Below are 288,358 nucleotides of genomic sequence, written 5' to 3' on the forward strand. Positions count from 1 at the left end.
TGCCATCACTACCAGAGTGGATTGGCCAGTTTATTCATAGGATAAAGCATAATTTCTTTTCTGAGAATCCGAATGTTTTCAGAATAGAGTAGTTAATTAGACACATTTGCACACATTTCAATAAATCCTAATTACACAGTGTGGCACTGCATATACAAACATACATTTAAAAATAACATTACACAGCAACTGGCGTACCCCCAGACTTGCTTTAAAGATTGAGAGGTTATATGGATCAATAATATAAACATACATTACTACTTAATATACTGGTCGGCTTGCATTGTATACTTCTTTTGATCTCACTAATTCCATTGAATAAATACAAACATAAGTATAAGGGAGCAGTTTCATGTCCACGTCAATGTGCATGTGAGCTATGGGAGCGCAAAATATGTGAAGTTTTTTTTAGTGATTTGAACATTATCATTTTACTCTCCTATCGAACATTATTGTTGGGCAAGAAATTTAAATGCTAATTTAGATATCCTGAAACTTTTTGTTCACTGACTCAAACCATCTCAAGGGATAAACATACTTACCATTGGGCCACCATATTGGATTTTCAGTGATTTCATAACAGGTTTTGATTTAGATAGCATGACAATGACAGACCATCAAGAACATAGGTGTATGAGGTTTAACTTTACCGTATTGAACAATGGTATCACTTAGAAATCAATATTGTTATTCTGCATGAAGTAAAATTCTGTTTTGTTCACCATGAAATGCGTTCCACATGAATATTAGAGAAAACATATGACAATAGTTATCTTGAAGATCGCGCTAATATTGAATATTGTTTAATCCCCATACTATTACTCAGTCCACCTCCACCCAAATGAAGTGCTCTCATACGTGCTAGCCTGTCCTTTCATAACAGGCTCAATTCGAGATCCAACCCTATAGGGGCCATATCACCTAGCAATAAAACTGCCTCAAGAAAATCAACTTGAATGAGTATTTAAAAAGAACCAACTGTACAAGTCTGACGTGATACACAGATAAAATTAACAGATTTCCCATTTCACTAAATGTTTATTAAAATAATAGAAATTTATGGTTAAAAAATCAATTTCATTACAAGATAAAATAAAAATATGAATATAGATTCAACTACATGATAAAAGACACATCATTGACATAACACCTTCTGGGAACCCTTAGAGGTACTGCCAGTCATGGCGGACAAACCTCATCAGGTACCGGTAAATATTGATATTAGAGTAGCATTTACATTTATGGTTGTATCAACTACATACATTACTAATATACATCTCCCTGCCACTTGGTACATTTTCCATCAATCTGTCTAATACCTTACATTTAGTACTACTTCTATCAGCATGTGTAGCATTAGTAGAAGATACATTCAAAGATGCTTAGATCAAAATGACTTCAATGGTAATGATCATTGTACTTCATCGCCTGGTGGTCACTGCAAACATCTTCATAGACTGGATAGAAAGACATGCAATTGAAGAAAAACTTCAAAGTCTGGCTGCAAAAACTGTAAATTTATAATTAGATTACAAAATTATTTTTGTTCCAGCTACTGCATCATACAGTACTCAATGGAAACCATTTGTGACCATACAGAGTAGTCGTTTCGCTCAGCTCAATAAGCTGCATTCAGACACATTAGCATAATTAACACTGGTCTATGGTTCAATACAACATCATCTTTCAACAGCGAATCACATCTTGGTGCTGTTACAAATACCAATAAATAAAATGAACAAACAGCGGAATCACTGCTTTCATTAACTCATCATAAATACACTCATGGGTTAGCAGCTCACATCTGCTTAGGTAGTGACAATCCTTCTTGCATAACATCTGTACAGGTACAGTGTGGCTGATATTATTACATGCACATGGTATTTTAAGAAATTATATGCACATAAAACATGATTACAGAATTACATTTCTATGTAACTGTTGAGGTGATACAACTAAAATTTCAGTACATGTATTACTGCAATAAGTAGAGAGAGAATTGTCCCATATCACACAGGTAGTGATGAGATCTTCTTGACATTCACAAAGAATGGGGCTGACAGGCTTCCAGGCTACACATACATACTGTATCTCACTGAAACACCACTTTACTTAGTAGGTTATTCTATGGAGAGAAAATATAGACATGTGATTCAATGCAATGTGATGATTGTTGAAAGGAAAAAACAACATAGTCACTCCACTCCCCAAGGCAATTGTATATGCCTCTCCAGATAACTATACGTGTCCTAAAGAGGAAGTCATGCTGATTTCCTGAAATTCAGCTGGCGTAGGTCCTATGTGACGTTTTTTCAATGAAATACACTTATTTCATGAGACAGGAAGGGGCATATAGTCTGGTACTTTCTGTGGCTAAATATGCATAATTAATATTCCCCCAAATTTATCGCAGTCATATTTACCAAGTTTTCATTTTCATTCATAAAGAGTTAACCTTCTCATCACCAGTTTTATCTCTTTTCATCACAAATTCACAAAATAGTTCTGTTTACCGATATACTTTGCACTTTCTTTCAGAAGAGTGGTACAAATATAGCCAAATTGTTCGAGTAAAAACTGAAAATTGGCTCAAATTTTATCCGTTGGCTTCAAAATTAGGGTTCATTTCCAGAAATATTTAAAAATATAAGAACAAAATTTGGATGAGAAACTCTGTCTGGCAAAAGGGTTAACATGGCAACAATTGAGGAGTAAATCAGAAATTATTACATTTATAGGTCGACAATACCTCTAATCAGCTACAAAGAATAATGGTAGCCACTTTTAAACAGTATGACAACTAACCTTAACGATGGATTCAACCGTCTTCCTAGTCAGTCCATTTACACGTTGGAGCTCTTCAATCTGTAGTAAGTAAATAGGCACAAGATACAAGTAAACACAATATGTTCTCTCTAGAAAAATGGAAGTATTGTTTTCCTATGTGTTTTTTGTAATACATCGTACCAATGTGATCCATAATAGGCAAGTGGTTAGGGTTTCATTTCTGAATTTTTTGAATGGTTTTATTTAGACTAATATCTAAATTTTCATTGTGGTTTCAGACCATTTAACCAAAGACTATAGTTCTCTATAGTCTTTGATTTAACTGAATCTTGTCTTGCAGCATGTCAGTGACGCAAACACTATCATATACGAGAAATGATAAAAAACAAGTCATTGAAAATGACACAGTCCCCATTAAATTTTTGAAAGTTCTCTTTGTGCTCGTCTTATTAAAGCGGAGGGGTTGTCGCGAGCGTGTCCTTGAAACTTGAGTTCCAAGTGGCGTATACAACAGATTGTTTATTTACATCAAAACCGTGTTCCGTGTAGTAGTAATATGGCCAAAAATAAAAACAGCCGTTATTTGGCCATCTTTGATCTGATTATGAAACACACTGATATGTATCATGTACGTGCCAAATAAAAATAAAAATGGTACATAAATTGTGGAAATATAGTAGTAAGGCCAAAAAGTCAGATGGCTGTCAATTGGCCATCTTTGACCAGATTTTGAAACAAATTGTCATGGACATGCATCCTAACATGTTTACAGTACATGTATGTGCCAAATTTGAATGAAAACTGACAGAGCACGTCCAAGATACCGTATAAAAAAAAAACAAGATGCCTGCCAGTCGACCATCTTTGATCCAATTGCAAAATAAACCGTCATGGACATGTATAATCTATGTACCCAGTTTGAATGACAACTGACAAAGCATGTCCAAAATACAACATTTTCAAAAAACAAGATGGCTGCCAGCCGGCCATTTTGAATCGAATCGCTAAACCACTGCATGTGCATATGTCCCAAATAAGGTACTAGGCACATGCAAAGAATGAACGGAATCGGTCCACAGGATTCTGAAATATGACTCTGGACAGAATGACGCACGGACGGACACACGGACGGACCGACGGACAGACTCAGGAACTCACAGACGATCAGGGACATGTATCCTAACATGTAAGATCTATGTACTAAATTTTAATAAAAACTGACAAAGCATGTCCAAAAAACGACATTTTCAAAAAACAAGATGGCTGCCAGTCGGCCATCTTTGATTCAATTGTGAAATAAATCGTCATGGACATGTATCCTAACATGTATAATCTATGTACCAAGTTTGAATGAAAACTGACAAAGCATGTCCAAAATACAACATTTTCAAAAAACAAGATGGCTGCCAGTCGGCCATCTTTGATTCAATTGTGAAATAAATCGTCATGGACATGTATCCTAACATGTATAATCTATGTATCAAGTTTGAATACAAACTGACAAAGCATGTCCAAAATACAACATTTTTAAAAAACAAGATGGCTGCCAGTCGGCCATTTTGAATCGAATCGCTAAACAACTGCATGTGCATATGTCCCACATAAAGTACTAGGCACATGCAAAAAATGAACGGTATCGGTCCAAGGGATTCTGAGATATGACTCCGGACGGACGGACGCACGGACGGAGACCAAATTATAAGTCCTCGTTTTCGGACTTCGTCCGAACGGGGACTAAAAACGATTTACTGTAGTATATAAACTTACAGATCTAAACTGTCCATTAAGTTGCCTCCAGTCATATATAAGTTTAGCTCTCTTTTCACCAATACTCTGTAACGACTTCAACTGTTTTACTGTACCACTGTTAATTACATTTAATATTTCAGCATCTGTAATGAAACAATTAATTAAGGTAGCGAGAAGAGTATTGTGACGTTTTTAAATAAAACATTCCCTGTCTGTTGTCTCGTTCAGAACAGTAATTTAGGTTATATATATCAAAAGACTAAGTATAGAGATACAAGTTTGCACAAACTGGACAGTCATTGAATACATAATTATCACGTGACATCAAAAATGGCGAACCTTGTAAAAATGACTAAGTCCGCGATTGCGAGAGCACACTGCGGAATTTCCTGGTGAAATTTACATCATGCATTGTCCGTAATCAAGTCCATTGAAATGCGTCTCCGATAATCAAAAGAGCTATTATTCCGATTTCTATGCAGGTTTGTTTTATTGTCCTTAAATTATTTCATACTTGGCATCTTTAACAGACTATTATTCTGTGACAAAGCATTTTCTATAAAAACCCAGACATATTTCGCACCATCATTATCTTTTGAACGATAACTGCGAGTTTGAATGTCCTAGTCCAAACGCACTTGATTTGGCGGCGGTCCCAATGAGTCGTACTCGATCAAAACTTCAACTCGAGAAAAACGCGAAACACAGTTTTGGTTAATAAAACACTGTAGATTTGCTGCATTATTATAAATATACACTAAAAATGGCCAAACATATTAACCACTGATATCATAGAACTCATAAAGAGTGTCAGATAATGAATAATTTCAAGCTCGAGCGTGAAAAATGAAGAAAACTGCTGGCATTTGAGTCCGTACTCAGGAACGTTTGGGTTTTCCATTGTTATGCAAACGAACAACGAGGGATAATCCTCTGACAAACATTACTGTCCCACTGTACACGCTGACAGTTTACAAACAAGCTAATCCTTCAAGTGTCTCTGATAAGACATCTAATAAAACGGTTTTCACGGTGAAACAAAATGGCCGATGTTTGAAAAAAATTGTAACAAAGCATATTTGACGCTAATTGAAGGGTCGTCGTACAATCCAATCTCCGGCGTCGATTCACATAGTTTTTTTTTGCTGTGACAGGCTTCAAAATTATTCGCTGAAAAACATATATTTTGACAAACTGATGGAATTTGACCTTAGTTCAAAAAGAAAATACTAGGCTAAGATACATTAGAGTTCACGCGAATCAGTTTTCTCTGCAAGTTGTGAAATAAAGTAAACCAGAGTAGGGTCGATGATTTTCAGCCCTGAAGGACTTCCGTGTGAATCCTGAGTTTCGAATTGTTCATCGACTGGCCACCAAATTGTTATGGCTATAACTAAATTTGACACGTTTTTCTTTTAAGCCCAATAAATTATTCATACATGTCAAGCTCTGTTCGATTTTTTCAGTGCATATGGCCGTTTTTAGTTGTAAATATTTGTTGTGGGAACACTTTTACGGTATAGACCGAACTCGTTCAATGATCGTGACTTAATTTTAAAAATTGAATGTCAAATTTTACCAGACGTGGACCGATGTGGATTCGGTATCGTTATTTTTGGAATTAATCACTAACATTTCCTTGTTTCTCTGCTCTCTCAAAAGGAGTTACCTAGGCTTTTTTCACGTAACTGTCTCATTAAAAAAAAAAATATTACATCTAGAACAAGCACCCAAAACACGTAACAAGTCCCAGTTCAGTTGCTTTCACGATACAAGTGTAATACAACTATTAGATTTGAAGTGTCGTTCAGAATGTAATAATAAAGAATAATACTAGTTGTATGTTTACACTTTACTATCAAAACCACCATTTCGACCACCCATGTGCCAGGGATCAGTGTGTGGGCGAGCGATCAATTTTTTCAATGAGCGAGCGAAAATGAAAAGGTGATTAAAATGCGATCGGTTTCTGGTCGTACAAGACCGCGTGGTCGGAAATTAAGCCATAAGCGGTCGATGTAAAAGCGGAAGGTTGGGCGAAATGAGTACTGTATGACCATGTTTCTCGGACGAAGTCTCGACTGACAATAATACTGACAATGGATGTTAGATAAACACGCATTGTTTGCAACTGGAAGCTTATCACCGGTTATATCAGAATCGTCAACAACAGAGTATACAGCTAAGATGTTATCATTTAAACCCTTTCAAAGATAAACACTATGCAAATATCCACGAAACGGCAGTTGTAGTCTTTTCTGCTAGTGTTTTAAAACACTAATTTGAGCAACGTTATTTCGCAATTTCGATCTTTTGTAAACCTTGGGTGATGTATCAAGGTCTAAAGTAACCGTTTATAAATTTTTGAAAAATCAAGAAAAAAGTGAAAATTTCCTATCTCACTACCTTAAGATAAGCTTAATTAAAATAACAAAAATGCGTTTGCCACATCACCAGAATTAGCACAATCATAATTTAATACCTAGAATTAACTTTTAAAATGGACACACTAACATTCTTAGGTTATTTACAGTGTCAAAAACTGAGTGAAACATTTTTGTGCCAGGCTATAACTACAAACATTAACCTGTTGAGAGCCATAGCTTTTTCCTACCAAACAGTTGTTGCTTTTCCAAATTTTATGTATTTTTTTGTAATTTTTTTGCATGAATACATGTTTTGATTAAAATTTTAGAAAAAATGATTGAGTTTTATTTTGTGAAACTTGACAAAGGTTGACTTTGGTGCTTGAGTTGTTAACTGAATGTCAATGAAATCTGAATCCTGGGATAAACATTTATACAAACTTAGCATACTGTGTTTTTCTTGTAATTCTGGATTTAGTTTGACGGTCCAATTTGTTCCACTTACATCCAGAGCATCGTTACTTTCCTACAAAAAAAGAAAAAGGCACTGTCCTTTATTAATAGCCAAAAATGAATGTTTACACATGTGCATGAACAAATTAATAAAACACTCATCCCACAGAGAACAAGTCATTGAAAATGACACAGTCCTGTTAAATTTTTGAAAGTTCTCTTTGTGCTCGTCATATTAAAATGGAGGGGTTGTCGCGAGCATGTCCTTAAAACTTGAGTCCAAAGTGGCGTATGCAACAGATTGTTTATATACATCAAATTCGAACATGTGTTGTGTGATGACCCCTCCAGTTTAAGACATAGCAAAGAAAAACAGATCACAAGTGAAAGCATGTCCAAGTAATCACATTTTAAACAAAAAAGACGGCCACCAGTCGGCCATATTTGATCAAATTGCAAATTGAATTGACATGTACATGTATCCATTTATAACATGCTAAATATCAATGAAAATGATAAATAGGTGACAGAGATATAGTAATATGGTCAAAAATAAAAACAGCCGTTATTCGGCCATCTTTGATATGATAATGACACAAAGTGACATGTATGATGTATGTGCCAAATACAAATTAAAATGGTACATAAATCTTGGAAATATAGCAGTAAGGCCAAAAAGTGAGATGGCTGTCAATCGGCAATCCTTGATCCGATTTTGAAACAAATTGTCCTGACATGTATCCTAACATGTATAAGATATGTGCAAAATTTGAATGAAAACTGACAAAGCACGTCTAAGATACCACATTTAAAAAAAACAAGATGGCTGCCAGTCGGCCATTTTCAATTGAATCGCTAAACCACTGCATGTGCATATGTCCCACATACAGTACTACGTAAGCAGGTGGAAACCCTCTTGTATTACACCATACGTGGGACCAATATCAAACATGATGGGGCACAGTGACAGTGTCACTTTAAAGTCATTTGCATATTGAAAGTACAGACAAAAAATGATGCCAGTGTAAACCGCAATAATTATACTGACTAGTATATTTTTTTACCTTACTTACTGAGTTGCATTCTGGGATAATTTTTACAAATTGCACATCTGTGGAAACTCCATTCACGGCACTGAGTGGTTTTCTGTCCTTCTGAGAACAACCTGTAAATTGAAGTTCTGGAGTGTTGGAAATTGAGAAAGGAAACAAAATAGAGAAAGTACTTCAAGCCAGCTAGAAATGTATACAATTAGAAGGCACTTGGTTGGGACCAACTTTCTCACAAGTTACAATGTTCCACACAAATCAATGTAAAGACAATAAATGTGCAACTCAAACGCAATAACCTGGTTAGGGTTGGTGATAAAAGCACAACCATGATACGGTATATGCATGATATGATGCGAATATAATAATTGGTTGTGCAAAAGTCATACTGTACCTGAGTACGATGGTTCATCACATCTCGTACCCAATTTACTTCTACTCTTCTTTTTTATAAGTGGAACTCTTTGAAACAGACAATCACTTGTCAACACTTCCTCTTCAGTCTTCTCTTTAGTAAGTCTCTGGTTCTGCTGTTGTACTTCTTTCAACTGTTCACGAAATTTCTTCAGCTGTTTGAGTATGTCTTGTTGATTTTCCTGTGGTGGTGGTGGTGGCACAACTGGTTGCACTGGTTGTTTCATGTGATTTAGAATGTTACGTTCTAAGTTTTCTAATCTGCTGACCACACTCTCAGCAAAGTGATCATGTTTCCTCAGAATAGGACTGAAATATCAAGAAAATTGAAACAGCAATTATACAATGTTGGTAGCCACCATGGACACATAATAATTATCTTATTTATTTAAAATCTTTTTGTTATTGCAATTCTGTATACTGGTAAAGTGCATGACAAATGGTAAAATAGTTTCTGTTTCAGATATTTCGTTGATCTATAGTCGCCACAAGAACCACAATACCCAAATATATGCCTGGCAAAAACATATATTGTGATGAAAATATCCAACTATTTTGAAGCACACCAAATCATTCATTCTGATGGGGCATATGAACTAAGGAATTTAGAACCCTATCTCACCTCAAGAATGGCTGCAATACCTGTTGTTTCAACACATTCACTCTAGCATTAACTATTGGAGTGCTCTCCTGTGAAGCCATCTTCTTAGCAGGTGCTGAGGGTCTGTGTTCATCTGAGGCTTTCCTCTTCAATGTTACTCTGCTGGGTTTTTCTGTACTTTCTCTAGTGAATGGTTTATTAACAATCTGTCTGGACTTAGCAGCAAAGTTTAATGTTGTATACGTATCCATGTAGTTTCTCTCTTCCGGTGCGATGTTTGTCACCATACAGGCATGGGCAGTGCCACCAAGGGAATCCTAACATCAACAGCAAAGTTTCATATCTTAATACACTATATTTAAAACTCCAAGCCTGCTCAGGAAGCTGCAGGGTTGCGTGGAGATATATACACATACATGTACACTGTGATCCATAATCATTGTAATATGTGGGGGACTAATTTAATGTACAATTATCTTTTACCTAGGCTTTCAAGGGGTATATCAGAGCTTATCACATGACCATGGTGTATATCATTCACAGTAGTGATGTTAATTGAAATCATGTTACACTAAATGTGACAATTTAGAACTTAAACAGTATGGAGAGAAAACCATGCAATTATGCAACAGTACCATTTTTTTATCGCTGCTATATGAGAGGTTCAGACAAAATAACAGCAATTACTGGCACGCAGCAGTGACATAACTAATATTATATTATACCAGTATATTGATGGTGTTAATCCATTGATTTGATTGGTTCAAACACAAAATTTGCATATGCAATCCATGGTATATTGGCTGATAATGCACGGCTAAACCAAGTGGCCCTGGAACATGAATTGACTACAGGTTTAATACGGAAATACATAAAACCGGTATTATTTGATTTTTAGGGAAATATAGTGGTTGAATTTTGGAAGAATATTGAAAAAAATACTGAATTAAAAACATCTGAAAAGTTATATAACTATAATATTGCTTTTTGTTAATGGTGGGATCCAAGTTGTGAGCGTCGGTCGTTGGGTGATTGTCGTTCGCCACACAAACCTAAACCACCATCCCTCAACACCGTGAGGTGCCTACACGAACGCTAGAACGCTATGTTCTCAGTGTTGTTACTTTGAGATGGATTGCGAACTTCCAACAAAGAAAACATGATCTTTAAGTACAAGATATAATTGAGGGATTTAATGACATAAAAATGCAAAAAACTATGAGTCACAGGCAAAAATGTATGCCACCAATAACATCCGGTGTCCGGTTGCGGCAGCTGACAAAATTGCAGTGCACCCGGGTAATTGTCATCTGTTTCAAAAAACACGGGACAACGCAGGATTCGACGACGATATATGGTATTGTAATTCTCCACTATGGGTAAATAAATTACAGGAGATGATGAAGGTAATTTTGAAAGCTATAGATTTGTGCCGAGTGTACATCAACCACTGTATTAGAGCGACGGCATGCAAAGTCTTTCGGCCGGAGTTGAGACAAGGCGTATCATGTACGTGTCACAAAAACGATGCGAAAATCCGATCTTACACCATCAAACTTACCCCAGAACAACGACAAAACTTGTCAGTCATACTGTCACAAAACTTTGGTTATACCAAAGGTATCCAGGTCAGATGTTGGAACTGAGGTCGCTGTGCCGGTCGCCGTACATGATACACCGCATCCCGCCACGTCTCAAATTTCGGTCAAACCAAGTACCACTGAACGTCAAATATCCACAGTTACAAGTAGTATGATGAGTCACAAAATCGGTTTATTTCCCAACTGTACTTTCAATGGGCAAATTACAGTCCAAATTGTACAAAAACCGGAATGAAAACATGGAAAATCCATTGTTTAAATGATCCAAACTGTACACGACCCTGTATTTCAATCGGTCAGAAAGGTCATCCTTTGTTATGCTAATTTGTGTGTTTACGCTGCTCTATTCAACGTGGATATGTTTCTTTTTCATGTGGAATAAAAATTAGTTTGTATTCAATTTGAACTGTGTTGCGCATGTAATTTTTGTATGCATTCAGCGTACAACTACATACTATTCTTATAAATATTCATGTTCAAGGGCCATAATCATGATCTTTTAGTAGATGAAAGTAAACTCTTTTTTTACTAGTTTTATCGAATTGTCAATATACTGGTATAATATAATAGCAATAACCCCCGCCGAAGTTGGGTATACCACTTGATATTGCACAATTCACTCCATATATGCACTCGTCTGCGGCTCGTGCATATATGTCGTGCATTGTGCAATATCTTGTGGTATACCCGCCTTCGGCGAGGGTTATTGCTTAAATAATGACTGAGTCTATTTCAAAAGACATTTCCAGTGATCTTGGCTGTAACTGTAAAATGTCATGCATTATAAACATAAGTTTTCTTATGCTTCATAATAATAGTTCCTTAATATCATGATTTCTCTGTCATAGATGTGGTTGATACCTGTGACGTCATGAGTTAGAATATGCACACACATTTAGTTCATGACTAATACTAGCCAATGATGTCACTCGTATCAACCATCCGTACATGTATGATAACAAGTGTTAACCTGATAATACACTCAAGGTTAATATTACACACAGACATGTTAGTATACTTCCCTGGATGACAACCAAAAAAAAGACACTTTTTAAACTGACGAGATAATTCCATTCAGTCAGACATGAGATTTTTTTTAAATGATCTAAATGTTTGTTGCAGGTATTTTACAACATGATATACATACTTGGAGTAATCTGGTCAACTTGCTATCTCTGTATGGAATTCTTGGCTGAAAATATTAAAAGTTATCATTAAAGATGGATCACAAGGCACCTTGTCCTATATGTACATATACAATGTAGTAACTTAAATTGTAGATAAAGTAAGCATAGATCGTGAAATACATACATGATAAAAAAGTGGAAATTTGTGTAATAAATATATCTTACTGAGCTACATGGTAAAGTATTTGAAATCCTATAGAGAAATTATGGGGTTAATGTCAATGTTTCTATGGCACTTGACAGTAAGCAAGTTCATATATACAGGGTAAATGTGAAAACAATTTTTCTTTGAATCTTCCAAGTCTCCCAAGTGCCTTCTATAATAGTTTTATTTACTCTAACATTCAAGGCATTTTTATAGACATGAAAATGATTTCTTACCAGTCCTTGATTCAGTGCATCAACAACTTGCCCAAGTACAAATAAAGACACGTTTATAGCACCACTCTCCTTTAATCTTTAAAAAAAAATAAGAAATTCTGATGGTAATGTATTTTGTTTAGCAATCTCTCGTTAATTTCATAGTCATCATACTGTATACTGTATGCGATACTATTTACCCAAATTGCCCAACATTAAATGAACTACTAGAATTCATTGTGATTATGTCATAGTAACAGGTTCTACTCCTTGCTGGCATACCAATATTTGTGACTAAACCCAAGCATTATTTCTTTCCTTGTTACATATCACACCTTTGCACCACACACTGCCATCAAATCCTATAACACTGGAAGTAAATATCATACTAGTATTCCAAAAACCTCACAATCATTCTGTCAAACACAGCGCGCAGCTAACATGGCAAATAGTTCTACATAAAATAGTTTTACTTATTTTTCAATGCATGAACATTTATTTTTAGGTAAATATATTACATTAATGTACATACATAGATGCATGAATACCCTATGAGTCTACTATAAAAATAAAAACTTTCTATCTGCTCTAGTTACATTTTATCAAATAGAAAGTTTATTTTTTCAGTAACATGGTAAGGGCAACACATTCGTTTCCCCTGAGGATGCTAGTGGGTGACTAACAGACTTGAAGAAAGACAGACATAAAATGTTGCCTAATATAATTGTTATCACCCTTGATCATGTTAATGATGGAAACAAAATTGACAATTCCACTCTAGGTCTTCGGGGAGGGGAATAACTTGTGGTTTCACTATACTGTGACATCTTGTTTGAAAGATCTTCAATTGTTTTGATGTACAATTGTATCTACTGTAGAATACTTTATTTTAGCTGGAATTAATTTTCACTGAAAAGATTTTTTGGGTGTTTTGTATGGAATTTATTTTCACTGATTTTCGACAAGTTGAATGTAAAATATAAGAAAAATAGTATATTTGCTGGATTTTATTTTCACTGAATCATTCCTTCAGCGAAAATAACTAAATTAATTCCAAGCGAGAATAAAGTATTTTACAGTAACCCCACATAATCACAGAGACGAATAATTACACCCAAGAACCTGGATTTTGCGAGTTATAATTTACCTTATTCCCTGGTTACCAGTTCTTTTATTATCCTCGCTACCAGCCAAGTCTATCAATAGTAGCTTACCAGTTAATTTTCTAAACGGTTCAGCCTGTTGAACCTTAGTCACCTAAAATAAATAGTCAGTTATGAAATAAATTAAGGCAATTAAATAAATTAGGACATGAATTACAACCAGTATACATGTACATGGCTCCTGCTGTTTTACTTTCCAGTAAACTTTTTAAAATATGTTCCATATCAACATGCACATTACCAATGTTCCACATAAAGTATATCAACGTTCACATAATGTACATCACCAATATTTCACATTCCTGATATTACCTGTGCAGGAATACTTCATTGAAACTGAGACAAACAATTTACCGGTAAAAACAATATACACTACATGTAAATGAAGTGCTAACCTTGATTATTAGTATTGAATGACTTCTACTTGACCGACTGTTTAATTTTGTAGATGCTGTTGTTCTGTAACAAAAGAATTCATGGTATATACTGTAAAATACTTTATTTTAGCTGGAAATAATTTTCACATTTTTGGCATTTTGTATACAATTTATATTTACTGATTAAAATATAGGAAACAAGTATATTCGCAGGATTTTATTTTTACTGAATCACCCCTTCAAAGAAAATAAATTCCAAGCAAAAATATGGTATTTTGCAGTACATGAGCATAGCTTGTACGGCATATCTGCAGTTACTCAGAGATTTGGATTCAGAGTGATGTGATAGAATATGGGGAATTATTGAATATTTTCAATAGTATCTTCCATTTTATATTTTGCAGTAGCTAAACTAAAATAAAAATGCGACTGTGTTTGATTTCCCATAGAAACGTGTCACAACACATGACTTCATGTTCTATTCACCGATACCATAGAAATGCTCCTGAGCATACCCCGTTGTGATTGATTTCGTCAAGAGTAAATACAGGTTTATAGTAGAAGTTCTGCTAAGGTATAATGGTAAGGTGACGGCTGAATAAATGAACCTTGGCTGATAAAGATGCACCACTGGTAAAATTTCTATGATATTACATTGCTGCGAGGGAGATTTATTGAGTTTTTTTTTTTTGACATTCTCATGTGCTATTTGTCATTGACAATGGTGTGTCTATACACGTACATGTAGCCGCTATTTTTGATTATGTGTAATACTAATAAAGTAAACATTTTAGTGTAATGAGATATACACAATTGGTACCTGTTATGACTGGCTGGAATAAAGTATTTCTGAAATTGTTCATACGATGTGATTTCTTTCACAGCTAGTGATGGTATGATTATATTTCTATCTCTGTCTTCTCTTATTTGTAAATCATGGTTTTTAGGCACCAATAAGTCATATACCTGAAACGAATATCAATTATGTTTATTTAGGTATGGTAGGTTTAAAGCGAGGGAGTCGTCACCTGCGCATGCCTCAGATGGTCATAGGTCATTGTTTACAAACAAGCTTCTACCCATGAGCCTTTGCATTTTTAGCGTGTGTTGTTATGGTTATGTTATAGTTATGACTCCAGGCTATGTACAATCATTGTGCCTTCTAAAATGACTGATTTTGTGGGAACCCTGAGTCAAAGTGGAATCCCCAAATTCAAGTTGAGTCAGCTCATTGCCTGAAGGAAAGGTTGGTCTTTAAAAAAAAATAAAATTGTATATGACTGTGTACAAATGTAGGTGAATAGAGACAGAAACAAAAATGTTGTACCCCCTGATTTCCTTTGCATTTACATTCATTTTGTTTATAAAAATCATAATGTGAATTTTCTCCTACAAAATGAGAAATTACAAATTTAAATTATAGATAAATGTTTTTCAAGATCACTATACATGTATGTATGTATGATTTTCTGTTGCGTCGATGACATGCCAGTGAATTAGCACAATTAGTTGTGTCATAACAAATCTTTGTGGTGTTCTTCTGAGATAAATGCAATCAAAATTACAGAAATCGCAATTTGCTTCGTTTTCATCATTCCCAGGATATTGGGCATATTTACACAAAATGCAATCTGTGACTTTGTTGGGAGAATTGTGCGCAATCACTGACTCATACATTTATGTCTTTTTAGTGACATAGCTTCACTCAAGGTCACAGCAAGAATTGACACAGACACTCAACACATCCATATGATCCATTTCTCAATGGAACTATTACCACACATAAAGCTTTCATGGTACAATTTACCACTGTCAATTTCAAGACGACAAAAAAATAAAACAATGCTTAACACTGATGAACACGAACACATTAACATGTATATACTATACTATACAACAGAAAATTAAAAAAAATATAAAGATTTATAAAATATTTACCCTCTCTTGGTATATTTCCAGATATGAAAACTGGATACTGTATTTCCAAGTAGCACTTTCACTTTTAGCAACAGATAATATTTTCTGTACACTTCTTGGTATTACACCAATGTCTCCTGGTCTACCCAGCATGGTGTGGGTTTTACCTGTCAACAAGAACATTCAATATACTGTATTCTTAACTGGATAATTGCAATGTTGCAAACAAGGTCATACTATTGTGTTTGGAATTCAAAACTCTATGACGCAACTTACGTAAATAAACGTACCTGTACCAGTGGCACCATATGCAAACACACTTGCATTTTGCCCATTTAGTGTGTGTACAAGTAGTGAAGCTATCGAGGATTCAAAAACTTCCTCTTGTGATGAACTTTTACCATAGAAAGCATCAAAACTAATAAAAAAAAAATACATGGTGGTTATTTGAAAGCACATATAATATAATGCTAATTTCACCTTATTTTCCTATCTTTACATGCATGTACATGCCCTTGTTATAACCCCTCAGACCACGCATTGTCCTTCAAGCTTACCGATATTTAAGTGTTTCTTTATTGTTCCTCCAATTGAAAATCTCAAGTGAGTTGCCATCTAGTTCTCGTACACATGGCTCAACATCAATCTCCGCTTCATCAAGTACAGGACGTAAACGAACAACAACTTGAACTCTGCTGTGATTAACTGCCTTTTTCATCATTAAAATATATACACTGAAATAATAATAATAATAATAAAAAACTTTGATTGCATTTTGAAAATAATTTTTATTAACAATCATACTGTGTTTGTTTAAATTATGACATGAGCTTTAATTCATGTTTAAGATTATCCATCAATAATATTGTTGCAGTTTATTGATCCAGTGTGGTAGACATCTTGTTTACTATAAATCGCTTCACTATATTCATCCGCCAATTGAAACTGAAAGGAATTGCTAACTTTACTATGTAAAGTTTCTATCATAAATTAAAGCGTGGTGGTCAGTGTGCTGCGCATGTGCAACATTTGTGTTGATAAACATTGGTTTTCCCACAATCCAATGCGCTCTTCAAATGGAAATCACAAGTATGAGGCTTGACCTGGGCGCGACTTGCACTGAATACCGCCAGGGACTCCTATCATACCTTCCAATCACCTAAAAATTATCTAATTAAAGCATGGAAATGTCTCAAGTTTGTACTCGTTAATCTGCGCAGCAGTCAAAGTCACCATCTTTGTTATAAGAGACCCATATATCTCGCGCATGTGTGGCGTGACGACTACAGCCCTTTAATGACAATGGAGATATTGAACTACTGGTTATTTCAATAATACGTACTTATCGATCTGTTGACTGTAGAAGTCAAAATTTAGACTAACGTACACAGGTAGTCGACCATACACACAATGACACATGTAACGTTGCATTTCCAAACCTCGATCAGCCTTACGTGAAAATCTAAGCCGATGAACAATGCTTTCTGATTGAGGTAAAGCGTTTAGTTTTCAATGAACGAATTATGGTGGATGATATCGTGATTACGGTTTGTATATAAAAAAAATACAATTTTACATTCACTTCACTGACATTCGCCCAGTTATAACTTACCCTTCAGTGTATATAGAACCTTATCCACATGATATTATCACAGAAACGAAGAGGAATCGAGGCTTTAATCTGCATATGTACAAGTATATACGAATGTGTTTATGTGTGAGTATCTCACACAAATGTTGAATTTAGTACGCTCTCTGTGTTGACCAATCAGATGAACGAGTTTGAATTCACGCGAGAGGTCCGTCGGCGAACGAGACTTTTTGCACGTTCATGTGTTTACGGTTTCTCTACTATATATGGACGTTAAAACTGACGTTTTGATTTGTATTGAGTGTTTTTCTGTAAATTTGGCGTGCTATCAAAACAGAAATCAAGGAAAATATCCAGACTGCGTCTAACTTGTGAAAGGTATCAAACGCTGTCAATTGTTTTCACTTGCCATGCGATCACACAGTTATATTTGTACTCGGACTGCAATATCATGTTCGTAAACACGACGTCTTCACTTCAGTATTTTACTTTCTTGAACGTACTCCATGGCGAGCGAACTTGAATATTAATTGAATCACTGTTGTGATATCACGTTTGAGAGATACAGTTATCATATCATGCACGGTTAGTAACCGTGTATAATGCTTGCAAAGATAACATACTGATGCATGCCATCATACTCGATCCAGGGGCATATTTTACTAACGAACATGAAATCTGAAGCTACAGGCTGCATGATTTATGTAAACTGTGATATTTTTTATTTTAATTGAGATAATTCACGCGCGGACTTTTGTTGATATTCATAGACAACCTAAATATGTAATCAGACACGTAGAGGTTGAAGGTCAAATAAAAACAATTTAGTTACCCTGTAAGTCGCGCCCTCTATCGATGAAGCTTTTAGCGACGTCAGACTGAATGAAAACAATATTGTTCAAAGTGCCAACTGGTTTGGTTGTATTGTTGTTCATTATTTAAAATACACCAAAGTCTCCAGAGCCATGTATGTTGACTTATGAACCTAAATATCTTAAAATTAAATGAGAGTTACGCATTGTACCAGTTTGTATTGTGACATCACTGATTCAGCGTGGATTAAAGGTGCTCGATCATCATCTTGCTTTGCCTTTGTGTTGATAAACACATTGATTCTCCCATAATCTATCGTGCTCCACTAACAATTCAATATGACGACAAATACACATGTGAGTTTTAGTCTGGTAAATGGTTGCAGTGCTCATAGGTAATTTATCTACCCCCGGTATATAAATTTTGTTATTGTCATTTTCCTATACACATTTATCTGCGCAACACTCAAAGTGTACATGGCATTGTTATAAACAATCTTGTTCTTATTTGAATTTGAATTTCCAGTCTGCCTCTGCCTGCACGGACTCATACTAGTATATAGTTACCATTACTGCTCTCACTGGTCCTTATTATTATATACAGGGACACATGTAAAATGTTCTAAAGTCATCAAATTATTTTGTAAATCAGAGTCTTCACAATGTCTGAGAAGAAAACAGTCCACTTTCCAGAGATGGATGAGAAGGGAGAAGAAGAACAAACTAGTACCCGTTTCAAATCCAAACACTCCCTGGATAGCGACGAAGAGGATGATGGGAAGGATGCTTCTACTTACGAATTAACAGAAGACGACATAGAAGGTACGTCTGGAGTTAGCATTAGAGCACCACAGTTGTCGCATTGCATCCAATATGGGTCCCATGAGATAGACGTAAACATGGCGTGTAAAAACAATGTTTGTTGTTGAACATGTGGATGAATGCGACAACCTTGGTGCTCTGAATAATAATTCAGCCTCAGTTTAGAGTCCACAGACATACATGGGTATATGGTCTTATTTCGTTTCCCCTTGTTCAGTGAACCAAACTTACTTTACTGATAGTAAACATACCAGTAATCATAACCAAGAATTTAAGTAAAGAGCAGGATTTTACATATGTATGGTGATATGAGATCGAGATCTAATTCTGTGTTCCAAGTCTGCATCATTCAAACTTGTACCAACCAATAGCATAACAGATGGCCATGGGCATTTGTTAGTTACTATAATTGGGAAAACAGAAATGAATGTGTCTATGACCTTATTGAAAAAGTCAAACACACTAAATACACGCTGCAAGTGTGCAAGGACACTCGAAAAATTAACCTGAGATGGACACAGACTTGCTTGCTCTCACAGAAATGTATTTTTGTGATCATATTGTGTGTTTTTTTCTATGAGGTCTATTTCTATCACAGAGCAATTTGTTAAAAATTCAGTGTTAGGTATTTTGTATTTTGTAATGTGATTGTAATTTGTTTCATAATTCAGGTCAAGAAGCTGCCACTGTTGATTATGAAGGTGGTGTTAGAATCACACCATTTAACTTAAAAGAAGAAATGGAGGAGGGACACTTCGATAATGAAGGAAACTACTTTGAATCAAAAGAGGATCTCATTCGCGATAACTGGATGGACAACATTGATTGGGTTAAAATTAAAGAAAAGGCGAAACAAAATGATAACGAAGATGATGATAGTGATGATGATAGTGACCCTTTAGATGAAATCAAAGTATACACAGAGATACTGACATTCATGAAACCCGGTGAAACGATTGCAAAAGCAGTCAAGAGACTTGGAGGTGGAGGGAGTGTTACGGACAGTAGGAGAAAATGGCAGGCTAAAAAACAGAAAACTGAGAAAACTGAAAAAGACATTAACAAGGAAGACATGTTAAAGTTAACAGAGTTAGTCAATGAGATTGTTCAGCGTGGGGTGTATGATGTATATCAGTATACATACGAGAAAATACAGCATGCGTTGAAACAAAAAGAACAGTCAAAATTCAATATTTCCGCTCCCAGTAAGAATGAAGATGCATTTGATATGTTTGCGGATGACGTTGATAAAGATAAGCTTAGCAAAGCTACTACTTCAAAAGGTGAGGGATATGGCAATGTCATACTGGTGAAGTGCATGTATTTACTATGCGACTGTATTTGAAATAGTGTTTAGTATATTAATTCAATTCCGTTCCTCTCATTCGGGTTTTCACCACTGCCACACCGTAATTTGCATATGTGCATATATTATGAGGAACGGAAGTGAGGGCGCCACCAGTGTTTGGAGTGTGCCATCAAATATCATGTAAATACACAATGAAAACGTGTGTTGTCTATGTTGCATGGAACCGTATCAATCATTATGCACAATGTCACTTTAAATTTTAACTGCTAGAAATTTGTCATGATACGATAACAGCAAGGACGTAAAACAATATTATTTTTCTTAGCATAATTTATTTAGAAGTAGCTCCAGGTGAAAAAAAAAATAATAATTGATCTGTGATTCGGAAATTCTCTAAAAGTTATTAAGTATGCTACTATAGCAACCAGTACATCTGAAAGTTTAGATACATGTGAATACCATTAGACACATGTCATACCAATGTTTGTCCAAGGGATCAGCTGAAGAATGTACATTATAAAATATTTATAAAATAAAATATTTAATGAGTGCATACCATGATGTACATGGTTATAACTCATTCTAATTTATGCACAAACACTTCATTGAACGTTGGAGGTGCCTGCCTAACCAATCCAAGGATAACGGTTCATTTGGATTTGAAAACAGTTGAATTTATATTGTTATAAGTATATTAAATCATGTCTTTGCGGACTTCAGTATACACATTATCTCTACTGCATCAGGGTATGTTTGTTGGTGTTAAAATCATCATGACAGACTGACTGTAACGGCTTGTATGTATACAAATGACTGTTTTGAGCACGTCTGATATATGATATGATATGATATAATATGATGTATGATATGATATTGATGTTAAAATAACTTTGTTATATCAAATAGCTAATGGTGAAGACTCAAAAGGAACCAGTGCTGGATTCAAAGATGATGAAGTATTTTGGGAATATAAATGGGAAAATAAAGATGACAGTGAGGTGTTTGGACCATTCAGTAGCCACCAAATGCAGAGCTGGTGTGAGGACGGCTATTTTGAATCTGAAGTTTGGGTTCGAAAGATAGGATCGCAACAGTTCTATAATTCTAAAAGAGTGGACTTTGATTTATATACGTAGAAACTAAAATGGTAGATATTCAATATACATGTTTGCTTATAATAATATTGTAAATTTCTTCATTGCATACTTCAATGTGAACCAAGTTGAACAAATGCATAACATGTATTCATATGGTACAGATGTAAAACCTAAATGATTGACTCGCATTTTATCCTATTACTGAATGTATCATGATAATGCAAAATTTCACATGAACGTGAGTGACTGATACAGTACAAAGACTTGTTTGCAACTCTTCATTTTTTACTAACACTGTGATATAGCTGTGATCATACAGTGAAACTGCCATTGGTTTGCATAATAAGATCAACTTGTAGAAAGTATGTGGAGCTTAAATTTGATAATTATAAGATTTGTACCATTTTAGGTACCTGCTCTGGTTTTTGTCAGACTTTGAATAGCTTTTATCTTCTTTGTGAAAAAAGTTGAAGGTCAAGAGGGATTTGAGAATTTGGATTATGTATTCATGTATGCTCAAAACAACTGTCCTTTTCCGTTCAACATCGACTATGATGGTTGTACAGTATCCAGTCACTGCAAGATCTTGTGTTATGCGTGAAGTCAAGTGTAAAAACAAAGACCATAGTGACATCATTGGGTATTTCCATATCTAATAATGTTCTATACACATTTGATGTTTGTCTATAAATGCAATATTCCCCACTTCAAAGATTGGCATTTCAACATGAATCTGCACCTTTCATGTAATGCACAAGATCTTACAGTGAACTGAAATCACCTATTATCAAGACATTGATGGATCTTCTACAAGTGAAATATTTTAAGCCATTGTTACAGAAAGATAACCATTCCTGCAAATAATTTGCCACCACCATTATAACTGGAAAAGTGTTATGTGAACTCATTATTTTTTCCTGTACATTGGTGATCAATGTTACCAATTCATCATGGATCATTATTATATTCTTTTCTGTGGGCACTGTCTTTCTTCAATATTGTAATCTTGGCCAAGAATATGAAACTGAATAAAAAGTGATCTGTGAATTAGGTTGTTTTGGAGTTGTTCAATTAGAACACAAACTTACCACACTAGGCTTTCGGTATTGAATTAGTTATTTTGACAAACATTGGTACAGCATATGCATAGTATTTGCATATATCTAAGTTTCCAGGTCATTTTAGGATTCTCAGTACCTTGAATACAGAGCCTGATTGGTTTGGCAGTGATGAGACTTTTGAACTTTCAAGGTCAACATATATTGCACAAAAGGTAAGTCTGCCATTCTGTGGGTAATATTTTCACCAAAGATAATCAATACAAATGCTTTTTTTTGCGCCGTTAAACAGCGAGTGTAAGCTTAACATTTGCACTTTAATAACTATTTCAAACATTTTGGACAAGTTGTACCTTATAAAGCACTCAGTATATCAGTTTGTTTGGGTGATATATCCATGTTAACATTTTACCCCTGCGAGTCAAAGTGCAAAATAAAGTAGAAATGTTCCAAAGACACACAAGATTTTTTCCAATTACTGAGAATTAGCAACAAGAAAAAAAGCTTCAAATCTACCGATAGATTTTGATTGGGAAAATGTTGTTCATGCCTAAGAAAGTAATATAGCTAAAAAGCAAGGTGCCTGCCAGTCTCATCTGATTTCAAATTAAAATTATGAACATGTATTGCTTAATGTATGCAAATCACTGATCCAGAAACTAAATTATTTCTGAGTAAATTTATCGATAATGTATATTCAGTATTTGAGTGAATGATACTGATCTAGTATCAACAAAAATCAGTTTTAATAAAGGACTTTTAAATTTGCATTCTGATATATACACACTTTTATATTTTTTTTTCTTATTTATGCAGTTTTGGAACCCAAACTCAAAAGTGCACGTCTCCAGTATTGTAAGCATGTACCAGCTTACCTAACTATCTTTACAATTTAATGAGAATGAATCGCAAGTCAAACATGAACATGTACCAAGTGACTATATAGAACGCATGTTTGAGAATATATGTAATCTGTTGTAGAAGCTGATATGCATCTCAGGAGTGAATCTTACCATTCATGAATCCAATTGCAACCAGACTCTTTTTATTCTAAATGATCTACACGTATATTCATTTTTTTACATTTATTAATTTTTTTGACTGAACATTTAATACAATGTTTGGCATGTATGATAAATACAGAAATAATACATTTTCAAAAAAACAAGATGGCTGCCTGTCATCCATCTCTGATCTGATTATGAAACTAACATGATGAATGTACCAAATTTGAAAACAAACTGTGTTGCTTAAATGCATTTTGTATAACTTCCTGATAAATTCGACAAATTTGCTAAAAAAGAAGATACACATCTTTTATAGAATTTACTGCATAATTTGATAGATTTTAGTTAAATACATGTAGCATATAAAACAAGGGAAACAATGGGTTTAAAAAATAAATAAGACTGAAAATTATTTGTTATGATTATTCAGTTTCAGGTTTCTTCTTACTCTTCTTGCTTTGTCTCTTCTTTTCTCTCTGAACTTCATTTTTAGAATTCTGTTCAGCATTCAAATCGTTTAAGTGACCATACTGAAAATACAACAACCATTTAAAATGTTAGTATTAAACACAAACTTGCTTCCTGGATAGGTGAGTTGTGGGTAATTTAACAGAAATGTTCTTCTGATTTCCGCCATGCTAAATTTGATACCTCTGTTCCACAGTCAGCTGGTGTACAATTGATAGTAAAATAAATGTGATTAATTTATCGATATTTAATACATGTATATTGATTTTTAAGAATCTAAAAAACCTGTTTCTCAACTTGTCTTTCTTATACATTGTATATGTAATTCTAAATAATTTTTTACTGTAATACTCATTTATGTATACATACTCAAAATTGTAAATATGAGTGACACACTATGTATTATACTGTATAATTTTAAATCGTAACTTTTATAGCAATTAAGACATAACTTTTTAGAGCAAACCAGATTATAGTGTATTTAATTGTCTCAACTTGTAAAGTTGTTAATAAATGAGCATTCTAAAATCAGGTATATTCACACAATATTTAAAAAGGCAGCTTGATACAGTAAATACTGGTAAATCAATTTAATATTTTTTTTTTCACGTTTAAATAAGATTTGACATTGAATTATTCAGCGTGGTGATAATATGTGGAGAGTAAATAATCAGCAAGGTTTAGCCCCTCCAAAAAATCTGCCACATTTGGCAATTTTTTGCAAATTTCTAGCCAAACACACAAATTCATTTAATTCACGAAAATTTTCTGCTTGGGCAGTGGTTCAACATTAGTCAACTTTAATAGGAAGCAGGATGAACTTGAGACCCAGATATATTTTTTAAACGTTTTTTTATTCAAATTAACTTTATTTTTTATTCAAACTGATTTAAAAAAAAATTTCACATACATGTACATGCTGTCTCCTGATATTTCTATTTATTGTGGGCCTTATATTTGCTTACAAATGATTTCTACTTTCAATTCTGCTTACACAAGATGATATTTACAGACAGAAATACACATTTATATTATTATACAAACCAATGCACTGCTTTTCCTCACTGCTAACTTAACATCATCTGCATTGATGGTTGTTCTTTTGGCATGTCTGAAATACAAGCAACATCGAAAGTTTGAAAGTGTAAGTTGACCAAGAAGAAAATGCAATTCTGATATGATATTAGGCAAATTTTTCATGCAGATGACGTAATCAAACCATAATTATGTTCTAACCAATAAGTTTTAAAGGTACAGGAAATATTCTGCAGAAATATCAGATGTTTTGCCTTATGATTCTGATCAAGCAACATTACATATAATTGTACATGCACACTTGAAACACTACAGGTACAAACATCCGCTGAAGAATATACTCATACGCATATTTTTTACCAATCAAACCACAACTGTCAAGTCAAATGCATTTATTATTATATACTGTGTACTGCCTATTATTGAAATGCTGCATTTTTTATTGGCCGATCAGTATCATACACAGTTTTTGTATTACAGGTATACGTATAACAGGACAGTGATGGAGGTCAATGCAAGAGCATATAAACAAGGATGTGTGTATGTGTGTGTGTGTGTGTGTGTTTGTGGTGTCAACGTTGTGACAACTTTTACGTAACTTTACGACGACAGACCCACCATGTGACAACTCTCACTATTTTCATAAATAATATAATTGTACCATACCTTCCCCCTTTACTACATCTAAGCTTGGCAAACATTTCTATGTTAAGTCACACTATATTCAACTATAATATTTAATTATGTGTGGATGTGTGTGTGTGTGTGTGTGTGTGTGTGTGTGTATGTGTGTTTGTGGTGTCAACGTTGTGACAACTTTTACGTAACTTTACGACGACAGACCCACCATGTGACAACTCTCACTATTTTCATAAATAATATAATTGTACCATACCTACCCCCTTTACTACATCTAAGCTTGGCAAACATTTCTATGTTAAGTCACACTATATTCAACTATAATATTTAATTATGTGTGGATGTGTGTGTGTGTGTGTGTGTGTGTGTGTGTGTGTATGTGTGTTTGTGGTGTCAACGTTGTGACAACTTTTACGTAACTTTACGACGACAGACCCACCATGTGACAACTCTCACTATTTTCATAAATAATATAATTGTACCATACCTACCCCCTTTACTACATCTAAGCTTGGCAAACATTTCTATGTTAAGTCACACTATATTCAACTATAATATTTAATTATGTGTGGATGTGTGTGTGTGTGTGTGTGTGTGTGTGTGTGTGTATGTGTGTTTGTGGTGTCAACGTTGTGACAACTTTTACGTAACTTTACGACGACAGACCCACCATGTGACAACTCTCACTATTTTCATAAATAATATAATTGTACCTTACCTACCCCCTTTACTACATCTAAGCTTGGCAAACATTTCTATGTTAAGTCACACTATATTCAACTATAATATTTAATTAAAATGCAATTCTTTGTTGAATTGCATTGTAGTTGAGTTTAAGGGACGACGTCAAAAGATTGATGTCAGATAAAAAACTTAATTCCTTTAGTTTTTTTCCAAACCCCCCTACCCCCCACTGAAACTTAATTGATAAATATTGGTCATGGCGTCAGACTACATTCACCATTAAATACAAATTTATAATCGACAGTAGTGTTGCATAGCAGTTGGTTGTTCCCCACCCCCAAACTAAAGGAAATAAGTTTTTTATCCGACATCGATCTGTTGACGTCGTCCCTAATTAAACTCCATATATAGAGTTGTGTTTTAATCCAAACTTAATGCAACTATATTAAAAGTTAATCCAATGTGTGTCGTGCGTGTGCGTGTGTGTGTGTGTGTGTATGTACACGATTCATCAACATTTAATGTTTCTCCACATTTGTATGAATAGTTTGAACAACATCATTAGAAATCCTGGTCATTTACCTATGTGTGTATGTTCACATTTGTCATGAACGTCTACACTAAACTGAATACAAGCATCCACAATGTGCTAACCACATTGCTGTGGAGCATACATGTTGTACTACAAACATAATATTTTACAGTGAAAGAAACAGGTTTCACATGAGTGCATAATTTAAAACATCATTCTTGATTTCTTATATGAACAAAATAAAGCAAAAAAGAAACTAGTTTTACGGTAATTCATTAAATACCAGATTCTAATATTGAAACACATTGTTATTGGCAATGGACCATTTCATTTGATGCCACCTTTATACTTGTTATCTAATAGTTTTATTTCTTTTTAAATACCTTCTCATTTATTCCTGTCTGAATGTTCAATAATTGTATACATTACCCCAGTATTGCAAATAATCTGAAGCAATGACATCATAAAATTCACTGGTGTTGATAATATAATAATAATTAATGTATATTAATATTCATATATTAACTTACTTTGCAAAAAGTTCCAAGTCTGTCGCTAATACACCTGGAAAAAAAAATGATATTGTGATTATGAGAATCATTCAATATGCTGTATTGCTTTTCTAAAGTATATACAAGCTGTTAGGCTCAGAACAAAAATATTCTTGTTTCTGCACTTCCTAGGCATCTGTTGAAAATATGTACACATCGTTTTGCAAAACAAATTATATTTGCAGTATAAACCCTGTGTATAGTCTTTGTTAATGGCAAAAAAACACAAGGTAGTTTATAAACACTGCATAGAAATGAATGTAATCATATCGATACTGGGAATACCTTTTGTTCACAGGAATGCATAAACTACCCAAATGGGAAAGCGAGAACAGAATCATAGCATGGCAAAAGAACTAATACAGGGTTGAGCTTGCACAAAGAAAATGTATCCAAATTTCAAGGTTTGCTTCCAACCATCTGGTTCATTGTGCCTCTCTCTGACTAACATGTGCAAAACTGGGTTAAAAATAGCTGTTCATATAAACCATTGAAATCAATGCAATGGCGGTAGAAATATACAACTTTAATCACATAAATCGAACAGATATCAATACTATTGTGATGATACCTGGTCTCTTAAAGGACAATAGTTGAAGCTGAAGTCATTAGAATTGCTGTTTTGTGATATCAGATGGCTGAAAGGGCAAACCGGAAATTAGGTACAGAAATGGCAGGATTACCGAGCAGGCTTTTTTTAAACTTTGATGAATTTTGACTTTTTTTTTAAATGAATAATCACGAATCAATCAATCAAATCAACCACATTTTAAGAATGTAAATGCAGGATGTGGATGATTATTTCACAAGGTGAGTTCTGAAATCAGTGAGGATATAAATCATTGAGTTTTTAAAGCATTATTTTTCTGATATGATTTACATTATTTACATAAACAATGGACTATTTTATTGTCTGTGTTTACACCAACCTTGCAATATTGGCAGAAAAATATGCAAATTAGGTAATTAATATGCATGAGGATTTTAACCAGAAACTGTCCCAGAGCATTGATGTACTAAGTTTCATTGAAAACAAGTGCTAGTTGAACTTCCAGCGTAGCAGACATACATGTACATACACACAGGAATTAATATAATGAATATGTCAATATCTTACCTGACTGTCTATATGTGGTTTCAGATATTGTTGCTATTAGTTGCCGAGAGAATGTTACATCATTTTTTTCTCCAAACTGCTCACAGATCTGACCCACTGTGTAATGTACAGCAGCTTTCAGCCTCTATAATAATAACCAACTATGTTATATGGTAGACTAACCAGCCACTTTCAAAACATTAGTAAATGTTGAAAACAATAATTTATTTAAAAAAACTTTTAAATAAACATTTCCTAACACTCAAAAATGCCTAGAAAGCACCCGACTCGAGGGTGATTTAAGATTTCTAAAATTCATCTAAACAATTTACAGTTAATGATGACCATTTGAAAATGAGTTCAAGATTTTTTTCACTAATTATTCTATGCACGCCAATTGTGATTTTTTTTTAACTACACCCACACCCCCTTTTCCGGATGACCCATTGTACAGGATCCCCGGGGATAGGATCTGAAATTGGTCACCGACTGGCAAGCCCTTTTCGATAAACCCCCTTTAACAATCGTTTATTATTAGTATTACATCGGCGGTTATTGAATTACTTGAATTGTTATAAACCTTCGTACTTGAGTTATCAAATTTCAAACGAGTAAACACACCTGATTGTAAGCAAGTTGTTCGTACTCATCATCATCATCTGACGCCATTTTGATTTTCCCGCTTAAATACCCAAAATGCATCTCGGTGCATTGAAAGTGTCGGGTCAAAAATCGACACAGTCTTGTCAAACCGTCCCAAAAAATGGGGGTTTTGACTTATAGCACGTCAAATAATTGTATAACAAACAGTCATATCATTTGAAATTGATTTTATCTGATTCTACAGACTTTCTCTATAGTAAAGAATTAACGAACACACCTCCATGACCCAGTGACCTTAAAGGGGTCATTCCCAACGAGACGAATTAAATGGTCGATGGTTTTTACCCACGTGGGCAATGAACTTGATTTAAGGTGATTTGCGTCTTATTTAGGATTATACGTTAACGCTGTCTGACATCTGGTACGCACAGTTTTTTGTTTTAATACAAATTATTAGTGATGCTATAATGTATGCGAAGAACAGCACTTGGTCAAAGTACGTCACAGTGTGCACGTAGTGATGATCAGTGTTATCATATTATTCATGTCACGGCGACGTTACAAGTACTCTGTATAAGAAGACATAAGATAACTATAATCGCTCATTAACCTCTTCAAATATGACTTTCCGTTTTTGGTATAAAATGCATGTAAATATTCTTTGCAAACTGAATATCCCCAGGTGTTTTTCTGTTAAAGTTATATGTTCCAGATGACTATACAGGTCTTGAAGATAGGGCATATATAATTAAAATGGGGGAGGGACACTGGAGGGATGGGGATCCTAAGAAACTTTTACTATATTTTCAGAAGAAATGTCTACATGTTCCCCATCATAATATTTGGAGCAACTTTTTTTGTAATTGAAACATATTTGGGATGAACATACAGTATAACATATAATAAAAATACTATTGTGAACTCTGTAAAACTTTACACTTGCTAGTAATGCATGCTTATATGCACACTCTTTAGAAGTCAGATGGTTGTTCTGAGCTTCCCATTGTACAACATAACCTATTAGCACATCTAAAAAAGTCAACTGATAGCTTACATGTCTATGTATAGTAATGTATTTTATGGGAAGAGTGGGGAGGATGGCCCATAAATATCTAGTCCAAATGTAACATTTCAAAAAGTAAATGTCAAATGTAATCCACTGCAATTGATCAAATGAAATTTTTTGCATTGGGGGTAATGTTATTTGCCAATTGTTCTTCATGAGTCTTTTTCTCTTCCTAAAACAGGTACTTTCCACATAATTTGAGGAATAATTAACATGTCTACAAAAAGTTTACAACGAAGTAATACGATACACCATCCTCATCAAAGTATGCCGTACCAACCTGTGGAAGACGTGCATTCACCATTGAAGCGGTTTGTAGAAGCCAAAAAACAGATCAACGATGTATTTCGACAGATTGTTTCCCATTTGGAGGAAAGCGTTAAATTTTTAGAGGGTAAGTATCGATTGTGCTTTCACGTTAAAAGTTTGTAATCAGTGTGCAGCAGAAAAACGTATTTTACAAGGTACAATCAGCTCTGTTTCTGATTGTCGCACACTAGTCCTGTTACTGGAAAACCTCTTATGTAACATTGTTGCATAGAACTGGAATGACTCTGGAACAATTGAAGGATTTGAGTACTAACACATATTCCAAAGTTGCGAAATTTGCCTCCAGCGTATTTAATTATTCTAAAGTCAAATTTTGTCAAATTTCACCAATTTTGTTTATATATTTTTTTTCATCAAAAATTGTATCCATTGAATAAAAAATTAACAGAAATTGTATAAATATTCATGAAATTGGAAACAATTATGGTGCTCATAGTGTTAAAAGCATTTTTAAGTTAGAGAACAAAATGTGCTTCCAACATATTTGAAATTTGAAAAAATCCTCACAGAATAAGACTTCTTGCTCTCTCAACAGAAATTTCCGAGTCTGTGGAAGTATCAGGTGACCATGCCACTGAAGTTCAAGCTCACAAAGTCAAAGTTGAGGGAATTGGGGAGGTGTTGGCCAGAGACCACATGAAAGTAGCCTTCTTTGGCAGGTATATAATTTTGTCATTTTGCGGTTATTTTCATGATACTTGTCAGTATTTTTCTTTTTTAGAAAAACTTGTTTATTTTAGCAAAGTTTATAAAATTTAGAATCATGTTATAGAAGATTAGATTACAAATTATCTAAAATATTCTTAATTTTTGATTACTGAACTGTTTTTATAATGTTAAATTCAATAAAATTTGATTAAGTCCTGTAGCCAATAGGAAATTATAAATATTGTTTAAAATTAAATTTAATTAAAATTCAAATACGGCAACTGGACAACACAATTTTGAAAGGATTAGTGATGGCATTAGTTTTAAGTCCAAACAAAAAATTGTGTGAGGATTCAACAGTGTAATGATGCAATGCTGTTGTTTGATTGCAGGACTAGTAGTGGTAAAAGTACAGTGATTAATGCCATGCTGAAAGATAAAGTATTACCTACTGGTATTGGTCACACTACAGATTGTTTTCTGAGCATTGAAGGCAGTGATACGTCTGAAGCTTATCTCATCATACCACAATCTAACGAACGAAGAAATGTCCGAGTAAGTAAATAAGTTGAACTCCGCTATGTTTATTCAAAAATTATATGTGTCTGTTTGAGTACATGTACCTTTGTTTGATTGTTTTACATTTTCAGGTTATCACCTGGTGTTTCTTCTTAACATGACAGCATTTAAACTCCCATCATTTTTACCAGAAATGTTGAATTTTAGGTCAAAAACAAATATATTTTGTGAATGAACAAAATTAACAACAGTGATAATCATAAGCTTTATGGACATGATGTTTTAAATACCATCTTTATCATCATCATTGAAAATATATGGTTACATAGGTACATCTCTGTTTTAAAACTGTATTTTCTTTATCTTACCAGAGTGTCTCCCAGTTAGCACATGCACTGAGTAATGAGAAATTAGCAGACCAGAGTAGTCTTATTCATGTCTTCTGGCCCAGTAGTAGGTGTGCACTGTTGAAAGACGACCTGGTATTGGTGGATAGGTAAGTCACATGATCTATTTATACTTGGCAGTGTGCCAACAACCATTGCCTTTTCACCACCATTGTTAGTATATGTTCAGGCACACATTTTCAAATTCCAAGCATACATCATACATTTTAGGATACATGTGTTATGATACATTTGTTTTATGATCCAAATCAAGATGGTAGAATGACAGCCATCTTTGTGCTCAGAATTCTTCAAAACCATTGATGGATTGATTTCGTTCAAACTTGAAATATTGAACCTTGATGCACATCATTTTGTTTTTCATATCTGATTCACAATGGCCGACTGGAGGTTGCATGTTTTAGTGAAAGCAGTTCCACAGTCAATTATCTGACATGCCTAGACTAATAATTTTCAAACTTTAAATATACATCATGTCACAGATGTGCACATTTATTTTTGTGATGATCAGATTCTGAAAGGCCAAATGTTTGTGTTTTTAGTTTTAATTTTTTTGTTGAAATTAAGCATTTTTCATTCGAACTTAGTAAATGTATTAGGCATTAGGGGACATTCATGTACATAATTCCATTATAGGAAAACATCTGGCTATAAAAAGATTAAATCCTACCACTTTATTAAAAAATAATATTCTGGTGAAATGGACTTCTGTAAGAATTCAATTAAAATGTCTGTGTATTTGTGTGCAGTCCTGGTGTTGATGTAACTGCTGACTTAGATAGTTGGATTGATGACCATTGTCTGGATGCTGATGTCTTTGTATTAGTTGCTAATGCTGAGTCCACTCTAATGAGAACTGTAAGTATAACACTGTAATTAATATCTACTGGAAGGACAAATTTTTTCAGCCTTGTAATGCTATGGGAAGTGCGCCCTCACATTGAGGCAATAATTTCCCGAATTACGTCTGGCCCTGCTTTCATCAATCAAAACAAAGCGCGTCATTCTAAATTACTTCATGTGTTTGAGGTCACGGCATGGTCACCTTGGTTGTACGGTTTACTCGCCCTCCCTTGCAAGTTTGGCCGCTTCTACCGTGGGCCGCAAAAGCCGTTCAGAAAGATTATTGAGACTCTCATTCTCAATGAGATGTTGGCCATTTACATCTAAAGTCTATCCTGCAATTTTTATAACCAGTTTTTATGATAGATTTACAGTGTAACTGCCATTCTTCGCAAGACTAATAGATCCACCCCACACACATTGATGTCTTGTAATCTACATTTTTTGTCACAGGTGTCACAAATTATACATGTATTACTGTTTAATTGATGTGTAGGGATAAATATGTATATTTTACGAACATTTTGTGAATTTCAAATAATCCCAATCATAACAAATGAACATGTTCAGTACAAAACTAAAGCTACAATAGTAAATCGAGAAAGTCATGGTGATTGCTTTTGTACTTGAAATCATGATTTACGCAATAGTGCACAGGTACAGTTACCAAGCAACAAGAGATCACAAAGTGCGTAGACAGAAATCTTATACAAACAAATACAAGTCTGTACTTCATTATTGATATCCAGTTTACATTCTGATAGAAAACATGCTCAACTTTTATTTAATAATTGCAATAATTGAACACTTGTGAATGATTTATTTCCAGGAAAAAAGTTTTTTCCACAAGGTAGCTGAGAAACTGTCTAAACCTAACATCTTTATTTTGAATAATCGCTGGGACGCTTCAGCTTCGGAACCAGACTCCATGGAAGATGTAAGTCTGATTTGTAATACAGTCTTATTTTTTCTGTCATACCATATAACCAGTATGGAAAAACATCTTGAAAGTGCTGGTCTTAAAAAAAAAATAGATATGACACTGGGTCATCTTGAAATACCTATAAACCGGTAATCATTTATATTATCGTATTTGTTCCGTCATAAGCACTTACACATCTGCCCTATCAGAAAATGTTAGCATTACTGTTTCTGGTCAGCATGTACACCACCAAATAATGTGTGGGCTGATTTATTTCCCCACTTATTTCACCACTGCCCAGCACCCTTTGTTGATTTAAACATGCAAAATTTGTGAGCCTTCAAATATTTTAGCAAAAAAATTAATAAATATTCGTCTCAGTACCCAGACTGTTTGACCAAAAATCTGGAAACTTTTTTAACAGCTATTTACATTATATTTTATGTCTATATGATGGTGAGAGGGGTATAAAACAAGATAATCAATAATTTAAGAACATCCATTTTCCAAGTTTCCAAGCAGAGCTTTTTCATATATGAGTGATTGTCCGCCGTCGTCCACATCTAATTTTTACTTTTTCGACTTCTTGTTGAAAATCGCAAGTCCGATTGCTTTGATATTTTACATATAGGTACTAAAGGAAGACCTCTCTTAGATTTGTTCATTTCATGATGATATTTTTAATTCTCTAATTTTGGAAATTTTGTAATTGATAATTTCAACTTATTTTTAAAAAACACAAGTCTGATTACTTTGATATTATACATACCGATAGGTACCTCAGGTGGACCTCTCTCAGATTTATTAATTTTGTGATGGTATCTTCAGTTCTCTAATTTTGATGAATACATGTATGTTTGTTATTTTTGGTAAAAAGTGATATTTTTGACTTCCTGATATTTTTGACTTCATTTTGTGATTTTTTCAATTATAAATTTACATATATCCAGTCAAGCTTGAACAAAACAGACAATGATTTTCTTTAAAGTTTTCCTCAGTTGTATTTCTTTCTTCTATACTGTCTATTGCTCAGCTTACCTTGGTGAGGTGAGTTAGATATTTTTGGAAGATTGGTGTCCAATTCAATGATGATGGGAAAAACCAAATGAAGATTGGATTTTTGATTAATGACTGACTTGTAAGAACAAATTGATGGGGCTTACATATCCATAAATGGGTGCCTTTAAATTAATTAATAGTCGTTAACAAATTTTGTTTAATAACTAAAACACTGTAGGTGAAGAAACAGCATCTAGAAAGAAGCATTGGTTTTCTGGTAGAAGAACTGAAAGTGATTACAAAGCAGCAAGCTGAGGACAGAGTATTCTTTGTATCAGCTAAGGAAGCACTGTGTTGTAGAATACAAAAAGTACAAGGAATGCCTGAAGCGGGTGAGTGGTAAACCTTGTCGTGTCGTCACAGTAAGCACTGTCCAAGCACAGACTTGTGTCATATGGCGCCTTACTAGCCGAGTTTGGCTAAAATAGCGCTCTGTCGCCTTTTTACACAGTACTTGATAACTTTTTTTCCTATTTAAGTTGCTTTTTAATCACGTACATGTATTTTAGTGGAATACTGTTTAGTAAGTGAAATATCAATGTCACAAATAATTAAATTTTTGAAATAACAGAAACTAACACATAATAACGATTCTCAAATTTGTGTTTGAAGTTAGAAAGTACCTGCGTAACTTCCAGTTTCAACTAGTCCCAAAATAGAACGCCCTTGAACACGATAAAATTGCGCGTAGAACGCCTTCCAAACCAGACACTAACAGCGTAAACTTATTGTAAATTCGTGCAATTTTGGGGCCAGTTTGCTCTTACAATAATTCTAAGTTTCATTTATCATTATTTAGTGAATAGGCCCCTGAAACGATTTGATATATCCGTAAAATACGTGCACCGACGATTGACTTACAAACATTCAAAATTTTGAACAAACTCCCGGCACTCCTTGCACAGTGTAGAAGACGCCGACCTGCAGCATCAATAGTGTAAACCTGTCAATAGGAATTTATAATACACCTATATATACTTAGCATTTATGATAATTGAATGGCTTAGACATTTGCTCAAATTGTTACAAAACATAATTTTTTTAATTGAGTCATAGGAAATCGCTGCTGAATTCTCAGTATCTGGTGTACAGTGTCGGTTTGATTTGACGATGATCACATGACATATATTGCCATGGTTGACACTTCATCTGCTGAAATGAAATTCTTCTTGTTTTGACCATAATAATTGCCTTTTTGTATATTGAAAATAGAAATGAGGCGCCAATATACTAGTATATGATTTTATGATTTCAAATTTATTCATCATCATCATCTCTGCCTTTCACGCCACTGCTGGCCGGCGGCCTCCACAACAGCTTCATTATGTTGTGGGGTTGAACTGTAATTCACCACGCTGGTTCAATGTGGGTTGGTGAGTTGCCTATTGCTCAATCACTTGGACAACAGGGCTATGAGGCAGGTAGTATGAGGTTACATTTTAAGTCAGTTCGACCTAACCTGACATCAAATTTATTAGAATTGTTAAATTACCTGTAAACATCTTTTAGTTACACCAGTCTGGTAAATAGAGAAATGTCTTTTTTGTTGGAGGTGGAGCATTGGCAGATGGATACCAGGCAAGATTATTTGATTTTGAGAATTTTGAAAGAAAATTTGAAGTAAGTTAGAAGTTTAATAACTATAAATAACGAATTATTGAGAGAAACAAATTTAACATTGTTGAAAATATTGCAATAAACATGGTCACAAACATTTCCCTTGTGAAAAAAAAAAAAAATCAGTTCAGAACCTACTTCTATCATGTGAATTTAATAACTGACTGTTTTTATTTGTTGAATCTTTATTTTATTGTTTTGGTATTTGGTATGATCAGGAAACTATTTCTGAAACTGCAGTGAAAACCAAATTTGAACAGCACAGCAAAGAAGGGATGCAGATAGTTGAACACCTCAGAAGTGTTATGGATGAAATACACCAAGCTGCCACAAAGAAAAGGTAAGTCATCTGAATATCTGAAAAAATTTAAGATTTTCACAAGTTTTGTTAGTCAAAGTTTAAAAAATCTCTAAAATTGTGTAGCACAGAATATTTACCAGGGGTTGTTTGTTTGTTGTTTGTTGTGAAACTGAAAGTGATCATATGATTAATCCAAATTTAAATAGCATTTACCACTCTCTTACAGTAGTTAAACACTTTCAATTTAAAAGTGGCTGGGACGAACTTGTCAAACGTGATAAATGTGAATAACATGATAAACATTTGTATACATGCATGTATAATTTACTGGGACAAAAAATAACACTGAACGAAAAAAATAAAAAGAAAAGATTTTCAAGATGGCAGATTATCGGTATGCATTTATTGGGCCTGTGGACACTGCACCTTATCACTCATATTCAAATATATAATTGTGTTGTTATTCTCAGATTGGATTGTATTGAACAACGTAAAGAGAAAAGTGATCAGTTGAATAACATGATGCATCAGCTGAAGATATTAACGGAGGAAAGCAAGGATAAAATCAAAGATTTGGCTGAGGATGTGGAGAGAAAGGTAAGATATAACCCTGAGTTATCTTGACATACCCATACAAAGACATGAAGAAGGTTGTGGAGAGAAAAGTGAGATATGACCATGAGTCATCTTGAAACACTGAAGGCCTATAAATTCTTTTACATTATCATATTTGCTCAGAAGCACTTTTTCACAAATGCTCAAATTTTTGTTGTACCTAAATTCACCCCAAACAACCATGATTGTCTTACATCATTGTAGATGAAGTTCAAACACTACAAAATGAGGAGATGTATACATGGTCAACATTTGCACACTTAAGCACATGTACCTGTGGATTCTAACTAGGGATACGTTCACCAGTACAACTCCTGAATAAACCTGCTTGGGGAGATGCCTTAGAGCCATACTGTATTTCTGTATTTTGCAGGTCTCCAGTGCATTAATTGATGAAATTCGTAGATTGTCGATACTTGTTGATGAATTTGATAAACCTTTCCATCCTGATGCATTGGTAGTCAAACATTACAAAGACGTAAGTAATAAAGCTTATATTTATTCTACTCTTAAATTGTTAATTTCTGCAGAGTATTTGAGAGCTTTTCCAAAAAAAGCCGATTCAAAGTGATAACATGTTAGATGTTGACTGATACTGAAATCATTATTGAATTATAGACTTCTTTTGTTTTTGGGTCATTGAAAAATAAAATAATTTTAACACAAATTAGAAACCTACAATAACATATTTTTAATGGTTTGCTGAAAGGTTCTGATCTCATGATCATAATCCGAATAATTAAAAAAAGGCGTGTTTTAATACACCCCAGAATGTTGAATTATGTACATGTGGAATTTTCATTGTATGCCAGATCCCTTTCACAGCTCAGCTCACACATCCTCAGCCAAATTCTCATCATACACTGTCCAGAAATATGAATATTTCACAGTGGTTATTTTTAGACAGAGTTACAATAACTTTCATAAAATTTAGTACCTCTGAAAGCCATCAAATTAGAAATTTAAATTTATAGTTATCGTCGTGAGTTTTGTGTGAACAAACATTGTATTTTATACTTGTTGTACAGTCTGGAATTTTACACAGTATTTCTAAAAAAAATAGAGGAAATTAACTGATTTGATGATTTGTAAAATTATAACAGGAATTACAGAACCATATTGAGGAAGGTATTGGACGTAATATCTCTGCAAGGTGCTCTAATGATTTAACATTGTCAGTATCAGTGGCAGGCAAAGAAATGAAAGGTAAAGATGTCAAAATTAATACTGTAGTTCACTTTTTGGGGTTGGAAACTGATGATAATTGGCTGATGATGATTTTGACATAAAAATGTAAAACCATGGAATTTTTTTCATTTACATATTAGCACAAATAACAAAAAAACAATTTTGAAAAGTGAAGGTAAAATATTCAACATAATTGTATATTTGGCAGAAAAAATATGATTCATCCATGAGTAAAACATGTTCCTTATTTTAAAAAAAATGTACATCATATTTGCATCAAATTCGAAGAGTTATCCTTGTTTACATTATATGCATGTACAATTTTGCATGTAGCTGAAATAAAATATTCTGGACGAACACTGAACGCTCTGATGTCATGTAGTCATTAATACTTGTTCTCTGTTCCGGCCATTATATCTCACTACATTATGACTACGATCAAGTAAAGATGCTTAATATTGAGGATATCATGAGGATACCACAAAGTATGCCTTCAAGACAGTACATGATTGCATCCACCTCCGCTATGAACGCTGTACTATTTTTGTTCCGATTTGTGTTATTCTCATCATAACCTTATAATATCCTACTATAAGTACTGTAAAATGAGTAAATTTCACTGGGTTTAAATTTCGCTGATTTACCATTTGAGACATATTCAGTGGAATTCACGGTTTTATTTATATAATGTGTTCTATGCTAAATTTTACATATTCAATGGGTTTTAATTTATTGCATTGTCCAGTCAGCGAAATTAAAACCCAATGAATAATTAACCCCTTTACAGTATTTAGCAGAAATATTGTCTTTGGTATGTTGTGTGCAGATAAATAAATGTATTAACTCATTTACATGTTATCCACAGAACGACTGAGTGCACTACTACCAGAAGAACACAAATCAGTGGATATCATTTTCCCACGCAGTGACTTTGACCTGAGTTATCGTCTTGATTGTCGTCATCTTTGTGGCGATTTTAAAGAAGACTTGGAGTTCAAATTCTCTCTTGGCTGGACGGCACTAGTGAATAGATTCTTGGGACCTAAAAATGCTAAACTAGCCTTAATGGGGTTAGATCACGTGGTAATTGACCTTTTTCACAGTCTTGCAGTGAATATTATGAACTGAAAAATTAGAAATACTGTTGCTTGTTTATTGAAGTCAAATGCAGATATTAGACTGGTTATGGTGATTGATCTTTCATAGACGAAAAGTTGTATCTGAATATGCTTTTGCCAAATGTAAAAAAAATTATTTTTATTTTTTATTTACAAATTCATGCCACTGTAATCAACTATATCTTTGGCTGCTTTACTTAAAATTAACGCACATGACAGAGATGGAGTGTGTCAAGAATTGTAACAAAAACTTCAAAACCAAATTATCATTATCCACATTTGGTTGAAAATAATTTTGTCAACAATGTTGAAGTTCCCATTGATTTTATTTTGTATATACTTTGAGTGTGCGCATATATTAAAAAAAATGTAATGGTGGCATTCTAAAATTCATGTAATGGTGGATTTTCTAGTTCTCTGGTTGCTAAGCTACCATGCCCCTATGTGAAAGCAGTTGATTGACAGTTCATTCATTTCTGGCCAAGAGGGATAGGCTGGTAATTTAATGTAGCAGCTTCAGAATATGTTTTTATTTTAGATTGTATAGGCATTCACATCAAGTTTACGAATTTTCATGACAATTTGAAAACTTGTGTTTTCATTCAAAAATGCACAATGAACATGGACAAAATGTAGTTTATCTTTTTGTTAGATGTCTCTGGGGTCAACATTCATGTACATGTCTATTAAACTTGTGGAAAACTGAGTAAAACATGCTCAAATACAACTGGTTTATAAAATCAACCACACACCCCTTTTCTGTCGCAGATGCTTGTGCAGTAATTTAAAACCTCCATTGCATTGCAAGTGAAATGAATGAAACCACCTCAGTGCTGACATCAGTTTGCACTTGCGATGTCATATTGGAGGTATGCCCTAATGTGTAAACTATAAATGTTCTTGTTATTGTAGATGCCCAAACCTGCATCTACTGTGCCATATTCATCTTCTCCAGAAGACATTATAGAAGCCAGAAATCAAGATGATTTAGCTGTCTCTGTAATGACTGGATTGGCTGCACTCACATCACAGACATCCATGGGGTTGATCGTTATTGCTGGAATTGTAAGTTAATACCCCCCTGCCTAGTCTATCATGCATGCAGTAAGTGTCAATTTCACATGTGAAGGGAATGAAAGTTACTTACCGGTATAATTGTTTTAATTACTGTATCAAAATTGTGTCTAGTATATTTAATTTATTTAATGTAGGTACTTGCATTTTAGTTGCATAAGATATATGAATAATAATCAGTTATTCATGCTTACAAAGCAAGACAAATAGCATGTGTGCATTGGCCTAAAAAATGAGATGTTCAAGATTGTTATGAAATGAATTATTTCCCCGGTATTTCAGCAGAAATCGGCAAAAAAAATCTGGAACAGCCTCTTTTCAACTATCATGTGCATCTGACCAGAAGTAGATAAAATATTTTAAACATCTCTCGGGGAAACATGATCATACCTTCAACATTTGTTTTAACTTGTCTTTGTTTCTCACTCATTCTTGTTGTCCATTACGATGTCATTACCTCTTCCACACATATATAACATACCGGTACTTACCATACACTGTATCATGTTTTTTTTTTTTAGGTTTGGAAGGCAGTGGGATGGCGTCTGCTAGCTGTTGGGTGTGGACTGTATGGTGCTGTGTATTTCTACGAAAGACTAACTTGGACCAACAAAGCTAAACAAAGAAAATTCAAAAAACAGTTTGTGGAATATGCCACCGAAAGGCTGCAGTTGGTTGTCAATTTTACAAGTTCTAATTGTAGTCACCAAGTACAACAGTAAGTCTTATTGGTAGTTATATATATACCAGGAGGTGAAGGGTGAAAGCCAAGGGATACACACAAAAACAATTTTGTTCATTGATGGTACCTCCTATAGTTAGGTTCTCACTTGCACCTGTTTAAACATTGATGTGTGCTGTAAATTGGGCAAGTTTTTGGTAACCTTATATTGTATGTGATTTGCTTAGTTGTTGTGGTAGAAATATAAGTACTAGTCCAAGAAATTCAGATTACATGAAAAAAATGACAAAATAATCACAATAAAATTAATTCCTAATTTATAGTTTTTTAAAGGCAGTAACTAATTTGTTAATAAGTTTATTGAATAAATTATTTGAACAGTAATTAGCAGATTTTCCAATATCTCATTTGAAATACATTTCTTCTGGTAAGGTTTATGTATGTTTTTTGTTTCATTACAGAGAGTTGTCATCCGGTTTTGCACAGTTATGTCATCAAATCGATATTGCTAAAGATGATCTGAAACAACAAATACAGTGTCTAGATAACGAAGTGGGAAGACAAGAAAGAATTCAGAATGATGCCAAATTGTTAAGGTAGGTACCACCAGTAGTTGTGTCCCACAGTAAATATTTGCAAAATGACATTACTTTAAAAACATTTCATTTTAACTGCAAGAAGTTTTTGCAAATTTTATTCTACACATAACCTGCTGATAGCTATCATATCCGAAATGAATGTTGATGTCTTAATGATGTTTGTCTCACAAAAAATGGCAGTTTACACTATAATAAAATAAACGTAAATCCTTTCCAGATTGTTACAACATTTTGATTAATACCTGTTATCAATATTAAATTATATCCATTTGTCTAAAATTAATAAAAGAGATTATGAAATATTTTGACAGGAAAATTTGTGCTGTTGGATAAATTTCACTTATTCAAGTTCTACTAACTGACCAGTCAATTTTTTGCACCTCGAATTTGGCAACAAACATATTACTAGTAATACTTTTCTGAACACAAGGGTGGCATCCCATTCCATTTACGAGCTGCACTGGCTTTTCAACTTCTCGTTCTCTATTTTTAAAAATCGATTATTTACTAGTATGTATTTTTTCATATTCGCTAGGTTTTAAATTCCTGAGTTTTACAATGAAACAATGAGTGCTATGTTATTTTACATATTCACATTGGTTTAAATTTTGTAGATTTTATTCATTAGTAAAAATGGTGAAATTAAAACCAAATGAATAATTAAAATAAATAGTAATTGTATAATATAAAGCAAGCTTAAAAAAAATGTACTCCAGGTGTATCAGTAACAAGACATCACAATTATGTCTTCTTGTTCCATGTCTTCTAGTAGGCCTAAATCTAAACCTAAACCAAAACCAGTTTCTAATAACATCATTTCAATATTATTCAACAGAAACAAAGCTGGTTGGTTGGAAAATGAACTGAACTCATTCATCAACCAATATCTTGAGTGTTCACCATAGAGACCTGCTGTACTGTTAAACAGAGCTTCCTAACTGTGTCTTGTACAGCAACATGGCTCCCTAACTGCCTAACTGACTCCTCACTTCGTGGATGTTGAGGTATTGACAAATAATATACTAAGTAGGATAATATGCAGCTACACAATTACTAATGAAAGGTTTAGTATCAATGAAATACCAGTTACTATATTAATTACATTAATTATTACAATACAAAACATTTAAAGCATGCCTGTATAGTTTGGAGTATTCAACTGTGTATCCCCTTTCAACATCTGTATCCGAGTAAAAAATATACAACAGCAAATCCATAACTTTTCCAATTTTACCTGTCTGTATGAATATGAAATTATTATGATATTGGTTATAGACATGCACTTTCACAACTATCAGGCTGATACAAAGAACTGTGAGCTGTAGCTATGAAACATTTGAGTTTATTTTTGTTTTGGTACTATTAAAACATTAATACGTTGTGTCATTGATATGTGTGAATCTGAATGATGGGAATCTGTTCATTTTATTCATGATTTTCGTCATAATTATTTCATAATTAAGCACATTCATACCACAAAATGTGTTTTTTTTATATTCTCTGAATATTAATAAACCTAATCATATAATTTCAAAGTGCAAATTCCAGGTTGAACCATTTTTTTTTAAAATTTGGATTTAAAAGTTTAAATTTGTGAATTTTGATAAACATTGTTGCTATGTATTATAGCTACACATCTTGCCAAAAATTACTTTGCTACTGGCATAAATATAGAAGTGTGTGCGTGTTTATCCATACTGTGATTTAAAAATGCAACTATAATAAATTGGAGTAGACTGCTATCATTAATAGTTTGTTTATTAATGATTAAAGATGTAATATGAATGGAATTTTGATTACTGGTGTTTGGTATTGCATGTTGATGAATAAATTGGATTATCATGAGCAAAAAATGTTGTAATTGTAATAAATGCATTTTTTCGATAAAACAATGACATTTTCTAATAGAATTGAATTGATTGTTTTGATACATACAATAACGATCACTGCATGTGCATATTAATCGTTTTCATTTTCGTCCAACAAAAACTATAAAGGTGTGCTGCAAATTATAATCTACTTTGTTTCTCAACATGCTGTATCATTCACCCCAAAAAATACATGTTTTTGTATTTATTTTTCAATAATAATAATTTCTGCCATCAAATTAACTTAGTTTATGTCTCATGAATAATTGATTAAGTTTATTTTTGCGATTAATTAGTTCTAATGAAATTAACAAATTAACTGCCATTTTGAAGTCACCTTATTCAGTATCCCTTTAGTTATCTAATTTTTGAATAGAAGACATTTAATATTTTTTTTTTTGAATTGCAGTGTAGTTCAATGACAAATCATTTAATACACTTGTATATATGCAGGAATGTGATGCTTAAAGATCGCAATGTACATATATAGTAAGCTTGCCTATTCGTTTGTTAACTCATGTTTTTTCCTGTATACTGCTTTAAAACAATGTATATATCAGGTATCAATTTGTGGTTGCTATGAGTTGCCATGGTTGTGAGATTTTGTAGCATCAGCAATCCATTTGAAATCTGAACTAGCAACATTGAGGAATCCTGACACATGTTGGTGGTGTAATTGTAATAATATTGATAGTTATTATACATATTTGAATCATGATGGAATGTATTATTTTTGATTCCTGCTTAAGATGCATCACTTTTTTCCTGAATTAATTATGAAATTTGCTTATTTGTAATTTTTCATTTGAGCTTTCTCATTCAGATGTTTTATTTTTTAATACTATGCTCTCTCAGCTAAATTTGCATATAGAAATGTACATGTTGACAGTTACAATGAATTGCGAATCTTCAAATCCCTTTTGGCTTCCTGATATTAAAACTTGTCTTTGTATTATGGCATATTATTTTAATTTGGTAGTTGTGTAAATAACATATTTTTTTTTACTTCAGTCCAACCAAATTGCTTTAAAGTAATTAGCATCTAGATAGATCATCTGACTTTGTGCTTGATTATTCGACCAAAAAATCAGATACAAGAATATAATCCAGTTTCAGCACTGAGTGCACTGCCTCAAAATGTCATGTGAATAAAGACTGCATCTCTCAACCATTAAGTGGCAAAAATGGTCAGTTCACTATGTGTGTATCATTATATCATGTTATATTTTAAGAACAGTGCCCTCAGTGTTGAATTTCAAGTAAAAGGTTTTTATATAACGTATTGTAACAATATATAAACAAATCAATGGAGTGTCATGCAAAATATTCATATGCTAGTATTGTACTTAGCATTTACAAGTTTAGCAAGTAACCAGAAATGGATTGTATTTTGTTTTTGCAATGACGTAATAAAATCATTGTGCTATGTAAGAAGTCAAGTGCATGCGATTATTTCCCGGGTTAATAAATCTTTAAATAAGCACTTCTTGTGTGTCCATGTTAAATAACATACTTGAGAAAGATAGTACAACTATTGTAACCTTGCTTCTGAAAATAATACGACGTGTTATCCAGTAGCTACAACTAATTTATTTGTATTTGTAAGAATCGTTGAATGAAAACAATTAATTGGTTTTCAGTATTTTGACTATTTGCAAACTGGAATGAACTCCTATTATAAAACCATATTGATTTTAAAATGTGGCCACTTTAAAATTGTTATAACCTACTTGAATTTTTAATATTGTTAAATTCCTAATATTAATTACTGACATAATACTTTGTTACATCATTCACAAATACTATTCAGCAGTGATGGTTACTGTAATGCTGTGAAGAAATTCTGTTTATTCACAAATGTAGATCCAATTGTTTTGGCATGAGGTAGTTTAAATAATGATTTATTGCAGAAGTATCCGATAAGTACAATAGAGAAACAATTGCAATACTAATTCAGGTAAAAAAAATTACAATTCTAAAGTTATATGTAATGTATATTGGAACCATATACTTTTTCGATTTAACCAATGCATTGACATAACGGTGGTTTGAAACATTGAACATTCTTACTGTGGTATCTCAGATTTTAAAATAAGTATTAATGTATGTCTGTTGCCATTTATGTCGAAAAAATAAGGTTATTTGACAAATAAGGTTAGTCAATACTAGTGTACAAGATCGAAATAAAATATATTGTTACATAGTATATATACAAATATAATAAAACGTACATTCATAAACAGATAAGGGTATCCAACTTTTGATGAACATCATCGCCAATTGATTGTAAGGAATTCATATTTTCCGATCATTAGTCTAGTTTAACAAGACTTCATTGACAAGACAAAGAAGTGACCGAGGAAGTGCCATTATTCGGTACACACTGTACAAATACATGTGTACAAAATAATATATTTGATATTGCCAGAATGGCTTTCAAATCCATGGTTTTCGATTCAGTATTCAGAATCATTCATTATGCAAGCCACTTGTGTGCGAAATACAACAATGAGTCTCAACAGTGCAACACTCTTTAAAAAAAAAAATTCAAATGGTTTGAAAGAAAGTGACAATGCATGCAATTAAAGACACCAGTGTATAGTAAGTATGCTTACCATGAAGCATGTCGTTTGTGAGAAAGATTCACCGAATGTTTGGCTTCAGTTGTGGTAATGCAAATGATTCAACCCATCACTAGGTTTATATAAATTTAATAATCTTTATCAACACGGCCTATATCGTTTATTAACTTCATACATGAAATATTGACAGCAGTGCTTGGCCATATATATATATATATATATATATATATATCAATTTAAATATAGTGTTATACAATGTACACAAAATGTGCTGGATTGTATATATACTGACTTAGTGTATACTGGTTATATAAATATGCCTGAATCACGGTGTCTTCATACGGTCTCGTCCCATATGTTATAACAGCCTCGTACAATATTCAATGTTATAAATATGAATTCTTCTGTTCGTTACTGTACAGGGAGTCGCCGCCCAGCTTAGATATTTGCTGTATAAACCTTTAATATTCATCTTTCGACCAAATTCGAATATGTAATTTTAACATATATAATGAGAATCTTGGGTTTATGATCCTGATGTCCGTCACTTTTTCACGGACAGTACTGGACTGTCCATCAGGCCAGCCACTGCACTGTCTGTGCTGTCACTAGAAAAATCACAAAGAGAAACTATTACTGCACAATTCCTAAATTTGTAGATTGAACTTGTTATTGTTCGAAGTAAACCACTTCAATTTTGCGAAAGAAAGATTTGTCCCAGAGTCTGTGAAAATTGTGAAATGCTGTAGCAGTGAGAATTTCACAGGAATCTTAAAGACACAGAACGAATATTTTCGTGTAATATTGTCCTCACGAGCTACGTTAAATTATCAAATTTAAACGATTTACATTATTATGTTAATATATATGTATCATTAGATTTTTATGATATACAGCCATACGATATTGTTTCTAGATATAATTCCTTTTGCTGCACAATATTCTTTTTTCCGGGAACGTGAAGCTGACATCACTGCACTAAAATACTCATTGGGCAAATCATGGCACTTTTAGAACGAAAGTAAAATTTATTTGGTCTACACACAAGATATTACAGACTTACAGACTTTCCCGATCCCATTTGGGTAATTGTTTTTCGTATCCCTGTTTTCCAGTTAACCAGTACGTTGTTTGCGTCCCTTTGCCCTAAAAGTCAATGTAGATTTGTTAAATAAAATAAATAAATTATTATTAAAAATTGATGTATGGGAGGACAACAAAAAGAAAACAAACTGGAGACAGCTGTATGCTATTTTACCTTTATTTGTACGTCTCCTCTTCGCTTTGTTTCGAATCCTTCTTCCAGGGCATGTAACGCCGAATTCATATCGGAACTAATGTGAATGCGTAATGCTATGCAGAATAGAATGGGTTGTGAGTAAGAAATAATTCAAAGTTAACAAGTCCATATCAACATTCATAGACCAATAACACAAACTAATCGATAAAATAAAATTATCACAATCGTTTTACACAGTAAAAAAAACGATGTCAGAAAAATAGTAAACTGAGCTCTAATATACGCAATTTCCTATTGTAACATTCCACATATTCTGTTACTAATTCCAAAACATTAACCGTACGCGTGAGACAATACAACATATAACAAATGATCTATGCTAAGGGTATGTAGCCGAAAAGTAGCAAGAAGATTCGAAAAGTGTCAAAACTGTAATAGTCTACTAAGCATGCGACATACTAAAACAACAAATTATATCTGATAACATACATTATTGTTTTCTTAATTTATTCAATGCACATATATAAATGTCAGTGGATATTCATGGCTGGACGCTTACACATAAAGTTACCACGATATTCTCTCCCCATGTGTTGTTATATTTCTTTATAATGTGTTTTTTTAAACTATTAAAATTTTACAGTCATTATTCACTGAGGAACTGTGATTGAACACAAAACCTGTATAATTGATACATAAATTAACTGTAAATAGACCGTAATTATCCGTAATTAACATTGTAACATAATTGTAACATAAGAGTATACAATAAGTAATGAATGATTTATCTTGAAATAAAAAAAAAACATGGTTCGGCAAAAATCAACGCTAGTGTGCTTCCACTTGTGTGAGGTATATGTACATACACCCCGCATTATGTATTTAAACAAACATTATACTCAAAATGGTTCAGGTAACTCACGTTTTCCATTTGATTCCATACGAGAAGCCATAATAACAGTAACACCAAATAAACAATAGCGTGGCATGGCAAGACCCACAACACCGGCTGCACAGTTCCCCGTATGTAGACCTATGCGTATTTTGATTTGTTGTTCCGGGATATGACGCAGGGTAAAATTTAACGTCGAACTGAGTAGATCCAACGCCATGTTGCCGATCTCCGAAGTATGTCTATTGCCGTTACGTTCAGGCAGACCTGATACAACCATATATGCATCGCCAATAGTCTCTACTTTATATACGTCATAGTTCTCCAATATGCCATCAAAGCAGGTGTACAGGTCATTCAAGAAATCAACAACCTGTTAATGATACACATAAATAATTGCGCAATATTTAGTTATTATAAGCGTGAAACGTTCATAATATGAGGTTATTACGAGGATACCTCAAAGTATGCACGAAGACAGTACAGCGGCGCAATCGATCGACGCGCATCGGAGGTCGATGCGATGGCGTACTGTCTGAGTGCATACTTTGAGGTATCCTCGTAATATCCTTATTATTATTATACATCTTTTCCTTCTAAGGATACATCATGGAAATGCCGAAATCCTAAATGTTTAGAACAGAATCAACGAACTTCTTTGTGTGAAGTTCGGTCAAACCCTGGTGGCAGCCATGTTTGTTTTTATTATTAGAGGACGCTTAAGCGCGCAATCATTCCATATTTGGAATTCGCATTTCCTAATATGGTTGGATGAAAATACCCCATAAAATACTGCAAAATTACGGCACTCTTATGGCGTTAAGGGTGACAGATGTGTATAATAATGTCGGTTATTCATTGCATCAAGGTGATTGGTGACAAGTGATGTGATTCTTACCTGCATTGGGGTGCTTTGTGCAGCAATTTCTGTAAAGCTAACAATATCAGAAAAGAACAAAGATACCGAATCAAACGTTTCTGCTGAGACTGACTGGCCACTCTTCAGCTGTTCAGCCACGGATCTAAAATAATTGAAATCGAAAGCGATGATTAAATCTGTCATAAGGTGTGTTTTAATTTGGCTATTTTGCTATGTCATGAATTAGTATTTTTGAATATCGTAATTCTCAATACCACAGTTTCCGTTTATGGCAGCAAACTATGTCTGTTAGAAATGAACAGATTGCCGCTGATGTGATGTTCACTGGACAACAAACAAAGATGCGGATGCAATATTTAAATTTAGAGATGGATTTTACCCTAGATTATATGCAGCAACATCGTATGTTGATATAATATTGCGTATTGATGTAACGCCGAAAAAATAGAATGCACATTTAGATAGTAAAGAGCCGGCAATGTGGTTAACGTTCACTTTGTTTGAGCATTTGTAAATAATTTTATTTGAAAATTCATTATGATAATATCAAGGTATGAATTATCGTAAAAAAATGTTTTGGCAGTTACATACTCAAACATTATAAAAATACACACACACATCGCACAAAGCAAATGACTGACCTATCAATGAGGTCATTGCGTGCATAGTCAAATACATTTTCATTTTGATCTATAGATAACCGTGCCCTTAACAACATTGTTATATACAGCTTTGGAAGTACAGCTCGGTATCCCGTATATATCATTGGTGACCTACAGGGCATTCAATCCTGTCTAACCAGATGGCTAGTTCTAACACCATATTATACGGCATGTATGCCTTGCATGTGTGTACTAAAGCATGTGTAAATGCACAACACCAACAACTGGACATTCAATGATTCCACGTGTTCCACTGGGAATACATGTTTTCAATTCGATTTTAAGAAAATAATATTTTCGAAAAACGATCCGCGATCTGATTGACCTCTCAGTACGGACAAACCAACAAACCGTAACAAGTTTTTGTTGATACATACATTGGCAACAATTTATAAAGCAGCATATCTGTTTTCTTTTTTTCTCGAATTAATTCGTCTGTTCGCTCAGCTACGATTTCTTCCAAATTACTTGTGTATTTCTCCATCATTTCAATCATGTTATCCAAAATATGTGCGCGTCTGCAAATATATAGAGATATAATAATGAATGGAATTCCACAAACAATTGCGGGTCAGAATCGCAAATTTAACAGTCTATACTAAATGCACAACAGTATATGTAATAAATATGCAACGGGCACAATACAATACAAACCTTCCTTTATTCAGGATATGTGCCGTTTTGCGTATTTGAGTAAAGTCGGGTCTTTCCTGGGGATCTTCTGACCAGCACTTAAGTACTAACGGTATAACTTCTGCCGATGACGCGTCTATATCGTGTGGCAAGTACGGTCTGTATGGAGGGTTCTCCAACTTTGTTACACGTTCTATTATGTCTGTTAGATACAATGATGCATTATTACCACACAACGTAACTAGATTATTTATGACGTAAATCTCGTGATTGGTGCAATGCTTATTAAAACCCATTAGTTTCAAGTGAAAAATAAAACAGTTGGTTATAGTTAGGTTATGCCAAGACACTAGGAAATGTAAAGGCAATTACAGTCTTTTCTTTTCTTTTCTTTTATGTAACTTGGATTCTGCGCATGTATGTAACTTGGATTCTGCGCATGTATGTATGTATGAGTAGTGCAATTAACAATTTACTGGTACCTTGTGTGGGCCACACAAGCAGCAAACGTGGGTCACATTTTCCCGATAATGTATCAACTGCGGGCCAAAGGAAATGCATGTATGTAACGAGTCTGGGTGAACAATTTATCAATTGTGGTTTGACTAAAGATCAGTTGGCTTTGATACGTCAACAGTCAAAAGTAACAAGTGTTAACACAATTTGATTATCAATTAGAGCTGCAAAAATCCTTAACAACGATTTTATTAACACAAATAATTGTGTTTCATTCCGTTGTTTGCTTATGAGTGGTAACATAAAATAGTATATTTTCACGAAGTGTGAATTTAAACGGGTATGAGTTAAATTTATTGGGGAAATTTGCTTTACATTTATGTAATGTAATAGGTTTCAGTAATTGTTTTTTATAAATAAGAAAATTTCCCCTGATTCATGTACCATATATTCCAACACATGCTAGCTTTATAACATTTGCTTGTCTGCTTGTAATCGTCATTCACGAGGTAGAATATATGAGCGCATACTGTTTTATTAGATGTATATTTCAAAGAAGACGTGACCATGCATATTGAAAAGAAGAAGGGTTTCACCTTGTGGTTCTTCTTCATTGAGGTAATATGGCTCGCTTCTGAAAACAATTTCTTGCACGAGAATCGCAAAGCTGTACACATCTCCTTTTTGTGTGCCTTTAGCAGGGGGGTTCGCCATACGTAAAAGCTCCGGTGCGGTCCATAATTGTCCTAAGTAAGACATACATAGTGTTAAAGGCAAAAACAGTTCAAAGTACAGTCTCTGTCTTCAAAGGTACAACATAACACGACATACTAGAAAGCAACGCAGGATAACATTGCATAAAATAAACCGTTACAACACAACATATATAAACTTCACAACATAGAATAAAATACATTATATCATTGCCGAAAATTGCAAAAAAACAAAACATAGTAAACAAGCACGAAAGAATAAATATTGGGGTGCATATTATTTGGCAGGTTTTCTCAAATTTAGATTGAAAGTGAATTTAAAAAAAACACACACACACATTTTTTTACTATAACTAAAAGTGATTAAGATTCATGGGAAAGACAAAGCAACGCAACACAAAACTATCAAATGTATTTAACATTTCTTACGGGTATACAGTTGATAGTCGGATAGAGAATCGTCTTTGAAAGCTGTATTCAGAACTCCGTAATCGGTAATCTTAACAACCCATCGACTATCGACGACACAATTACTGGATTTCAAATATCCATGCGAACGGACACTGCTCTTGTGAAGATACTCCATTCCCTAAAATAAGCCATTTATATTATAATAAACAAAACAAGTGGCGACATAACAAGTTTATGTACACGTTTTCAATATACTAGTAGGTAAATATTCACGAATATAGTGGGTAAAACGTACACTCCCAGCCGGGCACTGCAGATCTTAGAATGTTCGCATTGCCGTGGTTATAGTCATCATAAGTCAGTCATCGTGAATATAGAGGATTCCCACGTGCTGTATAACTTTCTATTGTTCATATTTTACCCCACGATTAATATAACAAATATCGATTCTAGGCATTGATTGTAGAGTGTCAATTTGAAAAATATGATTAATAAGACAACCCAAACATCAATCCTAGGCGCTCATTGTATGATTCTTACGGACATCCAAGTTAAACATTTTGACATGATGGCGTGAGGCTGCGTATACATGTACTTTGGATTTCTTTCTATTTTATTTTCACATTGAAATCGAAATTTTAAAAATATATTTTCTCCCTATTCAGCCAGGTGACTTTATTTAACACCACGGCTAATGATTTACCTTTATGATGTCTGTGGTGAATGATATTTTAAACATAACGTCAATGTTTATGTCTTCATTTGCGATAATATCCTAGGAAACAAGCAATGAACGAAAATAAGCAGATAATTCTAACTATTTGTTTGTTTGTTTGTTTAATGTCTCAACGGCAACTCCTAGTATCACGAATTTGACCATAATTGAGTTATCTGGTGAAGATGGCACATCTTTCCAAAAAGCCCATGTCTCCGTGGCAACAGGATCCACATCTTTGCCAAAATATAATTGATTAGTCTTTATCTCAAATTCAAATTCGCAAGACAATGATCTTATCTGGCAATTGTGAAGAATCGCAAATACTCCTGTCTAGATCTCTCCAAAAATCTATTGGTTCTTGTCTAAAAGGTGAACCCCAATTTAAAGCCTCAAGGAAGTTTGTCTTTTTGAAACTTTTAGCCCTGTTAACTCGCAATGGTGAAGAATTTTTCAAAACATCCCGTCTTTATATATAATCGATTGGTTCTTTCCTCATGTACCTTGTCCCATATATATTGTTATATGTTCATTCTATTTTGTTGAAATCCCTATACAACTATTGATTTCGGATTAATGGATGAGTATGTCTGTGCTTTTTATTTCAATCACAGTATGTCAATTTATCTGTCAATAAGAAAAAAAACACCCGTAATTCCTATCACCATGGCAACTCAATTTTTTCAAAATTATATTGGTTGTTCTCAAAAGTGCAACCCCCTCCTACAAATCATGTCTCTCCTAAAATATATATAATTCAGTTGGCCATTGCGTAAAAAACCTTTTTATAATTTTATGAAAATTCGTTTATAATTATTAGTAATTACCATCAAACTTCCCCGTGCACAATACTGCATTAATGTGCACGCGTGTTCCCCTTCGGGCACCGCTCCAATAAAAACATTCAGATTTTCGTGTCTTAGTACATGTAACTGTAACGAGAATATATTAGAATAAGTATTCAGCACACATTGCACCACATTCTCTTATTTGGTGAGGATTATCTGACCCAGCTGACGCGATGATATTCAGATAACTCCCCGAAACTCGTCGCAAAGGTACAAATATTTCCTAAACGTACGTATGAACGTACTATTCGTAGTATAAACGTGTTGATAATCTCTCTGTCCCCGTGACGACCATGGTTAAACGCAATGGTGCCCTTGGTGTTTCAGCCACACGTATTTTCAGCATCTTGCGAATTTACCGAAGACGAAGGTCATTTACAAAATTGTGACAATGAGCCTGACTGCGTGGGTAATACTTTTGTTGCGATTCACGACTTATGTCACAACAATCCAACGAAAACTACTTTGACCAATTGATGTCGGTGGAGCGGTACATTTGCATAAACACAAAAGGCACTGTCATACATATCATGTGACGGCGAATGTATTATTCAAATGTCTTTTGTATAGCTACCAGTTGGGGTTAAAGGCAATATGTTCATGGTTCGAACCCGACTTGGCCATCTTTTTCCACATTTCCAAATTTATACTTAGCCAAGCTCTCAGTGCACTAAAAAGTGTGCAATACGCGTGCACCAAACGTGAAGTTGTCCTAGTAGTTTTATACATATCACATAACATGACAATTGTAACGCTGTGATAATAAGAAACGACGTACGTTGGGTTCGAACTCGGAGCTCCCATATAGTCGATCTGACAGACACGTGTGTTTGATCATGAATATTCATAAGTTGATCATTATGCAGATCATTATACGGCCTTAATTTCAGTATACAAATTGCATGATAACAATGACAACAAATTACGAAAGTTCAACACGCACGCCTGCGGCCTCGTTTTTTTATCTTAGGTCTAACTTTATACCCCGAAAAAGTCCTCGTGTTCGAGTTGCTATACTAAGCACACGGCAACAATTGATCACATGGCCAAGAATGGTATACAAATAATAAATAAATGATTAACTTACAGATTTCAAATCGCTCATGACGTCCTTTGTCAAATTGAATCGATTGGGATTTAGTGAACTGATAGCAACTATTGTGCCCTGTAAACGAAGTTGAGAAATTGTTTTATTAAATTGTAGCAGATATTTACAATGTTTGCAGATGTTTACAATAAATCTATTTCTCACACGCAGCATCTACATATTGATCTATCACGTCAAGCTGATGGGCGTAAACAGTAATAAGAGATTACAAACCTTGTAAGTTCCGATTTGAGCGAATAGTTGATTTTGTTTGGCTGCGAAACTGGCAAATGAATTCATACCACTAACAGTTGTACGACTGTCCTAATTGCAAAAAAATAAATGGGAATGTATTACGCAATCATGCAGTCACCAGACCAACCGAATAGTTGTTCTATCTTTTCTGGAAATGGTTGTTTTTTTAGTTTCCGACACGTGGTTATCATGATTTGTAACAAAAAGCTACGTAGTTACAATACACGGCCCTCTTCCGTCTCCCAAGAAAGTTTGCCTAAACACAGTGCATCGTGGGTGATCGCAACGTATTTGATAATATACGACTCTTAGAAGTACCGATATTTGAACAAAGACCTCGGTATAGGTGTTTTAGATTGTATAGTGAAAACCTCATACTTTGCCTAAAAGTTTATTCCGCGAATTCAGTCCCGCTACTCTGCCGAATCTTATCCCCGATGAATGCGAAAAACTCCGAGGCAAGCCGATGTGTATGTCTTCATATTTCACTTTCCACAACATGTTAGCGATGTCTCTTTCCCGCTTCTTTTTCCTATTAACAACAACAACGATAATCCGTCACTTTGCGCTATTTGTGGGGGCATCGTTGTGAAGAAAGTCTATTTAGAGCTATTTACTATTGGTAAAAAGTGCGAACAAGGAGCGGGAAACTCTATCGTCATCGTGTGAGAAGTGCCAGTTCCCGCTCTAGGCTGACACTATGTACACATGGTGTATAAGAACCTTGCAGTTTATGCAATTGCAAATAAATGTGTACGTTCTTGGCAGACAAATCACACTTATTAGCACTTTTTAAGTACATGGTAGTAATTCCATCAAAAATGTAATGAAGATTTGTTATTCTCACTTGTATGAATATATTGTTCAGAGTAACCACTACAATAAAAGTCAATGATTCAAATCAAATCCAAAAACAATGAATAATAAAAAGAAATGTTTACTCGAATGTGTTGAAATGTATTTACTCAATAAGTACTATAAGCTTTCATGTTATTAAACGTGAGATAACTTCAAACAGTTGGAATCTGGCGCAATTTTGTATTATCGTAGCGATTATCAAGATATAGGAGGAGAGAAAACTACAACAACGTCGACGGTAAAGTTATGCTCCTCGTACCTCAAAAGATAACATTTGCGTTTGAAAAAGAATATAATATAATAAAATAAAATAAAATGCTTTATATTCTTATATTACCCATAGATGCAGCATATAATGATAACTAAAACAGCAACGGTTACTGTTGGTATAACTAAAGAAACTGTTAGAATAGTTGGGTCGTCTGTAAATAAATACAAGTAGTGAATATTAGCATATAAAAATGGCGGATAGTAAGGGCGGCCACAGAGGGCCAAGTTACGAAAGAAAGCGCTTTCAGTGGGTCGTTCCTTTGCGACACTAAAACACCCACAAAAGCTATCGCGTTGTGTCACATTTCTAAGAGTTCTAGAATAGTTTTCCCTATGAAAACTATGTTTGTTACTTGCAAACATGTTGTGTTAACTCCAATGCATACTTGGGGAGTATTTAGTTATTATATAACAATGAACTTGAAACAAGAACGACAAAATGGCGGATAATCATTACGTATTTGGAAAAAATACCAAGCGACACGGAAACCCACAGTCATTTGATTTGAACCCAAATAATTAATTGGCTATTTCAGAGTATTTTTATTATCAATGCTGTAAGCGGTTTTTTTTTTCTAAAAAAAGATCCTGTAATAGACACCACTACATACATGGACATCCGTTAAATCCACATTCGGGCACTGCCGGTGGCGCGGTTGTTGTACCGTCCGGCCAGATGATTGGATTATTGGGATTTTCCACGAAAAGCTGCAAAGAGTCACACAAATATAATACTAGTAAATGTTATGATAATGAATACTTCGAGTATAGTAAATATATGCATCTGAAGTGTATTGCTTTAAAATCACAAGTAAATGTGACAAAACACACAAGAACAAAAAGGAACATTGAGTATTTACTGTACTGTATATACCTCTTCAACATTGAACTCTATCGCCACACTTCTGTATTGGTTATTTTGGATGTGGAATAAATAAAAGTCTGGATTCCGATTGACATTGGAATTCATAGCTACACGACCTGTGATACCTCCTGAAATTAAAGCGAAACACAATATAAATGTCGCTTTTAAAAGATACCTGGTTAATATTGTAGTGTTTATGGACCTCCCGTCTGTACAATATATATAGTATCGTTATGGCAACCTTCTCATTAATATAGTATGATGCAGTGTGGCCGGTAAGACACACGGCCAACAATGAATACGTAATGAGTAGAGCCAAATTATCAGTTTATCACTTTCAAAATCGATGAATAACTAATTAGACTTTTAAATTAACCTGTAAACTGTCTGTTCTTCATCGTTTCAAATATGGCAGTCCCATTCATGACGTCATCCCCAGATTCTATTACATCATGTAACGCCAGTCCATATAAAATAACAGAGTCGTGTAGAAACCCTGCATAATAATCAACCTACAAAGTAGAAAACTGGTTATGGCTGGTTACTTGTCTTTTACGTTCTACCCACTCCTCACCACGAAAGCTCTCACATAACCAAGCCTTGTTATCAACAGTTTATCTATTATATATGTTATAGATTATGTTTCGAATTAATACTGGTTATTATTTCGTCTGTAAACCTCATCAGTTAAACCTACCTCTTGATTGGCTCCCATTGTATAATTAAACGGATGTTGCGATGTCTTTTCTTCAACATCTCGAGTGAATTTAGAATATGTCACGTTATCGGTTCTTGCCATGTATGTAAAGGTGTATAGAGCATTGTAGGCCTCTCTAGCAACGGGGTCGTCACTGTCGTTGCGGACCCAGGGCGTGCCTTCTTCGTGTAGATTTATAACTGTCGCCATATCAAGAAATACATAGTCGGTGTGCGTCATATCTAAGTCATGTGCTTCTATCATAGTATCACGACTAAGATCTTCCAACAAAAAATCACAGATAAAGATAACTGCAAATAGAAATATGTATCAACAAGGTTGGATTAAATTGAAATTATAAGCCATGTTTTCTTACTTGGCATGGGAATGAATGCCATTAGAAAACAGAGAACGTGAACAAAGTGAGATCCCAGACATGAAATGCATTTTTTGTTCATCTTATCGTTGCTTGGTTTACATGCTGAAAGTTTTTGAGAAAATCTCAAAAAATGCTGCCACTCACTTCTTGCGTAGTGTTGCATAACTTCAAGATTATTTCGTATTTCACGTGAATCCGGCGATTTGGACATGACCATTACACGGTTGACTGTCACGTTGTTTACCAGAGCTTGTTTCTCCAGTTCAGCCACAGTTTCCAAAGACACTTCGTATGAAGTCGTCAACACACCTGTATGAAAAACATGAGTAGGGTTAGTCAACCCTATGTATTAACCCAGTGTATTAACCCGATGATGGATGGTTAACCACCTTGAAAACATTGCAATTAATTTGTGCGTCGCGGCACTAACACGTCGTTTTTTGTAGCGCCCTCTTATGTCTATCAATTCCACACAAACGTAGTTTCTACATTGGTATTACTATCCATACTTGCTATCATTAGAAACCCCTCTTTGTTCGATTATTTGGCGTGTACTTATATACGACGCTTCGAATATACTTATGATTCAGCCAGGGTTCTGCATTAGTTTCCCCATAAACCAGAGAAAAAGGGAAAAGATCCAACTTGGATCCGGGAAGCAGTTTTAAAATCTGTCAAATGACCAAAATTAATTTGTTCTCCTGTACTGCTCCAGTTAAAATGATATTTTTTTTTAATGTGGCTTTTCCTTTTGTGCGTGGAAGGTAAGCATAAAATTGGCATTGTTAATGGAATATCATCAGTTTAAAAATCAAATTTTAAAAAGTATATCAGTGAGGAAACCGAAAACAACGAATAGATACATGACTTACTTTTACTACCTGTGCCACACAAGTTACCGATACATGTGACAACGGCAATGTTTAAAGCAGATATAAAGTTCCTTTGTCACATTTGGTTATATAAAAAGTAATGAACCTGGTTACTTGTTTGTTATCGCGAATAACTGATCGACACCATTGATGCCATGCTGGTAACAAAACGGTTACAGGTCACCAAAATTAAAGTTCAGCTCGACCCAACGACCCAACAGCGTTCACACGACCAGAGTCGTATCGGGCCGAGTTTCAGTCCCGATGATTATTGAAGCTGGACAACGTGGCGTTCATGGGAACAAACTGGACCGAGCTTTTAAGCTTTGATATAACAGCCTCATCCGAACGCTGTATATGTCACTATTTTAATCGAAAAGTTGCAACATTTTGAAGGCAGTCTGTTACAATATCACAAAAATGACATTGTCGCTAGAGGGCGCAGCTTACTGAAAAAGTGACGCAAATGGTTGACAACGCTAGAAACGGAAAAAGTCATACGAAATAATACAGCATGAACTCACCTATTACATTCCATTGGTAGTGTCGTAACATAGTCATAAGAGCTGTTACGAAGGTCAAGTGTGAACCATACGTCAACGACAAAGTATTGTACGTGATTTTGTCATTTAATTCACTCTCCCAATGGCACCAAACAACCATGGGTAGGTTGTAAATTGAAGCCATCAATCCCACAGTGGAAGCTGCTAAAATAATGAGTAGCACATGTCTTTAATTTGGCTGCTGTTATATTATTTTATTCATTTGAAACCAACATGATTTAACTTCCAAATACGGACCTCGCAACAACAACAACAATAACAACAACAAATATTCACTTATAAGATACAATAAAACACTACAATACATTTAAACTTAATACAATATAAAATAAGTATTCCAAAAGTTATTAAAAATACGACCTAAGGGCAGTTAAACTGATTAAAGTTGCTAAAACATCAATGACCGGACACTGAGTTGAAATTTCAATAAGACAATACAATAAGCGTGGAATGAAATGAATCTTTTGGACGTTTGTACTTGAAAAGAAAAAAAAAAGAAAAAGTGAATTATGTCTAAAGGTGAGTTGTTCATTAAAAGATGTAAACCTGCTCAAATAAAAACAGTTAATATTGACATGAATGCTTTTATGCAAAAAAAAACTTTCTGATTTGTAAATAAAGAAGGTAAGTTACACATTCTACATTTATCAATATACATGCCGGACGAATGCTGTAAATTACTATATAACATAAGAAATGTACAACATTTCCTTAAACCTTGTTAATTAAAATATTTTGTAATGGACTCCAGAAATGGAAAAAAAAATTTAGCTCCATGCTCGGGACTGACGGCCCTCGCTTGAAACGCCGCTGGTGTTTCGCAAGGGTATTGTGACATTTGATTAGTGACTTTAGTTGAAAACAACAACAATACGGTCTACCTTTACAGTTACGATTCAGAAATCCTCACATTCTCAACACCTTATTTACAATGTAATTAACATGACAATTTAAATTGCAATGGCACTACATTATATCTGATATTCTTGAAAGTTTGCCAGACGTTGGTATGCCATTCGTCACTGATATACAATCGTAAACCAATATGATTCTGGGGTCGAAAACTAGAGTTTTATCACAATTGGATATTATGCGATTAACTCCTAGTTCTAAATGCTATAAATTGTCTTTCTGTTTACATCTTGTCATTCATACTAATACGTAATTGCAATAATATTCTGCGCATTCGAGTTTTGTGTGAACAAACAAACAAACAAACAAACAGTCACCATGTTTTACCATGGTTTTACAAGCGTTATAAACATCGCAGTTCCCACATCAAAGACGGCGCGTCACGTCAACTTTGCCGCTTTAATTTTTTTTCAGTTGACATGAAATCTATGTCGGCTGACTCGCTCAAATTTTCAAGCCAAACGAAAGATATAGTCAGTCAAGGTCACAGTCATTTCAAACCTGACAAATCCTTTCGCTTCTATTATGCACTTAATCCGTCACGTTTATTTGACAACATACTGCAAGCTATTATGACATCGACACATGCAATTTGACTCAACGCAAGAATTAGCAGGAACTTACAGCGAATTAAAAACAAAAAAATTAAAACATAATAGAGGCATTTTCTAAGAACAAAGCTCCATGCGCCTAAAGTTCTGCTTTAAAATAGCTACATTTTTAACTGGCTAATGTAACTAAATAGTTGTGTTTTACAGTAATTATCTTAGTTGCGTCACTCTCTGTCTATATGCTGCCCTATAGTAACCATCCAAAATCATACATTGTTGATATGGAGAGAGTGTGCCCTCCCAATAAGTGCTGTGAAATCTGTCAACTCATTTGACTAAATATTGGGAAGTGATGAGAAACATGATTTCACCTAGATACGTGCAGTATATTTTCGTTTCCCCGCAGATTAAACTTCAATACTTTGGTATGTGACTGAGCACGTTAGCCGCTGTGCTCTCTTTATTTGAGATCATCGATATTTCTAGTTTACCCATAGACCTTAGAAAACAGACTGATATCGATCGGAATTTATTGATAAAATTCAAAACATGAATACGCTCCGTTGACGCCAGCAGCATGAATACACACAACGAAAGAAGAATGTTTTTATTTTATGCCAACAGCGTTCACACGATCAGAGTCGTATATGGTCAAGTTTCAGTCTCGACGATTTGTCGACGGAAGCCGGACATCGTGGCGTTCAGGGGAACAAATTGGACCGAGCAATTCAGCTTGGGTCAAACAGACTCATCCGAACGCAGTATATGTCACCATTTTAATCGACAATTTTAATTGATGGCACTCTGTTGCATTATCACGGAAATGATTTTATTGCATGGGAAAGCAATTTCGTTATTTTTCTACATATTTTTACATTGATGTAATGATTTATTGTATTAAGTGTCTTTTGATGATTAGGTTTGATGATTAACCACGTTTTGGATGCGAATCCCTGTCTTCTATTTTCCTCTATATTCCGACCGTCCAATATATGCAATTACTGTACTCTGATTGGTGTATGTTACGACACAAACGATTCTTTTAAATAACCTATTATCGTGCAACTAAACTGGGAATGGAATATTTAATATAATAATAACGCAATGTTATTTAACTTTGTATTCCTGACATTATTGAAATGACCATTACTCGGGCTTTGAAACATTGAGCGAAAATAATAATAAATTAATCTGTCAATAATGTCCATATACTTGTATCCTCATTAAAATGCCATTTAATGATGACCCCCCCCCCCCCAAGCTCCCCACCCCAAAACACCCAACGTGTTCATCATTAAAAACGATGTATTCGGGCGGTTTTAAATATGACGGCCCGCGAAGGCAAAATTGAAGCAAAAATGTCGAACTTAAATAGTTATACTGAGTATGTTGGGCGCGAAGACAAATCTAACACCCACCCTTCACCCGATTTTCGTCGAAAAAAGTACCCCTTGATTCTTCCATAATTGCTACAATCCAACTCCAATCGTTGGGGACTGTGCCATATAAAACACCTAGAATTTAGTTTCGAGCCTTATACAAGACCAAACTATGAGACATGGACTGTTTCCAACCTTCAACGGAACGTGTATGGCTTGTTGGTTGTGTCAACGTTGATCATAGATAACACTAGGCAAGGATTTACGGAGTATGTGAACTTTGATAAGCAATCATTTATTACTGTAGTATGTTGATAAAAATATCAATAATTGGGTTGTAAACATCCATATACAATATATATGTTGACTCACGCTTGAAACAGTACAAGGCAGTGCATTGTACAGACACTCTATAAACAGACATACGATTAAAAACAAATTTATGTTAAGCTTCACGTGTTGAACTATTAAGTTGTGAATCACCGCCAATCAGCGACTGCTACTACTTATATGTCATATGTACACACGCAACATACTATGCGGCTTATCAAATGGCTCAAGTGAAGAAGAACTTTAATAGTACGTACAAGAAATTCAAAGTGCATGCGCATCCGCGTAATACAAAATTATGCCATGCGTGCACTAACCATTAAATGTGTTACATATTTACAATAAACAGTGCGTGTATCGATCACATTTACTAAAAAATAAAACAAAATACTCAAAATTATTCAAAATGGTTCTTTTTTTCGCGTTTCATGATTAATTAATTTCAGTTTGTTTTATTGTTGCTATGGTATTGAAGCAGTGAACGAATCATACAGAACAAGGTTCACACAATGTTATACTTTTATTCGATCACACTGTGGTAGTTTGGAGGTTGTAGTTGACCCTCTCAATTCGTCCAAAGCTTGATTATCACATCCAATTCATAATCCTGTAATACAAGTTATTTTCGCAAATGCGCTTTGTGTACCGGTTGCCGTGGCAATTCGTCCATAAAGTTGGCGTCTACGGTAGCCTGTGATACAGGAAAATGTCCCTTGTACACAAATAATAATACTACAATTGCGAGAAACAAACAATCAGTGCATGTGTACGTACTGGGGAAATTATGAATCACTGTCACGAATAATAGGAATTTGACAGCGTATACAAACGCACGGACCGGGGTTTTAGGTAGAAGGGCGACCGACTTTATACAATGTCGCATACCGACGTGACGGTGGAATGCCAAATATGGGTCATCCCTATACATCCTGTCATATCTACTAATTGAAAAAACTGACTCTTGCGTGCTGTTTGAGGTCACCGTTAAAATAAACCCCGCTAGCTGATATCAGTGTTTATTTTAATGAAATACTACGAAAAATGTTATGGAAAGAAACACTTTTAAGGCTGAAAGTCGGGACATTTGTACGTGGCAAAATGTTTTAGTTTACGTTTTACAAACTAAAAAAACGCGTGTACAAGGTTATATGTCCAAGTTTCAGTCAAGTGTCCCCGGATGTTAATGTTTATTTCATACAGTTCTTTACAACCCGACTATTGATATATTTATCAGCATAATACCGTAATAAACGATTCTTTATCAAAGTCCACATATCCAGTGTTATCATTGTTCCACGTTTATCTGGAATAAATTATATGCAGGACAATACAGTTTGCTGCGAACATAAGTCTGAATATTGCATGATTAAAATACAGTAAACCCGGACATCACTTGGTCATTTTTGATTTAATTGCAACTGTTTACAGTAATTAGTGCTAAAAATTACCAAAACATTTTTGGACCGAATAAGCTCAATCAGAACTTGTTTACATATTTATAATATCGTTATACTTAATTCCAGTGGACAGAAGCTATACGATGCAACAATGTGATAATTTGTATTTCAAAAACAAAAACGCAATGCAAACTTGATATTATTTTAGAATGACAGACACACTCACATTATTCTGAATGCGTGTAATTTTACAAGAGTGATATCCCTTGTTTCTCATGTGTCAGTTGAGTAGAGGGGAACACTTGTAACATGCGTTCAAATTAGAGTAAATAAACAACAAACCATTTGTCGAGATAGCAATAGATATCGAGTGTATACACGTAGTTTTATTGCTTTGTAAATCAAATAATCGCGTGATAGGCAGTCTTAGATAGGAAGGTATTGGCGACTGTTCTACTAATATAAGGAACTAGACAGGTAGTACAGGGGTGGACTGTTAGGGAGAAGGGTCAACATTTTTTGTGATATCCTCGGAGGAGGTCTACAATAATTTATGTACACCACACACCACAACTAATAACTGGATTAAATAACCGTGCAAATTATTTACGTTACACTTCTAGGCGCATTTAATAGTATGCATAGTTATAGATAATTAGGTAATTGTTCCATGAAATATTAAGCTTCGAATTAACTAATTGATTTGGACGTGGATATTGTACTACAGACTGGAACCAGAAATTGATAATGAAAAAACCTCAGATAGTATAACTTGGAGAGTTAAAGCTACTTGTTAAACGTATTCAAATCCTATTTTATTGTGGCTTATACTACAATTAATGTTGCAGCTTCAAACATTGAGTCAGAGACGATGTGTAACATCGCCTTTGCAAATGGTTAATTTAGGCTTAACTTGTTCAGCAAATGAGTTGCCCTGGAAACACAATGACGCTCATTCACATGGTTTCATTGAATTGGTGTTATGATATATGACTTAAGGATTCGTGCTGTTTGTAATATGAATTTAGTCTTTATTTTATGAGCTTGGACACTTAATTAAATATACAAGTGGTTAGTAATAAGAATATAATTAATAATAGGATTTGTTTAACTGTAATCATAAAACCAGGAATGTCTGGTTGGCTGAGGGGTCACATTTTTCATTCATTAGTTAGGGGAAACGACGGCACATTTTGTGTACAAGGTTTCGGAACGTCACATATGATATATGATTATCGAAAAATACCAGCACTCTCCACCTGTGAACCAACCTTGACAAAATCCGATGACAACTTTGTCACGTGGTGTTGTGTTCTCAGTAATTCGCCGATGTGTGAGAATGAGGTGGGTTTTATGATGTTTGACGCTCAGTTCAAGTTGCTTAATTAAGATTGATTGGTGATATGATAATCTATTTATGATCTTAACGATGAGTGAATATACATCGGAGAGTCTCTTGAATGTCAGTGAACTAAAACTTTACTGTGTTAAAGTTGATGTTCATGTTCCCACGCAGAGTTATAGGTTACACTCTACAATTATAATTTGTATTCCCTCTGCTTTGCAAGAAAAGCAGTGTTGATATAATACCGGAATAAGCAAGCTGTGATTTGAACTTTATTAGCGAAAACTAATTCTTTTCAAAACTGGTCATTGTCGGAGGGATCCGATTTTTGAAATGTGCAAAATAGTGTTCAAAGATAAAACAGGTATTTTATGTTGGTTTGCTTATATATGTAAAGTAATAATTTGGCTAGTGCTAAGACAGATAAGTTAAAGTACTTTAAAACTTGCTATTGATGTAGCCGGAAACGCCATGTCGTTTTTTAAAAATGTTTACTTACATGTGGAAAGAGTGCCCAAATAAAGTTTTACGTAAAATCAGTACACAATTATTGCAATTCTGTAATTTGAATTGTATATAATCGTATTTTATTTTTGTTATTTGCTTGGTCACGCATCTATCTGGCTAGCGCGCTGAGTGCAATGTTAATCAAACAATTTTAAAATTTCGGGAATATATCTGTCCCGTGCACCCATCGCAACACGTCCTAGTATTTGCAATGCAGTCGACTTAGCAGAGAGTGACAATTACTTTGCGATTACAGCATTATCCCGAATGTGAACAGGTGATGTGTGCGAGTGTGGAACGGTTATATATAAGTGTTTCCATGATAGTTTTATAGCGGGTAGCGGCAGAGGGTATTTACGCAATGTAATTCATGGTTCGTGCGATAAACACCATGACGAGGTGTTTTGGTGTACCCAGACCCGCATCAACCATTTAAGATAAATTATATCATTAATTACTCTTTCTACTTTGTGGAGACATCGTTCAAGTTGTTATTCATCATATTGGCATTAAAGCGCCACAGCCACCGTGGAACAAGCGTTCGAATTCCATGACAGTATCTTACACGAGTCTGCAACTAATGACTCAAGTAAGACAAAAAAAGGCCATAAATAAACCAAAATTTCAATAAAAGTATATAAAAAATGGAGCCTACCTACATCGGATTTTAATCAGATTGGGCCGAGAGCAATATGTTGAACTCAAGATGGTCATTATGATATGCAATAAACATGTATGACTTGCATGGAAACGAGTTCGGTGCCCATTTTCGAAAATTTTAAAAGTGACACAATTGTAAGAAATGTTATTGTCAGAAGTTTTATGAAATATGCGTTGCGTTTTTCTAAATTATAGTTACCATGCTAATAAATATAGTACTAGAAGGCGACTCTTGTATCCATACGTAACGCCGTACACTGTTAACCCTTAATGCATTAACGCATCATTATTGTTATTACTTTTTTAACAATGGTTTCTTCTACTTTTATTATTGCTGTTAGTGGGATTTATTACTATTCATGTTTTTTTTAATTGTTTTTTTTATTTCGATTATTATTATTATTTTTTTAACCATTACTTTAGTCTTAATGTTTTGTATTATTAGTCTAGTTTTGTTTAGAGTAAATGTAACCATTTTAATTCCTCCTGGGGAATTTTACGTGTTTAATAAAGTATAAGTATAGAAACATGAAATTATGACGGGACTCAAGGTGAAAGCGGGCAAAGTGATTGTATCTACTTACGTTCAGTGCACGGGGGTCCGATGAACACTGTGACGCCTTCTGAAATGAGATCGAAGGCCGTCTCCATCGCCGTTTTGGTGTCGCAGTCCGTGTCTCTCCATTCCAACTGTAGTGTTACGCCCGGCAGAACAGTAGAGTTAGTATTGAGCGTTTCAATAGCCAGCGTAGCAGCCCCAGCCGAGGTTTCACCTGCGAATTCCCTATCTGGGGAAGTATCCCACGGTATCATTAGACCGACTTTATAGACTACGGTACATCGACTGTTTATAACGCAACACAATAAAATGATCCCGCAAAGCTGACAGTAGGTAGTAGTCCTTGTGATTTTCATGACAAACTTGTGTGATTCACGCAATATAACATGCCACCGCCAATCCGTTCATTGATTACGTCACAGCTTGTTAACAGGGATAACAGCGGCGCCGTCGCGATGCATTCGCTAAGTATTGACTTCGAAGTTTCACTCGAAATGTCGAGATTCCTAATGTCCTTAAATCCGGTTCATTATTGCGAAAATTGAATATATGTACAAGTGTATACTATTATAATATCACTGGTTGGTAGACACATAACTGCATTTGAAAACAATCTCCCGTACACACGGATCAACCAGGTCGTTTGAAAACTCGTAGCGTAGACGTTCTGTTAGTATATCCTCGTTCGTGTCCCGCCTGTGAACAAGTAACCCGACAGGTCACCGTCAACCACATACAATGCCACCGCTCTTAAGTCAAGTTACAGCTTGGAGTCAATGAAATGTGACATAATGGCGGTCTTATCGTCCTACCCCCATCAGAGGACCATATAAAACTTGTTCGTTTCCCAGCTATCTCACATCTTGTCACGCAGACATTTTTTTTTTAATTTGTTATATATATATGTAAAGCAAATCAAATATGAAATATATTTCGCAATTACCATGTACAACACTAGTTTGTACACGAACAAGTACTATTCATATATAACCTGACATAGTCTTATTTCAATTAATATCATAAATCAATTTATCCATAATTAATGATAATAATAAAAAAAAATTATTTATTTATTTACTCCACGTCATCGTCCTGTTTCTCGTTGCCAGTTTTATAAATATTATAACCGTTTGGATGTTTGGTTTTATAGTTTATATCGGCACTGTAGTTTAAATCTCAATAACTGCATAGCACGTGCGTGGTCATAGGCGGAATATTACTCAGGCTCGAGGATAACGCTACCGGTATGCGAAGCTGAAGTGCAACATAAAGGTGTTTCCGATGACGTCACTTTATGTGCCATTTTATGTCCCAAAATATGATAATTAGCCCGATATTAAATTCGCAAAATGTTATTATTATTCAATTAATTAAATATTTTCTAAAATTTAAAAAAATTGAATGTTGGTTGAAATGGAAACACAATACCTTGTACGCATTCAAAGGCTTCTATGCAAAATACAAAACGACTCTCAGAAAAAATATCTTCGAGTTCTTCACTTTCTGGTGACATTTATCATAGTTTTTAATTTTGCTAATTATTACACCCTCAAAAAACAGTAACATGAGTTTCATCTCATGAATATATGATGACTCTCCCATTTTACCAAACAATTGTTGGCTGTTGTCTAGGGAGTTTTCAAAACTGGTTGCATGTATTTGTTTTTCCGTTAAACCATGGTTTCGTGGCCCTTCCAATGCATCTGCCTATTTAGATTATTAAAGCTAAACTTAACCTAAAATTGTAAAAAGTAAGAGTAAGATGATTTAGCCTTTCAGATCTAAATCGGCAACGACACAATTCGTCTTTGGACTGACTGTTTTCAGAATACTCCATGACTTTTTTTACATGTACTTATTTCTGTGTCATTACATTGCTTGCCCTTCTCCAGATTTGGTTTGGTTGGGGGATACGATTTGAAATTAAAATGACATTTCAACAAAACTGCAAAGAACATGTAAATAATGACAAAAGACATTGAGGTCCTGTCATTTTTGAAAGTTGGTAATTAATTGTTATTATTTGAATCAAATGAGTCCAAAGTCTAATTTGTGAGCAAAATAGTCAAATAATATGGTTAACATACCATTAATAAGACGAGTTTTGATTCTGTTTGCATGATTCTACGTAAATAATAATACACAAATCAATACATAACCAACGCTGTGGGTATTAGAGAAGTATTGGGGGCGGCACTATTCAAATTACAAAACACAATTATCCCCAGTCCTATGTAATCTTAATACAATTACAATATTTATAACTTGTTGTTTACTTTTTCTTGGTTTATATAATCACAATAAAAATTAATGTAGGGATGTGAGGATCATTCTAATTATTTTAATTAAAATGCACAATTTCATTTAGGTTTTTTTTTATGGTTTTAATAAAATTTTAGTACAAAGTATTTTATAATGAGTGCTATGTCTGGGATGGGATGGAAGAGGCATTTTCACTGGCATAATAAATTAAATTCGGGCGCACTGAAAATCAGTGCAAATTCATAATATTCGTAATATTTTGTTTCCGCAATCAATTATATAATTATACAAGACATGTTTCTATTTTGATGTTCTTGGTTTGGGTCTTGAGTAAATCACAATAAAATGTAATCCATAAGCAGTGATATTAGTGGAACGGGTGGAAACGGATGAATAAGTTGTAATTAAAATACACATTTTTTTGTTGGCTCTACGAAAAAAACATGAAATAAAGTAAACCATAGCCTTTGTAGTGAGTGGGATGGGTTGGGGTAGAGATATGAGGGGATATAAGAAATGTTTTTTCCCTTGGTTGTATTGAAAACTATTAAACTATTGAAAAGTATTATATCATATCCGTTATTTTTGCTTAGTGGTTCAGTTGAGGGGCATGGGAATAGGGAGACGTCACGTGAGCAATTTTCATAATGTCATCCTCGTAATGTCATGTACAACATATAAGTTCAGATCATTCATGGCACAATCAATCATTGCGCTTACAAATATATTACGCATTATAATTGTGTATGGAATAATAATAATTACAAAGAATATGGTCTATATCATAGTTATTCCTTTGTATGTCAAAAATTGACTATGAGATGACGTGTGAATTGTTATAGTACCAGAATGTACAAATTATGTAATGTATATCCTCATTTAAACCATCAATACTAATAGCATTAGAACGTGAAATAACGAATATCATGGTGGGGGTACTCACCTGGATTTTGGCTGGAAGTTCTCCGCAGCCAGTTAAAAACTTACTCAAAAAGATCGACGTTGAGGGCACCACACTGTTCAACAATTTGTGTTTTTCGCCAAAAAAAGATTGCTACAGTGGTCAAAAACGGCGATGCACACGGTATACTAACAACTATGGGAGTAATATACTCCGCCCGCCCCCGATCAACATATGCAAGAATTTAGCACAATATTTCAGGGCTGTTCATGTAGAGAGGCGAATATGTGTGTACACATGCGTGTCAGAACAGTGTTCATGAATGTTAATAAATTAAATTCTAGCGCACTGAAAATCAATGCAATTAGATATACATACATATTCGTAAATTATGTTTGCGCAATCAATTGTATAACCGAAGAACTAATGGACACGGTGAGCTCGGCCGCAATGCATTTTGGGGCACTTAGCAATGGAAGCGCAAAGCCAAGATGGCGGACTACGTGGAGTGTTAGTTGGTATTCACCGGAAATGTTTCCCTGGCTTCTTTAACCATGTAGCTCCTTGTGGTTGTTCTGTGTGTACCAACTGTATTTTGGACAGTCCGGGATGGGGAGAACTGGTCTGTATGAGACGCTCGGACTTCAGAAAGCCGCGTCAGCAGGCGAAATTAAAAAGGCCTATCACAAATTGGCAAAACAGTATCATCCGGATAAAAACAAAGCGGCGAACGCGGAAGAGAAATTTAAAGAAATTGTGACTTCTTACGAAATTCTGAAAGATCCCGAGAAAAGGAGAGTGTATGATCTGCAACAAGATACAGCTAGGCTTGTCAGAGAAAACGCACAAAAACAGGAGACAAAAAACAAAAGTACACCACGGGAAACGTATAAACCATATACGTCATTCAAATCGGAGTTTAAATGGTCATCCAGTCATACCACCGGGAACGGTAGTACAACTAGTGGCAGTGGGAACCAGGACAATAACACTCGCACGTCGTTCCCCTCCGAAGAAGCATCACAGAAACGGAAACCCTCGCAGTCAAAATCAAAATCTAAAGCGAAAAATGCACAGTTTGGGACTAATGGAAAATCACGAAACGGGAAAAAGAAACCGTGGCAGGGACCAATGGACTCGGACGACTTTGGTTTTGACATTCCAGGTCCAGGACCAAAACCGAGTTTTTCATTTAGATTTTTCTATGATGACCCGTTTTCACCATTCAGAGAATTTTTTGAACGGCACGGTTTCCCCTGGGACGACGAACCGGGTGATTCGCTGAACGGTCGTAGATATAAAGATCCATTTGATGATATGTTCTCTTGGAATCCACAAAGCAGACAGCGAAGACAATCACAGAAACCAGCTGATGGACCATTTGATTTCTTTGGTAACATATTTTCACTGTCCCAGAAATAATTTTTGTCAGTACTTAAACTATCTTCTTTTGAATTCTTGAGGGAATAGCTGCTTTCTATTTTAATATTATATCGAATTTTAGCCGCTATCAAGGTTGTCATTGAAAGATGGATGTCAGCTACTTATGCTCTGAATGTCTACCACATGATTTTTTGAAATCACTTTAATTTATTTATTTATTTATTTGCGAGTCAGGAAAAATCCAGAAATTTTGGGGAACATTTTTCAGACAAAATGTTAATTTGTCCTCATGAGTATCACTAAACTGTGAACATTTATAGTATTAAAAAATTCAACAATTTGCTATATCAAATGACATATCTAGGAGAAAACATATACCATACCTGCACACAGACTCGTCAACTTGGTGGAAACCAACTGCAGAAAGTTGAATCATTGATCATTTCCCATTTAATAATGGTGTCTGAGGGGATATAATCAACACTGGTGTTGGCAGTGTTATATATAAACTCATATTACATACTAGTACAGTGACTAGTATTATTGAAACAACTTTTACTAAGTTGCAAATTTAACTTTATTTTTGCAGATATTAATGACCCATTTCCACCTTTGAATTGTGCATTCTGTGGACACTTATTTGAACTTTCTAACCTTGTAAGTAATATGCTAAATGTTAGATTATATATCATTCCATCATGTACTGTTTAAAATGAGTTCTATGCAACTTGTACAGTGCATGTAAACATTGTTTGTTTACATGAAATTTGAGAATACACTGCACAAAGACTATGGTGTTCAAAGCAGGGTTCTCCCCACATCATTACAGCATAGGGCCCCTCCAATCTCTCATTTTAAATAAACAGTAGAGCTTAATACTATCATAACAATGAATACAATAGAGGCAATTATCAATTATTTATATTGCCGTGACAGGGATCGAAATACCCTGGTGCACACTGCACTATGCACATAGATTATTATAGCTCGTGCAAGTAAACTCAAAATATAATGTGCACGCTGTGCATGTAGAAATTAACACAACATTTTCTCATTATATTCACTAAGCCTAAATTAAGTTCAACCAACATTGTGAGACAACTAAAAAAAATCAAATTCTTTCGTGATTGCATCAATCGAGAACCCGTAAATTTTATTTAAACTTTAAAAATGGTGCATTTCACAACAAGTTAGTGCAGGTGAATTTCAAATTCAACATGCACACTATGCATGCAGGGAAAAAATTCTATTTCAATCCCTGCATGAAAAAGTTGCCAATATGATATTATTTCCTGGGAAGAACACTGCAAAGAATACATGCAGCCACATTTAATGTGTTTCTAAGTTAAGCAATAGCAATAGACACGCATATAAACCCAAAACTATGTGTTATATACTGAATTGTTAAAATATGGTTTATTTTGTGCATAGAAACACTACTGTAATGAGCATAAATTCTATAAAAGAACAAATGAGATATTATTGTTTTCTTGATTTCCAAATTTCTAGCGTTTTCTAGTGTTATATCATGCTTGGACTTTGAAATAACATGTGTTACCTTGAAAGAAAACGATACAAGTTCTTGAATACTGTTTTTATTTTAACAAAATGCATATTCAAATTATATACTAGTATTATGCAAATTAGGCACCATGCTTGGACTCGGAAATATACCTGGGAGAATACGGAGTGATGTTTCTTCGCACAAAATAAATCATATTTTTTTTTTAATAAATCATATTTTAATGATTCAGTGTACAACAAATGTAATTTTTGGTTTACAAGTGTGTCTATTGCCATGCACAAACACGGTGTACAAATTGGGGTTGTTCATACGACTTACAAGTACTATACGTGTAGCTGCATGTGCTAGAATGCTTTTCAGTTTCGCATCAGATGATCATAGGTTGTTGCGTTTTTAGTATGTGGTGTTATCGTCGGTTGGGACTCAATTCTTGCACGTACGCAGGTGACAACCCTCTCGCTTTAAAGAAAGATGAAAACAGTTAGTACCATGACATTGGCAGTTAATTATTACTGTCAAAAGATTTTGCTATTGTGAATTATTATGGTTTTTCTTTTGTATCTTATTTTTAGAGAGCTCATGAAGAAACCTGTAGAAGGCTTCATACTAAACCAGATCAGACATTTGATACTGGTGATAGGTTCAGTAGTATGTCTTTTTCTGATGACACTCCAAGGGTAAGTCAGACATTTTCTTTTCATTATAGTATGCAAAATTTCTGTCAAAAGCAACAAAAGTAAAATACTGGTACTTTAAGTGACATTTTTGTCATACACAAGCAATGTATCGCTACCCATATTATATACTGTAAAAGGATTAATTATTCACTGGGTTTTATTTTCGCCTATTTCGCTGACTGGAATATGTGCTAAAAATTTAGCATAGAACACATTATATCTAAATGATAAAACCGTGAATTTAAAACCCACTGAATATGCCTGAAATTGTAAATTAGCAAAATTTAAACCCAGTGAAAATTAGTCATTTTACAGTAGATGAGTGCTATGGCTGATCTGTCTACCAATGTGTTGTTATAGTTCATTGAAATAAATTAATTTTTGATTTTTTTTTTGAGTTAACAGGCCCCAGTATTATCTATAGACAGACTGTACACAGGCCCAATGATATATGAATATGTGCCTATATTTGTGGTCCTTTTGAAAAAAATTTTTTAAAGCTGATTTATTCAATTTATAGTTGCACTCTGAGCACATTCTTAGACCTATACTGGGGTTTTGAAATAGTCAGAATTTGCATGCATTGTGGGGGGAAAATGAGGATTCTGCCTTATTTTGAATCATTGTGGTCAGTAGTAATTCAGAACAGTAAACCATTGTGAATCCATGAGCATTGGAACATTATTCAAAAATATTAGTAAAAGGAATTCAAATACACAATCAAAGGGGAAACCAAAACAATTTTGGACGTACTGAAAAGCATTGTAATTTGAATGTTTGTTACATAATCTCCTCCAATTCTGACCATCAAATATTTGGCATAACAGTCCCAAGACCCTGATTAAAGCTCTAATAATGCTTTGTTTGAATGAATTGTTTTTAGGATACCTCAAATTGGAGAGAAAGACATGAAGACACTCTAAGGAAAATCAGACAGTCCAAAAAAGCTTCAAGGAGTGGTAGTATGGACTCATTTGATTCAAGTATGTGTTGTATATCTACATACCTTTCACATCTAAACCTCATTTGTATTCCATGATGATCAATGAAACTGGGCCTTTTGATGGAAGCAATAACAATAATGCATGTCTGAGAACATTTTGCCTGTACAGGATTTAAAAATATAAATAAAAGCTCCAGGTTTGTTTTAAATGGCCACCATTTGGACGTATAACGAATCCATCTGCATCACTGTCATCACATATGAGCTTGAACAATACTGGTCAGTGTGTGTCAGTAAAGTAACCATGTCAAGGTCTGCTAATCTGTGCTGCATGTTGAATACTGTCATTTATTAACTGTTTAATCCCAAATACTATATCAGCTCTAAATTAAAGCTATGTATCTGTGATGTAAGCTACATGTAGTATTTTTTTCAGAACGTTTTTGTAAGCTCATACAATGTACATCGTTGTTTAATACCCAGTGACAAAGCAAGCCTGGTCAGAATGTGGCATTCCTGTTTAAATATTAGTATTCAATAAAAAAACATTGAGCAAATAACGCATTGTGTAACAACCGACATGTAGTGTAGTATAAATGCAGTTGAGTTGAGGTGACCTGTCACCAATTAAAAATGGTTAACGAATATAAATATCTTTTTTTGTTAGTAGTCACAGAATGTGAAAACTGTGGTCTGCATTTCAGTCATGATGCTTACAAAAAGCATGAACGCTTCTGTGTTCAGAAACATGGAAAGAGCAAAGGTTCGAGTCAGTCTGTAAGTTTTGTGATTTTGAGTCTTGTGAATTGAAACTTTCTCGCCATGGCAAAGCATGTTAAATCATATTTATACAATCCACTATGTCTCCATGCTCTCACTTTCTCAAATGCCCCTCACTAAGCTTTGATCTGATTGAATGTAAATTATTCTAGCAATGAACTTTTATATAATAATTACTTGTATATAATCAGTTTTCTGAATTTCTATCTTTGGCGTAACCTGGATGTTACAGTATTAGTTGGCAGATTTGTGTACTGTTTGCAAAGCTCAATTGGCATTGCAGGTCATTGTGCTGTGTGATCTCACTAAACCTGCCCATGCTAGATCAAATCATGGCAAATTTAAACAGTATGTTTTCAATTTATCCTCTGATTTCAGTTTCCAGATTCTGGATTTCCTAACTCAGGTAATTGTGATGAGGAAGATGAGTATGTATATCACCCACCGCCTTCCAATGTTACAAATGATGCACCTTTTCCATCACCTAGACAGTACAAAGGTAAACAGGTTTGCTTCTTATAAGGAATTATGACCATTATAAATTTAGTAAAATAATTATGAGAAATTATTAAAAAAGTTATTGACATTAATAAGTTTAATATGCATTTTCTGTGTCAAATAGGTTTAAAATTGAGCAAGACAGGAATGGATCACGCCTAAAATGGGGGCTATTCTGAATCTGCGTTTTTGTGTGTGGCTAGAACAAGTTTTATGACCCTCCTCTAATTAGATTGATGTATTGTTATACTCAACTAGATGAATATTAAAATTACTGTAAGGGGATCTTCACTTGCAATTGCTATTTTTGTTGAAGGCATGAATCAGTGAAAGAAAATGCAGCAATAATTTTACATTCAACTAATCAACAATCAGTGAAAATAAATTTCATACAAAAGAGCCAAAATGTCTTTTCAGCGGAAATTAATTTCAGCTAGATAAAGTATTTCAGTTTGAATCTGCTATTAGGCTGCACTTGTCAGTTACTCTGATATGGTGGCCTGGAATTTTGTTTCCTTTTGTTTGTCAGTGCTTGTAAATAAAATAATCATGTACAGTGTACAACATCTTTGCCAGCCAAGGTTCATTTATTTGGCAATCACCTTATCGTTATACCTTGGCAGAATTCCCACTATAAACCTGTATTTAATCTTGACAAAATCAAACACAGCAGCACATGCTCTTGTGCGTTTCCTAGCTAAATGAAACACGAAGTCAAGTGTTGTGATGCATTTCCATGGGAAATCAAACGTGAGGGCATGTGTTTATGTTAGTTAAGCCACAACGTGATATAGGACTGCAAAATCTATTGGTTCAAATTTGAAATTGATGCAAGTTGTTGTTACAAGAACGCTGTGTGATGGATCCACCTTTGCTGCATGCCCAATCAAATCATTAAATTTAACTGAGGTCAAATTCTAACACAATTATGCACAGGTTCGTAATGCCGGCCATGGATGGTCAGTTTCAGTAGAACAGTGTGAATCAGGCGATGAGTGTACAAGTGTTGACCAATTTAAGACTTGTTTCTACTCACTGACACAATGGGTTGATAGAACTGTATTCTCTAAGAGTACCATAAAACATGTAGATACAGTAGATAGCTATAGTAGATAGTGATTATTTGGTTGCTTTTATTTACTTGTTATCGGTACTTTTATTTATTGTCAGGATTCACTGGAAGACAGAGGCCCAAACCAGCAGAGGATCCAGGTGTAAGGTAAACACAAAATATAGTCCATTAACTATTAAATCATGAATATTCAACAAAAATGTTTAAAGTGATGATATTCACTATTTTGAGTTCATTTACATAACTGTAGGTTTTAGATGATATTAAATAAATGTAAAATTGAATTAGAATGAATATGCTTAATCATAGCTCGTCTTAAATTAAAAGTAATTATAATGGCTCTCTGCGATACTTACCGATACTTACAGATAGTTAATTATTCTTATTGTGTGTTATTTCAACTTGGTCGCATGGTATCACTCAATGAAGCACATATATGAAAATGTGTTCAAATTTTGGTGTTGTAAGATTTATGTGAAAATACTAAACATTACTTAATTTCAAACTTGTGTAGTTTTTCTCTAAGAATCATTCCTATACACATTGTTGACCTCTCCTATTGTCATTTGTTAACATTAATCATGATCAACAACAAAAAACAACTCATTTTTTCTAATCTGTTTGATAATAATTATATACCTAATTTAAACACCTGGCAGGAAGTGTCACATTTACCATCAATTCATCTTGATGCTTCCTCTCATTGATGAGAAATAAAACTACAACTTTGAGTAATTCTGTATTCTTTTTTTGTTTGAAATTAACTTCTTTAACATCTTGAATCATATTTATTCATTTGCAGTCCAATTAAAATATATGATTTTATTTCATGTTGTTGTTACAAAACCCAGATAAAAATATAGGGTCACCAAACAAATTTTCGCACAAAAAACATCCATAAAAAAATTGCTGAAAAAAATAAGATGGTTACTTATGGTTATCAATAAACGTAAGTAACAAAAATTAGTAAATTATGATGAAGAATATTTATTTTTAGTGAAATTATGCTTCAATATGAATTTCTATGAAAATTACTATAATTTAATAAAAGTATATTTTGTGATGCATAGAAGTAAAAAAAAATGATGACGTACATCCTAATGAAATGTTTGTGTACAAACACTTTTAAAACTACTATTCACTTAAATGCTGTGAAGGACTTTAACAGATAGATAATGGCAGTTGCTAAGTGCTAGATTTATATAAGGTATATGTACATTGCTTGTACATGATACTCTATGTAAATTAATTAACTATTGACATACAAATGATACATTACTAGCTACTATTTATAATGTCATTGACCTGTCTATAGCATACATAAATTCAACTGTACTCATCGCTTCCTATTGATAGTCAATCATAAATTTGTCTGTGTATATGAGATGATTGAATTGAGATACCACAGAAACCAAGCTTATTATACATGTATAGGGCTAGTAGACAATGTTTTTCACCTTTTAAGCAATTAAATTTGTCTACTCAAAATACTAAAATCTCTCCAACAACAAAAAATCATTTCAGGTTTAATTGTCAACAGAAATAAATATAAAAAATAGATCTGGTCAAATTTTTTTTTGGTGGTGCACACACTGACCCAAAACTGATTTGTGTTTTCCGACTTAAGTTGTTGTCATTTTAGGTAAAATTAAGATTCACTGCTACCCCCCCCCCCCCTTTGCAACTTTTATTTTTACAGTGTATATGTTGATGGCACAGTGATTAATAACAATTCTACCTATGTGTCCTTTGTAGGTTTCCACCTATGACAAAGAATGGTAAAGCAACACATCTAACAACTACTTGTCAGTACTGCGGTACAGATTATGCAAAATCTACAGCTAAGTTCTGTGGAGAGTGTGGAGCTAAGAGATCATCGGGAACAAACATTCGCTTTTGAATATGCATTTGTCTCATCCTCTTCAACCTGAAGTTGATTTGCATAAAGGACGGTCCTTCAGTAATGAGAAAGATCCGCACATCATCAAACTTGTTTGCCTATGGGCCTGCAAATGTGTGATGTTTTGTTAATTTGTATATATATTTTTTTTAAATAGTCTGATCACCTGGCAACAATTAACCTTTCTTTAATACCTTTGCTGCACTGACTCATATACCTCACTAATTCCCAGCATGCCATATTGATGCTCGGTTTAACTACGTCAGATAAATGACCCGCCTGCATGTCTGTTTTCATATGGTAGTGTGAGGGCGTTTGCAAGTGATAACAGCAGCTCCAGTCTATGGCACTCATACATCATACCTTCGGTACTCAATTAATATCTATGCGCTCGTGTAGAAATGACATAGCCTTTTGTAGTCAAGACAACTGTTGATAGTCTATATTTTCACTTGAAAGTTAACACATCGTCTACAAACACAGTTTCTCATTTATTCTGGCTATCATGGAGACTTTCAGAAGGCAATGTGTTAATTTGACAAGTTGAACATTTTCGAAATTATAATGATGTACCTTTTAGATTTTGATAACAGTTTTGATAAGAATTTGCCAGTGTCATACAAGCGTTCAGTCCACGCCTTTCACACATTATGCGAAATCTCAAAGTAAATCATTTATTGTTCATAGTTTCCTCCCTATATATACCATATTTGTCCATGTCCATCTCGCCCACACAACTGTCTCCCTACAATTTTGATACAGATTTGTATTTATTCAGTAAATATGGTGATTTTGTGCATGGGGTAACCCTACATGTCAATTTTTCTATATATCAAGTTGATAAATCTTAGACTAGTGATTTATTTTAAAATCATGACATTTTTAGCTCTGATGTTGACTTTGTTGAACAGGGCTTATCATATGAGTGACTGTCCGTCGTTGTCAGTGTCAACTTTTTACTTTTTTGACTTCTTCTTGAAAACTCCAAGCTTGATTGCTTTGATACTTGGTGTATATTTACATTGGTTAGACTTTTTTAGATTTGTTCATGTTGTGATGATATCTTTAATTTTTGTGAATATTTTGGTCATTTTTGGTAAAAAGTGATATTTTTGACTTCTTATTGGAAACTGCTAATCCGATTGCTTTGATATTATAACATATAGGTACCTCAGGTAGACCTCTCTCAGATTTGTTCATTTCATAATAATATCTTATTATCTTATTCTCTAATTTTGATGAATATTTTTGGCAAAAAGGTACATTTTTGACTTTTCTTAAAAAGACTTTAAAAACCACAAGTCTGATTGATTTGATATTATACATTAAGGTACTACAGGTGGGCCACTCTCAGCGTTGTTCATTTTATGATGATATCTTGCAGACAGCGGAGCTATCTTAGCCAAGAGGCTGCTTGTTAATCTTAAATATCAAAGCGCCAGTCATCGTAATTTGTAGTGTTTGATATGGGTCCCATGCGATGTATACAATGCGTGTAAAAAAACATGCACTGGTGGTATAAGATTGCTGTGTATGTTTTTTATTAATTTTGCATAGTTAAATATTCTGGTCTGCAACATAACATTAAGTTAGCATCATCTGTAATTTGGCGCAGCTACCAGTATATGTAAAAGAAATGGTCGGGTAAGCACCCACTTAATATTTTGGAGAACTTCAGGTTTTTAATGGAATCCAGGATAAATGTGGTATTTTGATCAATAACTGTCAGTAAGCACTGAAAACATATCAGCACTCATTTAATTGTTCAAATTTTCTCTTGTATGGGGTAAACTCAGTCACCATTCATTGGACACAGAAGTGCTTCATTGTGGCATGAATAGAACCTTATAACTGAACACAAATTTTCACAAAGGGCAAAATTATTTATGCAAACCTGAAGAAGGTGTATAACGAAAATGTTATTGCGAAAATAACCACAAACTAATGCAGTATAGGATTTGCATCAACCTCTGTAAAACATACTGCTTTTGTCCATATTCTTGTGATAACCTCTTACATAATAAATAAATCAGTAAAGATAATCTCACCAGTGATAAAAACTTAGTGCAATAGTGTGTATGCTTTGTATTTACAATGCCCTGTTTTGCCATATATATACATGTATATATTTTTGTCCAACAAACTCACCTTAGAGTTGTAAAACACACACATGACACATTGTGTAGATGTAGAAAACTTAAAAGTTATGGTCAACCGAGTACATAATAGTTGTGTAATATTTTTTCTATGTTTAAATATCTTGTCATTGTACCTTAACTTATATTTTTGTAGTTTTAAAATTTTACAAGAATTGACTGGATTAGATGATGTACAAATCCAGCCATGTTTTTAAATATTTTAACTTATTTATATGCCTAATGATCAACATTGATTATAAAATAATTGTATTTCATAAAGATAATTCTATTAATGAAGGAACAAATGGAAGGAGGCTAGCTCCCCCATTATTTTTAATTGAGTATAACCTCAACGCCAGTGACATTTTTACTTTGTTTTCGGACAACACATGGTATTTTAAGTAAAGAAGGATTTTTATTTTATACTAGTACTTATAATCACAAAATCCATTTGAAGATTTCAAAATAAAACACATTTCATGTCGGTTTCAAGTAGCACTATAAAAAAGGTTCTTTTAGGTTTTTATTAATTTATTATGTGATATATTTTATGAAAATATATTAAAAATGATTGGTGATCATTTTGCCTTTGTGTTTTAATAGTTGGTTAATGTTTTTACATAATATGCGTGGTGAATTCACATATGCCAATATGAAAAAAGACTCACTTCATACATTCTGCAGGTTACACAGCCCAAATACCTCTATAAAAGTTCATCTCAGAGTTCAAATTGACTATTATGCCACTCTTTGCCTCGTGCCTAGTTTCTAAGCATGGTGGTGTATTTCAGGTGGACAGTTTTCATCAAACATTCTTGCTTTGTCAGCATTGATTGGGATTTACTAGTGTCTTTGTCTGTATTTACTAGTAAGCAAAATGTTTTAAGAACTAATTTGTGCACACATGATGCAAGTAGAGAATACAACTTATTTCAAAATGGGAAATTTTTTTTTTATCCTAAATCCATTCGAAAATTATACTCGTACACTGGCACCAAAATACAGGATCATTGTGTTTCATTTCCGGTTCGTTTGACTTTCTGATTCAACGCCGAGAGTTGGAGCAATCGTTACGAGTTTGGTAAATTTTGTTTATTACCAATGCTTCTTCATTTTTAATGCTTGTTTGTTTGTTTTTTCAAACACGGCAACTTTGCCTGTGCATTTTGTCACAGTGTACAATCGACAATACTAATGATGGGACTGATTACCGCCTGTGATGGGTTGGGGAATAAGACTGCATGGCAAGAGTGTGAAAGTCCGAGCTGAAACACCAATGCGGTCGATCGTTGACAATCGTTCTTATGCATTAAATACACCAATGAATCCATGGGCAGAATCACTTGGTTTCAGTGAATTTACATGATATAATTTGTAGTAAAAAAGTAAAGCTGTGTAATTATCCAGATGAAAATGAGTGACTTATTAAAAAGACCAATTCATTGTAGATTAGATTTGCTGATGATCTCCCTTAAAATTCCCACCCTAATTAATATTCATGATTAAATTAATAAATTAGGCCACCTCCATATAAAGACCACCTGTCTATAAAGGACAGTTTGGCTGAGTCCACTGACTGTCCTTTATAGACAGGTTTGACTGTACCTGAATTAATAATTTTCTATCTGTGAGAGTACTGAAATGTTTGGCTCAATATTTTTTTTTTTTATTGCATTGAGACTGGTAAAATGTTGCAAGTACAATGTATGCAATGGAAGGCAAATTTTGATGCATACACATGTACTGTAAATTACTTTGAAAATAAAATCCAGCAAAAATAATTTTGTTTGTATTTTACAGTCAAAATTTCTTTTCAGCAGAAATGAATTTCAGCTAAAATAAAGGAGGTCAATGCATTTTCGCAAGAGTGACTGCAATTCTAATGTCAACTTTAGGTGGCGCTGTTTGTGAAAATACATGAACATTTTTGAAACTGCTGAATGTATATTCTGTATTGCCATCAACAATACAAGATGCAGCCCTGTTAAAATATAGCATTTCATGAATAAATATTGGTAATTCAACTTTTATCCCTGGAAACTCCACACTTCAAATTCGCAGATTAACATAATGATATCGAGGAAATGATGTTTCTGCAGAGATGATCATGAGTGTCACAGGCATGTGGTCTTAGGTGTTCATAATGTGGTAGATAAATAAAGTTCAATAAACGAAATCAAGTTTTTCAAGAAAAATGTTTAATTTACACACTGTATACAACACCATCTGAAATAAACAATTATGATGCCAGCACTTAGTCATAAGGGGTATATCCAGAATACAGTACAGGCTAAATAAAGTACAGTATAGGGTATATCTGCATACATTACAAGGTATATATCAATACAGTACAGGGTATATTTTGAATACATTACATGGCATATCTAGAATGAATACAACACGGTTTAGAATATAGTACAGGGTATGACTGAATACAGATGGTAGACCTATAAATAAAAAACAGTGCAGGGGATATCTAGAATACAGTTCTGGGTACATCTAGAATACAATGCTGGGTATATCTAGAATACAGTGAAGGGTACATCTAGAATACAATGCAGGGGGATATCTAGAATACAATGCAGGGTATATCTAGAATACAATGCAGGGTATATCTAGAATACAATGCTGGGTATATCTAGAATACAGTACAGGGTATATCTAGGATACAATGCTGGGTATATCTAGGATACAGTACAGGGTGTGTATAGAATACAGTACAGGGTGTGTATAGAATACAGTACAGGGTATATCTAGAATACAATGCTGGGTATATCTAGAATACAATGCTGGGTATATCTAGGATACAGTACAGGGTGTGTATAGAATACAGTACAGGGTATATCTAGAATACAATGCAGGGTATATCTAGAATACAATGCTGGGTATATCTAGGATACAGTACAGGGTGTGTATAGAATACAGTACAGGGTGTGTATAGAATACAGTACAGGGTATATCTAGAATACAATGCTGGGTATATCTAGAATACAATGCTGGGTATATCTAGGATACAGTACAGGGTGTGTATAGAATACAGTACAGGGTATATCTAGAATACAATGCAGGGTATATCTAGAATATAGTGCAGGGTATATCTAGAATACAGTACAGGGGGATATCTAGAAAATATATTCTAAGTCAAATATACCGGTAGTAATGAAGATTTCTTAAATCATAAATCATAAGAAACTTTCTTGGCCTAGATGATGCTTTTCTTTAAAATGTTGCCACTTATTCTGATTGCCAATAAGATTAAAAAAAAAAGTATTAACCAGTTTTCACAAACAATTGGGATTTTATATCGTATTAAAGCCAAGTATGGTAGCCATAAACATTACAATGTGTGGTTAGTGACTTGGCAATTTTTAACCTGAGATAGATGACCCCCAATAATCTTGAGGCATGCAAAAAATATGGAATGTATGAGTCACAAATTAGTGAATACCAGTAGGTAAGCAACCTGATTTAGTTTTAGAGAAAACATTTATAATTTATAATAAGTTAACAACTGACAATCTGTGATTAGGTCTGCTTGGTATTGAAGTCTCATTGTCAGCTAAAATCAATACAGACAGGGACCCACAGTACTGCCCACATCCTACACCATACAGACCTCAACCCACAGAGTGCCCACATCCTACACAATACAGGCCTCAACCCACAGTACTGCCCACATCCAACACAATACAGGCCTCAACCCACAGTACTGCCCACATCCTATACAATACAGGCCTCAACCCACAGTACTGCCAACATCCTACACAATACAGGCCTCAACCCGCAGTACTGCTCACACCATACACAATACAGGCCTCAACCCACAGTACTGCCAACATCCTACACAGTACAGGCATTAACCCACAGTACTGTTCACATCATACACAATACAGGCCTCAACCCACAGTACTACCCACATCCCACACAATACAGGTCTCATCCCACAGTACTGCTCACATCCTACACAACACATGCCTCATCCCACAGTACTTCCCACATCCGACACAATAAAGCCTCAACCCATAGTACTGCTCACATCCCACACAATACAGGCCTGAACCAACAGTACTGCCCACATCTAACACAATACAGGCCTCAACCCACAGTACTGCCAACATCCTACATGATACTGGCCTCAACCCACAGTACTGCCCACATCCTACACAATACAGGCCTCAACTCACAGTACTACCCACATCCCACACAATACAGGTCTCATCCCACAGTACTGCCCACATCCTACACAATACAAGCCCTAACCCACAGTACTGCCCACATCCTACACAATACAGGCCTTAACCCACTTTACTGCCAACATCTAAACCAATAAAGGCCCTAACCCACAGTACTGCCCACATCCGACACAATACAAGCCTCAACCCATAGTACTGCTCACATCCTACACAATACAGGCCCTAACCCACAGTACTGCCCACATCCTACACAATACAGGCCTTAACCCACTTTACTGCCAACATCTAAAACAATAAAGGCCTCAACCCACAGTACTGCCCACATCCTACACAATACAGGCATTAACCCACTGTACTGCCCACATCCTACACAATACAGGTCTCAATGCACAGTACTGCCCACATCCCACACAGTACAGGCCTCAACCCACAGTACTGCTCACATCATACACAATACAGGCCTCAACCCACAGTACTGCCCACATCCCACACAATACAGGCCTTAACCCACAGTACTGCCCACATCCTACACAATACAGGCCTTAACCCACTGTACTGCCCACATCCTACACAATACAGGTCTCAATGCACAGTACTGCCCACATCCCACACAGTACAGGCCTCAACCCACAGTACTGCTCACATCATACACAATACAGGCCTCAACCCACAGTACTGCCCACATCCTACACAATACAGGCCTTAACCCACAGTACTGCCCACATCCTACACAATACAGGCCTTAACCCACTGTACTGCCCACATCCTACACAATACAGGTCTCAATGCACAGTACTGCCCACATCCCACACAGTACAGGCCTCAACCCACAGTACTGCTCACATCATACACAATACAGGCCTCAACCCACAGTACTGCCCACATCCCACACAATACAGGCCTCAACCCACAGTACTGCCCACATCCTACACAATACAGGCCTCAACCCACAGTACTGCCCACATCCCACACAATACAAACTAAACCCACAGTACTGCCCACACCCTACACAATACAAGCCTCAACCCACATCATACACAATACAGGCCTCAACCCACAGTACTGCCCACATCCCACACAATACAGGTCTCAACCCACAGTACTGCCCGCAACCCACACAATACAAGCCTCAACCCACATCATACACAATACAGGCCTCAACCCACAGTACTGCTCAGGTCCTACACATAACAGGCCTCAAACCACATCCGAAACAATACATCTAATGCCAGTAAAAATAAAATAAAAACAGTGCTAAAACAAAAGGAATTATTTTACCCTGGACTATTAATTGTTATTACTTGTAATTACCTAGGTGTCATCACCTGATGCATCTTCCCTTCCACTTTCCTTTCATAAGAACACACAGAATAGTTGTTGTTCTCTGCATGTAAAGTTTAACAATTATATACTGGGTATATATATATAAAATATATATATACTTGACTACTGTAAACCACCTCATTTTATGAGGGGCAAAAAGTCAGTAAAAAACACAAAATTGTGTAGCAGAGTAAATTTCTCTCCAGTTCCACAACACAATGTCAGAAACTTTCATGAAATGTCTTCACACAAGCCATAAAATTGTGAAACTGTAAATATTTCCAGCAGTGAAAATTGAATGGTTTAAAGTATGCTTTTTAAAATTTAACACAATTTAAAAATGAAAGACTGGTTTAAGTTTAAATGGTGATGGTAGTTTTTCAGAGTGTGTTCGTATTTTACATGCAGTGTAAATGTTGCATAGAACTATTATAGAACACAATGCAGCCTGGAAACTGCCACCCTTTGACAAAATGTAAATGTTTATTTACTGTACAAAAATAAAATGTCTTCATCCGTTCCGTAACTTTTTCTGGCTTTATCAAAATCTTTGCTGGAACAAATGCACAGTTCTGAAATATAAAAAAAACTGGTTTGAAAGTGTTGTAATCAAAATTGTCTACATTGAATTGACAAAAGAACTGAGTTTTCTTATCAGTTGACTGCTCCCGTCTCAGGAAATCTCGTTGAAGACCACATGCTCAAACTCTCAAATCAGAATTGTTACCATAACCTACCTGAATAAGATGAGGGATTTTTATAGAAAATAGTTTTCTCTGTTTTGTCATATCCGCAAACAACAATAAAGTGCCCTGAAATTACAGAAAAAAATCTTAAAACATTACAAAGAAGATACACAATCTTATTGATGTACAATTGTATGCCATATTGCTATTATCTCCCAACTTAAACATAATGATATAATTCACACTTTAATAATGTTCTGGTAATTTTAATTTTGAATACAATTACATGAATCATATATTGATTTAGTTGTGATAACGACAAATCAAAATAGTTCTTTAGGGTGTATCCATGATTGACAGAAAAGCCTAGTTTCATTTGTAAACTTAAATGCATGAGTTTTAAAAATTAAAATCATCACACTCAGACAAAATACCACTTGAGTCATTAACTATATCCTGTTAAAACTGAATGATTGAGCTGGGGGGAGGGGAGTCAAGTTGAAGTTGTATCTAATTTCAAAATGAGATTAACAAGTCATTGTCAATGAGAATTCCTCTACAGTTTTTAGTGACTGTCAACATTAATGCCAAATAAATATTTACACTCATATGTGACAGACATGATACAAAGCAGAGCCAGTTTATTTGTGCGATTCCTTCCTTCATTCTGCCAATGACATTCATATTGCCTTTCAAGCTTGAAAATGATGATCAGCTTCAAAAGCAACATTCATTAAAAATAAAATGGCAACCAGTCAGCCATTTTAAATATTTGACCCTGGAACTGAATTTGTTAAAACAAAATGGCCGCCAGTTGGCCATTTTCAATCCAATCTGGAAAAAAAAATGATGTGCATCAAGGACCCATTATGTACAATAGACAAACCAAGTTTGAATAAAATATGTCAATGCATGACGATTTCCCGTTCTGGAATGTCAGAAATGCTTGATTTTGACAAATTTTTAGCATTAAAATTTTTCCACCAATTTTGAAAGAAATCAGACAACACATGCCAGAGTTCATAATACCCGAATTTGGTGCATTTTTATGACTAAAATGGCTGCCAGTTGGCAATTTAAAGTTCATGTACAAGTTCACTTACCGGCGTATGATGTGGATGTGCAGCAACTAAACATCCAATGCCAACTGGAACCCTCCTGCAAGACAGCATTAATACAATCAATAATATTATTAATTTATGAAATTAAGGATTCATACGATAAAGTTATGCAACTGGTATGACATACAATGAACAGAGCCACCCACCTGATTTAGTTCAAGTTCTTCTCTACAGATTTTACATTTCAATAAATCTGAATTCACTAGGACAATTGCAATATGATTCTCACTTAGATGTTGGTGTATTTCACGTAGAGTTACTGACCTGCAATCAAAACATTTCATGTAAAATATTACACATTCAAGTTGATAAAGGTATATCAACAAATAAGAAATAGAAAGACAGTCTAATTAACCAATCAGAAGGACCCTCTCACACTGAATAGTTTCTGAGTCAATGACAAGCTACTTTCAAGATTGTGCCTAATTGGCTACCCAACCCTAACAGTTAGACCAATCAGAGAGCAGCTTGCTGAGTATTTTTTAGACGTATGAAATTCTGCTTTGTATATATGCTGTGGCTCAACTGGGGTTCTCTCACACAGACCAATCAGAATGCTTCTTGCAATTTCATTCAAGAGACACTTAATTTAATTTAACAAGAAACACACATTTGAAAAATCAAATCTAATTTTTATACTATGTTATTACCTTTTGATCGCTTTTATACCTAAATGTTCTGCATTAGAAAACAAATTATTCACTCGTTTTTCATCTTCATCAAATGTATCTTCGTAAAAATCCTGAAACAACAATATTTTGATGCAGTTATTCACATGGTAACATGAAACACTGATATTCTTTATATACATGTACAATCAAATCAGTAGTGCAGTTCTTGATGGACCAGAATTGTGTTCCAAGTTATAAACAATCTGGGGATTGAACACCAAAAAGGGGTTGACCCTCCACTGGGTGAGATGTGACACAGACTCAGCAGGAATTCATTCACTATAAATGAACATGACTTTAGTAAAATCTTGGGTGAGGTCCACAGGATAGCAGATCAATAATGGCATTATGATAGAATGATGACAAAGCATCCTTGTCACGTAGTTCCAAACAAAGAATGTGGCTTCTGTGACAAAAACCACTATTCCATTGACACTTGACATTTGCAAATACTATAAAACCATTTATTTTCATGGGCATTTAATTTCACTATTTCAATGTTTTAAGCGATTTCACTGGATTTTAATTTGAGTTCACAAACTTGGCAGGGACCAATGAGTTCTATTTTTATTCTTCATGTTCATGTGGATTTAATTAAATAGCGGGATAATATTAATTATTATGTAAAATACACAATTTGAGACTGACCTGTTTTTTGTATCTGCTATCAACTCCAAGGGTCTGTGTATATAGGTGGTGTTTGATATTATATTTGGTCATTATATGCGCTATATCAATCGTCCATACACTGCAAATAACTCAAAATAGTTGAAGAATGTTACATATTCATGGTTCAAATTTTGTGTAGATAAAGCATGTGTTTTTCACCAACATGCATATCACTCACACAATATTCTTATCAAACAAGCTCTACGACCAACACAATATAAAGACCTGTATTTTTATGGGTGCTAAATGGTTTGTATTATTTGTATTGTATATATACCCTGGATTTGTTTTGTTATTCAAATCCTAAAAGACCATTCCATAATTATGAAAAAGTAGCATGAGAATTCTAGGGCTTGATCTATACAAAAGGGATTTTCCAGATGGCAACACTTTTACGGTATCTCCATATAATTAGATTGTGTGTGTTTAAAGTGTTGTGATGTGAACCTTGTTTTTACAAGGGTATATTTTTATGAAAATTCATATGTCAATTGTTTTATTCTGATAAATAGTGTTGCTGTCAGAATTAAATGAAGCTTATCGGTAATAGAAATATAGGACGTAAAATTATATTCAAGACATCCATGTATGCTGCACATAATCCATGTGTTTTAACAACTGTCTGCTGCATCCCGTTTACCATTTTACTCAATACTTACTATATGTAGTACATTTGATATTGCATACAGCCACAACATTTGTCCATTTCTAAATTTGCCCATTTGATTGAGAGACCGGCACCCTGGGATGTGTGCACTTGTCAAGCTTACAACATGACAAACACATAAAGAAGCGTACCTTTCATTAAAGTCCAGATCTTGACATATGGCTGTAAACTGTTCCACTGAATAGGAGTCTTGTAAATGATGCCTTGATAAAATTACATACAACAGAAATAACTAAATGGCATAACAACTAACTACACTGGTCAAGCTACACACATGTACATATAGTCTGTTAGAATCATCATAATATCGGTGTTGATCTGATGATCTACTACAATTAACTTGTCATAAATACAATACTAAATAATACATATACCATATTTGTTCTATTAGATGCACATATTCAATAGAAACGCATATAACTAAAAATCATACTGGTAATATACTAAATAATTAAAATATTTTGATGTTTTTCATACTAATAATTGAACAAATACGGTAACAAAAGAATATAGACATTTACTCAATAAAAAAAAGGTTTATAAGTTACATATTTCTATTATTTTGATTATAGTATTGATTACCGATTAACATGTATCATTATTAGCTGTACTTAAAAACAAAAGATTCAAATTAAAAATTTGTAAATTTGCATAATTATATACTGGAAATTATTGTATCCTAAAACTCCATGGCACAACTACAAGTACCGGTATAATTATACATAAACATATTACCGCGGTGATAGTATGCATAGTATTTCTCATACAGGAAACTTAAAATTATTGATGTTGTACATTTGTACTTTTTTCTTTAAATAGGAAACTTCATATGAAATACTGTAAAGGGGGTAATTATTCACTGGGTTTTAATTTGGCTTATTTCGCTGACTGGAAAATGCGCTAAATTAAAACCCAGTGAATATGTAAAATTTAGCATAGAACACATTATCTATATGACGAAACCGTGAATTTAAAACCCACTGAATATGCCTGAAATGGTAAATCAGTGAAATTTAAACCCAGTGAAAATTAGTCATTTTACAGTAATAGACAATAACAATTGATTACTTTATTTTATGTTGAATTTATGAAAACCAAATAGAAAAAAGGATATTTACTGATTCAACTATTCAGAAAAAATAAATTAAGAAATGCAAAGATCGCTGTTTTGGTTATGACAAAAAAGCCCAAAGGGTTATGACATTAGACTTACCTGAGAGCCATTTGAGCACATGCTAACCCACAATCCCACTGTGTTTGTTGAATTACATGTGGTACTGGAATATTGACAGACTTGCACACGTCTGTAAAAATATTGATATATACATTTTCAAGAGAACACATCAATATACCGGGGTATGATACAGTAAATTTGATAATGTATACATGTAGGTAGTGTTTGAAGTTCTCAAAATTGTGTACCGGAAGGATTATTTTTAAATACTGTTGCTTATTTTTCTGATAGCTAAGGCCATATAAAAAATCAGAATGGTTCTGATAAATCCACCATACATGAAATTAGTTTTGTGAATGCGGTCTAAACTATTTTTGGCCAATCATGAAAAATCGTACAAGATTTCAGTTCTATTATGCAGAATTCTGGCCAAATTGGTAAGACTTTGCTGTAAACATCATCAGGCAGTGGAAAAATTCTGATATACCATATTTATTCTAGATGCTATTTAAGGACCCGATAATGCTTCAAAGTTTCCCAAAATATTTAAGTGGGTGCTCTCCCGACCATTCCTTTTACATATACTGGTACCTGTGCCAAATTACAGAGATGCTAACTTAATTTTATGTTGCAGACCAGAATATTTAATTACGCAAAATTAAAAAAAAATATACACAGCAATCTTACACCACCAGGGCATTTTTTTACACGCATTGTATATGTTGCATGGCCCCATATCGAATGTTACACATTATGATCACAGGTGCTTTAATATTGAAAATGTCACGATTTTTAAATAAAACAAGATTCATCAACTCATGCAGGTTTGCCCAATGATCTCACCAGTCTGAATATTTACTAAATACATGCATATACAAATCTGTATCAAAATTTGGAGGGAAACAGTTGCAAGATGGACAAATTCGAATTAGTTTCCTTGACTCAATTTAATTGCCAGTGTAGTAGGCAGACAGGAGCACTTATTTCATTAACTCACCGGTCATGTTCAATGTCGTTCCTGTTTTGATTGCACTTGCAGCAATGATTTTGTGTTGTTTGTAACAAATTTAGAAGTTCGAGTAAATTCTAAGAAAATATCTGGAACCTAGTAATGTGGTCTTCTACCAAATAAAAACGATAACAATTAGATCCAAATCAGTGTAGAATCACCAATCACTTTCGTTTTGTTATTACACTGGGCGCCGCCATGTTTGTTTAAGTTCAAAGTTCACGGACGTGTGATCGTACAAGGGCGAAGAAAATAAATGAATATGCTCCTAAATAAGGACTATGCTGAACGGAATTGTTAATCCTGTATCACTGAAAATTATACTCCCTAATTGTAGTTAGGTGATAACGATGTATTGTAATAATAGCCCAAGTCTAAAAACGTATACGCTACGTTCAAACTGGGAGACGCTGAAAAATGTAGTGCATAATTATTAGTCGACAGTTCAAACAATTTACAGTAGAGTGATCACATTTACTTATCATAATATTCTCTCTATATAAAGTGAATATCTTTAAAAAATACTCTTGCTCTTAGTTTAATTTTTAAAAAAGAATTATAATCAGAAAATAATTGCGGATGCAATAGAATAGTGCTTTTACTATTCACGTGATATAGTCAGTATTGTCAGTGCCGCCGAAGTAAACAAAACGTTGGATATTGTGCTAAACAAGGTTTTTTCCAAAATCCACTATCATCCACCTCAAATCGTCAACAAATTTTATTTACAAGAACTCCAGTGTACCAGAGAACATCAGCTATGTCTATTGGAGTGCCAATTAAGGTTTTGCACGAAGCAGAAGGTCATATAATAACATGTGAAACTAGCTCGGGTGAAGTTTACCGAGGAAAGCTGATCGAGGCGGAAGACAATATGAACTGCCAAATGGCGAACATTACCGTGACGTACAGAGACGGCCGAGTTTCACAGCTTGAGCATGTATACATTAGGGGAAGTAAAATCCGGTTTTTAATACTGCCAGATATGCTGAAAAACGCACCAATGTTTAAAAAAGCTGGAACAAAAGGAACCGCCGGACGAGGAAAGTCAGCACTTCTCAAAGCGCAAGGTGAGTTTTCCATCACGTTGGAAATTTTCTTTCAAAAACTTGTACAGTTTGTGTAACTGTATGAGGCATTGCATGGCGTAGAATTATTTATTGGTGTACTATGTGTCAAAAGTGTATTTGATTTAAACAATACACTAGTTTTTACAGTTTTAGATGTAGGTTAGGTATAGGGTGTTTGGGTATCGTGTATTTGCCTGGTTTAAAACATAATTAAAATAGTGTTGGATGTTTGCATTTTGAGGTTGTAAATAAATATTTTAATGTTTCAATCTGGTCTCAAATACAGCATACTCCAAAAACTCTTGCTTATCTTATACAATCAAAAATGGTGTTACCATGGCTACAATTGCAGACACACTCGTATTTACTAGTGAGTTATTCAGCATTGCCAATAGTTTCCAGCTACACAAATGTACTTACCACATAAACATCAGGAATTGTCATTTTGTAATACTGAATTTAAAAAAAAAATTCTTGCTTTTATTTTTTCAGCTGCTGCGAGAGGAAGAGGACAGGGACGAGGAAGAGGAAACATATTTCAGAGGAGAAAATAAGTGGGATTGTTTTGGTGTACAATTCAGTTATTTTATTTCAGATTTCCTTGTGTTAATATGATGGCAACCCCACCCACAAACCGTATTTGGAAGTTAGTCTGTTGCCGAAGACACAACTGATCAAAATGTACAAGATGTAGACATTTTGACACTTCAGATAATCTAAAAAAATGTGGTGTATGTCCGTCTAGAGCTATTTGGTGAGAGCTCTTTATTTTTATTACATGGGACTGTTTTGTTGACACGTGTTATAGTTTGAATTTCTGTATGTTTAACATTATTTGTAAGATTGTATATCTGATTGCTTGAATGGGATCAGATGTATAAACCCCACAGTGAGAAGCAAATGCACGAGGTAAAACAGATATCTTGGTTAAGAACAGATAATATACATGGTGTTGTTGCAGATAACTCCTACAGTTGGCCCCTGATACTACATATTGGTTTTAGTCTGTTTGTAGATGAAGTGTTGTTCATTATAATACTTCTGAAGGATTCTTTAGTAATTTTGTAATAAAGTAAAATTGTTCATTCAACTGATCATGAAATTGTCTGCTGTATTCTTTACTACACTCTGGTCTTGCAGCACCGATAAAATCGTTTTATTCTTTACACATTGTCTACTGAAAACCTCCACAGACATGTACAAAAATCTATAGGGGGAAAAAGTGGTGTCGGCACATGATGTGCATGGCCCGATGTTTAGCTCTATACAATCTAAACAAAGGATTTTTCACACATGTTTTTTCATGTTTAGGATAAAGCCATACTTTTTTGGGATATAAAGTCAGTCAGATTTTGGTGTGCTGGAGATGATTTTATATCCAGAAGAGTAAATAGGCTTTATCTGACTTGAAACTTACCACCCAAACCATCTATAGAAATTATCATAATTTAAACTGAGTTTGTGAGTAGTCAACATTTCTACACAATTTGATTGGTGGAATGGAATGTGCTCTAAAGTGGCCTCAACATTTTATCTTGTGCCCGTCTTTATAACCAGAAGAGTTCTCGTACTCTGACTTTATTCAATACTTTATAATGGTAGTTGACCTTTAGAATGAAATGCAATTAATTTGGTCAGGAGAAATTTTAATGTTCAGATTTTTAGTTCTTGTGGATGCCATCAGTGCATGAACGGACCTGCATCTCGGATATAACTCATCCAATCACATTCAAACATAAAGACCATACACATGTCAACTTTTGATTTGATGCACATGTGCATGATGTGTTTTTCTGTAAATTAAGAGGGAGGAAACCGAGTGGTTGTTGAATAAGAAATGCAACGTTCCATAAAAAAATTGTGAAATTTGTCCAATCCATTGGCACAAACTCTGTTGTATTTGGAGTTTCTTCTCGCAAAATAATATAAAAACCACCCAATAGTAAGAGTGTGGACTTAGTTTTTTGTTTATGGCATCGTTGTAATTCAAGGAGAGTCAGTCAGATATGTAAAGTGGATACAAAGCCAACATTTTGCCGAAAAAAATGTGGGTAGGCATCTACCTTATGAGTTCTTGTAGAAATTGATTTCTTATAAAGCAGAGATAGAATAGGAATATTCACATACTCAAAGCATAATTTACTGATAGGTAAAACCAACTACAAGGACGCTAACACTAGTAACAGTAGTTCATAGCCTGTTAGGATTGAGGCTTTAGGTAATGTCTGTAGCCCATAGGGCAGAGGATGTTTACTCGTACCAATACCCTATACTGGGCGTAGTAGTACCATAGTTCATGCAGCTTCATCAAAGGTTGTGTGATGTCACAGCTTATGTGTGTTACATAATAGGACGATGGGCCAATCACATGAGATTCATTTATGGTTCATAGTAACTACATGTAACATTCAAACATAAATCACCTGCTCATTCAATAGAATGGCAATGCATCTAAACAACTTACTAGTTCGTTTGTATCCAGCGTGGTGCTGCTCATCAACTGTTTAATATTTAAAATATAGTCAGGGAAACGTATTCTTCATTTTGGTTCATGTGATAACAAGAGAGAATGTTCTGAAACAGTAATATTTAAAAAAACAACAACTAGAAAATGCTAAATGTTTAGAACCAAGAAAGAATACTTTCCTAGTAAAGATGATGGACGAAATAAACATCATGGTTAGAACAATGGTCACAATGCAAAGGGTGATATAATTTCAATTTGTTTACAATACCTCACAATAGACCATTTTCCGTACACTGCGAGAATCACGCGTTATGCGTGAAATCGAACGTAAAAACAGGACAAACAAAGGTCATAGCGTCGTAGTCGCGTCAAACATCGCGTGGGATTCGACAAACGCAAAAGTATTTTGGGGGCATTTCCATGCTTAATAATGTGCTGTCCACATTTGATGATAGGCAATTTCGATTAAGTAAGGGTATATTTACTATTTTCATTAAAATGATGAGTGGTACTCGAGATATCTGCGTAGCATGTCTAAATTAGGTAATTAGTAAGCACAAAAATAATAAATATTGGCTAATTAATATGCAAATTAAGTCATTAATATACATGGTTTCAAACAAACACTAATCAGGTCTTAGCATTATCTTAGAGCATCTATGTACCTAGTTTCATTGAAATCTGAGAAACATTTGAAAATGCTTAAAATTGGATAATATGCAAAATTGAAAATTATGTAATTAATTATCAATTGATTTCAACCAAAAACTAATTACAATGTAGGTCTGTGCTTTAAACCATAGCATCTATGTACAAAGTTTAATTAAACTCTGATAATTGGTTATTGAGATATCAGTGGAACACACACATTCACATACAGGAATCATAATTATATCTAAATATTATCATGTATAGTGTTGTATAATCTTAGATACGAAAGTATATACTGTGATAAAAATATCATATACGTTTTATGGAGTATTATGTAAAGTTACCTATGACTGTTTACAATAAACTGTTTTGAGTGTATCTGGTAATAAGATGCCCAATAAATAGTTAAACTACAATTTTAATTTTGAACGATTTGTCGTCACATAGAATAAAAACATTCATGGGTAACCTGAAACGATAGTATCTTCAAAAAGTCACGTTTCTTCATTTTATTTTATAAATATGGCGCTGCCACTGTAAAAAGTAATAGAAAAACATTAAAGAGGGAGGGTCGTCACCTGCGCACGCGCGGGAATTGAGTCCCAAGCGATCACAGCAACACACGCTACTAAAAACACAAAGGCTCATCGTGGGTAGGCGCTTGTTGGTAAACAATGACACCATTGACGCTGCAGATCGGCGTTCTTTCAACACCGTCTTATCTGTGCTGGGACAGCGCTTCCTGTGACCACACAACGCAATGACACCCCATGGCCATCTGACGCATGCGCAGGTGACGACTTCCTCGCTTTAAACAACACATATCCAATTTGTGTACTCTCGCTAATAATTTAGCGATGGTACATTTCGTTATTATGATTTTACATATAATATTCCAGTCAATATCAACACGTATACCAAATGAACAATTTGGTTATTCTAAATTGTGACACAAAATTCATCTACCCTGAAACATAACTCGGCACACAGTGGTCTTGAGTTCATAGAAATGTAATGTAGGTTTCTAAGGTTCATGAAGTAACGTGTCAGTACATTATAAGGTAGCAATACTGTTATGAACTCGGTTATGAAACACAAATTCGCTTCACGTGCATATCTACCACTGATTCATACAGTAATAAAATTGCAGGTAAAGACCGGTAGATGTGATGTAGTTGGCGATCAGCGTTCTAAGTAAGTTTGGTTTTGCGAACAACAGCATAAAATAAAAACCATAGTGTAGCCAACTTCATATACCTAGGCAATAGAAGCTAGATGCGCTTACCATTATTGCGTGATAACAAGGCACGACGAGCAAAACTCCCCGGGCTGTATTTTAATTATAATACCCAGAAATGTAGAAGAATTGGTGGAAAGAATTCCTTAAGACATCTTCACCCATAATAGCAATTATAACACTGGCTTCCCATTTTGGCTATGATTCAGTAGCGGTGGCACAGGGGGGTTCAGAGATTCGGTCAACCCCTCGAAAAAATGTTTGGGGCGTCGACCATCCAAAATCAAGATGGAACCCATTTGTCCCTCAAAATGCAGGAAATAGCGTTTCAGAGAATCTAGATTTCAAAATTTTAAACGGGGAGCCCCTATAGTAAGGTCGCGCCTTCGGCGCAAGGTTGGTAAAGAGATCTCGCCCCCTCATGCAACATTTCGTGCCGCCGCCTCTGATAATTTCCCTCTTTATGACAAACATATTTATTTAGAGAAACACATTGAAATATGTGCAGCGGTGTGCTTGGGGAAAGAATAATGCTGATTCAAGCCCAATCGTGTTAGCGCGTTCGTGCATTGTCTGTAATCATCGCCAGGTTATTGTCTTTTAACTGGGCTGGGCAGCACGTGATACAGATGGACTAATCGCAGTGCGCGATATAAATAAAAGTTAATTGATGGGAATAAAACTAGGATTTCATTTGCAAATTGAAAGTATATATTTTCACCATTAGCTCTTCGGCTGTGTCAACAAGTGATTGCATAACTATGCCACGTACAACTGGAATGTTCTCCAGACGTAAACACATCTTTGGTTCACTGCTAATGTTAACAATGGTGTTGATTATGGTGATAGATTACAAATATGACTTTCACAAGTACTTCAGATTTACGAGTGGAAAATGCTTATTAACTGACACAGAGAAGGATGAAATCAAATTTATGTTGTTCCATGTGAGCAAATCGTTGGAGGAAATGGGTGTGACTTATTGGTTGGATTATGGAACTCTTCTTGGGGCCATGCGGGGAGATGGCATAATCAGGTAATATACTCAAGGATGGCAGACCATGTCCATTTCATTCTCCGCAGTATTCTACTTGTTCATTGGATTCGAAGGAAAATTCGATCTGTATTCAGATAAATGATATTAGGCCGGAATAATAATAATAATATTCGCTAAATACAAGACTAAATGTTAGCAGGTATGATTATTGACTCTTATCCATACTGAACCAAATTAAAAATCAGCCAAAGATCTGATATTTTACACAGAAGAAATTCAGGTGATAATTATTCCTGAAAGACGCCAATTTCAAATACTAGTAGCCAACCGCTTACCGATATTTCGAGTTTTCAATCTTTAGTATTGTATTGCTATGAAATGTTTGAATGTTGGGAGATGGCTCATTTTCTTAATCAGTCACTCAGTTTCACACTTTCTATACTAACATAGCTATAACAGTCACACAAACAGAGATTACTGCTGGCAAATTTCTGTATCGACTTTTACTGTTCGGGTATATCGGACATTTTAAATATTCGTACTTTTTTCGATATATTTGTTTGTTTTAGTATGTTGCCCTTGCGGAAGACCTCCGAAACAGTTATCAGTATAAAGCCATCACCGTATAAATGCATTAACATTTTTCAGGACTGCGAGTATCCACGAACTTGAACCTGTGTCTATGCATTGATGCGATAGCTGCATCTCACTGTTCAACAGCTTCAACAGTTGCAATGATTCATTAATGAAATTACTTGGAACTCGACCAATTTGGGTTAAATCATTTGAAATCATGGGAGTTGGGTCGGTAGAGTGCGTTTAGTGCAACTTTTGTTCATGGTGTCTTATCTGTACATTTTTATTTTTTGTGCCAACAATTATTACCTCCGAACACCTGCCATGCATGCATTTTTTCTTTCACTCTCTATATTGCTTGCAATTGTTTTTGAAAATCTCCCAGTCACCCCCATGCTTTCAAATGGCCAAGCCCTTACAGATATTTCGAGTTTTCAATCTTTAGTATTGTATTGCTATGAAATGTTTGAATGTTGGGAGATGGCTCATTTTCTTAATCAGTCACTCAGTTTCACACTTTCTATACTAACATAGCTATAACAGTCACACAAACAGAGATTACTGCTGGCAAATTTCTGTATCGACTTTTACTGTTCGGGTATATCGGACATTTTAAATATTCGTACTTTTTTCGATATATTTGTTTGTTTTAGTATGTTGCCCTTGCGGAAGACCTCCGAAACAGTTATCAGTATAAAGCCATCACCGTATAAATGCATTAACATTTTTCAGGACTGCGAGTATCCACGAACTTGAACCTGTGTCTATGCATTGATGCGATAGCTGCATCTCACTGTTCAACAGCTTCAACAGTTGCAATGATTCATTAATGAAATTACTTGGAACTCGACCAATTTGGGTTAAATCATTTGAAATCATGGGAGTTGGGTCGGTAGAGTGCGTTTAGTGCAACTTTTGTTCATGGTGTCTTATCTGTACATTTTTATTTTTTGTGCCAACAATTATTACCTCCGAACACCTGCCATGCATGCATTTTTTCTTTCACTCTCTATATTGCTTGCAATTGTTTTTGAAAATCTCCCAGTCACCCCCATGCTTTCAAATGGCCAAGCCCTTACAGATATTTCGAGTTTTCAATCTTTAGTATTGTATTGCTATGAAATGTTTGAATGCAAAACCAGGCTTTGATAGTGCTCTGGTTTGATATGTTGCTGTAGGGAAAACAGTGTATGTGGCGGATTTCCGGGAATTTCGCTACACAACAATCATATTGTTTAGACTTTGTTGCTTTTTCTTTGTCAGTCTCTCACGCAATATACAGTAAAAACAGAATTGACATGTTTAAAACATGTCTAGAACATGCATTCACTACACTGACCAGCAAACGGAAATTGGCAGTAGCCCTTTTTTATGTGTGTGGATTTCATGAATAATCCATGAACCTGGGATACATACACACATAAAAATATATTTAGCAATCAATAATTTAATATTAAACAATAAAAAACAATATTTTCAAATCATAAACAATAAACATAAAGCATTTATTCATGTATAGTTATGTGTATGATTAATAATCGAAAAGTATATGACAGTCTTATCAGTTGACCTCTGATATCCAATCACATATGAATTTCGTCAACGAAATTAAAACGTCGAATCTCGTTGTTCACATTCATACAAAATACAGCATAAAAATACGTGAAATACCGAATAAAAATAATAGTTTATTGCGATCAACAGCTTTGTACTGTAATTTGTTGTGAAGATATAAATGCAGTTTTGTAGTAACTCACGGCCCTAAAAGAAGTGTTTACAGTTGTTCTGTTTAAACAGACTTTACTCACATTGTTAAAGTTATAGTTCTAGTAGAATATAATACATATATGCAAGCAGCAATGGTGGGCATGCAACTAGCAGATTGTTGAACCATGTTGGTATAGATGTCAATGGTTACTATAGCCGTGGGTCCAACATTTTCGCTCAAATAAGAGATTAATAAACATACTATCAATTGGTGATAGTGTCGATTGTGTGCTATTAGAAAATAGCGTACTTTCACCGACTATTATTTGCGATACCACATCGTCACTTCGAATTCGTACGTTTGTTCGAAACAAGAAGAGCTATGAACGACAGCTACGGTTAGTAGTACATCCTGGTTTCACAAAGTTACAGTATTTTAACGTATTACTGTAGTAAGATATATTTTTAATAGATCACTGAAAATTAGAATAATGTGCATGTTTGCATATCTATAATTCACTTTCGACAATTACATGTAGTTATGTGCATAATTAATGAGGTCACATGACCAGCTAGAAGTGTTTTTTTCCTAAATCTCTTCATCCATATACACAATCAACTGGCGCCACTCCGGTATTTCCAACGAAAGAACTATTAAAGCAGTGCCGTTCACATGTTTTACGCGAAACTGCGACTTCAATCGGTTTGTAACATTTGGTGGCAGTACGTAGCGCTGTCCTAGTGAAGCTCTAAGCACGACCAACAAATTCTGCAAGAAATTGTATGTATGGATGGGGAAGCAGGGTAAGCAAGAGAAATAAGTTAGTTTGACTAAAAACACGGCAATAGTTCCGTAGAAGAAGGTCATTTCATAAATCACAATCTTCAAAAAATTACTAATAATAACATCACTCTTAACACTAATAATAGGCTTGCCAGTAAGGCAGTGGCGGATCCAGAGGGCCAGGGGGCCATGCCTCTCAAACGGTCATTCATATCATCTGGATTACGCATAGCTTCTCTGCGATTTACGCTCCGTAAATTTTAAGCGAAGCTTGGACCCGCCCGATACCCAATACATTTTGCTAGATCCGCCCCTGCAGTAAGGTGTGTTTGCTTCAAGCCTAATAATAACCTTAAAAAAAAATACCGGGTATTAGGCATACCAGCCACCCACGCTTTGTTACGATGGAAAGCCTAAGCAAGCTACGCTTTGTGCGAGTCCAATAATAATCCTAACAAAAAACATCATGCTTGCTAGCAAGATACGCTGGTTGCAATCCTAAAACAATGATCTTGCCAGCAAGCAATTCTTTCTAATAATTCAGTTCGCTGGTTAGATACTTATTAGAAACGCGAGGGTAAACAATATTTGAAAGGTAAATCTCCAAAGTGACGAAAAACCGCGGATAAATCATTTATAAAAAAAGTTTTGAATGCAAATAGTGAAGTATTTTTTTTGATGAATTACTGATTTTTTTTTTACATACCTGTATTTTGCCAACGAAATTGATTTCACGAGAAATAACCATTTTTATAAATATTCGTTATACATATTACCTTTTAAACAATCCCAATATCTTCACCAAGACGCAGCCTCGAACACAATTATTTAATACGCTCAAAACAAAAAGAGTTATTCACATTGCTTCTTGAATAAAAACTGTGTCATAAGATCCAGCGGCAATTCACTCACTTTGGCCACCATGGGTTAAGCGCCCTCTGTAGGTCAATTATATTATTGAAAACAAAACTTCCTGGATCCGCAATTGGGGGCTCTTCGGTGATTGGAGACTGAAAATGTGTAAACACTTCATTACTCACGTTATGAATATATTTTATCTCTTTCCAGACATGATCATGACGGTGATATATCGACATTGTCTAAAGAACCATACACGAACGAATTACGCAAATTGCTGAGTCCGTTTAAGATCACACTTGAGTTGGAACGTTGCGAAGACTCTCCATGCTTCAGCCGAGCTCTTTATGGATCGCGCCAGGTGGACATATATAACTGGCAATCCAAGGAAGGCATCTGTGCCGATCATGATGGTAGCCCGTGTCCAGTAATCAAACATTCTCACTCAATAGAAAAGGGTGAGGTGAGCAAAATGATTGAAATCCATGAACAAGTACCACTGTCGTGGATTTTACCAACACAGAAAATATCATTCTACGGCGCTAACATATCAGTTCCAAGTCATCCCTATAAAGTCCTCAAAAACAGGTACCCCTTCTCACATTCAATTAAAATTCCATATAAATATAATTGTTGGATTCCATATCTTTGGAATTACGTCACCGGGAATTGAAAGAAATATTATTTATTTCGAATTTCGGTGTTTCTGGAAATTGTGATGTGTTCGATTTCTATTATCTGTATTTGCGTTGTTAAAAGTAAGTGCTCTCAGCCAATCAGATTCTCGTGTCTTGTTTCTCCTATGACGGTTTAATTATCGTCTTATTTGCGTTACGTCAGGTACCCGGAATCGTTACGTTTGCAACCCTTTCGACCAAGCAAAGACAAACACAGAGATGGAATTTGTGTCAACCACTAGTCTTCGCGCCACGTGTGGAGCTCGCAAAGGCTGAACCCCCCACGACTGACTAAGACTAGCGTTATTCACTTCTCAAAACCTACTATATCTTACATGAAAGTTCAATCACACGAAGTAATTAACACGTCATAACATATTTGATTAATTGTTCGGTACATCAGAAGACTACATATACCAAACTGTCAGGAATAACAGTGGTAGTCAGTCAGCAAAGTTTATATCTATAATTATTTCCAATCACTGACTACAGTTTTGTCTAGGACCTCGTATAAGCCTAAATGATAACAGGTTATGGGAGAGTGTTGAATGATATCAACCAGCACTTCACATGAAACCAGTTATCAAGTCGGTATCTAGAGACATGGAAATAAATTCTCTCTGCTCTCCAAGTTTCTTTTTTCTTTGTCTTAACCTAGATCGCGCTTAGACCAATGAGAAGAAATGGCTGTGTCATCCCTGGGCATGAGTCGATATGTTCACGAAATCGTTGTTTTAGCTTTCAAAATGTTGTCTTATAACAGCTCATACCCAGAGACATGCCCAATATACCGGTTGCTCTGCTTAAAGGGCGTGACGGTGGAAAATAAACGACACAGTGAAATCGTGATTTTTGTCGTGTGCTTTTTGGAATGCTTTTGAAACTGACACTGTGTCTGAAGATGTGTATGAAGATTAATTGCCGCTCCAATTTTAAAGACTGGAATTTTAGAATATTTACACAGATCAACCCATGGCGGAGGTTGAGCGTGTCAAAATTTAAAAGCTGCGAACAAATAAAACGCTCCAAAGCGAAGCCATATGACCCAGGACTAGGTTCACCTAAATTATAAAACTTAAGTAAAAATGAAATATCTTTATAGATTTAGTTTGAGGTCACGCGTTTTTGGTGCTATGAACAACTGTCAGTTCCACTCTTGTCTCAATTAGTCCGGTACCATCAAATTAGCTAAACTGTCTAAACCTGTAAAATGTATAAAAATAATGGGCTCGGTTACTTCACATCCTTGCTCTTTTGCCTAAATAAAACATACTCAGCAATACTACTTTAGTAAATCAAGATTTAATATCAACCCCATGCTCCAAAATACTCAAAACTATCTTCTATCTATGAGTAAGATCGGCCATAATTATTTATCAATTCTAACACGGAATTCTCCAAGTTTATTATCACTAAAGATTTGCAATATCGAGATGTTCAACGATGTTACTAAAATTCCCACACTTATTACTGTAAAGTACTTTATTTTCACTGGGAATTTATTTTCGCTGAACGGATAAATTAGTAAAAATAAAATCAAGTAAAAATACCATTTTTCCTGTATTTTACATTCCAATTCATCAAAAATCAGCTAAAATAAAGAATTTTACAGTACTAGAGGTGTGTAACATCTAGATCATGGTTAGCGAACGATGGTACGGAAACATCCAAACTACTAGTAATCAACTGAATAGACTGCGTTGCAAAGATTCTATATATTAGCGCCACCCCAATTTATTAAAATAATGTATACCTCTTTCGTTTGCATGTATTTCGTCGTTGGCGGCGCTAACAAATGTACGAACGACCCTCTAAGTAAGTGTGGAATATGTGAGGCAACTCTTGTTCCTTTATACAATAAAACCACAACTCGAGCTGTTTATTGATGTCAATACATGTTAGGTTATTAAAATAAAATCCGAGGAATTGTCCAATGTTTTTTTAGAAACAGTAAGTTAAGAGATATTGCATCGATGCTTTCTGTTTAACCATTTGGTTAAATGGCCTTGAAAGCAATTTGGTTGTTCGGGTGACATTTCCTCTTGCATGTCAACAAATCTTTTTCGGAAAGAATGCCAGCAGAAAGGTAATAAGTGATAATATTGGCAGTCAAGTGCTTTACTAGCAAGCTGAAGGATGTATCCGTATTTGAAAAGGTTTGTAATGTATTCATTCGTATTTTATAATCAAAACACATGATTGGAGACTGGAAATCGATGAACGATGTAACTCGTAGATAATATACATAAATTTCTGGAGAAAAAATATAACTGAAAAAACAAAACTGAGAACTTATGAAAAATTCAAAGACTCTTATAATTTTGAAAAATACTTAGATGTGTTGAATTTGAAACAAAGAATTTCAATGACAAAATTTCGAACTAGTAATTAGAATTTAGCAATAGAAAAAGGGAGGCATATGCAACGAAAAATACCTACTGAAAATAGAATTTGCAAACAATGTTCACAGAATAAAATAGAAGACGAACTTCACTTTGTTATGAAATGTCCACAATATAAAGTAATACGCCAGCAAATCATACAAGACATTACATTTCCACAAGAAACACAGGATGATCTTCAAAAAATTTAATTTCTTGATGACTTCAAAAGATGATGTAATAATAAAAAAGATAGGCAATTATATTCATAACGCATTTCAATCAAGAAATGAAAATGCCATTTGATATGTAACACTTGCTTTATCCTTTTAACAACTAATTTTCTTTTTGTAGTAGTAGTTATCACAACTAATCTTTATTGCTATTAACTGATAGAAACATTGTATTTCTATGGATGCAATAAAGTTATTATTATTATTATTATTATTGTTATTAGACCGGCCTAGAAGATGTCGTCTATGATCATGAGATTTTGAAAAAAAATTACAAATTAATTTGTGGGTGCACTCAGAATTGCTACATTCTAGGCTAGTGTCGCCGATGCTCGTTCAAATAATTTCCGAACCTGAGCACTATGAACCTTATTACTGCTGCTCAATCACCCACCTGTTTGGAGGAATGGTCATATACATATCATGGACTTAGCAATTGAAAAACTTGAGCAAGGAAGAATGACATTAATTCTATTCCGACTTCATTACATGAATCAAGTGATCTGCATACTAGTTTTTTGAAATGGCATGTGCCCAATACATTATCCAAACTGCTTAATTTATATAATATACTATCATGGTAGTTGTTTTATTCTGAAATTAGGTAAAATGTGCATTTTATTAATGTACAGTGTATTATAATGGTAGGTTTAAGGATGGCCTAAAAAACCTTAAACATAAGGCTCAAAAAGCTCTGTTTTCAATGAAAGCAGCAGAGCTTGGCTCAATTCAAAACATAAGTATAAAAGTTTCAATTTCCCTTTTTGACAAACTGATCAGACCTATCCTCGTTTATGGTTGTGATGTTTGGGGTGATGAGTTCTCCACTAAATCATCTATCAAGGATGTTCAATTAAGTTATTGTCGGTATCTACTAGAGGTGTCACAACACACCAATTATGGCCATGTATAACAAATAATTAAATATTACAGTCGGGCCATGAATTCTAATAATGTGTTACTCAAAAAAGCTTTTGCGGTTAACCAAAATATTAAAAGTAAATGGTATCTAGAAGTAACATCGTTATTAAACAATATCCAACAATATGATTCAGTTAAAGTGCCTGTGCAATGCCCACTCTCTGTGATAAATTAACCTTGACACAAATGATTTATTCCTAACAAGATGAAAAAGTGAGGTTTATAATGACAACCGCACCAAAGCAAATGAGAAAAACAAACTGAAAACATATCGGATAATCAAATCAGATTTAAACCCTGAGTCATATTTAGTCAAGCTAAAAAACTTTGAACTGCGTAGTGTGCTTACCAAATTTCGTCTTAGTGACCATAGTCTCAAAATTGAAATGGGTCATCATAAAAAAATCCCATTAAACAACAGGGTTTGTGACATGTGTAACAAAGGTCTAATTGAGGATGAAATGCATTTCTGATGGAATACAACAAATATGAGTTGCGTACCAAACTGTTCAATAAAGCTAAGGATATGATCCCAGCATTTGAAAATAAACCTGCAAAGAAAAAATTCATGGAATTGTTACAGAATGAAAACATCATTATACCAGTAGCACAGTTCATAAGTAAAACTTTGAAGTCAGGAAGCAGGGTCTTACTTGACATCTTAATGCCTGCTGTAATCTCATATTATTTAGTATTTTAGGAAATTTGTATTATTTAGTAATTTAGTGATTGTATTTTGTTATTTAGAATATTGTTTTTATATATTTTTTCCCCTTGTACTTTGTGACCATTTTCTTTCCCTCCGGGGATTGTGTAAGAGTCAATAAGTGAATAAATAAATATATTTAAATTTGTATGTAATACCGTGTCCAAGGTCTTATTCCTAGGTTCTAAATAATTGCTCGAATGCAGTGTATTACAATAATAAAGTTTTATTTTACCTTAGCTAACACTATACTAGTAAAAGGTACCACAAACACTGACAAATCTGTGACAAAGGATACACATTTTCCCAAGGCAAAACATCCAATGATAATCTATGTGAGTGCTCTTATTCCCTTGCTGAAAATAGATAGTAGGAAACTCAGTACACTTATCCAGCATACATAAAGTTCAATCTGGGTGGCCAACTCCAGTCTAATCTATGATAGCCAAGTCCTACTAAAGTTCTTTCCAGTTCTGATTTCTTTAATCACAACAGTTGGTAGGAATTTCTCTTTATCCCATGATGATTCAGATACACTGTTGCAATGCACACTGGGTAGAATAATCATTACGACTCTGCTTGTATACACCATCACAATAAGTGCTGTACAAGTGTGGATGGCAAGGAAATCTAAAATGATTACAACACACTAAGGACCAACAAATTCACATACAGCACCAAAAGGGATGAATTTCTGGCAGTGCTTGAACTAAATGTGCGGCAGTTTCACTCTCATTCAGGCATGTGACGGGTCCTTATTATTTATGAGCATATGCACCAGGAACAAGATAGAGGGCGCAGTACATAGAATCATACCAGCCGGGTTACATGTATTTAATGGTTCCATAAAAAACAGCTACTACAGTTACTATTTCAAATAAAATGACTGCCAGCCTGTACACCAGAGACAGGTATCTTTCTAAGCTAAGTTGGTCTGATAAAAATTTAAGTCTTACATGACTGGTGGGCTGGTATTATTTTTTACAGTTATGAAAAAGATTTTTTAGTATTTCTATTCCTCTACACTTTCAAGTCAGGATTTGTTATCCCTGAATGATAATCCAACCATGATAAATTAATTAGTCAACACAGTAAATAATTGTCACCTGTTTGAATCTTTCTATGTAGATAATTACTGTGTATTCATCTAGTGTTGGCTGGGATTTAGCAGAGTGCAATGAGCGCATTAAGGGCTGTGGCATTGGATCTGATGTTGAGAACGTTCATGAACTCATCAGAGTTCAATGAGATGCTTAGCAAGAATTGGGAAGCAATAGCTAAATTGATACCAGGCACAACAGCAAAACAGGTGAGTTAATTGTCAAGTTTGGATTCTTGTGGTGTTTACTGTCACCATCGTATTGTTTCATAGATCAAAGTTAGTAGATGATCAGATATGTTGCTCACTTATGTCAGTAATGCTCCAAGTTTATGCAAATTTTTTTGATGAGAATGATCACTGTCAATATTGCATGTTTACCTAAATTTGTACAATTTGATTCCACGCCTGAATGCTTTAATTCCCTTCAGTACTTAGTTAAGAATTTCAATCAGTCCAAGGCATTTTTAAAAATCATTGTCTTAAAAATGCCCTCAAAATGCTGAAGTTCAAGCTAAGCATTTGTAATAAATATGTGATGTGAATATGATGTCAGACTTGTATTTGACTTTGTGGCATAATTCTATTCAGTATGTCACACACCTAGCATTGCAGAACTTTTTGATCTAAAACATTTAACTTCAGCACTCTACATTGATACAAAACACAACTGTCTTCAGATCTTCTCTGAATTAGTTACTCATTGCACCATGCTCACTGTTATCCTCATTTCTTTTCTTTTATTACCAAGTGTGCAAAGCGATATGAAGAATTACAGCATGCAGCCGGAGGGGTGCCTCCTGTGGGTGACTTTTCTAGCCTAGCAGCGCATGGCAGACCCATGACATTGGAAAGAAGCGATAGTGGATTGTCTAGATATGTCAGATCCATGTTAGATCAAAATGATTCCGCAGCTAAATCTGATGCCAGTAAAGGATTGAATCCAAGGAGTAGACCAACATCAGCCAAAATTAAAGGTAGATCCACGATAATTCCTCTAGAGTGACTTTGTAGAATTTCTCGTGCTGATGTGAAAGTACCATGAATTGTCTGTTCTGCCACGCCCTCTATAGTGTCACTATGTTTTTGTGGTGATAATTATGCTAATGAGTAGTACGAGTAGCAAATGCCAACCAATAAGAAAGACAGCTTTTGGTCTGATCTGTTCTACGCATATGTGGCTTGAAGCGTAGAATCTTTTGCGCAAGCACACACATACCTTCCTCTTTTGGAAGTGTTCCACTTCCAAACCGAACGCTGTCTTCACACTCGTCTTTTTCCCTATATTTTACATTCAACTTGTCAAAATTCAGTGAAAATAAATTATAGCCAAAATAAAGTATTTTCCAGTGAATGTTTTTAGATACAGCCTGACACCTGCTCACAGCACCAGGATCACTTGGAAGTTGCTGCATGTAATTGTAGAGACCTTGACAGTACCATAGGTGACTGATTTTTGAGAATGAGTAAAGAAACATTTGTATATGGACATGTTTCACAACACAACAAATAGATTATGGCATTATTTACTTGATTTTGACCAATCTTCTGTCAGTTGCAGAAATTGACAATGTTAGGTAAAATGAACAATGATAAATTAAAAATTAGACTTTGAGGCTTTGTATACTCTTAGTAATGGTTTGTGTATAGTGTAGTAAAGCATACACACACAATTGACTAGTTTGTTTTTGCCTTCTAAGGTGCCATAAACTGCCCTAGTGCTAGTTTGACAAAGTATAGTAATGGAAGAGGAAGTCCAAGTCAGTCATCTCAGCAAGCAAACCAAGCGGACAGTCAAGGGTATGTCAAGTCTTTCCTACATGAGTGTATAAAGTTGCGTTTATTAAGAGATGGAAAACATTTCCTGCTATTTTGTACTTGCTATATAGAACAAAGAAAAAAACTGTTTGATGAGTGTGCAATAAACATTTACACAATGGATGTGAAATCCATATTTCAAAATATTTGAAGAGCACAATTTTTAAAACCACTGATATTATTTAATTTATTTTTTCTTTTATTTTCCCTTTTAATTTTATCTCTTGAATTTTTTGTATTTGCATTTCTTTGTATTTATGTTCTTTACCATACAAAAACCCTCTTAAGGTTTTTAGTAGTGTAATAAAGTTATTATTATTATTGAGTGATAATTATGATGATGTTAGCAGTGTTTTCCTGTTTACTGGTATTCACGATTATAATCATTCTTTTGAATTTCTCAAAATTGTGAACCAGGGCAGGTGACTTTCAAATTTCACCAGACCTGTCATATCAACCCTGCATTGAAGATTATTTTAATTCTTTTGTTTCCATTCCATGTAAGCACACATTGTTTAGCACAAGATCCTTTTAATCAAATATGGGAGAATTGCATTCAACCTTATTGAGTAAATTTGCTTTTTTGTAAATTTTCAGACCACATATGGTGATTCATGTCTGTGATGAAGCAAAAAACTGTGAGTATTTAACTGTTTCCTTTGAGGCCTATGTTACATGTGCAGATATTCGATCTTGTAGATAGATAAAACTTTTGTTTATGTTGTTGGTTGCGAAAAATCGTAGTGGAACTAACCTGAAAGTGAAGATACTTACAAGAGAAACTAACTGTAAAACATATATACAGTCAAACCTGTGTTAACGGCCACCTGGATACAGCGGCCACCTGCCTATAGCGGTCATAACAGAACAGTCCCTACGAAGTTTACATGTAAAGTACCCCGTATATAGCGGCCACCTGTCTAACGCGGCCAACGGCCAGGCTTCAGCGACCGCAATGATCAGTTGAACTGCATATAACGAACATAGTTGCCGGATGTCTTGCAGCGTACTGTCTTAAACCCCAGCCAACTAATAAGCCCCAAAGATCACAAAGGACAAAGTTAGCACGTTTTCACACCTTTCATTCAAACCGTTGGCTTCAGCAATTATGTTTTATTCAGTTTACCACGGTCAGCACATCGTACCGATGGTTCGGGAAGGCCAAAAACATAATTCAGAATTTGAAAGTGTCCTGATAAAAACATGCTGTCATTAATGTTTTGTCGGAATATGTATACCACAGGAATAACCTGGACAGAAGTGCTTTGTTCAATGAATCGAGCAACCACAACGACCTGCAAGCGTTTTGTGAATCTCCGGGGCACAGTCCCTATGTGGCCGTGGTGAATCGGAATGCCGATCAAATTGATTACTAACAAAAAAACTCACATGTTATTTAGTATCAATATTTATTCACTTTGAACTCCTATAAATATAGACAAATACGCAAGTAACTGGAACTGATAGCAAAAGGAAAAAAATCAACGCAACGGCCATGCTTGTTGTTTTTCCAATCCAAATAAATTATGCTAATTAGCCTTGAGCATGTGCATTTATGTTCTTCCAGGGTTATAATAACTCGGGTCAACAAGTAGAGTCGTTTTTGTGTGTGTAGTTGTGTCTCGTTATCCAACTAAATTCGTTCAATTTTTGTTTTCGGTCACTACTGCCTTGGTACATGTAACAATAGTGGTTTTTTACAATGATGTTAAATTGAGCTCAGTTCGCCGGCCAAAGTCGCTAGGCATATTTCACATGTTTCTATTGTTGCAGTGAAGATACTTACAAGAGAAACTAACTGTGAAACATATATACATGTACGGTACATCTTTTCAAGGCCTACATAACAAAATCTAGACCGTTTTCATTGTTTTTAAACTTCAAGAGAGAAAAATATTTGGATATTCTCATTGATAATGAATTTGTACCCCAGAAAGTACCAGGATGTGTGACCTTTTGGGGGTTATGCATATCCCTAGAGAAATTTTCTATTCTTCTTAACTTAGTAAAGCAAGATTTTACTTGTCCGCGTGATTTGCTGGTTCAAGAAATGAAATATTTTGCGGAGTATTTGTCAGTGGATGCACACCGATGGGAGGAAGTGGATATCTCTGTACACTGTGATGTACAGATCTTTGATTGGCTCATGAGATATGTCAAACGGTTGTCTTCTGATGCCAAGAAAGAGGGGGCGCCAAAGCTAGGTGAGTTGTTGGCAGTTGAACACAACTTGTTATGTTATTCAATGTAATTTTTTTTGCATAACAACACATGCATTTTAGCGAAAATAAAAAAAAAAAAAAAATGCTGCTGGTGGGAATACAATGTATACAAATTACGCAGCGTATGATTATTACATTTAAGCCAAAAACATGAATTTATGGATTGCACTCTGTGACTCATCTCGATCTTGGACATGACTGGTCCGATCACATTTGAACTTCACACATACATCATACATCTTGGGATACATATGCATGCAGTTTTGTTTACTATTTAACTAACAGGGACTATGTCATGTCTTCTGAGCTTTTGCTATGAAATTAATTAAAAGTCATTTGTTACCTAATTTCAAACTAAATACAAATCTGTCAATGTCATTGAGGTTTTCAAAGTTTGCATTTTGCTTTCTACATAACTTATTTCTCGTATTTTACATACTGTGATTCATCTTTGACTGCATGATTCACAAAACTTTTTGTCAGCTGATGAAATTCATTATAATTCCTCTTGTTGTTTTATTGATGGCATAACCTTTTCACCACCAGACATTCTCATTCTCGCCTACATTTTTCTGCGCTTTTTTTCTTATATTCTTCCATATTTCTGGAAATGAACTCTAATTTTGGAGCCAACAGACAATATTTGAGTGGATTTTCAGTTTTTACTAAAAAAATTTGTCTGTTTTTGTATCAATCTTTTGAAGGAAAGTACAGACTATAAATCAGACTATTTTGGGAATTTGTGATGAAAAGAGAGAACTGGTGGTGAAAAGATTAAGTAACAATTCAAATGTTTGATACAAAACTGAACTTGATAAACTAGTAGTAAGAACTCTGCATAGAACTGAAGATTCATGATATAGATATTAGCAGTCAACCCTTTGTACACAAAATCAATCCTTATACACTATATATGTCATTATTTTATTTACCATAACCTGTACATTATTTTACAGAGCCTGGCAATGTGATTTCTATTCTGATCTCATCTGACTTCTTAAAAATGGATTCACTGGTAATTAACTAGTTTATTACTATGAAAGTAATTTATGCTTATTAGTTTTGTCTTCATGTATAGTTTTAACTAGAACCACACTATGTGATGTGGCTTTCACGATTGTCAAAACTTTAAAAAAATACTAGCAAATATATAATATATGATATAAATGACCATGAGCATATTTGAAAAAAACAACAAGAATAATAAAAAACAATTCAGCCCAAACTACGATCTTACTTTAATCAGATTGCTCATATAAAATTATTTTTGAACTGCAGGTGGAGGAATGTATTGATTATTGCCATGAAAACATGAGTGCTATTGTAGCCACTCCATGCAACATGAATTGTATAAACGATAAACTCATAACCAGGTAGGCATGGTATTATTGAATCGTATTTTCTCAATGAAAGAGCTCGTCCAGTACTTATCAACTGTCGATACCAGATTAGCTGCACACCGTCCAACAACTCTAATGTCAAAACATGTTTAATATGCCATATTTGAGTTAGCATCATAGTGAAATTTTTCATAGTGATAAAATAAAGATGAAAGAAGCATTACTTAAATGTAATGGATTCTGCGTATCCAAAAAGTTGAATTCATGGAACTGCTCAAACAGCAACTTTAAAAAAAAAAATGTTTTTGTGCCATGAGACAGTTCCGGCTTTTGAATGCCAATGTTGTCTATCAAATTGAAGTGTGAGAACTGACAGAGAGTGCATTTTTATTAAAGAAGCCATATTGATGTTTGGGACTACAGGGCTGTATGGCCATCTCTCTATGAAATAGCAATTTAATGTGCTATCTTGGCATCTACCAATCTGGCGACACTGTTGAACACAAGCACCTGCAGACCTTAACCTAAGTTCTCTCAAAATCACATTCGAGTATGGCATATTAACATGACGTGGTCACCTCCATCATGTTTGAAATGAGTTCCATGCATAAAAGTTGTATTATTTGTTTACATACAATTTGTGTGCTACACCATGTTTGGTGACTGGGGTTGACAGCATGATGTGTTGATTCAGATAATACATGGAAGAGGAAGGGGTTTAGTATCGTTATATTGTCAGTAAGTTTAGTTCAGTTGATGCAGTAGAAATATTTATTATTTTGCTGCAGAATTGCTGCTCTTTTCAACCATAATGAGGCAGATGAGATCAAAGATAGAAAGGACAAGTTTAAAAGGTGAGTTTCTCGCTTTTTGATGTGTTGACTCAGGAAAGCTCAAAACATTATGATTGACTCAATATTTATTCTGAATTTCGAGCTACCAGGTATATGTTAACTACACTACCGGTACTTTTTACATACACATATCACTACAGTCAGGTGGCTCATCACACCCTTACAAAAGTATGTATTCTGACATGTCAAATAAAATAGTTCCGCAAATGTAATGTTGGGCTTCTGTTGCATTCCATTTGTTGTAATCCTGAAGCTGCTTCTGCCTTTCAGGGAATGGGAAAAACTAGTTGTGTCATTGGCAGGCCAGGGAATGAGCATAACTAGTTGTGTCATTGGCAGGCCAGGGAATGAGCATACATTGTAACTAGTTCAGTATTTTCTTTTTCAGTAAGCTCTTCTGTAAGAAGATTGAAAACTTGTTTGATCCGCAGGGTTCTCAGGACTCTCCAGCATCGGCAGCTAATTTGTACAGGTATTTTGAAATTCTGAGTAATTTATTGAAAAAAAAATAGAAAGTTGTAGCATTCACATGTTGTTTTAACTGAAACCTGCTAATTTATGTAATGACTAATTTATTATTGTTTTCTCTACAACAATCCCATCATGCATTGCTGTTTCTGTGAGAATCTGACTTAGTGTCAGGCTAAGGCCTGTGGTGGAGATCATTCCTTCAGTTACAGATACAACTTTGGAGGAATGCCAACAGCCCAACATTAAATGTTGTTTTTGTTTTGAAATGCACTGTTTGTTTCGTTAGCTCTTACATTACATTGTCAAACCATTTTGTAATCACATTCTTGTTACAGTGTTCATAAAACTTAATTTCATTCAGTAGCATATTGCTTTGCCTTAGACATCCCCCTATAACTGACAATGTTTTTTATCTTAACAGATGTGGTATATGTAAAAAGCTTTTAACTCCAGAGTTAAGGAATAAGTTGAAATGTCTACCAAATAGGTATGTTTTGATAAATATATAAAAAGCAGATGCCATGAACTTGTAGGTTACATCTTCATTTTGAAATCTTGTCACATTTTAGATAATGACCTTTCATAAATGTTTATTAAATTTCCACATAGCCTTTCCTGTTCATATTTTATGTATTTAACAATGTATTTTAAATGTGTTGTATTCATCACATGAAACCTATATAGAACAAGACTGGTTTAATATCCACTGCATGCAGGGCCGTGTTTTCTCGGTACGCGTGCAAGCTACATTGTTTAAAAGTAAATGTTGTATAAATCATCATTATGGGCAAGCCAGGGCTTAAAAACCAAAAAGTTGATAGTAGGCATTTCACAGACACTTAAAAATCTTTTGGTGCAAAATTTAAATTAGAATAAATCCGACAATGTGAGAAAATGTGCATTCACAATGTGAGTAAGTTAACTATTATACATCTATGTCCTAGGAATGATGTTTCACATATGTAAGAATTCAAATTTGACGAAGCAGGTTGTAGGAGCACGTATTCTCTGTTACCAGTGTGACCCAATGTCTATCAATACTACTATCCATTGCTGCCTCTCCTCCTTTCCTACTCATTCTTATCCATGCATGGATTTTAGCCACCCAATCTTTGGTCCCTCTCTTTTCTTCTATGATTCTTTGTAGGGTACTCCTTGCCAGTCTGCAGATATGCCCAAACCATTTTCAGTTTTCTTAAATTACTGTAAAATACTTGATTTTCACTCTTTTTGCTGAAGGGATATGATTCAGTGAAAATAAAATCCAATGAATGTACCCTTTTTCCTGTATTTTACATTAAACTCATCAAAAATTAGTGGAAATAAATTCTATAAAAACACCAAAAAAGTTAATACATTATCGTTTGTTGAGGTCTTAAATCATTTTTTCTGCACTTTGACCTTTTTTTTTTGTACATTTCAGGATGACAATTGATAATGAAGGCAATATATCGTACAGCCATGTAAGGTAGAGTCAATATTTTGTTAAATATCAATAGAAACAGTAAAAAATAACATTTGAGAAGTTGTCTATAGTCTCATCATCCTCAGAATACACACAATTCTAATAGATACATGACTAATACATTTAATAAGTTTCTAACCGTATTAACTGGACAGTGCCTGACTGTTTTATCATCTTTGCAACTCTACAGGGATGGAAACTGGGATGTGAATGATTATTTAATCAGTTTAAGAAATCAAGTGAAGAATTGGCGTGAGGTTTACTGGAGAATTTGGGGTTCTATCAACTACTTGAAATGTTCTCGTTGTCAGCAGGTTGGTATTAGATTTGTTTTATTGTTCTTATAGTGAGGGATGAGTGGTGTGCTTGGTCGGATACACTGAAACAACCATTATGGTAGATAACAATTTATTTACATAACATTGACTGACGAGAGTTGCTTCACATCTTTACTTTCCTTGTGTGAAAAATCCTATAAATTAACATGTAATCAATGTTCATATTCACAGTTGTAAATAAACCCCCAAAAAGCTGGGTTAGTTGATCTCTTGACAGTTAGTAATGTGTCAGTCACATATATTACTGACATTGTTTTAGTTCAGCCCCATCTCTGCATATTCTAGGAATGTTAAAAATAGGAATTTAAAACTTATTTTCAAATTATGTTTTAGTGAATAATATTGTTTGTATTTTTTATCAGACTTTTCCTTGTGTGGAACTATCGCAGTGTCAGTATCATCCAGAACCTGCCCAGTTTCTAAATACAGTGGATAACTCAGCAACTGGTGCTATTGGTATCTACCCATGCTGCAAACAAAGAAGTCTACGATTTGATCCAACACAACAAAACACAGTGAGTAATTACTTGTTTATATGCTTTAGCCAATATCAGATCATAGGAATTGACTGGTACAATTTAATTCCATACCCTTCATGAATGGTATTCTGAGATACTGATTGTGTTATGACATACTAGTTAACTTGAATAAAATTGCATTTTGGGAAATCAGTACGAAGGTTAAATTGAATTATTGGATACAAATATAGGTAAAATTTAATTTTGGAATACCGGTACTTTTTTTAGCTATTTGTTTAGGTACATGTGCTTCTGAAAGAGAAAACAGGGCAAATGTCCTGTCATGAGATTCATGTAAAGTCGATAGACAATTTATGTTGAGTGTAAAAGTAGATTGATGCTCATCGATTAATAGAAACGTAATCAATATGTTGATTGGTCTCTCGTTGTTAGGGTTGTATGGTACGTGATCACGTTGTTACTTTGCCGCAACTACAACTAGAAGATATTAAAATGCAGAAGATATTAGATGATCTGTTACAGCACAGGGATGCTATTTGTATTCCATTCAAGAGATACGATGGAGACAAGTAAGTTCTCGGACAGTACCTCTATGCACAGTTCCTCTACTATAGAGTGACTGCTCTATGTATGCACAAAAACAGTAGAACAGTAGGGCAATCAATGCAATACTTTGCAGTATTATGTTCCAATAGAATTCATCCATCCATAAACGCTGTAGTGATGTCTTTCGAAGTGTTACAGATGCCTTCAAATGTTTTCCTTGGAAAATGTGCACTATATTTACTTCACATTCAAACACGTTCCGTTGTTTACATTAGATACATCAACAATGTTATCATTGGAACCAACACATCTCTTAGTTTATGTTAGAATTATTACGATTACTTCATTGTTATATTTAGATACAATGTATAGCATTCAGCCAATCGTATGGTTTGCTGCTCAGAATTTGTTGTTGTTATAATCTGTTACTTTTCTGGTTGTGTCACCATCTTGTTACCTCTTGGTGTCCTGAATAAAACTATTGATTGGTTAACTAATTCTCATGACTGAGTAATTCACGCTAGTTGATCGTAGACATCCTTAAATAGATTGTGGCTATCCCCTCTATTCACAAACAATTCTGTTTCGCTGGCATTTAAGACTGCTATAATAAATAAAGCAGCATGGGATTGTATTGACTCCACTCTGCGTTGACCGATTATGATCACCATACTGCCTTCATTTATATTTCGCAGTATTTTCATGATAACCTCATGTTATTCCCATGGCAACATTATTTATTAGTCCCCGTTCAGACGAAGTCCGAAAACGGGGACTTATAATTGGGTCTCCGTCTGTCCGTGCGTCTGTGCGTCCATGCGTCTGTGCGTCCGTGAGTCCGTCCGGAGTCATATCTCGGAATCCCTTGGACCGATTCCGTTCATTCTTTGCATGTGCCTAGTACTTTATGTGGGACATATGCACATGCAGTGGTTTAGCGATTCCATTCAAAATGGCCGACTGGCAGCCATCTTGTTTTTTGAAAATGTTGTATTTTGGACATGCTTTGTCAGTTTTCATTCAAACTTGGTACATAGATTAAACATGTTAGAATACATGTCCATGACGATTTATTTCACAATTGGATCAAAGATTACCGACTGGCAGCCATCTTGTTTTTTGAAAATGTCGTATTTTGAACATGCTTTGTCAGTTTTCATTCAAATTTAGTACATACATCATACATGTTAGGATACATGTCCCCGACCGTCCGTGAGTTCATGAGTCTGTTCGTCCGTCCGTCCGTGTGTCCGTTCGTCCCTCAATCTGTCCAAGAGTCATATTTCAGAATTCTGTGGACCGATTCCGTTCATTCTTTGCATGTACCTAGTACCTTATGTGGGACATATGCACATGCAGTGGTTTAGCAATTTGATTAAAAATGGCAGACTGGCAGCCATCTTATTTTTTGAAAATGTTGTATTTTGGACATGCTTTGTCAGTTGTCATTCAAACTTGGTACATAGATTATACATGTTAGGATACATGTTCATGACAATTTATATCGCAATTGGATCAAAGATGGTCGACTGGCAGGCATTTTTTACATTTTTTTTTTATGCGGTATCTTTGACGTGCTCTGTCAGTTTTCATTAAAATTTGGCACATACATGTACTTTATACATGTTAGGATGCATGTCCATGACAATTTGTTTCAAAATCTGGTTAAGGATAGCCGATTGCAGCCATCTGATTTTTTGTCCTATATTTCTACAATTTATGTACCATTTTCATTCGTATTTGTCACATACATCATACATATCAGTGTGTTTCATAATCAGATCAAAGATGGCCGAATAACGGCTGTTTTTATTTTTGGCCATATTACTACTACACTGAACACGAGTTTTGATGTAAATAAACAATCTGTTGTATACGCCACTTAGAACTCAAGTTTCAAGGACACGCTCGCGACAACTCCTCCGCTTTAATATGACGAGCACAAAGAGAACTTAATTTAAGAGGGACTGTGTCATTTTCAATGACTTGTTATACATAATTTTTTTGCTTGGAGTCATAATTTAGTGAAAGGTAGCAGCCCAACATGGCAGTGAAATGAATTTTACGGTATTCAGACTTGTGTGATTGTTTGCATTCATGATTCTATTTGTTACATGCTACATTGTTACTGTGTGTGATAAAAACAAAAGATTGTGTTTGAATGTGATGGATACCTTTTTTTCTTGAACAGAATTACTAATTTGTAAACACAGCAGAAATCAATTTAGCTTGATAGTTAACCTGAGCAATGTGTAACATTTTGTTTTGTTTGGTTACTACGGTAACTGTAATAATATTTGGAAGCTTTATAAAGGCACAGTCAGTACAATACTGTACAAATAAAGATCTGTTCTTAACGTAGTGTTCACACACAGCTCCTTAGCACAGGCTAAGAGATCAAATACCTAAGAAATGCTAAGTGCAGATTATATCTGGCTCGTTTCTAAGATCTGGTTCTTAGCACAGGCTAATGAAGTGTGCATGAATGCTTCGCTCGGGCTAAGTGCCCCAAGACGGCATTGTATTCAATGTTCATTTGAAAGATTGACTAAATATATTCATAAATATTCTTTACATGACTAAATCTGGATTAAATCTGGCTTGTTTTTAATTACAAATACAATTGGTTTCGTTGTAAGTGTGTTACATAAATAAATGTCTTTTTCTAGTCAGTGTGAGGCTTAAGATAACATTATTGTATGATTTTCAGACTAACCGAGGTCAATGTTTATAGCAGTGAAGAGTATGTATGTGGACTTGTAGAAGACACTGGATCAATGCATGTATTGCAACGTAGTCTATTTCCTGATGATAGTAAATCAGCTGTTTCTTTTATACATGTAAGTGTTGGGTCAAGTCACACAATGTGGCTGTATAGGAGTGAAATGCTACTTACAGCAAATAATTATGCTTAGTGCAATATATGTTGAGTGACAAACTGTTTACATCTCCAAGAAAAGTACATATAAACCAAAAATCATATTGGCTGTATACTAAATCATTGCCATAGAAAAGTCTATACTATAATATAATTTAAATAAGTACATGTGCTACTGATATAGTAAATATGTCACTATGTACTCTACAGTTACATCTACCGAACACTTGATGTACTGATTTGAGGAGAGTTGCACTCTAAGATCATATAACTTTATTGAGATCTTGGAACTTTTATATTCAAAACCTGAATGAACTTTTCAGTGCATTATTCAGCTTTCCATTATTTGTTAGTTCAGATTTGTTAATGCGTTTGTCATGTTTGAAAGACATAGAATCTCACACTATTGTAATACTTACTGTAATTCAAAATAAGACTGAATCATTTATTTTCTGCAATTCAATTGAAGCCATTAAATGTTACTTTTAACCTGTTGATCGCCAAAGTCACTTTTGTCACTATTCACAAAATAGTTCTATATATAGTATGTGCATATTAATTAGGTAATTTGCATATTATTAACCATTTGATCACCAAAGTCAACTTTTGTCACTATTCACAAAATAGTTCTATATATAGTATGTGCATATTAATTAGGTAATTTGCATATTATTAACCATCTGATCGCCAAAGTCAACTTTTGTCACTATTCACAAAATAGTTCTATATATAGTATGTGCATATTAATTAGGTAATTTGCATATTATTAACTATTTGATCACCAAAGTCAACTTTTATCACTATTCACAAAATAGTTCTATATATAGTATGTGCATATTAATTAGGTAATTTGCATATTATTAACCATTTGATCACCAAAGTCAACTTTTGACACTATTCACAAATTTTTAACCCAAATAATTTTTTCAACTTCACAACAGTTTTATATTATTATATTTTCCCCCAATTAAAGAAATTAACCAACTTTTACTGGCTAAACTAATCGACTAAAACAGCAACAATAAGAAAACAATTCCTTCATTAGCTTTAAATTTGTTATTTGTTAAAACTTTCAGTTCAACAAACTTTTAACGATTAATGATAATGAAATAATGATTTTTTTTTACATTTAAACCAAACTAGAATTGTATTATTTCTTTACTGTTATAATAAAAAAAATATCATATATTAAATACCTCGGTAATAATAATAATAATTGTTGATTTAATTTGACAGAATGAAAGAAGTGTAATGGAACGTACTGTATCACCAGATGAATTCAGTGTCGGTGAAAGTGATGATGAAATAGGGGATGAAGAAATATCAAACAAAACTGGTATGCGTTAAGCAAATCTGGATATTTATATTCTGGCTTATTTTATGAATGTTCAATGTTACTTTGCCACTCAATTTTATTTTATTGTAAAACAGTTTTTCATGGATGGTAAACTTAATTTACAATATGTTTACTGAATGTTTGTGATGATTTGGTGGCATAAAAACCAAGTTTTACAAAATCTCTGTGGATTCCTCTATAATGAGTTCCTTTGAAAGTTTTACTGCATGCTTGGTATATTCAGGAGAATTATATAGTTAGAGTGTATATATGACTTGACAGTTTCATTGCATTTATTTAAGGTACTCCTACAAGATTTGGTCATCGAGTCAAAAAGAACAAAGGTAGTGCAAGCCGAGATAAACGTGTATGTATCTTAAATTTTATTCTGTGAAAATTAATGCAAAGTTCAATCTATGGGTTTCGTTAAAGTGGCGGCCAGAAAATGATTGCATGACAATTTCTATATCTCTGTCAGTTTCCCTTGCCGCTTTGGATATTGAACAGGTTGCTTTTGAATTTGATATTTGTGAGACAACCATTTACCATGAAGCAGTTTTAATTTTTAAATTCATTAATTTTTTTGTTACTACTTCAACTTAATGGGCGGCGGTGGTCATCGCGCAGCACATGGTCGAATTTCATGTAAATAAACAATGTATGTTACACGCGTTGTATACGTCGCTATGAGTCCCATATCGAACAGTACGTGACACGCCGACTGCCGCCCTTTAATATAATTTTCAGTGTAATGTAAAGTATCTGTCTTGTATTTTCATTGTTCAATAAACATTTTCTCTATCTGCTGTACGTGACAAATTTTACTGGGATGTGAAATTGAAAACATATTTTCGAACTGATGTGTCATGACAATGGTCAGAAATGCTGAGAAGGGTTTGATGAATTGCAGTCAAAAGTGCCTTTTTCCATTTTTGCATTACATCAACTTTTCATACATATAATGTACATAGCTGATGCCATGTGATTTCATAGTCTTACCTTTGTATTTCGTTTGAGAATTTGGTGACTTTATAATAATTAGTTCTTTCTTTTCTTAGATTGCAATGGACATATCATCATTCAGGTAAGCATATATTGCATTCATACTACCATGTAAATACTTTTTCAATGTTCAATTTTCTTCTTTCTTCTTCTTTATGTTGATATTAAAATCAAAGTATTTGTTTATCGCATGAAAATACCAAACATTTTGTTGTTGGTCTGTAAACTTTTCAACTGTTTGTGACACCTATTTTAGAATCAAATCGAAGCCTTTCACTCTTGCCTAAAAGTGATACCAAAATTAGAATACTTACATTACAGTACATACCGGAACAGTTTTAGTGAATTGTTTTTGTCTACAATTGAGTTGTACATTCACACACTATTCAATGCTATTGCACAGTTTCCTAACATTAGTAAATAATGGCGATCATGACAATATTATTGCTAATCATTTTTATCTCTTCAATTATAGTGTTTCACGTCATAAATGGGACTCCATGAGATCTCTTAGGTGGAATCAAGATGCCCAGAGAGAGGAAGGTAAAAGTGCAATAGCTCTCATGTATGACCTTCAAAAGCTTTGGATTGTTTGCAGACCCTGGTCAATAGGGATGAAATGCTTATCATAGTTCCTTGTTTTAAAATGTTGTATTATTGATCATGACTTATGTTATCAACTTCACATTATTTCTTTTCTTCCCTTCATTTCTCTATGCCTCCCTTCTTCTTCACACCTTTCTTCCTCCCTTCCCTTTTTCCCCTCTCTCTTCTTCTCCTCTCCCAATGTTTCTGAGTCTAATTAAGTCATCATTACCCAGAATGCATTTCGTATATTCTGTGATTGACTAGAGTGACACAGTTACATGTGCACAGTGTACAAAAAATAAAATGGTGACCTGTTGTAGGTCAGTAAACCAATCCAGGGATTAACTTGAAATCACTTGAGATGTCAATTATTGTAATTATTGTATGTTTTGTTTTTAGATTCACGGCGAATGTCTGAGCTGATTTCTTATTTGACTAAATTACGTAGTGCTAATGAGAAACAAGACAAAAGCCGATCAAAAGAGGTAAGCATAGAGTAATGTTAGCATATTTGGTTAGTGATTGCAATAGTTTTAAGTCTACCCATTTTTCACTTTGCTTTATGCTGTGATCTTGACCATTTGTCTCTAAACTGTTGCTGTTGGGAGGCATGTACTACATGTACGATTAAAACCAGTGAGCAAATTACTGATTGGATCAGTATGTTCAGGAGTAGATTTCTTGAACGTAGAGGGAGCAGAAATTTGAATAATAAAAAAAAAACGAAAATATTTGTAATACTCTTGACAGCATATGTATGCCATATTTAAATCTGTCTGTTAAAACTCAGTTTTATATTAAGGCGGAACGAGTATTGTTTTTTTATTCAGTCCTTATTTCCATTACAGGCAATATAATTTAATCAGTGCACTCTAACAATATTATGATGTACATGTATATCTGTATCAACAATAATGCCAATCCCAAATCCCAGCAAATGAATTAGCGAAGTTTCAGGAAATTTGTATCCAAAAGTTTTTTTTATTCTGTGTGTCATTTGCATGTCAATATGCCGATCTTGATATGATTTTATTCTCTGTCTTCTTTCAGCATCCTGGTGGAATTTTCTGTCGTATTGATGCACAGTTTAGAAGTAGTCAACAAATGTCTAAACCAAACAGTTCTGGGATGATGGGACAGGCAAGGTAAGATATGCACTAGTAGTTTACGATCTAAACCTAGTAAACTTGTGAATATGTCAAATTCGAGAACATATATCTTAACTGCAAAAAAGTATGAACTTGAACATGTTTGAATATATGAACACTCCATCTATAGTAATTGAATTCATGCTCCTTAATCTTTTTATAACTGACTCCATACCTCTTAAGGTAGAAAGCTACACAGAAGTAAAAATAGTGTCATTTTTTGTTTTTAAATATTTCATATATCATGTTACAAAGATTAAGAAAATGAAATTAAATTTTTTTTTTTGCTTTTTATTATCTAAACAGTCTTGGCTATAAATTTTGTAGAATTGTGAATAGTGGAACATACTCAAAAAACGATTTTAAAATATAGATGACAGGTGCAAACAATCTCTCCTTTGAATGCTTAGTAAGATTCAGCATAGCTGTACATGATTAATAAAAAAAAAAGAAATGCCGGGATCTCTTTTTATTATGCACTATATTTAACTTTTAACAAAACGATAATACATTTACTGAGTGAATTATCTCAGCTTCTTTTTAGTGTACATCTGAGAACTTTAAAAAACCTTTTGTTTTGAAATTTTCACAAAAGATTGACAATGTGTTTATCTTCAAAACACTGTCGGGGCATTGATTTTGGTTGAACAGTGTTACAACAATTATACAGATAACTAGCCTGGGTGTTAATATATGCATAAACTTGAAGTAGTGAAATTTGGGCTGCTGCCCTGCAAAATTGACAACTAGTAGACAGTTTTCAAGACGGCACTTTCTTCATAGTAAACAGATGTACCCATAAACCAATTTTGACAGGAAACAGGAGCATGGTTTAGGAGCTAATTTTTTTTAATCACCTTTGACCAAAAAAGCACATTTTTGTGCATAATTCAAACTACAGTGACCATTAAAAAAATACTAACAAAATTTTAAAATTCATACAATAAGCTTTCCGAAAATATATGGTTTTGTGGACAAGGGAGGTCATCTTGGTTTCCTAATTAACTAATTAAAATATCTGTCAGGTAAACTGCATCTCTACCTTAATATAATATAGTGAAAATAACATGTTTTGTCTACTTTAGGGCATTTTACCATTGTTTTCTATGACAAGGATATGTCTCAACATCTAAGAATTTTGCTCAGTGACGTATCGTGAAAAAAATTATATAGTGTCTCACAACTTTTTGGTACAAACATTGTCAATATTTTCGTTTTTTTTAAAGGGAAATATATTTTACTGTTTTTCAAAACTGAGATTGACTGTGAACCAAAAAAGCTCACACATTGTTGAATAATACTTAAATGAATAATTGTTGACAAATTTTGACTCAAAATATTGCTACTCGTATATATTATACGCACATGTAACATTCAACCTTAACCAGGCTTCTTTCTGTTTATTATCTTGTAGATCCAAGACACGTACAGGAATGGTACGACTGACATAATGTGGAACTTAATTTCTACTATGTACAACAATTTGAATATAGTTATATGTTGTGTTGTATTGAATTTACACTGCTCTCTGAGATTATTCATATGTGAATTATTTTATTGTTATTGTTTATTTGTGAAAATGTGAATATTTGATGATTCCCCTGGATTCGCCTTTATCCCAAATCACTGCGTGCTATAGTTGAACATCATTTATAGGCAATGGCAAATGAAATTCTAAAAAGCTGGCAAGCTGAGACAATGACCAACAATGATATAAATAAACTTACTACATTGTCTTATTTATGTTGGTGTTTAATTGAACCATATTATACCTATTTCTGGCGAAGAATCCACCTCCTTCTTTTACATGATATATTTTTATATAGACTAGTCGTAAAACCTTGTCTTTGTACATTTGATTGTTCCGAACAAAAAATTGTGAATGTTATGTGAAAACACAGGAATATATGTACCATAGTTTTTGGAAAATGTGTTGGCTCTGAAAAGGTTCTTTTACATGTACATTGTGCTGGGGAGTATATTTAACATGTAAATGTTGCAGGAAATGATTTATCATGACTGTGAACAATCTCTTTTTCGCCATGTTGACATAATGTATCATTCTAAATTCCTGGAGAGAGGAATGTACAGGTGTTTTAGGTTTACAATTGCAATTCCAAATCTAAGAAATCTGTACCCAAAGATTAGTGTGATTGTTAGTGGAATCTAATGTATTGTTTAAGTTGAAATATACATGCAAGAACGTTGCCCTAAAAGGCACATAAATATGCGACAACATAGATTAAAATTTCTAGCTTGACCCTTTGAGTGTCAAATGATTTTTCTGCTAAAATATGGGTAAATTTGTTCACAGTTTCTGTAATTTTCCCTGTATTCGATCCCATCTTCGAACCAAACAGTCAAAATGTGATATTACTTCACATTCTTAATCAAAATATTTTTACAACATCTTATTTGGAAAAGAGCTCAAACTATTATTCAACTACTTTGTAGATGGTGCCTTCGGGGTTCAAAGGGTTAATGCTGTACTTCTAATTCGGGTATATATATTGTATAAATTCTTGTAATTATTATTTAAACTTTGCACACTCAATGAAGATATATTTATTGTTCTGTTGAATTTGAATTATTAAAATTAAATTAGTTTAACTGAGACAGTTTTGTTGATTATATTACTCCTGAACTTTCAACACATTAAAGCCATGGAATATTCTCTCATTCAGAATTATTTTTATGCATATAATATATAACTTTAATATTTGTCTGTTATGTTTTTTGTGTGCTGTGATTTAAGAAAATAAATACATTTTATGTTCTAAAGTAATTTCAACTATTCCAATAGCAAGATGACCATGCTGTAATCAACATGAAGAAAGGGATTTGAGCATCGTCACTTAGAATTAACGTTTTAATCCATTACAAAAAAATACCAAATGCAAAAAATATGGTTTACAGAATATTGCTCTTTTTGGAATTTCTGAGATAAGTAATGCAGTTCAACTGTCTCACACATACGTTCACTAGACATCCATGCATATTATATTAGTCATATTAAACTGATATCATTAACATTGTGCTGAATCACAATGTTAGGCAGATTGGATTGTATTCAGACACTTGCGCATGTCAAGTCTGATGTGATTTGGCTAGTTTGCTTGTAAATCAATTTGTAGCTATTATTTTGTTATGATTTGAAACTGCTTTTAAAAAAATATTATGCACTTTCATGTATTGTTGAATTTGTTTTGTACTTGAGTTAATAAAATGCACCTTTAAGTTCAAGTGTGATAGTAACCTCTAAGTCGTAGAGACTTGTATCCCCTGTCATGGTTAAAAGTTTTCCTTTGTAATTTTGCAATAATGAATTCACCAAATGACCCAAATATGGATGTTTTACTCTCTGTTGGGTTGTGTCACATTCTGTGTTAGCCATTTCTGTCAAGCTATTTTGCACAACGTATTTTGTACTCTAACTTAATGTAACTACTAACAGAGAATAGTGTAGTTTTGGGTTTACCTTTGATGGCAATCTCGGCTCAAAAACACTTAAGAACATCATGCAAATTCAGTATTGACGTCCCTTATGGTAGCTTACTGATGCACGTCATTTATAGTTTCCTGAGAACGAAGTCCGAAAATAGGAACTTATGGATTGAACTGTGTGTGCGTTTGTGTGCTCGTACATCGATCATGACGGACACATTTACATGTTTTCGTTTGATGATCAGATACGAATGGCAGCTATTTTAATGTTAAAAATTCAGCAACATATATCATTTCTGCAATTTCAGAACCTGATCTCGTTCATGTATGAATTTATTTCATGCATACATTGGACATTATGAGATCTTGATGCGCATCATTTTGTTTTTCAAATCGACCAGAAATCGCCGACTAACTGTCATTTTGTTTAAAAAAATGCTGTTTTGCACTCATACCTATGACATGCTGTTACTAATCTTATTCAAACTTTATGTATACATCATACACATATTTGAATATTACAAAGTGTTTACTTTCATTTACTAAGCAATAGTAGAATGCACATTTTTGAATATTACAATGTTTTTATTTACTAAGCAGTAGTAAAATAATGCACATTTTTGAATATTACAATGTGTTTTCTTTTATTTACTAAGCAGTAGTAAAATAATGCACACATTTGAATATTACAATGTGTTTACTTTCATTTACTAATCAATGGTAGAATGTACATTTATGAATATTACAATGTTTTTAGTTGCTAAGCAGTAGTAAAATAATGCACAAATTTGAATATTACAATGTAAAAACAAACTAAGTAGAGCGATTGAACAAATAGGCATCACAAAGACAAACGATCAATGCGCTTTTTAGTCGCAGCTAAGTTGACAGGTATATACTTGAACACCAGTCATGGTTCTTTCATACGTGTGTGATAGGCAAGATCGACAGTCGTGGCCACATGCGGCACAATCAGTGCCATATGTATGAATACGACCAGGGGCTACTATCTTTCTGGCGAATCCCAGACACTTGCCACACTATGAGAAAAAAAGAAACACATTTTCAAAATGCTGTTCTAAAGTTAGTTAAACACCACAGTCAGTATAAAATGCCCTATCCAACGTATCCATTATACAGCACGAGTTAACTATAACAGTTTATTTAAAATTTGAAGCTATGCTGCATGTTGGTTGTAGCGATCTGACATTTTAGGATACTCTTCTAGAGGCAGACGACTAACAGTGGTACTAGTATTTGTCAAAAACAATTTGGAGGATCAACTATTTATGACCTTAAACATCCAGAACTAATTATCAATTAATCAGTATTCTGGTAAATGTAGAGAGCAACCAACTAGCCAGAATATTAATTGACTAATTATAAAATTTTAAAACTATATTACATTGAATTGGCAACATTTTCATTCAGAGTTCAGTGGATAAAATGTAAAGAAATCAGTAATTAAATAGGTTGTCATACTGTACGTTAGTAATTGTTGTGCCTCGCATCTCTGAAGTGAGAATACTTGAAAAATTATTTCGATCAGTTATAATTATGTTATTTCGTAATTATATGTTATGTCAATACTAATGTTACTGTAACATTATTTATATAATACTGTCACATTATTCTGCCATTATTTAACTATTTCGACATTAATATTAAATTACTGTCAGTGCGATTGATTGCTGTCTTTATTTCAACATTATTATAATATTATTTTTCAATTATTTGCTTATTTCAACATTATTTGGTGATGTAGTATGTGTGATATTCGCTGTGATATACATTGTATACACCTACCCAAATAAAACATATCCTATTAACCTACCGGAAACTGTTATTAAGTTTCCGGTGGGTTCTATTGTTCTTCGAGGAAGCAGTGAAAAATGTAAATGATATGCAAATTATTATATTCTGAACAACTATTTCCAATCCAAATAGACCACAATGACAAGTACAGTATGTGTAACCTTCAATTACATTGTCCAGTTTGTACAAATTACGTCGTCATTACAATTTGCGCTTGTACAGATGATGATAGTTTAGAAAATTACATGATTTGGTATGGCCGTGAAAGTTGACTTTTGGTCAGCTCCTTTATTAAATCAATGAAGCAATATGATATGACCAAAACAGAATAGGTTACTGTTTTACACTATTCACTAGTAACACCTACATAATAATACCTAATTGTGTGGTTAACTATTCAATATAGCTGCTACTGGTCAAGCGAGCTGTCGACTTATTAACAATATAATTAATACGGGCATCGACTTTTAATAAAATCCATGTACTTACTGATGGTTGTGGGGGTGGGGGAGGTGATCGTCGTCGTCGTCTCCAGCTTTGAGAGTCTTCAACAAACATCAGAGTTATTATTAATACAATGGTGAACACAGTTAACGTTTTCATCTTGTGTAGTTCTTAGTGAATAACTGAAAAAAACACACAAAAAACCAAAAACAATTTTACGTAACTTATTTTAGGTCAATTTAAATATTGTGACGTAAAATACGAGAGAGGCCGTTGTGGGGCTTATCTTCAATACAGGTCTAATAATAGACGTGTCTTGGTAGCGTGCTTATTATTGCGACATACTAATATGCCACAGGGGGAGACAGGGTGTAGGCATCTCAAATTATGCTGACATCACAATCCGGGATTATGAGGGGGTAGAATTGTAATTGCATATTACAGTCTATGACATGGGGATTGGGATGGGTTTGGGATTGTGTAAAAATCTTTTGCAATCTTAGCCGTCACTGGGTTGATGTGGCTTGAATTGTTGGCTTGTGTACATATTTAGTAGCGTCGCTTACGTGTGGTCTTCTAATACAAACACAACGTTCAGCACCATCAATGAGATTTGATTAACAAATATTGACGATGTTGAACGTTACCTTGCATAACACAACACGTATATTGCAATTGACCTCACTGATGACGCATGCGCTGTGGAATATGGAATCAGGACCCGAAGCATGCGCTAATAACTCTAACGAGGTTATGACTTAAACATATCTCATGAATATTATTTTAAGGATGCTGTATACGTTTTTGGTATTGATTTTCTAAACTGACGTTTCCATATAAAATATTTACTGAACCACGCAAAGCTATATATTGATGGAAAGCTATTTCACGCTGGATTTGAAATCGACAAGATAGTGTGTGTATGGACGGGTATAGTCACGTGATCTCTGTGTAAACACAAACAACCATTTTTGTTATATTTGAACCAATGAATAAACAAATTTAGTAGAACATTTGCAACAACAAAACAAACGACGCTCACCGCCATTCTGCGTAGTTTGAGAGATATATCTACATGATAGTTGGGGAAAAATTATTTAGCTATCTTGAAGAAACAATGCGATCTGGTTCTTTCCGGTATTCAGAAATTGTAATTTCGAAACAAATAGGAAAATACAAAAATCCAAGAGCCGCTTCATGCGTCCAGTGACTGTACTCAGCAGTCTAAAAATAAACATGTGCAATGGGTTGTTGCAAAGTATACAAACATGTGTGAGTGTCATTCACACACCGAGGACGCTTCACTTTATGTCACAATTTGTATCCCTAAAAAAAACAATAGGCTGTTGACCCAATCAATCCTATGGATGTGGCAATGGTTGCTATAGACACTCCAACAAAAACGTTCATAGCAAAATAAATACATATTCCAAGTGAGAGCTATGTCATTCATTATTTTATACTATCGGAGGCATGTCTTTGTTGTGCCGATTGTGTTGCGCTTTGTCGTCACCATCTCCAGCATTGGGAATCTTCAATAAACATGAAAGAAAATAATACAATGACAGTGACTGACTCTTCTTCCTTCTTGGTGCTCAAACATATTTCATTGTCTAACTAGCATTTACAATAGATTTAATGCATGAAATCTATTCAAATTTAGATGAATCATTGTAGCTAAATATACGGCCACGTTTGCCTCATAGAACTAGAAAAAAATATAAAGTTGATGGTGACATACCTTTGTTGTTTTTTACCCTAAGGTATGAATTGAGGAAAGGATTATAACTAAGGTACCTAGAATTGCATGTGTGTTGCACATCCCTGTTTTTCAAACTCTGTGCTAAAATTAGACACAGTATAATGCAACAGGACGCATATTCGTGTAATGTAATTTTATCCTTGGGAAAGTTATCATTTAACACAGAATCACTACACAGTATCTTCAATGTATTCACCTATATTATAACTCTTTAAAAATATATAATAAATAAACAGTTTTGACTGAGAAAATACATGTGTGAACGGTCGGAACCGAGTCGGCACGTGCCGAAAAAAAAACTCTCGGGACCGACTTTTGACACATGCCGAGATTTTCTGTCTGAATGCTCGGCACTAACCGAAATCGCGCCCTCGGTGGTAAATGTAAAAGAACTTATTCTAAAGAATACTCGCATGACATGACGATGGAGGGATGTGCAGCTATGGTCGGATGCTGTAGTAAAGAATGTGAAATAAATGCAAACCGTCGTGAGTGACGCATATTTATATGCTGTTGCATCCGGTTTTCCATGCAATGCTACACCACGTTTGGGTCATATAACAGATCGAAGCATCATGGCGTGATTTCGGTACGCATCTTTTTTGTTGTAGACCTTGATGATTTTACTAATAAAGATTTTTAGACTGGATAATTAAAAAATAGTAGCTAGTAACTATTTTTTGTTGCATCATTTGAACGAGTGCGTGTATGCACGTTCTCATATTAAAGCGAGTGCACAATATTTCCAAACACCTATCTCCCGCACCTGGTAGGTAATTACCGATAAATTGTACAACATCCCCCAGACACTTGCCTAGCCGCTTCAGTTATAGACGCTATAAAGTTACACACCCGCCCGCGTGACAGTTAATCAAAACAACGAACGAGGGTTTCAGATGGGTTCAACTCCTACAACGTTCGTTCAAACATTTTTTAAACAATGTTTTATTTATTGTTGTCATCGGACACTTTATTATTTCATGCATACATATGTTCGTCCATTTATTGTATTTTATTTCGAACGTTTATATCCGACATTGCACCACCGTTGCTACCAGACGAGTCTCTATTCTATAATGGTATCTTGAATATCTGATATGGCTTTCCGACTAAAGTGCCAATAATTTTATTGTGTTGTACAATATTCTATTGTGCGTGCATAGCCAAACTCCCTATAATGTGCTTACCCGCAGAGTCAGACCATGTTAATGCGACTTCTTATACTACAATACTATCGTGTAAGAATTTTCGTCCAAGATCCCTGTAATGTTACCGTGTTACCCAATACCCTAAAAAGCGCTTTGTGCACGGGTGTTTAACACAAGTTTCTACGCTACAACTCTATACTGCCTGTCTGCGAGGTTCCCATACCAATGTCGCTATCTTGCTATCGTGTTATATTATAACCTGTCGTGCATACATTGCGGTTTAATTTTCTGTAATATCCTATTAAATGCTTCCTTATTGTTCGGACATTTAGGTGTGTAAACGTTGGGTACCGATCTAGCAATTTTAGCATTGACTGCGATTTTACGGCGGTCGAGTTTCATAACTGTAGTATCATTATAGTAATAACGATGGAAAACCGACAACAAATTAAAGACAGTTATAGTACTGATCTGGAATTTCAGCTCTCAGGTGATCCGCGGTCAATGTTTCATGATCTTCTGTCATCTTTAATACATGCAAGAGCAGTGCCCTCAATGCTCACAAATCGCACAAGTAATTTTAAGAATACAAATAAATATATTACTAATAAGAAAAGTGTTTCTACTTATAAATAGAGATTCCTAATACAAATAGAAATAGCGGTTTCACGAATATAATTTGGTCTATACAAATACAAACGAATATAAATGAGGTTTTAATTTACAAATGGAGATTTGTAGTAGAATCAAAATATGGTTTTATGAATATAATTGAATTTAAATTTAAATCTTTGCACGTATTTTCAATGAATGTTGCTCGGCATACACGGCCCAGCAGCAACCAGTCTGATTTATTTTTTTTATAAAAATGTGGTTTGCACCGGGCCTTGATCGCTTTATAAATGACTGCATGCCTCGGACCGAATGTACCTGATTCCTTATAAAACCAAACCATGTATAAAACATTCACCCCAATCATAATATAATAGTTGTTGGAGTATGTGGGTCAACTGTATTTGTTTTGTTTTCCCACTCTCACCACGTCTAAAATGAACATCAACGAATAATCAATGGCTCCGCGAACTCTTGTGAACTCTCTTGTTGCCGTCCTTATTCACGGCTATGCGACTTTCGGTATTTCCGACGATGACTTTACTTGATAAAAGGTAAGTACAAAATAATATCCATGACCTTTTACAGCCTACGTCAACGCAACATTGATAGAAAGGACTAAGGTTGTTCATTTTATACTGTATTTGACACATTGAAGTACAGTTATGAAATTAACCGGATTTCAGACTCATCATACTACTTGTAACTGTAGATGTTTGACGTTCAGCAAACAAAGTTTGAGACATAGCAGGGTGCGGTGGTCATGTACGGTGATCGTCACTGTGATCTCAGACCCTACATCTGACATAAAAATTCAACTCCTAAAAAATCAAATACCATAAGCCTGGAAGTGTTGTCGAGTCCACATGCAATAATATATTTTGAAGATGACTGCACAAATACAAGTACCAGACATTATTTATAGCTTGACCAAAACAATTAGCCAAACCAGTGCAAACATAAAATATTATAGCATAACACGCTTCCGTCTTTCAAACGAAACAAACTAGTTACCATGTCCACAGTAAATGTTGTTTCACACACGGGTGTATGAATGTTCACGAGAATTCCAATTACGTATCTGCGTCTCCAGTCGTAAATACAACGCTTCATTTAAGATGTATTAAGTCTGTATAACGTCAACTCGCACTACAAGACGTTACACTGCTGTACTTATGTTGCCGTCTTGTATCATATATGTGTTACATGCACACGTACAATTTTACTACATACCTTAACACAGAATAAGACTCGATTTCCTGTCGTGTTAGGCGGTTTATTGATCCATTGGAATGAAGCGGATATATATGTGATTTTATATAGACGTGTTCATGAATATTAATAATGCCTCTGTACACTAAATCTACGGTAATTGGTCGATTTTATCTTCCTTATCTTTTGTTGCCATGCTATAGTTATTACCACAATGACGATTTGGCGATTGTTCGTTACAGGGAATTCACTCTGGTTTCTAAACCTAAAATTCAATTCTGACTTGGAGTGTCAAAGGTTACTTCCTTGTCTTTTGTCAGTCCGGCATGTTGCAAGTATAGTAAACAACTCCATCGTTATCACAGTGAACCGACGCATGAGATAGTTGACTCACACCCGGATGTACTATGTCTTTATCCTTTGTTACCCAACCGTAGTTTATATCACAATGAAATCATAGAAATTATTTATTTATGGGGAAGTTCACTCTGGTTTCTCAGCCCCAAATTCCATTTTGACTGGTAATGTCTGAGTTTAGTTCCTTGTCTTTTGTCCATGTCGATATTATGGTAAACAACACTACCATAATGCAAAGAAATGTGAAAGTGTTGAACCCTGTTGTACTATTGAGGCACGCGGCAACACGTGCAATCATACTTGTTCATAGACAAAGACAAAAAACAACTGTGCCCACAGGGGGAATTACAAACTTTTTTTTTGAAGTAAAGTCTACATTTATAAATTATTAACACAAATTAACAGTTAACAACAATATATTTGAGAAGTGAAATATAGTGACCCATGAAAAATTTTCCTGGCAAAAAAAATGGTCAAAATGGAAAAGTATTGGAAATTTTGTACTAGTCTGACAATTTCACTGTGCATACTATTGTGGAACATCAACACCAAATATCACAGCTGATCCTTGGAAATCCAACATGTAAGGGTGATCCACAGAGTGTAAACATATAAAAAACATACAGGATATAAAATAAAAATTAATGTCATCAACGGGGGGAGGGGTTAGATATAAAGTACAATGACCCATTGAAGCAGGCGGGCTTATGCATAACTATATATGTTTTTTTTTTCAGATAACAAAATAAATCGACTGTGCATTATTATTCATGTATCATAGCCATTATTTTAAATATCTGTCTCGGTGTAAATATTTTAAAACAAAAACACCAAAATTAAATACAATTATCAATAATGGCAGATATTTTAATTCAAGAAATATCCAACGACTTATTTTATGGTGCACATAACATATTCCCAAGTTTAATTATGCCCCTCTACACTAAATCCACAGCATTTGGTCGTTTTTGACTCCCGTGTGCAATTAGTGTCTGTGTATGTTTGTGTACGGGTGTGTGTGCGTGAGTAGTACCGACGTTGTGACGACAATTTGACAATTTAACCCCACACCGACTTCTGACGACAGGACCTGCATGTGTACGGGTGTGTGTGCGTGAGTAGTACCGACGTTGTGACGACAATTTGACAATTTAACCCCACACCGACTTGTGACGACAGGACCTGGGCATTGTGACGAGCCTTACTATTTTCATAATTTATATTAATATTTAATCGAGTTTAAGTAAAGTTTGCATAACTCGGGTTAAGTAAATGGGGAAGGTATGGCTCATTTTATATTAATATAATATAGTTGTACCATACCCTTCCCACTTTACTAAATCTAAGCTTCACCTAAATTGCTATGATAAGTCACAGGATATCACACTTTTATTTAAATAAACTTCATTAAAATGCAATTCGATGTTGAATTGCATTGTAATTGAGTTTAATTAAGCTCTAATTAAAACACAGCCCAACATAGGAACATGTTGTAATCGAATTCATATCGCAATTATATTAGAAATTAATTCAATGTGTGTTAATATTTCATAAGTCGGATTGCACGACACAGAGAATTGTTGTGTTGCCGCCTTCCTCAATAGTACAACAGGGCTCAACACTTTCACAATTCTTTGCATTATGGTGGTGTTGTTTACCATAACAGCAACATGACGGAATGGACAAAAGACAGGGAAATAACCTCTGACATTCTCAGTCACAATGGAATTTGCGGCTGAGAAACCAGAGTGAACTTAATTACTAAGGTTTCTTTGTGGTATAAACTACGTGTCTCTGTGTAAGGCCTGCTTATAGCAATTGAGAGGGCCATCCACAGAACTCACACTGGACAGGTGGTTCTATTAATCCTAGAATGGGGTAGACAAGACAATAGTACTGGAAATAAAATACACATACACCAACATGTCGAGTTAAAGCTCCTGGCTTTAATACCTTCCAAAATAATTACAAGAAATAAAGCACCGAAAAATACAATGAATAAAGTCACTAAAATAGGGGATTGCTTAAAGAAGTGTGCATTGGGGATAACTCACAGTTCCAGGATGTAATAATGGACGACAGTCAATGGCTTCTGCAACACAACAACGATAAAAATACAAAAGTCTTGCTTGCAGAGGAACGCTTGTATTCTTGAAGGCACCACTGAAAGCAGGAAATCACAGAGCAGTTCATACAAGTCTCACAGAATGATTGTTGTAGACTGTATTACTTGCCACACAATATCGTAGCAGCACTCACAGGATACCAAGTTGAAATGATGGACCCAAACTGTCCTCAGTCTGTCCAATGTATAGACATGATTCTGTGACACTACCTGGGTTTCCACATGAGCCAATCAGAATGTGATCTTGCTAGCAGCTGTGTCACGTAGGCAACTCAGTAGATCATAAACATCCTTTCTTATTCAAATAACAGCACACCTGGTGGATTCCAATTCACCTTCCAAAGTTGTAAGCACCCTTTGTTATGTAAATCACAATCCCACCTGGTAGATTCCAACTGTCCTTCCAGAGTTGAAAACAAGTATGACCTGTCAATCACCTTTATGACAGTTATCACACGGCAGTGCACACCGTTTCTTCCCATGATTCCATACACATTTCCATTTGCAGGGTTTGAGGTAATATGACTAAAACATAAAATAAATGATGCTGACACTACGGTTTGGAAACAAGGGATAAGAAAGAAACCAAAGAAGATGGTCTGAATGTAAGACAGGGTGACCCCATGTCTCCATATATTTTTATTCTGGCACTTGAGATTTTTTTAATTAACAGCAACAAAAGCATAAAGGAATTAAAATTGATACCCTTGAGGTTAAGTATGCAGTGGAAAAAAAGGCAAAAAGAAACCGTTTCGAATAAAATAGTCACAACAACCTATTAAAATTACAGTTTCTTTTATATCATATAATACTGACTTAAATACAACATTAAACTTTGCAAACCCGCCTAAACAAGTTCAAAACAACCTTAAATTATGGAAAAGTAGATCTTTAACACTGATTGGAAAAATTGTAATTTTGAAAACATTTGTTCTCTCACAAATAAATTACGTACTCCGAATGGTTAATACCAATAATGACATTCTCCATAAAGTTGAACAGATTATTTGTGACTTTCTCTGGAAGAGGCGAGACATGATTGTCCGGAAAGTGATGGTCGGAGAAGTCTCTGAAGGTGGTCTGAATGCCCCAGGTAATAAACTAACTGACAAATTGATGAGAATAAATTTCATTAAAAGATATTTAAATGACGATGTTATTCATCCCTGGAAGATATTCTTCGACCGTTGCTTGTCAAATTCTGGTGCAAATACCTATTTAAATGCAACTTTGCTGTTGAGAAACTGATGCATGTAATTCCTGAGTTTTATAAAGAAGCATTGGAAACATGGTCTTATTCAAATCACCTTAATGAGAAAGACAACTCTGCCTTGAACACCGGTCAAATCATCTGGAATAATCAAAACATTCTTTTGGGAAACAAATCAATTTACTACCCAACGTTGAGAAATAAATGTTTTGAATACGTTTCAAACTTGTATAATAACACCAGGTTTTCTTGGAATGAATTACGGTCAAAACAACTAAATATTAACGAAATATTCATACTTCATGGAATAATTTTGTCTCTTCCCAAAACGCTTGATGAAATTGACAATATTGATACTCCAGAGGATCTGAACCACAAGTTTGACTTTGATTATAACTTTATTGATATTGAAAAACTTTCAAAAAAATGTGTTAGGAGGGCCATTAAAGGTGATAATCCCATAAAACCAGTCAGTGAACAATACTATGAAAGGGAATTCAACTTTACAGGATTTTGGAATTTAACTTTAACAAACTGCCTTTTAAAGGTTTTTTTTTCAATTTAAGCTACTACATATGATACTTTATACAAACTATGACCTGCCAAGAGAAATATTTGTAATGAACAAAATAAAACAATTGAGCATGTTCTTTATTCTTGTAGATTCACTGAGACTTTCTGGAATGAATTTTACAATTGTTTTAAGCAAGCCTTACTGTTATCCCACAAACCTTCCTTAAAAGATGTTATATTTGGAAATATTTCTTACTCAATGATTTATAACCATCTACTGTTAATTGCTAAACGTCACATATATTCAACAAAGATGAAGAAAGACAAGCCCTATTTTCCCACCAAAGAAACCCAAAAAAAAGCGTAGAAAGAACTCCCGTGTGCTGAGAGTATTTGAGACACATTAAAAATTAATTCAAATGACTTGTACTTGAGATATTCATGGTAAAGCCGAAATCATACTAATTATGCAAATCAGGTAATTAATATGCGCATATTTGAGTGTAAAACTAATAAGATATACGTTGTGTCAAAGACCATGTATTTACAAAGTTTCACTAAAATGTGATGATTGACTACTTGAGATATCAGTGTGAAAGCTTAAAATTGATTAATTATGCAAATTAGATAGTTAATATGAATACATATTTACCAAATACTAATTAGGTCTATGCATAGTCCTCGAGTATCTGTGTACCAAGTTTCATTGAATGTCAAAAGTTGAAAAATGTATTAGTTATGCAAATTAGATAAGTACTAAATTTCATTGAAATATGATAATTAGTACTTGAGATATCAGTGGAAAAGCCGAAAATTTACTAATCATTGGAATAATTGGATAATTAAAATGCACATAGTTTTCCCAAAATTAATCAAATCTGCGCATTAGTTCAGAGCATACATGTACCAAATTTCGTCAAAATCCATTGAGTGGCTCTTTATATATCAGTGGACCAGTCATGGTACAGCTAAAACTAGCTAATTATCATGCAGATTAATATGCATGGATTTCTACCAAAACCTAGTCTAATCTGCGTATAGTCCGCAGCATCTATGCATTAAATTTCATCAAAAAACAATAATATAATGGTTCTGGAGATAATAGTGGAACAGACGGACACACACACACACAAACATACACATACACGTCTTACCGTCATTCTAACGACACACATTGGATTAACTTTTTATATAGTTGAATTAACTTCTAATATAGTTGCGATATGAACTCGATTAAAACGCGTTCCTGTATTGGGTTGCGTTTCAATTAGAGTTTAATTGAATACAAGTGTGATATTCTGTGACTTAACATACAAATGTTTGTGAAGCTTAGGTTCAGTAAAGGGTACAATTTAGTATGATACAATTATATTATATTAATATAAATTGAACCATACTTCCCCCATTGACTTAACTCGAGCTACCGAAACTTGACTTATATTCGCTTAAATATTAATATAAATTATGAAAATAGTGAATGTCGCATACAACTTATTTACTACTTCCGTGTCACTGAGAATGTTCTAGAACCATACTGTGTCTGGGTTCAATATTCAAATTTTTTTAGAGACTGGTTGAATAGGTAATAGAACACTGTAGGAGGCAATAGAAGGTAATGGAACATTCTAGAAATTTATAGTAAATTCCAGACTCACTATGTATGCTGATGTAATGGTCTATTTATAGACAGTGTGGCTATATATAGGGGAGTTGTTAAGCACTGAGTTCAGATCGGAGATCTCGTTGAATTGTATTGGAGTTTAAGTATCTAGTTATTGGAGTAGTGGAGTTTTACCGCGTTATTGTACTTGATGTTTGCAGAGTATAATAATACCAGTACCAGTTGAAACCTCATTTGTTGGCTCCGTGTTCGTATTTTATCATCGCCGCCAGGGAAGTCTTTCTGTTACTGTTGCCATTTTGGTATTTGAACCATCACACCTGTACTATACCAATTACGGTAATATTACGTTGCGTGTGACATCTGGGGGCTCGTCCGGGAACAGTGAAGACATATAGAAGACAACATGGCCAGCGAGATAAAAGATATGTCGAAACAAGAGTTGATGGAATGGGCGGATGAACTGGGAATAACTGGAGAAGACAAAAGAAAATTTATTTTGGAGCAACTGAGTTCTCAGCGGGCTGACAGACAAGCGGCGAGGGAAGAGAGAAAGGCAAAAATGGAAGCAGAACAGCGAGAAAAAGAAAGGGAAGCAGAGGTGAGGAAAATGGAGATTGAGGAAAGAAAGGAAAAGTTATGGCTGGAAGCGGAAGCAGAACAGTGAGAAAAGGAAAGGGAGATTGAGGAAAGAAGGGAAAAGTTACGATTGGAAGCGGAAGAAAGGAAAAGAGAATTTGAGTTGAGGAAATTAGAGCTGCAAGCAGCAATGCCGGGGTTTCAACAGGCTGATTTTAGTTGTCAACGAAATGTGGTCAGTGATGCACAGTCACCAAAGTTGCCTGCATTTGTTGATGGTAAGGAAGAACTTGATAGTTATTTATTGCGGTTTGAGAGGTTTGCAACGAATGCGAGTTGGCATAAAGATGGATGGGCCACAAAATTGAGTGCGCTGTTGACTGTCCGACATTGATGCAGTTGACTACGATTGTGTGAAGGTGGCGCTGTTGACAAGATACGATTTCACAGAGGATGGGTACAGGAAGCGATTCCGTGAAATTAAACCTGAAAGTTCTGAGAGTCCTGACCAGTTAATTGTGCGGCTTAAGAATTATTTTGCTAAATGGGTTGAGTTGTCAGGCACTGCAGCAACATATGATGGTGTTACCGACTTGATGGTGAAGGAGCAGTTTATTGTACAAGAGATCTTGCAGTTTATCTTAAAGAAAGAGCACCCAAAGATTTAGATGAGTTGGCAGTAATAGCAAAGCAGTACCTAGTGGCACATGATTGACAGTTATCCACGAAGGACCAGGTGAGGCGTAATGATAAGACTGCCATTAGAAATACCGATGTGGGACAGGGAAGTAGTATCCGGTGTTTTGTATGTCAGGGTGTTGGTCATCGAGCAGCACAATGTCCATCCCGCGTTACTGATGTCAACCATGACAAAGGTAAACAGTGCCCTCAGTGTGGTGACATAGGACATGTGGCTAAGTTCTGCCGTAGTGGACAACACAAGGGTCAAGAAAGAAAGAGTGTCAAACCCAACACTACTACTGGTGCAGCTGCAGTGGTTAAAGAGGAGTCTAATATCAGTGCTAGCTGTGCTGTTCAAATTGACAGTGATGTGCCTAAAACGATTGAGAAGGACCATTTGTTGTTAGCATCGGGGGAGCAAATAAAGGTTGTGAATGGTGCATGTATGGAACGAAGTGGCGTTGTGAAGGACAGGACTTTGCCTGTGGGTCAAGGGAAGGTTGGTGACACAGTTGTGACCATGTTGAGAGACACTGGGTGTAATGGCATTATAGTCAAGAAGAGCTTGGTACCAGATAACCAGTATACAAAAAAGATGGGTCATATATTGATGGTTGATCGTACTGTAAGAAGGGTTCCAGTCGCCATGGTGGAAATTGATACGCCATATTTGAGAGGCACGGTTGAAGCATTATGTGTGCAGGACCCAATCTATGAGTTAATTGTTGGGAATGTGCCCGGAGCAAGACCACCAGATGACCCGCATCCAGTGTGGAATGTGAGCGGAGCAGTAACAACCAGAGCGCAAGCGAAGAAATCTGGTAAGGTGAAGCCGCTCAAAGTGTGTGATGTAAAGACTGGAGCACATGTAACAAAAGACAAATTAATCAAGATGCAGCAAGCAGACACATCGTTGAAGAAATATTATAATAAGAGAGAACAAGAAGTGAGAGGGCACCATACAACCGAGTTCCAGGTATATGGCGGCTTGCTATATCGTGTGTATCGGGATCGTTCAGTTCCAGGAGGCAAGACGGTACGTCAAGTGGTTGTGCCAAAACTGTTGAGGACTCGTGTTATGGAGATTGCCCATGATTCGATATTTGGTGGACACATGGGGATAAAGAAGACAGGAGACTGGATTGTGACTAGCTTTTATTGGCCAGGGTTACATCAAGATGTTACCAGTTTTTGTAGGTCGTGTGATGTGTGCCAGAAAACTGTTTCAAAGGAATCAGTTGTGAAGGCCCCATTAGGTAAGATGCCTTTAATTGATATGCCATTCAAGCGTGTGGCTATAGATTTGGTTGGACCAATTATGCCAGCCAGTGACGGGGGTCATCGATACATCTTAACTATGGTGGACTCTGCTACACGGTATCCAGAGGCGGTTCCACTTAAACATATAAATACGGAGACTGTAGCCGAGGTGTTGATTGACTTTTATAGCCGATTGGGGGTTCCAGAAGAAGTACTAAGTGACATGGGGACTCAGTTTGTGTCAGAATGCATGCAAAAAGTATCAAGATTGCTCAGCATTAAGAGACTGACGTCTACGCCCTATCACCCCATTTGTAATGGACTGGTGGAAAAGTTTAATGTACTTTGAAGAAGATGTTAAAGCGGTTGTGCCATGAACAACCAAGGCAATGGCATCGGTAGATTAGTGCTTTACTCTTCGCATATAGAGAGGTACCACAGGAGTCAACTGGTTTTTCCCCATTTGAGCTATTATATGGTCGAACGGTTAGAGGCCCAATGAAGATCCTTAAAGAGTTATGGACCAAAGAAAGCGATACTCCTGAGATAGTTAATAGTTACCAGTATGTTTTTGAGTTGATAGATCGGTTAGAACAGACTTTAGAGATTGCTCGAGAGGAATTACAAAAGGCACAGAACCGATACAAGTGTTACTATGATCGTAAAACGAAGAAACGAGTGCTTAAGGAAGGAGATAAGGTGTTAATTTTGCTGCCAACTGACAACAACAAGCTATTGATGCAGTGGAAGGGTCCTTATGTGGTGGAGCAGGTAATAGGCGAAAACGATTATCGAGTGAGGGTAGGTGACAAAGTGAAGACGTATCATGTAAATATGTTAAAGTTGTATGTTGAGCGGGAAATGTCACCTCAACCAGATGTAATTGAGACAAGTTACTCACCAATTACGGCCATAGACCTGATGAATGCTGTGCGCGCAGCTACAGCGGGGTGCAACGAGTCAGATGAAGAGAATGCTGCAGACGAAGATGATCTTCTAGAGTTAGGAACTTGTAAACCAAAGGAGTCAGGTAAAGATGTTCAAATTGGTACAGACCTGACAGAAAACCAGAGAAAAGAACTGGTGGGTTTAGTCAATACTTATGATAAGGAGTTTACTGATTTGCCAGGAAAGACCAAGATAATCAGTCATAAGATTGACCTGACAAATGATACACCAATACGATCTAAGCCATACTCACTACCATATGCAATAAGGGAGAACCTTAGGCAAGATATTGAAGATATGTTAAAAATGGGAGTAATCTGGAAGTCTACATCACCCTATGCGTCACCGGTGGTGATTGTAAAGAAGAAAGATGGATCGAATCGCATATGTGTAGACTATAGGAAATTAAATAAGGTCACTGTAACCGACCCTGAGCCAATGGTAACAACAGGGGACATATTTCAGAGGCTACATAATAGTAAGTTCCTGTCAAAAATTGATTTAAGTAAGGGTTATTGGCAGATACCAGTAGCTGAAGAAGATATACCAAAGACAGCATTTGTTACTCCCGATGGAACTTAGAATTTTTAAGGATGCCATTTGGAATGAAGAATTCGGGAGCTACCCTGGTGCGGGGAATTAGGAAATTATTGTCAGGTATGGAGGGGGTTGGAAGCTATATAGATGACCTGATAGTTTATTCAAGCTGCTGGGATGAGCATGTTCAAGTATTATCTGAGTTGTTACGAAGACTAAGGGCAGCGGACATAACAGCTAGACCATCCAAGTGTGTTCTGGGTGCAACATCAGTAGAATTCCTGGGTCATGAAATTGGACACAATTGGGTGAGTCCGAGTCACGAAGTCATGGACAAAAATTCGAGAAGCGCAAAGACCAGCGACCAAGAAAGGTGTCCGATCATTCTTTGGGCTGGTCAATTACTACAGAGACCACATCCCCTTATTCGCAACTATTGCAGCACCCCTGAGTGATCTACTAAGGAAAGGACAACCCAACAAAGTTGTATGGGGAGAGGCCCAAGAGAAAGCATATAACACTTTGCGGGAATACTTATTGGGCAAACAAATTTTGAAGTTGCCAGACCCACAGAAACCATTTGTGTTGCGGACGAACGCGTTTCAGGTGGGAATTGGAGCAGTACTTATGCAGAATCATGGTGAGAAGCTTCATCCAGTTGCATATGCAAGTAAGAAGTTATCCGATGCAGAAAAGAAATATATTCAACTGTAGAAAGGGAATGTTTAGCCATTGTATGGGGCGTGAATAAATTTCGCCTATATTTAGCCGGTGTGGAGTTCATTTTGCAGACGGATCATAAACCATTGTCTTACCTGGATAAAACCAAGTTTGCAAATGACCGAGTGATGAGATGGGCGATGACTCTGCAAGGATATAATTATCGTGTTGAGGATATTCCTGGACGGGACAATGTGGTAGCGGACTACCTGAGTAGATTGATGGACTGAGGAACTTTTGAACAGTATAGTAGAATGTTATTCGTTTATGATTATATTTCATATTTTATTATATTCTACTGTATGTGATTTTCGAATTTATGTACTCAGAGCTTTATTCAGTTCGATTTGATATATTGTATTGTTTTTAGAGACTGGTTGAATAGGTAATAGAACACTGTAGGAGGCAATAGAAGGTAATGGAACATTCTAGAAATTTATAGTAAATTCCAGACTCATTATGTATGCTGATGTAATGGTCTATTTATAGACAGTGTGGGTATATATAGGGGAGTTGTTAAGCACTGAGATCAGATCGGAGATCTCGTTGAATTGTATTGGAGTTTAAGTATCTAGTTATTGGAGTAGTGGAGTTTTACCGCGTTATTGTACTTGATGTTTGCAGAGTATAATAATACCAGTACCAGTTGAAACCTCATCTGTTGGCTCCGTGTTCGTATTTTATCATCGCCGCCAGGCGAAGTCTTTCTGTTACTGTTGCCATTTTGGTATTTGAACCATCACACCTGTACTATACCAATTATGGTAGTATTACGTTGCGTGTGACAGTGAATCACGTCATAATGTAGGTCCTGTCGTCACAAGTCGGTGTGAGGTCAAATTGTCGTCACAACGTTGGTACCACCCACGCATACTCACCCATACACAAACATACAGAGACACTAATTGCACACGGGAGTCAAAATTTAGATTTAGTGTAGAGGGGCATAATTAAACTTGGGAATATGTTATGTGCACCATCAAATAAGTCTTCGAATATTTCCGGAATTTAAAACAATTAGCATTAGTGTGAATGGCATTCAATTTTTGGTGTTTTTGTTTTAAAATACTTACACCCAGACAGATATTTAAAATAATGGCTATGATATATAAATAATAATGCACCTCTTATGTGATGATGATGTGTGCAGCAATCGATTCATTTTGTTATCTGGAAAAAAATATATAGTTATTCATACACTCTCCTGCATAAATAGGCCATTGTACTTTATATCCACGCCCCCCGCTAATGACATTTATTTTTGTTTCATGGGTCACTGTATTTCACTTCTCAAATATGTTTTTGTAAACTGCTAACTTGTGCTAATATTTCATAAATAAACGTAAAGTTGTAATTCACTCTGTGGGCACTGTTGTTCTCGTCTTCTGAACAAGACTGATTGCACGACACAGAGAAATGCTGTGTTGCCGCGTGCCTCAATAATACAACAGGGCTAAATACTTTCACAATTCTTTGCATTATGGTGGTGCTGTTTAACATGACAGCGACATGACGGAATGGACAAAAGACAAGGAACTAACCGCTGACACTCCCAGTCACAATGGAATTTGGGGCTGAAAAACCAGAGTGAACTTTCCCATAATTACTAAGGTTTCTTTGTGGTACAAACTACGGCTTGGTAACAAAGGATAAGGAAGTAAAAACAATAGTACAACCAGGTGAGTCAACTATCTCACGGATCGGTTCACTATTCGAATGGTGCAGTTGTTTACTTTACTTGCAACATGATGGACTGACAAAAGACAAGGAAGTAACCTTTGACACTCCAAGTCACAATGGAATTTTTGGTTTTTGGTTGAGAAACCAGAATGAATTCTTCGTAAACAACAATCACCAAATCGTCACTGTAGTATGTTGGCATTAAAGATAAAGAAGTAAAAATGTACTGAGACATCATTCATATTCTAGACTGCAAAGTCGGAACTTCTTTTTTGTTTGCAAAAAATATAATTAATTGTAAATTAATCCTTTTTAACGTGACCGCGAAAACTAGCGTGACAGTGCAAGAAATCCCGACTGGACGCATCTGCAGGGGGACCCCGTGTGTTGGAATGAAAATGGGAGTGGAATCACTCCGGTGATTATGCTAATTAAAATTGTTGACTAGCATTGACAGCGAATCAGAGTGCAACTATATTCGTCATAACTTATGTATGTTAATAGACGTGACCTTTCACTCTTGATGTCCCTGCGATTTTAAATGACTATTTATATACATTGGACATTTAAATCGCCTTGTTTTCAGTAAACAAGAATGGAAACATCGCTTTCGCACTTAGAAAGTTAAAGTATATATCTCTGCGATCGAATCGAATTCACGTTTAAAAGGTCATGTTTGCTTTCACACACCCACTCATGAATAATCAATGACATCATGAATAGTTAATAACAGTCAAATGCCCGTAGATGCGTCCAGTCGGAATTTCTTCAGCGGTCGGGTTAGTTTTCGCGATCACGCTAAAAAGACTAAAAGAACAATTAGAAATTTCTTTTTTTAAACAAAAAATACTTAGCCAGTCTAGGATTGGGTGTCAATCTAGCGATTTTAAATAGCTTCGAATTGACTGCGGTCGAGTTTCATAACTGTAGTATCATTATAATAATATCGATGAAAAACCGACAAGAAATTAAAAACAATTATTGCACTGATCTGAATTTTCAGCTCTCAGGTTATCCGCGGTCAATGTTTTGTAATCTAGGATGATCTTCTGTAATCTTTAATACATTCAAGAGCAGTGCCCTCAATGCTCACAAATCGCACAAGTAATTTTACGAATACTAATAAATATATTATCAATAAGAAATGTGTTTCTACTTATAAATATAGATTCCTAATACAAATAGAAATAGCGGTTTCACGAATATAATTTGGTCTATACAAATACAAACGAATATAAATGAGGTTTTAATTTACAAATGGAGATTTGTAGTAGAATCAAAATATGGTTTATGAATATAATTGAATTTAAATTTAAATCTTTGCACGTATTTTCAATGAATGTTGCTCGGCATACACGGCCCAGCAGCAAACAGTCTGTTTTATTTTTTTTTATAAAAATGTGTTTTGCTTTGGGCCTTGATCGCTTTATTAATGACTGCATGCGTCGGACCGAATGTACCTGGTTCCTTATCAAACCCAAACCATGTATAAAACATGCACTCCAATCATAATATAATAGTTGTTGGTGTAGGTGAGTCAACTGTATTTGTTTTGTTTTTCCACTCTCACCACGCCTAAAATAAACATTGTGCCAAACTCGGGCAACGAATAATCAATGGCCCCGCGAACTCTTGTGAACTCTCTTGTTGCCGTCCTTATTCACGGCTATGCGACTTTCGGTATTTCCGACGATGGCCTTTACTTGACAAAGGGTAAGTAATCAATAATACGCATGACGTTTTACAACCTACGTCAACGCAACCTTAAAAGAAAGAACCAATGTTGTTCATTTCATACTGTATTTGACACATTGAAAGTACAGTTATGAAATTAACCGGATTTCAGACTCATCATACTACTTGTAACTGTAGATATTTGACGTTCATCAAACAAGGTTTGAAACATAGCAGGGCGCGATGGTCATGTACGGTGATCGTCACTGCGATCTCAGACCCTACATATGACATTTAAAAATCCAACTCCTAAACAATAAAATACCATAAGCCTGGAAGTGTTGTCGAGTCTACATGCAATAATATATTTTGAAGATGACTGCACAAATACAAGTATCAGAAAGTATTTATAGCTTGACCAAAAAAATAATAGAGCAGTTACCGCATTTCACATGAACCAATGAAATATAAAATGAACGCTATCTGTACCTTCGCTGGTCGATGTACTTAGACGTATAGTCCAATATTTTGCCAATAACCTCGTATTATCAGAAGAGAGAAAAAGAGATTCCCCTCATACTATTTCTTGTTGGAAGCGTAATAATACCAGCACGGAAAGCAAATAATTGTTATGAATTTGTTTTTGCGTATCTGTTGACCGACTTAATTAGTTGATTATTAGCTGAATTGCTGTGTTATGTCTGTCATCGTTTAGGCCTATTTGAAGTTTTGAACGGAACTTGGCTCAGTGATTTGGAACTAATTACGAGATATCCGTCGCTATTCTGACAGTTGGTATCCATAGTTATTAATGTAGTGAACGATTAATCAAAAGATATGACGTATTCAGTACTTAGTGTGATTGGCTTTATGATTGAAGGTTACGCCCTAGAGTCTTTTACTGTTTTGTAATTGGTTAGAGTTTTGAAAATGAATAAAGAGAGTTTGAGTTGGTCTTGGCGAATACTCCACGACAGATGCAGTCGAAAGTCCAGTCCAGGGGCGAGCCTTGAGGCAGTCCAGTCTTGGGCGAGTCTTGGTTCAGCCTTGCGAGAGTCTTGGGGACTTTTCCCCAGGGCACTGTGTCTTATAGAGTGCTCGATTGACCGACTAAGACGAGAGCTGAAACGTATTTCGTTGTGTGCGTCTTATTTGACTGTAAAGTATAAGTGACTTCCCCGATCCCGTACCTCAAGGGGACGAGATAGAGAGACGAGACGAGATTCCCCCCTGACAAGTGTAGAGGACCCCGAGAGTAAGAGAATTTACCCCCTGATTCATGGGTGGAGATCCCGGGCAGGTGTTTAACACACATTGACATCCTGTGAAGAAAAGTGAAATGGCGAAGGTGTGTCTTTCTTGCGAACCGAACTAACTGGCTCGATGGCAGAAACGAAACCGCGCTTGATGACTAACACCGTTAACAGTATGGCACCGATGAACAACGCTGAAGAGATGAAGACTTCTGAACCCCTTATGAAGGACGAGTATCGTATAGGACTGTATAATTAAGAATTGAGCAACATTAAAGATGATCAAGAACGACCCCGGACTAACGCGACGAAAGAAGAAGACGCTTTATAGACTTTGATTAGAACTTTAGCTATCTTTGTATTGCTTAGAGAACCGCTCGTTGGACACTGTAACTGACACTGTATAACTCAAGACGTTGAACTCATTTCCACAACCCTAACCCTATTGCTCAGTAATGTAATGTATTTCTTGCTTTTCCTATTTTTTTTACCGTTTTTTTAGTGATGTTGAATTGTATGTATGTAAGCGCCCAGATCTTTGTTTTGAAATGATATTTAGTGACGTGCGAGGTCCTTTATAACGATTTAAGCGCATTTCAGTGGACAAGTATTTGCAACACAGTGTTTTGAGTTTTGTGAAGTTTTATGGAGTTTTAATGAGTTTATGAGTACGTATTATGATGGGGAAAGTAATGCCCCAATGAGTTTTTCAGAGTTTTGAGATTTGTCGATGTACAGAGATATCGACGTTTTAAGAGTTGTTTTTGTTTATGTGTTGTTTCCGGAATACTTCTGACGCTTTTTGAGTTTAGAGCACCTTTGTAACGTTTTTAATGTCTTTTTGAAGTGAGAGTTTGGTGCGCTTATATATGTATTGTTTGATATCGCAAGCTTTTGTTCATGATTGACAGGCTTATATGTAACTCAGTAGTTTCTATCGTTTTGCCCTTTTCCGTCTTTTTGCCAGAGGAGTAATGTGTTATGAAAGCGAATTTGTCTTTGCTTTCTGTTTCCACGCCGTATGACTTTTGTTTAGATTAACGACTTTTGAGTTCAGTTGAAGTTTATAAGCGTATATGACAGGAGTTTGATTAATAGCTTTTTATTCATTGTTTATTAGTTACCGCTTTGCAATGCTTTAACCGAGAGACGCATCCCTGGTAATCACGTGATCGTGCTGTCGACTGCAGCGATTGGCTGATCGCTTGGTTACACCGCCACGCCTTAGTTTTTTTGACCTTTTGATATAGAGTTTGTAACCTTAGTAACGACAGACAGTGCAGCGAAGGGTTACTTCAGCGAACTGTTTGAGAAAAGTGAGTCGATTGGTAGCCTTTCCCTTGTTTTTTTATTTATAACCGTTGATATTTGTGACTTTATAACCATTGTATTTAGACTTTATAATCATTGTACTTAATTAGTGTGTTTTACTCTTTTTGATTTATACCTTTTATTAGTATTGTATTTAACCTGTATGACGATGAGTAGACGACGGTATCTTTGATTTATGAACGTGTTATGCCAAGAGGCACAATCTCAGTTTGGGTGAAGGGATGTGTCATGAATTTGTTTTTGCGTATCTGTTGATCGACTTAATTAGCTGATTATTAGCTGAATTGCTGTGTTATGTCTGTCATCGTTTAGGCCTATTTGAAGTTTTGAACGGAACTTGGCTCAGTGATTTGGAACTAATTACGAGATATCCGTCGCTATTCTGACAGTTGGTATCCATGGTTATTAATGTAGTGAACGATTAATCAAAAGATATGACGTATTCAGTACTTAGTGTGATTGGCTTTATGATTGAAGGTTACGCCCTAGAGTCTTTTACTGTTTTGTAATTGGTTAGAGTTTTGAAAATGAATAAAGAGTGTTTGAGTTGGTCTTGGCGAATACTCCACGACAGATGCAGTCGAGAGTCCAGTCCAGGGGCGAGCCTTGAGGCAGTCCAGTCTTGGGCGAGTCTTGGTTCAGCCTTGTGAGAGTCTTGGGGACTTTTCCCCAGGGCGCTGTGTCTTATAGAGTGCTCGATTGACCGACTAAGACGAGAGCTGAAACGTATTTCGTTGTGTGCGTCTTATTTGACTGTAAAGTATAAGTGACTTCCCCGATCCCGTACCTCAAGGGGACGAGATAGAGAGACGAGACGAGATTCCCCCCTGACAAGTGTGGAGAACCCAGAGAGAGAAAGAATTTACCCCTGATATAATATTCAAAATTGATGCAAAAACTTTTGATTTCTACAAGCCAAATCAGAGCAAATATAAAATATTACAGCCTAACACACTTCCGTCTTTCAGACGAAACATACTAGTTACCATGTCCATAGTAAATGTTGTTTCACACGCAGGTGTATGAATGTTCACGAGAATTTTCAAGTGCGTAACTGTATCTCCAGTCGTAAATACAATGCTTCATTTAAGATGTATTAAGTCTGTATAACGTCAACTTGCACTTCAAGACGTTACACTGCTGTACTTATATTGCCGTCTTGTATCATATATGTGTTACATGCACACGTACAATTTTACTGCATACATTAACGAAACGGATATATATGTGATTTTATATTGACGTATTCTTGAATATTAATGATGCCTCTGTACACTGAATCTACGGTATATAGTCGATTTTTTTTTATCTTTTGTTGCCAAGCTTTAATTCATACAACAGTGACTTTTTGGTGATTGTTTGTTTACGGAGAATTCACACTGGTTTCTCAACCCAAAATTCCATTGTGACTTGGAGTGTCAAAGGTTACTTCCTTGTCTTTTGTCAGTCGGTCATGTTGCAAATATAGTAAACAACTCCACTATTATGATAGTGAACCGATTCGTGAGATAGTTGACTCACCGGGTTGTACTATAGTTTTTACTTCCTTATCCTTTTTTACTAAACCTTAGTTTAAACCTCAGCGAAACCTTAGTGATTTTTCATGCATGGAGAAGTTCAACCAAATATCACAGCTAATGCTTGGAAATCCAACATATAAGGGTGATCCACAGAGTGTAAACAAACACGGTATAAAACAAAAATTAATGTCATCAATGGGGGGGGGGGCGTAGATGTAAAGTACAATGACCTATCCAGGTGGGCGGGTGTATGCATAACTATATGTTTTTTTTCAGATAACAAAGTGAATCGATTGCTGCACACAATATCATCACATAAGAGGTGCATTATTATTTATATATCATAGCCATTATTTTAAATATTTGTCTGGGTGTAAGTATTTTATAAAAAAAAGCACCAAAATTGAATGCCATTCACAATAATGCCTGTTGTTTTAAATTTCGGGAATATTCGACGACCTATTTAACAGTGCACATAACATGTTCCCAATATATGAGTGTATTGTAAACTATTGCCAGTCAGATCGATCATTGGTGTGTTAGTGGATATTTGATGTCTGGGTGCATTTATTATAGCTTCACAAACCACTCCACACTTGCTATTTTGCACTAATAACAGTGTCGCTATCTCGACATATGGATTACTTGTTAATTAAAAGTTGCAATCATACTTTGCCATTACTCTCAAAATAAGATGCTAGTGTTTTTGACATACAAATATGAATCATTAAAATTAGTAAGCGGGCTAAACCTTCTCACATATGTCATTGTCTTATTCCTATACTTTAGCCACACATACTAACAACGTACGTGAGGTTTAAATTAAATTTATATTGAGTAGTTAATTTCAAATGAACTATTCACAATTTCCACGTGTATAGTGTATATATTAGTTAGGAACTGTAACAACAAAGATTAGCCCAGTGTGAATGTAATTTTGAGAATACAATGTGCACTTGTCTGCTGGTTGGATATGTACCTTATTACTGTAATAGGGCATGGTTATATCTCTTGTTCTCCCTCCTGGAAAACAATTTTTAACCGTGATGGAAGAGTGTTCAACTAAAATGCTGAAACTAACTTGCTTTCCTGACCTTACTACACACTGCAATTTTGTATCACTAAAGTTACTTCCTATATTTTTGGCAAACATACCGATAATTTATTCTTCAAGGTCTAGATTAATTTGTATCTAACAGATAATTTCAAACGATCAATTCACAATTTCCACGTGTATAGTGTATATTCTAGTCAGGGGGTTGAACCTCACAGATTTGCCGCAAATGAATTTAACTTAAGAATACAACAGGCATTTGTCTGTTGGCTGAATCTATACCTTGTTATTGTGATGGACAAATAACAGAGCGGCACTTATAGCGTTACAAAGTTGTGCCAAAATTTAATTATTTTGAAGCTTAAAACGTCTAATTGTTTTCAGGCTGTCCGTGTTTTTGAGATGCGAAAATTGGGGAAAATGGCCAGAAAACTGTGTTTGCCCGTTACCATGGCAACAAGGAGTTTTGATCTAAAAGAAAGCTATTTTGAGGGGTTGTGGAACAAGTACCATCACTGTGCAAAATATCTATTTTTTGACCCCTGCCACCATTGTTTGATGCTTACAGACATTTGCTCTTAATAAAGAGATTTAGATATAGACAGCACACAAAGAATCTACTGTTACACTCCCATGAGCCAACACATAGACACAATATATAACCATAGAACACTTATTCTACCTCTATCAATTTAGAATGACAGAATGCATCGTCCGCTTGCACGGTCTTGTTCCGTTCGGACATTCCTCCCTCTACAACACCGTGCGGTAATTCTATTCATACCCGTATATGTCACGTGGTTGCGCGATAGAAAGTTTACCGACCAATAGAAAGCTTTGTTACAATGACTGCCAGATAGCGCTTGTAGCTTTGTATTCTGATGTCTTCGGCTTCATTTCTGCCGATATATGTTGCAGTGACATCATGAGCTTTGAGGTACAACACCTACTCTTCTGACAACACTATTACCACGCTCGATGGTCTCAATGCCGGTAAAACATAATAACATAAAGATTTACTATTTCCAGTGCGACTAAAAACGAACACATCAGACTCGGCATTAAGTATAGCTTGAACAGCTGCATTGTCTCGACATCCAAGACAACACAGCTTCCACTGTGCGCAGCGACATTTATTCTCGGGTTTGGCATTTTCACAGCCTGGCAACCATCATGGTGAAAACAAAGGCCAATAAATTTTCAGAAAACGGTATTTTGGGACGGTTGTTGACACCACCATCCCTGAACAGTGTAACAAGATTATCCATACATATGCAACATATTTAAATTTCGTTGTTTAGGATTACTTCACAGTTAAGATTGTGCTGTTTTTTTCGATTTTAGAGTCCATAGAAACAGAGAAGAGCGCGTCTTAAATAGCAACATGGAGTGTCTTTGTGACTTAGCTCCGCCTCGAAGATTTTGATAGCTTGGCCAAGCGCGTTGAAGAAAGAAGCGATATGATTGGATGTTGTTAAACTGGTTTTAAACTGTGAGGGCGTTGTCACATACACATAGTCCAAATTAAATATGCCGGAACATTCACCTTGAAAACATTTTTGAAAAAAGTACCCGAAAAATATTTCAATTGACTAAGTATTGATTATAAAAAACGACGACAACATTTTTGACGAAATTTCAAGAGTTATGTAAGCATAACGGCAATTGCCGTCATAAACAATATTAACACTAGCGCATTGCCAATATGAAATCGCGCCCTCTACCGGCGTATACCACGTAGCAAATCGTAGTACGCAAGAAGATTGTATTTTTGGCTTTATTAGAAGGTTTTCGTCAGTCATTGCACGCTTTTTTGCAGTTACTCATGTTTGTTTCTACCGCAAACGGCAAGAAGTTGAACACAAAACACAGCTTGCTAAGATGACGTTCACAAGATGTATCAATCTACCTGAAGCTCAGATATTCTGTTAATACACCTCAACTGTCAGTTATATACATTGAAAACACTTTTAAACAAAAAATACTTAATCTGACTACAGTTTGGAGTCATGAAGGTGAGAATGTTAGCTCAAATACAGAACAATGGAATCTCGGTAATCAGCACATGTGGTGTCCTTCAAGTGAAAAGACAATTTGTGACCTAGTTTAATAGATCCATTTCTCAATCTAACAGATACACCAGAGGGCAATTGCTTGATAAATGGAAAATAAATTAATTCGGATTTGTTAGTATAGAATATCATTATCCTTAGCTCTGTTCGCACAGGTATAACATAGTTTACATATGCCATTGACACAGGGCGCAAACACTCGCATACCATCAACATAGCTGAGGTTTTTAACTTTCTGTGCACGTTTTCAACACGACTTATCGACAACCTCAAGTGCCAAATCTATGAAATAAACAACCAATGTCAATAGAGTAGCCTAGGTGTTACAAATGGATTAAGTACTGGCAAACCATCTCTAAACGCATGCTTTTTGGTTGATTTAGTCATCGTTTTTGAACCCAGAAGCCCTCAAAACCTAATATTACATTTGAGAACGAGAAGATCCGTCGAAAGATTCGTCAAGATTTCACGTTTTCCCCGTAAAAAGGATACTGGCTGTTTCCTCTCTGGTCTCCGTCGCCGCGTATACTAGTACTACCAACTCCTACCATGTCCTTACTTGGTGACGCATGTTAAGCTATAAACGAGCAACAGTACTCATTTCGCCCAATTTCCCACTTTTATCGCTTTTTAATCAACCGAATATCGCTTAATTTCCGACCGGAAAACGACTATATTTTTATTCCTTTCTTTTCTCACTCGCTTATTAAAAACACTGACCGCTTGTCCAAACACTGATAACTGGAACATGAGTTGTCGAAATGGTTGTTTTAAAGCTAAAGTTTGAGGATACGAGTATTAATAATTATTTAATTCCGAACGACACTTCAAATTCATTACACTCTGTATCGTTCGCGAAGGCAACTTGAACTATGAATTCTTGTTACACAAATGTTCCACAACAAGCTGATAGAGTGGGACTGTGTTCCATTTGAATCCAGGGCTGCTACCTCGTGCCAACATGATTTTTAGGGTCTTTGGTTTCAACAATATGATTATCGAGACATTTACGAGATACAGGCAATGCTAACTCCTTCCAAAAAAAAAAATGCCACGGCCATGTATTTAACATGCGAGCGAGCAGACAGGCGATATTTTTGGATTCGTGCGGTCGAAAAATAAAGCAGAAATTATTCAACAAGCGTTTGCAAAAGCGAGTTAAACAAAATGATAGAAAAGCAGATGCGAGCAGGGAGTTGGGTGAAATTAGTGCTGTACATTCAGGTTCTTTGATCTATCGAAACAGACTCGTTTTGCAAGTTTTAACAGTTACGTTCTGTTGAAGATGTAAGACATATTAAAAATCGGAAAAAGCAAAAAAAGAAAACAACAACATTTGGTTATGTGAAATTGATTAGCATTCATGTAGATCCCCTCAGTACTGTTGTATCGTCTATTTCGTCAACCGAACGTTACAACCCGAACCTGCTCAACCATTATTATTGCAAATGTTTTCTTTCTGGTCAATGAATCCAGAATCAATTGGGTATAAGTACGTTATATTAGAATGATTTTCATTTGGTTCCACGTGACAGTCAGAGTACTAGTATACCCCATGCATCAGCTAGAGTTTTATTGTAATAAAGGGTCGATAGCGGTTCTATGTACTGATGATGTTCATGTTTATTTCGAACGGTAATAAGGAAGACGAATCAGAGCGTCCGTTACAAACGATGCTGGCGCTGTCATATAGTGTAGACAATTTCAGCGTCAATAAGCAAACTGTGAAAATATAAAATAATACAGTACTGAGTGTACACATTTACACTTTACATGTTCAAAACGTGAAAACTAGAAAGCATAATATGTTTATGGCACACAGAAATGGCGGCAAATAGCCGTTGCTCTGACAACAATAATTATCAAAGCAAAACGCCGCTTAGAAGGGTCAAATAACACAGCGGGAATGTTTACAATTAGATTTGATGATACTGAGTTAGACCGATACATAAAATGCATATTTACCACGCGGTCAGTTGTTCTTTCCGAGCTTCATGGTGCCTCTTCACCAAAGCGGGCTGGTACATAACAAACATAATCATAAAGGTCAGATACTTTTGACTATGGCCTCTAGAACCCGCCATTAGAAGCTAAGTTCAATTTACCAAATCAAAATCCCAAGACAATAGGAAACTATAGCTGTTGTGAACAACCAAACAGCGGAGCTAAATAAACGCGTCATAATACACGCATGAAAACCGGTCAATGCGACAATCTCAAGTGAAATACAAAAATGAAGAGTCCATGCAAGCTCCAACACAGAGGGCGGACAACGTACCTGTAAGTAATTCCTGCTAGTCTGCTACGGCAGCTACATCCCAGACCACTCGTTTTGATGAATGGTCTGGGTGTGGCCTGTGGGTAAGAATATGAATTGATGTTTGAAAAAGGATTTTTACTATTGAAATGCAATTATCACGTCTAGGGGTGAATTGTTAATAGGTGATGTGATGTTAAAACACATAAGTTGTTCACCATCTCGCGTACACCGAAACAACAAAGGATTACATCTCAACACAGATCTCCAGTCACGAGAGTGGCGTTTGGACGTAACCGCGGGGTCAAACAGGGCCCAAATTGATAGGGAGTAAAACACAGAATTGGAAGAGCTGTCTATGCATTGACCAATAACACAAGAGCTCACAAACACCAATGAAATATTTGTTATTGTACTTAACAAAGAGGTTTGGCACTAAAAACAATGAAACGTTTATAGGCTTCAAGTTGGATTTAAATCGTCTTATAATCCAAATCTCCCTTGGAAGAGTTGTAAGCAGAAATTTCCATATGATGTTTGTTTGTGTACATTACAAGTTTCAATTTTTGCTGGGCACCCTGTACTATTGAATAAATCTTAACTGTTTTGAGTGAAATGATTGAAATTCAGACTGAACATTTACAGCCACAAGATGGTATGGTGGAAAACTTGTGATAGACAAACTATAGTCTAAGTGCATCTATTTAGACACAATAAACAAACAAATATACACTGTCATGAAAATATTGTAATCGCCACTATTACTGATCACAAGAAACTTTGTAATTCCATTCATACCGATTGAGTAGAAGTTGTTCAGGATAAATTGATACTATATTTGATAACGCGGACAACATAAACGACTTGAAACTTAAGATTTGACACCTAAGGAAAAACTTTGAATGAGAGAAACTATTCTTTCAAAAACAAAAAGCAACAGAAAATGCACTACATACGTCGACATGAAAAGAAAAGTAAGAGAAAATCCATGGCCTTCTCATGCAAGGTATTGTGTATGCAAATGCTCCATCAATAATCCAAACTACATTTAACCAGACACATAAGAGGGAGCTATTACATTACCGAAATATAGTTAAATATTGTTATATAACTTCTAGGCAGCCATGGATTAATTATGTTGTAATTTCAATGTTACCAGTTGTAATTGTGTGGCTTTAATTTAGAATGAGAACAGATTTTGTCAATTCCATTGGTCTGCTGATTCTCAGCGTATTAACTTATCACTTTTTGGTCATCGCCTGTAATTATATGTCACATTTATGCCAATGTAAATTAAGTTTCGAAACTTTCGGCCATTAAGCCATTGCTTTCTGTGCAAAGTGTCATCTACCATCTACCTGCAGACCCCTATATGCATAATCTGGAGGGTTGTCCGTTGTGTTCACATATCTCGATTGAGATAAATCCGAACCATTTTGAATCACTATTTGCAACGAATGTATGGAATCGAGTGGTACTGTTTGCACAGATGAGTGCCATGCTGCCAGTCCATGAAAATGGTTTCATCAACAGTATACTTTATCTCTAGCTTGATCAATTTATTTATGCGCACTGAGAGTGTAGCAGCAGTTCACATCATACCATAGCCTCTATCACTGGAGAGAAATTGTGCATTAGACATAGGACCACTTTTTCAAAATCAGCTGAATTAAATTGTTGCACACATTGGTGTAGAGATCTTTTTTAACTGTAAAAGGTCTACTTCCCATCCGTGACATTTTTGTAGGTTTTTCTTATTGATTTCATCAAAAGAGCATGACTATTATTCACCCAATTGTTGAATTGAAATCTCTTCTGCGACATATATTAATGAAATTGTGGATCATGGACATTCCTTTACTTATGATTTGAGACAGTAACCCACATAGAAATTCTCAAGAACGATTCAGGTTCTAACATTGATGATACTGAGTTTTCTTATTCAAGCAGCTAGAGAATGATATGGCACCAAATAGATGAATTGCCGTCTTATACACCTCTGGGCCCCAACTTAATTCAACATTTAGCCACAATATAATCTAAAGCAGACCATTATAGTCACATGTTTGGATCTCGGAAGTATACTTAGGAAAATAGTTGTCATGCCGTTGAAGCAATAAGTCAATCAAAGATAAACCAATCCAATCTGAATCTTTTCTGGTTTATTGGGGTGATAGATTCTATGATGGGTTATCAACCACGCTCTACTGACATTCCAATCAAGCTTCTCAAATGGGATGTGAATAACATATTATATCTGCTATAAACGTCTTATAATCGGAATGAAATTTAGCATCTGTCTTCAATATCCTGTTGATGCCTTTGAGTCGTTGTCTAGCATATGATACTTCTTATCACCTGGAAGCTGTACATCAGTTCCGCAGAAAGGCAACATGATTTTATAATGAGCATCCACAAATTTCATGGAACTATCCACCTTCTTTACAAATGGTTTGTCTTTTTGTGAATATTATCTCAAGGTTTAAGGTTACATACAAGAAAGTTCATTTTGATGGTGCTTCTAACAAACTTGTCCAACTACTTAACATCCTCCTTATCAACTGCTGCACACCCTCCAGCATGGCGAGTTTGATACTTGTTATGGAGCACTTTATTTCCTCTTATTGTTACTGAAAATACATATACCCCTTGACTACACGAAAATTCAACATAGCATCTAGAGATTCCTTGCATTATACATGTCATATTTCTCTATGGATAGTAGAACTTTATATCCTTAATCTTGGAGAATCTAATATACGAACAAGTATTTTAGGTTTACAATTTCAAATGTGTACCCAAACATTAGTGTGATTATTGGTGCAATTCTAATGTATTGTTTCGGTTGAAATATACATGTATTTAAGTCAGGCAAGAAAGTTGCTCTGAAAGGCACATGAATATGCAACAATATAGATTAACATTTCAAGCTGAACCATTTGAGCACCAAATTAATTTTTCTGCTTAGATTTGGGTAAAATTGTTATTCATTGAAGTCAAGAAATATTCCCTCAGTCAAGATTATGTTAATGTATATAATATATATAACATTAATATTTGTCTTTTATGTTTTTTTTTGTTTGACGTGCTGTAATTTAAAAAAGAAAAGAAAAACATTTGATGTTCTAAAGTAATTTCTAACATGACGTTTCCACTATTCTGATAGCAAGATGCCCATGGTGTAATCAACATATAGAAAGGGATGTGATCATTCTCACTTAGAATGGATGTTTTTAACGCAGGGAATGGCTTCTTGGTACTACTATAATTATTGTACACTAACGTAATGTAACTACAAACTGAGAATAATGTGGTCGTTTTTGGTTTACCCTTGATGGCAATCTCTTGATGCAAAAACACTTAAAATCATCATATACATTTGGTATTACCATCTCTTATGGTAGGTAACTGGTGCACGTCACCGGTCACTGGTAGCATAGTGGTTGTCGCATCAGACTCATGATCGGTAGACCCAAGTTCAAATCCTACCTTAGGTTGAACATCAAAAGGGTCGACCCCTACCCTGGGTGAGTGTACCACAGACTCAATGGGAAGGCCAATTCCACTGGCCGAGATTCATTCACTAACGAATGCGACTTTGGGGGAACCTTGGTTAAGGTCCGCAGGTGCTTGTGTTCGACCGGGCCTGGTTGATGCCAGAATAGCGCATTACAAATTGCCATTTGATAGAGAGATGGCCACACAGCCTGTCATGTAGTCCCAAACATGAATATGACTTCTGTGACAAAATGCACTAGGTGTCGTCACTAGCACTTGCTAAAAAAGAGAGACAACAGTGACACTGAATGTCCGGAACTGTCGCCTGGCACAAAAAATATTTACAAAAAAAACAAAAAAAAAACTGGTGCACGTCATTTATACTGTTCGTGAGAACGAAGTCCAAAATTGGGAACTTATAGATTGAACTGTGTGTGCGTTTGTGTGCTCATACATCGATCATGACACATGTGTACATGTTTTCGTTTGATGATCAGATACGAATGGCAGTTATTGTAATGTTAAAAATTCTAAACATCTTGTTGTTTTAAAGTGGCTGACGCATTTCAGTGTTGTTTTCTATTGAACATCACTTCAAGACATATGATTTTACTTGTGTTCCACGATTTGATTCCGAGTGACCATTGCTGATTTTATTTTGAAATCTTGTGCGGGAAGCACACAATGGGAGTCTTTGCAGTGCATGAGTGCGTGAATGTGTGTATGTCTGTCTGTTTCACTGATATCTCAGGAACCGATTTTCAGATTTAATGAAATTTGGTACATAGATGCTCTGGGACAATGCTCGGATATGACTAGTTTTTTCTTGAAATTCGTGATAACTAGTTACCTAATTTGCATAGTAATTAGCCGAATTGTAAGCATTTTCACTTGTTTCTCAACAGATTTCAATGAAACGTAATACATAGATGCCCTGAGACGTAGTAAAATAATGCACAAATTTGAATATCATAATGTGTTTCCTTTTATTTACTAAGCAGTAGTAAAATAATGCACAAATTTGAATATCACACTGGGTTCTTTCTTCTATTTACTGAGCAGTAGTAATATAATGCACACATTTGAATATTACAATGTGTTTCCTTTTATTTAATCAGCAGTAGTAAAATAATGTACAAATTTGAGTATTACAATGTGTTTTCTTTTATTTACTCAGCAGTAGCCAAATAATGCACTAATTTGAATATTACAATGTGTTTTCTTTTATTTACTAAGCAATAGTAAAATAATGCACACATTTGAATATTACAATGTGTTTCCTTTTATTTAATCAGCAGTAGTAAAATAATGTACAAATTTGAATATCACAATGTGTTTTCTTTTATTTACTGAGCAGTTGTAAAATAATGCACACATTTGAATATTACAATGTGTTTTCTTTTATTTGCTGAGCAGTAGTAAAATAATGCACAAATTTTAATATTACAATGTGTTTTCTTTTATTTACTCAGCAGTAGTAAAATAATGCACAAATTTGAATATTACAATGTGTTTTCTTTTATTTACTAAGCAGTAGTAAAATAATGCACACATTTGAATATTACAATGTGTTTCCTTTTATTTAATCAGCAGTAGTAAAATAATGTACAAATTTGAATATCACAATGTGTTTTCTTTTATTTACTGAGCAGTGCTAAAATAATGCACACATTTGAGTATTACAATGTGTTTTCTTTTATTTGCTAAGAAGTAGTAAAATAATGCACACATTTGAATATTACAATGTGTTTTCTTTTATTTGCTAAGTAGTAGTAAAATAATGCACACATTTGAATATTACAGTGTGTTTTCCTTTATTTGCTAAGTAGTAAAATAATGCACACATTTGAATATTACAATGTGTTTTCTTTTATTTACTCAGCAGTAGTAAAATAATGCACACATTTGAATATTACAGTGTGTTTTCCTTTATTTGCTAAGAAGTAGTAAAATAATGCATACATTTGAATATCACAATGTGTTTTCTTTTATTTACTGAGCAGTAGTAAAATAATGCACACATTTGAATATTACAATGTGCTTTCTTTTATTTACTCAGCAGTAGTAAAATAATGCACACATTTGAATATTAAAATGTGTTTTCTTTTATTTAACCAGCAGTAGTAAAATAATGCACACATTTGAATATTAAAATGTGTTTTCTTTTATTTACTAAGCATTAGTAAAATAATGCACACATTTGAATATTAAAATGTGTTTTCTTTTATTTAACCTGCAGTAGTAAAATAATGCACACATTTGAATATTACAATGTGTTTTCTTTTATTTAACCAGCAGTAGTAAAATAATGCACGCATTTGAATATTACAATGTGTTTACTTTCATTTACTAATCAATGGTAGAATGCACATTTTTGAATATAACAATGTTTTTAGTTACTAAGCAGTAGTAAAATAATGCACAAATTTGAATATTACAATGTAACAACATACTAAGTAGAGCGATTGAACAAATAGGCATCACAAAGACAAACGATCAATGCGCTTTTTAGTCGCAGGTAAGTTGACAGGTATATACTTGAACACCAGTCATGGTCCTTTCATAGGTGTGTGATAGGCATGATCGACAGTCGTGGCCACATGCGGCACAATCAGTGCCATATGTATGAGTACGATCAGAGGCTATTACCTTTCTGGCGAATCCCAGACACTGGCCACACTATGAGAAAAAAAAGAAACACATTTTCAAAATGTTGTTCTAAAGTTAGTTAAACACCACAGTCAGTATAAAATGCAACGTATCCGGTATACAGCACGAGTTAACTATAACAGTTTATTTTAAAATTTGAAGCTATGCTGCATGTTGGTTGTAGCGATCTGATATTTTAGGGTATTCTTCTAGAGGCAGACGACTAATAGTGGTACTAGTACAAGTACTATTCATGTATACTAATAATATCTTAAAAGGTTTTTGTGGGTATTTGTCAAAAACAATTTGAAAGACTGATGATTTTAATGTTTATGCAAACTTGTGTGTAATTATTATGCTTAAACATCTAGAACTAATTATCAATTAATCAGTATTCTGGTAAATGTAGGGAGCAACCAACTAGCCAGAATATTAATTGACTAATTATAAATTTTAAAATTATATTACATTGAATTGGCAACATTTTCATTCACAGTTCAGATGATAAAATGTAAAGAAATCAGTGATTAAATAGGTTATCATAGTACTGTACGTTGGTAATTGTTGTGCCTCGTATCTCTGAAATGAGAATACCTGGAAAATTATCTCGATCAGTTATTATGTTATTAATGTTACTGTTATTTAATTATTTCGACATTAATATTAAATTACTGTCAGTGCGATTGTTTGCTTTTTAGGCCTTTATTTCAACATTATTATTATATTATTTTTCAATTATTTGCTTATTTCAACATTATTTGGAGATGCAGTATCAAAGTCTATGACTAATCCAACTACCGACTTGTACTTACTGATGGTTGGGGCGCTCGTCTTCGTCGTCGACGTCCCCAGCTTTGAGAGTCTTCAACACACATCAGAGTTATTATTAATACAATGATGAGCAGAGTTAACGTTTTCATCTTGTGTAGTTCTTAGTGAATAACTGAAAAAAACACACACAAAAAAAACAATTTTATGTTATTTATTTTATCAGTGTTAATCAACTTAAATATTGTGACGTAAAATACGAGAGAGGCCGTTGTGGGGCTACTTATGGAGCTTATCTTCAAAACAGGTCTAATAATAGACTCTTGGTAGCGTGCTTATTATTGCGACATACCAATATGCCACAGGGGGAGACAGGATGTAGGTATCTCAAATTATGCTGACATCACAATCCAGAATTATGGGGGGAACCAGAGTTGTAATTGCATATTACAGCCTATGACATGGGAATTGGGACGGGATGGGTTGGGATTATGTACAAAATTTGCAATCTGACCTGTTGCTGAGTTGGTGTGGCTTGTAAGCTTATGTATATATCTGGTAGCGTTGCCTACGTAAAGGCTTCGAATACGAACACAACGTTCAGCACCTTCAATGAGGTTTGATTAACAAACATTGACGGTGCTGAACGTTACCTTGCATAAAACTTAAATTGCAATTGACCTCACTGATGACGCGAATAATTAATATAATGCGTCCACCGTAACTCGAGATCAATTGCCTGCAATTATTCATAAAAAACATTTATTATGAAACGCCGGAATCACGTATATTTCGGTCTTGATCCACACGCTGTCTATTGTGGTTATTTGAAGACTGTACGCATTTCCCATCGTACTAAACTGGTCACGCTTTTTACACTGATCGCCGGTGTCAGATCTAAAAATAAACATGTGCAATGGGTTGTTGCAAAGTATCAAGGCATGTGTGCTTGTCATTCACACACCGAGGGCGCTTCATTTTATTTCACAATATGTATCCCTAAAAAAACAATAGGCTGTTGACTCAATAATGGATGTGGCAATGGTTGCTATAGATACTCCCACGAAAAAGTTCACAACAAAATAAATACATATTCCATGTGAGAGCTATCTCATTCATTATTTTATACTCTTTGACGCATGTCTTTGTTGTGCCGGTTGTGTTACGCTTTGTCGTCAACGTCTCCAACACTGGAAATCTTCAATAAACATGTTAATAAGTTAATAATAATACAATGACAGTGACTGACTCTTCTTCATTGTGTGTAGTTCTTGGTGCTTAAACATATTTCATTGTCTAATTGACACGGGTAGTAAAACTGATTCATTTACAATAGTTTTAATGTATGAAATCTCTTTAAGTTATTCAAATTTAGATGAATCATTGTATCTAAATATACGGTCACGTTTGCCTGATGGAACAAATAAGAAAGTAAAGTTTATGGTGACATAGTTTTGTTGTCTTTTATCTTAAGGTATTAATTGAGAAAGGGATTATAACTAAGGTACCTAGAATTGCATGTGTGTTGCACATCTCTGTTTTTCAAACTCTGTGCTAAAATCAGACACAATACAATGCAACAGGACGCATATTCGTGTAATGTAATTTTATCTTTGCTATCTCTTAACACAGAATCACTACGCAGTATCTTCAATGTTTTCACTTATATTTTAGCTCTATACAAGCAGCCTGTCGGCTGAGAGAATTAAAGACATCATCACAAAATAAACAAATCTGAGAGACGTCCACATGTAGTACCTATATATGTAACATCAAATCAATCAGACTTGTGGTTTTTAACAAGAAGTCGAAAATTGCACCACAAATTACAAAAATATTCACTAAAATAAGAGAATTAAAGATATCATACAAAATGAACAAATCTGAGAGAGCTCTACATGTAGTACCTATATATGTAATATCAAATCAATTGGACTTGCGGATGTCAACAAGAAATCGAAAATATAACTTTTTACCAAAAAGTACAAAAACATTCATCAAAATGAGAGAATTGAAATGAAATGAACAAATCTGAGAGAGGTCTACCCAAGGTACATATACACCAATCATCAAAACATTCGGGCTTGTAGTTATCAAGAAGTCGAAAAAGTAAATCATTGACACGGACGACGGACGGCGATGTACAATGACTCATATGATAAGCTCCGCTCGACAAAGTCGACAGGGGAGCTAAAAAATATATAATGAATAAAGATATTGCAAAAAACAGCATTCGTTAACAGAAAATGTTTTTTTTTTCAGTCAAAGTTACGTTAAATGTAAGTTATTATGTGTGATACGATGTATGAAGTGAATTTGTTTGGCCATTTTGAGACCAATTTGAGAAAACTATTTTTACATTATAGATCACCTGCTGGAATAAAACAAATTTCCCTCACAACAGTTTTAGTATTTTATGACGAGTCCTGGTGATGAGTAGATTCGACCTATAACTGAATAAATTCAGTGAAAATTTGGTATCTGATGGGATATACAACATGACCGTTTGGTATGTAATAGGGTATTGTTTTTTGAGATGAAAATTGTCTATAATGGGGTCTGGGGTTTTACTTCCCGGTCCCACACCCCTACTAAACTGAAAGATTTGATCTCGTGGTGAGAAGTTCCCTGTTTGAGAAGAACACTGATATACTCAATGTCAACATTTTTTTTCGGTCTTCATTTCAATTAGCAAGGCCACGTACACGAAAAGGTTAGCGTGGTTTAGTTCTAGAATATGATGACGTCATGTACGAAACGAGCACGTGTCTATCTATATGAATATTAAAAAGTAGGCGTCAAAACAGAGCTGACTGGTAACATGCATGCGCCTTGTTGGGCTTGCCGTCGACTGAAAATGTGCAAATAACCGAAAGAGCCCCTATCGATTCAATAAAATGAAACGTCATAAATTGAAAATAGAATTTTGATTTTCGTCTATCATTTCAAAACACTATTGTTGAAAAGTCGCCACCGCAGGTATAACTTCGAAAATCACAGCTAAAACCTAAATTGTTATTACATACCGCAACTTCATAAATTGAAAGTACGTCAAAAACAAAAATGTTTCATTCCATAAAATATTAGAAATTCACTTGGCCGTCATTAGCCACGGACCGACGCATATATATATATATATATATGCTGCATCCGGTTTTTCTTGCAATGCTATATCAACGTGAAAACATGTTTTTCGAATCTTCTTTGCCGTTCATGTGCACGACAATTCGTAATAAATATTATAATAGCAAATAGATATACTTTCAATATAGCAATTATTATTATTATTATTATCATATCAAATGCATATCGTTTTCCACGTTTGGGTCATATAACAGATCAAAGAATGAGGGCAAGGTTTCGGTACGCATCTGTTCTGTTGTAGACCTTGATGACTTTAGTGATAAATATTCTTAGGCCAGATAATTAAACAAATAGTAGCTTGTAACTATTTTCTGTTGTATCCGTGAAACTGTATTCTACGTCTACGTCTACGATCTAAAATTCACTCGAACGAGTGCGTTCAACATCCCCCAGACACTTGCCTGGCCGCCTCAGCGACCGTTATAGACGCAATAAAGTTACATATTCGCCTGCATGACAGATAGTCAAAACAACGGACCACAGTTTCAGATGGCTTCAACTATTACAACGTGTAAGCGTTCGTTCAAACATTTGTTTGAACAATGTTTTATTTATTGTTGTTATCGAACACATTATTATTCCATGCATACATATGTTCGTTCATTTAATACATTTTATTTCTAACATTTCACGAAAATAATAAACCTCTTTAATACAATTATTTAAAAAAACACCCCTCACATATAATGGAATTACCCAAATTACCTCAGTGAGAACAATTTAGTTTTGAATGCAGTTTCTGATTTCGAACTCATCGATGACTATACAATTATTGCTATTATGTCAAAGCACATAGAAGAAGAAAATCGCCTCGCGAAAATAGTTTGCAAACGATTACCAAGAAGTTGGACTAGCGAAGGCAACAGTTCTAGGGATTGTGCAGCATTTCAGTCGCACCGGGTTGACACGTTCCGACAGGGGGTTATTTGAAAATGGTATATGATGACGATATGGAGGTGAAACTAAAAGTAGAAGATCCAAGGAAAGATTGACTGGGCGATAAGTATTTTGCTAAACTGGCAATGGGACGTTTTATTATACTAGAAATGTAGAACGCGACACTCATAACGCTAATATTATTAATATAACCTCAATGTTAATATTCATTTCCAGGTTTATGTTCGTATTATATTTTTTTTGATGTACTCGTAAACTCTCAATTTTTATTCGTATTTGTAAAAACCTTTATTTGTATTCGTAGGACCATGTGGCGCTCTTTTTTATTGACTTGATTCAAAACACGTTCCAATATGGCGGCAATTTGGGGACCAAGTGATTCTGTAAATGTGCCGTTGTGGGCGGTGTTTTTCATCGATTTCCTAATTCCCAGGCAGAACAGGTTTTAACTGTGTTTTCGTTTTGCGTCCAATGTACATGCAGCGTCGGTGAATAGACCGGACCCTAGCACCACGGTGTAACTCTATTCACAAAATGCGAAAAGTGGAGAGAGCACGTATATTCATGTGCATCGACCCGTGAAACTGGTCAAAAAAATATATAAACACTCAGACAAAATACCTACTGGCGAAGAATAACATGCCTATTGGTTACTCGATAACAACTTGGACTTGTTATGTTTATTGTTTTTTAATATATTTTGGACTGTTTTACCAGTTTGCGAATAGGGTTAGACCTGTATCCCGATGTTGCCATGTACACTGACAGACGAATCCCGGAACTTATCTGGACTCAAAGCAACGCGAATCGACGGCTAAATAGGTTTGTGATATATTATTGAATTCACAGTCACGAGTGGACTGAACTATTACTATGGCTATTACTATAAAAATACCAAGGGATGAAACCAAACCACCGTGAGTCGACACATCGAACGTTTATGCTAAACAGAGCCCCTACAGAAAACTGTACAGTTGATTAGGTAACTGTAAATGACAACATAGTTTCTCTACACTTAGACTCACACCTTCACATCACTGTGCGTAGCATGGTAGTCAACTAGTAAAATGGTGTTGTTTAACAATATCGGAGACCTCTTTGTGTGAACGTTTATTTGCTAGGCATTCACAACCGGGAAATTTTAAATAGAACTGACATTAAAAGTAGAAATTGATTATTATTGATTGACGAAGACACCAATACTGTTATTGTGAACATGCATAACGGTGACTTAGTTAAGATAACCATTAAGAACTTCAGAAATACTTGACGTACGAGCATTTCTAACGTAGCGTTTTGTGCTACTGATACTCGACTACCCGACATTGCACCACCGTTGCTACCAGACGAGTCTCTATTATATAATGCTATCTTGATTATCTCACAAGGTTTCCCGACTAAAGTCATAATAATGTTATTGTGTTGTACAATATCCTATTGTGCGTGCATAATAGCCAAACTCCCTATAATGTGCTAACCCACAGTCAGACCACGTTAATGCGACTTCTTATACTACAATACTATCGCCTAAGAATTTTCGTTCAAGATCCCTGTAATATTACCGTGTTACCCAATACCCTAAAAAGCGCTTTGTGCACGGGTGTTTAACACAAGTTTTCACGCTATAACTCTATACTGCCTGTCTGCGGGGTTCCCATGCCAAAGTCGCTATTCTGCTATCGTGTTATACTATATCCTGTCGTGCATACATTGCGGTTTAATTTTCTGTATTAATGTTCTATTCACTGCTTCCTGATTGTTCAGACATTTAGGTGTGTAAGGGTTGGGTGCCAATTTTGCAATTTTAAATAGTCTCACATTGACTGCGATTTTACGGCGGTCGAGTTTCATAACTGTAGTATCATTATAGTAATACTGATGACAAACCGAAAACAAATTAAAAACAAATATTGTACTGATCTGGATTTTCAGCTCTCGGGTGACCGTGATTGACGGTGAATGTTACATGATCTCGATTGATCTACATGATTTAATACATGCAAGAGCAGTGCCCTCAATGCCCACAAATTGCACAAGTTTTACTAATACAAATAAATATATTACAGATAAAAATGTGCTTCTACATTTATAAATGGAGATTTCTAATATAAATAGAAATAGTTATGTCACGAATATAATTTGATCTATACGAATACAAACGATTATAAACGAGGTTTTAAAATTAAAATGGGCAATTTTAGTAGAAATAGAGATGAATGTGTCACAAATTCAAATCATGGTTTTACAAATAGGTGTGGTCGTTTCGCGAATAAATATGAATTTAAATCTTCGCAAATATTTTTAATGAATATTGAAACACTCGGCATACACGGCCAAGCAGCAAACAGTATGTTTTTTTCGAATCTTTATGGTTCGTTAAACCAAACCATGTTTAAAACTTGCACTCCAATCATAATAAAATAGTTGCTGGTGTAGGTGGGTCAACTGTATTTGTTTTTATTTCCCACTCTAATCGAGTCTTAAAATACTCGCTCGAACGAATGCACCCGCGTATGGCAGAAACAGAGATTCGTACTTCTGAAAATGTACCAATTTTTGACGTCCGAATAATTAATGTTGTTATGCTAGTATAACAGTTGTTGTTGTTGTATACTCAATGCACACAAAATACACATATGCGCCATAGGTCTTGAAAACAAAACTGATCTACAGTGAATATAACAACTAAACATTTAGTATCACAAACAATAATATCCGTGACGTTTTATAGACTACGTCAAGGCAACCTTACAAGAAAGGGTCAATGTTGTTCATTTTTTGATTGTATTTGACCCGTTGAAAGCACAGTTGTAAAATAAACCGGACTTCAGACTCATCATACTACTTGTAACTGTAAATATTTAACGTACAGCGAACAAATACATAGCTGGGCGCGGTGGCTATGTACGGTGATCGTAACAGCGATCACAGATCCTTAATATAAAAATTCAACTCCTAAAAAATCAAATACCCAAAGCCTGGAAGTGTTGTCCAGTCTACATGCAATAATATGTTTTGAAGACGACTGCAAAAATACAAGTACCAGACAGTATTAATAGCTTGACCAAAAAAAGAGAGCAGTTACCGCATTTCATATTTTGCAAATAACGTCGTATAATCAGAAGAGAGAAAAAAAGATTGCCCGCATACTATCGCTTGTTGGAAGCGTAATAATAACCAGAACGGAAAGCAAATAATATTCAAAACAGATGCAGAAACCTTTGATTTCTACAAGCCAAACCAGAGCAAACATAAAATATTAGAGCCTAACACACTTTCGTCTTTCAAACGAAACATACTAGTTACCATGTCCATAGTAAATGTTTCACACGCACAGTCGGTGTATGAATGTTCACGAGAATTCCAATTACGTAACTGTATCTCCAGTCGTAAATACAACGCTTCATTTAAGATGTATTGAGTCTGTATAACGTCAACTCGCACTACAAGACTGTACTTATATTGTCGTCTTGTATCATATATTTGTTACATGCACACGTACAATTTTACTACATACCTTAACACAGAATAAGACTCGATATCCTGTCGTGTTGGGCGGTTCTTAGATTGATGGAAATGAAACGGAAAAATGATTGCTTTTATATTGGCGTCTTCATGAATATTAATTATGCCCCTGTACACAAAATCCACGGCAATTGGTCATTTTTACTTCCTTATCCTTTGTTAACAAAACCTTAGTTTATACCACAGTGAAACCTTTTTTTTTTTTTTTATTTACAGAGAAATTCAACCAAATATCACAGCTAATGCTTGGAAATCAAAATAAAAAAGGGTGATGCACAGAGTGTAAACATATAAAAAACATTCATGGTATAAAACCAAAAAAAAACTGTCATCAACGGGGGGGGGGGGGGGGCTAGATATAAAGTATGACTTTTTACAAGTACAATTTCAAGGTCTAGATTAATTTATATCCAGCAGATAATTTCGAACGACTAATTCACAATTTCCACGTGTATAGTGTATATTTTAGTCATCTGATTGAACATCATAGATTTGCCGAAACTCAACTTAAAAATACAACGGGCATTTGTCTGCTTGCTGAATCCATACCTTGTTATTGTGATGGACAAGGGTATTTTCTTTTATGGTCTCCCCTGGAATATTTTTTTTACCGTTATGATTGATTAGTGTTCAACTAAAATGCTGATTGTATGAAAGGTTATTTGTCTTGTCACTACGCTCCACTTAGTGTGTCAGTTGACATTCTGGTTAATTTATATTTTCCATTTGGATACAATTTAAATGGCTGGCTATATTTTTTCAACAAGCAACTTGATGATACCGTTTTTTAAAACATTCAATATAGTTGATTGACGGGCATTTTTCTTCATAATGTCTGTATTGCGTTTTAGCATATTGACTAAGTGTCAGCATCCTCCATTCTATGTTTTTGTCATATTACCTCAAACCCCACAAATAGAAGTATGCATGGAATCATGGAAAGAATCGGTGTGCATTGCCGTGTAATAAATGTCATAAAGTTGATTGACAAGTCATACTTGTTTACAGCTCTGGAAGGATAATTTGAATCTACCAGGTGTGCTTGTGATTTACGGAACAAAGGATGTTTACAACTTTGGAAAGACCACCTGATTATGCGAGATAAATATCGTAAAGGTGAATGACAGGCCATACTTGTTTACAACTCTGGAAGGACAATTGGAATCTACCAGGTGTGCTTGTGATTTACAAATCAAAGGATGTTTACGATCTACTGAGGTGCCTGCGTGAGACCACATTCTGATCGGCTCATGTGGAAACCCAGGTGGTGTTTCTGTATCTGGGTCATTTATGCATATAAATAGGCTAGATGGAGGACAGTTGAGGTCCACGATTTCAACTGAGTACTTTGTGTTTTGCAGCTGTGATATTGTGAGACAAGTGATACAGGCTTCAATCATCATTCTGTCAGACTTGTATGAACTGCTCTATGCTATCAACTGCTATCAACAGTGCCCTCCAGAATAACAGTGTTCCTCTGCAAGAAATCCTCTTTGTTGTTGTGTTGCAGAAGCCATTGATCATCCATCTCCACATGCTGAACCTGTGAATTATCATCAACGAACACTTCTCAAAGCAATCCCATCATTTAGTAAATTTATTCATTGTATTACTCTGTGCTTTGGCTCTTGTAATAATTGTGAAAGGTATTAAAACCAGGAGCTTTAACTTCATTTCATTTCTAGAAGTGAAAGTGAAAGAACCCCTGTCCAGTGTGAGTTTTGTGGATGCCCCTCTCAATAGCAACAAGCAGGCCTTACACTGTGGCACCAAGTATAGTAATTTGTTTTCATCACATGTATTTAGTTTTGGTAGACTTTTTAAATTTTCTATGAGAAAATTTGGGAATTCTTTTATTGTTAAACTATACTAGCTTTGCAATTAATCGAAGAATCACTCTCACAACAAAATGATAGTATTTATTATATGCAAATACGAAATAAAAAACTAATTTGCCTTCTTGATTTTACTGATTTTGATGTATCAGTTAATTACTATGTTTTAGGCAAACATACCGACAATTTAACTTGTCTTCAAGGTCTAAATTAAATTTATATTCAGCAGATAATTTCAAACGACTAATTCACAATTTCCACGTGTATAGTGTATATTTTAGTCAGGGGATGGAACCTCAAGATTTGCCGAATGTGAATTTAATCTTATGAATACAATGAGCACTTTTCTGCTGGCCGAATCTATAACTTGTTATTGTAATAGGACGAGGTTATTTTCTTTTGTTTCTCCCCTGCGAAACAGTTTTTGTATATTTTAGTCACGGGATGGAACCTCACATGGTTGTCGAAAGTGAATTTAACTTAAGAATACAACAGGCATTTGTCTGCTGGCTGAATCTACACCTTGTTAGTGTGATGGACGAGGTTATTTTCTTTTGTTGTCTCCCCTGGGAAACAGGGGATTGTATGAAAGGTTATTTATTGTTCTGGTCACTACGCTCCACTTATTATGCCGGTTGACATTCTGGCTAATTTTTGTTTTCATTTGAAAGAAGTATAACTGGCTGGCAATTAATTTGTCAACAAGCAACTTGATAATACAGATTTGCCGAATGTGAATTTAATATTAATAATACAATGGTCACCTGCTGTTGGCTAAATTTATACCTTGTTATTGTGATGGACGTGTTTTTTTCTTTTGTTGTCTCCCCTGAGAAACATTTTTTTAATCAGTGTGATGGATTGGCGTTCAACTAAAATGCTGATAGTGTGAAAGGTCATTTGTCTGGTCACTACACTCCACTTATTATGTCAGTTGACAATCTGGCTAATTGAGAATTTTTCATTTCCCCTAGGAAACATTTTTTTCCAACCAGTGTGATGGATTAGTGTTCAACTAAAATGCTGATAGTATGAAAGGTTATTTGTCTGGTCACTACGCTCCACTTATTATGTTGGTTAACATTGGATTTTTTTTATTTGAAGGAAATATAACTGGCTGGCAGTAATTTTGTCAACAAGCAACTTGATAATACAGATTTTCCGAATGTGAATTTAATATTAAGAATAGAAAGGTCACTTGTCTTTGGCTGAATCTATACCTTGTTATTGTGAAGGACGAGGTTATTTTTTTTTATGGTCTCCCTTGGGAAACATTTTTTAACCGTTGTGATTGATTAGTGTTCAACTAAAATGCTGATTGTGATTTTGAAAGGGTTTTTGTCTGGTCACTACACTCCACCTATTATGTCAGTTAACATTGTGGCTATTTTTTGTTTTCATTTGAATGAAATATAGCTGGCTGACACTAAACAACAAGCAGCTTGGCCATATTGATTTTTGTATATATCATTCAATATAATTAATTGACGACAATTTCGCCCCATTATGTCTGTATTGCGTTTTGGAGTATATACTGACCAAGTATGTTCAAAGTTGATAGGTATAACGAGATACAAATATGACTGTGTTCAATTTGTTTATTTCAGACTGATTCTATATGTACAACACCAAACAACGTGTGACAATGGAAAAAGAAATATGAACAAATTAATAAAAATTTGTTGCCACAATTTGCATGACCAAGTAAGATCACTATTACATATAGATGCTACTAAAGAGTTCATATACGTTTGCACAAGTTAATTTGATAAAATAAAAACGTCTATCAATTTAGAATAACAGAATGCATCTTCCACCTGCACGGTCTTGTTCTGTTCGGACATTGCTTCTTCTTCAACACCGTACGGTAATGTTAATCATACCCGTGTATGTCACGTGGTTGCGCGATAGAATGTTGGCAGAAAGGCTTGCAGCTTTGCATTTCTGATGTCTTCGGTTTCATTTCTGCCGATATATGTCGCAGTGACATCATGAGCTTTGAGGTATAACAGCTACTCTTCGGACAACACTATTACCATGCTCGATGGTCTCAAGGCCGGTAAAATGTAATAACATAAGGATTTACTATCTCCAGTGCGACTAAAAACGAGCACATTCGACTCGGCACTAAGTATAGCTTGAACAGCTGTATTGCCGTGACATCCAAGCCAACACAGCTTCCACTGTGCACAGCGACATTTATTCCCGGGTTGGGCATTTTCACAGCCTGGCAACCATCATGGTGAAAACAAAGGCCAATACATTCTCAGAAAACGGTATTTTGTGATGGTTGTTGACACCCTGAACAGTGTAACAAAATTACCCCTACATATGTAACATATTTCAATTTGGTTGTTTAGGATTACTTCAAAGTTAAATTTGTTCTGTTTTCTCGATTTTAGCTATTTTCACCGGCTTTTCGACTGGTATTTCACAGCAGCTCGCGCAGAGCCCATAGAAATAGAGTAGTGCGCGTCTCAAATAGCAACATAAAGTGTCTTTTTGACTTAGCTCCGCCTCGAAGATTTTGATAGCTTGGCCAAGCCCGTTAAAGAAAGAAGCGATATGATTGGCTGTTGGTAAACTGATTCTAAACAGTGAAGGCATTGTTACATACACATAGTCCTAATGAAATACTTCAAGATGATAGGGGAGTGCTTCTCTTGAAAAATTATATAAATCATGATGTTTTTTTTGTGGTGTCGCATTGTTTTAAAAAGTACCCGAAAAACGACGACGACATTTTTGACAAAATTTCAAGTGTTATGTAAACAAAACGGCAATTGCCCTGATAGACAACACTAGCGCGTTACCTCTACCGGCGTATACCACGTAGCAAATCGTAACACGCAAGAAGATTGTATTGTTGGCCTTATTAGAAGGTTTTCGTCAGTCATTGCACGCTATTATGATATTTTACCCCAATATTTTGCAGTTACTAAAGTTTGGGTCTACCACAAACGGCAAGAGGCTGAACACAAACACAGCTTGCTGAGATAACGTTCACACGATGTATCAATCTACCTGAAGTTCAAACATTCTGTTAATACACCTCAACTGTCAGTTATATACATTGAAAACACTTCTAAACAAAAAATACTTAATCTGATAACTACAGTTTGGAATCTTGCAGGTGAGAATGTTAGCTTAAATACAGAACATTGGAATCTCGGTAATCAACAGCTGTGGTGCCCTTCAAGTGAAAAGACAATTTGTGACCCAGTTAGGTCCATTTCTCAATCTAACAAATACACCGGAGGGCAATTGATTGATAAATAGAAAATTAAATCAAATTTGTTAGTGTTGTATAGAATATCATTATCCTGTGCTCACAGGCATGAACTAGTTTGTATATGCCTTTCATAGAGGGCGCAAACACTCGTATACTATCAACATACTATCATTGTTTTTAACAATGTTTTCAGACCAGTCAAGTCAATTTAATCGAGTGTCAGGCTCAGACCATCCATATAAACATTGAAGAGCATTAAAGACATAATTTAACCCTGACAAACGCCATTGGTTACTGGTAATTACTGATGTCTTATTCATTTTTTTCAGATATGCCATTACTTAATTTATGCTAACGTTGCCCTGTAATTTTCTTTAAAAATAATTAAAGTGCTGATCATAAGTAATAATTTCAAAGACCGCATTGTTCCAACCTACATTTTAGACAGTATTTTCGTCGCAAGTTGTGCATGAATGTTTTATTGTATTGTTCGAAGGCTTTTATTCACAGTTAAATAATCACGGTACCTTTACGTCTTGTACATTTTCATGAAGTATATATTTTTTTCTACGATCGCCTGGTAGTGTTTGAACCCTAGTATTTATCAGAAAACCAGGTGGTTACAACTTGTGGCAGTGGCGGGGGTTGTTCTTGGCTTGATTATTGATCGTTTGCTGACATGAGTATGAGACAAAACGATATATATATTTATTTTTGTACATTAACAAGAGAAATTGTGCATTAGACATAAGACCACTTTTTCAAAGTCAGCTGACTTAAATTGTTGCACACAGTGGTGCAGAGATCTTGTAAAAGGATCTTGCAAATTGAATAAAAACATAACAAGATGGGGTTTATTTTTAATATTAATATGGAATACAAGAGCTTCTGGTTCTGGTCCAAAATATGCCAAGAGCTTGTTGCCTCGAAAGATGGTCGCACTCAACTGATTTACACTCCTAGCCCTGGCATCAGTTGGTACCGGTTCCAAAAAAGCATGACTGTTATTCACCTATTTGTTGAATTGAAATCTCTTCTGCGACATATATTAATGGAATCGTGCTCATGGACATTCCTTTACTAATGATTTGAAACAGTAATCCACATAGAAATTCTCAGGTTCTAACATTTCTCTATTCAAGCAGCTAGGGGATGATATGGCACCAAGTAAATGAAATGCCATCTTATACACCTCTGGGCCCCAACTTAATTCACCATCCAGCCACATTATAGTCTAAAGAGACCATTATAGCCACATGTTTGGATCTCGGAAGTATACTTAGGAAAATATTTGTCATGCCGTTGGAGCAAAAAGTCAATCAAAGATAAACCAATCCAATCTGAATCTTTTCTGGTTTACTGGGGTGATATACACTATGATGGGGTATGAACCACGCTCTACTGACATTCCAATCAAGCCTCTCAAATGGGATGTGAGTAACATATTATATCTGCTATAAACGCCTTATAATTTAGAATCAGTCTTCAATATCCTGTTGACGCCTTTGAGTCGTTTTCTAGCATATGATCCTTCTTATTACCTGGAAGCTGTACATCAGTTCCGCAGAAAGGCAGCATGATTTTATAATGAGCATCCACAAATTTCATGGAACTATCCACCTTCTTTACAAATGTTTTTTTTGTGTGTGAATAGTATCTCAAGGTTTAAGGTCACACACAAGAAAGTTCATTTTGATGGTGCTTCTAACAAACTTGTCCAACTACTTAAAATCCTCCTTATCAACTGCTGCACACCCTCCAGCATGGCGAGTTTGAGACTGGTTATGAAGCACTTTATTTAACTTGACTACACAAAAATTCAACATGGCATCTAGAGTTTTCTTAGATTATACATGTAATATTATTAGAACATTTTTGCAGAGGGTTCAACAATTGACCTCTTTACATATTGTATTATCCTTAATCCTGGAGAGTCTAATATACGAACAAATCTTTCAGGTTTACAATTTCAATTCCAAATCTAAGAAATGTGTGATTATTGGTGCATTTATAATGTATTGTTTCGGTTGAAATATACATGTATTTAAGTCAGGCAAGAAAGTTGCTCTGAAAGGTACATGAATATGCAACAACATAGATTAACATTTCAAGCTGAACCCTTTGAGCACCAAATTATTTTTTCTGCTTAGATTTGGGTAAATTTGTTATTCATTGAAGCCAAGAAATATTCTCTCATTCAAGATTATGTTAATGCATATAATATATATAACATTAATATTTGTCTTTTATGTTTTTTTGTTTGACGTGCTGTAATTTAAAAAAGAAAAGAAAAACATTTGATGTTCTAAAGTTATTTCTAACATGACGTTTCCACTATTCTGATAACAAGATGCCCATGGTGTAATCAACATATAGAAAGGGATGTGAACATTCTCACTTAGAATGATATATTGAAGATAATATTTGGTAATCGTAGTCCTAAATAACTATTAAAAATAGCTTTATTTATTTATTTATTTATTTATTTATAAACTCACTTAGAATGGATGTTTTCAACGCAGGGAACTGCCGGGAACTTTATGTCTTTACGTTTGATTTGTAGTGAATAAACATTGATTATAGGACAGTTTCAGAATCCACAGGGTTGTGATTTTCCGCTTCCATCGATTTGGTCAGTATATTTTTGCAAGACTACTGATATATGGAGAATGGCTTCTTGGTACTACTGTAATTATTGTACACTAACATAATGTAACTACAAACGGAAAATAATGTGGTCGTTTTGGGTTTGATGACAATCTCTTGATGCAAAAACACTTGAAAAACCTCATGTACATTTGGTATTACCATCTCTTATGGTAGGTAACTGGTGTACGTCATTTATAGTGTTCGTGAGAACGAAGTCTAAATTGGGAACTTATGGATTGAACTGTGTATGTGTGTTTGTGTGCTCATACATCGCTCATGATGATCAGATACGAATGGCAGTTATTTTATTGTTAACAATTCAGCAACATCTTCTTTTAAAGTGCCTGACGCATTTCAATGTTGTTTCCTATTGAACCATCAGTTCAAGACGTATGACTTTACTTGTGTTCCACGATTTGAGTACCCATTGTTGATTTTATTTTAAAATCCCGTGCGGGGAGCACACAATGGAAGTCTTTGCAGTGTATGAGTGCGTGAATGTGTGTATGTCTGTCTGTTCCACTGATATCTCAGGAACAAATTATCAGATTTAATGAAATTTGGTACATAGATGCTCTGGGACAACGCTCGGACATGATTAGTTTTTTTCTTGAATTCCGTGATTACTAGTTACCTGATATACATAGTGATTAGCTAAATTGTAGGCATTTTCACTTGTTTCTCAACAGATTTCAATGTAACGTGATACATAGATGCCTGTGACGTGATTAGTTTTTGATTGAAATACTAATGACTAATTTGCATATTGATTAGCCAATGTTTTTTTTCATCATTATCTCAACCACTCAGATTCAATGAAACTCAATGTGTAGATGCCTTGGAATAAGCCACATACAAGTTCAGTTTATGAAGTTCACAAATTTGAATATTACAATGTGTTTTCTTTCATTTACTAAGCAGTAGTAAAATAGTGCACAAATTTGAATATTACAATGTGTTTTCTTTTATTTACTCAGCAGTAGTAAAATAATGCACAAATTTGAATATTACAATGTTTTTTTCATTTATTTACTAGGCAGTAGTAAAATAATGCACACATTTAAATATTACAATGTGTTTCCTTTTATTTACTAAGCAGTAGTAAAATAAATGCACAAATTTGAATATTACAATGTTTTTTTTCATTTATTTACTAGGCAGTAGTAAAATAATGCACAAATTTAAATATTACAATGTGTTTTCTTTAATTTACTAAGCAGTAGTAAAATAATGCTCACATTTGAATATTACAATGTGTTTTATTTTATTTGCCAAGAAGTAGTAAAATAATTTACAAATTTGAATATTACAATGTGTTTCTTTTTATTTAATCACCAGTAGTAAAACAATGCATGCATTTGAATATTACAATGTGTTTACTTTTATTTGCTAAGAAGTAGGAAAATAATGCACACATTTGAATATTACAATGTGTTTTCTTTTATTTACTCGGCAGTAGTAAAATAATGCACACATTTGAATATTACAGTGTGTTTTCCTTTATTTGCTAAGTAGTAGTAAAATAATGCACATATTTGAATATTACAATGTGTTTTCCTTTATTTGCTAAGTAGTAAAATAATGCACACATTTGAATATTACAATGTGTTTTCTTTTATTTACTCAGCAGTAGTAAAATAATGCACACATTTGAATATTACAGTGTGTTTTCCTTTATTTGCTAAGAAGTAGTAAAATAATGCATACATTTGAATAATACAATGTGTTTTATTTTATTTGCTAAGAAGTAGTAAAATAATGCACACATTTGAATATTACAATGTGTTTTCTTTTATTTGCTAAGAAGTAGTAAAATAATGCATACATTTGAATATTACAATGTGTTTTATTTTATTTGCTAAGAAGTAGTAAAATAATGCACACATTTGAATATTACAATGTGTTTTCTTTTATTTGCTAAGAAGTAGTAAAATAATGCACACATTTGAATATTACAATGTGTTTTCTTTTATTTACTCGGCAGTAGTAAAATAATGCACACATTTGAATATTACAGTGTGTTTTCCTTTATTTGCTAAGTAGTAGTAAAATAATGCACACACTTGAATATTACAGTGTGTTTTCCTTTATTTGCTAAGTAGTAAAATAATGCACACATTTGAATATTACAATGTGTTTTCTTTTATTTACTCAGCAGTAGTAAAATAATGCACACATTTGAATATTACAGTGTGTTTTCCTTTATTTGCTAAGAAGTAGTAAAATAATGCATACATTTGAATATTACAATGTGTTTTATTTTATTTACTAAGAAGTAGTAAAATAATGCACACATTTGAATATTACAATGTGTTTTCCTTTATTTGCTAAGAAGTAGTAAAATAATGCATACATTTGAATATTACAATGTGTTTTATTTTATTTGCTAAGAAGTAGTAAAATAATGCACACATTTGAATATTACAATGTGTTTTCTTTTATTTGCTAAGAAGTAGTAAAATAATGCACACATTTGAATATTACAATGTGTTTTCTTTTATTTACTCGGCAGTAGTAAAATAATGCACACATTTGAATATTACAGTGTGTTTTCCTTTATTTGCTAAGTAGTAGTAAAATAATGCACATATTTGAATATTACAATGTGTTTTCCTTTATTTGCTAAGTAGTAAAATAATGCACACATTTGAATATTACAATGTGTTTTCTTTTATTTACTCAGCAGTAGTAAAATAATGCACACATTTGAATATTACAGTGTGTTTTCTTTTATTTGCTAAGAAGTAGTAAAATAATGCATACATTTGAATAATACAATGTGTTTTATTTTATTTGCTAAGAAGTAGTAAAATAATGCACACATTTGAATATTACAATGTGTTTTCTTTTATTTGCTAAGAAGTAGTAAAATAATGCATACATTTGAATATTACAATGTGTTTTATTTTATTTGCTAAGAAGTAGTAAAATAATGCACACATTTGAATATTACAGTGTGTTTTATTTTATTTGCTAAGAAGTAGTAAAATAATGCACACATTTGAATATTACAATGTGTTTTCTTTTATTTGCTAAGAAGTAGTAAAATAATGCACACATTTGAATATTACAATGTGTTTTCTTTTATTTACTCGGCAGTAGTAAAATAATGCACACATTTGAATATTACAGTGTGTTTTCCTTTATTTGCTAAGCAGCAGTAAAATAACACATTTGAATATTAAAATGTAAAAACAAAGTAAGTAAAGTGGTTTGAACAAATAAAAATCACAGAGACATACGATCAATGCGCCTTTTACATCAGTCGCAGCTAAGTTGACAGGTATAAACTTGAACACCAGTCATGGTCCTTTCATAGGTGTGTGTTATGCAAGATCGACAGTTATAGCCACATAAGCTACAGTCTGTGCCGTATGTATGAGTACGATCAGAGGCTATTATCTTTCTGGCGAATCCCAGACACTGGCCACACTATGATAAGAAAAAGAAACACATTACTTAAAACACCTCAGTCGGTATAAAATGCCATATCCAACGTATCCGGTATACAGCACGAGGTAACTATAACATATAACATATATATGCTGCATGTTGATTGCTGAGATTTGATATTTTAGAATTATTTTAGGATAATTAGGCAGACGACTAATAGTGGTACAAGCATAAGTACTAGTCACGCATACTAGTAATATCTTGGAAAAGGTCTTTGTGTGTATATTTCAAAAACAATTTGGAGGATCAACTGTTTATAATTTTAATGTTTTTGCAGACTTGTGTTTAATTATTCTATTGGTAACCTTAAACGTCTAGAACTAAATATCAATTAATCAGTATTCTGGTAAAAGTACAGAGCAATCAACTCGCCTCTACTTACGAATTTGTTTGCCTGATCTTATCTAAATTTGTTCAAAATTAATAATTGGTAATATTAATTGACTAATTATAACATTTTAAAATTAAATTACATTGAATTGGCAACATTTTCGTCCACAGTTCAGGTAGCTTATTATAGTGCACGTTGGTAATTGTTGTGCCTCGTATCTCTGGGTGAGAATACCGGCAAAATGTGCTAGGTCAATACTAATGTTACTGTAACATTATTTATATAATACTGTTACATTATTCTGCAATTATTTAATTATTTCGACATTAATATTAAATTATTATGTCTTAGTTTGCTTGTTTGTTTTTCTTTCAACATTATTATAATATTATTCCGGATTTATTTGCTTATTTGAACAATATTTGGTGATTTAGTATATTCGCTGAAAATAAAATTATGTATCTATATGATATGATCGATTATGTATAGGTCTAACCCAATTTCCAAGAATATTGTATACGAAATGTCGCCAGGTTGCAGACGCTCTTGATATGAGTGCATACAACTGATACAAGTATGACATGCCATGTGGATTTGCTAAGCAAATGGAAATAATAAGTGATCCATGGTTTTGATATGTATTTTGTCTTCTTTGAAAAGCTTTACAATAGTATACTGTAAAACATGTTGAAAAAGCAACATACTATTTTAGCGAATTGTGGTAAAATGACGTAATAGCGAAATGTTGATTTAGCGAATTTATCTTTCTCTTGTCGCTCCAGATTATTAAGTTTCCTGTGTTGTTTACAAAGTGTGTGTGTGTGTGGAGAAAAAGACGTTGTTTGGCCGCCATTTTGAATTTATAATGAAGTCAATAGCGACATCTTAAATTAGCGAATTAGTTCTCTCGCTAAATTCGCTAAAAAGACGTGCTCGTGAAAGACATGTTTTACAGTATACAATAAATACAAACTCATCATGTATATGTGGTAATTGCTTATGTGTTTAAAGCATACCCTAATAAAACATATCCTATTAACCTACCTGAAATTGTTAATAAGTTGACACAATGTATATATAAAGTATATCATGGCATCATGTTAGTTTGTCATTTTCTTTTTGAAATCCTAAAACATATTAATTATATATAGTATAATTAATATTAATATACTGATATTGTGTAACCGTTATTTAAGGGAAAGTCAAGGCTAACAACTTAATACTTCCAGATAAAGGAGTTAGGCAAAATGTAAGAACATGCAATATACAGTTTTTTTATCGCTTTTCATTCTCTAGATATTCATCATTTCATCAGTATTATGACAACCATCTTGTAAATTGCATTCTCCTACATTTGTGGAGCTTTTTCTTGAGGGGTCATTATGTTGTTTGGATTGACTTTTCCGTTAACACGTGTGTTCTATTGTTCTTCGAGAAGGCAGCGAAAAATGCAAATGAACAATTATTTCTAATGCAACTAAACCACAATGAGTGAGTACTTGTAACCTTCAATTACATTGTCTAGTTTATACAAATTACGTCGTCATTACAATTTGCGCCATTACAGATGATAATGGTTTAGGAAATTTCATGATTTGGTATGGCCGTGAAAGTTGACTTTTGGTCAGCTCCTTTATTAAATCAATGAAGCAATATGAGATGACCAAAACTACAATATAAAAACAGAATAGGTTACTGTTTTACACTAAGCAATAGTAACACCTAGATAATAACAATACCTAACAATATAACTAATCAGGGCATCGACAATTAATCAAAATCCATGACTAATAAACCCAATTACCGAATTGTACTTACTGATGGTTGCGGGGGCGGTGATCGTCTTCGTCGTCGACGTCCCCATAAGCTTTGAGAGTCTTCAACAAACATCAGAGTTATTATTAATACAATGAAGAATAGGGTTAACGTTTTCATCTTGTGTAGTTCTTAGTGAAACACAAAAAAGAATTATGTTATTTATTTTTGCAGTGTCAGTCAACTTAAATATTGTGACGTAAAATATGAGAGAGGCCGTTGTGGAGCTCATCTTTAATAGAGGTCTAATAATAGATGTATCTTGGTAGCGTGCTTATTATTGCGACATACTAATATGCCACAGGGGGAGACAGGATGTAGGCATCTCAAATTATGCTGACATCACAATCCAGGATTATGGGGGGGGGGGACAGAATTGTAATTGCATATTATAGCCTATGACATCGGGATTGGGATGGGTTTGGGATTGTGTACAAATCCTTTGCAATCTTAGCCTTTACTGGGTTGGTGTGGCTTGTTGGCTTATGTACATATTTGGTAGCGTCGCTTACGTGTGGACTTCTAATACAAACACAACGTTCAGCACCATCAATGAGGTTTGATTAACAAATATAGATGATGTTGAACGTTACCTTGCATAACACATATATTGCAATTGACCTCAGTGATGTCGCATGCGTTGTGGAATATGGAAACAGGGCCCGAAGCATGCGCTATTAACTTTACCGAGGTTTCCATATAAAATATTTACTGAACCACGCAAAGCCATATATATATAAAAGCTTTCCATCAATATATATATATATATATATATTGATGGAAAGCTTTTTCACGCTGAATGTGAAATCGACAAGATAGTGTGTGTACGGACGTGTACCGTCACGTGATCTCTGTGTAAACACAGAAAGCAATTTTTGGTAAAAAATAATTGCACCAATGAATAAACGATTTTAGTAGAGCATTTGCAACAACAAAACAGACGACGCTTACCGCTATTCGGCGTTGTTTGAGATATATATCTACATGATAGTTGGGGAAAAATAATTTTGCTATCTTGAAGAAACAATGCGATCTGGTTCTTTCTGGTATTCATTCAGAAATCGTAATTTCGAAACAAATAGGAAAATAGAAAAATCCCAGACCCGCTTGAGTGGGAACATATCGAAGTGTGTCTGTGCGAAAATTTAGTATAATGCGTCGACCGTAACTCGAGATGAATTGTCTGCAATTATTCATAAAAAGCATTTATTATGAAACGCCGGAATCACGTATATACAGTCTTGACCCCACTCTGTCTATTATGGTTATTTGAAGATCAAGGGCGCTTCACTTTATGTATTCAAAATGTATCCCTAAAAAGCCAATAGACTTTTGACTCAATCAATACTATGGATGTGGCAATTGTTGCTATAGACACTCCCACAAAAAAGTTCACCACGAAATAAATACATATTCTATGTGAGAGCTATCTCATTCATTATTTTATACTCTTGGAGGCATGTCTTTGTTGTGCCGATTGTGTTGCGCTTTGTTGTCAACGTCTCCAGCATTGGGAATCTTCAATAAACATGAAAGTTAATAATAATACAATTTATTCATAGATATATTCCAACGTTTTTAAAACTTTTTGAATGGAAGTTAGTAGCCTCCCCTCTCTGTGTTATGTGTCATACAAAAATTGAAACCATAAAGCACTTGTTTGTGGAATGCCACTGTGTACAGTCATGGTGGGAAAAAATGCAGCAAAATTGTATTTTAATTTCAAATACAGATTGTAATGTACAAAATATTATACTTGGCATCTATGAGGTGAAAAATATTATGTTGAATCATTTTATTTTATTGTTTAAAAAATACATATACAAATGTAGGGGAGAAGCTTGATTTAAATAGAGGCAAAATAGTATATCATTATCAGAAATGGAAGCCAGTTAGGATTTGGATTACCGGATAGCCACTCATTCAAGCCAGCAGTCAACATTGCTCAATTTTATTAATACCAAGGAAGCGAACAGGTTAAAATGTTATTTTGTAATTGTAAATAATTTCTTTTTGGCTATTGAATTAGTACAAACAAAACATGACAGCTGACTTTGAAGGGTACAATATAGAAAACACCACATTAGCCCATTATTGTTTTCGTTTCAGTTTTTTTGTTGTGTATGTATGCTTTTGTTACTGTATATTTTTATGTTGTGTGAAAAACAATCATACAAAAAAAAATAATAATAATACAATTACAGTGACTGACTCTTCTGCACTGTTCATGGTGCTTAAACATATTTCATTGTCTAATTAATTAAATATACGGCCACGTTTGCCTGATGGGACGAGATAAGAATGTAAAGTTGTTGGTGACATAGCTTTGTTGTCTTTTATCTTAAGGTATTAATTGAGAAAGGGATTATAACTAAGATACCTAGAATTGCATGTGTGTTGCACATCCCTGTTTTTCAAACTCTGTGCTAAAATCACACACAGTATAATGCAACAGGACGCATATTCGTGTAATGTAATTTTATCCTTGTGAATGCCATCGCCTAACACAGAATCACTACGCAGTATCTTAGATGTATTCACCTATATTTTAGCTCTTTAAAAATATATAATAAATAAACAGTTTTGACTGAGAAAATACGTGTGTGAACGATCGGGACCGAGTCGGCACGTACCGGAAAAAAAACTCGATCTCGGTCCCGATAGATCTCGGGACCAACTCTCGACACGTGCCGAGATTTTCTGTCTGAATGTTCGGCACGAACCGAAATCGCGCCCTCGGTGGTGAATTTAAAAGAACTTATTCTAAAGAATACTCGCATGACAGGACGATGGAGGGAAGTGCAGCTATGGTCGGATGCTGTAGTAAAGAATGTGAAATAAATGAAAACCGTCGTGAGCGACGCATATTTATATGCCGTTGCATCCGGTTTTCCATGGAATGCTACATCAACGTGAAAACATGTTTTTCGAATCTTTTTTGCCGTTCATGTGCACGATGATTCGTAATAAATACTATAACAGCAAATGGATATACTTTCAATATAGCAATTATTATTATTATTATTATTATTATTATTATTATTATTATTATTATTATTATTATTATTATCATCATATCATATGCATATCGTTTTCCACGTTTGGGTCACATAACAGATCAAAGAATGAGGGCGTGATATCGGTACGCATCTATTTTGATGTAGACCTTGTTGACTTTACTAATAAAGATATTTAGGCCGAATAATTAAAACATAGTAGCTAGTAACTATTTTCTGCTGTATCCGTGAAACTGTATTCTACGTTTGATTGTGTCTAAAATTCACTTGAACGAGTGCGTGCATGCATGTTGTCATAATGCAGCGGGTGCAAGAACCTGGTAGGCAATTACCGAGAAATTACTGACACTTGCCTAGCCGCTTCAGTTACCGTTATAGACGCAATAAAGTTAAATACCCGCATGTGTGACAGTTAATCAAAACAACGGATGAGGGTTTCAGATGGCTTCAACTATTACAACGTGTAAGCGTTCGTTCAAACATTTTTTAAACAATGTTTTATTTATTGTTGTTATAAGACACTTTATTATTTTATGCAAATGTATTAAATTTTATTTCGAACGTTTATATCCGACATTGCACTACCGTTGCTACCTGACGAGACTCTATTCTATAATGGTATCTTGAATATCACACATGGTTTTCCGACTAAAATCCCAATAATTTTATTGTATTGTATAATATTCTAATGTGCGTACATAATAGCCAAACTTCCTATAATGTGCTTACCCGCAGAGTCAGACCACTTTAACGCGACTTCCTTTACTATCGCGAAAGAATTTTCGTCCAAGATCCCTGTAATGATAGCGTGTTACCAAATACCCTATAAAGCGCTTTGTGCACGGGTGTTTAATACAAGTTTCCACGCTATAACTCTATACTGCTTGTCTGCGGGGTTCTCACACCAAAGTCGCTATCCTGCTATCGTGTTATATTATATCCTGTCGAGCATACATTGCGGTTCAATTTTCTGTAATGTCCTATCATGCACATGAATACTTACATTTAATACAAGGTGCAAGGTACGAGCATTTTAGCCCATGAAATTACTATCAATCACAAAGCTATGACGCTTATCCCAGTAGTAAGTATATTTCATTACAGCTGCATTAAATCATATACCCTAACGCTATCGTGCGTTTTTTTTTACATCTGTTAGCCATAGTTCAGTATTTATTACGTAAAAAATGTCAACAAATTCACTGCTCCTAATTGTTCAGACATTTAGGTGTGCAAGGGTTGGGTGTTTATCTAGCAATTTTAAATAGCCTCGCATTGTACTTCGCAAGTAAAAAATAATATCTATGACCTTTAACAGCCTACGCCAACGCAACCTTAAAAGAAAAAAAAACAATGTCGTTCATTTTGTACTGTATTTGACACATTGAAAGTACAGTTATGAAATTAACCGGATTTCAGACTAATCATACTACTTGTAACTGTAGACATTTGACGTTCAGCAATTGAGCCATAGCAGGGCGTGGTGGTCATGTACGGTGATCGTCACTGCGATCTCAGGCCCTACATATGACATATACAAATTCAACTCCTAAAAAATGAAATACCATGAGCCTGAAAGTGTTGTCGAGTCTACATGCAATAATATATTTTGAAGATGACTGCACAAATACAAGTACCAGACATTATTTATAGCTTGACCAAAACAATACGAGAGCAGTTACCGCATTTCACATGAACCAATCAAATACAAAATGAACGCTATCTGTACCTTCGCTGGTTGATGTATCCAGACATATAGTCCGATATTTTGCCAATAACCTCGTATTACCAGAAGAGAGGAAAAAAGAGTGCCCGCATACTATCGCTTGTTGGAATTGTAATATTGACAGATGCAAAAACTTCTACAAGCCAAACCTGAGCAAACATAAAATAATACTAGTAACCATGTCCATAGTAAGTGTTGTTCCACACGCAGGTGTATGAATGTTCACGAGAATTTTAAAGTGCGTAACTGTATCTCCAGACGTAAATACAAGGCTTCATTTAAGATGTATTAAGCCTGTATAACGTCAACTCGCACTACAAGACGTTACACTGCTGTACTTATATTGCCGTCTTGTATCATATATGTGTTACATGCACACGTACAATTTTACTACATACCTTAACACAGAATAAGACTCGATTCCCTGTCGTGCTAGGCGGTTTATTGACTAATTGCAATGAAGCGGATATACTTGTGACTTTGTACTGACGTTTTCATGAATATTAATGATGGCTCTGTACACTAAATCTACGGTAATTGGTCGATTTTACTTTCTTATCTTTTGTTGCCAAGTTTTAGTTCATACCACAGTGACGTTTTGGTGATTGTTCATTACGGAGAATTCACTCTGGTTTCCCAAAATTCCACTGTGACTTGGAGTGTCAAAGGTTACTTCCTTGTCTTTTGTCAGTTTGTCATTTTGTAAGTATAGTAAACAACTCCACCATTATGATAGTGAACCGATCCGTGAGATATTTGACTCACACCCGGATGTACTATGTCCTTATCCTTTGTAACCAAACCTTAGTTTACACCAAAGTGAAACCTTAATAATTTTTCATTTACTGAGAAGTTCAACCAAATATCACAGCTAATGCTCGGAAATCCAACATGTAAGGGTGACCCACAGAGTGTAAACATATACAAAATATATACGGTATAAAACAAAAATGAATGTCATCAACGGGAGAGGGCGTAAATATAAAGTACGATGACCTATCGAGGCAGGCGGGTGTATGCATAACTGTATATGGTTTACTTCAGATAACAAAATGAATAAGTTGCCGCACACATTATCATCACCCAAGAGGTTCATTATTATGTATATATCATAGCCATTACTTTAAATATTATTTATATATATAAATATCTGTACAATATCCTATTGTGTGTGTATGATAGCCAAACTCCCTATAATGTGCTAACCCACAGAGTCAGACCACTTTAACGCGACTTCCTTTACTATCGCGTAAGAATTTTCGTCCAAAATTCCTGTAATGTTAGCGTGTTACCAAATACCCTATAAAGCGCTTTGTGCACGGGTGTTTAACATCAGTTTCTACGCTATAACTCTATACTGCCTGTCTGCGGGGTTCCCATACCAGAGTCGCTATCCTGCTATCGTGTTATATTATATTCTGTCGCGCATACATTGCGGTTTAATTTTCTGTAATGTCCTATCATGCACATGAATACTTACATTTAATACAAGGTGCAATGTACGAGCATTTTAGCCCATGAAATTACTATCAATCACAAAGCTATGACGCTTATCCCAGTAGTAAGTATATTTCATTACAGCTGCATTAAATCATATACCCTAACGCTATCGTGCGTTATTTACATCTGTTAGCCATAGTTCAGTATTTATTACGTAAAAAATGTCAACAAATTCACTGCTCCTAATTGTTCAGACATTTAGGTGTGCAAGGGTTGGGTGTTTATCTAGCAATTTTAAATAGCCTCGCATTGTACTTCGCAAGTAAAAAATAATATCTATGACCTTTAACAGCCTACGCCAACGCAACCTTAAAAGAAAGAACCAATGTTGTTCATTTTGTACTGTATTTGACACATTGAAAGTACAGTTATGAAATTAACCGGATTTCAGACTAACCATACTACTTGTAACTGTAGACATTTGACGTTCAGCAAACAATGTTTGAACCATAGCAGGGCGTGGTGGTCATGTACGGTGATCGTCACTGCGATCTCAGACCCTACATATGACATATACAAATTCAACTCCTAAAAAATGAAATACCATAAGCCTGAAAGTGTTGTCGAGTCTACATGCAATAATATATTTTGAAGATGACTGCACAAATACAAGTACCAGACATTATTTATAGCTTGACCAAAACAATACGAGAGCAGTTACCGCATTTCACATGAACCAATCAAATACAAAATGAATGCTATCTGTACCTTCGCTGGTTGATTTACTCAGACATATAGTCCGATATTTTGCCAATAACCTCGTATACCAGAAGAGAGGAAAAAAGAGTGCCCGCATACTATCGCTTGTTGGAAGTGTAATATTGACAGATGCAAAAACTTCTACAAGCCAAACCACAGCAAACATAAAATATTACTAGTTACCATGTCCATAGTAAATATTGTTCCACACGCAGGTGTATGAATGTTCACGAGAATTTTCAAGTGCGTAACTGTATCTCCAGTCGTAAATACAAGGCTTCATTTAAGATGTATTAAGTCTGTATAACGTCAACTCGCACTACAAGACGTTACACTGCTGTACTTATATTGCCGTCTTGTATCATATATGTGTTACATGCACACGTGCAATTTTACTACATACCTTAACACAGAATAAGACTCGATTCCCTGTCGTGCTAGGCGGTTTATTGACTAATTGCAATGAAGCGGATATACTTGTGACTTTGTACTGACGTTTTCATGAATATTAATGATGGCTCTGTACACTAAATCTACGGTAATTGGTCGATGTTACTTTCTTATCTTTTGTTGCCAAGTTTTAGTTCATACCACAGTGACGTTTTGGTGATTGTTCATTACGGAGAATTCACTCTGGTTTCCCAAAATTCCACTGTAACTTGGAGTGTCAAAGGTTACTTCCTTGTCTTTTGTCAGTTCGTCATGTTGCAAGTATAGTAAACAACTCCACCATTATGATAGTGAACCGATCCGTGAGATATTTGACTCACACCCGGATGTACTATGTCCTTATTCTTTATAACCAAACCTTAGTTTACACCACAGTGAAACCTTAGTAATTTTTCATTTACTGAGAAGTTCAACCAAATATCACAGCTAATACTCGGAAATCCAACATGTAAGGGTGACCCACAGAGTGTAAACATATACAAAATATATACGGTATAAAACAAAAATGAATGTCATCAACGGGAGAGGGCGTAAATATAAAGTACGATGACCTATCGAGGCAGGCGGGTGTATGCATAACTGTATATGGTTTACTTCAGATAACAAAATGAATAAGTTGCCGCACACATTATCATCACCCAAGAGGTTCATTATTATGTATATATCATAGCCATTACTTTAAATATTATTTATATATATAAATATCTGTACAATATCCTATTGTGTGTGCATGATAGCCAAACTCCCTATAATGTGCTAACCCACAGAGTCAGACCACTTTAACGCGACTTCCTTTACTATCGCGTAAGAATTTTCGTCCAAAATTCCTGTAATGTTAGCGTGTTACCAAATACCCTATAAAGCGCTTTGTGCACGGGTGTTTAACATCAGTTTCTACGCTATAACCCTATACTGCCTGTCTGCGGGGTTCCCATACCAGAGTCGCTATTCTGCTATCGTGTTATATTATCTGTCGTGCATACATTGCGGTTTAATTTTCTGTAATGTCCTATAATGCACATGAATACTTACATTTAATACAAGGTGCAATGCACGAGCATTTTAGCCCATGAAATTACTATCAATCACAAAGCTATGACGCTTATCCCAGTAGTAAGTATATTTCATTACAGCTGCATTAAATCATATACCCTAACGCTATCGTGCGTTTTTTACATCTGTTAGCCATAGTTCAGTATTTATTACGTAAAAAATGTCAACAAATTCACTGCTCCTAATTGTTCAGACATTTAGGTGTGCAAGGGTTGGGTGTTTATCTAGCAATTTTAAATAGCCTCGCATTGTACTTCGCAAGTAAAAAATAATATCTATGACCTTTAACAGTCTACGCCAACGCAACCTTAAAAGAAAAAAAAAACAATGTCGTTCATTTTGTACTGTATTTGACACATTGAAAGTACAGTTATGAAATTAACCGCATTTCAGACTAATCATACTACTTGTAACTGTAGACATTTGACGTTCAGCAAACAATGTTTGAAACATAGCAGGGCGTGGTGGTCATGTACGGTGATCGTCACTGCGATCTCAGGCCCTACATAGGACATATACAAATTTAACTCCTAAAAAATGAAATACCATGAGCCTGAAAGTGTTGTCGAGTCTACATGCAATAATATATTTTGAAGATGACTGCACAAATACAAGTACCAGACATTATTTATAGCTTGACCAAAACAATACGAGAGCAGTTACCGCATTTCACATGAACCAATCAAATACAAAATGAACGCTATCTGTACCTTCGCTGGTTGATGTACTCAGACATATAGTCCGATATTTTGCCAATAACCTCGTATTACCAGAAGAGAGGAAAAAAGAGTGCCCGCATACTATCGCTTGTTGGAAGTGTAATATTAACCAGAACGGAAAGCAAATAACATTCAAAACAGATGCAAAAACTTCTATAAGCCAAACCAGAGCAAACATAAAATAATACTAGTAACCATGTCCATAGTAAGTGTTGTTCCACACGCAGGTGTATGAATGTTCACGAGAATTTTCAAGTGCGTAACTGTATCTCCAGTCGTAAATACAACGCTTCATTTAAGATGTATTAAGTCTGTATAACGTCAACTCGCACTACAAGACGTTACACTGCTGTATTTATACTGCCGTCTTGTATCATATATTTGTTACATGCACATGTACAATTTTACTACATACCTTAACACAGAATAAGACTCGATTCCCTGTCGTGCTAGTCGGTTTATTGACTATGAATATTAATAAATATTAATGATGCCTCTGTACACTGAATCTACGATAATTAATCGGTTTTACTTCCTTATCTGTTGTTGTCAAGTTTTAGTTCATACCACAGTGACGATTTGGTGATTGTTTACGGAGAATCCACTCGGGTTTCTCAACCCAAAATTCCATTATGACTTGGAGTGTCAAAGGTTACTTCCTTGTTTTTTTTCAGTCCGTCATGTTGCAAATATATTAAACACCACCACTATGATAGTGAATCGATCCGTGAAATAGTTTACTCACACCCGGTTGTAATATTGTGCCATTGCACCAATTTCTAATGTCTTATAACGGAAAAACATGTATAGAGAATTCAACCAATCAAAAATGTTATGTTGTATGAAGGAAACATTTACAAAAACAAATGTATGTATGACAGTCTTTACTTGAATACAAAATAAACGTCGTTTATTCAAACAATTATTATAATTAACATCACGGTGACAATTTATAAATGTTTTTACACAAGATTATAAGCTTGCACATTCCATGCTGTTTCAGGATGGAAAATAATAAGAGTTTAGAATTTTCATTTTGTTCGAGAGTACGAGCAATCTGCTAATATTTGTCGTTTATTTTGTGGTTTATTTTCCTTCCTATTTTCTTGATCAGAAAACTATTACTAAAAAGACAGCTCATATATCGATTCTATAAATTATAGCGAAATAATCTTTATACTATGGTCTGGAAGGAACACTGCATGATGTTTAAAAACCGTTTAAACCGGATGTACGTTTGTGTGTGTGTGTGTGTGTGTGTGAGGGGGGGGGGGATATTGACAGTCAATAGGCGGCCGTAACACTAGATGGGCGAGCCGTCCACTCAACACCCCTTGTGGAGAACACTGAAACATGATTCTGTAAACTCTGAACGTACTCCGGTATCATATATCACACATTTGCTGATATTCAATTTATGACATATGGTCCTGGTGGGACGACTTTTTGAATCCAAGATTCGAACATAATAAACTGTGAATAAATTATTAATAAACTTTGCACACGTTCCGTACGATGGTCGCTATAACAACGTTTGCAACGATAGCTGTCTACTTGTCATGGCAATGTGTTTTTAAAGGTATCGGTAAATAATAGCCATATGAAAATATGCGCTTACAACTGGTTTTTAATCCGTGTCGAAAACGTGCCAAATCCATGAAATAAACAACCAATGTCAATAGAGTAGCCTAGGTGTTAAAAATGGATTAAGTACTGGCAAACCAACTTCTGTATAGGTATGTCTCTAAACGCTTGCTTTCTAGTTGATTTAGTCATCTTTTTTGAACTCAGAAGCCCGCAAAACCTAATATTACATGTGAGAACGAAACAAATCCGTCGAGATTTCCCGTTTCCCTGTAAAAGGGATGTTGGCTGTTCCCTATCTGGACTCCCTCCCCGCGTATACTAGTACTGGTACTACCATGGGTTAGTACCTTCCATGGTACTACCAACTACCAACCATATCCCCATTTGGTGACGCATGTCAAGTATAAATGGGCATCAATACTCATTCCGCCTATTATTTCGCTTTTATAACATTTTAAAACCAGCATATCGCTTAATTTCCGACCGGGAAAACGACCATGTTTTTATCCCTTTTTTTTCTCACTCGCTTATTAAAAACACTGACCGCCTGTTCAAACACTGAACACTGGCACATGAGTTGTCGAAATTGTTGTTTTAGTGCTAAAGTTTGAGGATTCAACGAGTATTAACCATTATTTAATGTCGAACGACACTTCCAAACCATCATACTTTGTTTCGTTCGCGAACGTAACTTGAACTATGATCTCTTGTTATGTGAACGTTCCACAACAAGCTGTTTAGAGCGGGACTGTGTTCCGCTTGAATCCCAGGGCTGCCACCTCGTTTCAACAATATGATTATCGAGACAATTACGTGATACAGGCAATGCTAACTCCTTAGGGCAGAGAGCAGAGACACCAGGAACATATTGATGCCACGGCCATGTATTTAAAATGCGAGCATGCATACGGGCGATATTTCTGGGTTCTCGCGCTCGAAAAAATAAGCGAAAATTATTCAACAGGCGGTTGCAAAAGCGATTAAAAATGATAATCGAAAAGCAGAAGCGAGCAGGAGGTTGGGTGAAATTAGTGCTGTACATTCAGGTCTTTTGTAAAAATACGATCGGCCAAGATCTATATCATTCTGAGGCACGCTAGAGACAGACAAAATGCAGTTTTAAATATTGACACCGTTCGTATTTTTTTACATGTAAATGAGTCAAAAAATAGCGATGATCGATCGAAACAAGTTTTAACGGCTACGTTCTGCTGAAGATGTAAGACTTCATATTCGGAGTTATTACCGAAGATAATGTACGACAGCAAACAACAACAACATTTGGTTACGTGAAATAGATTCGTATTCATGTAGGTTCAATCAGTACTGTTGTATCATACGTTTATTTCGTCAACCGAACGTTACTACCCGGAACTGCTCGTCGATTATTATTGCAAATGTCATTTCTTTCTCCCTGGTCAATGAATCCAGAATCAATTAGGTATAAGTACGTTACTTTAGAATGATTTTCATTTGGTTTCACGTGATAGTTAATCTGATTTATCATATAGCATTACAAACAGTAAGTTCTCGGCATGGGTCGGAATACTAGTATACCCCAGACCACTCGTTTTGATGAATGGTCTGGGTGTGGCTTGTGGGTAACAATAGAAAATGAATTTCGGTGAGGTTGTGATTATTTGGATTTTTGAGAACGGATTTTTGGTATTGAAATGAAATTATTACGTCTAAGGGTGAATGGTTAATAGGTGAAGTGATGTTAAAAACATAAGTAGTTCATCTTCTTGCGTACACCACAACAACAAAGGTTTATTTTTTAACACAGATCTCCAGTCGTTTGGCGTTTGGACGTAACCCCGGAGTTAAACCATAGACAATATAGTAGGAAGGACATGCAACTCCAGCGATTCTATTGTAGCAGGGTAGGCTGGAAAAAAGTTAAGCTGATTTAAACTAACCGTTAACATAAACTAAATGTTTATTTCGATGTCTTGTTGAGGTAGAGATGCAGTTTACCTGACAGGTATATTAATTAGTTAATTAGGCAACCAAGATGACCTCCCTTGTCCACAAAACTATATATTTTTGGAAAGCTTATTGTATGAATTTAAAAATTTTGTAAGTATTTTTTTTATGAACACTGTAGTTTGAAATATGCACAAAAATGTGTATTTTTGGTCAAAAGTGATTTAAAAAAAATTAGCTTCTAAACCATGTTTCTGTTTCCTGTCAAAATTGGTTTACGAGTACATCTGTTTACTATGAAGAAAGTGCCGTCTTGAAAACTCTGTCTTTGAAACGCTAACAAAAAACCGAAAATAGTGAAAATAAAATAATAAAGACAATCGTGTCTCATTTATACACAAGTATTCGAGTTATTTTGTTGAAATTATTAATAAAAACAGGGTATAGCGTAGGTAGACGTGTATTCAGGCTGAAGAACTTGTCGTGTAGTCGAGATGGCGACAGACGTGAAAACGGAAGACGGAATGACAGTCTATTAAAACAAGTGCGAGACAGAGAACAACAAAAAACAAGCGTAGTCGGTGAAAATAACAAAGTTTCATGCATCATAAAAACTAAAATTCAAGTATTTTGTCGAAAACGGGGTACAACCTTAGACATGAATTCCGGTTGAAAGAGTGTGAGCTATAGTCAAGATGGTGACAGACGGGAGAACATGCGGATTCAAAGTCTGTTTGAAAAAAAATGCGTGGCAGAGAACAATAAATCAAAGAAAGCTTAGAAAGAACTCCCATGTGCTGAGAGTATTGGAGACACATTAAATATAATTCGAAATTACTTAGCTGAAAACTAATTATGCAAATCAGAAAATTAATATGACCAGATTTGAGTGTAAAACTAATGAGGTCTGCGCAATGTAACAGAAAATCTACGTCTCCAAGTTTAATTGAAATGTGATTAGAACCAAAAAATTATGAATTATTATACTTATTAGGGAATTAATATGAACAGATTTTTACCCCAAACTAATTAAGTTTGTACATTGTCCTAGAGCATCTTTGTACTAAGTTTCATTGAAATGGAATAATTAGTACCGTGAAAACTCCAAAATTTCGACCCCTCTAAAAATTCGTACGCCTATTTATTTGCCGGGTTTCGGTGTTTTATTTACCTCCAAATTTTCGACTCCACTAAACATTGCCGACTCATTCTTATTCGAAAATTGCGACCAGTTTTAGTTTTCCCCCAAACGAAAAAAAACCGATGTGAGCGTTCAAACGGGACCTTCCTCAAAGGCATGAATCCGGGTTTCTGATTGACTGAGAGATTTTTATTTTATTGGTAACGAAAATATATTCTAAATAAACGAAGTTTCAAATAAAAACGAACACAAAAATCTCGGCATGCTGCGTTTCTGAATTGTTGATTATTACTGTACTCAGTAGTGATTATAATAATGTACACAAAATAAATTTGTTGAATGGTTATGAAATACAAATAAAAGTCAACTTAGTTTCATTGTAAGCGAATGATTCCGGTCTCGTATAAACGTTTGATGCTGTAGGATATCCGCCATGTTCTCTTAGGTCAAATAGGTCAAATCGCTAATTAACCAATCAAAAAGCTGGATGATGCCAACGTGTTCAAATTACCATAGCTTATTTAAATATGTTAATGTTATTGAACGCAATGCGGAAGAGATTGATGTTGTAGTACGATATTTTGGCTTGGATTTTGATGCGAAAACGGCATGATTTTTTTTAAATAAAAAAATTAGTTGTTTTTAAAAAATATACTGGTCATCTGAAGAATAATTTAACATTGTTCACAGTGATAACAGCTCATTCTCGAAAGGAAGCTTACCCGCTCACGCTAGTCACGATAAAAATCATACACGTGTACTCTTGAATAGACAGACGTCAATGACTACGGTAAAACTTAGACTCTATTTTAGCCGGCAGGATTGATTGAAATGTCCGAAAAATGACGCCAAAATACACCTTAAAAGTCCCATTTTATTTTCTTAAATCCCATTTTATTTTTTAATCCAAGGGCGAATTTACGGCAGAATTTGGTCCCTCAAATAAGGGACACGTGAGCTTTGATTCTAACCGGATACATTGCACTGGGTCGGGGAGATCGTTTGCTAAACTTCCATGTATCTTTTGTCCAATGGGTACCTGTACTTCGAACATTCGCAAGTTTCCCTAGGTAGTGCGAGACAGCTTTGTCTTTTGACCTATTAGTTTTGTGCTGACCTCTTCTCGCGTCTTGATGTTTTGTTTTGCTTGTCATAATACTCACTGATTGATGACTTTGTTTAGATTTTGAGTTACAACTCGGCCACGACTTTTGCTTTTACCGTGAAACATGAGGAAGTTTACGTCAATTGACGGACATTGCATTTTTTAAAAACTAATGAAGCACACTGTCTATCATCCCCATTTTTTTTTGCTGATTTCTATTCTGAAAAATTCGACCGTCCGAAAATGCACCTTAATTTTGACTCTAAAAACACGTCACATTTCTAACACCAACTATTTAAAACCGGTCGACATTTTGGAGTTTTTACGGTACTTTAGATATCAGTGTGAAAGCTTAAAATTGGTTAATTATGCAAATTAGGTAATTAATATGTACAGATTTTAACCCACAATTATTCAGGTCTGTCTATTGTCCTACAGCATCTATGTACATTCATTGATATGTGATGTATAGTACCTGAGATATCAGTGTGAAAGTTGGTTAATTATGCAAATTAGGTGATTAATATGCACAAATATTTACCGGAAACTAATTGGGTCTGCATAATTCTAGATTCATTGAAATGTGATGATTAGTACTTTAGATATCAGTAGAAAAGCTGAAAATTAATTATACAAATTAGGTAATTAATATGCACAATTATTTACCCTAAAACTAATCAGGTCTCTGCATAGTCCTAAAGGATCTATGTACCAAGTTTCATTGAAATGCGATGATTAGTACTTGAGATACCCGTGGAAAAGCTGAAAATTAACTAATTATGCAAATTAGGTGATTAATATGCACAAATATTTATCGAAAACAATCAATCTCTGCATAGTCCTTGAGTATGTAAGTACCAAGTTTCATTGAAATGTAATGCTAACTACTTATATCAAATGCTGAAAATTAATTAATTATGCAAATTAGGTAATTAATATGTACTGATATTACCATAAAAACTATCAGGTCTGTGCAGTGTCGTATGACATCTATGTACCAAGTTTCATTGAAATGTGATGATTAGTACTTGAGATATCAGTGGAAAAACCGAAAATTGACTAATCATTATGCAAATTAGGTAATTAGTATCCACGGATTATTACCAAAAACTAATCAAAACCTAGCATTAGTTCAGAGCATCTATGTACCAAGTTTCATCAAAATCCAGTGAGTGGTTGTTTAGATATCAGTGGAACAGTCATGGAACCACTAAAAAATAGCTAATTATCATGCAAATTAGGTAATTAATATGCACGGATTTTTACCAAAAATTAATCAAATCTGCGCATATGTTCAGAGCATCTATGTACCAAGTTTCATCAAAATCCAATGATTGGTTCTTTAGATATCAGTGGAACAGTCATATAACAGCTAAAAATTAGCTAATTATCATGCAAATTAGGTAATTAACGAGCATGATTTTTACCAAAACCTAATCAAATCTGCGCATTGGCCCAGAGCATCTATGCACCAAGTTTCATCAAAAACCGATGTATGGTTCTTGAGATAGCAGTGGAACAGTCGGACACACATACACACACACACACACATACACACATACACACACACATACACACATACAGACACACTAACTGCAAAGACTCCCATTTTGTGCTTCGCACATGGGAGTCAAAAACGAGCATAGTCGGTAAACAATAACATAATAAGATGATTCATGCATCATGAAAACAAAAATATTTAAATATTTTGTCGAAAACGTGGTACAAACTGAATATAGCATGTACGGAAACATTACTGCCGTCTGAAACTAACTTATAATTTTATTCAATTAGGAACAGGAACAGGAAAATATATATTAAAAGTAATATTTACATCTGATAACTATTGTGTGTTCGAAAGATGTGTATTGCGGAAAGAAAACGACTCGTTTGGGGAAAGATACTTGTAGTTCGATACGAAAGTAGTGACATCGCATCGAAGTAAATAACATGTCATTGTTCACCTGCTCATTTTAATATTCCAGCCCAGCTTGCGTTGGGCATACGGCGTTTGACTTTGGTGTTACCATGGAGGTAATAATGGTGTTACTATACTACTGTACTGTCTATGGTTAAACAGGGCCCAAATTGATAAGGAGTAAAACACGGAAGTGGAAGAGCTGTCCAAGCATTGACCAATCACACAAGAGCTCACAAACACCAAAGAAATATGTGTTGTTGTACTTAACAAAGGGATTTGGCACTAAAAACAATGGAACGTTTATAGGCTTAACGTTGGATTTAGATCGTGTTATAATCCAAATCCCCTACTAAGACTTGTAAGCACAAATTTTCATATGACGTTTTTTCTACTTCCGGTTTAAAATGCGATCTTGAAAAGCCTAGGCTATATTGATTGATTATTATGGTGACCCTGTACACACTCACAACTATACTACTCTTAAAAAAATAATAAAGCCACACTGAATTTGTATTGTTTGTGCTACGTGTTATTGTCTCTATACCAAGACACAAAAATAATTTTCTAGGTTCGTTGTTCTCGTCTGATTCACAAGTGACTGCTATGCTCTAATAATAATAAATACATGACGTGTGTGTACCGAATGTCATTGTTTCAATATCAACATACATAGAATAAATGATTCCAGCGATTTTCAATTTCGACAAGTATTTCAAACCACTCAATCCAACGAACCTACATTTTAACCTGCTTTAATTGGGAGAGGACAATTGCTTTTTTATTGAGATTGAGACACTGGAGACAGAAGACAAGCATTTTATTAAATTGTGCTTTGTATACATTGGACACAGGTGAAGGTAAAGATTGCATTGAAGACAATATTGGAACTGAAGGATGAAAATTGATAACAACTACCATCTTCTCTGAAATACACTAAATACGTTTGAGAACCAGTGTTGTGACTACAGTCTGCTGGCATTCGTTGTAATGAAAAACTTGTCAACCTGGAATACTAAAATACTGAATACCTGAAATAACACTATGATGCATATGCAGTGTTGTGGAAAATATTGAAAATTTCCTAGTGTCTGTTCAGTTTTGCTTTAATTATTCTTGCTAAAATTAATCTGCCAATACTGGACATAAATACACTTATACCTTCGAAAATTGCAGAAATGTAAATACCTTCTCATAACTATGAATAAAATATAAATGTAAACACCTTGTCAGCATCCTATATTTCATATTACCTCAAACCCTGCAAATGGAAGTGTGCATGGAATCATGGGAAGAAAAGATGTGCATTGTGATAACTGTCATAAAGGTGATTGACATGTCATACTTGTTTTCAACTCTGGAAAGGCTGAGTTCTACCAGGTGTGCTTGTAATATACATAACAAAGGGTGTTTATGATCTACTGAGTTGCCTACGTGACACAGCTGCTAGCAAGATTCTGATTGGCTCACGTGGACCCCCCAGGTGGTGTCCCTGAATCATGCCTATAAATTGGACAGACTCAGGACAGTTGGGTTCCATCATTTCAACTTGGTATCCGGTGTTTGCTGCTACGATATTGTGTGACAAGTGATAAGGCTACAACCATCATTCTGTGAGACTTGTATGAACTGCTCTGCGATCTCCTGCTTCCAGCGGTGCCCTCCAGAATACCAACGTTCCTCTGCAAGCAAGACTCCTGTATTTTTTCGTTGTTGAGTTGCAGAAGCCATTGACTGTCGTCCATTAATACATCCTGAAACTGTGAGTTATCACCAATGCACACTTCCCTAAGCAATCCCCTATTTTAGTGACCTTATTCATTGTATTTTTCTGTGCTTTATTTCTTGTAATTATTTGAGAGGTATTAACGCCAGGAGCTTTAACTCGATATTCTGGTGTATGTTTATTTCATTTCCAGTACTATTGTCTACCTCCCTTTAGTAGTGAAAAAAACCCCTGTCCAGTGTGAGTTCTGTGGGTGGCCCTCTCAATTGCAATAAGCAGGCCTTACACTGTGACACACCTGTGTGAGTAAACTTGTATTTCTATAAGTTGCGGGGAAGTAAATTGACAATCACACAGTTGTTCCAATATGTACTTTTAAGTTGCATCTAATTTGTTCGAATGTTAAATTTACAAATAAAAATATACAATTGAGGAAATGAATAACGTTTGCAGTATGTGTCAGGGCATTGTCTTGAAGACCGAAATCGAACTAACGCCCGAAGTTATTATAAATAAATAAATAAATAAATACATACTGGACTATGAAGTATATCTAATGCATATGACATTTACAGCAATACGAAATTGGTACGCATAATTATTACATAAAAAACACAAGTCCATCACTTTATAAGGCACAATGCAGAATTGCTGTATAACATTGACACAAAATGTACTGTTGCAAATGCATATATTGAATATGATAAATTAACTAAAATAACCATCAATGTCACTAAATACTCATCTGAAAAGTTAATAGTCCCAGCTTACCAAGACCCCAGATACAATTACGAATATACCATACGATATAATACGAAATCGTCCAAAAGCCACACGTGATGATTCACTGTCAGAGTACGCGGATATACGTGACGACGGCAAACGCCTTATAATACAATTGCGATACACAGCGGTTGATCCTAAGCACACAATAATCCCGACAGTGGCGAAACAGTAATTAATCCAATTTATGGCTAAACCCTCAGGCAGTGTGTTGCATTCCGTAACAGTCCCACACAACCGTAATATACTCGCGTATTTATTCAAACCCAGTTCCCACTAAATTAAAGTAATATATCAGGGCATCACAGATTGTTATTCAATTTTGTTATAATTTGTTATTTTCATATTTCAGAAGCAGAATTGTTCCAACTGTCAAATCTACAATGTCTGTTTCCACGCCCTCCTCTCATGATTCTTTCTTTAATAATGTTACTCGTCTACCCCGTATTTAATACAATTACGCATATTGGTGATTTTTATGAATTAATTATATGAGTTTCAGTATGCATGTGTATAGTGAATGTATAAATCCTATGACATTTAGTACACATTTTATATGAAATTTGTTAGAATTAAGTGAAAATATGATAAAATGCAGCTAGCCAATTCGATGACATCTGCAAAGCTGGTTCAATTCATAGTTCGTTTTGGAGTATTTTTGGGTGGCGAATTTAAATTACTTTAAAACGTACAATGGAACAAAGAGGGCGGTCGAATGTTAATGAACAGTGTACTATCTATAATAAAATAGCTAAATTATCCCAACGAATGTTATTATAATTCTTTTAGATCTTTAAACAATCTTTCATTTCTGTCACTCATCATAATGGAGGTCTCTGGTCCAACGAAGTATCAAATGTTTGCCATGTTTATTTCTGAAGCGAAGTTCATGTTTTTTTTACACATAGCTTGGCCTTTCCATATGTGGCTGTTTATAGTTAGAGCGCCATCTATAGTATGGTATTGGAATGACTGTTTATGATGGCGTTTTAGTATACATGTATAATGTTCGGCAGGTCGATTATCATGTTAAATCGACTGAATATCTCCCAACAACTGAGTCAAATTGGTAATGGATGGAATGGTGTTCTTATGACAGTCAAAATTGTGTTCGCATAAATTTATTGACTGGCAGAAGTCTTTTTCGATAGTTGCAGTTTGCTGTTACCATTGTGATGAACAAAATATCCCGATTCTTGTAAGTACAATCGCTGACATTTTGAGATCTGCACGCCAGTATTATCTGTTTCAAGTATGTTGACTCTATCAATTATGCTGTCTCGTCGTGATTTTAACTAAACTGAAGATTGTTCTTCTGTGTAGCAAATGCCCGACATGCGTATCACTTGACTTTTTTCTGGTCGACATTCAGTCAGACTGACTTGTTTACCTTGATTACTGTGACATACAGCATCAAGTAGAAAGTACAGGAAGTGACGGTGACTTTTACTATTGTGTATTCCCCCGGTTTTACGTTGTGACTAAACTATTATTCTCTATAACGTGTATTGTGTATCAAGCCAGCGTGTAGTAATTGTACTTCCTTACTATTACGGTATTGTAGATTACTGAATTGTTGTATAACATTTGAGCATACGAGTTGCTTGACGATAGTCCTAGTATTTTCAATTACGTCCTTGTTACCGTGTGACCAGATACATAATCATAGTATCCTTAAAGTAGCCACGACGTAGTAGCTTTACCACATGATCGTTTGTCTATGTTTGTTCACAAACATGTCAATGTTTGATCGCAAACATTGCTTCCTGTTAGCTATTAACACCTCCTTACAAGGGATTACGCTAATTGCGAGCATTATGTGATATTCGGAGCATGTTCGGAAGCGATAGACGAACTGCGAATGTGCAAGACTGGAAATGGAATTGTCCACGATGTCCAGGTATGTTTTTTTCATTGAAGCGTTGGTCTTCTAGCATGCCCGGTAGTGTGGCCGTATTTTGAATTACTGTGTCTAGTGTACTTTGCGCCCAAATGTTGAAATTAAAGCTTTAGAAACGTGTGAAGCCCATTGTATTGAGCGTAGTGGGTATTTGTTGCCACAGAGCAGGGGCACGTAAACTTTCCTAGGATACACGGCGATCCAAAACACATGATCAGCATTTCTGTATTGATTTTGTTTATTAGTTTGACGTCCACCTTACAAGAACTATTACGAATTGCTATTTTGTTTTTCTTGCTACAGGAAGAGACTTACCAGGAAATGCAGCAGTAGAACAAAATCATGGAAAACAACAAATTGTTGGTGATGAAACTAATACCTTCAAGCGAAATGTAAAGAAACTTAAAGGTAAAAAGCATGTTTCATGCTAAGATATCATACTGGTTTCTGCTGTTGCCATAATTAAGTACCAATATTATATCAAATTAACGACCATAATTTTCAAGCAATTCAATGAAAATAGTGACAAATTAATTTCATTTTAGTTGGGGGATGTAGACTGATATGTCACCTTCTGAATTTATTCAACTTTATATATGAGCAGCTAGTTTCTGATTTTAATTCACCATATTTATATTTTTCAGTAGCTTGTGTATCATCATTCACACTATTAGATGCTAAACGTGAGAGCGTAAAGCTGGTTTGCACTACATAATATCAGATTTAGCCGAAAATTAAAACTGAACAGAAAAGCAGAAGAGGAAACTCCAAACACTTAAAGAACTTGCCAATTCTTTAATTGACAGGCTGTGGCCAGGCTCTAATGTTAAAAATATCAGTCCACAATCACTTGAATTTATTTGTACAAGTATGCACTCATTGCGATTAGATAATACATTTCAGGCCATTTTGAGAAGTTTCTATCAAGTTCTAACTTCATTATATCTCATATGGCCAAAACATTTCTCATTCAATTTGTTGCAGTTGAACCTGTTAAACCTTTACTTCAGGCTTTGTATAGTGGAGTGAATTGCACATATTTACAACAAAAGATTGATGATTGTCTAAGTCAAGATGAAGAACAAACTGTAAGGTACATTGCTGGTTATGTACCCCATAAATTGATTGGGTTTAAAGTAGATTTAAGAATAACAAATCTGCCCAACCATCTCTAGCGTGTGTAAAGACATGGATAATTAACAATGAATGGAATGATTCAAGCACGCTTTTTTTAAATTATACGAAAATATGGGTATATTCAGTCAACAAGGGTGGGTTATTTCAAGTGAATGACAATGTGTACTTATTTTTTAGACGGGTGGAACATGTTACAAGACCTTTTCTTAATTTTGGCAATGCATCAAAATACAAAGATGCAAGTCTGAAAGTGCCAATTTTAACTGCTCTGAAGAAATCGGCATCAGTAATTAGTGGATGGCACATTCTTTCTCAGAAATTAGACAAAACATTGGCTGGTTCTTTATTTCTTAAAGTTTTGGAGTGCTATGTAGACATTAGATGCCGTCCCTATGCCAATATTTATATGTTTATTAAGAGAAAAACGTGATGTCAAATTTTCTAGGAAAGGTGAAAAAATAGGTCAAAAAAATACTGTTGTACATTTGCATTGATTTTTAGAGAATGTGTATTCAACCTTTTCATCAATGGTGGTAATTCTGACAACTTGTCATGTAAATTAATTTCACATCTTGCAACATAAGTAAATGTAAAATTTTATTATAATGACTCCTTCCCCCATTTACATTGTGGAAAAGCAACGAATGACTTTGCAAAACACTATGGATGTTGAAATTTACAAGTCAAATTACTAGTACCAACTTTGACCAGTATGTCCTGTCCTACATTTTGCTCATGTTTCTTTTTTGTCGTGGTATTGGTGCATTGGAAGGTGCTCCCTCTTCTCTATTTACATTTCTACAATTTCCGCGTGCACTGAATTGTACTTGCCCCAGCAACATGTAATGACAACATATTTCTGGAAAATTCTGCTGAAGTAGGGTTATCATTTCTACCTATACATCCTCTCTGAAAAGTACTCCTCTAAGGAGTCCTGACTGAATTTCTCACTAAGGAGATCAGTCAAAAGTCAACACCACCAAGTTCTAGTAGCTCCTTTCCGACCTTCACAGACGATTTAACTGAAACAAAAACAGAAATATGTGGACTAAACTGCAATTTGAAACCATCTTTTGATAAGGATAGGTACCTATTATTCTAATTGCACCCAAAAATGCTGGAGTTGGTAGTGAAAATACTGTTTTCATTTTGTTAACATCAAGAGAATCTGTTTTGTTTGGTAGAAAAAACAGCTAAAATTATAGTCATATCAGAATTGCTACTTACCAGTTATTCTAAAACCTTTAGGAGTCTCTCGACATCTTCCCTTTTTCTGTCAAACTCAGATTTGGTGTGGCTAGGCAGTCTGCTTCTCAACTGTTTAAAAATCCCAGAAAATCTTTCTCAAGCCACTGGAAAAAATACCAATGATGTGTTAGCAACTGTCTGGTATTAAAATCACTATCATTTTATTTACAAGTATTCAGTGATTACTGGTAAGCTGACATTAGCTAAATCAGAATAAAACTTAACTTATTTATAAAATATTTTCCATTTCAAAAATCTAGTGCTGTGCTGTACACCATGGAACGTACATGTGTCCATGTGTACACCAAGTGAAAATGAACTACAATATATTCACATATACTCAGATATGGTCTTAAGTAATTGTTATTTTATTATTATGATATCACAAACCTGAAAGCGCCAGTCATCAACTCTTCTATATGGGTCTAATGAGATCTAATGCCTTGTCCAAGTCAGGATACAATCATAGAATATATCAATAAAGGAAATGAACTTTTCTGTAGATTTTGTGTCATGTCTTCCAATAGCTTTGAATGTACTTGAAACACTGCTACTTAACACCTGCAATGGAGTGAGGAAAAACAAAATGCACAACACCAAAATAAATATGCAGATTAACACAGATATGTGGTGGTAAAATCAATACACTTGAATTACGTAAAAATCTGTACGCCGAAGGTGATTTTGAGTGAAGTGCAATGCACCATTTTAAGACCAATGGGTGCCGTCTTTTTTGGTTTTTCTGTATTGACAAAACCTGTCTTTGTGGATTGTCAGGTGACAATGAAGCGAGAACTGTATCTGTGTTTTCCTCCATTATAGTTGAGAAGGACTCTGAAAGATTATTATCTACTTCTCATCATTTTGTAGAATAAGTTTTTGAATTTTGTCTTTCAACCCATCTAATTTACGTTTAATATTTTTCTTTTTTTTCTAGAGATTTAGCCTTGGTTTCAAGTTCCTGTCTGGTCATTCGATCATTTCTTGTTTTTTGGTCTTTTTTCCCCCGATTCTTTGGACTTCTTTCTATGTATGTAGTATGTAAACACTCTCTGTATGTTGTGCAAGCAGAACATCTCGTTGTAGCAACTAGGGTGATTATGAATTCACAGATAATATGTCGAACAGTTCTACAAGAAATGATATATTGTTCATATGCTTCAATTTCACCGCATAGATTAAAGAAGAGAGCCAGCTGTTGTGGAGATATCAATCATTATTACCAATGCAGGTTGCTGATTTTAAAAGAACTTCAAATAAAGAGCTGCATGATTGGATGTCAAGAGTTGTTGGAATACAACTTCTAACGTCAATTTTATCGCACTCTCAATCTCCAATTGTAGAATGACAAATCTATTTTGGCCACACATTTTCCAGCAACAGACACTGTCATTTGCAGACGTGACATTATAACCATTATTTCTTATATATTATCAAGGTTTGCTGCAACATCAAGTAATGTCTTAGGTTTGTTGAAGTTTCTATCATCCACTGAGCTGCATATTTTACAATCCATACAATGTTCTTTAAATTGTGGGGGGGGGGGGGGCAATGCTAAGGGTAGTTTTAACTCTACGATTTTTTTGTCCTTTCAGCGTTTCAACTTCAAATGACTGGCACCGCATAAAAATGGCGGATGTACATTTACCTCTTTCTTACTGACATCAATATTGAAGGCTTTCAGGATGATTTGAGCATGCTGTTCGTTTTGGATTGGTAATCTATCATGGTGAATGACTTTATCACTGCAACACAATCTGCATAGTGATTTAAGTTTAACTTTATGATACTCCATCATCTGAAAATGTTGAAAGAAAACGTATTAAAATACATATCAAAAAGTATTTCTAACTTTCCAGTATCTGTCTAGTAGTGGATATGTAATACCTCAAAATTTGTCAAGAAGTGGGTACCGGTTTAAGAAATGTTGGACGCACATCCCCACCCATCACCCCCCCAAAAAAAACAATTTCGTATCGTGGAAGGTGCTGGTACCTTCATTACATACAGCATGGACTGAAAATGTAGGTGCACTTGTTAAAGTAGTTTGCTACCATTTAAATATAACAATATTCTCAATATTTCCCCAGTACTCCTTTTTGCAATGCTCTTCATGAATTTATAAATACATGGTCACTGTACTATTTTTGCCTCAAAAATGAAAATGAACTTTTGAAATGTTTTACTGTTGTGTCCTATAGGGAGAATATTTCCTTGTATCTCAAAATATTTCACAGTGGCACACCATTTTTCGAAAAGTTACAAAAGTTGACAATGTCGGTGAAATGAGTAGGCTTCTGAATAAATGTCTGCAAAACAGAAATATGATTGCACTCATTTTTTACACTCTTAAATATTGTATTTATTAACCCGTTTTGTGGGATACAGAATACAAAATAAATACTAGGTATTTAGCAAGAAAAAACACAGCATAAAATTCAAAGTTACTTGTCCGCCAAAAAACATGAATCAAAGAGACAGAATTTACGGCGGAAATACACATGATGAAACGTAAAAAAAAAAGTGACTGGAGTAACAATCATTTATACTATGATTTCATTTTCAGCATTCATAACGGCAATATTGTGAAATAAATGCCACTAAAACAGCGGAATGTTGTTTTCAACACATAAAACCGTAGTAATGTATTAACTTTGCCCCTGTGTGTCCGGCGTTCAGTCTGAAACAAAATGGAAGTTTTCGACAACGGACATCGGCGAACACCGCCAGAAAAGATAGTATCGAAAAAAGGGCATACCTAGACACTTTCTTCGCCATAATATTTTTTAGATGTCCCTAAGAGTTTTGTTGTGAGACTATCGAAATCGTGTTCCTGTTACAGCTGCGAATAATTAAAACGAGTGAAATCTTTGAAGTCAAACAGAAATGCGTATTTTGACCTTTCACACCTAAAAAAAGCAGTGCGCATGTGTGAAGACCGTAGTGTCATAATGCGCATATATTTTATGATCACGTTAACAAATCGGCGAGGTTATATCATATTCTGCTTGCCCGTTATTTGTGCAACCAATCGCAAACTATCATCGACATCAAAGATGAGCTACACAATGTCCTTATCAGGATTAATCATCGCACGCTTCTATAGTAGAGCAAATAAATAAACGGTCGCGAAAAGTGCAAGATCAGTCTTGAAATGATTGGAAATTTTCGTGACTATAGATCTTACCCCCAGATGATTAAAGAACGAAACGATCATTGAAAGGCTGATTTTTATTATTATAAATTGATTTTCCTAACTTCGAAGCTGTAATAGCTAATATGCATGTTCCAAACAAAGAAAATGAACAAATACAACTTTTACGTATACTCCTATTACTGCCCAAATATGGTCCTACATTTTAGGTCAAGATTAAAATATGAGGTTATGAATGCTCTTATATAACTACAGGAGAGTAATATGGTCACATGATTTGACCACTAAATGAACAAAATATAGCATACTTATTTATAAAATTATGTTCTTTAGAAACTGCTTAACCAAATGATATAAAATTTGGATCTAATATTTTGGATTTGGAGCTAATTAACGATTTACAAGTTCTTTGTGATGAATATAGTAATTCCCAAATAATTGAACTGCAAATTGAAATGCAATTACAATTTTTATCAATTGAAGGAAGAATGTTTTAATGAACGTGTAATGTGTTTACAATAACTCTTTATCAAATTCCAACTAGAATATAATAACTAGTTTGGAATTTTGGCCGTATTTGATTTTTGTATGTGATCTATGTATACTCATCAAAAGCGAGGCTGTTCTACGAAACAGAACTTTTGCTTCGTGTGTGAAATAATCGTGATCGGTAGCTGAGAACATCACAGTTGTAGGAGATAGTTGTAACTGTCAGACTGAGAGAGAAGCTGAGTGGAATAACGAAGGTGAGAAAGTGAAAAAGGAGAGTGAAAAAAAGAAAGTTATACAGAGGCGTTAAGTGGGACAGAGAACAGTGACAACAGTGATGAAGTTAAACCAGTTTTCTTAAAGCATTTCGATGTGGTTACAGAAGGAGCGTTAAATCTGTCGGGTCCGGAGTTGTTTAAAGCGATGGCTAAAGTATTATAGCCGAGTGGTATAACTGGTATACAGAATGTGTTGGGCGTGGGTAGCTCAACACGAAACGCGTTTGACGGGCTATCTCCGAAACTTGCTGTTGGGGCTGTTAATGCAGTTCAACCGAAGATCACAGACATTGCCACATGTACCGATCAGTTGACGACGAGCAGTCAAAGTAATCAATCCTCCGCCAAAGACATGACAAGAAAGCATGTGAGCACTTCAACATATCTACAGAATTTTCGGAATGTGATGCGTCCGCCTCAGAGCCAGATAGCGAGAACTTGTGAATTCCTGAAGGTAGAGAATTAAAGAGTCATAAAAAAGAACGCAGAATGACAAAGAGATGTACAAAAGGAAGAAGCCGCAAAAAGTAAGTATTTGGAACGAACCCTTTTTAATGGCAAACAAATTACATCTTTTGTCACTAAACTGTAGAGAACCAAGGGGTACAGATAAAAGACAACAGATATTTAGATGGTGTCAAGATCAAAAGGCTGATGTTATCTTTTGTCACTAAACTGTAGAGGACTAAGGGGTACAGATAAAAGACAACAGATATTTAGATGGTGTCAAGATCAAAAGGCTGATGTTATCTTTTTTCAGGAAACATTGTAATTAAAACATATTGGATGTAGTTGGTACATGTCATGGCAGGGATATGTATTTTGACTCATGAAAAGCTCATGGGAGAGGTGAAAAATACAAAACGAGGGGAAAATTGTAGAAAATTGCTCATCGACATTGCAGATGACACATTAACATTGGTTATTGTATATGCTCCAAACCAATTAAAAGTTAGGGAACGTTTTTTTATATCTCTGAAGGCACGGGCACAGAAACATAACGATGTTAGTGGCAATATCATTTTGGTTGGAGATTTTAAATGTGTGTTTGATTCCGGCATTGATAAACGGTCGAATCGCCGCAATAATACAACCAAACCAAAGATATTATATGGTATGATAAAGTCGCTGAAATTACTTTTATTTGTGAGAAGATTAATACAAAAAAGAAACTACATATGGAGGCAAATTACGCTAGGTATTGCTTGCAGGCTAGATTTCTGATTAATTTTCGCACACATGTTATCAAACTTACAGTCAACAGATATCAGACCTGCTATCAAAGAAGATCAGAACGCCGTTTCACTAAAACTCAATTTAAATATTTGCCCGAGAGGGGCGGGATATTGGGAATTAAACACTAGTTTACAGGAAGACGATAATTTCAAAGAAATAATCAAAAATAATAAATGTCACTATAAATGAATATTCAAATATAAATGACAACCGTATCCTTTTGGATGTGGTTAAGATACAAATTAAAGAAACAATAAAGTATGCAACGAGTAAAGCCAGAAATATGCGGGATAAGTATATAATTCTGGAAGAAAATATTAAACGATCAGAACTGCAACTGGATAAGCAGAAACATAATAAAGTACACAGTACACAGAGTATAAAGCAGAATTAGACAAACTATACGTGGTGCACAAATAAGGTCAAGAGTCAAATGATACCAGGAAAGAGAAAGAATTACCAAATATTTCTTGGGATTAGAAAAGAGAGGATTCAAGTTAAAACAACTTAATCAATTGAAATTAGGCAATACTATTATTACTGATCAAGAACAAATATTAAAAGAAGAAGTGAAGTTTTATGAAGCTTTATATGATTCAAAACAAGTGAATGATACCGAGTTAGAGAATTGTTTGGGTAGAATAAAAAAAAAACTAAAATAGAGATAACGAATGAATGTGAGGTGCTTATAACGGAAGACGAGCGTAGAAAGGCAATTGGTAATATAAAAACAAAACTCCAGGATTAGATGGTTTTCCGGTTGAATTTTACTGTACATTTTGGGAGAAGCTAAAACATTTAGTAGCCGACGCGTTGAATGACAGTTATAAGATGGGCGCTATAGCAAACTCGCAATGCAATGCGTTAATTACAATTATTCATAAGAAAGGACCGAGAAATAATATAATAATAGTTTTTATTTCGAGAACCATCTCAAAACATTAAGTTGAAACAATTACCTGCAAAACTGAATTATTGAATCAGGATTATAAAAATACTATCTACTGTGCTTGCCAGTCGACTTAAAAGGGTATTGCCTCTAATAATTAGCAACGACCAAGTCAGTTGCATGAAGGGGCGCTATATAGGGCAAAATGTGCGACTTATAGAGGATGTCATAGAGTGTGTCGAGAAATAGAAGAAAGAGGGAGCTATTTTATTTCTTGACTTTTATAAGGCGTTTGACTCGGTAGAACACATTTTCCAGCAGAACAGTCTTTCATTGAATTGATAAAAACTATTTATAGTTAGTGCAGAAGAGCTGTTATTAACAACGGGTGGATCTCTGTTCTTTATTATTATTATTATTATATATATATATTTATGAAAAGATGGTGGGTGGAAATAATATTTTGGAAGTTACAATTTACGAAATTCTGAATAAAATGGGCATACTAAAAGGAAGTGGTATTCGTTTTCAATTTGATTTGTATCACCGCTGGTCTCTCTCAAGATTTACCCTGTCAGTTTCGATGCACAGGCTATGCGAAGAGCAACGAAAACGTGCTAAGGTTTTTCTGTGGGAGTTTATAGTGACCGAAGTAAGATATTTTCCCGCTGTAGTTCTGTTTTAAATTTGCGATATGTCACGAGTTTCTCAAACGTACATATGTCACTTAGCCAGTTGTCCTGCAAGTGACATTTAAATCTAACAGTAAATATTTCATAAACATGCTTGTATTGTTAACTTCCTGACTATACCAAAAATTTTGCATATTACAAATAAACAACAAATTCTTTATTTCAGTGATCCATGTATGCTTATTTCTAACCCAAGACTCTTCTATGCTGTAAAGCATATCATAACATTTACGGGGATATCTATTATAGGGCATGTTAATTAGTTTTTCCCAATATTTTGAACAGCGTTTCGCGATATACAAAAACATGGGATACCTCCCACACTCACCTAATAGACAACTGTTTGGGGATTTTTGTGAGACACCAAGGTAATACCTACAAGCAAGAAACTGGATTCGTTCGAGGCAATCATACTGTCGAAACCCCTAAATTTCAGCACCGTATGTTAAAATTGGCAAAATCTTGGAGTCAAGTTTAAAGAGTCATAATAAAGGGGACCTGTTTTGTCACTTATTTTCATAATGGAAAACATGGCCTTTTTGGCTTGTTGTGCTAAAACCTTTGTTGCTGTCGACCATAGAAGTCGCAAGAAAATTCAACCCCAAGATCTTTATAGTAGGAAACTGCCTCGATTTCTTCACCTTTATAAAACCATTTTTCATTCTTAGACAAGTGACTACCAGCTTTAAAAATCCCAACTTTTGGTTTTTCCCTATTCACTTTCATTTTCCACCTGTCACAGTAACTACTTAATATTTTAAGAGATCTTTGCAGCCAGATCATCGTATCCGAAAACATTGCTACATCATCTGCAAATAATAAGCAGAAAGGTCGACAGGGTCGGGGGATAGCTGTATGCGTTGCTGCAATACAAAGGAAAGTTCGTTTATAAAAAAAGGAAAATAAAAAAAGGCTTATCATGCAGCCTTGCCGAACGCCTACAGGGCAGTCAAAATATTCGTTTTTTCTATTTGGGGTGCGAACACAAGATTTCACGTTTGAATAAATGCTGGACAATATTTTAAACATTTACCCGTTTATACCCCCCTTTAACAGAATATACCACAACCTTCGTTTATCAACAGTGTCAAATCTTCGAAAAATCGACGAACGCACAATAACATTTTCCCCGTTTTCTGGTAAAGTACTTTTGAATAATTCACTACATAATAAAAATGTTATCAAACGTTGAGTAACCCTTCCTGAATCCCGCCTGATCTTACCAAGTGTTTCTGCCCATTAATACAGCCGTCTATTTAGTATGGAAGTGAAAATTGTACCATATATACTGAGCATGGGAATTGCTCTATAATTCCCCGGGTCGGCGGATTCTTTTTTATATATTGGAATGGCAATTGCTCTTGAACAGACGTTTAGGAATTTTCCTTATTCAAATATTTGGCTAAAAATGATGTTTAAAATTGGAGCCAGGAGGTTTTAAAGAGTTCGCCAATCAGCTCGTTGGGGCCTGCAGATTTACCATTTTTAATAGTAGCAATGCTATGACTAATTTCGTCAGCTGTAATAGGCCCATTTAAGGTATCCCAATCAATTTCCATAGTGCTAGGTTGAAATTCGTCAACTAATTGGGAGTGGGAGATGATCAGACTCTGTACGGGTCATAATAAGGAAATCAGCGATATCAGTAAACAAAGGTGTGGACACAAGAACATAGTCAACAAGGCTTGCCCCGTTACTTGAGATACACGTAAAGTCACCAACACCTGCATCGCTGCCTACTCTACCATTCAACATATGCAAATTGTGTGAGCAGCAAAGTACGACCAAAATTGTTAGAAATGTTATCTTTTGTTGCTCGTGGAATGTCTTCAATATATGGAGATTCATTTATAATATATTATCATTTATGATAAGATCTGACTCATTTTCCGTACGAGCATTAAAATCGCCGTTTACTATCAAATTTGCGTCATCAAACTTAGATAAAATGATGATCAAAGGATTTTCAAATAATTCAATTCCATTTCGTGATTCAAGAATATCATAGAGTGTTGCATTTTGGGGAAGTATATAAACATTACAATAGATGATATCGTTATCAAAGCTAAAAAAAATCTTTCAGGAAAAGGAAACATAAGCAATCATGTAGGTCAGTTTTGATACATTTTACATGGTGAATCAAATTATTTCTAATTAGCTAAGATACCTTGACCAAAATCGACCAACTACTGACCTTCGCGGTCCAATACGATTGTACACTTGAAACCCATGGAAATAATCAGAGAACTGTACTTTTCGAGGCTAAAAGAGGAATTCATCAGGGATGTCCCCTGTCAGCTCTGCTGTTTTTAATCGTGGCCGAAGTTGTATCTCAGATTATTAAAAATGACATGTTTAAAATGAAAAATGGGTATGGCATGCTGGGTTAAAATTGAATAAACACAAAACGGAGAGACTCAAGATTGCTAAGTGGAAAATGAGGAGGGATTGGGTATTATATCCTGGCCAAATTCGCCAATAAAGACACTTGACATATATTTTGACCATGATACAAAAGCAACAAACAAACATAATTGGGATGGCAAGCTAGACAAAATCAAAACTGTACTCCAAAACTGGAAAAATAGATTTTTAACAGTATTTGGTAGAATAACTGTTCAAAAACATCAATAATGATTGTTATTCCCAGACATATCATAACCAAAGTTAATAAAATTGGCTTACGATTTTTGGTCGAATGGAAAAAGAGGGAAAGTTAAGCGTGGAATTACGATTAATAAGGCTACAAATGATTGACATTGAAGCAATGATAAAAGCATTGCAATGTACATGGGTTCAAAGAATAATTCCATGAAAGAGTGCTGCCTGGAATACAATTATTGAGGTTTTCAGTGAGTTTAGGGGGAGTGATATCATCTTCAGACTAAATTTAAATAGGGTAATGTTGTTAATGATTTTACTAGATTTCTATAAGAATTTACTTAATAACTGGTATGAATATAAACTACATGTTGAAAGTATGAAGCCGACTCCATTGAAGGAACAAATAATTCGGGGGAATCACCAGATAACAGACAATGAAAGGGGTTTATATTACAAGGAATGGATTGAGGTTAGTTACAAAAGTCTTAGTAGCTGATTTATTCCCAAAAGGCAAGTTCTTAGATCAAAACTACCTTTTAAAGCTCTTGAATAAAACAAAGTTGATTACACAGTACTTGTCATTAAAGATAGCAATACCTAGGCATTGACATGATGTAATGAAAAACATGAGTGATTTTAATGCTGAAACTGATATTTTTGGGGGCCAAAATTATGTAATAAGTATTATTTGTGCTTTACATTAAAATATATGGAAACATCATATGCCCCGTTAATTTAGAATAAATTGAAGGTTGTTGAAATTTGGAATATCAAAATTAGGAAAATGCCATGCAAAAAGATCGCCCAATTGAATTACATTACGACAAGATTCCACATGCGTACAATCTTTGTTAATTGAAGACTTGTAAAAGTCACGGATGACAGCCAGCACAATATATTTAAATGCTCATGTGCACAAATATTTTGGGAAGCAGTGAGGGGCATTGAATCTATTAGAATTTCCAACCATTTTATTTGGTGTAGACATTATTGGTTCAGAATCAGAAACACTAAATCTAATAATTTCTGTAGCGGCCTTTGCTGTCTATAAGTAGAAAATTATTAACCAGAAAAATATTTTAGTAAAAGAATTAAGGCATATCAATTATAGAAAGAAAAATAAACTTATTCTTTCTTAGAATTTCTTCGTGTCATATAACATTAATATTATTAATAGTATTGCACTTTTTTCAAGTGGACAAGGTTACATTTTAACATTGAGTGTAGAATATGAGAGCAAATAAAATGCACCTGTAGCATTTGTTGATCCGCTGCTGTCGAAAGGATCCCTTGTTATATTATTTAAACTATAAATTTCAAATTATTTCTTTATTTTACTTTTAATACACCTTATTGAAATGACAATCACACAGTTGTTTATTCTGGCAAATATGCATCTTTTCATTATGCAGTTTATATTTACAGCTAATTTGTTTGAATGCTGAATATACACAGAAAGAAAGGTAAAAATATACCAAGGACAATTGAGGGTATGAATAGCATTCAAAGTATGCAAATAATAATTTTGTGTGCGCATGCCCGTGACGTAATGCTTACAAATAACTAAATAAACGCACAGGTAAAATTCCTTGCTCATCGGAAGTGCCGTATTCCGGGTTCGTAACACTATTTAATGAATTTTATTTGCACTTTGTTATAAATGCATATTTATATATGGTTCTAAAATACGCAGTGACTTAGCAGTGTGACCTGTCGTGTAATTCCACTCTCTCTTTCTCTGTCAACGATATTGTTGCTCTATAGGACAGAATGTTAGAGTTAAAAGTATAGCTGGAAAATGTTGGAACATTATCGAAGGTTAATTGAGAAAACTGATTTACTGACTGAGTTTTTATAGTGGGTCATTTGACTTGCAACTTTACTTAAATACTTATTATTCTTGAATGGATATAATCAAGCAATTAGTTTTTAATTGTACATGTTATTATTTCCCTCTTCCAATTGCAACTTATTTTAATGGCGATTATGTTACTTGAACAATTCATTATTCCTATATCAAACCTAATGCTTTTATTCTTCTATAATTTGGTGTGGCAATACTTAATTTTATAGCTACATCAACTATACTATCTATGGTGACGACGCCATGTTTTACTTATTGGGGTGTTTTCAATTATACTACTCCAATTGTCCATCGTCGTTTTAGTACCAGCTATGTAATACATCTTTGGTAGAAGTGAACCTAACATAACCCCGTGATACTACTAATGTTGATTTACTTATTATTTTATGTGAACAATACTATAGGTAACTGTGATACATACTATATACAGGACAAAATAATTAATATACGAGAAGTGTGTCTCGTTTCATAGACTACGTGAGTGATAAATTCACCAGGATAACAATCAGTGCGATAATATAACGGGACATACTGGCCACGTAATTTATGGAATTGGGGACATATATTACATTCGCTCTCAATGGTGTTTTTACACAAAATGGAGAATATCTTCCCGTTTCAATTGTTAACTTATGGGACGATACTCAAAATAAGTCGAACAGTAAATTGTTTATTACTCAGTTGTTCTTCTGGCAACAGACCATATGTCTGGTGAATTGTCTACCTTTAGTCATCGGAATGTTGGATATATTTTCAGTAAAATATATTAATGAAAACTGATGGTAGAAGTGATATTCTTAGTATGTAAATTTTAAATGTTGTGTCGAGCGCATGTGTAGAACGTGGTCAAACAAGACCAGACACCGTCAGAATAAATAAACTGGTGGAAATTGTTTTTTTTTTGTAATTTGGTAACAAGTCATATTGGTAAAAAGTCATTTTTAATGACATATGCCCCGTTGGAATTAGGTAAAATGTTATTCATGCTAAAACAGTAATATGCACAAAAAGCATAGTAAATAATTTAGAGTGAATATTTGGCTAGTCTAGTATTTATAGTACATAAATTAGATGTATTAAATCACTCTTCCAAAATGATATCAGATGGTCAGAAATTGAACAGAATATGCTATTCATACATGTTTTGCATCCATACTGAATTGTACTGAATTTGTACAGGCTGATGTTCAGAGATACGAAACACGAAACGAGTCACCATGGACATGGATATCTCAACATGTATGTTTGTATCAAATTTAAAAACTTAGAAATCCTATCCAAGCAACCACATTTTCAAAAAAACAAGATGAATGCCAGTTGACCATCTTTGATATGATTATGGAATAATCTGACATAAGCATATATTTCTATATGTATGATGTATTTGTAAAATATGAAAGAAATTGGTCCATCAGCCTTAGAGTAGTATGGTTAAAAAGCAAGATGGTCGCCAGTTTGATTGTAAAAAGAACCGTCATAGACATGTATCCTAACAGATATAATATATTTACCAAGTTTTAACAAAAGCTGACTAATCGTGCATAAGTACCATACTTTCAAAAAACAAAATGGCTGCCAGTTACCCATCTTTGATTTGATCGCGAAACGAATCGTCATAGACATGTATCCTACCATGTATAATATATGTATCAAATTTTAACAAAAACTGACAAAGCATGCATAATATACCATATTTCAAAAATACAAAACAAAATGGCCACCAGTCAGCAATCTTGGATTGAATCAGTAAACCGCTGTATGTGCATATGTCGCAGATAAAGTACTAGGGACATGCAACAGAATGAACAGATTTGGTCCACAGTGTTCTGAAGTATGACTCTGGATGGACGGACGGTGACCGAATTATAAGTCTAATAATAAAGAAATACTATCCAACTGGAAACTCATTTAATTAAACGTTAGTCATTTTTAACAATAAAAATTCATATCAATATAGGACTTTATCATCATTATCCTAATGGTGCCCGGAACACTCATTATTCATTTAAGGACAAATATCTTTATTACTAGACATATACAAACAACCATTCACACTCAAATTCAGTGTTCTCTACGAGGGGTTTAAGAGGGGCGCAGCGCCCCTCTTCAATCTGTAGCAGCTGAACAGATGTTTCACGAGTCCCGGAAGATGTCCCAACGACGATATTGAGAGACCTCTTATTAATTAACAGGCGATAACACAAAGAACTAAGAGACAGAAAGTGGCATAGATGAAAACTGAGACAATGGATTGGATGTCTGGGAAAAAACTGGCTGAATAAATAAACAAAAAACAATGGCTAGATGTGTGAAGTGATTGTCACTCACAAGTATTGCGTTAATCACGCCATGGGAGAGTCAAAACAAGTTCCCTCATCATTCCTGAATTAGCTTAGATACTTAAGAACAGAAGAACCAACAAAAATTTATTGGTCCAAATGCTTGTTACTTGCATTTTATTGGCGAAAAGTAAAAAAAAAATCATCAAAACAAAATCTACGATAAACACTGCATCAACATGGATAACCGGTATCTGATTTGTCCTTTGTCTTTTTGATTTTTTTCTTTTTAATGGTAATTTTGTTATGTGGAAATATGTTTTCTTTTTATTACTTGAGTATTTCAACTATTACAATATGTCAGTACATTTGTTTAACTTATGAAAATGAAAATACTTGAAAGAAATTTGAAAGAAATGAATGAAAAGCTAGAATTTCACAACTTGTTCCATTACAGTGAATAAAATGGATATTCTTCATCTGTGAAAGTTGATATTTTTTTTTTACACCAAGTGGTTTAAATTATTCATCAAAATAATTCAAGAACATTAATATAGTACTTGTACACAGTATTTGAGGTTTATGTAAATATAAAAGTGTTAAGAAATTTCTTTGAAATGTTTTTTTGGTTGGCTAATTACATACAAATTAGATATGCTAATTATATGCAAATTAGATATGCTAATTATATGCAAATTAGTGTCCCTCTTTAAATTTTATTTGTGTGGAACACTGCTAATTAAAGCGACATAATCTGCCCATTCGTATTTGCCTATACTATAATTATTTACTATTACTATAATTACTATTTTAGGTGTTGGATATTGAGCTTGAATACACATTATAACTACGTATAATGCAGTCATTTACTAGGTTGTTCTCTAATCTGTTCCTTTACAATTACGCTAACTGTAATGAAGTATATATGATTGAAATTGAGGCCCAATATACAGCGTACATTCATACGTAAAAAAAAACAATCATTACACAATTAGGCATTACTTGTATTTTATTCTGTTTTACTGATTCGTTATTTTTTCACAGGTAACATGACTATAACGACATCTTTATACGGGCTGACTATGTTAGCAGTAGTATCTTGTTATCAAGATCCTGGTATCGTTTCTAATGATACTTGTTCACAGTGCAATCATACATACTTACCAATGGGAGAATGGATTGGTGAATGTGCAGATATGATCTGTCCATCTATAATGTTAAATGCAGATGCGACTGCCCAAACGAAAGATGTATGGCTTCAAAAGACGTACATCGTTGTGAGCGACACAATAGACGGAAAGTATCGTTATGTAGCAGTTGAACCACCAGTGGAGGACGGGAATAACCTTACTATTACGGTATGTATGAATGTTTCCTAAAATACACACATTTTTGTTAATCTAAACAAGAAATTAATTACTTGACTGGTAAAACTAATATTGTGGTGGTTATCCCGTCTAATATGTACCGAGGTACAAACACCAGTTATATGTTCGATAAAATCTAATGCTACCAAACCACGTTCACCTGCATATGTGGGCAATTACAACTCCGAGGTAGTGTCAATCTGTGTCAAATTTCTTAAATATCCATGTCAACACTAACAGCCACAGTTTGGACCATATACACATATATACTGTTATTCTTGACCAAAATATAAAAAGTAAAAAAAATGTGATATATACATATTTTTTCATGTTAGTCAAGTAAAAGGTGTTTTTATTAATTATTAAAAACTTGCATTGAAGCTATTGTCACAGAACGATTTTTCTTTTTAAACATTGTCAACATTATGTGATGTCTTTCAGAATTGTTAAAATTTATTGTTTTTCTTCTTCAATTATACAAAAATGTTTAATTCTTTGATTAGATTAGGATGGTAAATTTCAGAATACTTATCTTGTGTTGAAACCATGATTGCAATATGTGATACTCGGACAATATTTGCCTTGGTATTCATGTATCACAAACCATGCTGATATATATGTATGTATTCAAATTTAAATATATGCTTATAATACAATTTTTTTTTCTAACAGGGAGAGAATTGCCAATTCTGTACTTTAAAATTCCGTAAAGAGAACTGGGTTACTAACGATTGCGTGATAAATGTGAGTATCTTATTAATATATATGTAATCTGAATAATAGCAATAGAGATCAAACATCAGCCAAACTGTTTGAGTGAATTGTGAAATTCAGAAATAATATTTATATTTACAGATGTCCCATTGACGGCTTTCATATACTCCACAGTGAACAGACAAATATATGTATTTATTGCGAATTAGTTCCTCAATGAAAATGAACTAAATGTTTTTATAATTTATAAAAATATTTAATATTTAGCCAGACTTCACATATGTCGATATATCAAGCCAAAATAAATGGTAATAGTCTAAATTGTAGTGTTGTTACTTCTATTCATAACACATTGCAAGACCCAACCCAATCCGTAGGCTTCAGACATGACCAATATCACCATATATACGATTGTTCCACTGACTGTCACACTATCTTCGCCTTCAGACCTCAACCTAAAACTCGAAATTATCCAATGCAAGCTCAATACTTTTCTTGCTTTTGTATGAACCTATTCGTACTCCACTGTCATACTCGGACAAATAATTAGGAAGTGTGTAACTTTAACAGTGCTGCATTTCTTGTCATATTGCTCTCTTTCTTTCGGGACCAGCTGAATGATGAAAATTAATCATATTAATATTTTAAAATACCAATGGATTTTATAATTTAAGATATAAATCTCGTTTATGCTTAATCGGTTTTCCAACTACTAATGTAATAACAACCGTTATAGTAACTACAATTCAAATACCATAAATTGTACTCGTCCCTGTAATCAAGTCTAATGTTATTGTTCTCATTCAGACGTGCACTGCTTCACTGGCTATCAATGATACGTTCTACGTTGATGACCTTATTGCAGCGCATGTAAAAAGCTTTTGTCTTAATCACAACATGGGTGAATTAATTCGGTATACCTGTTACTGGATTCTCGACATTGCAACTATGATTGGTATCTTGAATGCAGCTGGTCTGTATGTGTAGTGTTGATGTTGGTACATAATCGTAATGTCAATGACTGGCTGTGAATAAATGATATTCTAAACAGTGAAGCATATGGTTATCATTTATTATTTTAGTGTTTTCTTATAGACCATTTTTTTAAATTTCTTATACAAAACCAAATGATATGTACATTTATTACTACTCACCTCGATAAAATAAATCCGATCGTGAATATGTGAAAAACTAGATTGCTAAACTGAACATTTGCACTCAATGGTTTCCCATGCACTTATTACAAGTTTATGACAACTGACATTATTGTCAAATACAATCTTTTTTAATTCCCCAACATAATCCACATGCTATTGAAAATTCATCTGTATTAACCAGACCAGCTTTCATTTTGCCGAGTTATTTCCTAAAGTTGAAACACCAGATGCGTAAAAATACTAAGTTAGAACTGACTACATATTGATTATAATTCATACAAAGAATTCATGTGTTGGTAATTATCATTGCCATTTTTTCAATCTTCATAGTCATCATCATACATTTCTTAGCATTCATCGGAAATGATGCCAATTTTATAAACACATACGTATAACACGTAAATTAGTGTAAATTACTTGGTTGCAGTTCATGGTGTATGTAATGGCAAACAACCCATAATTACCCATATGTATAAAACAATATTTAATCCGAGTAGCCTTTTACCTTCAAATGATATTGCCAGTGTACTACAGGATAATCTGGGGAGTCAATTTTGACTAATTACAGCCCTCATAATTTGTTTAATACAATAAATGATACGATAATACACATTGGATGTGTACCATCGTATCATTTATTGTATTAAAATATCGGAATAGTCTTTTTGTGTTTCCTTTAAAAAAGGACTAACAGAAGATAGGTAACTTCCATGGATATTTTCTCAGATATTACTTTCCTATGAACAAATGTTACCTCCTGGTACACTAAGTAGTGGTTCATTCATGTCCATAATTGTCACACATAACTACTACACGCTAGTTGGTGTAAATGAGAAATATCTTTTATGTTTGGGATTAGTTACAAAAACCTAATTATGTTAACTTCCTGTATCCTGTAATTAGAATTGGTATTTTTCCTTTAATGGCGATTGTTATCGTTAATCTAACTGACTGTGAGTGTTAAAAGCCCGGGGCAATGGGTAATGTTTTTCAAGATGGTAGGTATAAATACAGGTCCTATTTCCTGTCCAAATATGTATAATTTAGCCAGCTTAGCCAGTTTTAGGCCTGGTGCCACCGGGGGTTAAAAGACGGGATAACTCTGGCACACTTCCTGTTTTCTCAAATCCAGCTTTGCTGCTGAACCACGTATCCAGTTGTCAAATACATTTTACAACTTTAATGTACTAGGCAAATGCATGCTGTATACCAAATTTTAGAGTAATGTGATTTGGGGTTCCTGAGAAATGTAACACGACATCGTCAGCATAAACTGTCAAATTGTAGCTTACCCCATTATAATTGTTCTGTATCTGTAAACCACTAACATTACTGGCTTTAATATAAAATTATGGCACAGTAACTGAAACATTTAGTTGTGAAGAATGTAAGCAACCTTGTCGAATGCCCATTGAAAAGGGTGTAGGAGCAGAGAGTACACGATAAAAACGAAATGAACCGATTGCAGTAAATCTGTGTGGTGTTGCTGGTCAAATGCAACAAAATCAAGTGTTATGGTTTATTACATAATAAGCAGAATCACGATGAAGGTTAATATTGTTATGGGATTAGAGCGTCGGTCGTTGGGTGATTGTCGTTCGTCACACAAATCTAAACCACCGACCCTCAACACCGTGAGGTGCCTAAACGAACGCCAGAACGCCGTGTTCTCCGTGTTGTGACTTTGAGATGGGTTGCGAACCTCCAACAGAGGGAGTTAAAAAACGGAATAACTCTGGCACACTTCCTGTTTTCTCAAATCCAGCTTGGCTGTTGAACTACGTGACCAGTTGTCAAATAAATTTCAAAATTGTAATGTACTTGGCTAATGCATGATGTATACAAAAATTCAGACCAATGTGTTTTGGTGTTCCTGAGAAGAATTAACTCGACATCGTCAGCATAAACATAAATTGTAGCTTCCCCTGTTATTGTTCTGTATCTGTAATCCACTGACATTATTGGTCTTGATTTTGTCAAGCAGTGGCACGATGGTTGAAACATATAGTTGTGACGAATGTAAACAACTTTGTCGAATGCCAATTGAAAAGGCAGTAGAAGCAGAGAGTAAACTATTAAAACGAGTAAGAGATTATACATCAGAGTACAGCAGATTTACATCTTCAATGAAACTCAGAAATGAAACGCTTTCAGTGTTTTAAGTAAATACATGTGGTTTGTTCTATCGAATGCTTTTGCTGGTCAAATGCAACAAAAGCATGTGGTTAGTTATTGTTTTTTGCATAATAAACGATGAAGGTTAATATTGTCATTAATATGGAGACCAGTAACACTATAACTTTGAATATGGTGAACTATATCACCCATTGACCGAGCAAAGACGCAAGGAGAAAGTTGTTTTTAGTGAAAATATTGCAGTCGTTGCACAGGAGACGCAGTTTGACGCCATTTTGAAGGAAACCATTATCTCTGTTTCGAGGAAGCAAGGTAAGAGTGAGTTGAGTTTAAGTGAAGTGAGGAGTATCCTGATTTATGATTAACAGGTAAGTTAAAACAAATACGTTAACTTTTACTATAGAAAGCTTAGTTATCCATTGGTAGAACAATCACATTGGTTGTCACTGCAAGTGGTTGCGATCCTCTCTGCCAAATGCCAGTTGAAAAATAAAATATTTATATACATATTTACAATGACTGAAATTAGTAAAACAAAATGTTTACCAATTAAATTGTAGTAATCCATTATTTATTTAACGAAGTTGGTCATTACACGGCCATACCACCTCAAACTGCTCTAACTTACCTGAAAGTTATTATGATTTGATTCTGTTTGTGATACGGTTTTTAAAGTTTTCATGTAGGATGATGGAACCATTTTCATCACGTTCATTGGGCTGGCATTTCAAACCAGAGACAGCAACACAGCTAGATAATTGCCGCCTTTTTCCTTCTCCTGCAACATTAAGTACACAGAACGTGTTGGTACAATTTGATCTTCTCGTCTTCTGATAACTCTCTCGTTGGTGATATGTCAATTTCACACAGGGGCTCGTCATTTGAGCCTTCTAAGCTTGAATGGCGGATAATGCTTGGCAGGGACTAAGGCCATCTTTTCATGAATTTCATCTATTCAAGACTGAATCGGCACTCAGTCGGACATGTTGAAATGACTGTTGATAGAAGAATATAATTTTTTTAATACCTTTCTCACATACACTATCGGTACTTTTGAATGTGTACTTCCTTCAGAGTGTCTGGCATCAGATCCATGAGGAGGTATCTGTGATGGTCTTGAATGTCGTTGTTGAACGTTGACATGACGTTCCCTTGGATCTTAAACAGGAAAATGTAGTGTGTAGTGTGAAAAACAGCAATTTGTTTGAATTTGAGGCACTGACTCCATCATTTCCATCTAGGCCAGCTGCAACTCACTGTAGCACCAATAGATGATGTGATTATGACGCTGTCACATGTTCTAATATCAGTTTGACCTAACATGTTTTCCCCGACTGCATGGGTCCACACACAAGACAGGTAAATGTGTGTTTTTCAAACTTGCATCCATGATGATATAATAAGACCTCGCTCATTGTCACGCCCCTTTTTACATTCTTCAATGTAGATTCTCAACATCAGGTTAAAAAAAAAAAAGCAGTACACATAAGACGAAGTGATAGAACAACGACCATTTTGACCAATGTGATTATCAAAGTTCAAATGTATGAATGGAGGGTTACCAATGATTTTATTTATATTTTTAGAAGCCGTATGGGAGGGTACAATAATTATCTTGTATCCAGAATGCCATAGAATTTAATTTGGACATAGCTCATGGCAGTCAGTACGAATTTCATATTGCGTGATTTGGTAATGTAGTCTTTCTTATCTCGTCGGACACAAAGGACAGATCTGAGATGTCCTTTGTAGTATCATGGAACTATAAACCACAGGAAGAACAACCACTTTAATTTGTTTCCTTTGAACTATGATAGTTGCCGCGATGTTGAATGTTTATTTTGACTGTTTATTTCGTCGCATTAAAAAATAAACCAATTCACGCAAATGAACGTTAATCTCCGACTATCGGTCTTTTTCGGAGTCAATCGGTCGATTGGGAAGATCACGTGATCGAGTTGATTTGGTTATAGCATAAAAAAGCAATGGCGCCAAGACAAAAACACTGATAAATGAGCGACATTCAAGGAAAAAAAACACATTGCCACCACTGGCATCCAAAGGAACACGGAATAAGTCGGGATATCTCGACAACAAACAGCATACCAAACCCCATGTTTCGCAAACTTTCACAACCTTATTTTTTTCGAGGGTTGAAAAAAACAAGAAGTAGTTTATAGTTCCATGGTAGTATCCGTCAACAATTCGAACAGTTTGGCGATCGTTCTATATACATGCGTTTCTAAATCTCTGTACTAGCTCTCAGAATTTTTTTGAGATTTAGCTTGGCGAGAACCCTGAGGCCTGGGTCCTTGCTTCTCTCCAAGACGATACCTTCTTATTTGTGGTATCTTTCGATATATATGGTTCGGTCTTCCTTGGTCTGGCACCACTCTGGATACTCGAAAGATTGTTGAATCTTCAGAAACATGTTGATGTACTCAGTAGAAAACAACACTTGAAAATTTGAAATTCCGTCGTAACCGCTTGCCGGATTAGCAACGTGTTTTGCAGTAAAACCGTTGTTTACATTTGGGTAAATAAACGTTCGAATTTCCCTGGCGTAACCGGCGTAACTGCAACTTTAGAAGTTGTGCGTTTGATACGTCCAGTATAAACAGCGGAAATTTCCAAATTTGCTGTCGTTTTACGCTGAACTTAAAGAACTGATATACTACGTTGCCCGTTGTATATTTTCAACGTAAATTGACGGGCAACTTTGAGTTTGTCGTTGCTTTACGTTCAACTTATTAAGCGGAAATCACGCACCTTGAACTGCTGCACTACTGGCTTGACATAGTAGAAATCATTCACTTTTCATATAAACCTGCTTAAGTGGCCAGGTCTAAAGACTATACACTGTAAATCTCGGAAGCACTTTCATGTTTTTCATTAAAACACACCGTTTTAATTGAAAACACACTGTTGTAATTAAAAACATGTGTATTATATAATAAAACACTTGTATTTTCTATCAAAACAGTAGTGTTTTAGTATTTTTAGAAAAGTGATTTAGGGAGTAATTAAAACACTTTTTGATGAAAATTAACCACATTGTAAACACACAAAAATACACTTTTCCGAAATAAAACACTAGGTGTTTTACGGTGACACAAATGTGTAGTTAAAGTGTTTATTGATAGAACATTTACGGGCTACTGCATACATCTTTATGCAAAATTGAGTGAAAAGTCTGAGTAAACATCACGGTATATATGCCAACTAGACAATCAACGAAAGTGACGTAATGATGCGATGGGTTATGATTTTACCTCCAGAAAATAATTTTATGTCACGCACCAACCTATATAGTCTTACCAACCTAAGTACAACTAGACATCGAGACACGTGGTGAATTAAGTACCTCGGGGCCTAACTCGAAAAATGCTCAATTTGAACCACTGCAGAAAGCAAAATCACCAACGATGTTTCAACCCAAAACACCAAACTATAAATGTTTTCAGAGTGTTAATGTATAATACACATTTGTGTTCGTGCGAGTAAAACAATAAAACACTTTTCTTTCAAATTGTTAAATTGTTTTATCATGGAGCACTTTCTAAAACAAACACACATGTAATGTTTCAAGGTAAAACACTCGACTATGCATGTTTTATAAGTGTTTATGTACACAACATGTACACAATTTCATCAGTGTAACTAAAACACTTTTTTACAAATTGTTTCGTCTTGAAACACTTTCTAAAACAAACACACATGTAATGTTTCAAGATAAAACACTCGACTATGCATGTTTTATAAGTGTTTACATATATGACATGTACAAACGGTCATACGAGTAACTAAAGCACTTTTCTTTGAAACTGTTATTTTGAGGCGCTTCAGAAAACAAACAAACATGCAGTGATTCAACCTAAAACACCCGATTATATACGGGACACTTTTGTATGCCGTCTACGGTATGCATCTATAATAGACACAATACTTATTATCGACTCTATGCAGCATATTTATTGGGAACAACATTCGGCAGCATGTTATACTGTGCATATAGCGATACATTTACCGATTTTAGTATTTTGCGAGTGTGCATACAATGTGCCTGTCACAAGTTTAATAACCGATGGAATTAAACATGCACGGTGTTTTTTTATCAATGTTCAAGTTAGTAAGCTGGACGACGGTGCGCTAAACAGGCAATTATTCCCTGTGACCTAATCATTAGATTCAATTTCTTTACAGCTCTTATTCCATTGGCGGAGCCTCGGTGTTGAATTCCAATATGGTGATTACCACGCACCTGTGCAAATTGTCGCCAAATTTAAACGAGCTCCTCTAAGCCTCTAATAATACATAACCATTAAATTGTTATTTAGAAATGTAATTAATACAATAAATACAACATGAAAACAAATATTGAACGATAAATAAGTTTGCTACTTCTTTCAAATATTTTGAGATACCTTTCGTAAAGGACGGTTGACATTAATGTATATTGCGTGTTCAGGTAATGGTAACTTGTGTCGTGCGCTAGTTCATTAATGATTGAATGATACTATCGGGAGTATACGTGGACAGGTGGCGTAATTCGTTGAAGAAGCAATAACAACTTGAACCGAATGAAGTCTTTTTTGATTTTCTGAGGAAAGAAGGGAACCGGAAGTTATCCTAAACAAACCTGAAGGTATGATAATATTGTTACTCCGTTACGAAGCGTGTGGAAAGTGTAATTGATAGAGCTAGCTTCAGCAGTTGTGTACTACATTGATATTTGCAGCGGCCTCCATTCATTTCTTTATGTTCGGCATAACTGATTAAACTCAAGTTCATGAATTTACAGGGCCAGAGAATTTCATACCACAGTACGTCCATGGCAACACCCCGCAGATCAACATCTGAGTTACCAAATAAAATCATAGAAATGTTGCAGAATTTAACAGGAAATTTCAGTTCAATTCGTTTGTGGTCATATTTTCGTCTTCTCATTACATGCGCGTTAGTTTATAACAACAATAATATTTTCATCGTATATCGCATTGTTTGAAACAATAATGATAATTATTTGAACATTACTTATTGCATTTTGATAATATACTTTTCAGATTTTAAGAGAAGCGATTGGAGCGAACAAGATGAAACTGCCAATGTTGGGAATTAATTTTGTCCTGCTAAAATGGATTACTACTGAAAGGGTTCAAATATGTTATTGTTCGTTTCAGTTAATTACTCATTTGTTTTGAAGTGTAAATTTTTGCAAATATTTGGTATTGTATCTACAGTTTCACGAAAGATTTGAACTTCTGTACAAGTAAACACACTTACTCACGCGATTGATAATATCTTTTACAACAATTATACATGTCTGTTTTTCCTAAATGTTACACTCGAACTTACTTTATTAATGTTGATTATGTGATTTGTTTATCGTTTGTTATGATTACTGTACAATAGTGTAAAGTGCCTCAACATGAAACGCATCATTTGATATATTTGGTTTCAGAAATAATAATTTTAATGAATTTTTCATTATGTTATCAGTGTAAATACATTTTAAAATGTGTCTCTGTTACGAACACTTGTAAATACTTTACAAATGTGTGACTAGTAAAGGCACTTTTAAAAGTGTTGTTATAATAAGCACTTTTTATACATGTTCCTGGTGGAAACACTTTACAAAATGTGTGTCTAGTGAAACACTTTTAAAAGGTGTAGTGATAATAAACACGCTTTATACATGTTCCTGGTGGAAACACTTTAGAAATGTGTGACCAGTAAAAACACGTTTGTATACATGTTTCTAGTGGAAACACTATTTTAAAAACGTGTTTTAATGTGTTATGGGTAAAAACATCCCTTAAATGTTCCACTGAAAGTGTTTTCATAATATACACTTCTCGCAATTATGCAGATTATAAACACTTTAAGTGTATTTAAAGTGGGGACAAGCTTATAAACACTTTAAATGTTTTATCACAAAACAGTAAAAATCTTTTATTTCAAAACAGTAGTGTTGTAAAATAACTCATTTGCGATTTTGAGAAAAACACTTAATGTGTTTAATTATAAATCACTAAAAAGTGATTCTAAAGTGGGGACAAAAATGTGTCATATTTTAAAACACATATATTTACAGTATATAAATATATTTCTAACTAATCCGTTTATAATTTACTAATTTATGATCAACTATATTGTTTTTGTTGTGTATATATATTAATAAGGGTGTCGTTTGAACTAATACTATGTGAGTATACATTACATAAATATGCCGTTATAGCGACATATAATGATTTATTACTACGCATTCATAGCGACTAAAATATCATCCATTCTGTTATTGCGCCCTCGCCGATATCATGTCCTGTTATACTTTACAAATCTAAGCTAAATAGTGTCTTACACGATTGAATGGATGTGCGCCGTCTGTAAATTGTGTATGTTTGTCTATTGAATTAACACTTTAGTGACTATTGACATTTTGTGAAGTGGTCTTGGATAAGGTGTGGGTTTAACCCGCAACTTCGCTAATCCTACGAGCACGAAATACGTTTTAAGGTTAACCTGAAATTGAGATTTACTGGATCCCGGCAGTGCAAGGTCCCGGTGGACATTATCTCAGATAACTTATGTTTATGTTTAATGTACTTTTTAAGTTACTGTAAACACACTACATAATAAAGTATTTTTTATTAATTCATAACAACCTACTGACAACCTACTGCCAATGGGGACTGTTGGAGCCATCTGGAGCTATGCACTTTGCCCGAGGTTGTTAGAGAGAGAGCACATCGTTGCTGTACGTTGGTCACCGTCTTTTTGGATCGGCGGTGTTCACTGTAAGTTGAGTAACGATCGAAACTCAGGTTTAAAGTCATTGATTTGGATCACGTTTTAGTATCATGGTGTCAACAAAGACTACTTGAGTACCAGTTAGAATCTGACGTGTACATTGTGTTACTACTCTGGACTAAGTCCTAATGAACTACTGCTGACTGCTATATAAAATATGCCAATTCATTATTTAGCTACCATATTTATTTAATCCAATGGATGACACCAAATTCAGGCTTTAGAGTTACCATCACACAGATCAATACAACAAATTGTGGTTTCGACATAGTGGTCCAACAAGTCAGCGTCAAACATTTGTCTACCACCCAAAATGTACATCCGGCAATTGGTTAATATTCAACGCTTATTGGAAATGAAATATATTCAACATGCATATAAGAGAAAATATATAGTATATATATATGTGAAGGTAACCAATTTTACCAATTCCATCCAACAATAGTGGGTGCCATTCTCCAAATGCATGCTTTTAAACGTTGAAATCCCGCCTGACTTTTAATAAACAGTTTACAGGTACAAATAAGATGATTAATGATTCGACACAGTAAAAAAATATCGTGGTGTTTTTTGTAAGTAAAAAAAAATATCGATAAATTCACACACTAATGATAATAAAATACAACCACCCAGGAATATGCGCCAAACAACACAGCTGTTTTTGGAAACTTCTGTACACAGCTGATCAATAATTTGATTTTTGTTTATTGTACATGTACCAATCAGACCCAGTTTGAGAGACTAATGTCTTTATTGAATAACGACCATATAAATATTCCTAGGAGTATGTTTCACCCTACACAGACTTAGTTGTGATGATATACTCTCACTAATAGATCTCTCAAGTCGACAGAAAAACACACATTTATTATTAGGTCTCTATGCAGCTTAAATTAAGAGGATTACTGAATAAATAAATGCTGGTCGTATTGCAATATGCATTCTTAACCATTCCAGATGGCCTAATCATTCATCTATTTTAATATACGCACTATTCAACTAACAATACTACGTCCGAAAAAAACATCAATCAGGGTTGATTGTGATTCGATCTTCAAACATGATTTCATCACTATTTGCCTACCATATTTCATAGTTTACTATGATTTATTGAGATCTCTCCTCTTAAATGTCAACAACATTAGGTTCTAAACAGGGTCATTAATTAATTAATTAATTAACATCCCAAAAAACACTTTGTAAATGTGATATGCAATTATGTCCATAATAAAATGTGTTCCTCAAATTAGACACACGTATGATAATTGTTTATAATTTATATCCTATATGTGATACTTGCTTAAAATGCTGAAGTTTCCAGTTGTTAATATATATATATATATATATATATGTTTATTCCAGTCTGGATAATTTATTAATCCATTGAACCAGACACTAGTAGACATCACTACTACTTTAAACAATTTACAGTAAAACGAGTTCGTTGGCAATGTTTTCTCAATTTAGAATGGTTTCAAGTGTTTATCTCTATATGTTGTTGTATATTGAGCTGTTACTGATCAGCGTGATTTGCCAGTTTTTAAAAGCTGTTGTAAGTTTAACAACATCCATAATTTAGTAAGCATACATAAAGTGTTCTCGTTTGCTAGTTCTGCATATCTGTATGTATACAACACAGCGTTGGGTGTAGTTTGTCAACTGCAAGGCACTCAACAGTTGTGTATATGAATTACTATCCATGAGTCTGTGAAATTTATGAAATTTGCATTTGTGTTTAGTTATATATCAATAATAAAGCAGAGACTATCATATAATATATTAAATCGATCACACATTTGGCGACTGAGGTTATTTCATTACAGTTCAAACACCTATTACTTCATATCTTTTTTTACAAATTTTATTAGATTAAACATATCTGAAAATTTCCAAATACCTTAATCCGACAGAACGCCACCTATCTCCTCCAAAAATCGAATACAATTTACGGCATTACTGTTTTTATTTAAATAAAAAACAAGAACGTTGAATAGTGGTTGTATTGCTTTTGGTCAAGCACACTCGAACAAGACCCCACCCAAGTGAATTTTGAACTCGTGTCGTCAACAAAAAGTAAGACAAAATAGCTGATCGCAAAAGATATGTAGCAGCAGGCAAAGGATTTTTCTTTGATGATAGCTGTTCGCCAAACAGTGATATAATTTAACCGAAGCCATATCGTAAAAGTATCACTGTGAAAGAATTAGTAACAAAGTATTAATCTATGTATGTCACATTCTATGTTTCCATTTTTTATCTGACAATGTACATATCGAGTACATATTCTGTGTTTTACCTTTACTGCTTTTAGAATCACAGGCAAGATCACAAACGTTTCATCAGTTTCACTAACTTTTAAATTATTTGAGGGGAATTTCGGGCAGGGATTAATAATAATTAACCAGAATACTGAAACACCAAGATACATTAGTGTGAACTAGGAAACGTCCAATGCTTCATCTGGATTAGCAATCTTTCTGACGTTGTCTTTTAAAAAAAATTATGTTTGCTACAATTTGTCTTCGATTATGAAACAAAACAAAGCATGGTGTCATGTTCTATGGTCACGTGGTGACGAGGCAAGAATAGCTCGACGAGCCCCCAGTCAATCAGAGTGATGCAAACAATAAAACAACAGTTACGAGAATAGAAGTACTCATTCATGAGAAGTTTGATAGAATATATATATGCAATACCAGAGGGTCGTATGGTTCGCATCTACAGAACATCAATCTACCACAGTACTGATTTAAACCACATGACTGCTCTCTTCATACTCAGAGAACTCCCTGTGTAGAATATCTCAATATGGCTCAAGCTGTCGTTGAATATGAAAATCGGATGAACTTAGGAAAGAAACATGAACAATAATAAATTTGTATAAAAGCAAAAATACATTTCTACAAGCTAAAATACTAAAATATCGTCATAATGGGCAATTCAGTTATCAAAACAAATTGGTTTGTGAACACTAATCCGTTGGCTGGTTGATGAAATGTACTTTATATGTTTTACTTTTACAGCATCAATCATGATTATAACATTTGTATTCGGGCTTAGCATGTTAGCAGTTGTATCGTGCGGGGAGGACCCTGGAAATCCTCCCGGTGGTTCATGTGTAAAATGTGACGATATATTCTTTGATAATGGGGTATGGAATGGTTATTGCACCGAGGAGGTGTCTTGTGCAGATTTTCCAGAAGATGGAGAAAATATTGCTACAAAAAAAGAAAAAGAGTTTGAAATATCATACTACGTTGGGGATGTATCATTCCTACCTGGAACACGAACATTCGCATATATTGCAATAGAAGCATCAAAAGTCAACTCCATTGCAGCTGAAGACATAGTAAGTGAATTAAATTGATGTATATTTCGTCATAAGAACATAACAGTTTGTGTGCTAGAATGTCATGGCGCACCAATAAATCAAGTTTTTTTCGGCACAGGCAGATGCCAGCGGTTCTGAAGAACAATAATTTTCGACGAGGAACAATATTCAATGTCAATATCAAAGCAAGTGCACTGGATATTGTACAGGATAAAGTTTTACTGAAGAAAATGTAATACTCGCTTGAAAAGCAAGATTGTTTCACACATACAAAATACTAAAATGTGAAAGATTGATTTGTTTAGCTTTTAATGGTGCACTACACCATCACAAAGTCCTAAAACGAAGCCATTCAACTAAATATGGCAATACTGAAAGAGTTGATTCACAACTCTAGGGATTGATTATTTTGGTATCATAAAACAGTTTGAAATACAAGACTAATTAAAGTATATCATCGCTTACAAAAAGTACAAGATTGCATTTGTGGGTAACTAAACACATTGACATAATTCTATGGCGTGAAATCGGAAAACACGAACACATAATGAACAAACAAGTCATTGAGAATGACACAGTGTATGTTGTATTTTTTTAAAAATGATCTCATTTGCATTTAAATACATGGCATTAGGTATAGTGGAAGTGAACATCTCTATTGTAGTGACAACAGATGAAAAGTTCAGCAGTGTAATCTTAATATTTTCATTAATTTTGTCATTTAATAGGGAAAGGGGAGTCCTCAGAAAACTGACAATTGTCAATTGTGTGATGCCAGCTTTCGTAAAGATGACTGGTTGACCCTCAGCTGTCGTGTTTTGGTGAGTATCTTGGTTTGGTTGCTCCAACAAAAAGGATCCAAAATATACACTACAACAACAAATACTATTAGCACATAATTGAGTGATTTAAATACTTAAATTCATATAAAAATGAATTTTATGAAAATATTGAATGAACCGTAGTCGTCCTACCACACATGTGCGAGACGTATTGATTTCATATAAACAAAGATGGCGACTTTGACTGTTGCGCATTTCAACGAAGGAGTCACTGGTAGTAATTAATACAAGTCGCACCCAAGCCAAACTTCATACTTGTGATTTCATTTAGAAGAGGGCATTGGATTATGAGAAAATCAATATTTATCATTGCAAATGTTGCACATATGCAGCGCGAAGACCATCGCCGTTTAATGTCTTCTGAAATGGAAGTATATAGTGATCCTTGTTTTGTTTTCATTTAATGTTATGTTTTTTTCTACAGCCGTGCCCGGTAGTTCTGGCTGATCACATTGAGTTTGGACCATACGCCACTGAAGAAAACAAAATGCGTAATAGATTATGTAAAAATCGCAAGAATGGTGACATGAATGATTTTTCATGTAAATATATTCCGAAAATTGAAGGTTTGGTTAGTGATGTGATTGCAGATACTTAGACGATTGCGAATACATACATATATTTGTATCAGCTCTGACAGCTGAACAATTAGCACACATGACAAAGTTGCACTTTCTAGTTGTAGTGTCAACCCTAGGTGTCTGATTCTGAGCATGTTAGTAGCTTTGAATAAAGGATGTACTTAGCAAAATGTTATGAGTTTATTATTTATTAATAATAAGTGTTTATATGTAATCTTATACATTTCAATGTATGAGCATAATTATAAAATAAAATATCAAAACTGTTCTCACGGTAAACGGGCCCAATCTGTATGTTGACTGCCAGCATCCGTATGTTTTTTTGTCATATTACCTCAAACCCTGCAAATACAACTGTGCATGTAATCATGGGAAGAAATGGTGTGTTTTGCCGTGTGATAGTTGTCATGAAGGTGATTGGCAGGCCATACATAATTATAACTCTCGAAGGACAATTTGAATCTACCAGGTGTGTTTGTGATTTACATAACAAAGGATGTTTTGATTGGCTCATGTGGAAACCCAGGTGGTGTCGCTGAATCTGGGCCATTCATGCCTATAAATAGCCTAGCAATACAATGAATAAATTCGCTATAATAGGCGATTCCTAGGCAATTGTGCATTGGTGATAGCTCACAGTCCCAGGATTTGGAAATTGATGACAGTCAATGGCTTCTGCAACACAACGACGAAGAAATACAGTGGTCTTGCTTGCAAAGGAACGTTGGTATTCTGGAGGGCGACGCTGATAACACGAGATCGCAGAGCAGTTCATACAAGTCTCACAGAATAATGGTTGAATCCTTATCTCCTGTCTCACTTTATAGCACCAGCAATACACTGGGTACTAAGTTGAAATGATGACTGCCCTCAGTCTTTTAAGTTACATCTAATTTGTTCGAATGTTGAATTGACACAGATAAAAATATAATATGGAGGGTATGAATAACGTTTGTAGTATGCAAATAATATATTGTTTTGTGCGCATGTACAATACGCACGGCTTATAAAAAAACAAGACAAACACAGATATAAAATTCCTTGCTCATCTGCATGTGCCGTTATAAGCGTATATTTATATGTAGTTGTAAAATGGGCAGTGACTAACCAGTGTGACCAGTCATTGAATTCCTCTATCTAATATTGGAATTATAGAGCGCAGCTTAAAGGTGAAATGATTTAACCGATTTACTGAGTGTCCCTGGGGGAGTGGCTTGCTACTTTACTTATTTTGGAATTTTGATTGAATATAATCAATAAATGAGTGAAGAATTTACTGTTATTTTGCTATTTCATAATAGCAAGTTTTTTTTTCATGGCATACATGTTGCAATTGTGTTACTTTATCAACCCATTATTCTTATGTCAAACATACAATTCAGTAAATGTGTTCACTGTGTCGTGGCAATATTATAATTCACAGAACCTACGAACATATATATCAACCACGCCATATGTCTATGTTAATATAAGAAACAAAACAGTGCTTGTGGTGACGACCGCCAGGTTATTTGTATTGGGATGTCATCGTTTCACATGCTTTCCCATGATCTCGTTCGAATCAGCTGTGTAATTCATCTTCGGAATAACTGAGCCTGTACTGCTTGTAGCTTTATTTATTATTTTATGATATATGTTAGGATTATTGCAATGAAATGTATTGCCAATTACAAAGTTGTTGTTCTGGCCTAGTATTCTGGCGAACATACCATATGAATATTTTTGTTTTTCCAATACTGGGAATAAACAAGAATATATAAATATATCAATGACAAATGATGGTAGGGGTGATATTCTTAGTATGCAAATATTAAATGTTGTGTTCAGCGCATGTGCATAACGTGAAATACAGTAGAATAAATTAAAACTCTTAAAAAGTTATCTTTGTTCATATCCCTGTTTAACGGCTCTTCTTGACAATCATGAATATTTATATATAATTTGGTTTGTTGAATCTGATCTCCGCCGCCATAATTTGCAATCTTGTTTGTAGTTTGTATATCTCAAACAAATTACGGGGTTAGACCTTTTAATTAAACCGATGTATTGTTACGAAGAATTAAACAAGGAAAAAGTGTAGTGTTTTGCCGCGTTTTCAAATCTGGATAGAGTTTATTATGCTCATATACTACTGCACTTCATGTTGTTTAATTGATGGTAATAAAGTAGTGGTATTGTGTTTGTTTGCCAGTTTGCTACCTTTGTGTGTATTTTGTATGCTATCCTGATTTGAAAAAAAGATAGCAATAAAGACAATTGAAATTGTTTACCACGTACCTGGATCGTGCCTTTCCTGTTACGTCGAGATAATAAAAACTGAATAGTCTGAAGATCATTAAATTATTTGGTAAGTACATTGGCTCCCAATTCTGATAATGATATAATATTTTGCCATTATTTAAAACCAGTTGATGATTTATATGTTCATGGTCTTTAATGTATGACCTTGAAACCTAAACATGTGAAGATGTTCGCTTCTCTCATTCAATTGTTGGCGATTCTATCATATTATTACACATATGCTTATAAACTCGTTTACTTGTTAATGTATTGATATGTATATATGATGAATTAAAATAAATTACATTTTCTGGTTCAAACCACTTGTGACTGTTGTTATGATTCGAATGCAGAATTTAACCTCCCATGGTAAACGTTTTAATAAATTCAAACTTCTGGGCTATCAAAAACGAATCCGAGTCCGCCCTTTCATTGTCTAGAATTATTGTATTACGTTTTACTTTACCGTTTCATATAAAATTCAACATTATTTGTTTCAATTCCTTAATAACAGTCTTAAAGGTTTGAACCACTGTTGCTACCTACACAAACTGTGATGTTCTAAACATTTTTAAAATATGTATTCTTCTGATTATAGATAGCGCCCTCTGGGACTATAATCCACAGAATTGTTTTAGTCTTTTTAATTTACTCCTAAAGTTCTCTCCAATAAATTTCTCGACGTCATATGTTACGTTACGTATCCAATATTATACTGCTGCACTAAACAAAACTATCGATGTATTACAGAGAAGACTTGCTGACTTATGGAAGTATGTGTTTAGTCATTGAATTGTTCAATGTAGACAAACTGAAGCGTGTAATACAACACTAATAACTTTTGTGTGTGTGTGGATTTATGCAACTTTGGTGTATTCAATGATTAATGATGCTGCTAATTTGAACAGTGCGACTATAATTGATAAAATACTAGATATGGGACATATGATATTTAAAATCTTTCCTAACAATTATACCAGTATGTAATTACAGGTTACGGATTTAAATTGTTTTAAACATTACATTGAGATTAATCTAGAACATGTAATAAATATAATGCTAGTATTTGTCACTACAATTCATGTTATATTACTCCATGAAGGCATTAATACAGTTAACAGGGATATTCATTATTTGTTTATTGTTCATTTTTGATCAGGATTGTTCGCAACTAAATTTTAGTGAGTATTTTCCGAGCAAAAGTTTTAATTATATCAGGACTTGTGTATAGTGTGGCAAATGAGAGCAAATAAAATATAACTTGTAGGTTGTAGTATTGCCCTTTTTTAAACTGCCGTATGATGCTTTACATATCATTGTATTTGAATTTTAAATATGTAAGACCATCTCTTTTATTGATAATACATCTTATTGATATTCACACAGTTGTTTATTCTGGAAAATATGTATATTGTAAATATGCAGTTTTTATTTACACCTGATTAGTTCGATTGTTTAATATATATGCAGGGAGAAAGATAAAAATATACTAATTGAGTGTATGAATAATATTTTCAATATGCAAATAATATATGGTGTATTGTGCGCATGTACACGACGTACCGACTAGAGAAAATAAAAAAACAGGGAAAACTGTCTTTGCTCATCTGACGTGCCGCATCCCGGGTTCGTATTCCCTTTTCCGCAGTTTTACTGTTTATTAAGATATAATTTCATTTGCATGTTGTTATAAATGTACATCTATATATGGTTGTAAAATGAGCAGTGACTTATTAGTGTGACCAGTCTTTACCACAGTACAGTATTGCAAGGACTGAAACACAACACAAGCATTATAGTAGTATACAACAAGCAGAATATGTTTGTATTTAATGTCCATTCCCAGCTTATATTATCCTCCTTTATGTAACCAGAATTCATAATTTTAAGGTACAGATATGGAAATACTGATAAAAGGTGACATTGATTCACTGAGTTTTATTGGGGGTATTTCGTTTGCAACTATACTTATTTAGGCTTTTTGAATGGATATAATCAAGAAATGAGTGTAAATTCTCCTGCGACATATATTGCAAATTTCTTACTTGATTAACCAATTATTTCTATGGAAAAATATTTAGTGACTTTATTCCCTGTACATTGTGGCGTGGAAATATTATAATTTTAAAGCCACACAGACCGTCAGAACATACGTATCACCCCCGCTATTCTATCTATGCTAACATATGGGACAAAACAGGAGTTGTAGTGACGACCGCCATGTTCTAAATATTGGGATGCCTTGAATTATACTACACTAGTTTTCCAATAATCATGTTAGTTCAAGCTATGTAATCCATTTTGGGAAGGACTGAACATAATCTTTTTGATATTGCTTTTATTTTCACTTGTACTTTTTGAGAACAATATATATGTTAGGGGTATCGAAATGAAATATATTGCCCATTACACAGTTGTTCTTCTGGCCCTAGAATTCTGGCGAACATACCACATGCCTGGTGAATATATTGTTTACCTATAGTCATAAGTAGTATTTTTCAAATGTTTAAAATATGGCAAAACATCTCAATGACAACTGATGGTAGGAGTGCTATTTATAATATGCAAATATTAAATGTTGTGTGGTGCGCATGTGCGGAACATGATGTAGAGTAGAATAAAAGTTAAATATTTAAAAATTCATAGTTTCAAAATTCATATACACACTCGTGAAACTGGTCCAAATCACGTGGTACACTCGTCACCTGGGTTGGTTACATCTTAATCATAGTAGCAACAGGGCAGGGAAATGTTCGTTAGTTTCTTCATATTATTATTTCAATAAAATTTGTACATTACTATACATTACTGTAAGGGTATATTATTCGTTATGCTTGTTTTCAGTTCGTCATATGCATCTAACCGTGTCATGGGATCAAGTGCATTTTCAAGTTCAATTGTCCATATGCCTTTTCTAGGTGTTAGTCGATCATCAGCCTGTAATGTGTCGATATTTCATTTGTATGCAACTGCATTTTCCCTTATTTGTTTCTAAATAGGGCACATACAGTCCATGGCCCCTGTAAAATGATGGTCACATTTAGTTCGGATTTCTATCGTTCACACTCTACCACACTGGAAGACCATAAAACTACGTACACACTGATAATCGGAGTGTAATACCGTTGCCAAGAGCACGCGGATTTCAAGATTTATTAACAAAACTGTGTAGTAACTACGTACTGTAAAGGGGGTAATTATTCACTGGGTTTTAATTTAGCTTATTTCGCTGACTGGAAAAATGCGCTAAATTAAAACACAGTGAATATGTAAAATTTAGCATAGAACACATTATCTAAATGATAAAACCGTGAATTAAAAACCCACTGAATATGCCTGAAATGGTAAATCAGTGAAATTTAAACCCAGTGAATATTAGTCATTTTACAGTATACATAGATGAGGAAATTGAACACTAGTAACTATCGTACATAGAATAGTAAAAACTGCGATCCCTGTAAGCGACCCATAAGCCGTGCAGAAAAAACCCGAATAATGACGGGATTAAAAACCTCTGGAAATCTGCACCACCACATGCTCGAAGGCACCATAGTGAGGGTGGCGGGGTTCACCCCTGTGCATGTAATGGAGTTGTACATCTACGAGTATGCTTATTGCAATAAACAATGTTGTTATTTAAACTTCGAAAATACTTTGCTTAATAGCTACCTCGGAAATAACGCTGAATGAAAGGAGAGTAGAACACAAAGCTGCTAAATGCTATGTGGCAACGCCTAGACTGACGAAACTCTGTTTAATTACACTAGTCACCGCGGTATGCGGGGAGCGCCCTCTAGGAATAGTGTAAAGATTCATTTCCTGATATACTGCGTACGAAGGAAATTTCATATTGTGAAAACATTACAGTCGTTAATGTTATTTTCTTTTATGTTGTAAAATACATAAAACTTCTTACACTCCGTCTGGCCATTTATTGCTTTTGATATTGCAACTAAACACTATGGCAGGTATCTTCAACTGTTAACTGTATACTTAATCATTATATGTTATATATTATTCCCAGAGAATCACTGAGATCACGCCCAATTAATACTATGATGCACGTTCACTAGTAACTCGGGGTCTAACCACGTGTGAAGACTAAACCTAGTAGACCGACACACTGTGATTGTCTGTTGTCAGTCAACACTCTTCTGTCATTTTAAAATGTAAATGTATTACTGAGTAGTAGTAAGTTTTTCGGCTGGCTCTATTAGAATATAATGTTTTAAAACGAATTACATCGCACGTGGGCAAAACAAAAAAAGGTAAAATTTGAATAGATTGGACTCCCACAAAGTCAATTCAGAGGAAACCACAGGTTGAGCTTGGAATGTTAAAAGAGGGTGAGCCAGGTCAATATTAATGAACGAATACTAGGATTAATGGGGTAACGGTTTTTGTGAGAAACCCTCGAATATATTCAGAAGTAAATTATTATGCAAGTATTGTGTATAGGGTTCTGTTATCTGGCTAGTTTTACAGACACGGTCGTTTAATGATCGTTATTGCAAATAGGGTGGTTGTTACAAATATCGTTGCTTGTTATTAGAAAATATTGCTGATATTAAAAATAGGGTTGATCGTTATCATAAATATGACGTAGTTACTATATAAACGTCAAGCTAAAAATTAAGATGATAGTTGTTGTTTTTTCTGAATTTGTATGCAAGAAGTTATAAATACATACTTGGTCACACACCGTCAGTATACAACTAGTAACATGGAATTCTGTATGTAGAATTGCAACCAGTCAGTCAGTTGAGAGGCATTTCAGTAATCGAGTTTTAGAAAAACAAAACTATAGTAAGACATGCCAAACGGAATGCAATTCCGTGTATATGGGGATTCAACACTCGCTGACAACCTTCTGTCCAACAAAATCATTCAACTATTTCCACTTCTGGAGTAAACATCATTTTAACGACCAGATAGATTATATAGTGGCGAATTTAGCTGTATGTATGGGAATACACAGTTCCCTAATTTCAATGGATACAAGACGTAAGTGTCAGTGAAAAGTGGGAGCGCCACATAAATCTCTTAAATTCCCCAAACAGTGTTCTATTATCTCTCGTTATCATGTCCACTGTTTAAAATGTAGGTTGGTGTACCAACTTGTTACTTGATTTTTTAATGATATTCGTATTTTTTGTCACAGGTAACATGATTGTAACAACATTCTTATATACGCTGGCTATGCTAGAAGTAGTATCTTGTTATCAAGATCCTGGTGTCCCTTATAATGATACGTGTGTACAGTGTAATCATACTTTCAATTATATGAGGTATTGGAGTGGTGAATGTAGAGAGGAGGTCACCTGCTCATGGCCAGTGCCAAATGCTGCGGAGATTGCCGAAGAGAAAGCAGTCTTGTTTGAGAAGACGTACATCGTTGTGGAAACATCATACGAAAATAACGCATATCGTTACGTAACATTTGAACCATCATTGGCGAACAAGGCGATTCTCACCGCCGAAGTATGTATAAATACCTATTATTAATAGTGTAACGAGTTAAACATACCAGACATATTTTTATAGTGCCTAATATTCTCGGATTAACTAGTGTCTATGTGGGTTAGGTTGCCGTGTCCTGCATCGCGATTACGCGGTTTGGGATCATGATTACAATATGTGTTACTTGGACACTGAAGAAATATTTGAAATTCCCAGTCATTCATACATTGTAGTTCATGCTGATACCCTATTGATTTACAATTCTTTCCTGTAATAGGGAGAGGAAAGTGTGAATTGCAGTCACTGCATTTTAATCTTACATAGAGACAACTGGGTTACTACCGATTGCGAGGAAAAGGTGAGTTTCTTATTTATAGATCAACCGAGTGTTTCGACCGTCAAGTTATTGGTTTGAGTTCAGACAGAAAAATAGTTATATTTACAGAAATCATGTTACTTGTTGATTAAACTAATAAACTAAATGTTTTTATCATTCATAAAAATAAAAAGAAACATTTAATATTTAGCCAAAAGCACGCTGATCTGTTTTTTATTGAATCAAAGAATTTCTCCCTCTACAATGACTTCATTTCAGCCAGACGCTAATCCAACTAATTGTTAAATCTTAATTGTAGTGTTGCTTCTTCTAGTTGCTTTCCGCATACCACATTTCAGAACACAATTAACAGGCTTCACAGATGATCTATGTTACTGATAGGAGCATTTGTTCCACTGACAAAATATAATCTCCGTCTTCTAAATTTAGACTAGAAATTATACAATGTGATTTTCCCCTACATCACCGTAAACTCGTTCGTACTTCACAGTTGTAATCCAGCAAACAATCAGACCATGTGGCGACTATCACAATGTCATATTTCTTTTCTTTCTCAAGATATGTTTAATGATAAAAAAAATCATTGTAAACATATATTAAATTATCAATGACCATCACAATTTCAGAAATAGTCATCTGAATCATGGTTGATCGTCTTTTCAACTACACATGTTGCTTCAATGTATATTCATATTTAAATGTTATTGTTCTCATTCAGAAGTGCTCTGCAACATTGGTTGGCAATGATGCTTTCCGCGATGACGGTCATGCTGCAGCAAAAATAAAGAGCTATTGTCTTTATCATAAAATGACTACATATGATCATTATAGTTGTTATTGGATTCCTGATATTGAATCTTTGATTGACACCTTGAATGGCGCTGGTCTGTACATGTAGTAGCGATGCTAGTACATGAATAATCGTAATATCAATAGCGATTAATAAATGATATTATAAGCATTGAAACATATGATTATCATTATTTCATTGTTTTTAATAATCCCGTGAGCAATGGCTGTAAAGTCAAAAATGTAATGTAAGCTACACACACAATAGCGGTGGGAATCAAGTGATATTTCACAACAGTGGGCTAAATGCGGTTGTGGGGACTCGGGTTCTATAACAAAAAAAACATCTTAGTTTTACATGTACATTTAAGATGTATTAACGCGTAACAAGCAAAACCACAATCGCAATGATCGCTACGTGGATACACGTCATGTGAAATGTCAATAAAAAGTCGAAAATACAATAAAAACTATTCAGTTATGTGATATAAAAATGTGCGCAGTAACCCTATTACTGTTATATAAATGGCTACCACTTACACAATATAGTATTTACTAACTAAAAACATTAAGTACAAATAGATAGTATGTATAAGGTACTAAAATGTGAATGCCTAGGTTTTCACTAGGTACATGGAAATATTTAGAAGGAAACTACTTTAAGGTGTTTTTATTTCAATTACAATTAATAAAATTACAAAACAAGACAATCGAAACAAAAATAGAAAAGCAAAGTAAGGTACATTAACAATTAAACATTTACACACATCTAAACAAAACGAGAGAGTCTCAATAAAGCAATTCATTCCAGAACTTAGTCGTCCAGAAAGTTCGTCAGCGGTTTCTACTTCAAAATACATATTTTTAGCTATCTTTTTCGTTTTTACATTTCTGATAAAACACAGTCATTCTACTAGGACGGTTAGGAAGCGCCGCGTCGTTCTATTGTAACTACCCCTGTCTCGATAAACATTGAAACAAAAGCGGTATTAACGAGCTAAGAAGTCATTAGCATAAAATGGGCGAAGGAAAACACGCGATAAATCGTGAGACAGTGCGAGAATAGCGGTCATCTCGAGCAACATCGAACGCAATGAATAATGGAGAAACAAAGCGCCCTCTGATGACAATTACGTCATAGTTTTGAGACCAGCTTGGTTCTCAGAAGCTGCTCGTTCACAACTTTTAACAACAGCGCTTCCTAACCGTCCTAGTAGAGTGACTGTGGAAAAAATGAAAAAGTGTAAAATTTTGTATAGCAGCATGCAGTGGTTTAAAAGAGTACCTTCCAAAGATTATATTCTCTGTTTTTAGTGTACGACTTTATTCTATGGTTTTAACATTTCACAAATATTTAATTAATTTCGAACAATAATTTGCCATTTTGCACTGCCAGAAAAGGTGCTCTATTGTTTACAATATTTACTTTCATTATCAGTTCTGAGTTTGTTCTTGAAATGGTAATAATTTGTGACAAGTATGTGATGAAAAAATTCAAACTGGAAATATCTTATTTTTTGTTCTATTGTAGTTTCCAATTTGTTCCAAATCTAAATAATTTGCATATCCTGCATCATTGAATTTTTGGATTGTTGCCAGGAACTCATACCATGCTTTGACCAATAAATTATAAAAACTATTTCAAACATTTTTACCTGTAAGATTAAGATCAGAGATATTTCTTTATACCTGTTCACGTGCACTATTTGTCAGCAACTTTACCTTATAAGATCTCGGAATTGCATGCAATATACTCACATATGTTAAAAAGTCTATTTTGATTTTTGTTTGTTTATCTGTAAACTGTTCGTATGACGTTTCTCACTTAATTTTTAATTTTATATGTACTAGGATTCAGGTCCCCGTAAATATCGACCAGATTTCATTTAATAAATAACTGTCTTAAATTTTCATGATATCCTCTTGTGTCTAGTACTGGATTCAAGGGTATATTCACATCCGATTATTAAAGATTCCTGTGGGAAATTACAGTTAATTAAGAATTGGAACACACGTAAATATTTGTATTTGTTCATTTTCTTTGTTTGGGGCGTACACATAATCTATTACAGCTTTGAGGGTAGGAAACTCAATTTCTAACAGTACAAGTAACCTGTAGAATGCTGTGTGGGTAATATTTTTATATTGATTTTTGTTGCATTTGCAGCAAATAGTTACCAAACAATGAAAGATCGATAGGATTGGATATACCTCTCTGCTGGCGTCACATGCATAGTTCAAGACTGCCTAACCGGTGCTTATACCAGGATTTGGTTACAGCACCTAGGCGGTATGTGGTTACAGCTTCATGTTTCGAGAAATCGCAAGAAATTGACATGACAATAGAAATTCATGAAAGACTAGCACTCCCATGCAATTAACAGCGAGTGAAATTCCTGGGATTGAAACATATATTTTGAAGTAACTGATGTAGGCAATGAATAACTCCAAGTTGACATAAAGACGAGGAAGTTTATTTAATCAGTGCTCAACTAGAGGCTGAAATTATAATTAATTTGATTATTTCAATTTCTCCTGAAGTCAAATAGAATACACTGGTGAAACACGGTTGTAACCGTGGGTGAAAGGGTGTTTTGGGATGTAGTTGTGTATGGAGTGGTAGGGTCGGGTGTAATTTGTTCATTTCCAACTCTTATGAAGTCACATAGAATTTCACTTAATTTATTTTTGCTGACATGTTTTCAAGCATTACATGTGAATCCAATTTCACTGTGCTGTGTCTCAATAGAGTATGAGGAAATTGCATTTTCACTGGAATTTATTTCAGGGAAAAAATGTTTTCAGTGATAATGAAGTATTATGACAGAACCCCTTACCCTCCCCGTGGCTTTCATTGCGTATGGAAGTTATTTTCACGAGTGATGCGGTGTATCTTGCTGCCGTACTTTCACAAGCGAAGCCACGGGGAGGGTGTGGGGTTCTGTTCTTATTACATATGTCCCATATTTGATTATTTCATATTAAAGAAAAAACGTGCAACAAACCGGGATAGCAATTTAGGTCGGGGAACCCAATTGCCCATTAATATGCTCCAAGACAGTCCAGCGACCTAGCGACGCGTGTCAGTGTAGAACGCGTGTCAGTGTACGTGTGAAAATAATATAATCAGACGTCTAATTTGAGTCGTCCAAATAAATAACTCTTGGATGTTTGAGCTTCATGTACGTCGCTATATCGAGTCCCATATCGAACAGGACGCGGTACGACGACTGTCGCCCTTTAGTTAGGACCACGACAGAACCAGAACTTAAACTGGGCGACTACGATACACGGTTTATATTGAAGTTAAAAGTTCCTCCACAGATCTGTGCATTGGCAAACATGCCGTGCAAGTGCGGTACTCCACTGACGGAATGACTTTCGTTGACATTGGTCGTCACTGACTCGTGAGCTGTCCACTACAACATCGTTTGTGATGTTGCTTGCTGGTCGTGGATAGACTGAGTCTTGGTTACCGGTTAAATGTTGCTCATTTGGCGTAGGTAATCTTTATTTGGAACTGAGTAACGCCGCAACGTCGCCAGCAGAAACCTCCTGGTATCTCGATGTTGATGGTTGCGGCTCCATAGTAATCGCTGATTTTACTGCGGGTCCAGGCTGCGGGTGGATCTTCCGAGAGCCCTTCAAGATTTATAAAACTCAGTTTCCAGGTGGTCAACATACATTAAGTTCTCCCAATCCTAGTATTCTATGTGATGTACATCTAACATGCCAAAAATGCTGGTGAACGATTGGAACCTGACAAAAATAGCAGACGGAAGTGTGTTTACAAAATAAAAATAGTGACTACTTGAAATAGATACCAGGAAGGGGAGGGGGTAAAAAAAAAGTTATATAACATTTTATTATTCAATAATTTATTAAAATACATAAGTTTGTCCAACTCCCTGTGATACAACACCTCAGACACAGCTCATTGTACTCGGCTTGAGTGTGGGCACAAAGTTACTATTTGAATTTTTGATATCTTTTTTCATTAATGAGAAAGTTGACTCCAAAGTTAGAGTAACTGTTCACCAGGAATGGCTTTTTAACTCTTTCTTCATACTTGACAGGCAGGTCGTACCATCACTAATTGGAAAAACAATCCTGACCCACCGCTACCATGGCAAAGCCAAATCTGTTTTTTGAATACTTTCGCCCCACATTGTTACACTGTCAACGTAATCCCAACGCAACTTTGAACTTTGAATAAAATGTAAATGCTGCCTCCAATCTAGAAAATACTATCGCAAAACGGTTGGAAATAATATATTTAACAGCTGAATACGTCCTATCAATAAAATAAAGTGACTTCTAAAGACCGAATGTTAGCTTCACGTTCATGTCCTACCATGGTAACAGCCGAAAACACATTGCTTGTTTTTTACCGGCAATGGCAACCAAAGTATTTTTATCCAGTTCAAATCGTTCAGCAACATTTTTGGCATATTAGGTGTACATCACATGGAATACTACGATTGAGAGAACTTGATGTATGTTGACTGAGTTTTATCATAGTACGAAGTACCAGGAGGTTTCTGCTGGCGACGTTGCGGCGTTACCCAGTTCCAAATAAAGATTACCAACGCCAAATGAGCAACATTTTAACCGGTAATAAAGATTCATTTAATCCATGGCTAACAAGCAACATCACATGCGAAGTTGTAGCATGTAGTACTAGTAAGTCACCCCGTCAGTGGAGTACCGCTGTAGCACGGCATGTTTGCCTTCAGCATTGTATTCAAACGAATCATGTGGTGTGCCGTTCTCGTTCAAACCCGGGATTCGATCAATAGGGGAGTTTCAGTAAAAAAAAACACATTGCAAATCATGCAAGTTCAAGATTTTCAAACCAATATACAAAAACAGAAATGCTCAGAGATGCAAAAGAAGGATATATATTACTTTTCACTATACACATCTCTGTTGATACTATCCCTCACATATTCTACTCCCAATTACTCCTGCGTAAAATGGACTAGCCTCTTTTCATGTTGACATTCAGAGTAAAATCATGTGACAGGCTGTTAAAATTGGCTGTTGCATACTCTTTCGCCGGTCTGGAAAATGTGTTTAATTAGCTCTCATTCAAGCAACAATGCAGATTTCCCAGTGGGAGTGAAACTATTCGACTCTGCCATTAAAACATAGGGGTGTTTTCAGCAAAAAACGAATAACCCTGAAATGCACACAGCATACTGAATTTCGGAACAAATCGTGCATTACTTACAGCAGCAGAATACCACAGAAATATCAGACGAAACATGAAAACACTATTTATTGTATTTCAGCCTGAACCCTCTATATTGCAATTCAAGGAATTAACCCCATATGTGCATCCATTTCCCATCTTGGTATCACCCACCCCTGAAAACAAGCTCTTAATACCACGCTGAAGCGTTTGGTAATAAGCATGCCTGTGACATATTGAATCACCTTTCTACACTTAATATTGGAGTTTTGTCTAATCACGAAAGCAGTCTCACAGCTTGCACAGGTATTATGAGAAAGAAAAATATCATCTCTCCCCGAAACAACTTCCCTCTGCATTCATATTCCATGCTACTATGTATTTCATGCAATACAATGATATCTGAATTATGTTTATTGCAAATGCGGCCCATGTACATTTAAACTAAGATTATTTAATATGGGCATTTGCACATACACACCCACACAAAGGAACGAACAAACAAACACAGAAAAAAACAGCAGCGAATTGCTCAGAAAAATACACAAAACGAATAGAAACCTTGCCCTAGAAATTCCACGGACGGGAATGAATTATGTTTATATTTGTTTGCAACACATGTGTTTTAAGACAATTACTTTACATAGAACACTTACATAAATTCCTGAATGTACTCATCCTGGAGACTGGTGTTAAAGTCTATATATTGAAGATAACATATTTAGAATATACCACCTGTGTATACTAATGATTATATACACTGGTTTATTATTATATCACGTTTATACGAGTTGTTTTACAACATTTAGGTAAAATATTAATATTTTACCCCTTCAGCGACAAAGCCACAATTCACAAAATAAACCTGCGTCACTTCTCCCATATTTCCCCAAAAGCCTTGATCAGGCCATGTAGTCAATAGAAAAGTATGACCATCCGGTCAACTATCTTTCACAAATGTCAAACATGTGACGTTTTGACAGGAAAACCAAACCTTGATGTTCTTGAACCCTATTCAATTATTATTCGTTTTTAACAAGCTCACTTATGAATAATAATCAAGACACATCTATTTGTTTGGTATAGAACACTAACCCAAATGATTAAATGATTGTACAATTCCCTATCAATATAAAGTTTATCTTCACGGAAAGACGCCCCCTTCAAAGGCTCGCTTCATCACTGCTTTCAATGACTGTTTCGTTTGACAATTTGGTAAGTTCTATAATCACACAAATATTCAATCATTTGATCTCGACTGAGTTGCTTAACTTTTGCGTTAACCTTTACCAAGCGATGTGCATTTTTCACTTCAAAATGAAATCGGGTCCCATCTTGAATTTTTCGATTAGTAACTTCTTAAGGATGTCAATAAAGTGTTCGGCTTCAATGCGCTCGACATCACCAATCATAGTTTCGAAATTATCTATCTTGATGTAACTGTGTGTCCATCACCTAACGTTTTCCGCCTTTGAAAATACTAGAACTATCGTAAAGCAACTCATATGCTCAATTAGTAAAATAATGTAACAGTAAGTACAATTACTACAGCTGCCTTGGTAAATATACACAATATACGTTATAGAAAATAATAGTTTGATGACAACGTGAAACCGGGAAATACACAATAGTAAAATTCACTTGACCCTAAATGTCACAAATCAAGGTAAGTCTGTGTTAGTAGCTTTGAATACAGGATGTACTTAGCAAAATGTTATGAGTTTATTATTTATTTATAATAAGTGTTTATATGTAATCTTATACATTTCAATGTATGAGCATAATTATAAAATAAAATATCAAAACTGTTCTCACGGTAAACGGGCCCAATCTGTATGTTGACTGCCAGCATCCGTATGTTTTTTGTCATATTACCTCAAACCCTGCAAATACAACTGTGCATGTAATCATGGGAAGAAATGGTGTGTTTTGCCGTGTGATAGTTGTCATGAAGGTGATTGGCAGGCCATACATGTTTATAACTCTCGAAGGACAATTCGAATCTACCAGGTGTGCTTGTGATTTACATAACAAAGGATGTTTTGATTGGCTCATGTGGAAACCCAGGTGGTGTCGCTGAATCTGGGCCATTCATGCCTATAAATAGCCTAGCAATACAATGAATAAATTCGCTATAATAGGCGATTCCTAGGCAATTGTGCATTGGTGATAGCTCACAGTCCCAGGATTTGCAAATTGATGACAGTCAATGGCTTCTGCAACACAACGACGAAGAAATACAGTGGTCTTGCTTGCAAAGGAACGTTGGTATTCTGGAGGGCGACGCTGATAACACGAGATCGCAGAGCAGTTCATACAAGTCTCACAGAATAATGGTTGAATCCTGTATCTCCTGTCTCACTTTAAAGCACCAGCAATACACTGGGTACTAAGTTGAAATGATGACTGCCCTCAGTCTTTTAAGTTACATCTAATTTGTTCTAATTTGTTGAATTTACACAGATAAAAATATAATATGGAGGGTATGAATAACGTTTGTAGTAGGAAAATAATATATTGTTTTGTGCGCATGTACAATACGCACGGCTTATAAAAAAAAACAAGACAAACACAGAGATAAAATTCCTTGCTCATCTGTATGTGCCGTTATAAGCGTATATTTATATGTAGTTGTAAAATGGGCAGTGTAACCAGTCATTGAATTCCTCTATCTAATATTGGAATTATAGAGCGCAGCTTAAAGGTGAAATGATTTAACCGATTTACTGAGTGTCCCTGGGGGAGTGGCTTGCTACTTTACTTATTTTGGAATTTTGATTGAATATAATCAATAAATGAGTGAAGAATTTACTGTTATTTTGCTATTTCATTATAGCAAGTTTTTTTTTTCATGGCATACATGTTGCAATTGTTTTACTTTATCAACCCATTATTCTTATGTCAAACATACAATTCAGTAAATTTGTTCACTGTGGCGTGGCAATATTATAATTCACAGAACCTACGAACATATATATCAACCACGCCATATGTCTATGTTAATATAAGAAACATAACAGTGCTTGTGGTGACGACCGCCATGTTATTTGTATTGGGATGTCATCGTTTCACATGCTTTCCCATGATCTCGTTCGAATCAGCTGTGTAATTCATCTTCGGAATAACTGAGCCTGTACTGCTTGTAGCTTTATTTATTATTTTATGAGAACATTATATATGTTAGGATTATTGCAATGAAATGTATTGCCAATTACAAAGTTGTTGTTCTGGCCTAGTATTCTGGCGAACATACCATATGAATATGTATGTTTTTCCAATACTGGGAATAAACAAGAATATATAAATATATCAATGACAAATGATGGTAGGGGTGATATTCTTAGTATGCAAATATTAAATGTTGTGTTCAGCGCATGTGCATAACGTGAAATACAGTAGAATAAATTAAAACTCTTAAAAAGTTATCTTTGTTCATATCCCTGTTTAACGGCTCTTCTTGACAATCATGAATATTTATATATAATTTGGTTTGTTGAATCTGATCTCCGCCGCCATAATTTGCAATCTTGTTTGTAGTTTGTATATCTCAAACAAATTACGGGGTTAGACCTTTTAATTAAACCGATGTATTGTTACGAAGAATAAAACAAGGAAAAAGTGTAGTGTTTTGCCGCGTTTTCAAATCTGGATAGAGTTTATTATGCTCATATACTACTGCACTTCATGTTGTTTAATTGATGGTAATAAAGTAGTGGTATTGTGTTTGTTTGCCAGTTTGCTACCTTTGTGTGTATTTTGTATGCTATCCTGATTTGAAAAAAGATAGCAATAAAGACAATTGAAATTGTTTACCACGTACATGGATCGTGCCGTTCCTGTTACGTCGAGATAATAAAAACTGAATAGTTTGAAGATCATTAAATTATTTGGTAAGTACATTGGCTCCCAATTCTGATAATGATATAATATTTTGCCATTATTTAAAACCAGTTGATGATTTATATGTTCATGGTCTTTAATGTATGCCTTGAAACCTAAACATGTGAAGATGTTCGCTTCTCTCATTCAATTGTTGGCGATTCTATCATATTATTACACATATGCTTATAAACTCGTTTACTTGTTAATGTATTGATATGTATATATGATGAATTAAAATAAATTACATTTTCTGGTTCAAACCACTTGTGATTGTTGTTATGATTCGAATGCAGAATGTAACGTCCCATGGTAAACGTTTTAATCAATTCAAACTTCTGGGCTATCAGAAACGAATCAATTTCAATCATCTAGTCCGCCCTTTCATTGTCTAGAATTATTGTATTACGTTTTACTTTACCATTTCATATAAAATTCAACATTATTTGTTTCAATTCCTTAATAACAGTCTTAAAGGTTTGAACCACTGTTGCTACCTACACAAACTGTGATGTTCTAAACATTTTTAAAATATGTATTCTTCTGATTATAGATAGCGCCCTCTGGGACTATAATCCACAGAATTGTTTTAGTCTTTTTAATTTACTCCTAATGTTCTCTCCAATAAATTTCTTGACGTCATATGTTATGTTACGTATCCAATATTATACTGCTGCACTAAACAAAACTATCGATGTATTACAGAGAAGACTTGCTGACTTATGGAAGTATGTATTCAGTCATTGAATTGTTCAATGTAGACAAACTGAAGTGTGTAATACAACACTAACAACTTTTGTGTGTGTGTGGATTTATGCAACTTTGGTATATTCAATGATTAATAATGCTGCTAATTTGAACAGTGCGACTATAATTGATAAAATACTAGATATGGGACATATGATATTTAAAATCTTTCCTAACAATTATACCAGTATGTAATTACAGGTTACGGATTTACATTGTTTTAAACATTACATTGAGATTAATCTAGAACATGTAATAAATATAATGCTAGTATTTGTCACTACAATTCATGTTATATTACTCCATGAAGGCATTAATACAGTTAACAGAGATATTCATTATTTGTTTATTGTTCATTTTTAATCAGGATTGTTCGCAACTAAATTTTAGCGAGTATTTTCCGAGCAAAAGTTTTAATTATATCAGGACTTGTGTATAGTGTGGCAAATGAGAGCAAATAAAATATAACTTGTAGGTTGTAGTATTGCCCTTTTTTTAAACTGCTGTATGATGCTTTACATATCATTGTATTTGAATTTTAAATATGTAAGACCATCTCTTTTATTGATAATACATCTTATTGATATTCACACAGTTGTTTATTCTGGAAAATATGTATATTCTAAAGATGCAGTCTTTATTTACACCTGATTAGTTCGATTGTTTAATATATATGCAGGGAGAAAGATAAAAATATACTAATTGAGTGTATGAATAATATTTTCAATATGCAAATAATATATGGTGTATTGTGCGCATGTACACGACGTACCGACTAGAGAAAATAAAAAACAGGGAAAACTGTCTTTGCTCGTCTGACGTGCCGCATTCCGGGTTCGTATTCCCTTTTCCACAGTTTTACTGTTTATTAAGATATAATTTCATTTGCATGTTGTTATAAATGTACATCTATATATGGTTGTAAAATGAGCAGTGACTTATTAGTGTGACCAGTCTTTACCACAGTACAGTATTGCAAGGACTGAAACACAACACAAGCATTATAGTAGTATACAACAAGCAGAATATGTTTGTATTTAATGTCCATTCCCAGCTTATATTATCCTCCTTTATGTAACCAGAATTCATAATTTTAAGGTACAGATATGGAAATACTGATAAAAGGTGACATTGATTCACTGAGTTTTATTGGGGGTTATTTCGTTTGCAACTATACTTATTTAGGCTTTTTGAATGGATATAATCAAGAAATGAGTGTAAATTCTCCTGCGACATATATTGCAAATTTCTTACTTGATTAACCAATTATTTCTATGGAAAAATATTTAGTGACTTTATTCTCTGTACATTGTGGCGTGGAAATATTATAATTTTAAAGCCACACAGACCGTCAGAACATACGTATCACCCCCGCTATTCTATCTATGCTAACATATGGGACAAACCAGGAGTTGTAGTGACGACCGCCATGTTCTAAATATTGGGATGCCTTGAATTATACTACACTAGTTTTCCAATAATCATGTTAGTTCAAGCTATGTAATCCATTTTGGGAAGGACTGAACATAATCTTTTTGATATTGCTTTTATTTTCACTTGTACTTTTTGAGAACAATATATATGTTAGGGGTATCCAAATGAAATATATTGCCCATTACACAGTTGTTCTTCTGGCCCTAGAATTCTGGCGAACATACCACATGCCTGGTGAATATATTGTTTACCTATAGTCATAAGTAGTATTTTTTCAAATGTTTAAAATATGGCAAAATATCTCAATGAAAACTGATGGTAGGAGTGCTATTTATAATATGCAAATATTAAATGTTGTGTGGTGCGCATGTGCAGAACATGATGTAGAGTAGAATAAAAGTTAAATATTGAAAAATTCATAGTTTCAAAATTCATATACACACACGTGAAACTGGTCCAAATCACGTGGTACACTCGTCACCTGGCTTGGTTACATCTTAATCATAGTAGCAACAGGGCAGGAAAATGTTCGTTAGTTTCTTCATATTATTTCAATAAAATTTGTACATTACTATACATTACTGTAAGGGTATATTATTCGTTATGCTTGTTTTCAGTTCGTCATATGCATCTAACCGTGTCATGGGATCAAGTGTATTTTCAAGTTCAATTGTACATATGCCTTTTCTAGGTGTTATTCGATCATCAGCCTGTAATATGTCGATATTTCATTTGTATGCAACTGCATTTTCCCTTATTTGTTTCTAAATAGGGCACATACAGTCCATGGTCCCTGTAAAATGATGGTCACATTTAGTTCGGATTGCTATCGTTCACACTCTACCACACTGGAAGACCATAACACTACGTACACACTGATAATCGGAGTGTAATACCGTTGCCACGAGCACGCGGATTTCACGATTTATTAACAAAACTGTGTAGTAACTACGTATACATAGATGAGGAAATTGAACACTAGTAACTATCGTACATAGAATAGTAAAAACTGTGATCCCTGTACGCACATAAGCCGTGCGGAAACAACCAGAAATAAAAACCCGAATGATGACGGGACTAAGAACTGGAAATCTGCACCCTCCACATGCTCGAAGGCACCTGAGTGAGGATGGCGGGTTTCAACCGTATGCATGTAATGGATTTGTACATCTACGAGTATGCTTACTGCAATAAACAATGTTGTTATTTAAACTTCGAAAATACTTTGCTTAATAGCTACCTCGGAAATAAAACTGAATAAAAGGAGAGTAGAACACAAAGCTGCTAAATGCTACGTGGCAACGCGGAGACTGACGAAACTTTGTTTAATTACACACAATCCATCGCGGTATGCGGGAGCGCCCTCTAGGAATCGGGTAAACATCCATTTCCTGCTATACTGCGTAACGAAGGAAATGTCATATTGTGAAAACATCCCAGTTGTTAATGTTATTTGTCTTTTTCTGTAAAATACATGAAACTTCTACCACTCCGTCTGGCCATCTATTGCTTTTGATAAGTATCACACAGCAGCTAAACACGTCTCTACAGGTCGTTATGGCAGGTATATTCAACTGTTAACTGTATAATTAATCATTATATGTTATATATTATACCAAGAGAATCACTGAGACCCAGCCCAATTAAGTGCAATGATGCACGTTCACTAGTAACTCGGGGTCTAACCAAGTGCGAAGGCTAAACCTAGTTGACCAAGACACTGTGATTGTCTGTGGTCAGTCAGATCTCCCTGGATCAAACGAGCTGTTCCCAGTAGTTATTTGACTGTGGAAAATATTTTTTTCTCTTGTAAAGCTCATTACCATCAACACTCCCATCTTCTGTCATTTTAAAATTTGAATGTATATTACTTAGTAGTGAAAAGATTTGCGGCTGGCCTTATTAGAAAACAATGTTTTAAAACGAATTACATCGCACGTGGGCAAAATAAAAATAGGTAAAATTTGAATCCACGCTGGGGACATTCAAATAATTATTAATGAAGTTGTACATAAATAAGGAGGCTGGTCAGAAGGCGGCTATGGAAATTACTTGCACTGGTATTCAACATGACACACATATATACACAGACTTGTTTTCCATCCCGTTGGTGTCCATGGTGAGGGAGAACAGCGTAGACAAGTCATAGATGCAGTACAGTTGGATTACAAAGAGTTAAATCAACACCAAATAGAGTCAAAAGAAGTATGACAAAACCATGTACCAGCTGAACCTCTCAAATCCACAACCAAATCTGACCAGGAACACTTTAGTGAAAATATAGTTTGCATTAGATGCAACTAGATATTACATAGATAGATATTACATAGATTGGACTCCCACAAAGTCAACCAAATCAGAGAAAACCACAGGTTGAGCTTGGAATGCCGAGAGAGGATGAACCAGTGAAGGAATACTGGGATTAATGGGGTAACGGTATTTGTGAGAAACCCTCTTACAAACAAAATACCAATGAGAAAATATTCAGCAGATGCAATGTGCTACTAAAGTGAAGGCTGAAGGCATTTCAAAAAAGTCACGCACCACAGGATGGCTACGGTGGACGAAACGCCACTGTACAAGTCAAAACAAAAGAAAAGAATTGTCATGATAAAAATTAAAAAAAAGTGTGCTAGCAGTCCTCATAAACTGTACATACCTCAACCATTCCCAACGCTACATTTTGTTGGCTTTTAGGTTATATGATTATTCGATTTCAATCACAAATATATTCAGAAGTTAATTATTATGCATGTATTGTGTGTATATAGGGTTCAACAATCTGGCTGGTTTTACAGACACGGTCGTGATTGTGTAATGCTCGTTATTACCGAATAGGGTGGTTGTTACATATATCGTTGCTCGTTATTAGACATATGGCTGATATTAAAAATAGCGTTGATCGTTATTCCAAAATGGTGGATCACAAATATGACGTAGTTACTATATAAGCGTCCAGCTTAAAACTAAGATGATAGTTGTTGTTTTTCTCAATTTTCATCCCGGAATTTATAAATACCTACTTGGTCAAACACCGTCAGTATACAACTAGTAAAATGGGATTCTGTATGCAAAATTGCAACCAGTCAGTCAGTTGATCAGTGATCGGGCTTTAGAAAAAACAAAACTATAGTAAGACATGCCCAACGGAATTCCGACAAACAGTGTTCTATTGTCTTTCGTTATCATGTCCACTGTTTAAAATGTAGGTTGGTGAACCATTACTAACTTGATTTTTACTGATATCCTTTTTTTGTCACAGGTAACATGATTGTAACAACATTCTTATATGCGCTGGCTATGTTGGCAGTAGTATCTTGTTATCCAGATACTGGTATTCTTTCTAATGATACGTGTGTACAGTGCAATCATACATTCCATTTTATGAGATATTGGAGTGGTGAATGTAAAGAGGAGGTCGCCTGCTCATGGCCAGTGCCAAATGCTGCTGAAATTGCCGACGAGAAAGCAGTCTTGTTTCAAAAGACGTACATCGTTGTGGAAACATCATTCGAAAATAACGCATATCGTTACGTAACATTTGAACCGTCAGAGGCGAACAAGGCGATTCTCACCGCCGAAGTATGTATAAATACTTATTATTATTATTATTATTATTATTATTATTATTATAAATACTTATTATTAATAATGTAACGAGTTACAATACCAGATATATATATATTTTATAAGTTGATGCCAATCTGCGTCAGACATATATATACCCTTACCCTGATCTTAAAATATTGGGATCACGAAATATGCATAATAATTTTCCATCTACAGTTATATACAAACCATACGAAAAGCCATACTGATATTTTGACCTCGAAATGTGACAAGGTCTTGCAAATGTAGCAGAGAACATATTTGACAATGTTGATAACACCGGTAAATAGTTGTAACAAATTGCAATATGTTATATTTCTCTCGTCGTGTTATAAAACGTACATACAAACATACTTGTATTGCTACATGTGTCCCGGACTGGATTGGATTAACTTATTTATATTATGGGGTTGCGAGTTTAATTAAACGCACGTGCAAACATTTTCACATCAGATTTTATTTTGTGATGTGACTAATCTTATGATTTTCAATTGCGTGTAAAAAAATGGAAGCAAGTCTTACCTTGTGAAATATACAAGGAACTCGTACTGAAAACTGTTTTGCCACAGACAATCTCTCATTTAAAGCATACTTTACTTGTTGACGTCTTATACATTTGTCAATATAAGTTTTTAAATTATTATGTCCTCACATATACAATAATCCCTAATATTCTTTGATATGATTACATAGTGTCTATGTGGGTTAGGTTGCCGTGTCTTTCATGGCGATTACGCGGTTTGAGATCATGATTACAATGCGTGTTACTTGGACACTGAAGAAATATTTGAAATTCCCAGTCATTCATACATTGTAGTTCATGCTGATACCCTATTGATTTACAATTCTTTCCTGTAATAGGGAGATGAAAGTGTGAATTGCAGTCACTGTATTTTAACCTTACATAGAGACAACTGGGTAACTACCGATTGCGAGAAAAAGGTGAGTTTCTTATTTATAGATCAACCAAATGTTTCGACTGTTGTTTGAGTTCAGACAGAAAAATAGTTACACTTACAGAAATCCTGTTGACAGCGTTTATAAATTCAACAAAGCGAACAGAAAAAAAACATCTGTATCAATTATTCGTATTTAGCCAAAATCACACTGATCTGTTTGACTTTTTTGAATCAAATAATGTCTCCTTGAATGTCAGCCAGAGGTTAATCCGATTAATTGTTAAGTCTTAATTGTAGTGTTGTTTCTTCCAGTCGCTTTCGGCATACCACATTTAAAAACACAATTCACAGGCTTCACAGATGATCCATGTTACTAATAGGAGCATTTGTTCCACTGACGAAATATAATCTCCTCCTTCTAAATTCAGCTTTAGACGGGTAATTATCTTATGTGAGCCTAGTACATTTTCCCATACATCACCGAAAACTTCACAGTTGTAGCAAACAATCAGACCCCGTGGCGACTATCACAATGCTGCCTATTGTGTAATATGTTTTTTCTTTCTCAAGATCTGTTCAATGATAAACAAAAAATCATTGTACAAATATATGAAATTATTAATGATCATCATAATTATATAAATAGTCATCTCAATCATGGTTGATCGTCTTTTCTAACTATTCAACTATACATGTTGCTTTAATGTATTAATATTTAAATATTATTGTTCTCATTCAGGAGTGCCATGCAACACTGACTGGCAATGATGCTTTCAGCGATGACGGTCATGCTGCAGCAAAAATAAAGAGCTATTGTATTTCTCATAAAATGACTACATATGATCATTATAGGTGTTACTGGATTCCTGATATTGAATCTTTGATTAACACTATATGAATGGCGCTGGTCTGTACATGTAGTAGCGATGCTAGTACCTGAATAATCGTAATATCAATAGCGATTAATAAATGATATTATAAGCATTGAAACATATGATTACCATTATTTCATTGTTTTTAACAATCTAGTGAGCAATGGCTGTAAAGTCAAAAATTTAATGTAAGCTACACACACAATAACGGTGGGAATCAAGTGACTTATCACAACAGTGGGTTAAATGCGGTTGTGGGGACTCGGGTTCTATAACAAAAAACCCATCTTAGTTTTACATGTACATTTAAGATGTATTAACGCGTAACAAGCAAAACCACAATCGCAATGATCGCTACGTCACGTGAAATGTCAATAAAAAGTCGAAAATACAATAAAAAACTATTCAGTTATGTGATATAAAAATGTGCGCAGTAACCCTATTACTGTTATATAAATGGCTACCACTTACACAATATAGTATTTACTAACTAAAACATTAAGTACAAATAGATATTATGTATAATGTACTAAACTGTGAATGCCTAGGTTTTCACTAGGTACATGGAAATATTTAGAAGGAAACTAATTTAAGGTGTTTTTATTTCAATTACAATTAATAAAATTACAAAACAAGACAATCAAAACAAAAATAGAAAAGCAAAGTAAGGTACATTAACAATTAAACATTTACACACATCTAAACAAAACGCCAAGTACGAGAGTCTCAATAAAGCAATTCATTCCAGAACTTAGTCGTCCAGAAAGTTCTTCAGCGGTTCCTACTTCAAAATACATATTTTTAGCTATCTTTTTCGTTTTTACATTTCTGATAAAACACAGTCACTCTACTAGGACGGTTAGGAAGCGCCGCGTCGTTCTATTGTAACTACCCTTGTCTCGATAAACATTGAAACAAAAGCGGTATTAACGAGCTAAGAAGTCATTAGCATAAAATGGGCGATAGGAAAATACGCGATAAATCGTGAGACAGTGCGAGAGTTGCGGTCATCTCGAGCAACATCGAACGCAATGAATAATGGAGAAAAATAGCGCCCTCTGATGACAATTACGTCATAGTTTTGTGACCAGCGTAGGTTCTCAGAAGCTGCTCGTTCACACCTTTTAATAATAGCGCTTCCTAACTGTCCTAGTAGAGTGACTGTGAATAAAATGAAAAAGTGTTAAATTTTGTATACCAGCATGAAGTGGTTTAAAAGAGTACCTTCCAAAGATTATATTCTCTGATGTTAGTGTACGACTTTATTCTATGGTTTTAACATTTCACAAATATTTAATTAATTTCGAACAATAATTTGCCATTTTGCACTCCCAGAAAAGGTGCTCCATTGTTTACAATATTTACTTTCATTATCAGTTCTGAGTTTGTTCTGGAAATGGTAAGAATTTGTGACAAGTATGCGATGAAAAATTTCAAACTGAAAATATCTTATTGTTTGTTCCATTGTAGTTTCCAATTTGTTCCAAATCTAAATAATTTGCATATCCTGCATCATTGAATTTTTGGATTGTTGCCAGGATCTCATACCATGCTTTGACCAATAAATTATAAAAATTATTTCAAACATTTTTACCTATAATATTAAGATCAGAGATATACTCACATATGTTAAAAAGTATATTTTGATGTTTGTTTGTTTATCTGTAAACTGTTCGTATGACGTTTCTCACTTATTTTGTAATTTTATATGTACTAGGATTCAGGTCCCCGTAAATATCGACCAGATTTCATTTCATAAATAACTGTCTTAAATTTACATGATATCCTCTTGTGTCTAGTACTGGATTCAAGGGTATATTCACATCCGATTATTAAAGATTCCTGTGGGAAATTACAGTTAATTAAGAATTGGAACACACGTAAATATTTGTATTTGTTCAGTTTCTTTGTTTGGGGCGTACACATAATCTATTACAGCTTTGAGGGTAGGAAACTCAATTTCTAATAGTACAAGTAACCTGTAGAATGCTGTGTGGGTAATATTTTTATATTGATTTTTTTTGCATTTGCAGCAAATAGTTACCAAACAATGAAAGATCGATAGGATTGGATATACCTCTCAGCTGGCTTCACATGCATAGTTCAAGACTGCCTAACCGGTGCTTATACCAGGATTTGGTTACAGCACCTAGGCGGTATGTGGTTACAGCTTCATGTTTCGAGAAATCGCAAGAAATTGACATGACAATAGAAATTCATAAAAGACTGGCACTCCCATGCAATTAACAGCGAGTGAAATTCCTGGGATTGAAACATATATTTTGAAGTAACTGATGTAGGCAATGAATAACTCCAAGTTGACATAAAGATGAGGAAGTTTATTTAATCAGTGCTCAACTAAAGGCTGAAATTATAATTAATTTGTTTATTTCAATTTCTCCTGAAGTCAAATAGAATACACTGGTGAAACACGGTTGTAACCGTGGGTGAAAGGGTATTTGGGATGTAGTTTACATTGTGTATGGAGTGGTAGGGTCGGGTGTAATTTGTTCATTTCCAACTCTTATGAAGTCACATAGAATTTCACTTAATTTATTTTTGCTGACATGTTTTCAAGCATTACACGTGAATCCAATTTCACTGTGCTGTGTCTCAATAGAGTATGGGGAAATGGCATTTTCACTGGAATTTATTTCAGGGAAAAAATGTTTTCAGTGATAATGAAGTATTATGACAGAACCCCTTACCCTCCCCGTGGCTTTCATTGCGTATGGAAGTTATTTTCATGAGTGATGCGGTGTATCCTGCTGCCGTACTTTGACGAGCGAAGCCACGGGGAGGGTGTGGGGTTCTGTTATTATTACATATGTCCCATATTTGATTATTTCATATTAAAGAAAAAACGTGCAACAAACCGGGATAGCAATTTAGGTCGGGGACCCCAATTGCCCATTAATATGCTCCAAGACAGTCCTGCGACCTAGTGACGCGTGTCAGTGTAGAACGCGTGTCAGTGTACGTGTGAAAATAATATAATCAGACATCTAATTTGAGTCGTCCAAATAAATAACTCTTGGATGTTTGAGCTTCATGTACGTCGCTATATTGAGTCCCATATCGAACAGGACGCGGCACGACGACTGTCGCCCTTTAGTTGGGACCACGACAGAACCAGAACTTAAATTGGGCGACTACGATACACGGTTTATATTGAAGTTAAAAGTTCCTCCACAGATCTGTGCATTGGCAAACATGCCGTGCAAGTGCGGTACTCCACTGATGGAATGACTTTCGTTGACATTGGTCGTCGCTGACTCGTGAGCTGCCCACTACAGCTTCGTTTGTGATGTTGCTTGCTGGTCGTGGATAGACTGAGTCTTGGTTACCGGTTAAATGTTGCTCATTTGGCGTAGGTAATCTTTATTTGGAACTGAGTAACGCCGCGATGTTGATGGTTGCGGCTCCATAGTAATCGCTAATTTTACTGCGGGTCCAGGCTGCGGGTGGATCTTCCGAGAGCCCTTCAAGATTTATAAAACTCAGTTTCCAGGTGGTCAACATACATTAAGTTCTCCCAATCCTAGTATTCTATGTGATGTACATCTAACATGCCAAAAATGCTGGTGAACGATTTGAACCTGACAAAAATAGCAGACGGAAATGTGTTTACAAAATAAAAATAGTGACTACTTGAAATAGATACCAGGAAGGGGAGGGGGTAAAAAAAGTTATATAACATTTTATTATTCAATAATTTATTAAAATACATAAGTTTGTCCAACTCCCTGTGATACAACACCTCAGACATAGCTCATTGTACTCGGCTTGAGTGTGGGCACAAAGTTACTATTTGAATTTTTGATATCTTTTTTCATTAATGAGAAAGTTGACTCCAAAGTTAGAGTAACTGTTCACCAGGAATGGCTTTTTAACTCTTTGTTCATACTTGACAGGCAGGTCGTGCCATCACTAATTGGAAAAACAATCCTGACCCACCGCTACCATGGCAAAGCCAAATCTGTTTTTTGAATACTTTCGCCCCACATTGTTACACTGTCAACGTAACCCCAACGCAACTTTGAATAAAATATAAATGCTGCCTCCAATCTAGAAAATACTATCGCAAAACGGTTGGAAATTATATATTTAACAGCTGAATACGTCCTAGCAATATAATAAAGTGACTTCTAAAGACCGAATGTTATTTTGCGAACCTCGTATAAGGTGCCCAGTTTTAGTTATAAACCGACGTTAGCTTCATGTTCATGTCCTACCATGGTAACAGCCGAAAACATATTGCTTGTTTTTTACCGGCTTGTTTGCAATGGCAACCGAAGTATTTTTATCCAGTTCAAATCGTTCAGCAACATTTTTGGCATATTAGGTGTACATCACATGGAATACTACGATTGAGAGAACTTGATGTATGTTGACTGAGTTTTATCATAGTACGAAGTACCAGGAGGTTTCTGCTGGCGACGTTGCGGCGTTACCCAGTTCCAAATAAAGACCAACCAATATACAAAAACTGAAATGCTCAGAGATGCAAAAGAAGGATAGATATTACTTTTCACTATACACATCTCTGTTGATACTATCCCTCACATATTCTACTCCCAATTACTCCTGCGTAAAATGGACTAGCCTCTTTTCATGTTGACATTCAGAGTAAAATCATGTGACAGGCTGTTAAAATTGGCTGTTGCATACTCTTTCGCCGGTCTGGAAAATGTGCTTAATTAGCTCTCATTCAAGCAACAATGCAGATTTCCCAGTGGGAGTGAAACTATTCGACTCTGCCATTAAAAAATAGGGGTATTTTCAGCAAAAAACGAATAACCCTGAAATGCACACAGCATACTGAATTTCGGAACAAATCGTGCATTACTTACAGCAGCAGAATACCACAGAAATATCAGACGAAACATGAAAACACTATTTATTGTATTTCAGCCTGAACCCACTATATTGCAATTCAAGGAATTAACCCCATATGTGCATCCATTTCCCATCTTAGTATCACCCAACCCTGAAAACAAGCTCTTAATACCACGCTGAAGAGTTTGGTAATAAGCATGCCTGTGACATATTGAATAACCTTTCTACACTTAATATTGGAGTTTTGTCTAATCAAGAAAGCAGTCTCACAGCTTGCACAGGTATTATGAGAATGAAAAATATCATCTCTCCCCGAAACAACTTCCCTCTGCATTCATATTCCATGCTACTATGTATTTCATGCAATAAAATGATATCTGAATTATGTTTATTGCAAATGCGGCCCACGTACATTTAAACTAAGATTATTTAATATGGGCATTTGCACATACACACCCACACGAAGGAACGAACAAACAAACACAAAAAAAACAGCAGCGAATTGCTCAGAAAAATACACAAAACGAATAGAAACGTTGCCCTAAAAATTCCACGGACGGGAATGAATTATGTTTATATTTGTTTGCAACACATGTGTTTTAAGACAATTACTTTACATAGAACACTTACATAAATTCCTGAATGTACTCATCCTGGAGACTGGTGTTAAAGTCTATATATTGAAGATAACATATTTAGAGTATACCACCTGTGTATACTAATGATTATATACACTGGTTTATTATTATATCACGTTTATACGAGTTTTTTTAGGTAAAATATTAATATTAATATTAATATTAATATTAATATTAATATTAATATTAATATTAATATTAATATTTTACCCCTTCAGCGACAAAGCCACAATTCACAAAATAAACCTGCGTCACTTCTCCCATATTTCCCCAAAAGCCTTGATCAGGCCATGTAGTCAATAGAAAAGTATGACCATCCGGTCAACTATCTTTCACAAATGTCAAACATGTGACGTTTTGACAGGAAAACCAAACCTTGATGTTCTTGAACCCTATTCAATTATTATTCGTTCTTAACAAGCTCACTTATGAATAATAATCAAGACACATCTATTTGTTTGGTATAGAACACTAACCCAAATGATTAAATGATTGTACAATTCCCTATCAATATAAAGTTTATCTTCACGGAAAGACGCCCCCTTCAAAGGCCCGCTTCATCACCGCTTTCAATGACTGTTTCGTTTGACAATTTGGTAAGTTGTCTAGTCACACAAATATTCAATCATTTGATCTCGACTGGGTTGCTTAACCTTTGCGTTAAGCTTTACCAAGCGATGTGCATTTTTCACTTCAAAATGAAATCGGGTCCCATCTTGAATTTTTCGATTAGTAACTTCTTAAGGATGTCAATAAAGTGTTCGGCTTCAATGCGCTCGACATCACCAATCATAGTTTCGAAATTATCTATCTTGATGTAACTGTGTGTCCATCACCTAACGTTTTCCGCCTTTGAAAATACTAGAACTATCGTAAAGCAACTCATATGCTCAATTAGTAAAATAATGTAACAGTAAGTACAATTACTACAGCTGCCTTGGTAAAGATACATAATATACGTTATATAAAATAATAGTTTGATCACAACGTGAAACCGGGAAATACACAATAGTAAAATTCACCGTCACCGACCCTAAATGTCACAAATCAAGGTAAGTCTGTGTGATTGAATGTCGACAAGAGAAAGTCACGTGACACGCTTGTTGGGCATCTTCTTCACAGAAGAACAATACTTAATTGAGTCGACAACCTGGTAACGGTTAATAACTCAAAATGTAAATGATTGTACTCACAGGAAACGGGATAAGGGCGGCCATATTGGAATTCAAAATGGCTGCCATTTTTTGCAAATTTTGTGCCATATCTCGGGATATAAAAAACTGTAGAAACATAATTCGAGCAGCATTATCATTTTAGAACTATGTATGATCATGATAGCATCTACAAGTCATGGATATATGTTATTTTATTTTATATTAACTTTGAATATACAAAGCGTACAATGCAGTAATGTTGAGTGTACCATATAATAATAAATACCCTGGATTGTCAATATATTATATGAATGCTATTCACTTTAATCAAAGTATATTGCAGTAAGTAGTGAGTATTAGAACAAGCACTCAGTAAAGTAGCCTGAATGAAGAAATAGCGCCAACTATGTTGAGAGTAAGTGTAGTTACCTTCGACCTGTGCTAACTTGTAGAATCCCTCAGAGAAGATCTTGTATTGTATCAGTTTTTGTACCATTTATCCTTTTTGCATTTATATCGAATAATTGCGATGCATACTAACATATGTGTGCTCATTCAGAGAAACACTGAATATTACAAAAATCATATTGTACATTATTACATGACAATGATTAGCCCATGAATCTCCTCTCGTATAATTACAGCTGCACCATTTTATTTTACAACAGAAATAGCAGATGTTGGAATTACAAACTTAGATAATTCAATACAATATGATTGCATCAATCAATACAATGACATACATAAAATACACAACATCCAGACAACATCCACATACATGCAAACTATTATATACGTGATACACTATATTATATTTCAGAAAAATAATGGAGTTAGAATAGGAAGTTTTGACCAAGTGTAAGCCAACAGATTTCAGTCTATGCATAAAATGCCAAGATTGCAAAAAGAATGAAAAAAACACTAAGAATGTAAGAGATGTATCAACATACAAAACATTTCTGCACTGCGCGACGAGGAGAGTTGAGCTAGGAAATCCTGAATATATTAGTGTGGCACAGCGATTGAAAGAATTGAAATGATTAGTAGAAGCAAAATAGAACGAGATGAAAAATGGTTTAAATTTAATGCTGACAAGACAAAAAAGAGAAAGGGGAGACCTTCCGCTACATCAAGTTCAACTGATAACAGATGTTTGCGATCAACAGTTGAACGATTTAACCGCCAGGAATATATTTTCTGACAAGGAAGAGATTACACACCTCACATGATTAAAGTACAACTTCCATAGCACGCACATAGTTTGCTGTCTGTAGAAAACTAGGACAGTGACAATTGACAATGGATATGTACATGCGTAATCTATGTGGTAACTATGGTTATGAGTAATCAACTAGACTGTATTTTTTTAGTAATTCATAAGAACGAAATAGGTGTGTCGCTATAGTATCAGGAAAACAAAACAATACTACTGAACATATTATAGCTATCTTGGAACAAGCAAGTGTGAATAATATTATAAATCCTTTAATTTATAATAAAACATAAATTAATAATTAATGATAGAACACACTATTAGTATATTTTATATAGCATTTGTCTCCTAGCAAAATATTGCGATATTACAAAGATGTCAAATGTTTTAACATTTATAAAACTTGTTTTTTTTCACTCATTGTTCCAAATTTGTTTTCTAATACACATGTTCATCCTCCTCAAAATGAAAGATCACATATATATCATATTTGTAGTTTAAATTAGTGTAATTTACATCATTAAGGGATATTATAATATCGTTTATATCGAAATCGAAATATAACAATTATGGTAACAATGCCCTCAATGGCAAAATTTGCGTTTCAGAGGGTCTAGATTTCAAATTTCTTAAGGGGAGCATGTCTTCGGCGCAAAGCAGATCTCCCCCCGTCATGCAACATTTTTTGTCGCCGCCTCTGAAAGTGTTGATATTTATGCTATGCAAAGATGTATCTCTTGTTTAACCTTGGATTATTGACATTTAAAAACGGAAACGTGCATTCGAACATCATAACAGAAAACATCACTAAAGCATACGACAGTAATAACTTTATTTATCGAACACCTTTATTTCGAGAAACGTCACTAAATATCCATTTTACAAACTATTTTGCTGACAAGACAAACGTGACAGATTTTAGTCAACATTTTAACTTCAATTAAGGGAGGCATTCACATTTATGATATTAACCAAAATGCATATCGTATGCGATGTTGCTAAACATCGAACAGCATGTGCATGGACGAGTGTTGTTTACCATCATGTAACATACATTCAAGTATATAAGGCTGAAAATATCACGCGTTATTGCAGTGTTCCAAATTACAATATCAGTCACGTGATTTGGGTTATTTTATATTTTCAAAGTCATTCAGGACGATATATGTTAAAATACTGTTCCCCACCAATTATGTGTATGTCCTATCAAAAAAAAATCACGCGTAGAACTCTTGCAAGAAACTAGTGGCACCAAACTGACTGTCGTTTGAATTGTTTTCCAATAGACACAATTTTAGGACATATTTCATTGAGATTATTCTGTAAAGAAATCGCTGGAATGATTTTATCTTTTCGTAAAAGGAGCGTTGTTGCTTGAACGATGGCCTATGGACGACTGACTTTGGAACGTTAATCCAGAATAGCGCCCTCTCGTACCAATATCATTTCGAACTGCGCATGCACACACACAGTGATTTCTCGAAATTCTTACTAATTAGGTAATTTGTCACTGGTAAAACTTATCGAAAACATTAGGCACAATTTTAGCGATAGCATTAGAGCGAAATATCAACTAGTCACTGTATTCTCTATGAATTTCTTAACTTGCTATTACCACGTTAAAAAACCTGAGGCTACATTAACAGTATCCTGGACTCCGATCAAAACATGTCTCAAAAATCACTTTTACATCAGTTTCTCCATTATTTTTTTAGCTCGTATTGATAGAATCAGTCAATATAGAACTACCATGTTTGCTATGGGAAAAACATTTGTTTTACTGAAAAAATAAACGGGTTTTTCATTTTGTGTTTCTGCTAATTGTTTCATACACCCTAAGATACCCTACGTGTATAACGAAGTAACATTGCGCGAGAATGCTACATTGTTGTAACTTTTCCACCTGACAGGATGCAAGTCTCGCCTTTCCGAAGTGTCAGTAACGTCACAGTAACCAAAAAAGTCTCGCCTCACATTCATGTGAGGTCAGACCTTTTCCCGTCATTGCAGTTACCCACATCACTGTCATTCATCGACATTTAGAATAATATACATTCCACAATGGAGTATGTGCAAATTAGTTTACATACCGACTAGCCATATCGGTAAAATACGTTTTACCGAGCTCGCTGTGCCAACGTCTATGTTTGTTTTTTTCTTAAAATGAATATTACAATTAAATGCAGGTCAGGAGTTGGCAATATTTAGTAAACCTAATTCTACGCTTGCTCCAGTTTCCACCTAGAACGAACATTACCTAATAGTTTCAATCTTCTGGGGTATCTTGTCAAAAAATGAATTGTTTTTTATGTTTACAACGGTCAAATAACGATCAAATGTAAAATATTCGAAAATGTAACAAGATTTTTACTCAAATAAAACATTTGTAAGCCTTGTGTCAGACACAGACAATAGTACTGAGACGTAAGTTGTATAAAAGAAACAATGCATTTGTGATGCATATATATCTTCAATATAATAAGAAGTCTTTTGATTAGATATTAAGATATCAGCATAGTTTTCATTTCAACAACGATACGTCTCCTGTCAATTTGATTTCTGAAAAACAAAAAAGTACTATACAATTTGTATATCCGGGATTATATTGCGGGCATAATTTAAGGGAATTCCTTTTAATATTTCATATTTATTTAAACACTAAAAATGTTATTTCAAAGAGATTATGTTAAGGCTAGACTGATAGTCTCATGGGTCCAAATTACTTGTCCTTTCACATTCAATTTTGGGGTGAGTGAATTGTAATATTTCATTACTCTGAGGTATCACTTAATGTTACTATCTTTTTCATTAGCACCCGCACACAACAATATTTAGAATGAGTGGTTGATTTAAAGATTGGTGAGACATGTGCAGCTATTTGCTGCGCTTGTTGTTCGTGCATTTAAATGTGTATAGGAACCATTAATGCTGTAGGTTGTATTAGGAGGGGAGAAAGAATTAATGTCCGCTATGAATGGTTGTAACATGATGTTTCATTGTCTTCAGGATACAGCCTGATGTTTGTTGTTTTCTTCGTTGTTTAATTATGGATACAAATTTTGTGTTGGGTGGATGATGTGTTGATGTATTTGGGTAGTTATTTAAGATATCCTGTAGCTGGTATGGTCCAAGTCAAAATTCGATATGGCGGTGTCTTCTGAACACATGTCATCAAAATAATGTATGTGTATTTAATATTGTTGTACATCCTGAGAGCTATAGCAATTGAGTATGATGTCGAAAAAGAGCTATGCAGAACAAGATGTATTTCAATTTGTATTGAGAGCAAACTGTGCCACCAAAGTTAGTCTTGTATTGTTATGCCTCTAAATATAAATTCTGAAAATGTCTTCAGGCAGGTTTATATATAAGGATACGGATTGTAAAGTATGAACATAAATAGTATTCAACAAAGTAATTTTTATATGGTGACAGTCAGGTATTATTGACACTGATTGCCGTGTCCTCCCTCTCTCGTTCCTCTATATATACCATTGGTGAATTTATGAATTAATTAGTATACAAACAGACCTCGTAACAACATCCTCTGGTTTAACCCTCCCTTCAGTAAAAATGTCACTAACAGCGTCGGGAAAAGATTCCTCACCCTGGTTGATAAGTGTTTCCAACAGGGAAACAAACTAAGGAAAATTTTCAGCCGTAACACCATCAAATTGAGCTACAGTTGTACGAATAACGTGAAGCAAATAATCTGCAATCAAAACAAACAACAGCTTACAGCGGCCAACACCAATACACCCAGTACCGAGATCAACAGATTATGTAACTGCCGTAAGAAATCTGAATGCCCCTTAGACGGAAATTGTTTACAATCGGCCTTGGTTTACCAAGCTAATATCAGACGGCAAGACAACAACAAGTGTGAAACATATGTGGGACTAACAGGAAATGAATTTAAAACCCGGTACAGAAACCACACAGCATCGCTACGCAACCAATCATTGAGAAACGCAACAGAGCTCAGTAAATACGCTTGGTCATTAAAAGACAATAACATCGATTACGACATCAAATGGAGTGTGTTATCGCGTGCTGCACCATACAATACTTCAAGCAAACGTTGCAACTTATGTATTAGAGAGAAATATATTATAATTTTCCAACCACATTACTGTAGTTTAAATAAAAGAAATGAGCTTTTTTCTTCCTGTAGACACAGAGCCAAATCGTTGCTATGCAACAACTAGTTTTAATATCGTAAACACACTCCATTGTTATGCAAATCTGTAGCGCTTATAACATAGTCTGTTTCGGTGGTTTATTTAATAAAGTCTTAACTCCTGATGAGTGAGGTAATCCATGTACTAGTACCTTACGAAACAGTACTGTAGAGTGAACTTTACTCATGTAGTCGTGTCTTAATTTCTCTGTCCACGTATGTAAATCTGCTCTACAAACTCATCGTTTAGTATCGAGCACTCTCACCTGGAATAATCGACTACCTTCCTATATATATATATATATAGATGTTCTATTTTTATAGAAGCATAACAATACAACGACTAGATTTGGTTTCAGAGTTTGCTCTCAATTTATATTTGATTATTACCAGCAATAATTAATAAAGCTTGTTCAGAATACCATTTATTCCCGACATCATATTCAATGGCTAGTTCTCAGGATCTAGAACAGTAAATAAATAAACAGAAATCATTTTGATGCCATGTTTTTAGACGACACCGCCATATCGATTTTGATTTGGACCATACCATTTCAAGCTGCAGGGTGTCTAAACAATGACTCAACAAACAATAAATACATCTTCCACCCAACACACAAATTTTAGCCATAATTGAACAACCAAGAAAGCAACAAATATCATGCTGCATTCTGAAAACAACTAGATAGCACGATAAAACCAGTCATTACAAACATGAAATCCTCCATCCCTCCCAATACACCGAACAGCATTAATGGTTCCTATACTCATTTGCATCTATGTACAACAAGCTTAGCCAATAGATGAACCTGACTCATCAAACCTTTTGATCAACCACTCATTCTAATTATTGTTGAGTGAGACGCTATTTACTAATGAGAGGAATCTTTTGAAAAAATTAAACAGATCTAATATTACAAGCAGTGAACATCAAGTGATGCTTTAATTAATGAAGGTATACAGTTCACTTACCTGAAAACATACTGAGACAGGACTTATAACTTGTACCAATGGTACTTGTAGTCTAGGCGCAGTTGAATACCTGTGCGATATATGATTTCTCAGGCATTGAATCAGATCTAGTGTTCACATTAAAATGAAATATTAAAATTAATTCATTACAATTCTAATATTACAAGCAGTGAATATCAAGTGATGCTTTAATTAATGAAGGTATACAGTTAACTTACCTAAAAACATATTGTGGGCGGACTTATAACTTGTACCTATATTTCTTGTAGCCTAGGCGCAGTGAAATACTTGTGCGATATATGATTTCTCGGGCAGTGATTCAGCTCTTGTTCTGAAATTAAAATAAAATATTAAAATTTATTTATTACAATGTATAACAAGCAGTGAATACCACGTGATGCTTTAATTAATGAAGGTATACAGTTCACTCATCTGAAAACATATTGGACTGGACTTATAACTTGTACCCATAGGGGGTTCAGTCTAGCCACAGTTGAAATCCTTTAAAATATGATTTCTCAGGTAGTGATTCAGCTCTAGTTCTGAAATTAAAATAAAATATTAAAATTAATTCATTAATACTACAAGCAGTGAATATCAAGTGATGCTTTAATTAATGAAGATATACAGTTCCCTCATCTGAAAACATTGGAACAGGACTTATAACTTGTACCCATAGGGGGTGAGTCTAGCCACAGTTGAAATTCTTTAAAATATGATTTCTCATGTAGTGAGTCAGCTTTAGTTCTGAAATTAGATTAAAATATTAAAATTAATAAAATTACAAGCAGTAAATATCAAGTGACGCTTTAATTAATGAAGGTATACAGTTCACTCACCTGGAAACATATTGTGGGAGGACTTATAACTTGTACCTATAGTTCTTGTAGCCTATGCTCAGTGAAATAATTGTGTGATATATGCTTTCTCAGGTAGTGATTCAGCTCTAGTTCTAAAATTAAAATAAAATATTAAAATCAATTCATTACATCTGTTCTATGTTTATAGAAGAACCTTCCCAAATAAAAGAAATTCTAACATAAGAGGTAGTCACTAAGCCATGTACTTTCTCACTCAAGGAAGAGAATAGACACGTTGGTGAACTAGCCTTGCACTGTGAGTGTTTTATTATTTGCACTCTGTAAAATACCATTTTTTTCACAAATAAAAAAAAAAAAAAGATCTGCAGATCTCACTTCTTTATATTTTTGAGTCGGCCAGCCAAGTTTCCACATACAAAAACACACATAATATTTCAATTTAATTTATGTTATTTTATAATATTGTCACTGAATTCTTTAAAATAAATTTATCACTTACAAATTAATGTGTTGGACACTATATAATCTTAATATTTTACAATCCATATCCTTATATTTGAATCTGTTTCAAGACATTTGAAAAATATATTTCAGAAGCATAACAATACAATGACTGGATTTGATGTCATAGTTTGCTCCAAATTCATACTGGAATATTGCCAGCAATAATTAATAATGCTTGTTCAGAATACCGTTTATTCCCGACATCATACACAGTGGCTAGTTCTCAGGATCTACAACAGTAAATAAATAAACAGAAATCATTTTGATGCCATGTTTTTAGACGACACCGCCATATCGCACAGATATTCAACACGCCATGTCGAATTTGGATTTGGACCATACATTTCAAGCTGCAGGGTGTCTAAACAATGACTCAACGAACAATAAACACATCTTCCACCCACCACACAAATTTTAGCCATAATTGAACAACCAAGAAAGCAACAAATATCAGGCTGCATCCTTAAAAACAACGAGATAGCACATTACAACCAGTCATTACAAACATGAAATCCTTCACCCTTCCCAATACACCCTAGAGCATTAATGGTTCCTATACTCATTTGCATCCATATAGAACAAGCTTAGCCAATAGATGCACCTGACTCATTACACTTTTGACAAACCACGTGCTCATTTTAATTATTGTTGATTGAGGGCGCTATTTACAAATGAGAAGAATCTTTTAAAAGAATTAAATATATATATATATTAATTTAATCATATTCTATAACGGTAGGTTTATTTCTGTATGTGTCATTCCCAATCTATTGTGGAACTAAATACAGTGATGAGTAATTATTTCTCCCGTATATAGACTCGGGACCATCTTGAACATCATCACCTTACTTGGTCCTCAGTCTTACTATGTGATGGATTCTGGGGTCTACATCTGAAAAGTAGTCAAACGTTAATATATTGACCTCTCCGCTCCTATATTATGTATATATCTTAAGAAGCATTCACTGATATATAACATCTTAGTTTACTTTAATGCCATTCATTAGAAAAAAAACTTTTGTTGATGATTTGTTTGTGAACAAATATTAAGATATTAGGTGCTTCAGCGCCCACATGACTTTACTTTTCAAACATTATATATAACATCGACTACGTGGCTATATACGTTGTTTTTTATGTCTGGGATTGAGGGCGATGTTTGCTATACGTCATTTAGAACTATACTTGAGTGTAACGTGGTGGCTAGCTAGTGCGTCTGACTGCAGTAGCGTGGCAATAACAGTGATCGTATGTGAGTATGTTTGTTTGCATGTACTATTTATCAACCCTTTTTTATAGCCTAGGGTATTATGTCTTTGACCAACATATCCAATCATTTAAACATGTGAGCAGATAGAGGACCAACAATCATTCGTCTCGTGATATCCTGTTATACAATTGTGTACTAATTTGTTATGACTCGACTCAAATATTCGCAATAATAAATACGGTGCTTGCCAGCATAAAACGTATTATTAATATAGTTTGTCCCGGTAGTGTTTTTGAATAACGGGTTTCCCATTATTAGAGACACATGAGTAGTTGATGCTGGGACCGAAATCAGTACTGGTTAAGTCAAGTAGTTTTCAAGGTTTGCATACTGTGTTATTTTTTATCACAGACAGACATATCTGCCCACATATCATACATATAAACGTGAAACACTAAAATAGGCTGACTGCATGAATCTGTACTACTGAGCTCAATGAACCAAGCATGGTGCAGACTACGTGCATTATTTGGAGCAGAGAGGTGGTGATAGAAGGGAAAAACCTACTCGACACAATAGTGATAGAATGTGACTGAATTCGATTGCCGTTCAACAACCTGTACATGCGATGCCCTCGAGATCCATGGGTAAATCCAAATTCATTACTGCGATCACAGCATACTACCTCAACACATCGTAGACTTATTCAATGGTAATTTAATTGAAACCCACTTTCATCCATACATTTCAATAGCATTGGCTCTATATTATGCAATAAATCCAAATACGCCTGTTTACGAAGTTACCAAGCTAAAGAGTTGACTGGCTGACCGAACTGTATACCCAGTATTGATCCAACTACATCCGGTAAACATATTTTTAACAGACCGACCGATGGTTGAAACAAATACACTTGTAGTCGACACTGTTTCGAGACTTTCTTTCATCTGTTCAAATGAAATTGGTCTTTTGGTAATGTTCATACTTTCAAGGTATGTGAAGTCTGTGTGTGGCAAAGCAGATTGTCTGCCCTCCGAATTCGGGGGTCGGTAAGTCTGAGATATAGACTACCGAGGCGATAACCATAATATCGACCGACGCCAAAGGTCGTTCTCGAAAATACGTGGTCATTCACGAAAATATCGCCCACTTTTTCTATTGTTTAAATCACTCTGAGGTATGTATTCACCAATAACAAAAGGTCAATACGTTATCGTTTTGGAGGTGCTGACCATTTACGTTGATATCCATCTTCACTGACGCTCGGATAGACGGATGGTTACTGACTTGGGATGGGGTCGATATTAGGAAAGAGCAGAAATCGGAAAAAAAGTCATGAGAGATTCCTGTTTTTCCTTTTCGTAGCGGATACATAAACTGCCATTTGTGTCACCAACAATTCTAAGAATAAACCAAAGAACAGTGCAAGAAATCAAAGTATAACTCCAAGAACAGAACAATAAATATGAAAATAAATCAAAGAATAAAACAATAAATTTAAAAAATAGAAGAATCTATAAAAAATAAACAAAACAATAGAATTGTAAAAATAAATAAATAAAACTGAGAAAAACAGAATAAATAAACAATTGCGTACATAGAATGACATTTTAAAGCAACTGAAGCTGACATGAAAATGACAGTTGCTTAGCATTATATTGAACTAACTTTTCTGATGAAAAACATCATAGCTGTGATGAATTACAAACACTTTTTTGGATTTGCTATATTTTGAAGGGTACTGAGATTGAAATATTTTAATTATACAAATTATAATTCAATACAAGCTTAACCATTTGAGGAGTATTTGTTCACAATTTGAATTTTTATATCAGTCCTCTGTGATATGTTTTTACATCAGTCCTCTGCGACACTGAACAATATTGTTTTTGAAGGCTCTTTCCTGGAATATTATCTAGAAGAACAAGAAATGACATATTTGAAGGATATTGTCAGGAAGAGGAAAACCTTCATATCTCATTACATATTATGTAAGTGAGCAGGCGGTGAAAAGACGTAAACAGTAGGTTTGACATAAAACGAAGGGATACATATTCTGTTAGTTCCGACTTCCAGGTAGATGCCGTTATTAAAATTCATTAACGATTTTCCCAATTGTAGTTATTTCCGTATTACAGGCTTTATCCAAAGTATGGGAAATAATTCACCAAGAACCTAGAAAAATGGTGTGTCGATTTTGCTTGGTAGTTGACAACGAATCCGTGCTTTATTATTACTGAATGAAATTATCCCAAATAATGTCTCTTTAAAATATTAATATTCCTGTTAAGTATTTGTCGTTCAGACTGAAGACCCTAGACATGTTAACTTGGTGTTTTCTTGATCACTTCGAAAGATGCGAAAGATGAACAGATGCTTTTGTTGAAGCTCTATTCCGGCTTTCTATGTAGATTTGCCCGGGTCCTCTCGATTCTTAACTACCACATCTATAACAGTAATTTCATCTGTATGAGCAGAATGTATTACTTCATGCAACCAGTTGCGACGTGTATGCGATTCATGTAAATGACATTTACCGCACCGTATTCTTTTTTTATCGAGTGGAAACAAATAGCATATTTTGTGTTCCTCGATCAGATTATAACTCCTCAATCTCAAGTTCGTGATGCAGGTCGTCGGATTCACTTTCTTTAACTGCAATATAAAGTTCTAGGGGGAACTGTTAACACAATTGGGCTCATTCTATTCGTCGGGACAGATCCTAGCTCATTTGGCACGTTGTTTGGGTGAGTCTTTCCACAGAGATGTCTTTCTGCTCTGTCACGATGCCTCACAGACATTGCATGAGAACATTTCTCGACTACTTTTATGATCTGTACCGGAAATTACCAATGAACATCAAAGCAACCATTGTCCGTGAGAATTATTTCGTCTTCTGTGAATACCAGTTGAAAAACACATTCCGATAACAAGAGAATATTTTTTTTTTCGTTACAAACTATGTCTTCAGAGAAAACCCGATGCTCCAGGCAAAATTGTCACATTTCCTTTTGTAGCTTACTTGTTTCTGGTACGCCATACTTAGATTAAGTAATCACCGTTTCCCTGACCAATTCAAGCTCAGATTTTCATTATAAACAATGAAACGTTCAACACGAGTTCTGGTCAATCACCGACCTAAATATTGCATGTTTTAGATGTAGGTATATTGTTAACAATTGTTCAAGTAGCTACCATCCAAATCTTGTTTTAAATTGTTGTCTACAGGATCTGACATTTATACGAACGATCCATCACAATCAACGATTGGTCACAAATAGAATAATTTACATTGTAAATTGGTTTGTTGCATTAAACTCCACACTGATTGTTTTTAAAAATGTTGTTAATTTGTTGTTACAATTATACCGGACAACAGTGAAACTGAGGGCACCAGATGTCTGGCAGTCAAACGAGCTGATCGCTTTACATAACTTTTCAAAAAAACTAATTTTTCGCCGTTACACATAAAAACAAACTTTTCAAATGCAAACAAATGTTTCCTCCGTCTTCTAATATACACTGGTTCTGACATTTAAATTTATAGTAGTTAATTTCATGTTTATTACTTAGGTGTTTTAAATTATTATTAACAGTCTTCACCAATGTTTAACGGCCATAGGTCGAATTAAAGTAACACATTTTATTAATACATGCCACCATCTTAATTTATTCCACGACGTCAATTTCTTTTATTCTGTTCAGTCCCATTAGGACTATCGTACCTAAATCAGGCGAGACTTTACTAATGCTGTAACAATGATTAGTAGGTTTGTTGTGTCTGCTTTGCTAGAATATCGTCAAATAACAAAGGTTGATGTGATCCACACGCTGTTATATTATACACAACTGAATCGTTATTATTTTGTTTCACCGATTAATATGTCAGCTGTGTATATGTTTTGTTCAAATGACACTATACAACAAAATATGGAGCTACAAACATCCTACACTTTCCAAATTAGCATCCCTACTGATATATTTTTGATTTTTTTAAATCAACTAAAATTGAGTAGCAATATTAAAATATTGAATTGTATTTAACAAACCATTAATCTAATTTCTAATCTAATAAAAACCAATTTAATGTTAAATTTAAATATTATTGTCATTTTGTAAGAAGTGTATTGTAATGGAAGTGTAACCACGCGTTCCCCAACATACACGTCTTACCATCGTTGTAACGCCACACATTGGAGTAATTTTTAATATTGTTGAATTAACTTTTAATATCGTTGCGATATGAACTCGATTGAAACGTTTTAATTAGAGTTTAATTAAACTCAATTACAATGTAATTCAATATATGGTAGCGTTTGAATTTAAGTTTAATTGAATACAGTTTGAACATACAGCCTAAAACATGCTTTTCTTCCTCTGGAGCGTTATTTAATTTACCGGCGTAATTTAGTTCAATGTCTAGGTATGTGTAGAAAGAATTATATATTAAAAACAATGGTCTTTGATTTTAATGTATTGATTTTCAGGTGCCATTTTGTACATTATTTCTCTAAAGCATTCAATGCATTTTTAGACCTGAATTTGACAATAGGACTAAGTCAGCATATAAAAGTCGTGGTAACTGGCTGTTTAGAAGTGTTGGCGGATCGCTGTTAATAGAGTCTATGTCTATGGAGCTTAGTCTGTCACCTTGTTGAATTCCTATTCTAAACTGTACCTTAAACTGTTCAGTGAGGCCATGTTTGACCTTGGCACAGCCTAAGGAGTTTATGTGCATTGATTTAATTCGATTAAATTAATCAGAAATATTATTTTATATTAGCTTATAAAGCAGATCACGGCGCCAAATAGAATCAAAGGCTTTCTTGAAGCCAATGAAACATACACAGATGTATTTACCCTTGGATAGATATTTTGTGACTAATTGTTTAAAGTAAAATATATAATCAGATGACCTGAACTTTGGCATGAAACCCATTTGTTCCTTTTTAATACTTTTTCATCATTGCGATGTTTAGTCATTCCTGATTTTAAAATTACTGTGAATAATTTTCTGAAGGAATTTAATTACCCATATAGTTACCTGGATCCACTTTCTTCACAATAGGAGTTATAATACATAGGTTATAGCTGTCTGAAAAGTGATTCAATCATTTCGTTTGTTACAAGCACCAGGTGTTTTTTTCGTTTTTCAAATCATTTATTTATTTTTGTACATTGGGTGATATTGGATGATCTAAAACCATTAGATATTGTTCATTGTTTTTCATAACCTCAAGTTCACCTTCAATGCTTTGATCTGCTTTTTGATTGTCTGAACTTACATTTACACTTTAAAGTAATCAAACCATATTTTTGTCACTGATTCTCTTGAGAGTTATTCTTTAACTCATTAATTAAATTCACATGGTCACTTGGTTTTGGTTGGCTTAAATTGTCAAGCTTTGTGAGGATGCTGTTTTTAAATGCCCTTCTTTTTTCCTTGACTAATTGTTTATATCGTTAACACACTTTTCTCTTGATTATAGAGATCTGAGCT

At 34.7% G+C, this 288,358-nt stretch overlaps 12 protein-coding genes and 4 long non-coding RNA genes across 18 annotated transcripts; 8 read left to right on the forward strand and 8 right to left on the reverse strand.

The window, feature by feature from the left end:
• Positions 1-1,024: 1,024 nt before the first annotated feature.
• Positions 1,025-17,746, reverse strand: LOC100372483 (kinesin-like protein KIF22-B). Its single transcript, XM_085490948.1, has 14 exons — positions 17,637-17,746; positions 16,582-16,758; positions 16,315-16,442; positions 16,046-16,191; positions 14,928-15,073; positions 14,126-14,189; positions 13,715-13,824; positions 12,589-12,664; positions 12,168-12,212; positions 9,441-9,736; positions 8,799-9,127; positions 4,555-4,679; positions 2,806-2,865; positions 1,025-2,125 (listed from the first exon to the last, which is right to left on the reverse strand). Exons 2-14 carry the CDS (start codon positions 16,743-16,745, stop codon positions 2,093-2,095), a joined length of 1,722 nt encoding a protein of 573 aa, XP_085347074.1. The 5' UTR covers positions 16,746-16,758; positions 17,637-17,746; the 3' UTR covers positions 1,025-2,092.
• Positions 17,747-17,854: 108 nt separating this feature from the next.
• Positions 17,855-21,916, forward strand: LOC100371734 (CD2 antigen cytoplasmic tail-binding protein 2-like). The gene is made up of 4 exons (XM_002737545.4): positions 17,855-17,993; positions 19,080-19,249; positions 19,921-20,532; positions 21,465-21,916. Exons 2-4 carry the CDS (start codon positions 19,090-19,092, stop codon positions 21,692-21,694), a joined length of 1,002 nt encoding a protein of 333 aa, XP_002737591.1. The 5' UTR covers positions 17,855-17,993; positions 19,080-19,089; the 3' UTR covers positions 21,695-21,916.
• Positions 21,917-23,681: 1,765 nt separating this feature from the next.
• LOC102809384 (centromere protein S-like) lies at positions 23,682-29,560 on the reverse strand. The gene is made up of 5 exons (XM_006819927.3): positions 29,347-29,560; positions 28,747-28,870; positions 27,609-27,642; positions 25,233-25,299; positions 23,682-24,250 (listed from the first exon to the last, which is right to left on the reverse strand). Exons 1-5 carry the CDS (start codon positions 29,425-29,427, stop codon positions 24,143-24,145), a joined length of 414 nt encoding a protein of 137 aa, XP_006819990.3. The 5' UTR covers positions 29,428-29,560; the 3' UTR covers positions 23,682-24,142.
• A 74-nt stretch (positions 29,561-29,634) lies between these two features.
• Positions 29,635-45,618, forward strand: LOC102800824 (mitofusin-2-like). Of its 2 annotated transcripts, none has more exons than XM_085491258.1 (18): positions 29,635-29,700; positions 30,576-30,788; positions 31,260-31,383; positions 31,765-31,927; positions 32,263-32,387; positions 33,048-33,156; positions 33,971-34,078; positions 35,301-35,454; positions 36,675-36,742; positions 36,958-37,079; positions 37,511-37,637; positions 38,029-38,133; positions 38,759-38,861; positions 39,709-39,926; positions 40,874-41,026; positions 41,557-41,753; positions 42,179-42,313; positions 43,152-45,618. In XM_085491258.1, the coding sequence occupies exons 2-18, from the start codon at positions 30,608-30,610 to the stop codon at positions 43,219-43,221; spliced, it is 2,262 nt and encodes a 753-aa protein (XP_085347384.1). In that variant the 5' UTR covers positions 29,635-29,700; positions 30,576-30,607; the 3' UTR covers positions 43,222-45,618. The 2 variants fall into 2 exon arrangements, with proteins under 2 accessions (XP_085347384.1, XP_085347383.1); XM_085491257.1 differs by having other exon boundaries at positions 29,641-29,749.
• A 1,692-nt stretch (positions 45,619-47,310) lies between these two features.
• On the reverse strand, positions 47,311-68,058 carry LOC102800711 (atrial natriuretic peptide receptor 1-like). The gene is made up of 22 exons (XM_085490949.1): positions 67,728-68,058; positions 60,024-60,206; positions 58,772-58,936; positions 58,249-58,559; positions 57,928-58,063; positions 57,561-57,679; positions 57,298-57,394; positions 56,754-56,838; positions 55,937-56,090; positions 55,538-55,627; positions 55,304-55,381; positions 54,196-54,300; positions 53,357-53,428; positions 52,672-52,831; positions 52,126-52,275; positions 51,095-51,275; positions 50,818-50,958; positions 49,797-49,920; positions 48,929-49,271; positions 48,025-48,119; positions 47,830-47,912; positions 47,311-47,374 (listed from the first exon to the last, which is right to left on the reverse strand). Exons 1-22 carry the CDS (start codon positions 68,056-68,058, stop codon positions 47,311-47,313), a joined length of 3,267 nt encoding a protein of 1,088 aa, XP_085347075.1.
• Positions 68,059-71,342: 3,284 nt separating this feature from the next.
• On the forward strand, positions 71,343-82,362 carry LOC100372334 (uncharacterized). Of its 2 annotated transcripts, none has more exons than XM_085491259.1 (8): positions 71,343-72,258; positions 72,838-72,905; positions 74,346-74,450; positions 75,334-75,433; positions 76,061-76,170; positions 76,552-76,672; positions 77,842-77,890; positions 79,499-82,362. In XM_085491259.1, the coding sequence occupies exons 1-8, from the start codon at positions 71,475-71,477 to the stop codon at positions 79,641-79,643; spliced, it is 1,482 nt and encodes a 493-aa protein (XP_085347385.1). In that variant the 5' UTR covers positions 71,343-71,474; the 3' UTR covers positions 79,644-82,362. The 2 variants fall into 2 exon arrangements, with proteins under 2 accessions (XP_085347385.1, XP_085347386.1); XM_085491260.1 differs by having other exon boundaries at positions 76,064-76,170.
• A 1,595-nt stretch (positions 82,363-83,957) lies between these two features.
• On the reverse strand, positions 83,958-93,506 carry LOC102800484 (protein GUCD1-like). Its single transcript, XM_085491261.1, has 9 exons — positions 93,283-93,506; positions 92,325-92,415; positions 91,243-91,314; positions 90,424-90,523; positions 89,755-89,846; positions 89,251-89,368; positions 89,087-89,141; positions 88,035-88,109; positions 83,958-87,869 (listed from the first exon to the last, which is right to left on the reverse strand). Exons 1-9 carry the CDS (start codon positions 93,287-93,289, stop codon positions 87,781-87,783), a joined length of 699 nt encoding a protein of 232 aa, XP_085347387.1. The 5' UTR covers positions 93,290-93,506; the 3' UTR covers positions 83,958-87,780.
• A 406-nt stretch (positions 93,507-93,912) lies between these two features.
• Positions 93,913-95,458, forward strand: LOC100371582 (small nuclear ribonucleoprotein Sm D3-like). The gene is made up of 2 exons (XM_002737544.3): positions 93,913-94,364; positions 94,857-95,458. The coding sequence occupies exons 1-2, from the start codon at positions 94,055-94,057 to the stop codon at positions 94,916-94,918; spliced, it is 372 nt and encodes a 123-aa protein (XP_002737590.1). The 5' UTR covers positions 93,913-94,054; the 3' UTR covers positions 94,919-95,458.
• A 10,880-nt stretch (positions 95,459-106,338) lies between these two features.
• On the forward strand, positions 106,339-129,386 carry LOC100372180 (SANT and BTB domain regulator of class switch recombination-like). Its single transcript, XM_085491262.1, has 23 exons — positions 106,339-106,474; positions 109,688-109,868; positions 110,410-110,635; positions 111,359-111,458; positions 112,074-112,114; positions 113,483-113,680; positions 114,655-114,713; positions 114,977-115,071; positions 115,827-115,892; positions 116,281-116,364; positions 116,785-116,850; positions 117,787-117,831; positions 118,019-118,142; positions 118,529-118,681; positions 119,078-119,214; positions 121,902-122,031; positions 123,306-123,405; positions 123,708-123,772; positions 124,464-124,489; positions 124,883-124,950; positions 125,395-125,480; positions 126,046-126,140; positions 127,558-129,386. Exons 2-23 carry the CDS (start codon positions 109,737-109,739, stop codon positions 127,592-127,594), a joined length of 2,133 nt encoding a protein of 710 aa, XP_085347388.1. The 5' UTR covers positions 106,339-106,474; positions 109,688-109,736; the 3' UTR covers positions 127,595-129,386.
• A 765-nt stretch (positions 129,387-130,151) lies between these two features.
• On the reverse strand, positions 130,152-136,760 carry LOC102807288 (uncharacterized). The gene is made up of 3 exons (XR_014926629.1): positions 136,602-136,760; positions 131,892-132,028; positions 130,152-130,627 (listed from the first exon to the last, which is right to left on the reverse strand). It is a non-coding gene; the product is annotated as an uncharacterized LOC102807288 (long non-coding RNA).
• Positions 136,761-159,314: 22,554 nt separating this feature from the next.
• On the reverse strand, positions 159,315-160,057 carry LOC144346573 (uncharacterized). Its single transcript, XR_013419544.2, has 2 exons — positions 159,995-160,057; positions 159,315-159,438 (listed from the first exon to the last, which is right to left on the reverse strand). It is a non-coding gene; the product is annotated as an uncharacterized LOC144346573 (long non-coding RNA).
• Positions 160,058-164,432: 4,375 nt separating this feature from the next.
• On the reverse strand, positions 164,433-174,504 carry LOC144347312 (uncharacterized). Its single transcript, XR_013419615.2, has 3 exons — positions 174,447-174,504; positions 166,933-167,063; positions 164,433-166,150 (listed from the first exon to the last, which is right to left on the reverse strand). It is a non-coding gene; the product is annotated as an uncharacterized LOC144347312 (long non-coding RNA).
• An 8,606-nt stretch (positions 174,505-183,110) lies between these two features.
• Positions 183,111-193,085, reverse strand: LOC146733780 (uncharacterized). The gene is made up of 3 exons (XR_014926630.1): positions 192,911-193,085; positions 187,773-187,900; positions 183,111-185,602 (listed from the first exon to the last, which is right to left on the reverse strand). It is a non-coding gene; the product is annotated as an uncharacterized LOC146733780 (long non-coding RNA).
• Positions 193,086-222,276: 29,191 nt separating this feature from the next.
• On the forward strand, positions 222,277-228,025 carry LOC144346456 (uncharacterized). Its single transcript, XM_078007234.2, has 4 exons — positions 222,277-222,362; positions 225,934-226,247; positions 226,929-227,000; positions 227,778-228,025. The coding sequence occupies exons 2-4, from the start codon at positions 225,939-225,941 to the stop codon at positions 227,955-227,957; spliced, it is 561 nt and encodes a 186-aa protein (XP_077863360.1). The 5' UTR covers positions 222,277-222,362; positions 225,934-225,938; the 3' UTR covers positions 227,958-228,025.
• A 17,627-nt stretch (positions 228,026-245,652) lies between these two features.
• Positions 245,653-250,871, forward strand: LOC146733781 (uncharacterized). The gene is made up of 4 exons (XM_085491584.1): positions 245,653-245,733; positions 249,269-249,588; positions 249,845-249,925; positions 250,623-250,871. The coding sequence occupies exons 2-4, from the start codon at positions 249,274-249,276 to the stop codon at positions 250,800-250,802; spliced, it is 576 nt and encodes a 191-aa protein (XP_085347710.1). The 5' UTR covers positions 245,653-245,733; positions 249,269-249,273; the 3' UTR covers positions 250,803-250,871.
• A 10,388-nt stretch (positions 250,872-261,259) lies between these two features.
• On the forward strand, positions 261,260-267,445 carry LOC146733782 (uncharacterized). The gene is made up of 4 exons (XM_085491585.1): positions 261,260-261,347; positions 265,210-265,529; positions 266,418-266,498; positions 267,195-267,445. Exons 2-4 carry the CDS (start codon positions 265,215-265,217, stop codon positions 267,351-267,353), a joined length of 555 nt encoding a protein of 184 aa, XP_085347711.1. The 5' UTR covers positions 261,260-261,347; positions 265,210-265,214; the 3' UTR covers positions 267,354-267,445.
• The last annotated feature ends 20,913 nt before the right edge of the window (positions 267,446-288,358 follow it).

Source organism: Saccoglossus kowalevskii, chromosome 16 (assembly GCF_978046115.1).
Source record: "Saccoglossus kowalevskii chromosome 16, keSacKowa6.1, whole genome shotgun sequence".
NCBI classification, from domain to species: Eukaryota; Metazoa; Hemichordata; class Enteropneusta; family Harrimaniidae; genus Saccoglossus; species Saccoglossus kowalevskii.

Bases quoted from the DNA above. Each gene is read 5' to 3' on its own strand.
- LOC100371734 (XM_002737545.4), top strand. From the start codon at position 19,090: ATGTCTGAGAAGAAAACAGTCCACTTTCCAGAGATGGATGAGAAGGGA. The intron at 19,250-19,920 runs GTACGTCTGGAG...TTCATAATTCAG, and splicing joins AACAGAAGACGACATAGAAG to GTCAAGAAGCTGCCACTGTT. The intron at 20,533-21,464 runs GTGAGGGATATG...TATATCAAATAG, and splicing joins CAAAGCTACTACTTCAAAAG to CTAATGGTGAAGACTCAAAA.
- LOC102809384 (XM_006819927.3), bottom strand. From the start codon at position 29,427: ATGCATTTTGGGTATTTAAGCGGGAAAATCAAAATGGCGTCAGATGAT. The intron at 27,643-28,746 runs GTAAGATATTGA...TTTTTTTTCCAG, and splicing joins AACCACATATAGACAGTCAG to GTGTATTAGCGACAGACTTG. The intron at 25,300-27,608 runs GTAAGTTAATAT...CTTGTATTTCAG, and splicing joins GACTTGGAACTTTTTGCAAA to ACATGCCAAAAGAACAACCA.
- LOC146733781 (XM_085491584.1), top strand. From the start codon at position 249,274: ATGATTGTAACAACATTCTTATATACGCTGGCTATGCTAGAAGTAGTA. The intron at 249,589-249,844 runs GTATGTATAAAT...TTCCTGTAATAG, and splicing joins AGGCGATTCTCACCGCCGAA to GGAGAGGAAAGTGTGAATTG. The intron at 249,926-250,622 runs GTGAGTTTCTTA...GTTCTCATTCAG, and splicing joins CTACCGATTGCGAGGAAAAG to AAGTGCTCTGCAACATTGGT.
- LOC102800824 (XM_085491258.1), top strand. From the start codon at position 30,608: ATGTCTACAAAAAGTTTACAACGAAGTAATACGATACACCATCCTCAT. The intron at 31,928-32,262 runs GTAAGTAAATAA...TTATCTTACCAG, and splicing joins ACGAACGAAGAAATGTCCGA to AGTGTCTCCCAGTTAGCACA. The intron at 41,027-41,556 runs GTAAGTTAATAC...TTTTTTTTTTAG, and splicing joins TGATCGTTATTGCTGGAATT to GTTTGGAAGGCAGTGGGATG.
- LOC146733782 (XM_085491585.1), top strand. From the start codon at position 265,215: ATGATTGTAACAACATTCTTATATGCGCTGGCTATGTTGGCAGTAGTA. The intron at 265,530-266,417 runs GTATGTATAAAT...TTCCTGTAATAG, and splicing joins AGGCGATTCTCACCGCCGAA to GGAGATGAAAGTGTGAATTG. The intron at 266,499-267,194 runs GTGAGTTTCTTA...GTTCTCATTCAG, and splicing joins CTACCGATTGCGAGAAAAAG to GAGTGCCATGCAACACTGAC.
- LOC100371582 (XM_002737544.3), top strand. From the start codon at position 94,055: ATGTCTATTGGAGTGCCAATTAAGGTTTTGCACGAAGCAGAAGGTCAT. The intron at 94,365-94,856 runs GTGAGTTTTCCA...TTATTTTTTCAG, and splicing joins AGCACTTCTCAAAGCGCAAG to CTGCTGCGAGAGGAAGAGGA.
- LOC144346456 (XM_078007234.2), top strand. From the start codon at position 225,939: ATGACTATAACGACATCTTTATACGGGCTGACTATGTTAGCAGTAGTA. The intron at 226,248-226,928 runs GTATGTATGAAT...TTTTTCTAACAG, and splicing joins GGAATAACCTTACTATTACG to GGAGAGAATTGCCAATTCTG. The intron at 227,001-227,777 runs GTGAGTATCTTA...GTTCTCATTCAG, and splicing joins CTAACGATTGCGTGATAAAT to ACGTGCACTGCTTCACTGGC.
- LOC102800711 (XM_085490949.1), bottom strand. From the start codon at position 68,058: ATGAAAATCACAAGGACTACTACCTACTGTCAGCTTTGCGGGATCATT. The intron at 58,064-58,248 runs GTAGGTTTAACT...TCTACTTTGTAG, and splicing joins CAATGGGAGCCAATCAAGAG to GTTGATTATTATGCAGGGTT. The intron at 55,382-55,537 runs GTTTGTAATCTC...CTTCGTTTACAG, and splicing joins CTCAAATCGGAACTTACAAG to GGCACAATAGTTGCTATCAG.
- LOC102800484 (XM_085491261.1), bottom strand. The intron at 89,847-90,423 runs GTCAGTCTCAAA...TTGTTGTTTCAG, and splicing joins ATAGCAGATACAAAAAACAG to GATTTTTACGAAGATACATT. The intron at 88,110-89,086 runs GTAAGTGAACTT...CTGTAATTTCAG, and splicing joins CACATCCACATCATACGCCG to GGCACTTTATTGTTGTTTGC.
- LOC100372483 (XM_085490948.1), bottom strand. From the start codon at position 16,745: ATGATGAAAAAGGCAGTTAATCACAGCAGAGTTCAAGTTGTTGTTCGT. The intron at 15,074-16,045 runs GTAAATATTTTA...TATTCGTTTCAG, and splicing joins TGGAAATATACCAAGAGAGG to GTATATGACTTATTGGTGCC. The intron at 4,680-8,798 runs GTACAGTATGAC...GTTTCATTACAG, and splicing joins TGATGAACCATCGTACTCAG to ATGCTGAAATATTAAATGTA.
- LOC100372334 (XM_085491259.1), top strand. From the start codon at position 71,475: ATGGGGAGAACTGGTCTGTATGAGACGCTCGGACTTCAGAAAGCCGCG. The intron at 74,451-75,333 runs GTAAGTCAGACA...AATTGTTTTTAG, and splicing joins TTTCTGATGACACTCCAAGG to GATACCTCAAATTGGAGAGA. The intron at 76,171-76,551 runs GTAAGTTTTGTG...CTCTGATTTCAG, and splicing joins GCAAAGGTTCGAGTCAGTCT to TTTCCAGATTCTGGATTTCC.
- LOC100372180 (XM_085491262.1), top strand. From the start codon at position 109,737: ATGAGCGCATTAAGGGCTGTGGCATTGGATCTGATGTTGAGAACGTTC. The intron at 124,490-124,882 runs GTAAGCATATAT...CTTCAATTATAG, and splicing joins ATGGACATATCATCATTCAG to TGTTTCACGTCATAAATGGG. The intron at 124,951-125,394 runs GTAAAAGTGCAA...TTTTGTTTTTAG, and splicing joins AGATGCCCAGAGAGAGGAAG to ATTCACGGCGAATGTCTGAG.